At 37.6% G+C, this 261,326-nt stretch overlaps 2 protein-coding genes, 1 long non-coding RNA gene and 1 pseudogene across 6 annotated transcripts; 2 read left to right on the forward strand and 2 right to left on the reverse strand.

Annotated features, from left to right (window-relative positions):
* The first annotated feature begins 15,648 nt into the window (after positions 1-15,648).
* Positions 15,649-183,718, forward strand: SEPTIN11 (septin 11). 3 transcript variants are annotated; one of them, XM_074228545.1, is made up of 10 exons: positions 15,649-15,739; positions 89,087-89,201; positions 105,055-105,250; positions 117,403-117,589; positions 124,604-124,765; positions 132,279-132,375; positions 136,574-136,742; positions 150,588-150,720; positions 153,385-153,572; positions 168,713-183,718. In XM_074228545.1, exons 1-10 carry the CDS (start codon positions 15,713-15,715, stop codon positions 168,732-168,734), a joined length of 1,296 nt encoding a protein of 431 aa, XP_074084646.1. In that variant the 5' UTR covers positions 15,649-15,712; the 3' UTR covers positions 168,735-183,718. The 3 variants fall into 3 exon arrangements, with proteins under 3 accessions (XP_074084646.1, XP_074084648.1, XP_074084647.1); XM_074228547.1 differs by lacking the exon at positions 168,713-183,718 and adding an exon at positions 161,507-168,705; XM_074228546.1 differs by lacking the exon at positions 168,713-183,718 and adding an exon at positions 157,265-161,071.
* Positions 68,170-139,095, reverse strand: LOC141517500 (uncharacterized). 2 transcript variants are annotated; one of them, XR_012476884.1, is made up of 3 exons: positions 138,777-139,095; positions 75,292-75,370; positions 68,170-69,551 (listed from the first exon to the last, which is right to left on the reverse strand). It is a non-coding gene; the product is annotated as an uncharacterized LOC141517500 (long non-coding RNA). The 2 variants fall into 2 exon arrangements; XR_012476885.1 differs by having other exon boundaries at positions 75,292-75,387.
* Positions 100,461-105,046, forward strand: LOC141517121 (poly(rC)-binding protein 2 pseudogene; annotated as a pseudogene).
* Positions 170,115-222,491, reverse strand: CCNI (cyclin I). Its single transcript, XM_074228548.1, has 7 exons — positions 222,184-222,491; positions 195,835-195,991; positions 180,498-180,626; positions 177,005-177,079; positions 176,727-176,867; positions 176,242-176,472; positions 170,115-171,679 (listed from the first exon to the last, which is right to left on the reverse strand). Exons 2-7 carry the CDS (start codon positions 195,946-195,948, stop codon positions 171,236-171,238), a joined length of 1,134 nt encoding a protein of 377 aa, XP_074084649.1. The 5' UTR covers positions 195,949-195,991; positions 222,184-222,491; the 3' UTR covers positions 170,115-171,235.
* Between the last annotated feature and the right edge of the window lie 38,835 nt (positions 222,492-261,326).

Genomic DNA, 261,326 nt, shown 5'->3' on the forward strand with positions numbered 1-261,326 from the left:
TCTTCGTCTGTCTCCCCAGCCCCTGTCAGAAGCCTATAGCTTAGTGGGAAGGTAATAATGTTGTTTGAATTGAATCAAGAGGAACAGGAACATGGTCTGTAAATCCTGATGTTTGATTTGGATTTAAAGGATTCCTAGATGTTCCAGAGGTGAAAAGAAGGAGGGATAGTATTTGAGGCATAGAGGCAACCTGAGTAAGATAATGGGGAACATACAATACATATTTGGTAGAGATGCAGAGTGGTATGGAAAGGAATTAAGTCTATAAAAATAGCATGGCACCACATTATAGAGGACCTGGAATGCCAGGAGACGGAGTTTGAATTTTACTTAGTGGATAATAGGGAATCACTGAAGATTTTTCCTTGTAGAAGCTTAAAATCCCTTCTCTTAGGTTTAAATACAAATCAAAGTTACTGTATTTACAAATTGCTAACATGGCAAATAAGAAGAATATATAAGTAATTACATTATTTCAGCTGTAAGCAACATCATCATCAATGGCTTCTCTTACTTTAACTCAGCTTCACAACTGAAAAATGGTCTCTCTTTTAACTTTTCCCAAATAAATAGCAGCTAGAGTTTCTCAAGAATCTTCTTATTTATTCAGAATATAAAGGTTAAAAAAAGTTCTATTTAAGGAATATGTTCTTTCTCTCTGTCTTTTCACAGCTTTTAACCATGGCAAAGTTTTTTCATAGATGAGTTAAAACTCTATTTTTCTCATAGATTTTTTTAAAACATTTTAACATTTTTTATTTGTTTTCCAATTATATACAATGGTAATATGTATCCATCATTTTTTGTAAGGCTCTGAATTCTTCAATTTTTATCCCCCCCCCCACAGAAGGCTGTCTGATAGTTTCTACATTGTTTCCATGCCATACATTGATGGAAATTGAACATGTTATAAGAGTAAACATAAACCCCCTACCACCCCCCCCAGAAGAAGAGAAACCTTAAGAATAGAGAGAGAGAAAAAAAAAGTCTGTGTTCAGATTCCAATGGCTCTGTCTCTGGGGTGAGTTGTTTTCTTTATTATGAGTCCACCAGAGAAGTTGCTTCAATATTTTTCCCACAATTGCTATTATTTCTCCCCACTCTCATTTATTCTATTCTCTCTCTCTCTCTCTCTCTCTCTCTCTCTCTCTCTCTCTCTCTCTCTCTCTCTCTCTCTCTCTCTCTCTCCTTTCATCCTGGCCCTATCCAAAAGTGTGTTGAATCTGAGTATCTGCTCCCATAATCTTCCCTCTCTTCTATCACCTATCCCCCCCCCTTCCCCCATTCCCCCTTATCCTGTCCCTTTCTTATTTTTCTCTAGGGTAAGACAGATATCCTCACCCTGCTAAGTATGTATGTTATTTCCTCTCTGAGCCATTTCTGATGAGAATGAAGGCTCACTCATTTCCCTTTGCCTTCCCCCTTTCCACTCCATTGAAAAAGCTTCTTCTTGACTCTTAGGTGAAATTTCTTAGCTTCCTCTTCATTTCCTTTCCCTTCCTCCCAGTACTTTCCTTTATCACCCATTGACTCCATCCTTTTACTATATTATACCATTATATTCCATTCCTTCCTATGTCCTGTCTGTATATGCTCCTTCTAACAGCTCTTATAAATGAGAAAGTTCATATGAGTTATCAATATCTTTTTCCCATGCAGGAATACAAACAGTTCAACATCATCAAGTTCCTCATAGTTAGTCCTTCTCTCCCACTCCCTCTATGGTTCACCAATGCTCTGTACTTGGAGATCAAACTTTCTGTTCAGAAAGGTTGTTTCAATAGGGAAGTTTGAAAGACCTCTGTTTCATTGAAAATCCATCTTTTCCCCTAAAAGAGGATGTTAAGTCTTGCTGGGTAGTTGATTCTTGGTTATAAACCAAGATTTTTATGCCTTCCGGAACATCATATTCCAATCTCTATGAGGCCTAAATGTAGATGCTGTCAGATCCTGTGTAATCCTGACTAGAGCCTCAGTAGTTGGACTGTTTGTTTCTGGCAGCTTTTAGAATTTTCTCTTTGATTTGAGAGTTTTGGAATTTGGCTATAATATTCCTGGAAGTTGTTCTTTTAGGATCTCTTTCAGGAGATGACCAGTGAATTCTCTTGATTTCTATTTTACCCTCAGCTTCTAAGATCTCAGGGCAATTTTGCTGTATTATTTCTTGAAAAATGAAGTCTAGGCTCTTCTCCTGGTTGTGGCTTTCAGATAGCCCAATAATTTTTAAATTATTTCTTCTGGATCTGTTTTCAAGGTTGATTGTTTTTTCAGTGAGATATTTCACATTTTCTTCTACTTTTTGGCTTTTTTGGAAGAGTTTTATTTCTTCCTGCTTTCATCAGCTTCCTTTAGTTCCCTTTTACATTTGAAAGAGTTGTTTTCTTCAGAGGACTTTTTTATCTCCTTTTCCAGCTGGCCAGTTCTGTTTTTTAAGGTATTCTCCTCATCTGCTTATTGTTTTGCTTTTTTCCATTAGGCTTAAACTGGTTTTTAACATATTATTTTCTTCCATATTTTTTTGTATATCTTTCACCAAGCTTTTGATTTGGGTTTCATGATTTTTCTGCATCGCTCTCATTTCTCCTCCCAATTTTTCCTCCACCTCCCTTAATTGCTTTTCTTTTTTTAAATTAAAGATTTTATTTATTTTGAATTTTACAATTTTCCCCCTAATCTTACTTCTCTCCCCCCACCCCCCACAGAAGACAATTTGTCTGTCTCTACATTGTTTCCAGGGTATACACTGATCCAAATTGAGTGTGATGAGAGAAAACTTAATTGCTTTTCTTTTCTTTTTTTTTTAGTTTTTTTGCAAGACAAATGGAGTTAAGTGGTGGTGCTTTATCCACTGGGCCACCTAGCTGCCCCACTTAATTGTTTTTCAAAGTCTTTTTTGAGTTCATCCATAGTCTGAGCCCATTTTCTATTTCTCTTGGATACTGAAGCTTTGATTTTGTCATCATCTGAATATGTGTTTTGAACTTCCATGGGACTAAAGTAATTCTCTATGGTCAGATTCTTCTTTTTCTGTTGTTTACTCATTTCCTCAGCCCTAGACAGCACTTCTAAGGTTTTGGGGTTTTTTTGGGGGGGGGAACACCCCACTGGGACCTTTATTCCTCCTAGGTCTTATGCTCTCTTGCCTGTGCTTTAATATGTAGATGACCCCCAGTACTTCCCTCTGCCCTAGGGCTATAGGGAGGGATCCTTTTGTAGTATGAAAGCTCAAACTGCAATATCTGAGTGTAAGCAAACAGTAGAGTCCTACCCCAGGGAGAGCAGAGAAATCTCAGCAGAAGTCCCCTACTGTCTCTGGGGGTACAGGCTGCTTTCTCCAGATTCTCATTGCAGATTCTACTGCCTTTGCTCCTCACTCTATACTCATTTTGGTGGAGCTGAGTTTTCTCACTGCCCCTTCAAGCTTCTAAGTTATCTTGACTGGGAAAAGGTATCACTCTGTCTTTCTGTGAGTTCTGCCCCTCTAAATTTTGGTTAGAATCATCCTTTGGTTTTTTGGCATGGAGGGGGGGGAGTTCCCAGGAAATGCTGTCCTCAAGCTGCCATCTTGGCTCTGCCGCCTCTTCTCATAGATTCTTTTGAACTCATAGATCAAAGTTAAAATCCACACTCACCCCACACCCACACCCCTTATTTGTTAAGGAATGAAAGATAAACTCTTCAACAGTTTTAGAGGGGTTTTTTTTTTAGTTTTTGCAAGGCAATGGGGTTAAGTGGCTTGCCCAAGGCCACACAGCTAGGCAATTATTCAGTGTCTGAGGTCGGATTCGAACTCTGATTCCAGGGCCGGTGCTCTATCCACTCTGCCACCTAGCTGTTGCCCTATCCACTCTGCCACCTAGCTGTCCTATCTTCAACGGTTTTAAACATCCCAAAGTTCTCTCAAAGAAATAGTAACAGTTTCTATAATCTCTGTGGGCTACTGAAAATGGTGTTACATAAGGTGATACAAAACAGATACAAGGTAACCTTAGGGGGTGGCAGCTTGGTGAAGCAGTAGATGGAGTTCTTGGTCTCATTTTCTTGAGTTCAAATTTGATCTCAGACATGAGCTGTGTGACCAACCACTTGTTGACTTGAGTTTCCTCATCTGTAAAATGAGTGGGTGAAGAAAATGACAAACCACTCTAGTATCTTTGTCAAGGAAACTCTTAAAATGATCTCAAGTAGTCAGAGGATTGAAAAATGACAACAACAACAAAACCTTAGGAAGAAAAACAAAGACTTGGTTAATACATGTGGCATTAAGTTGAGTCTGGAAGGAAAGAAATCAAAGATTCCTAGAGATGAAGATGAGAGAAAGTACATTCCTAGTATGGGGGATAGCCAGGTAAAGGAAGAGGATGAAGTTCTATATAAAGAATAGTAAGAATATCGTGATTGGATCATCAAAATGTTTGGGAGGGGCAGCTAGGTGGCACAGTGGATAGAGTACCAGCCCTGGAGTCAGGAGGACCCGAGTTCGCATCCAGCCTCAGACACTTAATAATTTCCCAGTTGTGTGACCTTAAGCAAGTCACTTACCCCCATTGCCTTACAAAAACCAAAGAAAAATATTTGGGAGTAATATGTAATAAGGTTATAAAGGGAGAATAGGGATACATGAATTACCAGGATTTGGTATGGATCTCCATTTTTAGAATTTTAAAAAGTTTCATAATCCCATAGGAAGGCAGCACTACTTTCCACTCACTATAGATTCTGTTTCTAGCACAATGCTGAGAAGAGTGAATTGATCTTGTATTTTTAAAATCAATTCCATTTATAATTAGTTGCTTTTGTTCTATAACTGCTTAATGATTCTCTGCTTCTGAACTTGGTGTGAACCATTACAATTTGTCTATAATGTAATAGTTTTAAAAATCCAGCTCTCCTCATCATGATCTACTCATTTTTTAAAGGAAATGGGTTAAATGATTTGCCCAAGGTCACACAGCTGGGTAATTATTAAGTGACTGAGGTTGTATTTGAACTCAGATCTTCCTGACTCCAGGCTCAGCATTCTATCCATTGAGTCTTCTAGCTGCTACAACTATATATGGTTTAGGGGGTCCCATTTCTATTTGAGTTTCACACCACTACTGTAGAGATTTTGGGGTTCATAATTTCTGCTCCATCTTTCTCCTACTTCATGTTCTTCTGCTTGGCAGTTTCTTGACCTTTGTTTTGAATCTTCTCCATTCTCTCAGAACCTTTTTTTTCCTTTACTTTTCTCCTTAAATTTTTTTTTATTATAGCTGTTATTATTGGGGCCTCTTGGCCCCAGGGCCGATGCTCTGTCCACTGTGGCACTCAGCTGCCCCACAGCACATTTTAGAAGAGGGACAGAGTGAAAAGAGAGAGAAAATATAGTGGGGAGGAATGGATGGAGGGAATTACAATCAGTAACAGCAACTGTAGAAAAATATATATTATATATTTTATTATTATTATTATTATTATTATTATTATTCATTCTTTCTAGTGAGACAGAGTAGAGAGAGGCTTTCTTCAAGCTCTTTCACCTCTTCAAACAGAACAATAGCTTGTTTGCAAAATGGATTGCCTCTGTTTTCTGTGAATATAACCAGCACAATTAGGCTTCTATTATATCTGTTCCTTTTGAGCAAGTCTCAGGCATGAATTCCATCTTTCTAAGTTTAAGTAATAGCAATGATTTTGGATTAATGTTTCAGCATCTCATTTAAAAATTTTCGAGTTCATTTTACTGTGAAACTTGTCAGAAAGTAACTTTGTCATCTTGGAGTTTGTGATAATGAAAGGAAAAGAATGTTGAGCCAAGTCAGACCCTAAACTCTAAAAGAAAAATAAATCTAATCTCAAAGACTGCAGTTAGAAGATTAGCATACTGTAAATAAAGAAATTAGTTTTGCTCAATAAAGAACAGAGCTAATAGAAAGGGCAGCTGATAAGCACTGTATATATTTTAAGATATAAACTTCTGTGGAAATCCATTTACTTGGGGAAAAAAGCATGATGGATATATATATATATATATATATATATATATATATATATATATATATATATAATCCAGAGAAAAGAAGTGTGATTCCATTGATTGAGATTTTAAAAGGATTAAAATTTAAAAAAAAGAGGAAATGAAAAATTATTTCTTACTGTGTATAATCTTGGCACAATCTTAGAGAGTGGAAATTAGATGAGGTGGACACTTAAGAAAATCAGAATGCCTAAATATTCTCTTTCCTAAGGTTAGATTTTAAGAGAGTACACACTGGTAATCTTCCAGTGATGTTACATGGTTGTAAAGTAGAGACAACTAAGGCCTCTAATGACATTACAAGTCATTCAAAAGGCAATGAAGAGACATGTGGTGGCCATATTATTAATGAATAGCAGTACAATTGAGATATAAAAGATATTGTCAAATAAATGTATGACCTGTAAGTAAGTGGTATCCATTCAATGTAAAGAGAAGGTATTTTAGCATATTGAGAAAAAATGTAAAGATATGGCTTTTATTGATTTTTTAAAAATTCTTCAATTTCCCTCACTTTCCAATAGAGCTTCCCTTTTTAGTAACAAAAAAGGAAAGTTAATCTAAAAATAGATTGTCCATAATCTTTTTTTAGATTTTTTCTTTTTATTTGTTTATTTATTTTTAAAATTTTCTTTAATTTACACATTACTAAAATTTTCTTGTTGTAAGAGTAAACATTATAGCAATATAAAACCTCATGAGAAAGTGAAAGAAAGAGAAAAAAGTGTGTTTCAGTCTGTGTTCTGATACCATCAGCTCTATCTCAGGTGGATCACATTCTTTATCTTAGGTCCATCATAGAAGTTACTTCCATATTTTTGCACAGTTGCTATTGCTGATTATAATTCCCTCCATCCATTCCTCCCCACTATGATCTATTATATTTTTCTCTCTCTTTTCACTCTGTCCCTCTTCTAAAATGTGCTGTGGGGCAGCCAAGTGGCACAGTGGACAGAGCATCGGCCCTGGGGCCAAGAGGCCCCAAACCCACTTCCCACCCCAGAGACCCAGAAACCACCTGGCCCCATGGTCACAGACAGGCCACCCAATCCCACCACCTTGCAAGAAGTAAAAAAGAACATGTGTTATATCTGACTATCCTCTCCCATGATCTATCTTTTCCTCTATAACTCACATCCCCCCTCCCCACCCCTTGTCCCCCTTCTTTCCCTTTTCTTCTAGATTTCTGTACACTGTTGAGTGTGTATGCTGTTTCCTCTCTGAGCCACTTCTGATGAGAATGAAGGCTCCTTCATTCCCCCTCAACTTTCCCCCTTCCACATTATTGCAAAAGTTATTTCTTGACTCTTTTACATGAAATATCTTGGCCTATTCTACCTCTCCTTTCTCTTACTCCCAGTACATTTCCCTTTCACCCATTGGATTGTCAGCAATCTTTGCAAAAATCTGGGGAACATAAGAAGTACTAGAAGGTCAGAGACTGGTAAATGCCCTGATATTACAGAAGGAGGAAAGGTAATGCAAAGAAATTACAAACTTGCAGTCTAATCAGACCCTAAAAAAATTCCAGGACAGATTTTTTGTTTTATTGATTTTTTTTTTGGTTTTTGGTTTTTTTGCAAGGCAATGGGGTTAAATGGCTTGTCCAAAGCCACACAGCTAGGCAATTATTAAATGTCTGAGGCCAGATTTGAACTCAGGTACTCCTGACTCCAGGACCAGTGCTCTATCCACTGTACCACCTAGCCTCCCCTGTTTTATTGATTTTTTAAAAAATTCTTCAATTTCCCTCACTTTCCAATAGAGCTTCCCTTTTTAGTAACAAAAAAGGAAAGTTAAATTAGTTAAGTAAAATATATCACCTTGGCCATATCTAAAGTCACAGAAAAATGTTTAATTGGATGATTTGTGAATCCTTAGAAAAGAAACAGATGATCAACAAGAAATGGAAAGGGTTCACTAAGAAGAAATTGTACCAAATTGATCTTATTTCTTTTAAAAAAATTTATTTATTTAAGGCAATGGGATTAAGTGACTTGCCCAAGGTCACACAACTAGGCAATTGTTAAGTGCCTGAGGTCAGATTGAACAGGTCCTTCTGACTCCAGGGCTGGTGCTTTATCCACTGTACCAACTAGTTGTCCCAATCTCATTTCTTTTTAAGGTGTTACTAGACTGATACTATAGATGGATAAATGAATGAATATATGCATGCATGAATGAATAAATGAAAATCTGCTTATTTAGCACTTACTATGTATAAATCACTATGCTGAGTACAGAGAATGCAAATAGAAAAGCCAGCCAATTCCAACTTTCAAGAAGTCATACTCAAAAAAGAGGGAGATACACACATAGGAGTTTTCAGCTGCAAGTCAAATGGGTCTTAAGGCCCAGCAGCAAAATGGATGGCAATGTCTCATTTACATTAATTAAAAAACCATATCTGTTTCTAACACAACTTTTTGACAGTATTAAGGTATTTGGTCATAAGAACTTCTCTGAGTTTTCAGTAATCCAGAAGTTGCTGAAGAAGTAGAGGTTTCATTTCTAAGTGCTGTTCCTATGAATCATGGTCAGGATAAAGGTAAGATGGCAGAGAAAAATCATACTCTTCTGAGTTCTTTCTAGATACCTTCAAACATCTTTAATTAATACCTCAAAAATAAATTCTGGAGTTGTAGAACCTACAAAAGGAAGGTGTGAAATAATTTTCCAGCCCAAGGCAATTTAGAAGGTTAGCAGAAAAGGTCTGTTTGTACTGAAATGAGAATGGAACTTAGCCAGCATGAGCCACAATAACATAGATGGGCCCCAGAAAATTTATAGTATATCGTGAAATAGCAGGTGCAGTGACCACTTCCAGAGTCCTCAACCCACAAATTGTAAAGGAGTAGAATAATTGGTGAGAAGGAGATTACAGAGGTTCCTTTGCTAGTTCCAGAGGCAGGTCTCTGGTTGCTTTGCCCATACTTGGGTCTGGGTCAAAATCCTAGGTCTCAGTCCCAGGGCAAAAAAAAAAAAAAGCACAAGCCCAATAGCTGTGGCTACAGGGTAGGACCCTCCTCACAATCCCAGAGGAGATAAGGGTGCTTGTGGTTACTCACAGACCATAGCACAAGCCAAAGGAGCAATAAACCCACTTCTCCCTAGATCATATCACCCTAGAAGAACTGAAAACTTACAGATCCTTAGAATTATCTCTGAAAACAGTTGCACAAAAACCTTGAAGCTTAAGACAATGCCCTTTCTACTCCAGAAGCAGAGCCTTACTTTAACATAGTTAAAAGTCAAGTTAGAAAAAAATGAGCAAACAGCAGAAAAAGGGTTATTATAGAAAGTTATTGGTGACAGGGAAGATCAAAATACAAACTCAAAGGAAGACAGCAAAGTCAAAACTACATCTAAAGCTTCAGAGAAAAATATGAATTGGTCTCAGGACAAGGAAGAGCTCAAAAAAGGATTTTTCAAATCAAGTAAGATAGAAGAAAAAATGGGAAGAGAAATGAGAGTGGTATAAGAAAATTATGAAAAAAGAGTCAATAGCTTGGTAAAGGAGTCACAAAAAAATGAAGAAAACAGTACCTTAAAAAATAATAGGCCAAATGGAAAAAGAGACAAAAATTCAATGAAGACAAGACTGTTGAAAAAGCAAAATTGGTCAAATATATATTAAAAAATATATATTATGTTATAAAATATATATCAAATATATATTAAAAAGATTCAATGAAGAGAAAAGGCAGAATTGACCAAATGGAAAAAGACAAACAAAAACTCACTGAAGAAAATAACTCCTTAAGAAGTAGAATTGGCCAAAGAGAAAAGTAGGTACAAAAGCTCACTGAAGAAAATAATTCCTTAAAAATTAGAATTGAGCAAGTGAAGTTAATAACTTTTTATGATACACCAAGAAAGCAGTAATTCAAAATAATGAAAATAGAAGAAAATATGAAATACCTCATTGGAAAAATAACTATGCATGAGAGTATTCATTAACAAGAGGTAAAAATTTCATTTCTAAGTGCTACTCCTGTAGATGATGGCCAAGTATGAGGAAATCAGGAGAGTTAGGGAGTAGAGTTTGGAGAGGAGTGCTGCAATTCCCAAGATTCATGGGTTTATCTCTCCATTTTCATCAGTTGATCAGTCTTTGGCATTTATAGTGTTAGGAAAGGAACCTTTTTCACAGTAGCTATTCTCCTTGAGATCACTTGGAGAGGGAAGCTTAAGCAGGAAGTATAAATTTGGGGTGCTGCTCTTCTTGGAGTTCAGATCCTAGTCTGTGTCCAGAAGGGTCTGGGGAGGTGTTGACAATGCATTATAATCTTCTTTCTCTTACTTAGGGTGCCTTTTCTTCAGTTAACTCAACTTACCTGCCTCATCAGATTTTAGCAAGATATTTCATAAAATCTTAAAACATGGAGTCAAATCTATTCTTTTTTTTTTAGGTTTTTGCAAGGAAAATGGGGTTAAGTGGCTTGCCCAAGGCCACAGAGCTAGGTCATTATTAAGTGTCTGAGGTCGGATTTGAACCCAGGTACTCCTGACTCCAGAGCCTTTGATCTATCCACAGCACCACCTAGCCACCCCCCCCCCCCCCAAATCTATTCTTCATTACCAAACTAAGAACTATGGGACTTTTCCATTTCTCTTGAAATGGAATTTTTGCATTTGTATTGTCTCTTTACCTAGCTGTGTGGCCTTGGGCAAGCCACTTAACCCCATTTTCCTTGCAAAAACCTAAAAAAAAAACCAACCTAAAAAAAAGATTGTGAGTAGGGGTGATTAGGTGGTGCAGTGGATAGAGCAGTGGCCCTGGAGTCTGGAGTATCTGGGTTCAAATCCGACCTCAGACACTTAATAATGACCTAGCTGTGTGGCCTTGGGCAAGCCACTTAACCCCATTTGCCTTGCAAAAATATAAAAAAAAAAAAAACATTGTGAGCAACCAGAAACAAAGACTGACTTGCTTTTCTATTTATATTTCCTACATGATAAAGATTTAATAAAAATGCTTTATTCATGCATTCATTCAGTTTGTTTCATGAGTTTGGGCAAATCTTTAACCTTTGGTGGATCTCCTTTCCTCATCTATAGAATGATGATGATTTTTAAGTTCCTTTTCACCCCAAACATTGAATGACTATATTAGAGGTTCTTAATCTTTTCTACATGTATTGAGGTCCCTTGGGCAACATAATGATATCTCTGAAGCCACAATAATGAAAATAAAAGATAAATTTCAGTTAGAGGTTAGTTAAAATAAATATCTTTTTTTTCCCCATCCAAGTTCATGGACTGCAGGTCCACTCTCTGTATTCTTGGGGACAAAATGGAGAAATATGGGTTGGTTCATGTACATGAATTTACAGTTGTTTTAAAAAAGCATAAACCATAAAAAAGCATAACCATAGAATGTTGATTAATGTATTGATTTTATCCCAGAGGGAGTTCTTTAATGGCATGTCACAAGGCCATGTCTTTGTCCTGTACTGTTCAACATTTTTGGCAATGATTTAAAAGACACAGAAAACATATTCTTATTAAATTTCAGATGATTCAAAGCTGCACAGCTTAGCTAATTCACTAGATGAGAGAATCAAGATTCAAAATTGTCTCAGCAGGATGGAATTGTGGACAGAAATTAACATCTAGGTTTTAGAAGTCGATTATATAAGTAGGGGATGAGAGATGTGCTTGACAGTAGTTCAGGTCAAAAAGATCTGAGGGTTTTAAACTCAACATTAAATTCAACATTAGCTAGCAGGGAGATGTGGCTTTCAAAAGACTGTATCTTTAGTTCAATTTGCTGAAAATATTAAGGGGGAGGTTGCTAGGTGGCACAGTAGATAAAGCACCCACCCTGAAATCAGAAAAACCTGAGGTCAAATGAGGCCTCTGAAACTGTGTGAACCTGGGCAAGTCACTTAACCCTGATTGCCTCCAAAAAAAAAAACCCAAAGAAAAATAAAGTGGAAAAAAAAAAAGAGAAAAGTCATTCAGGGAGGCAGTCCCAGTGCACTATGGGCTGGTCAGACCATGGCTACTAGGTACATTTTAGGGCAGACATTAACAAACTATAGAGCATCCATCAGGGATTGACCAGGAAGAGGAGAGCTATGGAAATTTTGCATTGTCCTCACTGGTTGAGAAAAATGAAGATGTTTAGCTTGAAGCAGAAAAGATTTGGAGGGGTGGCTAGGTGATGCAGTGGATAGAGCACTGGCCCTGGAGTCAGGAGTACCTGGGTTCAAATCCGGCCTCAGACACTTAATAATTACCTAGCTGTGTGGCCTTGGGCAAGCCCCTTAACCCCATTTGCCTTGCAAAAAAACCTTAAAAAAAGATTTGGAATAGGAGGACACAAACCTTCAAGGGTTGTTATATGGCAGTTGGAATAGGAAGAAACTAGGGATTAGTGTGCAGAGGTTACAGGAAGACAGATTTCAATTCAACAAAAGAGAGACTTCTGAATAATTAGAATTGTCCAGAAATTTAAAAAAAGCTGCTTGTGGTCATAACTGTTAAGTTTCCTGTCACAGGAAATATTCAAGCAGCAGCTAGATGCCCATGATAAATGGCTGTTAAGCATTAAGGCTTGAAAAGCACATTACATTATATGTGTGCATATACAAGCGAGTGTACATGTGAATAGGTGTACTTTACACATATGTATATGGAGACATGTATGTACATACATGTCCATGCACATAAACAAGTTCTTATAATCCCCATGACCACTCCAGGAGGTAGGTACTATTATTATCCTTATTTCACTGATAAGAAATTTGAGGCTTTGGGCAGCTAGGTGATGGTGACAAAGTGGATGGAGCAATGGCCCTGAAGTCAGGAGGGCCTGAGTTCAAATCCAGCCTGAGACACTTAATAATTACCTAGCTGTGTGGCCTTGGGGAAGTCACTTAAGTCCATTGCCATGCAAAAACTGAAAAAAAGAAATCAGGCTTTTAGAGGATTAGCGACTAGCCCAGGATCACAGGACTATTAAGGATCAGAGGGAAAGTTTAAGGATCTTCCAGACTCTTAAGTCCTGCTCCCCTGTCTCTCAGAGAGGGCTAGATGTCCTCTAAATTCTTAAGATTCTGTAAATCTGGGAGCTAGAAATAAAAGGGACTTCGAGGGCCATTTTGGTTAACTTTGCTGTTTTGTGGATGAGGACATTGATTTGCTCAGTCACATTGGTAATAAAAGTCTGTATTAAGACTAGAATCCCTAAGTGTAACTCCTAAACTGGCAAACTGGCAACTAGTTGAATGTTGAAAACTACCTAGGCATGTAATTGGGAAAAAAAAACAAAAGGAAAAAAAAACTTGAATCCCTGTTCTATGACTTTGTTCAAATCTGGCCTCAGATACTTAACTAGCTGTCACCTGGGCAGCTGATTCACCTGTTTGTCTCAGTTTTCTTACCTTCAAAATGACCTAGAGAAGGGAATTCTAAACCACTCCAGTATCTTTACCAAGATGGGGTCACAATTATTTATTTATTTATGACAATGGGGTTAAGCGACTTGCCCAAGGTCACATAGCTAGGCAATTATTAAGTGTCTGAGGCTGGATTTGAATTCAGTCCTCCTGACTCCAGGGCCAGTGACAGGGTCACTTAGCTACCCTGGTCACAATCATTTAGATTAAAAATGATTAAACAACAATTTATAACTTCAGAACCACGGCGGGCTCTTTCTACTCTACAAATGGGAGTCCTTGAAATTATCTTCACTATCCAAATGGTTCTGACATGGATAAATGCTTTCGCTTTAAAATATCGGTTACTTTAAAATGTCAGACTTGTTCAGGGTAGAGAATGGGGTTTTAGGCTCAAGTCTGGTTCTAGAGGTTTGAAAGATGAAGGCCTTTAGACTGTAAAAGGAGACCCAAAGGCCAGAATAAAAAAAAATATGCATTCCACATTGCCTCAGTTACTACTTAGACACTCAGCCCATCCAATTACCTGCTGGGGAGGATCTGTTTAGAAATGAGAGTCACATAGCTATGCATTTCTTATAAGCCTTCTGAGGCTACTATCCCCTATAACCCATCGCCATCCCCACCCCCAAGATTAAAAGAAACCACAGATCTTGACCTAGCTGAAACCCAAGCCAGTCCCTCTTCCTGAGCCTCAGGAGGCCTCCTTTCTTCTAATTCAATCAGTAAAACTGTTGGTCATGTGCAGAAATCAATAAATCATAATTGCCTTCCCGGGAGGTGCCTCCCCATCCCTCATTCACAGATGGCCAGACTCTGTAATCACTCAGGTCTGCAGGCCACCCCTGCCCATCACAGCATTCTCCAAGTATTCATGCTGGAGTCCCATCACACATAGACGCACACACACCTGGCTTCACAACCACCCCCACTGAATGTCCTAACCAGGCTCTAGCCAGGCTCTTTGGTTAACAGGCTGAGGGGGGTCTTTGCTCCTTTCCCCCCTCCCCACTTCCTTCTTCCTCTGTAAGCCCTAAGAGCCAGTGTCAAAATCAGTCTTCCGAGGGGAGCATTTCCCTTTCCCCTCTCAAGTGGGGAGCTTGGGGAGTGGGCAGCAATCTGGTCCTCTCCTCCTGCAACCCCTGCCCACGGTGGTGGGGGATGGGTGACAGCTACCAGCTGCTGGGGTGGAGAGCTCCTCTGCAGCCTCCCCGTGCCCACCCCGGTGGTGGAGGGAGAAGCCAGAGGAGGGGGGCGGAGCCAGGAGGGCTGCCTCCACTCTCCAGCTTTCCCTCAGCTTTCTGGGGGCGAGCCTGCCACCTGTACCCTAGCATCGACCACACCGCTTCCCCTTCTCCACGGACCCAGGGGCGCCCACGGGACCAGGGATTTCTGCCCCCCCCGCCTGTCCATGGGCATGCTGCCCCTCCCCGCCTGTCCATGGGCACGTTGCCCCCCCGCCTGTCCGTGGGCACTCTGCCTCCCCGTCCTGTCTGTGGGCACACTGCCCCCCCGCCTGTCCGTAGGCATGATGCCCCTCCCCACTTGTCCATGGGCATCGTGCCCCCCCGCCTGCCCGTGGGCACGCTGCCCTTCCCGCCTGTTCATGGACATCCTGCCCCCCCGCCTGCCCGTGGGCACGCTGCCCCTCCCTGCCTGTCCGTGGGCACGCTGCCCCCCGCCTGTCTGTGGGCACTCTGCCCCCCCGCCTGTCTGTGGGCATGCTGCCCCACTTCCCCCCGCCTGTCCGTGGGCACGCTGCCCCCCGCCTGTCCGCGGGCATGCTACCCCTCCCTGTCCGTGGGCACGCTGCCACCCCCCGCCTGTCCGTGGGCATGCTGCCCCCGCCCTCCCCCGGAGCAGCGCGCGTGGCCGAAGCGGGGGGGGGGGGGGGCTTCCCCGGGCCCGGAGCGGCGAGCTCGCACCTCCCGGGGTTCGGGGCCGGGTTCGGGGCCGGGTTCGGAGGGAGGTGGTAGCGGCCACAGCGGGGAGGGGGCCCGGGCGGGCGGCCAGGGGCGCCCCCGCCCCGCGCCCGGCCCCCCGCCCCTGCCGCGGCCCGACGCACGCCCACCCCCCTCCAGGGGAGGCGAATGGTGCCTTCCAATGGGAGGCCATGTTGCTGTGATAAGGCGGGCGGGGCGGCGCGGGGGCGCAGACGCTTCTGAATGTGAGCGGGAGCCGCAGCCCGAGCCGCCCGGAGCCGCCCGGAGCCCGAGCCGCCGCCGCGCAGAGGCCCGAGCCCGGGAGCCGCGGGGCCCGGCCGGCCGCAGCCCAGCCCGCCGCCACCATGGCCGTGGCCGTGGGGAGACCCAGCGTGAGTGCGCCCCCGGCCCGGGGGGAGGGGAGGGGGCCTCGGGGCCGGGGGCTGCGCGCGGGCCCTGCCGCTGGCACACTGGCGCCCACGGGCGTCCCCGCCGCGGTCCCGCGTGCAGCCGCCCCTGGCCCCGAGGGGCTCGGCGCCCAGGCTCGCCTTGCACGCGTGTGCGTGTGCGATGGGGGGGGCAGAGGTGGTCTCTCGGGGAGACTTTGCCGTGTCTCCGCGCCCCCCCCACTCTGAAGCTAGCCTGGGTGGTGTGTGCATGTGTGCATGTGTGTGTTCCTGTGGGGGGCATGGGCGCCGTGGGCTTCTCCTACCCCACACCTACACGGACACACACACACACACACACACACACGCACACACACACGCCCCGACACTTCTTCGCTTTCAGAGAGATCGTAGGGAAGTGAAGACACACACAAAACACCCCTACACACATACAACACACATACAGACACCCCTACACAACACCCCTACACACACACACACCGGCACCCCTACACACATACACACACACGCGCGCGCACACAAACACAGACCCCCCCCCAACCCCCCTTCTCTCTGGTGTGGGGGAACGCTGGCCCCGGCGGGCCTAGGTAACCCAAGACAAACAGATGTCTGGATTTCTCTCCCTTTCTGGCTGCCGTGGGGCTTCGGGCCGCCGTGGGGCTCTCGGCCACTCCCGTCCCCGCTGCCTTCCCCTCCCAAAAGTTTGGGAACGCTCCCCCCCCACCCCGGCTGCGAGCTTTTCCACGCGGGCCCGATTGCCCCCGGGGGCGTGGGGGGGTGGGGCTGGCGAGGCCGAGGGAGGAGGAGGAGGAGGCTCGGGCTCCGGGCTGAGCCCCTACCCTGTTAGCTCGCTGGTGGCCCCAGGCTCCCGCCTGTGCCTGCCCCTGCAGGGGTCGCTGGGTTTTCCCCGCCAGGCCGGGAGGCTCGCATTCCGCGGCCCATGGGTTGGAGAGCCTTCTTTGGACCGAGCATCCTCCGGGTAAATGAGTCCTTGGGGCCCAGGACAGTACGGGGCTATTTTTAAGGGCGAGGTTCCCTCCTTCCCTGGGAGCCCGGCCCGGCTCGGCCTCCGTGGAAGCTGCATTTTCTTTTCATGGGAGGAAATAGGAAAGGGGAGGAGGAGTCCTTGTCTTTTCATTCAATCCAGCAGACACCATGAACGCTCTGGAAGGAAGGCGCTGGCTTAGGCGCCCTTTCTTTGATCAAATTCAGCGGTTGTGAAGCTGGCACAGACGTTGAGGAAAAGATGGGGCCAATTTGGCCTGATATCCTTCCATCTCCCCCCCCCCCCCCCCCCCCATAGGGTTAGCCTCCCAGCCACATTTAGATTCTGGAGGCTCAAGCCGGGGAGCGGAGCAATGGCTTTGATAAAGGAGGAAGATGATGTGCCTTCCTGACCGATTTCTAAACACTCAAGACTATGTTCCCAGATGAAACATAGAAACACCACTGCCCAGATGGTTCTGTGGTGGGAGGAGGGAGGGCTTGGCAGCCATAGTATCTTTAGTGCAGGTCCATGCTGTCAAAATCCTGTGGTTACTAGTTAAGGGAAATTCCAACTAGACCCATCTATTGGGCTAAATCCCTCCCTTCCAATTGTCTAGCCACCCTCATCTGGTTCCCTCAGCTGTAAAATGGACATAATAATAGCATCCACCTCTCAGCGGTGCTTTGAAGATCACAGGAGACAATATTTGTAAAAGGAAAGCCCTATATAAATGTTAACTATCATCATTAACCTTGGAATTCTTAGTAATTCAGACAATCATGATTTTGATTTTCTGGTTAAGCAGTTTTCATCTAAAACCTACCTTTTTACCTAGTCCCCTTTAAGTCTCATCTTTCTCCTTCTCCCTCTTCCCATCTTATTTCCTGGACACAAAATACATTGATTAAATTAAATCTGCTTCCTATGAAAAAAGAAAGCAATGAATAGGAATAAGTTTGTGAGTCTTTTTGTCATGATTACAATTATGATTTTGATCCTACCCCCATATGGAAAATTGGGGCAAGGGGACTGGGAAGAATTTCTACATTGCACATTTTCTAAAAATGTATCAGTTCCATTGGAACTGTGTGCAAAACCCAAGTTCTAGGGATGTGGCCAATTACACAGTATGAACATCCTGTCTGCCATCCAGATGTGAATTGTACAGTTTTTTTTTCTTTTTTATAGTGGTCTTGTTTTTCTCTATATGTCAACTGCATAGTTTGGAGCATTTAAAGATTTTGCATTTTGGGGTTGAAACTAGCTTCAAAATCTGAGCTGTCTATACTCTGACCTAAGGAGTCCATTGAAATATAGTCAAAAAACTTGATTATCTTGGAAGAGCCTGGGTGTTCAACAATTCCTTCAATGTAGTAAAATGAAACCTACTAGGTTCACTTTTGTGATCTTGGGTTGCTGTATATAGTGTGAAATTCTTAAGAGGTGTGATATCATCAGAATGTTATTCCCCCCAAATCCAGAGAATACTAATTATCTGAAATCTTAAGCATTATCAGTCCCTGTTTCTATTTTATCTTGGGTGGTGACTGCATAATGGAATTGAGGAAATTCTTAGGCAAAAATATGAGTTTTCACTAAAGTTTGTCTATATGTGATAATAATTTTCAGAATGTTGCTTTCTAAAATTTTGCTCTTGGTTAGGTTAGACCAAAAGAAAAAATTCAGGAAAAAAAAGTCTGAAAAAAAGAAAAATGAATTGTGTGGTTTATCAAAAATTTAAGAAATCTATCTTCTTGGTTGATATGCTACACAAAGTAAGCATTTTACTTACTGCTTTAAAACTGCTATCAGCAGTTATAGACAACCACAATAACTCAAAACTTCATAATATTAAATTGCAGTTTATTTTTCTTTTATTGTTGAAAGAACTTCTGTTCGCTAGGAAGATCATAAATTCTGACCCTATTCTCCAGGTCTGATTTTTTTTCTTTCCAAAGGACAATGTCTAGACAAAAAAGAAAAGAAGGAAGGAAGGAAGGATCCTGCTATGGTTGGTACATTGATTGGCATGATTGGATGGTTGATTTCTACCATCTATGTGCTTCTGTTTTGGTTCATTGAATTTCTATTCTATATATAAGACCTGAGCTTGGTAGTGTGGAGGGTACAAAGCAGACAGAGGGTAGGTGGGGGAGGGGCAGATAATTGACACAGTAATTAGAGCACCACTGCTGGAGTCGGGGAGGGCCTGAGTTCAAGTATGACTTCAGACATTAGCTTTGTGACCCCAGACAAGTCATTTAATTCTGATTGCCTCAAAAGAAAAAAAGAAAAAGAAAAGCTCTTATAAAATTTAGATAGTATAGTGGTTACTAAGTATCTGACTGTTTATAACAAATTACCAAGTTGTGATTATGCCACAATTGTTTTGGTTACACCTACAGTGTGTGATGAAAAGAAAGCATAATTTGGAGTCAAACAACCTAACTTCAAATCTTGATTCTGCTACTTACTATCAACCATAAATCTCTAACATTTTATTGAGTGAGACTGATGTTTCTTTCCTTCAGAAATCTTTCCTTCTGTAGACCTCAAACTTGCTTTTACATATTTACTTTGCATAATTGGGCTGTTCTGGTACATCTGTCATTTAATCAGGGCCCCTGGTATCTCACATCATCCCAACTAGATTATAAACACTAGAAGGGAAGGGATGATGATTTAGAAGTGAGCATACTTTAAAATTTTCTTTTTTGACAGGACTAGAAGATTGAGGTCAGAGGAATACTGTAGACATTATATATAATTGTAAGGCATCTCAGAGATCTTATGATTTCTTAGTGGCTAAGACAGAATTGCAACAGAACTAGTTGAGTGACTTGGCCCAAAGAGTAATCATTAATGAACTGATGTCAGCCTGAGAAAAAATGGTGTGCCCCCAGGGATCTGTACTTGGCCTTATTCTGCTCAGTTATTATTATATCACTGTCTTTAATGAAGGTACAGATGACCCGTTTATCAGATTTACAGGTGACATAAAGCTGAGGGGGATATCCAGCAAATTAGACAATGGAATTGGGATCCAAGATCTTAACAGGCTAGAACTATGGGTCAGAGCTAATAAGATAGCATTTAGTGTACAAATAATTGGGTTAATTTTTTAAAAAAAATCTACTTTGCAAGTATAGGATATGAAAGGTTTAAAGATCTGGGGAATAATGATTGCTGTTAAAAACTAAAGAAAACAATACAATTTAAATTTAAAATAAGAAGACCTTGGAATTTTAGTGGATGGGTATATGCTTTTAATGCTTGGCTCTTCCCCCAGTACATAGTGCAGTGACTTGCATATTGTCCCCTACAAATCTTTGCTGAGTTGACATGAGTTGAATTGATTTAGCAGAGCTACCTTTGGATTCTAGATCAAGAATTAGGAGGGACTTAAGAAACCTTCAAGTCCAATACATATATTTTCCAGTGGAGCAAACTGATGTCTTTTGGTAGAGATCTGATTTGAACTCAGGTCCTTGGGAACTAGTCCTCATTTAGGATTTAAATTTAAGGAAGATCTGAATTCAAATGTAGCCTCCAACACTAGCTCTATGACCCTGATCAAATCACTTCTGTTTCAGATTTCTTCAGCAATAAAATGGGAATGATAATAACTTATCTCCCAGGGCAATTGTGAGGACACATTTTCTGGCACATAGTAGACTTATAAATATTTGTTCCTTCCCTTCCCACTTACTGCTCCAGATGTATATGTAGGCCCTTTGTGACTCCATTTGGAGTATTCTTGAGATGAGTTAGTGGGTGGGATTTAGCATTTCTTTAGTTTTACAGATGAGGAAACAGGGCAAATAGGATGAAGTGCCTTGATCAGAGTCACACAGCTAAACAAGTGTCTGAGGCTGGATTTGAACTCAAGATGAATCTTCATGACTTCTGACCCAGCGCTGGAGGCACTATGGCTCCACCTAGCTATCTAGCTCTTGTCCTGGATTTCTGGTTTATTTCCAGTTGCCTTTTACTTTGAGCCTGATCAGCAGAGACTTTATTTTTTTCTTCAGTATAGAAATCTTTTCCATGGGTGGTCTCTGAACCCTATGTTATTCTTTCACAAATACCCCCAAACCTTCCAATTTCTAACTTTCCTCAAAAGAACTGTATGATTGTTATCTCTTTGTTCCATTATTCAAGGTCAACAGAAAATTCCCTTCCTGCCAAACAATACCCCCCATCCCCCATCCTAGTAGCCTATTCAGGCCTGTCTGACATCCTATCAGTGCAGATTAGAGTAAATTCCTGAAATAGAGTTTGAGCTGAGATGAAATGTGAAAAAGCAAAGGTATCCTTCCAAAAAGAGAATTGGCAGAGGGGCCAAGGGTCGAGTAATCCAATCTATAGCATTCGAAGTCTGATCCGGGTAGAAAGGAAGTTCTTCCAACTCAACTGACTTTAGGGAGTTTTTCGTTATCTATGTTAATGAACAAGGGCTAGAGAGAGCATTTGATGAAGGCATGAATGGCTCATTGTCATACTAGAGCAACATGTAGCAGAGTTTATTAAACTAGCATAGGTAGTGGCCCACTGCATGGCTTTGGTGTGATGCATTCTGGTGTCCTTCCTAGGCAGCACTTTCCATTTTCTTGCTATATATCTTGTATGTACATACTTATTTGCATGGTGTCCCTCCCCCCCTTTAGAACATAGACTTCTTCAGGACTGTATTTGTATTTCTTTTTATCCTCATTACTTAGCACTAGTAGGTCCTTAGGAAATCCTTGCTGTCTCACTGGTTAAAGGAACAGATAATACTATTTTCACCTTTTTGGATGCTTGAAATTCCCCTAAACTCTGGAACTTCCTGTGTTTTGAATACATTAAAGTTGTTTTTAAATTCCTAAAACACAGTCATTTCCTCTCTAACCCTATAGTTTTCTTAGGGATCATCAGACACCATACATAAATCAAACTAATTGTCATAGGAATGGTGGCATTATGTTATGAATTGCAATGTCTGGTGTTTTTCCTCACTTTTTAAAAAGTATCTATTTTCCATTTGCATATAGCTTTCCCACTTTTCCATATATATATATATGGAAATATATATATATATTATTTGAAATCTTTTTATAATGATTTTATATATATAAAATCATTATAAAAAGATTTCAAATATAGTCCCTGACTTGGAAGGTTTCTCCATCCCTGTGGGCTCACCTTCCAATTGGTAATTTCTTCCTAGAAATTCCATTTTAAGACAGGGTCCATGACCAGCATCATTTCTGGGTTCTACTCCTGAGTGACTAGATTTCTTCATGCTCATTTTGTGGGTTGCTTTTTCCTGGTTGTTGTTCTGTTGTTTCTAACCTGTTATCATACCCTGTTAGGTTTTTCTTGGCACAGATACTGGAGGGGACATTTTCCTTTTCCAGTTCATTTTACAGATGAGGAAACCAAGGCAAACCAGGTTAAATGACTTGTCCAGGGTCATACAACTACTAAGTACCCTAAACCAGATTTGAACTCAGGAAGATGAGTTTTCCTTACTCTAGGCCTGACATTCTATCTACTATACCGCCTAGCTGCCTATGTTTTTCTCATTAAAATAAATTCTTCAAGGGCAGGAACTACTTTTTTTTATTGTATTCCCAGCTTAATCACAGTGCACATAATAAGCGCTTAATAAATGCTTGTTGACTTTGCCCACAAAATAGTTACCATCTTTCTACACCTACAGTCTTACCACAACTGTACTTAGACTCATCAACATCCTTTATACATTTATCTCCCAAGAAGAAATGGACAATGTAAGATCTAGAAAAAAGCATAATAAAACATGTACTATTTATGAAACAGCCTGTTTAATGGTAACTTTGTTTCTTTTTTATAATTTTTTTTTGTCTTGTGTTGAATGTGGCCATTTTCTCAACTCACATTGGAGCTGTCAAATTGAGTCTCCAGAAGACAGATGACTAGTACTAGTTCAATTAGGGAAACTCCAAGAAGTTGAGGGTTCTAATATAGGTTCTGAGCCCCCATTGGTGTGCTCCCCATTATTAATCAATGGACTTTCTTAACTTTCACAAAAGAAGTTTACTGAGATGATGCAGCAAGAATAGTTGGTACAAGACATTCCCCCATCAACTAGGGTAAATATTGCCTTTCCTTATGCAAGGTCCTTTGGAGAACTGGATTCAAAAATTAAAAGTATAATGGTTGTAAGGCACATATGTAAAGAACACTCAGTTCTGGCTTAGCGCTTCCTGACTCATGGATTTTTTTTCCCCACTTACAAAATATCAACCCCCACGAATTGATCATGGCGGGAAACTGGCTCCCCCCAACTTTCCATATGTTGGCTTGGATTGAAACCAGAAAAAAGGGAGATCTACAAATACCTTAAAGACTGAACCAGTCCCATTACATGAGCTTTGGTGGTATTGCCAGTATCATTGATTGGAAGATAGCTTAAGGAATACAGGAATCTTTTGACTACATAAAAAAAAAAACTGGACCCTTCTTTATCACTGTTAGACAGAAATTTCCCATGCACAGATTCCAGCAGAGGAAAGATACAGGTGAGAAAAGAAGGGAGGCTGACCCAAGAATGATTTCCCTCCTGGTTTTAAGGGAACTTAATAACATACTTATTATTCATGGTTGGAATTTTAAGACCCAAGGAGAAATTCTGGTTTTGTATCTTAAGAGTCTATTGAGCATGTTGGTATCTATGACAATAGAGGGTGTAGAGTTTACCTTTTCTTTTTTTTTCTTGTTTTTTTAAAAAAATTATATAAATATTTTATTTGTTTTCCAATTATATACAATAGTAGTTTCTACTTTTTTGGTAAGGTTTTGAATTTTACACTCTTTTTTTCCCCCACCTCCCTTCCCTCTCCCCCTGCCCCCACAGAAGGCAATCTGATAATCTTTACATTGTTTCCATGCTGTACATTGATCAAAATTGAATGTGTTGAGAGAAAAAACGTATCTATCCTTGAGGAAAAAATAAAATATTAGAGATAGCAAAATTATGTAGTATATAAGATAGCTTTTTTAAAATTGAAGTTAATAGTCTTTGGTCTTTGTTTAAACTCCACAGTTCCTTCTCTGGGTACAGACAGTATTTTCTGTCACAGATCCCATAAAATTGTCCCTGATTATTGCACTGATGGAATGAGCAGTTCCATTAAGGTTGATCATCACCCCCATGTTGCTGTTTTGGTTCTATAATGTTCCTCTGATTCTGCTCATCTTACTCAGCATCAGTTCATATAAGTCTTTCCAGGTAGTTCACCCTTTCAAAGCACTTTTAAACATCTTAGCTCTGTTATCAATTTCTCTGTTCAGTAGACAAGGGAGAGAAGTTTTGTTATGACCTTATGCTTTATTTATATGTATATGCATATATATATAATATATATATATATATATGTCTCTATGTATTTGCATTTTATTAAATACATACAGGGCTAGGTGATAGGGACACAAAAATGAAAAAAAAAGATGTACCCCCTGCCTTCAGGGAGCTTGCAGGCTAGTGGAGGCATGAACTCTATTTAAAAATAAAGTCAAGAAAGTGATAGAGGGAGTACTTTGAACTTAAGGCAAATAGCAAAAGGTTTCTTGGAGGACATAGTACCTCATTTGGAACTTGAACAAGTGGAGATGTGATTGGAGTTCATTGACACACAAAAAAGTTATCACAATAGCAAAGTCAAGACTAGAACTCAAGTCCAAGAGTGTGGAGAAAGGTGTTAAGGGTGGGTTTGTATTGCAAATTCAATGGCATATTCTTAACTGCAATCTCCAAGTGTCCCTGACCTGACAGCCTTCTTTAATACTTGTTCCAGTCCAGCTTCTCTGCATTTTGAACTGAGATAGCAAGCCAATTGAACAAAAGTTCATTTGACAGCTCTTTTGCATTTGAAAACCCAATTTCTTTAAAAAAAATTGAACTTTAATGGAAATTTTACTAAAAAATCCTATTTAACAGTGACCTTTATTGCTGACTGTCCAAGGCTCCAAGATAGATACAAAGGTAATGGATATTGCAAAGTGAATCTAGAAGGGGAGGTGACTTCTGCTACTAGTTACTTAGGGAAGAAAGTTCTGGTCTTAGGAATGGGGCCATGGGAAAACACTTGGAAAGAAACTCTTTGGGAAATAGCTCCTTGAATGTCTCTGTGGACGTGGCAGTGTATTAGGACTCTCCAGCTGCTGGAAAGAATTATTTCCCTTGGGAAGTCTCCAAGCCTGATCTTTCCCAGCTTGTGTTATTTGCCTAAACTAGATAGACCCACTCCTTCCCCACCCCCCCTTTTGCTGCTCTGCTCTTTGTTCCCAGGATGGGCTAGCTCTGTCCAAGATTCAACTAGGTTAATTTTTCTAGTCCTCACTCTGGGAAGAAACTGAGGTGTCTGTATTGTGGAAGAGGTTGTCTTTGAAGTTTTGCTTAAAGTTCTCTTTTTTTTGCACTCCTCCATCTTCTCTAACAATCTAAAACCTATCCAGATCAAGTCCCCATGAAATTCTTCACTCAACCCACAGTGGGATCTCCTTCCTTAGAACTTAGATAACTCATTTCTTTTTTTTAAAATATTTTATTGTTTTCCAATTATATACAATAATAGTTTCTACCCATCACTTTTTTTAGGTTTTTTTTTTTTGCAAGGCAAATGGGGTTAAGTGGTTTACCCAAGGCCACACAACTAGGTAATTATTAAGTGTCTGAGCCCGGATTTGAACCCAGGTACTCCTGACTCCAGGGCCAGTGCTCTATCCACTGCATCACCTAGCCACCCCTACCCATCACTTTTTGTAAGGTTTTGAATTTTATAATTTTTCCCCCAGCCTCCCTTTGCTCCCCCCCCCCACAGAAGGTAATCTAATCATCTTTACATTGTTTCCATGCTATACATTGATCAAAATTGAATGTGTTGAGGAAAAAAATAAAATATTAGAGATAGCAAAATTATGTAGTGCATAAGAAAACTTTTTTTTTAAATGAAGGTAATAGTCTTTAGTCTTTCCTTCTCTGGATCCAGATGATATTCTCCATCACAGATCTCCTAAAATTGTTCCTGATTATTGCACTGATGGAATGAGTAAGTCCATTAAGGTTGATCATCACCCCCATGTTGTTGTTAGGGTGTGCAATGTTCTTCTGGTTCTGCTCAGCATCTGTTCATGCAAGTCTTTCCAGGCTTCTCTGAAATCTCCTCCCTCCTGGTTTCTAGTAGAATAACAGTGTTCCATCACATTCATATACCTCAGTTTGCTAAGCCATTCCCCAATTGATGGGCATTTACTCTTTTTTCCAATTCTTTCCTACCACAAACAGAGCTGCTATGAATAATAACTATTTCTTAGATCACTCATTTAGCAATTAATGACAGTTGACCTGTCCAGATCTATTTGCAAGCAAGGTCTAAAGATTGGACTCAATCTGGCCTCAGACCTAGCTGTGTGATCTTGGGCAAGTCACTTAACCCCATTGCCTAGCAAAAACTTAAAAGAAAAGTCATACCTAAAGTGACTTTTATTGTACTCCTTTAGGGAGTACTAGGGTAATTGTGCATAACTCTCACTGTTCTTGACTCTGGTGTCAAGTAGAATCTTGTTTTTGTCTTATTTCCCTGCTCAGTTGTACTCCTAAAGAAAGGGATCACATTGTATATACTGTGGATTCTGAGTGGATTACTTGCATTGTAAGTAGATGAATGACTTTGTCAGTTGAATTACACCTCGCTCATTAGTCCCTTTTTTTGGTGGGCACTTTACTCACTGGCTGATGACAGATATGCAGTATTTGGCACAATCATAAATTATTTTGATGGTAAACTTTCAAGGGCCCTGTTTATTCTGAATCAGTTTATATCCTTTCTTGCCCCAAACAGTGAATGGGATGGGGGAGGTGATGATACTTTTTCTCTAGTTTCCCAATATTACTTTCTGGTATTCAGACTTCTTATACCCATTTAATTTTTTATTATTATTCTGAACTTGATATACAAAGAACAGTATGAAGGAATGTTATCAAAAACCTCAATTCCCATTTCAAATAGCTTTTCATGACTTTTTAAAGTATATATTAAATTCAGCACATTAGTTTGGAAAACTGTTCTGCTTGTTTCTCACTAAATTTCCTTCTTTTATCATCTTTTCATTTTCTTAAATGTTTTGTTGACCTTCTTTTGTTTTATATCACTATCACTCTCCACAAATTATCCATACCTTCCCCCTCCCCCCCCAAACCCTTCCTTATAAAAGATACTATAGTCATATAGAATCTACTTATTGGTCACAATGGAAAATATATGTCTCGTTTTTGCACCTCAAGCCCCTCACCTCCATGTCAAGAAGTTGGTAGAATGTTTCATCACTGGAAGTCATTTTCTTGAACAGATTTCATATACTATGATTTGTTAAGCCATCTCCTAAATGATTACCCCCATCCCCTTTAGTTTGTTGTTCTTTAGTATAACCAAAAGGCTACTATAAATGTTTTGGTCCTTTCTCTTTGTCTTTTGGATATATGCCTAATAGTAGTAATACTGGGACTACTGGGATGTATACATTAGTGAATTTGTGGCATAGTTATAAATTGTTTTCCAGAATGGTTGGGTCAGTCCTCAGTTCTAACAACAGTGCATTAGTGTGTTTCTTCTTCCATTTCTTCTCCTAATAGTTGTTAATTTTACTTTTAAAAAAAAAATCATCTCTGCCTATTTAAAGGGTATGAGATAAAACCTCAGAGTTCTTTTATTTTGCATTTCTCTTATTTGGAGCTTTTCATACTGTTAATCATTTGATTTTTTCCCTATGACCAAAGGATTGCCTGTTCATATCTTTTGAAAATTGAGCCACTGAGAAATTTCTCCTTTATATTTATATTTGTTCCCTAGATACTATTTTGGATATCAGATTTTTGCCAGAGAAACTTGCTACAAAAACATTTTTCCAGTTAATAGTTTCCTTTCTAATTTTGGTTATATTATTTTTGTGTAAAAGCTTTTCAGTTTTTGTGTGAACAAAATGGCCTGCTTTATCTTCTGTGTTCCTCTCTATACTTTGGCCAAGAACTCTTTTCCTTTTCAGGGCTGTGAAAGTTATCCTCTTCTCTTCTCCTATATTTTATTTATGATGTCACTGTAACCTAATTCATATGGTATATGGTGTAAGAGCTTGATCTATACTTCATTTCTGCCAGCTTGCTTTCTACATTATCCAGCAGTTTTTGTCAAGTGAAACTATAAGTCCTTTACCCCATAGTTGTATATTCATGTTTGTAAAATAGTCTGCTACTGTTGTCCTCCACTTCTGAATCTTTCATTCCTTATCTCTCCTGATCTACTTCTCTTTTTTATCCAGCTTCAGATATTTTGAATGATTACTGCTAGAGTTTAGGGTGTGGTGTTGCTAGGTCCCCTTTCTTAACTTCTTTTTATTATTTCCTTGAAATTCTTCCTCTTTTATACTTCAGATAAATTTTATTATTTGGTCTAGCCTGGGGAGTTTAGTATGGCACTAAATAGCAAATTTAGGTAGTTTTGTCATTTTTATTATATTGAGCAGTTAATATCTCTCAAATTATTTAGATTTGTCTCTTTTTTGTAACAAGTGTTTTGTAGTTGTATTTATATAGTTCCTCTGATTGCCTGGGTAGGTTAACTCTCAATTATTTTTATACATTTTGTAGTTATTTTAAATGAAATAGCTCATTCTATCTCTTCCTGTTGTATTCTCTTGAAAATCTATAAAAAGGCCAATGATTTGCATGGACTCAATTTATATCCTACTATTCTGCTGAAGTTGTTTTTTTATTTGACTCTCTTAAGATTCTCTAAGTAAACCATTCCCATATGCAAAAATTGATCATTTTGTTTTCTCTTTGCCTGTATTTAGTTCATCAATTTATTTTTCTTGACTTACTGCTCTAACTAGCAATTCTAGTACCATTATAAAATATTGATGATAAAGGAAATATTGATTGTATATAGATAGGTAATAATTACCACATTACTGAAAAGTCTGTTCCTATGCTTTTTTGCATTTTTTAAAACAGAAATCAGTGTTGAATTTTGTCAAGGTTTTTCTTCATCTATTAATAGAATCATATGATTTAATTTTTGCCAATAATATAGCCTATTAGGCTTCTATTTTCTTAATATCAAACTGCTCCTTTATTCTGTTATTAATTTTTTAAAAATAAAATCTAACTTCATTGTTGCACCTTTTGACTGCTGTATTTTCAAGGCTGAAGATATTTTGTTTCAGAGCTTGGTTTCCAATCTTTAGTATATTGGAGATTTCTATCTCAAATATAAAAAAGGGGAGCTAATAAAAACAGGGACCTTTAATCACAACCATGAATATCTTTAATAATTGTATTTCTCCATGTTTTCTTAAGGTTTGAATTTTTGCTAGTCATAGTTTCTGCAATATAAAGGTAACGATCTCCTTCTATATGACTTTAAAAGTTTTTGGAAGATAGACTTCAAATCATAATTGAACATTTGGAAGTTAAAAATGTTAAGAAAAATAGTTTTGTACACTCAAAATGACCTTGGGGACATAAATTTGCTCCTGTCTGATAATCACAGACTTACAAAATTTGAGAGTTGGAAGTAGTTATTCAGTCCAACCCATAAACAAAATGGATCTTTTCTATAAGAAACCCAACAGATATGCTGGCAGACTTCCAACAATAGGGAGCCTGTCCCCTATGGAGACTTGCCTTCACTTTTGGCAGTGCTAATGCTAGGGATTTTTCCTGAACATTAATCCTAAATTTGTCTCCACCAAGTTGCACCAATTTCTTCAGCTTTTTTTAATCCTCTTTCATCTAATAAAATAAATCTAAATCCCTCCTCCATTTTACAACCCCTCAGATATTCAGATTCCTATACCCTTACTCCAGTCTTCCTTTTCCAGGCTAAACATTCCTCATGAGTCATAGAACAAGAGTCTTTCCCCCTCCTACTTGTCTTCTTCTGGATACTGTCCGTCTCATCTTTCTTAAACTGTAGTCCTTAGAACTGAACATAGTATTCCATATGAGGTCTGATGAGGGAGAATACATTGCAATTATCATCTCCATGTTCCTGGAAGTTGTACCCTTCTTCTTTTTAAAGAAAGATTTTATTTATTTTTGAGCTGGGATAAAAAGGTTAAATAGCCCAGATCCAAGATCTCCAAGAGATTCCATTTGCTCTATAAATTCAACTTAATCAATCTGATCATATTTTATTATCTAATTTTTACTTCATCTTCTCTATAAGAATAGAATGAAATACTTTCTCAGAAATTTTGCTAAAGTCTGGGGTCCTGTCCAAAGCTTTTCCTCATCTACTAGTTTAACAATCCTGTCAAAAAAGGAATTGAACTTAATCTGGAATGACCTGTTTTAGACAGCAATTAGGGTTCTTTATAATCACCACCTCACTTTCTAGATACTTGCTAAGCATTATTTTAATGACCCCTTCTAGAGTTTTCTTAGGAGTTAACATCAAGCTTACTGATTTGAAAAACCCAGACATTTGTACTTCTCCAGTGTTGGGGTAGCTTTCTTGTTTTCCCTGATTTTTCAAACATCATTGAAATGATCAGCAGTTCACTGGTCAGTCCTGAGAATGTAATCATTCATCCTGACCAGGTAACTTGAATTCATGAAGAACAACTGCATTCTCTCTTCCAGTCTACTTGCTTATCTTGGCTATCAGGTCCCTTTTAGTCTTTTTTGTTGTGTATCATTTCCAGTGTAAATGTCATTCTTTGCAGAGGAAGCAGAAGCTAAATAGGAAATAGCAGCTCTGCTTTCTCTCTATTGGCAGCTCTATTCAGCTCATCCTCTTTTCTAAACAAAGGTTTTTTAATCACATTTTCCTTCCACATTAGAAAAATTTCCCTTTGTTTTCAAGTAACTCATTGTTTTTCTGTTAGTGCAAGGCAATGGGGTTAAGTAGCTTGCCCAAAGCCACAAAAGCTAGGTCATTATTAAGTGTCTGAGGTCAGATTTGAACTCAGGTCCTCCTGACTCCAAGGCCTGTGCTCTATCCACTGCGCCACCTAGCCACCCCTCAAGTAACTCATTCTTGAGCATCTCTTATCTTGCCTTGGGTTTATCTTTCTGGGAAGCATTTTGACCCATGGGATTATTTTTCATTAGAAACATTGGACATCTGCTCGTCCTAAATCTTGCAGACATTTTTTTTTATCATAAACTCTAGGATGAAGTGGTCCAGGGTTCCATCATTTCTACTCCAGTAACAGTTCCTCCCTTTTGATGAGAATCAGAAAATTCTCTGAATATGATTGTGAGAGCAATTATTATATGTTTACCCCTTGGAGACTTTGTCCTTTTGTATAGCTTCACCTTGAGGTTCATGATTATCAGATTTACCTTAATTCTTCATTTTCAATTTGATCCTCAAGGGTATGCCTCTCTTTTCTCTCTTACCTGCCTTCCTACATGGAATTAGTTTGGCTTTAGTGTCTTTATAAAATACAGATACATTTTACTGAGATTAGCAGTTACACCTTCCTTGGAATGATTTTAGCTCTTTCTTAGAGCAGATATTCAACTTTATGGCTTTAATTTAATTTATTGGAATAATCCCAAGGGAGATGGAAAGACTAATAAGATATAATCCTTTCCCTCAAGGAGTTTATATAGAGAATCACATATACAAATAATGAACTCTTCTTACAAAGTGGTTGAATAAGGTAAGAAGAGAGATGAAATGGAGGGAAAGATCAAATATCACCGATCCATTTTGTAGAAAAATCAGCTTCATACAGGAAATACAATGTAAACTGGATCTTGAAGGACTGATAAGCTTCCACAACAGAGGGGGGAAGTCAAGGATAGGACACTGGCCATCTGGGCACATGAAAGGAAGAAGGAAGAAGAAGAAGGAGAAAGCAGGAAAAGGGCAGGGAATGGGGACCTCCAATACTACCTTGGAATTAGACCATTTAACAAGTTTGTCTAGGGCATCTCTTGAATGGAAGATACTTCTGTAAGTGAGGTGGTATTAGCCTTTATCCTATTTTAGTAGCTTAAATCTATTCCTCATCTCAGTAGTTTAAAAAAATCAAGAAATAGAAACTGACTCTTGAAACATGAGGAGGTTTGGTTTCAATCTAAGCTACTGCTTATTATTTGTTTCCATTCTTTTTTTTTTAAGTTTTTTGTAAGGCAAATGGGCTTAAGTGGCTTGCCCAAGGCCACGCAGCTAGGTAATTATTAAGTGTCTGGGACTGGATTTGAACCCAGGTACTCCTGACTCCAGGGCCAGTGCTTTATCCACTACACCACCTAGCCACCCCTCCATTCTTTTTTATTCTATGTTTCTGCATCTCCAGAGCACTTTTTTTAGGGGTATGGTGATGGCCCACAAGACCTTCTCTTCACCTGCATTTGGAGAACACTTTTCACCACTTTTAATTTTTAATCTTAAACTATGTCTAAAGGAAGTGACAAAAATACAAATATAAAGTTGTTTCGTATCTTGAAAGAAAGGGAGTAGGAGGAAGCCATCAATAAATTGGAAGCAGAAAAGTAGTTTCTCCATTCCTTACTCTGCAACTGGAGCCATTTTAGTTTTTCTTAGTCCTCAAATACATTTTTTGGACAGGTTATTGCTGACTTGCCCATTGGATTCTCTTGACCCTTTCAATTGCCCCAGGGATGTCCTTATGGACATTTTGGACTGCTGTATTTTTTTTTTTACTAGGGTCATATTTCAGGAGACAAAAAGTTAGTGCATGGGATGAGAGTTCTTAAAATGTTACCCCAGGTGGTATGCCCATCTGAGTAAATGGTTCTTTAAGAAGTGGGCTGCAGCTCCAAAATGGAATAGGAATTGTGTCGAGTTTATTTTGGATATTGAACTCTGTTTATGCATAATTTAAAGTTGATAAATATTAATATGATACATACTTTAGTCTTTATTGAATGCCAACAATACTGTAGATATTGAACAGACAGTATAATTTTAGATCTGAAAGGGACCTTGGAAATTATTTCAACTCTGTCATTTTACAGATGATGAACTGGAGATCCAGAGAGATACCTCAGGGTCACAAGGCTAATTAGTGGAAGAACCAGGACTGGAGTAGGATCCTATATAGGATCACCATTGGGATATTATGACTGTTACTGGAGTTAAAATTTGTAGCTCTAAGTTGTCCCTAAGAATGTCTATTTGGGAGGAGAAGGGAAAGAGGTATTGTTTGTTTGACTAAAGAGTGTAAAAGATCTCTTCATGAACCTTCTCCAGGATTCCAGTTATTTCTTGGAACTGTCTCAGTGGACTCCTTGGCTCCAAAGTTTTTGAGGTAATATGGAACATTAGAGAAGATGAAAACCCCAAAGGAACCTTGTGGCTCTACAAAGGGAAAGATTCATGAAATTAGATAGTATGATTTTAGAAAGCTTAGGTACCATACAGTCAGAGATTGAATAACTTTCTTCTCTATGTATTTTTAATTACCTTACCTTGGAATCCTCCCCCCCACCCCTGAATTTGAAAATTTCTTCTCCTTTATAAATAACCTCTAGAAAAATTATTCTTGGATTTGAAATCAATGAACTTGGGTTTGAATCTTGACTTAGCCATTTAGCTACTTGTGGGATGAAGGGGAAATCCTTCATTCTCATTTCTGTCAATTATAAAATAAGATGCTTGGACTAGATTGACCCTTAAGTTCCCTTCTAGCAATAAATCTATGTTTTATGATCTTTCCCTGACTTCTTATTTTAACTTGAGGCACTGAACCCTCTGAGCAGATCTGACTGTTCATTTACATTTCACACTTAGTGTCCAATATCTCTCTCCATATTACAAATTGAACTTAGAATTCCTCCCTCTTCCATTACATATGTTCCCTCCAACTTAATTGTTTAAATCATTAATTTCCCCAATTCATTCAGTCTTTCCTGTTTAAAATCTTGCTATTATCTTTGATTCTATCTCATATCTCTCAACATGCACTTTTTTATTCTTTCTTCCCACTGCCACCACCCTAATGGGCCCAAACTCCAACCTGAGCCAACTCCTTTTATGAAGGATCCTTGTTCAGTGGAAAGAACAATGGATTTTAAGAAAGAACACTGGCTCTGCTATTTATGAATTAATTGGATGACCTTTGGAAGTCATTGAAATGGGCCTCTCCCTTTCCTCATCTGTACATAAAAGAGGTTAGAGAGAGATCACGTCATCCTTGGATTTCCTCCTTCCCTATCAATACCCTCTTATGGGAGGGTAGGCTGAAGAGCTCTTTCCAGAACCTTTGTGTACCAAGGGGCCCCCAGACCAATACCACCCAGCTAGGTACCTTTGGAATTCTCCAAAGTCTGTGCTAGATACCTTCTCTTTCAACTCCAGTTTCCTTTTCTGTTTTGTCTTCTTTCATTAGATTGTAAGTTCCTTGAGAATAGAGACTTTTTCTTTTTCATATCTGTATTCCCACTGCCTAGCACATTGCCTGGTACTCGACAAATGTTTATTGACTAGAGTTGGCCCCAGGACTTCCATGGTCCTTGAGCCTACTTGGCCTCCTCAGTGCAGAGTTCTGCTATCCCCAGTTTCTAATAATCTTCCCCTTTACCAGCTGCCACTGTAACTGCATACTCTTCCTGCCACCTGTTATCTCTTTCCTTTTTTATCGCCTACTACCACATACTTCAGACCACAAGGGTACATGTTCTAGAGATTCTGTTTAAGGGAGAAAAAAATAGACAAAGTCAGAAAAACAGTGTACTAAGGTCAGATGATTTGGAATGTATGTAAAAGAAAAGTGTGGTACCTAAACTTTCTTTTTTAAAAAAATTATTTCCCCCTAATTACAAGTAAAATCAACTTTTTAACATTCATTTCTTAAAACTTGGAGTTCCAATTTTCTCCTTCCTTCAATTCTCCCTCCAAAACAATTCGACACAGTACCTAAATTTTCTATAGCAAGTCTCTTATACTTGGTCCATATGTCGATATATGGCTATCTAACTACCTTGGAATCTTCAAAAAAGAATGACATTTTTGCCCCAGAAGACTTTTGGAAAGTCTGACTCTTTTCTTTGACCTGGTATAGAGGGTGGGAGGAATCAGTGACTGGATAAGTGACTGATAAAGTTAGGAATGGATAGATCAAAGTACAGGATCCCAGGGCTCCTGGGATTCACCATTGTATTGGAGGTCTGGTCAAGCCTGTTTCCATATCTCTCCTAAGTAGGTCGGGGATCCTTTTTGAAGACCCTACTTTTTGCAGTTCTGCTTTCCAGTTGGACTGGGTCATTTCTCAGGACATCAACTTGACTATCAAGCTCACTGGAGCGGGGGCCACCAAGGTTAGTTAGGGTGAGTGACCTGGGAGCAGATATTGGGATGAGGTTTAACAACTTGATGGTTATGCTGGACCAGGAACTGCTCTGAATTTGTATCCTCTGCCATCCTTGGCTTCATGCTATCCAAAGCCAGAGGTCTCTTCTCTTAGCTGGTAATCTTCCTTACCCATCCCCTTCCCATGTGAAGTGTCTGGAAAGGCCCTTTGTCTCTGTCTCTTTGGCCCCTTGGTTTTTAAAATTCTCTTCTTGATTGTTCATGGAGATCCATGGAGCACCCTCTAGAGCAGAAATTCTTAACTTTTTTTTGTGTCACAGACCTCCTGGGAAGTCCGGTGAAACCCATGAACTCTGTAGAAAAATATTTTTAAATGGCATGAAATAAAATACAGAGGATTATATCAAAATACAGTGTTTTGAACTTCTTTAACAAAATTCATAGACCTCCCTACATAAAATCTTTCTACAACTATTTGGGGTTCCATGGAACCCAGGTTGACTTCTAGACTTATGAATATATTTAATAAAGTAGTGCTGAGATCATTAATTGGGGTCCACACAATCAATGTGAAATTACCCTTAACACAGGGTTATTTTTATATACTTCAAATTTAATTTGGTGATTACTTTTTTAGCCTCCTCTGGTGTGCTATAGCTCATGTTAATGCTGATACATCAAAAAAATTGATTAAGCTCCTGCTGTGTACCTGATCCTGGGAGATACTCTGAATTTATAAATACAAAGAAACAATCTCTAATCTCAAGAGCTTACTTTCTGGAGATGACAAGCATTAAATGAGGAGAAACCCTTCCCCGGTATCTTCAGCATTCAGGGAGAATGCAGTTTTGAGTGCAGCTGGGTTAGAGTATCTGAAATGCTCAGCTGTTCTGGGCCTGTATGCTTTGGAGCAGTAGCTGAAATAAAAAAAGTTCTGTTAATTTGGACAAATGGAATCCTAGAATTACAAAGGTGTTCATTTATTTTAGAATATATGAAGAGAAATTTCCAGGTGGTGTTTGATCTCAGTTAGAATTTTAGTTACTTTTTATGGTAAACATGGATTGATGGTTACACTGTTTAGGAAAAACCTTTTTATGGGGAGGGAGTGGCTCATGGAAACAGTATCTTTTTTTAAACAGTATCCTCTTTATATTTGAACTTAGTTTGTCATCTTATGGGCGGCTAGATGGTGCAGTAGGTAGAGTCCTGGGTCTAAATTTAGGAAGCTTCATCTTCCAGAATGACCTTAGGCACTTACTGAGAGACTCTGGCCAAGTCACTCAATTCCTCTTTGCCTCAGTTTCCTCATCTGTAAAATGAGCTGATAAAGGAAATGGCAAACCACTCCCGTATTTTTGTCAAAAAAAAACCCCAACCCAAATGGGGTCATGAAGAGTTGAATATGACTGAAAAAAAATACTGAATGACTGTCATCTCAAAGCTTGTCCTTTTGCTGTCTTCACAGCATATCTTCACATGGCAAGATTTTCAGATTCGGGAAGACAGTGAGACGAATAACCTAATGTGAAAAGATGTGGATAAATTGTGATCTGCACTAGTAGAGAATTAAAATTAATGACATCACAAATTGTTATTGGAACTGTATCTTTTCTTTTAGATCAAAAAGTCATAAAATCATAGACCATAGAGTTGAAAGAGTCCTAAGAGACTGACTAGTCTAATCCCCACATTTTACAGATGAGGAAACTGAGGCCTAGAGAGGTGAAGTGTTCTTTGATGTTTCTTAGTTGAAGAGACTGAGGAAAATTTCTGAATCTCTTGGAAAAAGGGGTTCATGATTGGATTTGCAATAAGTTGCAAAATAAGATAGATGATTTAGATTGGACCCTATGCAATTTGAAATAATTTGCTGTTTTCCTTTAATTGAATAAAGCATTAAAATGGAGCTTTTTTATGTATTTCAAAATATTTTTCATTACTATAAACACTTTTACATTCTATATATTTCAATCTATAACTTGAAAATAAATATGGAAGATAGTAAATATTGCTACACTATCAGGAAAGGTTGATAGCTCTATTCCTCTCCCTTAGAGCTTCTATGTGTATTCTTTTTTGATACTTATTAAAGTTTCATATAATTTGCATGACCCAGACTAGCTGCTAAGGCTGTACATAGGATTGAAAGGAATTTACTGACCTTGACTTAAGAAGAAAAGAGGGTTAAAGGAATACCTGTTGGAGGTAGGTGTGGGAGATTTGTTTTTAATGTACCAGCTGGCATTGTAAGGCTACTATAAAGTAGCTCAAATTGTGTTGACTAGCCCCAGACATGTTGGCCTGGGACAAGCTAGGAAAAGTTGTTGGGATCTGACTGAAAACTGTTAATATCTCTTTCTGCAGATGGCAAAGTTATTTATAATTTTGGAGGAATAGAAGTTTAATGAAGTGTAGGGTATTTTTTTTCTATTTCTTAGTAAATAGTATTTTTAAAAAGGCAGTGATTTGAATCTAGAAAACTAATTAAAAGAAGGAGCATTATTTCTGTGGTGTGGAAATCAAATTTATTGCCTCCAAGAGTGAAAATCAAAGTTATTTTTTATTTTTATTTATTTTCCAAGGCAATGGGGTTAAGTGACTTGCCCAAGGTCACAAAACTAGGTAATAATTAAGTGTCTGAGGCTGGATTTGAACTCATGTCCTCCTGACTCCAGGGCCGGTGTTCTATCCACTGCACCACCTAGCTGCTCCAGGTATTTTTTTTAATCATTTAGTTTACTAATTTATCCAGAGAAGTCACTAATATCCTGAGTGATACCAAGATGATAAATGACAGAGTGACTAAATTCTACCACTTTGGACCCTTTTGCTTACCTTTTTCTTACCCCTCACCATTAATTCTGATGCACAATAACCCTAGGTCTAGTTCTTTCTGTAGTGGCAAAGAATTAGAAATTAAGGGAATAGCCATCCCTTGGAGAATTACTAAACAAACTGTGGTATATGAATGTGATGGAGTATTATTGTTCTGTAAGAAATCATAAACAGACAATCTTTAGAAAATCCTGGAAAGACTTGATTGAGCTGATGCTAAGTGAAGTGAGCAGAAACAGAAGACCATTGTACATATTAACAGCAACATTGTGAAACGATGAACTGTGTTAGACTTCGCTCCTCTCAGCTGTTTCTCGAGCAAGGACAATTCTAAGACTTGTGATACAAAATGCCATCCACCCCAAAGAGAAAACTAGGGAATCTAAATGTAGGCCAAAGCATATTATTTTTACTTTTAGACTTTGCTTTATGTTTTTTTCTTTCTTTCTCATGGTTTTCCCCCCCTTTATTTCTAATTTTTCTTTTACAACATGACTAATATGAAAATATGTTAAACATGATTGTACATCTGCAACCAGCAATGACTGGTAAGATTCTCACCTAAGTCCTTCTTAATAGGCTGACCCTTCACCTGGAAGATGATCAATTCCCTGAGAGCCAATGTGGCTTCAGAAAGGGTTGAGGAACAGTTGATATGGTATTTGCTGCCCAACAACTCCAGGAAAAACGCCAGGAGCACATACGTTTGGGGATCAGACCAAGGCCTTTTAATACTGTCAATCATGAAGGCAGATGGAAATTTTTGTCCTGAACCTCTGTCTACAAATTTTTATGTACATATAATACATACATATATTATATATGTATGCATGTATTTATCTGATTTTTTGAAAAAAGAATTTCTTGTCACTGCTCTGTTTTTCAACTATTTCATTCTTAGAATAGAATCCTGGGTAATTAGTGGCTAAAACTCTTTGTTTCATTTTTGGTATTCATTTTACTTCCCTTTTGGGTGAGTTCTCTCTCCCAATAATCCTTTGCCTAGAACTTTTATTTCAAAATCAATAATATACCAAATCCAGGAATGCAAATGACTTAAATATGTGTTTCTTTTTTTAAACTTTTTTCTTCCCCTTTTCCTTTATAGGATAGTTTGGCCAGTTTCCCTTTAGGAGAATATGTATCTGTCAGGGAAAGACAATACTTAGTGAATCATTGCTGTGATATCTGTGGTAACTGCTCCCATTCTATGTGATTTTTATCCATTCTTTACCATAAATCTTTGCAGAGAGAGCTATCTAACCTTGCTCTTAGTCTTTATTAATGCATTGTCTTCCAATGTTGCTTGCTATATGACCACTGCATTTGATTATTTAGGTATTTTGATAATGTATCTGACATTATTTTTCATGAACATCTTTGCTGACATTCTACTTTTACTAGTCTATGGTAGCTATCATCTTTTCTCCATTACCTTTTAGGTTGTACATAATGTTGATTCTTCTGGAAAAGAGATATCCCTTGATTCATAATCATATTTCAATATTTGCAGAATATTGGTGTTAAAGAGATGAACTTTTGTGGTAATAAGCAGTTTGGAATTATTAAAAGAATCTCACAGTTGTCCAAATATAGTCCAGCTTCATTTTCTTCTATTTAATTCTGTGCCAAGCTCCTTGTCCATCTGCTCTTTCATTTCAGGATGTATACATGAATGGATTTAACTCACTGGGCTCTCCTTTCAACTGAATGTCATATTTTGGGGAATTGGCTTTTATAGATGGTCAAGCCAATCTCTGGAGTTTATTCCTGAACTTTGCTATGAACTTCCCAGAGAAGTTTTGTAAAATTGTCTGTGAAAAGAAGGATTTGAAAAAGTTTTCCATTAGTAAGGGATGTTCTTTTTGTTGCAGTTTTAGAGAAGAAGTGTCCCAAGTCTTTGTATCCCCAGAAAATACCATAACATAGCATAACATCCAATACACAGGAAGCATTTAATAAATGATTATCATTACTATCATGACTCTGGAGAGCACTTCAGGTAAAATCATGACAAATTAACAAGAGTTTATTAAGCACTAAGTGCCAATCACTGTGCTAATCAAAAAGAAATATAGTTCTAACCTTAAGAAACTTAAATGCTAATGAAAGAAAACAATACAAAAAAGGGAGGGAAGGTACCCATTATGGGCATGGGCTGAAAAGGAGTGATAATTTGGCACAAACTGTTAGGAATTTTGGACTTTTTTAAACAGAAAAGATCATCTTTTTAGTTTTTAATTTTGCAAATGAAGAAAAATATACTTGAAAACTTAACCTCAGTGATCTTCCCTTTTCTTGTCCTTCAATGCCCTTTTTTCCCCTCAAAAAAGTATCCTTTGAGACATTATTATTTCTGAATTTGGATTAAGTTATGTTCCTTACCTTGGAGATATTTTACTGTGGCTATGTTGTACAAAGGACTGGGTACTGTTATGAAAGACCTGATTTTGAGCCCCAGTTCTGCTGTTTTATAACTTTTTGCCCTTGGAGAAATCATCTCAACTTCATGGACTTTGGTTTCTTCATTAAAGGAGAAAATCCTTTCCAATTCTAAACAGATGATTCTAAACTTGATATGTAATTGTGGAGTAAGGATTTTGTCACATTTGATTTTTGGGGTGTGGGGATGGGGAGGACTTGGGAAAGAGAGAAAGATCTTTCAGGGGCCTCTTGAATATCTCTACCATGAGTTTGGCCATGCTTTCTCTCTAAGTTGGTTTTAGATCTCCATTAGTAATTTAGGCTCATGAGAGAGAGAGAGAGTAGATGAAACCAGCATCTTTGGAATTAGACCCCAAAAACATGATCTGTAAGAATGAGGGAGAAAGATAGATGCCCTCTAAATTGGTGATTTTTTTTTTGGAATTAGATTGCTTTTTTTCCTTTGTTTATTCAGGTGATGTAAATTGTATTCCTTACTTCACAAGTAAATGTTGATGCTCATGATAGTATTTCTTTCTATCCTCTCAGAAATTTGTATAAAGTTCCTTCTTTTAGAATAAAATATAGAGAATTTCCCTAACATAGTACCCAGCACTTTAGAAGACTGTTACAAAAATTTATTGATTGATGAATTGGGTTGAACCTTAACTTCAGGGCTAGAAGACATTTTGCCTCGAAGGCCTTTTCCTCCTTATTTCTAAAATGGTACAGCTCTGCCTCCAGGAAGTTTCCTGGTTTGTTTTTTTTTCCAGTTTCCTTTTCTCTTCTTTCTCCTTCCTAAATCTTGATTTTTGCAGAATATCCACTTATTAGACAATGGATTTCATAGAAGAGCTCCTTCTGCCACTTTATTCTGCCCTTGAGACCATAATAAAGGAATACCTCATTTTATTGTGTTTCACAGTTATTATGGTTTGGGTTTGTTTGTTTTTTCACAAATTAAAGGTTTGTAATAACACTGTGTTGAGCAAGGCTATTGGTGCCATTTTTTATCCAACAGTGTGGTACATATGTCTGATACACTTTAGAAATTCTCGTAATATTTGAAATTTTTTCATTATCATTATATCTATTTATGGTAATCTGTGATCTTTGATATTCCTATTATAATGGTTTGGGGGTATCATGAATCATGCCCATATAAAGTGGTGAAGCAATAAGTGTTGTGTGGGTTCGGACATTCCCATTCACCATCACCCCCATCTCTCCCCTTTTTTTTGGCTTCCCTATTCCCTGAGGCAACAATGTTGAAATTATTAACCTTACTATGATCTTCAAATGTTCAAGTGAAAGGAAGAGTCAGTGAATTCAGCAAACTTTATTGTCTTATTTTACGAAATTGTTACAGCTACCCCTCAGTCACCATACCCTAATCAGTAAGTAGTTATCACCATGGAGCCAAGACCCTCCACCAGCAACAAAGATTTATGGAAGGTTCAGATAATGACTAATATTTTTAGCAATAAAATTTATTTTAATTAAGGTTTGTATATTGGATTTTTCAATATATATATATATGATACTGTAGCTAAATTAGTAGACCACCATATAGTATAAGATTAATTTTATCTGCAGTGGGAAATTAAAAAACATTCATTAACTCACTTCATTGCAATATTTGCTTTATTGTGATGGCCTGGAACCAAACCTGCAATATCTCCAAGGTATGCCTGTAATGACTAACATTAACATAATACTTTGCATATATTATCCCATTTGCAACAGGACCAAATGTGGTAATATATATATATATAAAAACTCATTATTCCTATTTTATAGAGGGAGAAACTGAGAAACTAAATGTTTTGTTCAGAGTCCTATAACTTGACACAGTTTGGGATCTTTTGACCCCAAAGCCTGGACCTTTTTCACTGTGTTTAACCTGTTCTAACTGGAGTATATTTTGTGAAGAGCTGATACAGGCAGATGGCCATGTAAAGCCTGTATTGATTTTGTGAAGTAGGTGATGAAAAAAGAAACGAAGGGGGGAAAAAAGGATATTTTGACCTTTGTTCTAGTCTGAACAAGGTCACTGTTTTCTTTCTTTGCTTCATGTCAGCAGCCACAGGAAACATTTATCCAGCTCCTTTTTGCCCCAGGGCACAAAAGAGGAACATTTCTACAAATCCCTCCAATCAATTTACAAATTGGGTTTTCCCAGTTGCAAATAAAAATAAAAGACAAATGAAGAAACATATTGATCAACATGAGTACTAAAATTGCTGATGTCTGCCAAACATAAATACTTTGTCTGCCTTCAAGGATTTTGCATTTTACCAGCAAATGTAACATATAAACAATTGGATGTATATACATCTAGACATTTATGTAGGTATGTTTTGATCTAGAGAGGTGAGGGTTTGAGTTGAGTCTTGAAGGAAAGTGAGGGGCTGGGACATTCCTGGTACTGGGGACAGTTAGTGCTGACAGGAGAAAGAGTAGGCTGTGAATTGGTTGATATTGTTGGAATGTTGAGTTCAAAGAGGAAAGTTAAGGGTTAAAAGATTGAAAGGTTGAGAAAGGGTCAGGTTAATAAGAGCTTCCGATGTCAAACAAAAGGAATTTGACTTTGATGCTGGAGGTAATAGGTAGTATTACTAACTATGTAGTTATTGACTGACTATAGATAACAGAGTAGGAGGTAACAGGGTCAGACCCATGCTTTGGGAAAATCAGCCTAGCAGCTTATATGGTGGAGCAGAAGAGAGCTTTGATACTGAAAGACCAATTGGAAGACTATTATAATGATCCTGATGAGAAGTGATTTGGGTGTGAACTAGATTGGTCATCATGGGAGTGGAGAAAAGTGGACATATACTTAAGATGTGTGTGAGGGTGATTTGACAAAAGATTGGATATTTAGGGCGAAGAGTGAGACCTCCATGAATTGGGAGGATAGTGATGTCTTTATTATAGACATTCAACTCTAGATGTCTGAAAGGTAATTGATAAAGCAAACCAGAACTCAGAGGAGAGAATAGGGCTGCATATATAGATCTAATAGTCATCTACATGGAGGATTGAGGCAATGGCAGCTAATAAGATCACTTATAGCCATTCCCACTAGTAGAAAGTGAAATAGCACAGATGGTTTTGTAGGCACCACTCTTGTAACAACACCCTCTTAGTTCAGATTCCATATTGGGACAGAATTAGATGTTTAAGCATCACTGAACAGTTTAACAAAGGACATTTACTTTGCCCTAATACAGTAACAAGGATACAGTGGTACTTAGTTTTTCTAGATATATCCCTTGTCTTTGTCTGAAAATCTGCCTGGTCAATAAGTCAACTTTCCTGCTTTTAGGCACCCATCAAGTCTGAGAGGCCTCGATTTCTTATGCCTGGGACTATTTATGTCTCTCAACTAGGGATTCTGGGGCTGCAGGAAGCTGCCTCAGGAAAACTCTGATCCTATCACAGGAGAAAATAAGAGGATCTAGGACAGAGCCTTGGAAGATACCCAGAGTTAGTGGACATGCTGTAGATGAAAATCCAGGAAAACATTAAAAAGATGGAAAGGTTAGAATGAAGCAAGAGAAGAACAAGGAGAGAGCAATGTCATGAAAATTGATGCTTAAAGGAAAGTTCAAGAAGGATGAGGACTGAGGAAAAGAAGCTTTAATATTTGGCAATTAAGAGATGATTTTGGAGAGTGCATTTTGATGTCAGAAATCAGATGACAGGTTTTAGAGAGGAAGAGAAGAGGAAGTGGAGGCATTTAGTGTAAGTGACTTTTTCTAAGAGTTTAGTGGAGGAAAAGACACTTAAAGATAGGATATGCTAGCAGAATGTTAGGATAAAGTGAGGGCTTTTTCAAACTTCCTCAAATAAGACATTTTTTTAAATCCGAGCCCTTAAGTGTTCCCTTTTTTTTCTGTCCCTGTTTGCTTCCAATAAGATGAATATATGACTTCATTTTCTCCAATTAAAGGGAGGCATGGCATCTAGGAGAGCACTGTACTCCCATCAATTTTCCAAGTCATTTGTTGGTAACCTACCTCAGCCTAACTTTTTGTTTATATTTTATTCTTATTGTACTATTTCCTCTTTAAAAAAAACTCTTCATTTTATTGTTAGCTTTTGTTTTTATATCATCATGTCTGAATATACTCTCATCACTCTGTACTGCCAAAAATTCTTTGTAACAAAATTTTATAAGAAAGAAGGAAAAAACAGTTTAAAATCATAATAGCCATGACTGATAACATTTTATATATATATATGATATTTCATGCCCCTAGTTATTCACTTCTGCAAAGGTCATTTCATTTAAAAATTTTTATCTTTAAAAACAAATCTTTTGCTTTTTCCTTGCCTGCATTTCCTATTTCTTTCCTCCTCCAAGAATATATTCTATAACAAATAGTAAGTTTGTAAAAAAAAGATTTTATTTAGAGTTTTACAATTTTTCCCCTAATCTTGCTTTCCTCCCCCATCTCCACACCCACAGAAGGCATTCTGTTAGTCTTTACATTGTTTCCATGCTATATACATTGATCTAAGTTGAATGTGATGAGAGAGAAATCATATCCTTTTTTTTTTTTTTTTTTTAGGTTTTTGCAAGGCAAATGGGGTTAAGTGGCTTGGCCAAGGCCATACAGCTAGGTAATTATTGAGTGTCTGAGACTGGATTTGAACCGAGGTACTCCTGACTCCAAGGCCAGTGCTTTATTCACTATGCCACCTAGCTGCCCTGAGAAATTATATCCTTAAGAAAGAAAAATAAAGTATAAGAGATAGCAAAATTACATAATAAGATAACTTCCCCCCCCCTAAATTAAAGGTAATGTCTTTGGTCTTTGTTTAAACTCCACAATTCTCTCTCTGGATACAGATGGTATTTTCCATTGCAGACAGCCCAAAATTGACCTTGATTGTTGCACTGATGGAATAAGCAAGTACATCAAGGTTGATCATCACCCCCACCACCATCAGGGTGTACAGTGTTTCTCTGGTTCTGCTCATCTCACTCAGCATCAGTTCATGCAAATCCTTCCATGCTTCCCTAAATTCCTATCTCTCCTAATTTCTAATAGAACAATAGTGTTCCATGATACATATACCATAGTTTGTTAAGCCATTCTCACTAGTAGAGTTTTGTAGTCTATGTCTTCCTGTAGATCTTTCAATTTCTCTAAGTTTTTGGATGCTATATGGTTGGGTATGTACATATTTAGTATTGAAATTGCTTTATTGTCTATGGTACCTTTTAGGAGGATATAGTTTCCTTCCTTATCTCTTTTAATGCTATCTATTTTTGCAGCTGCTTTCTCTGAGATAAGGATTGAAACCCGTGCTTTTTTCACTTCAGCTGAAACAAAATACATTTTGATCCAACCGTTTCCTTTTACTATGTATCTCTCTGCTTCAAATGAGTTTCTTGTAAGCAGCATATTGTAGGATTCTGGTTTTTAATCCACTCTGCTATTCACTTAACATTTTAAGGGAGAGTTCATCCTATTCACATTCAAAGTTTAACTCTTTATTGCCCTCCATGCTATCTTCCCTCTGTTTGTATTTCCCCTTTTCCCCCCTTTATCCATATTCCCCAGTATTTTGTTTCTGAATACTGCTACCTTCAGTGTGTTTGCCCTCCTATATCAACCCTCCTTCCCTTTCTTTCCTTTTTCCCTTTTCCCCTTCCTCCTTCCCTTTCTTCTGTTCCCTTTTTTCTCCCCTCCCTATCCCACCTCCCCTTTCCCCCTTTTAATTCTTGAAAGGTTAAGATAAGTTTCTTAACTGAATGTGTGTAAATTAACTTTAAGCCAAGTCTGATGAGATGAAGATTCAGGTGGTTCTCACTTCCTCCCTTCTTCCCCTCTATTACGAAAGGTCTTTAGTACCTCTTGATGTAATGAGATTTACCTCCATTCAATCTCCTCTATCCTCCCATTTCCTTACTGTTCCCCTTTTTAAGGATGTATTGTTTTTAAATCATTCTGAGTCACAGAAAAGTTATGGGTGTCCATCACTTCTGGCTAAATGTATTCTCTCTAATAGACAATTCATGAGAGTTACTAAGAGTCCTTCTCTAAGGTAGGGATTTAGCTTGTTTCATCCTATTGGATAGCAGGTTTTTTCTTTCCTCTTTTTTTTAAACCTTTTCATGTGTCTCTTGAGCCTCCTGTTTGATGTTCAAATTTTCTATTTAGCGCTGGTCTTTTTGTCAGGAAATGTTGGAAGTCTCCCAGTTCATTAAATGTTCACCTTTTCCCCTGGAAGAGAAGGCTTACTTTGCTGGATAATGGATTCTTGGCTGCATTCCAAGCTCCATTGCTCATTGGAACATCTCATTCCAGGTCCTTGGATCCCTTAATGTTGATGCAGCCAGGTCCTGCATAATCCTTACTATGACTTCTTGGTATTTAAATTGTTTCTTTCTGGCTGCTTGCAGGATTTTCTTTTTTTTTTATCTGATAGTTCTGGAATTTGGCCACATTTCTTGGTGTTTTCATTTTAGGATCTCTTCCTGGAGGGGATTGATGTATTCTTTCATTGACTATTTTGCCCTCTGGTTCCATGATTATCAGGGCAGTTTTCCATCACTAAATCCCATAATATTAAATCTAGGCTTTTTTCCCTCTTCATTGTTTTCAGAAAGTCCTATAATTCTCAGGTTGTCCTTTCTTGATTGGTTCTCAAGGTCAGTGGTTTTGCTGATGAGGTATTTACATTTTCTTCTATTTTTTTTTTGATCTTTTGATTTTGTTTAACAGAATCTTGTTGTCTCATGTCATTAGTTTCTAAAGATTCCATTCTTTTTTTTAGAGAAGAATTTTCTTCATTTACCTTTTGTAACTCCTTTTCCAGTCAATTTTATTTTTGAAGGCGTTTTCCATTTGCCTAACTGATTTGAGAGAATTATTTTCTTTTTTGCATTTGCCCAATTGAGAATTTGAGAGAATTATTTTCTTTTTGTATTTGTCTAATTGTATTTTCCATCGTTTTGTTTTCTTGTTGCAATGTGTTAATTTTCTCCTGAGTTTCTTTTCCTAACTTTTCCAATTGATTTTTAGACTCCTTCCTGATTTCTTCAAGGAAGTCTTTTTTGGGCTGGAGACCAATTCATATTCTCCTCAGAAGTCCTAGATCTCTCTGGGTTAGAATCTGGTTCTTCTAAATATTTCTCCATGGGTCTCACTTTTTGCTGGTTTTTCTTCATTGTTTAGGATCTTGGGTGGGCTGACTCTCAGAGGTTTGCTTTTGAAGATCCTAGAGGTTTTGTTCACTTGGCTTAGTAATTCCAAGGGCCAGCCAGTAGGGGATCCTGGTTGCTTTCTCTGGAGTGATTGAAGCCCTCCCCCAATCCTGGAGGTAGGGAGGAGGGCAGCAGGGTCTGAGTTGACCTTGAACAATGGGCTGGAAACCAATTTCCCTTCCCTTTCAGCTTAGTGGGCTCGTTAGTGGCTACTTTTTGTTCCTGGAAGAATGCTCCAAAAGTATGGAGCTTAGGTCCTGCACCTAGCTGGGTGATGTCCAGGCTGCAGACCTCCCCCCCCACTGGCCAAAGACTCCCCAGCTAAAGTTGGTTCTCACCCTGCCTCTTACCAATGTCTCTGAGGCTAATGCTGGTACTTTGGCTCCTCCCCCCTTGCTGTCCCTGTGCTGATGCTCAGGTCTCCTCTCCCCGTTCCCTGAGACTGACCTTGTTGGTAGGTGTTTTCCTAGCTTCTTTTTCTGGGTTTTGTTGATCCAGTTTCTGTTAAGAGGGTTTTTTTCATGTTATTTTTGAGGGGATATAAGGGAGCACTTTATGCAGTGCCTGTCTTCTCTCTGGTGGCCAAGAGTCCCAACAAATAATAATTTTTTTTAAAGATTTTTTTTTCAAGGCAATGTGGTTAAGTGGCTTGCCCAAGGCCACACAGCTAGGTAATTATTAAGTGTCTGAGGTCGGATTTGAATCCAGGTACTCCTGACGCCAAGGCTGGTGCTCTATCCACTACGCCACCTAGCCGCCCTAAATAATAATTTTAAGAGAAAATAGAGGAGGGGATGGTGGTGAATCAGCAATGTCCACCACTTTGAACTTCTCACCTCCACAAAGGAATGAATGGAGAGATGTCTTCTTATCTGTACTTTGGGGCAATGTTTGATCCTTGTAATTTTGCAATATGTTCTTTGTTTTGTGTTAGTATTTTCCAAAGTCATTTTATATATTTGTTTTCTTGTCTCTGCTTACTTTACATTACTTCACGCCTAGCTTCTAGCCATTCCCCAATTGATGGGCATCGACTTTGTTCCCAGCTTTTTGCTACCACAAAGACATTTTGATGTATATGGGAACTTTCTTTTTATCAATAAAAAAGCATCATTATATATAGTAATAATGTATATATAATATGGTGATATAATAATAGTGATTAAATTTTTCTTTCCATTTTTATATTTTTTCCTTCACCCTCTTTTAGTTTATTTCATCTCAAGTTCATCATATTCCTCATTTCATATAGTGAAATATAGTAGTCTATTATATTCTTGTAACACAGTTTGTTTAATTGTTACCAGATTGATGAATTGCATACCAACTTTTAACATTTTAAGAAATTCTACATTATGTGTCTAGAATGTACAAAAGCTGGGGAGAGATACCAAATGGACTTATTCTAAGGATCTTAAATGGGATATGGGGAAGGAAAAACTGAGGTCCTCATTAATACTGAGAGGTTTGGTTCTTCATAATAGCTTGTCAACCTGAGGATTGTCATCCCCTTCATTTATATTTATTATATGGATGGTTTGTGTGTGTGTGTGTGTGTGTGTGTGTGTGTGTGTATCTGCCTGTGTTTAGATAGCACTGTGCTCTATTAAATAAATCATTACATTAAATTCAACAAAATTTTAATGATAGGACATGTTCTCAGAACAGATTAAAGCTAGACTGAGAGACTTTAAACACTTGAAGACAGCTAAGCTAGATGACACAGTTAATAGAGTTCTGGGCCTGGAGTCAGGTAGGCTCATTTCCTAAGTTTAAATCTTATCTCAGACAGCAGCTGTGTGACCTTGGGCACTTAAACCCAGAGTCTCTTAACCTGTTGACTTGAATTGCCTTCTCCAGATCTCCTTATTCTGTCTTATTACTGTTGCCTCTTTGATGTTGGTTTGTGATCTACTAGGTGGCCCAATGGATTGAGTCCTGGGCTTGACTGGAATCAGGAAGACTCATCTCTCCAGTTTAAATCTGGCCTTAAAACTTACTATCTGTGTGACCCTGGGCAAGTCACTTTTTCCTTAATTGTAAAATGAGCTGGAGAAGGAAATGGCAAACCACTTCAGTATTTTTGCATGAAAGTCTGAAAATAGGTTCACCAAGAATTGAACACAACTGAAACAATCTAACAACAATACCTCCTTGATCTTTCTCTTTGAATAATTACTCAGAAAAATTCCATTCTTACAAAACTTTTCTCCATCAGAAATGATTGAGAAGCATTAGGCTTTCTGCATTTCTGAAATAAGTTTCTCATATAGGTCTCCATGAAGAATTTTATAGAGTCTAATTTTATAGTGTCTAAAAAAAAGTTAATTGCTAAATTTTCCCCAATCATTCCATAATTGCTAGTATCATAATGGTGGAGCATTAAGTAATGGAGAACTTCATTTGTCTAAAGGTAAATCCTGGGTTAGAGATTTCACTTTCAGTTTTATTAAAATAATTTCTTGTTCTTAAGGTTTCTTTCTCAAGGAACTTTGGTTTCCCAGTCAGTTTGATTCTGGGTTGATATAGTTCAATGTAATCTACTTCTGTCAATCAAAAAATATTGCAGTGGTTTCTGATAAGAGAACCCCAGGGAAATTTGTAGGGTTTCTCCTTGGGATAATTCACTTCATTCAGGATCCTGCCCTGTGTGTTGATTTTTCCCCCCCAGTAATTGAAATTATTAATTACATTGTGCCCCCCCTAAAGCTTTTTTTCAAAAGAAAGCTGTGGGCTAGAAGCCTTTATTTTCTGTGACTTGTGACTTTCTAGGTAGTAGGTCTTTGGAGTTTAAAAAGGCTTTCATTATACAACCTTGGGAGAAGTGTTTTTTAATATGTTTACTCTTTGGAGGTGGGAATGAAGGACTCCCAGAAGTAATTAGTATTAAATGGATTGGGTTGATTTTGCTGTTGTATTTCTAGCCAAGAGCACTCTGGATTGAGAGTCTGGAGGTTTGAGCTCTTTTCTAGATTCTGTGGCTAAACAGCCTGAAAGTTATTATTTCCCCTGCCCTCAATTCTACCCCAAGGCCAAATTTCTTGGTCATTATTACACTGAGAAGAGACCATGGCATAATGAATAGTGAGTACATCTCTAAGACAGGAAAACCTAGTTTCAAATCCCTCCTCTGATGTGAAATAAATCATAGATCCAGTCCCCATCTGATCTATGATTATACGGTATAAAACTTGTTTTCTTAAATAGGTCCTTCTTCCTTGTCAATACTTTGTTTTGCTTTATTATTTTTCAGTTACATTTTAATTCCTCACTGTCTCGCTCCTCTACCCTGTATCAGAAAAGATCACCATTTCTCACTCATTCACAATCATAAGCATATTTCCCTATCAGTTGTTTTTTCTTAGATGATTTGAGTTTTTTTAGTCATTCACAGTTCTTATGAATTCTTAAAAATTACTCAGCAAGACAATATCTTTTATATTTTAATAGTATTTAATTTTTTCCAATTACATGTAAAGATGATTTCTAACCTTCATTTCTTTATTAGATTTAAAGTTCCAAATTTTTCTCCTTCTCTCCCTTCCCACACCCCTCCCCAAGACAGCAAGTTAGTTATTTGATATGTTATATATGTGCAGTCAGGTAAAGTATGTCTCTATATTAGTCATAAAACAAAATATTGTAAAGAAAATTAATGAAGAGTTATCAGGATTCCATCAGCAGATGAGAGAAGAAAGAGCTAGGTCCCGTTAAGCATGGTATTATACTTGATTGTTTCTACTACTTTCTGGACTTGTCAAACAGTCTGTAAGCATTTGCTAAGCGACCCTTCTAGTCCAGCTACTTTGTTAGATTCAAGAAATCCAAAGACAAAAAAGAAACTTCTGTCCTCACGGAATTTGCTTTATCTTGGGTGAGAAAACTTGTACCTGTGTGAGTGTAGGCAAAGTAGTTATAGGGTAGTTTGACCTGTCAAGGCCTTAGCAGCTGGGGCCCTAAAGACAAGACAGTTTTCCTGGAGAAGGAAGTGCTTGAACAGAGGGAGAAATTGGTGCAGGCATTATTTTATCATACAAGTGGGGTTTGAATAAAACATCTTTTGGGTAAGTAGGAGAATATCCAACAACAAAACCACCCCAAAACACACCAAGTTTTCTTGTCCTATGAGGCTGTTTCTCACCCTCCAGAATTAGTCCAGATGGTCTGGTTTTCTTTTCTGAGTGCTCAAGTGTGACAGACAGAGGCACCATCCTGGTCACTTGGCATTCCACACTCTAGAGTCCAGCCTGCCTTGACTGGACCCATTCATTTTCCCCCGACTGAATAGGATCTCATTGAATAGCCCCCAAGTCATGAATGCTTTTGTGCAGAGCAATTCTTTTCTTCTCTTCCTTTTCCCAAGTGAACCCTGCCCTTCTAATCAGTTCATTGTTCCATGGATGATTCTTGGCACAATGATGGAGCCAAAGTTAGCCAAGCAGATTTCATAAATACAGCTCTAGAATCATGACCATATTTTTTTTTAAAAATTAGCTATGTATACATGTATTTAAATTCAATAGTTCTTATGTATACCAAGTTGTTTGAGGGGTAGGGAAGACTATAAAATTTGTCCTATAAATCAGTCAACTGATCTGTGGACCTTCTCAATGAAGCCTTTGTTAAGGACATCAAAGATTTGAATTATTTTATGTTTTGAAAGTTGATATTTTGAAATGATTTATAAAAGCTACTATCTGATGGCCTTTTGGGTTAATTATTGCTTGTGCTCATTGATTTGCATAATGATAACTAACCATTATACAGAGCTTTAAGGTTTGCAAAGCACTATTGCATGCATTATTTCATTTGACCCTAATAACAATCCTGTGAGGTAGGGATTATTATTTTCCCCATTTTATAGACTCTGTTCCTCTCTACTTGGGTTTGTGCATGCGAACTCTTCATAGAAATGTGAACATTCAAATGTTTATTAAGGAAAGCTTGAGTCTGAATCCTGCCTCAGACATCTACTAGCATTGTGACCCTGGGCAAGTTGCTTAATCTCTCTCATTCTTCATTTCCTCATCTATAAAATGAAGGGGCTGGACTCAGTATTCTCTGAGGTCTCTTTTAGCTTTAAGTCTGTGATGCTAAAAGAGTTACTTCCTTAAATGGTTCTCTTTATCATTTAACCACAGTAGCGGTTCTCAACCATGCCTCCTATTACCTTAGCCTACAACCATATCCTCTTTTACTGAAAAAAAATTGAGGTCATTCACAGAAAGCTCCCTATACTCCTTACTTCTCATCTCCTATCCCTCTGACTCCTCCACACTCTTCCTTCACTCCAGTTTCTTATGAATAGGTGGTTCCCTTCAGCCCTTGCCAAAACCAACCAATCGATGTATGTACCCTTGCTCTCATATCCTCCTATCTTCTCCTCAGATTGAGACCACTATCATTCTAATATTCAGTCTCTCAATATATAATTGCTGCTTTCATGAACACCATTAACTGACTTATTTCCCATATTCATTAAAAAAAAGTAAACAACCCTCACATGATCCTACCATTCTGAATAGCTATTCTCTCTCCTTCAAGACTCAGTTTAGCCCCTTAAAAAATCCATCTACTCTCAGTGCTATCTCTTTCTTCTCCCTATCTCTTTTTTTTTAAGGTTTTTGCAAAGCAAATGGGGTTAAGTGGCTTGCCCACGGCCACACAGCTAGGTAATTATTAAGTGTCTGAGGCTGGTGCTTTATCCACTGCACCACCTAGCCGCCCCTCTCCCTATCTTTTTAAACAGGGTTGTCCCACCTTTACATAAAGAATTTAATACCCACTCACAATTACAACATATCCTATCCTACCAAAGAGCACAGCTTGAAAACCTGTTCTAAACCTTTGTGCTTTAGCTTCTGACCTAAGTTTGCTTTCTTCCAGATTAACATTCATCCCTTAATGACCAGGCCCAATGGAACTTCTTGACTTCCCAGCATCTGTTGACCCTGTTGCTCATCTTCCTTTCTGGGTGTTGGGCTTTCATGGCTTTTGGTTCAATTTGGCAATTCCTTTTCATACCCTCTGGATCTTCATCCATGTCATATTCACTAATTGTGGGTGCTCTCCAAAACTCTTCCCTAGGCCTACTTTTCTCTCTCTGCCCTCTACTTGTTGATCTCATTAATTCCCTTGGGTTCAATTATCATCAAGATACAGATGATTCCTAGATCTATTTTTCAAACCCTAGTCTCTCCTCAGTTTTAGTTGCACATCTCTAGATGCCTTTGGGACTTTTGGAAATTAGATGTACCTTGGTCATCTTAAATTCAACATGTCCAAAATAGAATCCATGCAGTTAAGTGACTTAGTGGAAATAGAGAGCTAAACCTGATGTCAGGAAGACCTGGGTTCCAGTGTGAAGACCAGAGTTCCAAAGTGTGACCCTGGATAAGTCACCTAACTTCTGAGTGCCTCAGTTTCCTCAGATGTTAATATATGATTATTGTGAGAATAAATGAGATAAACTTCCTCATAAACCTTAAAGCACTATATAAATGCTGGTGATTAGTGTTGTTAGCTTCCTTTTAAAATCCCTCCAAATGGGGACGGGATTTCAGGGAAGCCTGGAGGGATTTGCATGAACTAATGCTGAGTGAGATGAGCAGAACCAGAAGAATATTGTACACCCTAACAGCAACATGGGGGTGAGGATCAACCTTGAAGGATTCACTCATTCCATCAGTGCAACAATCCGGAGCAATTTTGGGCTGTCTGCAAAGGAGAGTGCCATCTGTATTCAGATAAGGAGATGTGGAATTTGAACAAAGTTCAAGGACTATTCCCTTTAATTTAGAAAAAAACAGATATCTTTTTGTCTGATCTTGTTACTTCTTAGACTTCTCTTCTTTAAGGATATGATTTCTCTCTCATCACACCCAATTTGGATCAAGGTACAACATGTACAACAAAGTAAAGACTGACAGATTGCTTTCCATGGGGGGGTGGGGGGAGGGAAGTAAGATTGGGGGGAAATTGTAAAACTCAAATAATATCTTTAATAAAAATAAATAAAATAAAATAAAAAAAATCCCTCAATGATCCCACTGATCTTTGGAATTATTTCTCATTATTCTCAAGGACCACTCTATTCTTCTAGTCATACTCTGTATAATCCTTGACTCCTCACTCTCACCCCAAATATCTGACCAGTTGCCAAGTTTTGTTACTTATTTTTTCATAGCATATCTTGAATGTATCCCTTTTTCACACCACTGTCACCCAAGTTTAGGCCTTTATGTCTCCCAATTTAGCCATGGCCTTCTAATTGACCTCACTTTAAATTTCTCCCCATCCCATCCTTCCTCTTTACAGCTGCTAAAGCAATTTACCTAAAATGTAACTATCACTCTTCTACTCAGAAAATTCCATTGATTCTCTGTAATCCATACAGTATCAATTCTAAAGTCCTCTGTTTGACATTTAAATCTTTTCACAACTTGGGTCCTTCCTATCATTTGGGTCTCTTATTATATTCCTTCCTATCATATTCTATGCTTCTGCCACGCTGGCTGACTTACCATCCTCACATGGTGCATCCTGTCCTATTTCTACTGTCTTCCAAGCATCAAATGCTTCCCTCTTCTCATTTCCACCTTTTAGAAAGTCTGGATCCCTTTAGAGTTGAGCTCAAAATTCTCTTTAACAAGAGGCCTCTCCTCCCTCCCCCACCTTAACATTTTATAACCTTCCTCTTAGAAAACTAATTCCCTTGTCTTTTCATGTATCTGGTATGGTGACTTAACACAACACCCTCTCACTCCAATCCAATTCATTTGCTTGTCAAGGATAAGTCATGCTCTTTAAGAACAGCCAAAAGCATCATCTTGTATGGACCCATTTTAGGTATATGTTATCTTGATTAGAATGTAAACTTCTTGAGAGCCTAAGTTTTCTGGGTTTTTTTTGTTTGTATCCTCAATTTAATACAGTGCTGAATATATAGTAATGCTTTGATTAATGGCTTGATTAAAGTTGCCAGTGCTAATGGGCTTATGATATTTGGAGATGAAAGGAACCTTAGAGGTTGGAGGCCCAGAGAAGTTTAGTGACCATCCTGTGGAATAAAGTACAAATTCCTCTCTGACACTCATTTTTGGGACAGGATGTTGGTCAATGTGGAACCTACTGGTGGAAAATTTAGCAGACTGTTAGAGGTTTTGAACTGGTCCATAAGATATGAGTAAGGTTTAATTTGGGCCTTTTGACACATTTAGTTACTGTGGTGAGCCACAGGAATTTTTCATAAAAATTCAGCTACTTTGAAAGGCTTGGATAATATTTCTCCAGTTCCTGGGCATGTGACTTTTTATTTCTGTTCTGCAAGCATATATAGGAACATGGGGAATGAAAGGAAAATATGACATAATTATATAGACATCACAGAAGAAAATTTAATCTTTCCCTCACCCTGGTCCAATGTCTGCTGTCATTTATTGTAACCAGTTGGGATGGGGACACACATACACACACACACACACACACGTGCTTAACATTTTTTTATAGAAGGTGAACCTCTTCAAAATTAACCAAAAAGAGTTAGACATTACTTTTATTTTGTCAATGTTTTGTGGTAATGATTATTTTTCTTGCTTTTTTAATTTGTAATTCCACATTTTTATTGACATTGTATTTTTATGTCACCTTGATACACACATAGATATGCATGTATATCTGTTGTTTGTTTTTGGAGAAGATCAAAGACATCATAGATTAGTGATGTCTTGACTTGCATGTGAATTGGATTTAAATGAGACAGAGCTAGACAAAATTATTAGCCTCACCCTCCCAGAGTCATTGAAGTCTAGTAACAAGACAAACATTAGGAGGATGACTGGTGATGGCCCAGGATGCAGTGGATGATATTGGTACTGTGATGTCTTACCAAGCTCTAAGCACCCGACAGCATCTGCTTTGGCAGCCTTCATAGCTATTGTAACAAATTATTCTGATCCTATTCCACATAGGGAGAAAACTTCACATGCTTGGGATAAACCCCTTAACTCACTGGGTTTGAGGTTTTAAGACCCTGCCATTACTCTTAACTTGGTTTGGCTCCTCTGCTGAGGTGGTTTACCAAGTTGTGGCCCCTTCACATGCTACAGCTTTTTAGAGCCACAGTTGAGAGTTGGGTGATTGGTTGGATACCAAAGGTGGATGAATAGCCCAAAGAAGGGCTTGGCAAGCCCTTTTCTCTCCCTTCCCTCCCCCCCACCATGTTGAAAAAAACAAAGTATACAGGTTATATGCATGCTGTTTGTGAAACATCCACATCTCATACCAGAGGTCCTCCCTTAAATCCCCATAAATTCCACATATGTAGGTATCTACACACACACACACACACACACACACACCACTGAAAGCTGGATATATGGGTAGTTTATAAGGCTTCAGTAACTTAAAATAGCATTAAAGCTTTTGGAACACCAGTTTGGGAGATGTGTCTGTCTCCTTCTGTTCCTGTAGTTCATCATCTCTGCCAAGAAGTGGAAACTGACTCATCATTGGTCTTGTGGAATCATTATGATTGGCCATTGCATTGATGGGCATTCTAAGGTCTTTCTCAGGTATTTTTCCCTCCTAAACAATACTGTCATCATAAGTTATTCTTATTTCTCCTCTAGAAATTTTTCTGGCTTCACACTGCTCTAGAGCTGCTTTTTTTTTTAAAATAACACCTACAGCTTCAAGTGCAACTTTTCTACCAGTATCCACTGTGCAGTCCTAGAATGGATGAAAGAGGTTATTTCTGTTTTTCTTTGATTTTTTTCCTTTTAGATCATTGCTCTGATACCTTTTTTAGATATTTTCTGGGGTAGACTAATAGCTCTTCTACAAGCTTCATATCATCACCTTAACTAGAAATGGTATCTTATTCTATTATTTAGTCATTTTCCAGTCAGTGGCCACCCACTGTTTCCATTTCACTGCTGCTACAGGTGCTATTATGAATATTTTGATCCATACATGAGATTTATTTAAATACTTTAAAAATAATTTATAATTATAAACTATGAATAAAAATATTTAAAAAATCCATAAGCCATAAACTCCAAATTATTTAGTTTCAGTCAGTAAACATTGAATGCCTTACTTGCTTTATATAATAAGTCCTCCATAATTGCAGGTACGATGCATTTTTTTTTAGAAATTATATAATAAGTTTCACAAAGTAATAGCAACATTCTTACTTGCTTCTAAATCCTTTCCGACTTCTTTTTGTTTCTGTGTCCATTCTAAGATTGTGTTTAAAATAAATCTTGTTCAAGCCAAGAACTCAATTTTCAGTATTCAAAGAAGGCTAGTTTGCCAAGAGCCATTAAATGTAGAACTTTCTTTCCCTTCTGCACACAATTGCAACTTGGATTTCCAGGGAAGCTTGGGGGGGGTGGACCTGGGAGGGACCATTGAACACTTAGGATCTTGGATGGTGCTAGTTAATTCCTCCTCTGCTCAATTAACCTCCTGGGCTACCACTTACAATTATTCACTTTAACACAGGGCCTCTTATGGCTTCTTTCTTTTATTTTAATTTAGCATTTTATTTCTCCTCATTACATGTAAAAATAATTTTTAACATTTGTAAAATTTTGATTTTTAAGTTCTCTCCCTTTCCTATCCCTACCTCCACCCCATGTTGAGAAAAAATTTGATGCAGATTATATATTTACAGTCATGTGAAACATCCATAGTAGTTCATGTTGCAACATGGACTTCTTAATCTTTTTCTGTCATTGAACCCTTTGGCAATCTAATGAAGTCTATAGACTCCTCAGAATAATGTTGTGTTCATTACAGAAGAAAATTCTAAATTTCAGTTAGAGGTTTATGAAAATAAAGATAATGTTTTTTCTCAGTCAAGTTTTTCAACCTCCACCCCCCACTTTAAATTTACCCATGAACTTTCCAGGTTAAAGAACTCTGACTTTGGTAAAAAGCTATTGCTTATTATCTTCAATAAGATGATGGTTTGGTTTGAAAAAGAATAACATATTGACATTCTAAGGCAAGTCTGTCCACCCTTTTAAAAGTTTTGATTGAAACAATAGACAGTATATTTGATTTGCCATTTTAGTGCGAGCTCTGGTAGCTGGGCTTCATTAAAGTATTTAGTAAACCTACAGGGGGCCACATAAAATCACACTGCTGGCCCCATCCTGATCTAAGGAAAGGTCTCTGACTATTCATACTAATTGGGCCACAGTATAATTCATCAAGTAAATGTGTTCACTTTTACTCCCAAGGAAGAAAATAAATTGCATAGAGTTAAACCTGTGCTGAAGGATATGATGAAAGGGTGACCTTTGCTATCACTTGCATCTTACAGTAAGAAACCCTTATCTAAATAGACTTTTGTGGAACTGGAGGTACAACTTCTGGGCATATTTTGTCATTTGTTTCTTCTTGGAGCCATGTTGCAAATCTGTAAAATAGAGATCCTGAAGCTTTACTCACGGTCCTCAGGAGGTACATCTTCTCTTTAAGTGCCATTTTTGGCAACAGACCTGCATTATAAAGGTTTACCATTGAGTAAAGGAGTCTGATTTTGGGGGGCTTTTCTCTACTGGTCATTCTCATCAGTGGTGGCAGTGGTGGTGTACCTGTCACCATACCAACACAAAAATAGGATAGATAGCTTCATTGTTGGGAGTGGGTTTCATGAAATATGAGGCTTTTTATGAAGTAATATTTTCACCTGTGACTATTATTAAGAAGCAGAGTAGAGGCCAAAAAGCCACTGAAATATTTCCTTTTTAAAAAATTTAAAAAATGTGGCAACATAGATTTGTACCTTATTTTTAAAATTTGGAATTTAAAAATAAAGTTTAAGTGGAATTTTAAATTGAGTGATTTCTAAGTATATTGTATTTGTCTAAAAGAGATTGCATGTCCCTGGAACAAGACAGAAATATCTAATAATCCTCTGTGTATGCAAGTAGGTTAATGGGACGGGTAATTTTGAGCTAGCTGCCAAAGTTACTCAGAGTTTGCATTTTTATTCTGACTCATGATCATCAAGTGTGGCAATATGGTATTGAAGTCAGGATCATCTGGGTTTAAAGTCTATCTTAAACACAGACTTGCTATATTATCCTGTTCAAGTCATTTAACATGTATAACTTAGATCAAACTGCTTGCTTTCTTGGTGATGGGGGAAGTAGAGAGAGGGTGAGAATTTGGAACTCAAACATTTCAAAAACAAAGGTTAAATCTGTTTATTTATGTAATTGGGGAAAAAATAATAATAAATAATAAAGAATGACTCCTAACTACAACATACCTGATGTCAACATTAACCTTTGTTTGAAGACTTCCAGTGATGACAATGCAATACCTCCTGAGGCAGTCCATATTATTTTCAGACAGCTCTAATTGTTAGGAAATTTTCCCTACTTAAATTACATGTTTTTCTTTATAAATTCTACTCATTGCTCTTAGTTTTGCCCCATAGAGCAAACAGAACAAATATAATTGATTTTTCACAAGCTAGACTTTTAAATACTTGAAAAATAATTTCATCTTTTCCTAGTTTTCCCTTCTTCACATTAACCATTCCCACTTCTTCAAAGAGAGATTTATGGGAAATAGATTGTGGAGCTCTCCTCCACCTGTTAGCCATTCTCAGGAAAGATGAATCTAATAAGATGAAACTCTGGGCTCAAAAGAAAATCAATTTCACTAATACAGGATGAAAAAAATGTAGGGTTATATTAAATTTCTTGACTGTGTTGGGGCAGGCAGGAAGAGAGATACATTCTGGCTTCATATCCTACCCACATTCTGACCCTGGATCCTTTCCATTGCCCACCTTAGTCAAGTCACAACCTTCTTAGGCCTCAATTTCAACATCTTTTTTTTTTTAGGTTTTTGCAAGGCAAATGGGGTTAAGTGGCTTGCCCAAGGCCACACAGCTAGGTAATTATTAAGTGTCTGAGGCCGGATTTGAACCCAGGTACTCCTGACTCCCAGCCGCCCCTCTCTTGAATTCTTTAGGAGCAACTGATGACTTCCTTATCTTGTACTTATTAAATGCTCTCTGTCTGCCATTCTCTTTGTAAGAGAAAAAAATAGAAAATCAGAATTGAGCAACTTTGTTTTCTCTGTTGTTAGTTATAATTGTCCCATCAATCCTAGGCAGCAGTCCTTTTCTTTGACTGAACCTCTTTCCTGCCACATAGTCTAAAAAAAAGCCTTTTTGGGTTTTTCTTGACCTCCTTCATCATCCTCACCTCATCCAGAACATTAGTGCCCTGGTCCATTTTTTATAGGACTATACATATGCTTATGTTCATTCTTTGTTATCTGGACTAATTTTTATTGTTTTGTACAAATCTTTTAAAAATTGGAGTTTCTTGAAGAGTTTCCTGTTATTTACAGCAGTCTCTTAAGACAATTCCCATTTTTTTCTTCCTTGTTGAAATTGGTTTACTTTACATCTTTATACTTTTGTTCTTTAAAGAGTTCCTATGTCCTTAAAAAAAAAAAAAGAGTTCCTATGCTTTCCTGGTGCATCCTTTTCAATATTTTGAAAATGACTTATCTCATTTTGCATTAGTTCAGTCTTCTCTATGCTTCTCTTCATTTTTCCTATTCATCATTTCCTATCCTATAGTAAGACATATTCCATTACATCCACATAAAACAGTTTGTTTAGTCATTCCCCAGTCTATGAACATCTACTTTGTTTTTAGTTCTTTGCTAACACAAATGTGCTGCTATTAATATTTTGGCATGAATAGGGCCTTTTTGTCATTGAACTCCTGGGAGTATATGCCTAGGAGGAATCTAAAGGTCATAGAATATGGGCAGTTAAGTCACTTTGTAAGCAAAACTCCAAGTTATTTTGCAGGAATTGGACCAGTTCATGTTTCCTCCATTGGAGTGCTTGTCTTTTCGCAAACTCCTCACCTTTGCTTGTTCTCAGAATTTTTGGTCATTTTTGCCAGGTTGTGAAGCCAAACCTCAGTGATATTTTGATTTGAACTTTTCTTATAATAATACAGTTAGCATTTGTATACTGCTTTGAGGTTTGTGAAGCACTTTGTATTATTTGGAACAGTACTTTTGATTATTTGCAAGTTTTTTGAGAGCACTTTGTTCATATCTTTTGACCATCTATTAGCAGGGGAATGACTTTTGGTTTTAATCTATGTGTTCATTGGCTGCTTTTCTTGAATGTAATATTTGATCCAGTGCTCTGACTTTTTCTAAATGTATCCATTTTATTTTGTGAAAAACATTTCAATTTTATACTATTGAAATTTGTTTTTTATCTTTTATGATCTCTTTTTGATTAAGAAATCAAACCCCTGGAATAGCAAAACAGGTTTTGATACATGATGTCTGATTTTTTTCCATGTGTTGACTTGTTTTTTAAAGAGTTGAAATTTTTCTCTTGCTTAGATTTGTTATATATAAGGGATGGCTCCCTGAGAGGTCAAGGGAAAATAGTGTAGGTGATATAAAAGTAAAAGATTTAAAAATTAAATTAAATTTTACAGCCCAAGTGATGAAAGCTAACTGATCTGTTTCTCTTCTCATTTTTCAAAATGATGTGACCTATAATTTTCAGGTTACAAATCTATTTTGGGAGTTATTGACTTTTTTCTAATTTCTGCCATTCTGCTTTCTAGTTTCCCAGAAACTCTCTAGAGTTCTTCCCCAGTTAATTTATGTCTTACGGTTTATCAAGCATTGAGTTGAGTCCAATCATTTTGTATTCATTGCCTAGATGTTCCACTGATCTGCTTTCCTACTTTTTAACTCATACTAGTTCTATGAATTTCTATTCTATAATATAGTGAGGTCTGAAAATGCTATTCTCCAGTTATTCTTTCATAATTATTATTATTATTGTTGTTGTGGTTACTCTTGAATTTTAGATCTCATTTTTCCAAATGAATCCTTTTATTATTTTTCTTTTATTGATATTTTATTTTTCCTATTTACCTTATGAAAATTTTTCAACATTCATCCACATGCATATTTTTAAGTTACACAGTTTTCTTCCTTCCCTTCCCCACCCCCTTCCCTTCAGTGGCAATCAGTCTAATGAACATTGTACATGAAAATATTTTCATATTAATGATTTTCTTTGAGGAATTGGACTAAGGGAAAAGAAAGAAAACCATGGGATAGGAAGGAAAAACAGAAGAGAAATTTTTTAAAAAGTGAACATAGTGTTTATGGATCTTTTTATTATTTTGTCTAACTCTGTAAAGTCATTGGTAGTTGGGTATAACATTAAATTTGTAACTTAGCATCAGCTATTGCTATTTTTATAATATGGGCATGACCCAGCTGTAAGCAGTGAATATCTTTCCAGTTGTTTTAGTTATTATTTATTTAATTCTATACAGATCTTAAGTATGCCTTGGTAGATTGACTTATTTTGAATGGGACTTCCTTGCTTATTATTGACTCCTAGATTTTGCTCTTGATGTTTATTTTTGATGTATTGATAGAAATGATGTTGATTTTTGTGGTGCTTATCTTCTACTTTAAGGAAGTTATCTCAGTTTTTTCTCATTTTCTTTTTTTTTTTTTTTTTGGCAAGGCAAATGGAGTTAAGTGGCTTGCCCAAGACCACACAGCTAGGTAATTGTTAAGTGTCTGAGACCGGATTTGAACCCAGGTACTCCTGACTCCAAGGCCAGTGCTTTATCCACTACGCCACCTAGCAGCCCCTTCTAATTTTCTAACTAGATCATCATATTCTCAGTAAAATGGGATACCTTTATCTCATCTTTGAATGAAGAAGCATTCTTTGTCATCTTTGTCTTTGTGCTTTTGATATCTTTCTCATTTCACAAAAATGGGAATGCTTAATAGTTTTGGAACTATATCAGATTGATAATGCTTTATTTCTGTATATGTTTTTTATTTTTATTTTATTTGTTAAAAAATTCTTATGACTGCTTTATACAGGTGTGTTTTTGTTTTTATTTATTTTAGCATTAGTGACATTTTCATCAAAGTTTTTTCTGCATTTTATCTCATTTTGTTTTTTTTAAGGTTTTTGCAAGGCAGACGGGGTTAAGTGGCTTGCCCAAGGCCACACAGCTAGGTAATTATTAAGTGTCTGAGACCGGATTTGAACCCAGGTACTCCTGACTTCAGGGCTGGTGCTTTATCCACTACGCCACCTAGCCGTCCCTCATTTTATGTTTAAAGAAACTTATCATGCTAATTAGTTTTCTGATATTGAACCATCCATGCATCAATGGTATAAATCCACCTCAACTAATCTTTAGATAAAGTCTTGGATATAGGACTTTACTTAAAATAATTGTGTTCATTTTCATTAATGACACTCAACTATAGTTCTGTTTGGTTTTTTTCTTCTTTTTAGTTATCAGTTCTACATTTTCTTTTGTTAAAAAAAAGTTTGTAGAGTATTTTTTTCCCTGAGATGTGAGAATAATTTTTGTAGAAGAGAGATGTTGTCTTAAAATTTTGATAGACAATGATGCCTTTCCAGTTAGTTTCAGTTTTTGTGCCATCTTTGTTACCCACAAAGGACATGTACTAGCATATCAGTATCATCCCTGAAATGTGGTGCTATTTTATTATAGCAAAGAATGGGAAATGAAGTGGAGGTCCTTTAATTTGGGATCTATATAAGAAATATAGAGATAGGGACCAAATCTATGATTTCATTAATATAGGTAACTCTCAGATAAGGAAAATTCCATTGCCTGGGGGCACTGAGGTTGACTGACTTGCCAGATTAGGTCAATTCTCCATCCATTTACTGTGCTAGGCTTTAGGTTGAAATTCATTTCAGAAAATGTAATGGAATATTAATGTTCTGTAAGAAATCATAAACATGAGGAATTCAGAAAAAACATGGAAAATTTGAATGAACTGATACAGAGTTAAGTAAGCAGAGGTAACAATAAACATAATGACTACAGCTATACATAAATATATATATATATATATATATATATATATTTATACATACACATAAAGACCAATAAAACAAAACTGAATGCTATAATTATCAATCTTCACTCCGAGAAAAAGAGATGCACCTCTTTCCTTTTGGAGGAGAGGTGAGAGACTACAAGAATGGAATGCTATGTATGGTCCAGCCAGTTCAACATCAGGTCACATTAACTGTGTTCCTAGTTTTGCTCAACTGTTTTTTCTTTGGGACAAGGGAAGTAGGTGTTGCTGGGATAAAGAATGGACCTAGGGAGATCTGAAAATAATTGGGTTGTAAAAACAAAAGAGTTCAATAAAACTTTTTTAAAAAATATTTTTGATATAATTATCCAGTAACTCCATCTGGATCAGAAGATGTGTTGATTTCCCCTTTTGGGTAGTCATGCAAGTTTTAGATTGGTATTTGGTCCTTATATCCTGCCATCCTTCTCCTAGCTTCTCTTGAGTCATCCTCTTTCTTCCTATTGTGAAAGCTTGCATTCTGCCTTCTCTCCCTTATCTTTTTATTTTTAGGTTTTTGCAAGGCAAATGGGGTTAAGTGGCTTGCCCAAGGCCACACAGCTAGGTAATTATTAAATGTCTGAGGCCGGATTTGAACTCAGGTACTCCTAACTCCAGGGTGGGTGCTACCTAGCTGCCCCATCCCTTTTGTCTTTTGTAAAACAAAGTAGGGAATTGAGGCTGGATAACCACAGTTCTTTAGAGGATGATGTGTGCCCCAGACCTGTTCAACTCTAATCCCTAAGTGCTTTTCTGATATCAGGTGGTGATGGTGCTGATTTTCCCCCATGGAGGGGAATAAAGATATCCAGGAGCATGTAAAAAATATCATCTTTCTTCTTATTTTTCCTCCTCTCCCCCTTAACCTCCCATTCATTTCACATTCCTAGTGAGCTTCATGATTGGAAGAGGAAAAGGAGTTAATCTTTAAAAATTTGGAGCCTTTTTCACAATAACCCAGTAAGCAAGACAACATATACTTGCATTTTACAGTGAGAACAGTCTCAAAGAAAGGAAGTTCCCCAAATGATTTCAAGTTCCCAGGGTTTAATGTTCTCTACTGCTCCCAGGCAGTGAGCTTAGAGATAAGAACCTGGAGAACATGGAAAAGAAAGTGGGTGAGGGTATCTAATGCCAGTCACTACTTCATTGCTGAAGGCAAAACCCAATAAAATGTTCTCAGAAACACTTTATGCTAATTGGAATCCTAATAAGAAAAACACTTTAATGTACTCATTAAGACTTAGGAACATGAAAATATATGCACTGTTTACTTAGAAGAGTGGTCATCTACCTGCCAAATGGAATCTCACCCATCTTTCAAAAAGTTATCAAGCACCACATCCTCCCTATAACTTTCTATGATCCCTCCAGCCCACAAGAGAGCTCACTCTGTGTCTCTCAATTGGCATTGATTAGCTACTACCTTGTATTGTTAGTTACCATTTTTTCTTTTTTTTAATTTTAGAAAGGTTTCATTTTGTGTTTTACAATTTTCCCCCCAATCTCGCTTCCCTCCCCCCACCCCCCCTAGAAGGCAGTTTGTTAGTCTTTACATCATTCTCATAGTATGGATTGATCTAAGTTGAATGTGATGAGAGAGAAATCATAATCTTTTTACGTGTATATATCTTACTGAGATCTATGAGAGCAGAAACTCTATTTTAATATTAATCTGTGTTGGGGCAGCTAGGTGGTGGGTGCAATGGATAGAGCACTGGCCCTGGAGTCAGGAGTACCTGAGTTCAAATCCGGCCTCAGACACTTAATAATTACCTAGCAGTGTGGCCTTGGGCAAGCCACTTAACTCCACTGCCTTGCAAAAACTAAAAAAAAAATATTAATCTGTATTTCACATTGCTTCCAGCACAATTTGCTGTTTATAGCAGTCTTTTAAATTGCTTTTTTAGTTATCTTTTAATGATGTTTTCAGCAATATGAAATCTCACTTGTTAGCAAGGACAAATAATTCAATGAAAATCTGCAAATATAATGATTACATTGTATCCCAGTAGTCCCTTAGTCTGCTATGAAAAGGGAAGTATCTCTAATAATGTGTTTATCAGGATTGCTATTGGTAATTCACAGCTACTTGGCAAGACAATGGGGTGAAGTGGCTTGCCCAAGGCCACACAGCTAGGTAATTATTAAGTGTCTGAGGCCGGATTTGAACTCAGGTACTCCTGACTCCAGGGCAGGTGTTCTATCCACTGCACCACCTAGCTGCCCAGAAGTCAGCTTTCTTTTAGTGTTCTTTTCACATTGTTGTTATCTTTATGTATGTTGTTTTTTGGTTCTGCTCACTTCATTCAACTTCAGTTCATATTAATCTTTCTACATTCCTCTGAATTATTCAGTCGTAATTTATTTCACCATAATATTCCATAATATTTATATACCAATGTTTTTTCAGCTCTGTTTTAGTTCTAATGCCCTCTACCAGGAAGAATTGCTATTATGAATGCTTTGTTATCTATTGAATCTTTGTTTCTGTCTTTGACTTCATTGAGGATAAATGCCCAAGAAGGACTCACTCCTTCTAAAGGATTATATGGCAACTCTCAGCTTTTTTATTGTTTAAGATCTTTAGTTTCAGTCTAGGTATTTCCACCAGAGATTTGGCAATATCTCTGTCTCAATAACTAGTTTAATGGGTTGTCAGAGTTTAAATTTTTTTTAAAAAAATACTTCATAAGCAACTCCAGTTATAAGTTTTTCCACAATTCACTAAGCTTGTCCTCAGAGGATAAAGATTCTCACATCAAGCTCTTATTTGAAGCTTGGAAGAGGATTGACAGAGCCCTGAACACCCAGGATTACTACCAAATTAAGATGAGGCAAATGCCTCATCAAATGAATTGATCTTTAGTAGTTAATTTGTGAATTAAAATCTTGAAATGGTGTTCCACTTCTTCCCCACCTGAGAAGATGAATGGGGTAAGGAGAATTTTACTGAAATTAGACATATAGAACCTCTTATTAACTCAGCTTTAATAGGTTTGGCTTCTTCCTCAAATATACTTGGGTCTGGTTATTACTGATTGTGCATGTGCTTGCAGTTAACATGCCCACAATTCTACCTCTGAGACTTCAAAATGATTAATATCTAATCTAGGGAATGGGTACTTAGTGGTTTAAGGGAGAATCTAGGAGAATAGCTGCCAAAGTAACATATTGTCATTGAGAAAAAAAATCATTCATGAGAATTACTATATAGTCTGACCTCTGTCAGACTATTTTGGGACATAGGTTCTTGGATTTTTCTCAAATTACAAAATAGGTTTTTTCCCCCTGTTCTAGCACAATTACTTCTTGTAAATCAGTTCTACCTTACAAATAATTGTTATGCTTATGAACCATTAGCTGTTGGAACAGATCAAGAGTATCTGATTGAATGGGTGCCTGAGTAGCTTTGGCTAATAATTGTATTTCTCCCTGTGTTTCATTGGAAGCTCTCTCAGTTTCTTATTTCTATTGAATAGTTGAGTTTGAGGTAAGGTTTCCAGCCAAGTGTATATACACACACATATATGTTTGACTTTAATTTGTTTTTTACCTTATAATTTAACATTCTTTTGTTATTATATTACCAAAGACAATTAAAAACATATGAAAGTCCCATTTCAAGCATCCCATGACTCTTTAATGGGGGATCTAGGAATTTAAAGGAAATATTTTTGTGGGAAACCAAAACCATTGACTTAAATCCTTTTGAATTTCTCAATCACATTCATGGCAAAGGTGGAGGCAGATATGTCATTAGCATTTTATTCTAAGAGTTTTTCTACTAATCTGGAGTATGACTTAGAGCATATCCACTAGATAACAGTAATGATGAAGTGACCACAAATGAGACTTGGTGAACAGTGAAAAAAGTGGACTTGTGTGGAATGGGGCAGGGACTGTGGGAACATTCATGCATCTCTCTTGCATGTAAAAAGGTTTTGTCAAGATTTATTAGCTATCTAACGGCATCCATCAGCAAGGTGAAATGTGAGGGGAAGGTGAAAATGGAAGCATTTCCTGAAGAGTCTGAGAATATGTGTTTTTTGCATGCATGTGTGTGTGTGGAGGAGAAATGCTTCAAATCTGCTGTCTACCATAAATGGGTAAATGCCTTCACTTCTGTATAATCAACCCTCTAGTAAGTAGAAACATGCTTAATGAATAGATTGTTGTTAGCATTTCCTGGTGAGGAGTTTTGAGTGTGTGTGTCTGTCTTTAGGTGGAAAGAAAAGAAAAGGTTTTATCAGAAAGGCAAAGATTGCTAATATGACTATCCTCACTATATGTATGCATGTGCACACATAAAATATGTCAGTATCTACCAACTCATCGGCATAAAGACAGACAGGCTAAATATGTTATACACACATGGACTTATATACTTACAGGTATATAGACATTTCTGCATTTATTTCAACTTAACATTTGTCTAGTTGCTTAGGCTGGTAATTTAGGTTAAAACTATTGATAGAGGAAGCAAAGGGATGGTGATGGAAAAATATGGAACTCATAAATTTGCAAATGGATGAATGTCAAAAATTACCTTTGTATGTAATTGGGGGAAAAAATCTTTTTTTAAATTTAAAAAAAACTATGGATAGAGGTAGCACATGAGATTTATTTTTTCTTGACCTGCATCTGAGGGAAAGAGTTGTTCACAAATACTCTGAAGATGGAAAACAGGACTTTTTGATTACTGTAAGAAATAAAATAATCCCTCCTCACTAATTCTCAGCACCCAGGCTAAGATACACACACACACACACACACACACACACACACACCCCAAATCATGATAAACATTAACTTATTGATGGTCTGCTTGTATTGGGAAGTGGTGTGTCTAGCTGCCCTAATAATCCCTTATTGTAGAATCTGAGCCTGTTTAAAAAAAAACAACTTGTAAAATCTACTTTCAATTATTCTGATTTGCCAGTGGAGAATTTTCTTTGTTCCTTTGCTTTTCTGTAACTCCAGTATTAAGGGGGATGGATAATCAATTCTGTCTTCGGAGAGCCCATGATGAAACAGGTTCTTCACCTGCTGAGAGAGCTACAAAAGGAAGAAAACATTTTTGAATGTGATCATGTTAGATTTGTTTTGTTTGACTATGTTTCTGTGTTGTAGGTTTTTACTTTTGTCTTAGTTGGGAGAGGATGGGGGTGATGATTGTGATGCAAATAAAAATGTAAAAAAATAAAAGAGGAAGGTCATTGAAAGTCATTTTAAAACTGTGTCAAGCATATTCCAGAGAACTCATGATGAAACATGTTAACCACCTCCTGATAGAGAGGTAATGGGCTCAAAGTAGAGACTGACAGGACATTTTTTGTTGAACCTGACCAAATTTGAGGGATTTATTTTACTTATATTTGTAAAATGAGGTTTTTAAAAAAAATCCTTTCTCAGGGCAGCTAGGTGACTCAGTGGGTAGAGCACCGGCCCTGGAATCAGGAGGACCTGAGTTCAAATCCAGCCTCAGACACTTAATAACTGTGTAACTGTGGGCAAGTCACTTAACCCCATTGCCTTGCAAAAACTAAAAAAAAATCCTTTCTCATTGTGGGGTGAATGTGGGGAGATGGAAGAAAGAATATATATTTTTGATTGCAGAAAATAAAAGAACAACAATATCGAAAAGGGAGCACAATCAGGACATTGTTGAAAGTAATAGTTGGATTCATTACATACCACCCCCCCCAAGAGTGATGTTGAATAGAGATGTACAACTTCTTTTATAATCCTTTTTTGGCTTCCATTTTATAAATGGAAATGCTTGTGGTTTCTAGGGTTATTATTGAATTTTATTGATGTTTTTGGGGATGTAATTTTTTGTTTTTATTTTAGTTGGATCCAACTCTTTTTTAGTTTTTTGTTCTTTTTTTTTTTTTTGCAAGGCAATGGGATTAAGTAGCTTGCCCAAGGCCACACAGCTAGGTAATTATTAAGTGTCTGAGGTGGGATTTGAACTCAGGTACTCCTGACTCCAAGGGCGGTGCTCTATCCACTGAGCCACCTAGCTGCCCCTGGATCCAACTCTTTTTGATGACCCCATTTGGGGTTATCTTGACAGAAATACTGGAGTGGTTTAGCATTTCCTTCTCCAGCTCATTTTACAAATGAGGAAACTGGGCCAAATAGGATTAAGTGACTTGCCTAGGGTCACAGCATCTGAGACCATATTTGAGCTCAGGCCTTGCTTGACTCCAGACCCAATGAGCTATCCTTTGCACTATGTACCTTCCCCTTTTAAAGTTGTAAATGTAAAGTTCAGAATAAGGAAAAAAAATCCAATAAATCAAGGAATGATGGCTGGAAGGAAATCGTAGTGGAAACTTAAGATTTTAGAATTGGAAGGAACTTTTTATTTTACTAATGAAGAAATTAAGCTACAAGAAAATGAATCTTTTTCCCTTGGAGACTTAGCTACATTTTATTCAACAGGAAGGAAGAATTAGGTTTTAATTATGTTATTATGTTTACCCTATATAAACTACAACACAAACTACAAGCTCTATGATGTTTCAAATATCATTAAGCAGCCATGATTTCATCCTGATTGTGATTTCTCTATGACCCACATAAAAGTTAATGGCAATTTAATGAAGGTTTGAGAACTTTGGTCAGGATTATCTGGTAGTATCTTGAAGAGCCACGTTGTATAGAAATTTCTGTATTTTGTTTCCTAAGGAAGGTAAATTGCCATTTGATATGCTTCAAAAAAAATGTGAAACTTATATCTGAAGTGAATTTAAGTTTTTTCAACTGCATGAAACCCATGAATCAGAATCACAGATGGTCTGAGTCTGCCTAATTAGGAGTTGAAAAGATCTTTGGGGATAAGGGTTGTTAGGTTTGAGTGAAGGAGAAGGACTTGTTCATTTCCTTTTTTAATGCTTGGGCTGTGGATATACCTTTATTTTACTTTTTCAGACACTGATCATGTATCTCTTAGAGCAAGGGCAGGAGTCCCTCAATCATTTGGTCTGTTGCTGCCATGCAGGGACTCAAAATTCAATAAATATAGGAGCTTTTTAGGGATGAATTGTTTAAATGACTACACATTAATTTTGAAGTTGATAATTTTGTTATAAGAATCCATATGGCACTTGGCAGAAAAAAGGTTCCCCCTTCCCTGCACATTAGAGCAAAGAAATACCACTGTACTCTTAGAAAGGAGAGGAAGGACAAGGGGATCAAAAGCAGCAAAGAAATGAATTATCATTTCCAGTGATTCATAAAAAGTGGTGGTTTAAGAAGAAATTAGCATTGCCATATACCAGAATTTGCTGATTCATGAAATTTTGTGAATGGGATTATATTGATGACCAATATTTCTTAGAATGTAAACACTAGAAAGATGATGTGTGAATAATAATAATTATAATAGTAATAATAACTAGCATTTCCCATAGTGCTTTAGGATTTGCAAAGTTCTGTACAAATATTATCTCATTTTATTCTCACAACAACCCCAGAAACAGGTGCCATTATCCCAATTTTATCGATGAATAATAAATAAGAGGAAGTGAGAAAAGCTCCACTGATGTGGTTTTAAATTTCTTTCCCTTTTGCTTAGCTCCTGTTTATAGATGCAGCTTTCATGAAAGATAGATTTGCACTGTGAAGTTAGGGAAGGGAGGGAGAGAACCATCACAAATCCTTACACCAGGGTGACAGCTGGCCTGCTTAATCCTCTCAAAGAGAAGAGGTGAAGATCAAAATATGCCTGCTTCAGATGATGGTGAAACTTAGTATTTGGTATATAATATCTCCCTACAGAAACCTGGACAGTTTTGACTCCTTCTCTCTCTCCTTAATCTGCCTGGTGCCAGAGAGGGCTTTCTTTATGGCAGGCAGCTGTTGAGACAGAGCAGCATCTGTTTCTGATTGGACTGGGCCTTTGTAAATTCCTCCTGCTTCTTTGTCATACTGTGGCCTCCCTCTTTCCTTCCCTTTTAATGACAGTGAAGCCTGGAAGATGCCCTGGAATGCACATATGGTCCTTATCATCTCCAAGCTATGGGCTTTTTGCTAGTTAGCAGTTTGTGACATCGGGCTGCAATCAGTATTAGTCACTTTGACTCGTGGAGGCTGTGGTTTCTGGAAAACTAAGGGAGAAAATGCCTTTTATGTTAATTCTTGGCATCCAGCTAAGTTCACATTCTCAGGATTTGCCTGGACTTTAGCAAAGAAAAAAATATCTGCCTTGAAGACAAATGTTTGATCCCATTCCTTATTATAAGGTTGAATTGTCACATTTTACTGATCTTTTGCTGAAAATAGTGGCTTTTGCTTTGTTCTTTTTGTTCCCCTTATGGGTCTAGGGCAGAAGTTAGTAGTAGCTACTCTGGCTCTATTGAACTTTAGGTGATAGTTTGGGTTGTACTTTTTATCTACTCATTTTCTTATTGCAGTTTCAGAGGGGTTTAATTCCCAATGGTCCCATCACCCAATAAGACTATATTGACAAATATAAATCTAGCCCAGATTCTGGGACTGGATCACTCTTTTGTTATGTTTTGTCGAGAGACTGTTGCTTTAAACAACAGAGAAGGGAGGAGGGTAGGAAAGAAGAGTAGTGTCGGAGAATATGCAACACTACTTGGTAACATTTTGTATCATCCTGTGCATGTGCACACCATTTTGATGCTTACCTTTGTGACAGCTTCCATTTAACTTTTAAGGGAAGATTTAACTTGTGAGGGAACCAAGTAAAGGATGTGTTTGGATCAAGGAAAAGGAGCTGAGTTATATTCTAATAATAGAACCAATGAATCTCATCTTTGGCTAATGACTACTACCAGGATCCATCCTGTAAATCAGAACTTTGCTTTTGTCCACCTGTTGATGTTTTTCAGTCATTCGACCCTGTCCCACTCATTGTGACCCAGTGGACTATAAAACACTAATACTTTCCAGTGGGTTTTCTTTCTTTTTTTCAAAAATTAATTTATTATTCAAATATAGTTTTCAACATTAATTTTTTGGTTAAAATTTTTTATTCCACATTTTTTCTTCCTTCTCCCCTCCCTTAACAGTGAGTAATCTGATGTAGGTTATACATGTATAACATGTATTTTACATATTTCCATATTAATCATATTATGAAAGAAGAATCAGAACAAAAGGCAACAAAAAACCACAAGAGGGCAAAAAAACCCCCCCATAAAGCATAAAACATAAAACAAAATTATTAAGTGGAAAATAGTATTCATTGATCTGCATTCAGAAACTATAGTTTTCTTTCTGGATGTGGATGGTATTTTCCATCACAAGTTCTTTAGAATTATTTTTCATTATTGTAATACTGAGGAGAGCCAAGTTCATCATAGTTAATCATCACACATTGTTACTATTAATGTGTAGAATATTCTCCTGGTTCTGCTCAATTCACTCAGCATCAGTTCACATAATTCTTACAAGGTTTTTATGAATTCTGCCCATTCATAATGTCTACAGAACAATTGTACTCCATCACATTCATATACCACAATTTATTCAGTCATTTCCCTAATTGATGGACTTCCCTTCAATTTCTAATTCTTTGCCACAAAGAGAGCTGCTTTAAATATTTTTGTGGCTCTTTTTCCCTTTTTGAATTTCTTTGGGATAGAGACCTAGTAGTGATATTGCCAGATCAAAGGGTATGCACAGTTTTGTTGCCCTTTGGGCATATTTCCAAATTGCTTTCCAGAATGGTTGGATCAGTTCACAAATTCCATTGAGTTTTCTTGTGAAGATATTGGAGTGGTTTGCTATTTCCTTGTCCAGTGGTTTAGGGAAAAGAAGTTAAGTGATTTGCCTAGGGTCACAGTAAATATCTGAGTAAATATCTTAGTAAATATCTGAGGCCAAATCTGAACTTGAATCTTCCTAACTCAAGGCCTAGAACTCTGTTCACCAAGTCACCTAGCTGCCTCGAGTATTCACCTAGGTTTCAGTGATTCTGAGTCTTTTGTCATAATGATATTCCCTTACATTCACATGCCATAATTTGTTCCAGCCATTCTATAATTAATGAGAACCTTTTTTAATTTCCAATTCTTAACCACAACATCAAAAAGAACTACTATAAATATTTTTGTATTTCTGGGCACTTTTCTTCTTTGTTCTTTTTTAGGGTATAGGATTACTGATGATATTATTGGGTCAAGAGGAATGCAGAATTTGATACCTTTGAGGGACCTAGTTCAAAACTGGTCCTTCAGAATGATTAGACCAATTTATAACTGTGAACAGATTACTATGCTATTCTTTCCACAGTCCCTTCAACAATGTCATTTTCCCTTTTTGTTATCTTTGCCAAGCTGATAAGTGTGCTTTGGGGGTCTCAACATTTCTTTAATTTGAATTTCTGTAATTATTAGTAATTAGAGTGTTTTCATGTTTGTTCTTTAGAAACTGCCTGTAGGAATCTTTTGACCATGCATCATCTGTTATGAAAACTCTCTTGAGTTTGCATATAGATATGCAAAGCAAGTAAACTAATTTTCCATGAAAATGTGCATGCTTTATTTTGTACTGTTATCTAACACCTCTCTAGAAAAGTCAAGATAAAAAGCATCTTCTGATGACTGATGACTTGGTCAATGCATCATCAGAGTTCTAAAATCTATCATTCAATATTGTGCTCCTTTGCCTATAATTGGACCCATTGTGAAAATTATTTTCCTTGTTCTGTTTACTGTGTCCTTAATCAGTTCAAAGATCTTTACAATTTTCTCTAAATTTTCATTTTTCTCATTTCTTATAGAGCAGTAATATTCTATTGCATTCATACAATGCTTACCATGTTTAGCTAGAGCTTAGTCAATGCAATTCCATTCCACATACAATGATTTTTGGAGTGCCAGGGCTTCTTCTGATCTCTAAATTTAAGGGAAAACTTTTGACAGGAAATCAGTTTTGGATCAGAACATTCCTGAACTACAATTAGATATGTATTTACCCCAGCAGGGTTACCCTTATATTCTAGAATTATGGGACAACTAACCTAGGCCAGATACCTGGGAACTTATAGTTGATATATTAGAATGAAATGAAAGATTAACGGATCACTAAACAATTAATAAAATGAGATTTATTTAGCCATAGTAGGGGAAGAATATTCAACAAGGATTTGCTCTAGGAAACTGGAGTTGATTCACAGAGTAAATCTCCCATGTCTGTGGTGGTAGCATAAGACATATCTGAAGCTCTTTGCAGATTTTCCTTTAAAACTCAGAAAATAAAGAAATAATATAAGTTGCCTAGGCCTCTTGAACCAATCAAGTCTCAAGGAAAGGAAAATCTTGAAGGAAAAACTAACTTATCTTGAATGAGCATATGTGATTAATAGCTTGTTTCCACTGTACCCTAGGACCCTGAGAATGAGTAGTAGAAGCAGTGATTCCCTGTGGCTGTTCTGCCCTCAACTTGGAAAAATCCCAAAGTTCTGACATGATGAGTGAAGGTTGTGGTTGAGTGGGTCAGTCCAGAGAAAAAGAGATTAGGGGATTTTGATACCATTTCATATGACTGTGTCCTTTAATACCCCTAACTGTGTTTTAAAATATATATTGTTTCCTCTATATATCTTTGTGTTTATTATTATTGCTTTCATTTTATTAAATTTTAAGTGATAAATTATTTTCATAAAACTTAAGAATAATTATAAAATGTATACAAAAAGTAATGGCAGATATATCATGGAGCTTCAAAGTGTTCACAAGAAGTAGAATCTGAGGTGGTAGTCACCAAGGCCTCTAGCATTCACAACCTGAGCCTAGTAACTGGTGGGGAAGGGGGTTCATGGGAGACAAGCTGAATCCTTAAGGAAACCAAATTTTGGAGAATATTTGGTTCCTCTTTTAAAAATTATTAAAGTATTTTTCTCAGTATACTAATCTGAAGTCTTTGGACTAATCTGAATGACAGACGAATCCATCTTTATTTAACTATCGATTCTGATGCAGAGTCCTGCACTAAAGAAATCCCTTTGTCCTTTATCAAAAATCTGACTACTTTCTGTGGAAAAACTGGATAAAAGGTCCTGGTGGAGAAACAAGAGAAGGGAGGACTGGTTGGAAAGAAATTTAAATGTCAAACCTCAGAGTTTATATCTTAAGAGCACAAATTCTTAATTAACCTGGGGTCTGTGAACAGACCTATCTACATATGAACACACACATGCCTTAATAATGCATGCATCTGTGTGTCTGTATATTTATATAAGTGTGTTTATATGTGTCTATAATTTTCAATATGAATGTTTTCCATTTTAACAACAATTTAATAATAATTAAAATGTTTACTCTGAGAAAGAGTCCATAAGTCTCACCAAACTGCCAAAGAAGTCTGTGAAACACAGAAAAACTAGGGAGCCACCAGAATTTATTGAGCTCTGATCAATCTTGTACTTCAGGAATATCATTTGGATGACTCTTAGGGGATATGTTAGAGTAGGGAAGACCCTTTAGGAAGAGAGATGAAATGAGGGCTTGTACTATGTTAGTGATGGGGTGAGTAGCAACAAAAGAGAATTGGAGAGGGAAGGGATGTAAGATAGAGATGTTATGGTGATAAAAATTAAAAGATGCCAAATGGTTGGCTATTTGGTGTGAGATTGAGTAATTGAGGATGGCACTGAAGCTGAGAACTTGGGTGACTAAGAAAGATGTAATGGAAGTCTGGAAATTTAAAAGACCAGTGAGCATGAAGGGTAAGATTTTGAGTTCGGCTATGGATATGTTATGTCCATATAGGTGCCTATGATGACACATCTGGGTCGAAATTAGACAAAATGTCTAATAAGTAGTTGATGTGAGAAAGAGAAATCCTGAAGTGAAATTAAGCTGTATAAAGAGGTCTGAGAGTCATAACATAAAAACAACAATTGAATCCATGGGGTTGTTAAGGTCACCAAGTAAGAGCATATAGAGTGAAAAAAGGAGGAAGCCCCAGGAGAGAACCTCAAGATATATCCATAGTTACTGGACCTGATAATAAGGATAAAGATTCAGTAAAAGAGAATGAGGAGTGATGGAATCTTTTAGGAGGAGAACCAGGAGGGAACATGAAAATCCATAAAAGAGATAAAGAATAAATAGCAAGAGAGGATGATTGACAGTATCGAATCCTGAAGGAAGGTCAAGAAGGATGATGAGTGAGAAGAGCTAGCAGATTTGGCAATTAAGAGATAAGTTTCAAGAGAGATTCAGCTGAATGATGATTTTTGAGGTTAGAAATCAGATTATGAAAGGTTAAGAAGTCAATAAAAGCAAAGGAAGTAAATAACATTTTCTCATGTATTGGCTGAGAAAGGGAGGAAAATATAGGAAGATAGTAGAGATGGGGATTTTTGTAGACAGTAATAGGGGAGATATGAAATTAAAGAATAACTAAAGTATCAGTGGATGGAGGGGAAGCACTGTTCCCTAAATGTATAAAATTGAGCTAGTAATGTAATGGCACCAAAGTGGAGAATTTTTAAAAATTATTGTGGAGTCAGTGGGACACAATGAAAAGGATGCTATGACCTAGTGTTAGATCCTGGTTCCCTTACTACCTGTATGATCTTCTTCAGGACCTCAAAGAGGGGGTTGATTTAAAATCTTTCCAGCTCCAAATCCATGATACTTTTATTTCCAAGGTCAAGTTTTTGTAAATTTTTTAGACAGTTAAAACTATTCTTTGTGACCTTGCAGTTGGTTGTCTCACCAACTCACTAGTCACCATGAATTCTTCTGTATCCATCTTCAATACTGAGCTGTATGATTTTCTGCCTCTTTGCTCTTCTGTTTCCTGAATCTTTTCTTTCTGATTGACTTCCTGTGAGAAGGTCTATGTTTGGGGATTTCCTAGCTTTAGTTTAGCATAACAATTTGTTACCAAGATGACAGAACAACAAATGTGGTCCTTGGTAATGAAGTGATTCAGAAGTTATATTTTTATTATGGTTATGCTTGAAATGTGTAGCCTTGAGAAAACCTCCCAGCATCTGCATAGTTTGTGGTTTTGTTCAATATTAAACCATATTGGCATTCCTCCCATGACCTGATATAAATACCCCCAGCTTTCAAATGGGACATTGGAATTAATTAAAATACTCTCCAGATTGCAGTTTGATATGAATAAATATTTACATAATTCATCATTTATAAGTCTTTGAAGAATCTTTTGTTTAGGAACATGTTAGTCCTAGACATTGGTGTACAGTGGCTCACTCAAGACTGATGAGAGAATAAGAGTATGGCATCAGATTTTGCTCACACTTTCTCATTTTGCCCATATCTTTTCCACATGAGTGTATGTATTTTATCTTTACAGTTGAAATAAGACTTCAAGTAATCAATAAAAAGATTTGAGATGAAGCATTTGGAGGAAAAATTAATTCAAGAAATATTTATCAAGCTTCAACTATATTCTATAGCTAATGCAGGAGATATTATGAAATATTATGAAATCATATCCAGTCCTGGATTTTAAGGCACTGGCAATCTAGTAGTAACAATAATAATAGCCTTTATACAATATTTTAAAGTTTGTAAAGTGCCTTACTAATATTATTTCATTATATCCTCACAGCAACCCAGGTTGTAGATTGATCAATGTCACACAGTGAGTGTCAGAAGTCAGATTTGACCTTGGGTCTTTCTGACTTCGGGACTAACATTTCAGGCTATTCTGCCTTGATAAAGTATCAACATATAAGCAGCTATTCAAGTTAGGAAATAAGTGTTAAGGAAAATCCATACAACATACTATGAGAAATCCAAGGAACAAAGACCACTTGAAACTATAAAGATAGCTGTGTCAGAGAGTGATGAATTGACCCTTGGATGAAAGGAATCTCTGCAGGTAGAAATAGAGTGAGATAGGAGTACATTGAAGGGCTGGGATATGACAAAAGAAAATAAAGAGACTGGGAAAGTAGGGATGAAATAAATAGAATTTGTAAAGAGGGAAAATGAGAGAATACTGTAGGAAATAGAGGCTGGAATCAGATAATAAAAGACCCAGAATACTGAACTGATAGAGGAACCCTACCTTTCTTCTTGCCTCAGGCAGTCAAAATCTATAGAAATGTTAGAAGGAGATCTGGCTTTAAGAAGGTTCTCTATGTAGATACATATGTTAACATTTTGACATTCCTCCCCCCAATCTTTCCATTACTGGTACTTTCTCTTCCTTTCCATTCCACATGGCCAAGAATAAGTAGAAGAATAACTGACATAAAAAAATAGAAGTAGAGAAGTTAGGAATAAATTGTTTAGGAGGGTAGGGGTAGGGGTGATTAATTCAATATTGAATGAATTTCATTTCTGTTATTTAGACATTCAGTTGTAATATCCTACAGATAAAGTTGGAAATATGTAACTAGTTATCAACTAGCAGTTGAAACTGGAAATACATAGATTTGAGGCATCTGCCTAGAGGTGAATTGGGATAGTTGAGATGATTAAGAGAGAAGAATGTCAAGAACAGGGGGAGTAAGTTTTGGAGAACACTCAAATTTCAAGAACAGGAGGAGGAAAAAAAGTTAATGGAGGAAACAGAATGGGGAGATAGAAGATATGAAGTGGAATAACATGGAATGAGGTACAGAGGGGAGCATTGTCCTATTTAAATAAAACTTCATTTAAAAGTTATAATTTTAAAACTTTTGGTGTGTTTCTTAATCATCACTTTCCTCCAAAGGGAAAGTTCTGCCCTGAAAAAAAAATATGCTGAAGTCTCAGGTCACAAAAAATATGTTACTACTTTTCACTGAAATTTGTGACCTCAGGATTAAAAGAAAAAATGCCCTAAATTCCCACTTATTTGGGGAAATTCAAGAAAGGGACAATTAATAATACCTATATCTTGATTCTATATCTTACTTCCTAACATACCAGTTATTGACAACAGTAATTTCCTTGTTTTATTTGACAATTATGGAAGTATTGTTTTGCTAATATCTTGTTAACCCATTTTCACAAAAAACTCAGAAACAGTAAAGAGTTAAATACAGGGCCATCAATTCCATTGGCAAGATGACAAAAAAAATTAAATTACAATTATTGAAGGTATAGCAGGAGGAAAGGAATTCCATTATACTGATGATGGACCTATGAATTGGTCTAACTATTCAAGAAAACAATTTAGAAATCTTCCTCAAAAGTCATTACATTGTGTATACAGTAAAAGAAAAAACTATCCTCTGCATTAGTCAAAATGTCTCAAGGAAAGTTTTTAAATACATGAGCATTCCTGCCTGGCAAGTAAGTAAGTCAGTCAGCATTTATTGTCTACTATGTTTCAGACACTAGAGATCCAGAGAAAGGTAAAACTTCTGCTCTGAAAGAGTTCCTGATGTAATAGGCGAGACAACATGCAAATAATTATGCACAAAGGATGTATTGGGATAAACAGGCAATCATGAACAGATGGAAAGTACCAGAATCAGGATGGATCAGGAAAAATTTCTCATAGAAGGTGGGATTTTTAGCTAGTTCTCAGGCACCCTGCATTTTCTTTTGTTTGTCCCCCCATGTCTAAAACACTCTTCCTCCTCAACTCTACCTACGAATATCTCTGACTTCTTTAAGTTTCAACCAAAATTCTATTATTTCCAGGAACCTTTTCCCATCTCCTTTTAATTCTAATGCTTCCCTTCTGTTAATTATTTCATATATATATGTATATACATATATATATGTATATATATTCCTATGTCTTCCATTGAAGACGAGATCGTGATTTTATTTCCTTTTTTACTTGATTCTTTTCTTTCCTGAATGCTTGCAGTATTTTTTTTCTTTGACTTAGGAGCTCTGAGTTTTGGCAATTTGAGGATTTTCATTTGAAGAATTTCATTCAGGGTGTAATTGGTAGGTTTTACTTCTTTTTATTTTGTTTTCTGTCTCTAATTGATCTGGGTAGTTTTATGATTCCTTGGACCATAGTATCTGGTATTTAGTTTAGACATGGTTTTCAGGGAGTCTAATGATTCTAAACTAGATTGCTTTGACCTATATTCAAGGGTGGTAGTTTTTGATAGGGGCCTTATATTTCTTTTTTTTAATCTTTATTTTTTCTAATACTTTTTCTTGTCTCAAGAAGTCACTAAGTTCTGTTTGCTCCTTGCCCATTTTCAGGGACTTGATTATTTCTGAAATCTGTTCTAAGCTATGTTGCTTCCAATTTTTTCCTCTGGAGTTCTTATTTCACTTATCATTTCATTTTTTAATGTCTTGCTTCATTTCTTCTAATGCACATTTCTAGTTCACACAGCCATTTCTTTTTCTTTTTTTTAGGTTTTTGCAAGACAATGGGGTTAAGTGGCTTGCTCAAGGCCACACAGCTAGGTAATTATTAAGTGTTTGAGGTCAAATTTGAACTCAGGTACTCCTGACTCCAGGGCTGGTGCGCTATCCACTGCACCACCTAGCCGCCTCAAGACATTTATTTTCAAACTCTTGCTTAGACCTTGCTATAGTTGCTGTCTTTTTCTAGATATGATGCTTGGTGGTCACTTGAGTTATACTCTCCTTATTATTTATTCTTTTCCATTCAGCATTTTTTTAATTGGATTATAAAAGAATAGATTTAGAGAGAAAAAAATTATCATTATCAAAAAATACAAAGGAGGACTCTCAATATATGAAGAAATAAGGGAAATTGTTAGAAACTATTTTGCTGATTTATATGACAACAAAACTGGTAAATTGAATGAAATAGATATGAAAGGAGGATTCTCTGATTATAAGTTCCAGTTCTAATTCATTCCAGATTTTAAAATTACTCTTGAATTTCCCCCTTCTATCAGATTAAGGCAAAATTTGATATTTTTGTGCTTAATATTCTATATAATTTATTTTTTAAATCAGTATTGCTGAATATAAAGTTGAATGCATGTATCCTTGGGTAAACCTGTATAATCATTTTCCACTGTCATTTCTTACTACAAAAAGACAGGCCTCAAGAGTTCTCAATAATAAAATAAATCCTTGTGTTTCAGTAATGTTTTCTCTCAAAGGAGCTAAAAATACCATATAGAGGTTACTTGGTGGTATATATGGAAGAAATCACTGACTCAAGAAAGAAGACCTAAATCTGTTTTTTTTTAGGGTTTTTTGTTTTGCAAGTCAAATGAGGTTAAGTGCCTTGCCCAAGGCCACACAGCTAGGTAATTATTGTCTCCCGGCCGGATTTGAATTCAGATACTCCTGACTCTAGCTGCTCTAGAAGACCTAAATCTGAATTTCAGCTCCATCACTTATTTTCTGTGTAACTTTATTGTTTGTGTGTTTGTTTGTTTTTTCTGGGTAACTTTAGAAAAAAATTGTTTAATCTCTCTAGGCCTCAGTTTCCTCCTCTATAAAAGAGAAGATTAAATAAGATCCTTCTAACTCTAGACTCTGGTCTTAGGAACTTGCCCAAGAGCTAAGATGTGTAGGTGATAGGTAAAAAATGGGAGCAATGGAATTAAGTAACTCTCTGAGTCACCAAGTTGAAGCTAAGAGTAAAATGGTTGAAACAATTCCCTCCTTAATCTTTTCTATTAGATCTCCTACTACATATTGGAGCATTTCCACAAATAGATTCTCCTTATTGATATGAACCTACAATCGAGTCTTTCTCTCCCCTGGTACCAACTTGGTTGCTATCTCTTCTCATGAGGGTTCCCCCTCAGGGAAGTGAACTTTCCTAGTCTAAATTTCTTTTATCATTTTATCTGCACTTCCTGTTTTGTACTTTTGGAGGTCACTTACAGTTTTGATGTTATGTTTTGTTTTTATATTAATGCACATAGACTGCCCATCCTTCATGAGAGTTGCCTTGTAACAAAGTAAAACTAATACTAGTACAGTTAGTTACTAAAACTAATATAGTTACTAACAAAATAACTAAATAAAACTAATATATTTACAGATTACTTCCCCTTCTCATTACAAAATAAAACGAACACTTGTAGCAATTGCTTGTCAGAGGTCTTGTAACAATGTAAATGACAAATTGTTATGTTTTTTAAAAGTTAAAAAAGGAAAAATGTAATATTTGTTTAAAAAATTAAGATAAAAATAAAAGTAACTTTATTTGAAATTATATGCAACATTTTATCCCTGTAGCATCCCACATACCTTTTTTTTTCATTGTGAACATGTCTTTCCACCCATTGGATTGTAAGCTCCTTGAGTGCTGCTCTCATCCTATATACGTCTGTTTCCCAATGCCTTTCATGTACTAGATATTTGATAAATTATCAAATGAATAACTTCTTCAAGCATCATTGACCAGTTGGACAGAGGTGAAGGAAATTAACCATTCATTTTACTACTAGCATTTCTTTGACATTAGCATTGTCTAATGGAATTTAATGGAATTTAAATTCCTTTTGGGACAAGGTCTAGGTTTTGTTTGTTTTTTGTCTTTGTATTATCAGAATAGCACCTTAGTTTGTTACCTGTGTTAAACTGAGTTCTCAGTTTTCCTGAACTTGAACTTATTGGGTTAACACTCCAACTATGATTTCTTTAATCTATCTAAGTAGGAAGAAAGTGTCCTTCATTTTCTAGGTCTACTGAATATGCCAATATCAAGTGGTAGAATTGGGTTATATACCCTTGAACCTCATTGTAATGCTCTTTCTGTGTTTTTTAGTTAAGTTAGGCTTTCGTGACCTCCTGCCTGGAATATTTATATAGTTTCCTAATTGGTGCTTCTTTGTCCAGTCTCTCTTTTCTAATGAAACTCTACAAGCTTCAAGAATAATCTTCCTAAGACAAAGGTCTCACCTTGCCACCACCCTCCTTAAAAAGCTCTATGCCTTCCTTTTGTAACTAGGATGAAACACTGACTCTGGCCAGGCACTGGAAATTCAAGTCCCTCTACATATGACTGTGTTCTAATTTCCCACCATTCACCTCCCATCCTCTTTAATTCCAGTGTGTGTAGAACACTCTGCTAGAGGCTTGGTGGGATATGTGATTTCGTAAGTTGTTTTTATACCCTGAAAGAACACAGAATCATAGGATAGATGTTACTTTAACAGAGTTAAAAGGGCTCTCCATGACCATCCAGCCTAACTCATATCCCAAATGGATCCCTCTACAAAGTATTCCCAGAGATGGTCATCTGGCTTCCTTCTGATTATCTCAGCTCAGTCCTGTTCCACTTTGACAGAGTTCTGATTCCTATTATAAACTAAAGTCTCCTCTTTGCCATTGCTTTACCAATGCCTTCTAGCCATTGCTTTGAGTTCTGTCCTCTGGACTCAAAGAGAACAAGTCATCCCTTCTCCACATGACAATCCCCCCTTTGTCTCCACAAAGAAAGAGAGAATGACCTTCCAGACAGATTTTTAGCCAATTCTGAGATGTAATTTAGCAAGGAAAGATGATTTCAATATAAGTAATATAGCACATGGTTTCCCAGAAATTTAGTACAAAGATTTAAAAGCAAGTAAGGTCTGAAGGAAAAAGTTATTCCTGGAGAAAGACGTGGCAGTTAGATTTCTAAAGCTGGTTAGGAATTTTAAAAGCAAAGAGAAGGAAAAGAGTAGACAGAGAAGCATAGAATTCCAAAGATAAATCCAGAAGAGTAGTTAAATAGGTAACAGCAAATTTGTGAGAAAGCTGGGTCGGTCTCTCTCTCTCTCTCTCTCTCTCTGTGAATGTGTGTCTCTCTCCAACTCTCTATCTCTCCTCTTTCTCACACTTTCTCTTACTATATCTCTGCTGGGGGCGGGGGGGGGGGTCAGAGATTGGAGGGGGTATCTCTTTTTCTTTGTATCTTTGGTGAATCAGCTCTACTTATGCCAGGATCACCCCATCTCCATCTTGCTCATGTTTCTCCAAGGGAATGTTGGGAGTTGTATGGCTCCACTGTTGCCTTCCTCCTCTGTCTTTGAATGATGGCATTCTTGCCTGGATCTGTGATATCTTTGCTAGAGTCTAAACACATAGATATGTAAAATAACAAGCTATTTCTTTGCTGAAGTCTATACATAAAGAATGTAAACAAAATGACCAAATAATGGTCTGTTTGTTAATGAATAAATAAGAGCCCAAGTATCCAGGGGGGGAAAAGTGGATTGAGTCGAGTATAGTGGAGGTAGAAACAGATGCAGGGGGCAACTAAGTGGCACAGTGGATAGAGCACTGGCCCTGGAGTCAGGAGGACAGGACCTGAGTTCAAATCCTGATTCAGACACTTAATAATTATCTAGCTGTGTGACTTTGGGCAAGTCACTTAACCCCATTGCCTTAAATAAATAAAATTAGAAAAATAAACATGCAGAAAGAGGAACAGGCTAGCTTCAGGTAGGTTAAAAGAGGCATATAATCATTGAACCCTCAATAAAAGAGCATAAGCAAAACTGTCCAGCTTTAGAACCTGCAATTATCTATATATTTATAGCTAGTCATATAGCCTTATCACCTGTAACAATCTAGTTTCTGTTGTACTCATTTAGTCTAGAGAAATAGTACAACAATGTCTATGATGACTCTTTAAGAGAAACCATTTGAGGAAGAACTTGAAAAGGAGACTTGAACCCCAGTGCCAGAGGCTGCAAATTGTAGAAGCTGGCTTTGCTGGAAACCTGGATGAGGCAGTAACCTCCCTTTTTCATTCTCACAGTGAAATAAATAGAAGGGTACTGGAGACACCCTTCTATCAGCCCTCACCAGGCTTATAACCTTGGACTTTTCTTTTTTTAATTATATTTTTTTAAAAAGGTAAAAGGCTAGTAGCTATTCTTTTGTCAAAATTTCAAGCCCAAACTATTCTGTAGCCCTTCATTTTGTCTTGTGGTTTTCAATGGATTTAAAAATACTTAGTGGGTGTGTGGGCGGGTTCTCTTATTTTGGAAACAGCATGGATATGAAATACTGAGCATCGGGTTCTGAGATGGGAATTTGCGCAACATTGTAATGACTAACTCTACTTGTCTTTCCTCCCTTCCTCCCTGCCCCCCCCCCCCCATAGGTGGATTGGGGCTATCTAAAAATATAATGGTTCAGAATCTAGAGTAATGAACCCACTTTCCTTTTAAAAATGGCAAAGGGGTTGGTGAAAGTAGGAGAGGGAGGGGATATCCTGATGGCACATCTTCCTTGCCTTGTCTGATTTTATCTGGGAAAGCATTTTCAAGCCCATGATGTGGCAGAAATAATGATTCGCATGATTGCTTATTCAGGACTGATGTAAAACAGCCACAGTATAGCTCTGATGGGAAGAGTTTTAAATGCAAGACTGGACCTGGCTCAAACCCCTCTGGCCTATGTCTTGGACAGCATGCTGGGGGGGGTGTGGAATATGAAATAAGTGGAGAAGTCAACAGTTTGGAGACTTTGCCAGCCATGGGTTGAAGAACAGCAATAGCAATCTCACAGGGTGTGCCCATGAGGCTGAGTTTTATGCCAATTTAGTCCAGTGATAATTGCCCTACTTTTGCATCTCCTGTTGACTTTTGGCAGACTTTGATGTTGTCTGTCCCATTGACCCTGAGTTTGCAAAGATGAAGGGCACCAGGCTTCTAACTGCCAATGGCATTTCACATGACGGGTTCCTTTTCAAGTTTTTCATTGCATTTTAGAAATCATTCAGACAAAGGACCTTTTGCAATCTCTGCCTGCTACAACTGCACAGATTACTTTTATTTATCTGAAGTTCATATACAGATAAAAAATTATAGAAGAGGGTAATAATAGGAAATTAATCAGTGAGCTGGTTTTTTTCCCCCACCAGTTTTTTTAAAGCAACCAAAAATGTGCAGATCTCAGCTTCACTCCTGCATCCAAACCTTAGTCTGCCAAAGAAAAATGCAGGTTGGGACATTGCCAGGGGGGAAATATTAGGATTAACTTGTGGGTCTGGGTGGAAACCTGGTGGAAAAATGATAGAAAACTCAAAGCTATTGTTAATGGTCAGTCAGTCAAGCAGTCAGTAATCTACTATATTTATGTCTAGCACCATGGTAGATGTTGGTAACAGTTCTGATAACTCTCATGGGTGTCAGACTTTGTAGCTGGAAATTTAACTTGGAGAGTTCCAGAAGTGGCAGGCCATTCCAGCGGTATCTCTGGACAGAACTTTAAGTGATAAAATTCATGCTACAATCATTAATTCTTTGTGCTATGGAGAAAAGAAAAACATGAGAAAATTATTGTGTTTATCTATGAATCCATATTCTCCTTGTAGCTTGTAAGCACCTTGAAGACAGGTATTTCCATGATTTCGTATTCCATTCTCTGTCCAGTGTCTTTTTTTTGCCCAGACCTGTGATTTCCTTGGCATCATCCTTATCCAGATGAGCATCTGTTCACGTCTAGCCTTGGAAATTGTTTGGGAGCATTGAAAGGTTAAGTGATTTGCTCCAAATCATAAAACCAAGACTTGAACCCATTTCTTCCTCCCTCTGCTCTGCTACTTACCCTACCTCTCATCCTGTGTGTAGCAGATGCATAATAAAAGTTAATTGACAGTCTCTAGCCCTGGAGTAGAGGAATAGGATTAGCCTGAGGATTGAATTTAAGTAAACAAGTACTAATTAATCCAACTTCATACAAATCTCTAAGAATGTTGCCTTGAGTCTTTCTGTTTTATAAGGGAAAAGTCACTTTTCAGTACTGTGGAGTACCCACAATAGCAGCTGGGTGGTACAGGGGAAGGAGCACTACACCTGAAATCAAGCATATCCAAGTTCAAGTGTGACCTCAGACACTTGCTATCTGTGTGACCCTGGAGCAAATCAGCCTCTGTCTCTTCATCTGTAAAATGGGGATAATACGAATACATATCTCCTGGGGTAGTTTACAAGGATAAAATGAGATTATGAAAGCAGTTTGCAAAACTTAAAATATTATAGAAATGCTAACTATTATAATTCTTGATAATAATCGTTAGTATTATTCCATCCACATACCCCTATGCCAGCATACAAGTGGAATTTTTTTTTAATAAACAAGTCGCTAGATTTTAAAATTTTGGAGGTCACTGCTTTTGAGAAGAGAGTTGTTGCAAATCTCTAGTGCAAGTAAATGGTCATGTTCAAGGTTGTGTGGAGCCAACATCAATCAAATCTTCTGTGCAGCTGTTCATGTTGATTCAGTGGGTATTTGGAACCACCACAGTTAGAAGGACTAGTAGCCATCAATCATTTCTGACAAGGAGTGAATTTTTTCTTAAGAAAAACACATCAGTGTTTTAGGAACTTGAGGATATGAATTGGTTCCAGTGATGAAAATGACTATCCAAGACCCAGTGAGGAAAGAGAAAGTTTGGATGACTTCAGGGAAGAATATTGTCATTAATAATGATCATTATAATGTTCTAAGATCCCATAATATCCAGAGTACAGCACCTTGGTAATGATTCTAGGCTCTCTGGGCCTTGTATTTGGAACACTATGGCAATGTATTTTCCCAGTTTACAAGGCAGTTCTTTGCTTCCTGATTTCCTGGGAGGTTATTGGCTCTTTGTCTACAACACAGCATCAGGGATCAGGGATTTCTTTTTTTCTTTTCTGTTTTTTTTATCCCCATGAACTGAAAAGAGAAGGATATGAAAAGCTGAATGTATGTGGGTATTTATTGTATATTTCCTTTTTGGCATTTCAGAATGAAGACCTTCGAAACTTATCTCTCTCTGGTCATGTTGGATTTGACAGTCTTCCTGACCAGTTGGTCAACAAGTCCACATCCCAAGGATTCTGCTTTAATATCCTCTGTGTTGGTAAGTGACACCATCTTTAGTGAGCAAGGAACAGGGCCAGTTGGGGCTTCATGAAAGGTCTTCTCCAGTGTTTCATCAGCTTCTTGTAGGGGTGGGATACAAAAACCATGACTTCTAAGTTCTAATAAGAGGAAAAAGCATAGAATGTGTCCTGATATATCCACTGTTGTCTAAGAACCAGTCTCATTAAGTTTGTAGCCCTTCATCACCAGAATATTTGTGTCCAAGTGATATTTTTTTAGTGATGTCAGTTTATTGAAACAGTCCATCAAAGAACTTGGTATGTTCTGCATATAATGAGGGAGTTAGGAGGAGGCCATTTTTCAAAGTTTTAATGTCAAGGAAATGAGCTGCTAAAATCTAAACCAGTATTTCTTCGTTAGTAGAAACCCATATCTACTTTGCAAATTGGATTAGAGTTTTACTATTATTCTATGTATGAAGAATTAGATGGGAGAATGTGTGATGAGAAAGATGATCAAAGTAACCAATAGCCATACTGCCTCATCAAGCTGAGCCTTTTTATGATTCAATTTGATGAGTAGCTAGGGCAGTGACCCTAATGAGACTCATTTCTCCATCATTCTCTTGCATTAACTATTCAAAACAGAAGAAGTTACAGTTCTTTATTAACAACAGCTGTGGTGTAAGTTGATGAACATAGGTCAAGGTTAAGGGCTCTTCCAGTTCCTCTTTTCAACACTACCACCACCCATCCCTTTAAAGGTCATGTCAATAGAGTTAGGTCATCAAATGAACTATGTTCCGGTGAAAGGTCTGAGGAACATAGGACAGAGAAAACTGAAGGATGTGTTGGCTCAGCCAATGATCGATTACGAGAGAACCTCGTTGCACAGTGGTGTTGCTGTTTCTTATGAGCTACAATGACATTGACTCTTTGGCTGTTACAGATGAGTAATCTCTTATTTTATAATGGATTTTTTTAATGTTGTAATCTTGAATTTATTTATAATATAACCACTTCTTCAGTTTTCTTATTTGTTGAACTAAGACAAAATGCATTAAGTTTTTCCTATATAGTAAGTCAGGCACTTTGTTAAACATTGGGTATATAAAAACAAAAAGAAAGACAGTCACTGCCCTGGGGGAGCTTACATTCATAATGGGGAGACAAGACACAAATGGGAACGGGGAAGGAGAGGATGGGTTGGGCATAATGGGGAAGTCCAGAGTGAAAGAAACCCAGTCAGAAGAGGAATGAGGCATGACTGGTTAGGTCCCCAAAATGTAGGCCTCTAGAAGGAATTGGACAATGTTCAGGTGAAGGGAACCAGAATAGTGGAGGAATGTTCCAGAATAAGAAAGCAGTTAACTTATGTTGGTGAAGTCAGCAGAAACAGAAACTAAGCCAAGAATTTTTATATTGACTCATTTTTAACCTCAGGTTTTAAATGGATTGTTGACTTGTATGACTTATGGGAGTAAGATTATGGAACAGATAACTATTGGGTTTAAACATTTGAAATATTCTTAGAGAAATAGAAATCATTCTTTTTTTTTTTTTGCAAGGCAGTGTAGTTGTGGCTTGCCCAGGGCCACCCAGCTAGGTAATTATTAAGCATCTGAGGCTGGATTTGAACACAGGTACTCCTGATTCCAGGGCCGGTGCCCCAGAAATCATTCTTTTATAACAAAATTTCTTAGAGTTGGCTAGGTGATGCCTTGCAAAAAAACACATTTCTTTATAACAAAATATTGAAATTTAAAACAAGGTGTCCTGAAACTTTCAGATAGACAGGTCTGTGGTGCAATGGATAGAGCACCGGCCCTGGAGTTAGGAGTACCTGAGTTCAAATCCGGCCTCAGATGCTTAATAATTACCTATCTGTGTGGCCTTGGGCAAGTCAATTAGCCCCATGGCCTTGCAAAAAAAAAATTCTTTATGACAAAAATATTTAAATTTAAAACAAGGTGTCCTGAAACTTAAAGACAGACAGGTCTGCTGGACAGAAAGAGCAAATAATCTTAAGGGCTGTACCCATAGTATAAACCACCCCAATTTCAGAATGCCAAAAGTCACTGTCCCTAGTTGTAAAGAGAGTGGGTTTCACTTGACTCAGGCAAAACTAATATTTCAAGCAAGTTAATAAAGAAGGCCCAGCCTGCCTCAGGCCAATCTGAGAAACTCTAGGTTCCTCTAACACAATGAAAGGAAATTTAGTTAGTCATGGTATGAAAATGATATTCAACAAAGATTCAGCTGGGCAGGGTGTCTTGGCTTCTGAATCTGTCTTAGTGGGGCGCTGGTCTCAAGAATGATTCCTGAATCCCTGGGCTCTGATACCTTGCAAACAAACTTTTATCCTAAGACCACAGCAAGATATGTTTGTTCCAATTAAGAAAATTTTTTTGTTGGTTTTGCAAGGCAATGGGGTTAAGTGACTTGCCCAAGATCACACAGATAGGTAATTATCTGAGACCAGATTTGAACTCAGGTCCTGCAGACTCCAAGGCTGGTGCTCTATCCATTGTGCTACCTAGCTTCCCCCAATTAAGAATTTCTTAAAAAATTTATTCTGAATTTAAAATACCCTCAAAATGTACTTCCATTCTGTTACAACAGAACACACAAAAAACTTGAATCTCTATTTCATACTACTTTTCTTCAAAAGTATGTATTAGGAGCAGCAAGGTGGTACAGTGGATAGAGCACCAACCCTAGAGTCAGCAGGAATTGTGTTCAAATTTGACCTCAGACACTTACCATATTTTCCCATGTATACAACACTACCATGTATAAGACACTTTAATTTTGGGGCCAAAATTTGAAAAAAAAATGTGTTACATAAAGTTATTGAACTCAAATTTTATTCATCATAAAATTCAAGGACCTTCTGCTCATGGCTTTCAGGCATCTTCTGGGCAAGTTCTGGTGCATGCTTAGTCCATCCCATTTCATGAACCTGAATTGTATCCTCCTTGGAAATCAGGAACTTCTTTTTCATCAGTAGTTCTTCTGGCCTCCTGCTGAACCATCTTTGTGGATACAGGAATTCCATTTGCCCTTTGCTCTTCAATCCATCTCTTCAATTCCCTCTCTAACCATTTGACTCCCTTACCTCTCATGGCCTTCTTCTGCAGGGGTGTTTTCAGTAGGTTTCCTCTGCTTATAAGACAGTGTCGAATTGTTTTCACAGTTGGAGGAGGACTAAACTGACATTCAGCAGCACAATTTCCATTCCCTTTTGCAAACTGGATCACTTTGAACTTGAATTCAGCACTGGATGAAAATCTTTTCTGAGCCATTTCTGGGCAGAACAGGGCAAAACATAATCTAATATATCACTGACAACTGTGAAATCATGAGTGCAAAGACAAGTACAAAAAAGCAGGAAATGGAAGTAAAAAAAAAATCTACAACCACTATAAGATGCTCCCAGTTTTTAGACCCCTAGATTTTTTGAAAAGGGATGAATTTTATACATGTGGAAATATGGTAATAACTACCCAGTTATGTGATCTTGGGCAAGTCACCTAACCCCATTGCCTTGCAAAAACAAAATAAAAACAAATTTTCCACATCATTTTCAAATCCATCCTGCTTGTCTGACCTCCTTTCTGTGCTTTTATAATGTATCATTTGCCATTGCCAACCTCCAAGTTAACCCATGACAAATAAACTTTTGAAAATAGAAATATCTGCCTTTTTCAGAATTTCAAAAATTGTTTTGGTTGTCTGTGTGGAGTCAGGAGAAGATAGAGAGAAGCAGAACTCTGAAAAAATCAAGAGAGAGAGAGGTTCATTGGAGTTGAAGTTAACTTAAAAAGTCATGTGGGTTTGTATAATTGGGGAATTTCAGATTTTCCAAGCAGTTAATTTGATTAGGTTTAGATTCCCTCCAAACACTATATAGATATAGATATTGATATTCATATATATACATATATATATTTATCCATCCTTCTATCATTAGGTTATCATATATATATGCATATATACACATACACATGGATATCAGTCTATTATTAGGTTATCTATCTATAAACATTGTACACAATGGATATATATTACATATATACCATACACATAATACTATACAACTACAATTTTCTGAATTCTATGAAATGCTATTTTTATTATTTATTTGAAATACAACTTAAACCTTGAAAGACTTTTGGGGGGATTTTTTCATTTATTTATTTGTTTCTTTATTTGTTCTGTGAGGTCTGAAAATTTTCAAGGCTTATTAGCATATGGAGAGAATTTTCCTTGGAAAAAATGTCAGAAAAGTTAGATTGTTTCTCTGAAAACTGTTGTTCTATGCTGAGTTTCCTTTTAAGAAATCACAGTTGTGGTAGTATATCTAATTTAATGGTGCAGATGATAAAATGGAGTACAGATAACTTAGAAATTTAGAGAAAAACTGAACTCAAGTGGTTTTTCCCCCACCCACTGATTTTCTTATGCAGTACAGCCAATGCCCAGATTGTTAATTGTTCTCCATTTACATTTTAATGCAAATGGCTAGGCTATGCTTCTGGTTCTCCATATTTAAAAAAATGCTATCTTGTCTTTTAAAGATTTGATATTCTTTGACTCCAATATTTTCCATATAGATTACTGCCTTAAAAAGTGAACCCTCATGAAATGATAGGATGAATTCAGTCTTTAGCCTTCTTGGATGAAGATGAAGGCTACTGGGTTAAGTTGTTTATGTTAGTCAGATTTGTTCACAAAATGAGTTGCCATCATTGCTAGTTTATTTCTCCTGTGTTTGGGATGACATGGATTCGGTCAGGAAGGGGTATGAGGAAAAGGGCAAGACTATAGGGTTTTGCCAGCAGCCTTTGAAAAAAAGGCACAATGTTGAACTGATCGTGTGGCAAAAGTTGAGGGGCAACCAATGTATAGCCAGGGACACTATGGGTAGTCCAGTAATTTAGAACTGGGGTTCCCAAAATGTAAAATTTCTCCTCTATGTCTCCTTTGGAGAGCATGTGGAAGCACATGGACAAAAGTCACATAGATGTGACTAGGTTGTATTCATGTGATCTGAATCACTGGAAGGAATATCCAGACCCATTGGCATGACAGCCTAGTATTGAGTCTACTTGATTTGATTTTCCTTACGAGTTGATGTGTACTAATCAGATTTTATTGGCAAATGATGTCAGCCATCTAATTAGAAATAGATCTGCTAGCTTCCATTTCACTTTGGTTTATTTAAATTGGAAAACAATGAGCAAAAAAGAATTCTTAAATAAATGAATCTGAAACCATTTTGCCATAAATTTTGCCATCCTCTTAAAATAATTATATCACTTATTCATTCCCACTAGGATTTCCTGAAGAGTTACATTGGCGTGTGTTTGTCTCAAAAGAATAGTCTTGTTTAGGCAATTTTCAGGGTTCATTTTATTATTACCATGCTGGAAATTTTTCTTTCCTAATTGGACAACCTGACATGTTTCCTTATCTACCAATGTCCTAGTTCTTGTAGAAGAGTAAGAGTCTCCAGAAATCTCGGGGACACTTTTTGAAGATTTCTTCAATGTTCTTGTCTATTGCCCTGAATTCACGTCATTTGGTTCTTTGGGTTGGAGCAAGACACTACATAATCATTTACTGGGCTTTGAAATAGGTGGCATAGAGATAGGAATCAGACATGTGATTTCTTTAGTATTAGGGAACTTATACATGGGTAAACTCCTTGTATTAATTTAAGTTGGTACTTTATTTGTAACTGTAGTCCTGGAAATCCACCTAGACCATTAGGGAATTAAGTCAAAGTAGCCAGTATGTGTCAGAGATAGGCTTTTCAGTTCTTGCTGGGACCAAGGCTATCTCCAGCTCCACTATAATATCCACATTGCATTTCTTGTATTTAGATGATCTTAATAAATTCCTATTACATTAGATTGTGTTCAGTTGCTCACATAATGAGGCAAAGGTTCTAGGTTCAAGTTCTTTCCATATAGGTCAGATGACTCACAATGAAGTTGAACAAGATAAGGCAACAAATATTCATTAAGCACTCATGGTATGCCTTGAATTGTGCTAAGTACTGGGAACTAGACATCTGTTCTTCTTCATTGCTATATTCAGCACCCCAAGTAGCAACATACTAAGCCTGGAGTCCAGTAGACCTGAATTCAAATCCAGTCTTAGATATTTACTTGGGTGACCCAGGACAAGTCATTTAACCAACTTCTGTTTCTTCATGTATAACACTGGCATAAAGTCTCCCAGAGTTGTGAGAAAGTAAGATAACATTTGTAAAGCACTCCACAAACCTCAAAGTGCTACATAAATTCTAGCTTTTATTGTTATTATTTATTACCCCTTCTCCCACCACTACCAGCAGTAGCAACAAACTCATTCAGGTAAACACTTTTGTTGTCAGGAGATTGGGCAAGAGTAGGGAGGAAAAACAACTCAAAAGGAGACTATTGATGGTAAACTTCTAGGATCTAGTACTATGTAAACTTCTTGAAGGTGGGGTCCATTTCCCATTTAAAGGTATTCCCTTTCTGTAACAAGGGTAAGTACTCTATATCCTACTGGGGAAAACAGGCTATAGGCAGCCCTTGAACTAAAAATGTTTACTTGCTTTAAAAATATATGGGTTTGTTTATTTTTAACATTCTTTTCTTTTTAAATTGAGTTCTAAATTCTCTCCCTCCTTCCCACTGCTTCCCTACCCAAGAATCAAAATATCAATTATACATGTGAAATCATGCAAGATATTTCCAAATTTGTCATATCACCAAAAAAAGTAGAAAAAAGAAAAGAAAGAAAAATGAGAAAATTACATTTCAACTTGCACTCGGTTCTATTTCTGGAGTTGGAAAGCATTTTTCATTATTAGTCCTTTTGAATTGCTTGGTTCATTTCCTTGATCAGAGTAGCCAAGTATTTCACTATTTATACTTAGGTTATCTTGATTAGACTAGCTAAGTATTTTTTTTTCACTGTTGAGCATCATTACAACATTGATAATAATGTGTTCATTGATTTCCCTCCTATTTTTCCTCACTTCACTTTTCATCAGTTCATATAGATCTTGTCATGGCTTGTTTTTTTTTTTTTAAACTGGTCTCATGATATCTTAAAGCACAGTAGTACTCATCATGATCATATGCAATGATTTGTTCAGTCATTACCCACTCTCAATTTCTAATCCTTTGCCATCACAAAAAGGGCTGCTGTAAAGACTTTTATACTTATAAGCCCTTGACATTTTTCTGTATCTTTTGGGGGTATAGTCCTTGTAGCATTATTGCTGAGTCAAAGGATATATATAGCCTTTTGGTTATAGTTCCAAACTGTTCTCCAGAATGGTTGGACCAATTCATAGTTCCACCAATAATTTATTAGTGTTTCTACTTATTTTCTCCATTTCCTCCAGCATGTCATTTCTGATAGTTATGAACAATAGTGATTTAGGGTATTTTTTTCATATTATTATAGATAGATTTGATTTCTCCTTTTCAAACTTATCTGTTATTGTCCCTTGTTCATTTGTCAGTTGGGGAATATATATCATTTTTATAAATTTGACCCAGTTTCTTTCATATGCATATATATTATATATAAAATATATGATAAATGCAAAGTTTATTAGAAAAATTTGCTCCCAAAATTTTTTTACTTCATTGTAAAATATAATTCATTAGTAAAATAATTCCTTGATTATTCTCTTTTAATTAGATCTGTATTTTCTTTTGCTTTGTTCAGTCATTGCCTACTCTCGATTTCTAATCCTTTGCCATCACAAAAGTAAATCTGACATTGATTGCTCCCTCCTATCTTCTTTGCTTAAGCTAAAGTTTAACAGATTCTGTTTCAGCTCTTTATTTTAACTCTGTGGCTATCTTTCTGTTTCAAGTATATTCCTTATAAGCAATATATTGTCAGATTCTGATTTTTAATGCATTCTGCTCTCTACTTCCATTTTATGGGTGAGTTCATCCCATTCACATTCAGTTATGATAATTTACAATATATTTCTCTCCTATTTTCTTCTGTTTATCCTTCTCTCTTTTTATTCCCTCTTCAAAAGCCTGTTTTGCTTCTCTCACTACCCTACCTACCTCACTCCCATATCTCTTAACCCTTTATCCTTTCCTATTGGGTAAGATATTTTTCACTTTTGATGAAAATGAGCTTCAAGAATTGCCTGCCACTCCACCCCACCACACTCCCATTTCCCTTTCCATTGTAAAAGCTCTTTCTTTACATGCCTCTTTTATGCAAGAAAAAATTGCCCATTCTATCTCTCCCCTATTCCCACATTATATTCTTTTTTTAAAGATATAATTTATTTAGAATTTTATATTTTTCCCCTAATCTTGCTTCCCTCCCCCCACCCCTACAGAAGACAGTCTGTTTGTCTTTACATTGTTTCTATGGTATACACTGATTTAAGTTGAATGTGATGAAAGAGAAATCATATCCTTAAGGAAGAAAAATAAAGTATAAGAGATAGCAAAGTTACATAATTAAGATAACAGTTCTTTTTTTTAAATTAAAGGTAATTGTCTTTGGTCTTTGTTCAAACTCCACAATTTTTTCTCTGGATACAGATTGTGTTCTTCATCGAAGATAGCACAAAATTTTGCCTGATTGCTGCATTGATGGAATGAGCAAGTCCATTAAGGTTGATCATCACCCCCATGTTGCTATTAGGGTGTTCAGTGTTCTTCTGGTTCTGCTCATCTCACTCAGCATCAGTTCATGCAAATCCTTCCAGTCTTCCCTGAATTCCCAGCCCTTCTGGTTTCTAATAGAACAATAGTGTTCCATGACATACATATACCACAGTTTGTTAAGCCATTTCCCCAATTGAAGGACATTCACTTAATTTCCAGTTCTTTGCCACCACTAACAGGGTTGCTATGAATATTTTTGTACAAGTGATGTTTTTACCCTTTTTTTCATAATCTCTTCAGGGATAAACCCAGTAGTGGCATTGTTGCCCTTTGGGTGTAATTCCAAATTGCTCTCCAGAAAAAGTGGATGAGTTCACAGCTCCACTAACAATGTATTAGTGTCCCAGATTTCCCATATCCCTTCCAACATTGATCATTGTCCTTTCTGGCCATATTGGCCAGTCTGAGAGGTGTGAACCCACAATGTATTCTTCTTTGTCACTTGTTCATGGAGGGCTGGGGCGGGAACAGCTGAAGAGATCATCCAACATAATTGACTCACACTCATGCCCTCTTCTATGTAGACACCTTCTGTCCAAATCATGATAAAGTTCTTAAGAGTTACAAAAATGTAGCACCTGTCTATATAGGTATATAAATAGCTTTAACTTTATTGAATCTCTTATGATTACTCTTTCATGTTTACCATTTTTATGCTTCTCTTGAATCTTATGTTGAAAGTTATGTTTTCTGTTCAGTTTAAGCTTTCATTAAAACTGCTTGAAAAATCTTCTATTTCATTAAATACCCCCCCCCCAAGATAAAATTCATCTTAGCTTAGCAGGTGATTCTTGACTGTATTCTAGCTCTTTTGCCTTCTGGAATATCATATTCCAAGTCCTCCACTCCTTTAATGTGGAAGCTGCTAAATCTTCTATGTTTCTGACTGCATGATATTTGATGACTGCTTTGTGGTATTTTCTTGACTTGGGAACTCTAGAATTTGACTGTACTATTCCTGGGAGTTTTCATTTGGTTATCTTTTTTAGGAGATGATTGGTAGATTCTTTCAATTTCTATTTTATCTTCTGGACATAAGATATTAGAAAGTTTAACTTTGTAATTTCTTGAAATATGATGTCTAGGTTTTATTTTTGATCATTACTTTTTTCATCTTGATTTACTTTCTATGTGAGCTATTTTTTATGATAGTTCACATTTTCTTTCTTTTTTTAAATTCTTTTGCCCTTGTTTTATTGTTATATTTTTAAATGTCTCATGGAGACTTTATCTTCCATTTACTCAATTCTAATTTTTAAGAAATTATTTTCTTTTTTTTTTTAGGTTTCTTTTTTTGCAAGGCAAATGGGGTTAAGTGGCTTGCCCAAGGCCACACAGCTAGGTAATTATTAAGTGTTTGAGACTGGATTTGAACCCAGGTACTCCTGACTCCAGGGCCGGTGCTTTATCCACTGTGCCACCTAGCCGCCCCAAGAAATTATTTTCTTCAGTGATCTTTTACACCTCCTTTTTCATTTGGCCAATTCTGCTTGTCAAGAAGTTCTCTTCAGTGGATTTTTGAGTATCTTTTACCATTAGACCAGTTCTGTTTTTTACACTATTATTCAATATTTTTATGCCTCTTTTACCAAACCATAATCCTTTTTTCATAATTTTCTTGCATCATTCTCATTTCTTTTTCCAATTTTACCTCTACCACTCTTTGATGTTGTTAGTCATTTTCTTTATTTCTTCCTTTATGTGACCCCTTTTCAGGTTTTCTTGGCAAATATACTAGAGTGGTTTGCCATTTCTTTCTCCAGCTCACTTTTACAGATGTGGAAGTTGGTCACAAAAATCTGAGGTGGGATTTCAACTTAGATTTTCCTGACTCCAGGTCTAGCACACTCTCTACTGCACTGCCTACCTGTTTCTTATCTCTTTCTAACTCTTCTAGGAATTCTTATTGGACTTGGGTTCATTTGGCATTTTTCTTTGAGGTTTGTTTATAGGTGTTTTCACTTTATTATCTTCTTTCTGAGTTTGTCATTTTACACAGTAGATGGTGTCAGAAGATTTTATTTAAATATAGTATTATTGTTTTACCCCTTAGTTCTAATTCTTCTTTTACAACATGACTAATATGAAAACGTGGTAAATATGATTGTACATCTATAACCTATATCAGATATCAGATTGCTTGAATGAAGTGGGACAGGAGGAGGGAAGGGAGGGTGGTAGAAAAATGTGGAATTCAAAAGCTTGCAAAAGGATGAATGGTTGAAACCTATCTTAGCATTAATTGGAAAAAATAAAATATATATTTAAAAAGGAACATTATCGCAGAGTAAAATAATGTAATATGATAATCCTCATACTTTTTGTTTGTTTTGCAAGGCAAAACAAAGGTCACATAGCTAGGCAATTATTAAGTGTCTGAAATCGGCTTTGAACTCAGGTCCCCCTGACTCCAGGGCCAGTGCTCTATCCACTGTGCCACCTAGCTGACCCTCTGATGGATTTATGATAAAGAATACAACCCATCCCAGAGAGAGAGAGAAAGCCAGAGATAGACTGAAGTATGCTGTTTTCCTCTCACTTCATTTTTTTTGAAGTTTAACTTTTTTGGGGGGGATATATTGAATTTTACAGCAAGATAATTTTAATAATGTGAATCTCACCATCTGGCTACTTATGTATGGAAAGGAAGTTGGAAGCATTATTGGAAAGAAAGGAGAATCGGTCAAGAAGATGCGTGAAGAGAGTGGTGTGTATCAACATCTCAGAAGGGAATTGTCCCAAGAGAATAATTACTCTGGCTGGACCTACCAATGCCATCTTTAAAGCTTTTGCTATAATCATTGACAAGCTGGAAGAGGACATCAGCAGTTCTGTGACCAATAGTACAGCTGCCAGTAGACTCTCCAGTCACCCTGAGGCTTGTGGTCCCTGCTAGCCAGTGTGGCTCTTTCATTGGAAAAGGAAGATGCAAGATCAAGGAAATAGAGAGTATAGGAGCTCAGGTCCAGGTGGCAGGGGGCATGCTACCAAACTCAACTGAGTGGGCCATCACTATTGCTGGCATCCCACAATCTATCATTGAGTGTGTCAAACAGATCTGTGTGGTCATGTTGGAGTCTCCCCTGAAGGGCATGACCATCCCATACCAGCCCAAGCCATCCAGCTCTCCAGTCATCTTTGTCTTTTTTTTTTTTTAGGTTTTTGTAAGGCAAACGGGGTTAAGTGGCTTGCCCAAGGCCACACAGCTAGGTAATTATTAAGTGTCTGAGACCGGATTTGAACCCAGGTACTCCTGACTCCAGGGCCGGTGCTTTATCCACTACGCCACCTAGCCGCCCCTTATCTCCAGTCATCTTTGAAGGTGGTCAGGAAAGGTACAGCACAGGCTATGACAGTGTGAGCTTTCCCCACACTACCCTATCCATGTGCCTCAATCCTGACCTGGAGGGACCACCTCTAGAGGCCTATACCATTCAAGGACAGTATGCCATTCCACAGCCAGATTTGACCAAGCTGCATCAGTTGGCAATGCAACAGTCTCACTTTCCCATGATGCATGGCAACACTGGATTCAGTGCAGGTTTGGATGCATCTGCTCAGACTACTTCTCATGAACTCACCATTCTAAATGACTTAATTGGCTGCATAATCGGGTGTCAAGATGCCAAAATCAATGAAATTCATCAGATGTCTGGGGCTCAGATTAAAATTGCCAATCCAGTGGAAGGATCTACTGATAGGCAGGTTACCATCACTGGATCTGCTGCCAGCATTAGCTTGGCCCAGTATCTGATCAATGTCAGGCTTTCCTCGAAGATGGGTGGCATGGGAAGCAGCTAGAACAATGCAGACTCACCCATAACCCCCTTCTGCTGTTCACCACCCATGATCCATCTGTGTAGTTTCTGAACAGTTAGTGATTCCAGGTTTTAAATAGTTTGTAAGTTTTCAGTTTCTACACAACTTTATCATCCACTCGTGATTTTTTTAATTACAGCATTTTAATTCCTTTCTCCATTCAGTCGTTAATGCTGAGAACCATATTTAGTTTTATAAGCTTCTCCCTGTTTTTTTTTGTTTTTGTTTTTGTTTTGGGGGTTTTTGGGGGGGCTCATGAATTTTTTTCTGTTTTTTTTGTCATTGAAATGTAAGAGTGGAATATTAATACATTTCAGTTTAGTTCTGTAATGCCAGAAATTTAAAAAAAAATTAAAAGATGGACTGGAAAAAAAAAGTATGAGGACTAGGGGGCGAGAGTACCTGAGTTCAAATTCGGCCTCTGACACTTAATAATTACCTAGCTGTGTGGCCTTGGGCAAGCCACTTAAGCCCACTTGCCTTGCAAAAAAAAAATCCTAAAAAAAAATAAGTCCATCAGGGAAGTTGTTTGAATATTTTTTCCCATAGTTGCTATTGTTAACTGTATTACCCTCTATTCTTTTCCTCTCCACTCCTATTCTACTCTCTCTTCCACCCTGTCCCTCCTCAGAAGTGTGTCCCACAAGCTTCCCTCCTTTCTATCACTGACTCCCTCTCCCCTCCCTCTCTTCCCTTCTCCTTTCCCTTTCCTCTCATTTTTCCTCTAAGATAGATTTCTATACTCTATTGAGAGTGTATGTTATTTCTTCACTGAGCCATTTCTGATGAGAATGAAGGCTCACTCATTCCCCCTCACCTTCCTCCCCTCCACTGCATTGCAAAAGATTTTTCTTGACTCTTTTAGGTGAAATATCTTAGCCCATTTAACCTCTCCTGTCCCTTTCTCAAAGTACTTTCCTTTATCACCTATTGACTTCATCTTTATACTATATTATATTCAGCTCCCTCCTGTGCTCCTTCTAACACTTCTTATTAATGAGGTTTATATGAGTTATCAGTATCTTCTTTCCATGCAGGAATGCTTGCAGTTCAATATCATTAAATCCCTCATAATTAGTCCTTCCCCTCCACCCCTGTCTATGCTTTACCTGAGTCCTGTACTTGGAGATCAAACTTTCTGTTCAGCTCTGGTTGTTTGAACAGGAAAGTTTGAAAGTTCCCTGTTTCTTTGAAACTCCATCTTTTCCTCTGAAAGAGGATGTTCAGTTTTGCTTGGTAGTTGATTCTCAGGTGTGATCCAACCTCTTTTTATCATATTCCAAGCCCTATAAGCCCTTAATGTAGATGCTATTAAGTCCTGTGTAAGCCTAACTGTAGTACCACAGTAGTTGAATTATTTCTTTCTGGCTGCTTCTAGCATTTTCTCTTTGACTTGGGAATTCTGGAATTTGCCTATAATATTCCTGGGAGGTTTTATGGGGAAGGGGGGAATCTCTTTCAGAAGGTGATTGGTGGATTCCCTCAATTTCTATTTTACCTTCTGCTTCTAGGATCTCAGGGCAGTGACTTTCAGGTAGTCCAATAATTTTTAAATGATCTCCTCTTTTCTAGGTCAGTTGTTTTTCAATGAGATATTTCACATTTTCTTCTGGTTTTTCATTCTTTTGGTTTTGTTTGATTTCTCGTAAAGTCATCATCTTCCTTTAGCTACATTCTACATTTGAAGGAGTTATTTTCTTCAGAGTGCTTTTTTATCTTCTTTTCCAACTGGCCTTTTCTGCTTTTTAAAGCATTCTCATTTGCCTTTCTGATGACTGTTTCCATTTGATCTAAGCTGGTTTTTTACATGTTATTTTCTTCAGTATTTTTTTTTTGTATCTCCTTCACCAAGCTATTGACTTGGTATTCAGGATTTTCCTGTATTGCTCTTATTTCTCTTTCCATTTTTTTCCTCTACCTCCCTTATTTGCTTTTTGGAGTCTTTTTTTTTTAATTCTTCCATAGCCTGAGACCAGTTCCTATTTCTCTTGGAGACTTTGGATACAGAAGCTTTGACTTTGTCATATTCTGAGTGTATATTTTGATCCTCCATGGGACCAAAGTAATTTTTTATGGCAGATTCTTTTTTTTTCTGTTGTTTGCTCATTTCCTCAGTCCATGACTCATTTCCTCAGTCTATGTCCTGGTGGAACAGATCTTTCCCACAGATCTACCAAGTAGTCCTGGACTGGGAAATGGTTTCAATCAGTTTATTGCACTTACAGAGCTTTGGGAGCTTTGGGTACACCCCTCCCCTGCCTTAATTCTTTTAAGGTCCAATGAGAGGCTCTGACTGCTCTCCTGGCCAGTGCTCTGCTCTGTGGATGACCACAAGCACTCCCCTGTGCCCTGCGACTGTTAGAGAGGTTCCTGCCCCTCTACAGGACCCAGACTGGGTGCTGGATCTGAGTGTGTACAAAGCAGCAGAGTCCTGCCCCAGGGATAGCAGAGAGATCTCTGTAGTCTCTCTCCACCCCCTTACCATTGGTGGGCTGAGCACTCTGGAAGCAGCTGTTGAGTGACTTGGTAGGTTCACTTGGCTAGCACTAGCCTTACCTGGGTTCCATGCCCACTCTGTTGTGGAAGAGTTCTCCTTCTGACCCTCTAGGATCCCTGGGCAAAGAGCTCTAGGAATTGCTCTTGCTGCCCCGGACCCAGGCACCCCATGGGCTGTTCCTGGAAGGCTAGAACTGGTTTGCTCCAGCAAGGCATGGCTGTGACCTGGACTGCTCTGTGGCTTTTTCTAACCCCTGGTCCTGGTGGAACAGATCTTTCCCACAGATCTACCAAGTTGTCTTGGACTGAGAAATGGTTTCACTTAGTTTTACTGTGGGTTCTACCCTTCTAAAATTTGATGAGTCAATTTTATGGCTTTTGGAGGTTTTTGGGGAAGAGTTTCTGGGAATCCCTGCCCTCATGCTGCCATCTTGGTTCCCCAGGGCTATACTTTTTAAAAAGTAACAGAAACATGGTATTGTATGGCAATGCATGGAGGAGGGAAGTGAAGTTTGGAGTCAGAGGAAATGAGGGTCAATGTGACTCTGACTTTTAACCTGAGTTTGGGTTTCCTCATCTATAAAATGGAGGGTTTGCTCTTAACCTTTAAGCTCTACTTTTTACCCCTAAATACTTGAATCCTATGATCTTGAACGTGGTAAAGAGTTTGTAAATTATATATACTGTCCAAAGACCATCTTGTTAAGTACTTGGAGTTCCCCCAGAGCTAAAAAGTCATCTTTACTGTTTAGGACCTTTGATATAAGTATCTGAGGAAGAATCTAATAGATTAGGGTAAATAACAAAGTTAATGAGGTATTTGAAGGACCTGGTTCCATTTTGTTCATTTTGTTTGTTTGTGCAGGTGAGACAGGCATTGGGAAGTCAACCTTAATGGATACGTTATTCAACACCAAGTTTGAGAGTGACCCAGCTACTCACAATGAGCCTGGAGTCCGGTTAAAAGCCAGGAGTTATGAGCTTCAGGAGAGCAATGTGCGCCTGAAACTGACCATCGTCGATACTGTTGGATTTGGAGATCAGATAAACAAAGACGACAGGTAAATTTATGAATCTTTTTGGATTGATTTTGGGTTTCTTGAGGGTTTGGGGGTAGGATGTTCTGGTGACTTAGTCTCAGGTTCTAGAGACTCTGACTTTGGTACCTGGGCTCCCTCCGGGGAATATATAAAACATAGTGTGGTTACCCTATGTGATTGTCTTCCCTTGAGAGTAGGGCCTGGCTATAGTCTGAGATTCTTTACCTCCTCTGTTGTGGGGGAGCCTAACCAGAATGACCTAATTGACTTTATTTTATAGAGTCCTACAGATCAGAAAGTATCTGGAATAAATTTCATTATAGCAGGCAGGGTACTGGACTAGAAGTCCTAGATTCTAGGTTTTCTTTTACTCAGTAGTAAGTGCCTAGTAATTGGGTCAAGTTGCTTCATCTTTTCTTAGCTCTTAAATTGAGTTTTGAATTACATTATCTCTAAGTTATTTCACAAGCTTTCATAGTATAGAAGAGAGGACCCCAGAAGAGTTATGAGTGAACCGACTGGCTTCCAAATGCTAGCATTACTGGCATACATAACTCTTGGTGTTTCCACTGTGAAGGTAGTTTCAGAACAATTTATTCTTGATTAAATTGTCTACTGCTCTGGATCCAAGTATGTGTCATGAGACATTTGTTGGTCCTCATGATTATATTGCCTTTTGGTGTCTTATTCTTTTTTGTAGGGATTATAGTTTGACTCTATGATAAGTGAATAGTGAAACCTAAATTCAGGACCTGTATGTATTGGATTGGGATTTACCTTCTCAATATTTTTAAAGAAAAAGTGGAGCAAATTATTTAATGGGTTGAATTCCTTGAGTATTCCCTAGGACAGTTCCATTATTTGGATTTCAGCCAAACTGATGATGAATCTCTCCAACCTGAGCTGTGATGGAGAGCAGATGTTAGCAGGATGCTACCTGAAGCTTTTCCCTTGTAATACAGAACTTAGCTCTTCTGGGTCACCTGCACTCTGGGAGGTGATAGCTGCAACAGGATTTTTCCTGATGTAATTGTTAACAGTCTGAATGCTAAGCAAATGCAGAGTTCTTAAAAAAATATGTTGAGCTAGTCATGATTAACCTACTTTCTGAAAATTAAACTTTTAAAATATTTTATTTTTCCAACTATTATTTATATTTCCAATTTTTACTTTTATAATGGTAGTTTTCAGCAATCAATTTTTTTTTGCAGGGTTTTGAGTTTCACATTTTTCTCCTTCCTGCCCTTCCCTCCCCCATCTCCCTGACAGAAAGCAATAATATATAAGCTATATAATACATTATAGGCTAAATTCAGAGATCCATATTAATCATGTTGTGAAAGAAGAATCAAATCAAAATGGAGGAAGAATTAGAGAGAAGAAAAAACATAATGCATAAGACTACTTGTAAAAATTGAAGATAGTAAGGTTTGATCTGCATTTAAACTCCACAGTTTCTTTCCTGGATTTGGATGTTATTTTCCATCACAAGTAAAGGTGAACTATTTTAAGTGCTAAAATAATTATTTATATATAAATGGTTGTTGTTACTCTCATGTTCATCTCCCCTACTCCCTAAGGCAGGTTCTTGGAGGAATTTCTTTTTAGAATCACATTTTTATAAGTTATGTAGTTATAGAAGATATGACAAATATTGAAACCTTATTTTGAAAAAAAAAAGCCATACCTTAACTTTTTGGCTTTGAATATAACCTCACCTCACCTATGCACTGTATTACTTTGTATGTTATTAAGAAACCAGATTCAGAACTAAAAAAAAAGCCCTCAACTGTTCTGCATTATAGGAAATGAAGAATTTAGTCAGTTGATTTAAAGTATAAAAGTCTCTTTAAAATAGAAATTAAAAGTTAATGCTGTATAACTTTGGACAATTGACTTAAACTTCAGCCTTCCCCTTTCTCATATGTAAAATCCTAGAGTTAAAACTATTAGATCTGGATGGAACCTTAGAAATGATCAGGCCTGATCTTTTTATTTCAATGATGAAGAGATAGAATTCCTGTGAGATCAGGTACTTTTCCACTCAGTATTACACTGCTAGTAGGCATTAGAGCCCAAACAGGACCCAAGTCTCTTGACTTTTTATTGAATATTTTCTTGGTATTAGATTGTCTCTAAGACCTTTTCTGGTTTTAAAAGCGTATGATTGTAATGAATTCTACTTCCCAGGAACATTCATTGAGTACTTAAATGAAGGTACGAACTTCCCCTAAGGCAACTTTTCTTACAGAGCTGGTATGTGGGCTGTTGATTTTAAGTATGGAAAAGCCAAAAGGAAGTTGGGTGGTTTCAAGTTCTCCTGAAAAGAAATGGGACACCACCCTGCTTTAGTCTGCGCCTCTTCATTCACTTTAAATAGCATTCAAGAAAAAAAAAAGTAGTTGACTACTTGGATTCTTACTCAGCATTTATCATTCTCCATACTAGCTGGAAGAGAAGATAACTTTGAATGTTATGTGACTGATCCCTTGTGGAGCACAGGAGATAGGACAGGAAGCAGCACCCACACAGGATGCTTCTCCTCTTGTCAACTAGGAGTATCTAATAAAGTTCTTTGGGGGGAAAATGCCACAGTATGAGAAATACTATACAAACTTGAAAGCTATTTTGATATTTATTATGGTGTTTGTTTTTACTTCTTAGTTCACAAAGGGAGCTAAACATTCACTTTCACATATGTTAGTTTAGAATAGGAGGGTTCTTATTCCAACTCCAAGGTTGGTGTTCCTCCTCTGATAACAGGCTGTTTTGAGAGCTCCAGTTGAAAGGCATGGACTATGTCGATATTCGTGCTGTTTGCTGCATCCAGGGTTGTTGATTCTGGCCTCTCTCCTAAATCATTCCAGAAGTGTTACTCCCTGGACTTCGGGAGCTAAATTAACCCTTTCAGGACACTAGGACAGATCATTCCATGTATTTCAGTCCTAATTGTGACCATGCATCCACCCACATCATTTTTATCATTAGAGTCTTATGTAGCAAGTGAAAAACCTAGGCTAGGATATTCTTCATTTTCAGAAGACTGCCTACAGAGCAAGCCATCTTTTAATGGTTCAGAAGACTTTTATGCAACCACCTCTCTTTTCCCCTCCCAAATTTTTGATAACCTTCACAGTTGGAAAAAATAAGGAGTTGTTTAGCTAAATACAATTTTCTTTCTCTGCAGAACCACAAGCATATCAAGAGATATTCAGTCAGCACTGTACAGTTCTGTGTTAATTAGGAATACTTGCCAGGTAATAATATGAACTGTTTTATATGAGAAGAAAATTGACAAAATGAACTCTGCTGTTTACTTATAAGCATTTTATACTAGACTCAGTGGAAAGAAGATTCACATTTAACTGACTGATGTGACTATGAAATTCTAGGATAATCCCTACTAGACCCTAGGAGTAAAGAGTACATGACACCTTTCCTTCTCTCTATGAAGGGGCCTCCTTTGCTCTGAAATCCAAACTCAGTTCTAAGGGAGCTTAGCTTCCTTGAAGATGGTTAAACTTCTTTTCAGACATCCCTTACCTACTTAACCCCTCAGCCCAGCACCTTGAGGGAAATTGCTTAAAGCTTAAGTTTTGGCTCATGTCTAGGTCTCTTTTAAAAGTAGGGAAAGAGGGGCAGCTAAGTGGTGCAGTGGATAGAGCACCGGCCCCTGGAGGCAGAAGGACCTGAGTTCAAATCCCACTTCAGACACTTAATAATTACCTAGCTGTGTGGCCTTGGGCAAGTCACTTAACTCCATTGCATTAAATAAAAATTTTTTGAAAAAGTGGGGAAAGGTACTCTGTAGGATGAACACATCAGGATTTATTCTTTATGTACAAAAGGTATATTAAACACATTGACTTTCCTTTTACTTCTTGTTGGCAATTATCTCATTTGATCACCTGGGATCATCGAAAGAGTGGAGTAACTCCCTTTTTAAGGGTTTATTCAGTAGACTCTCAAGGATAAGGTCTTCTCAGTGAGCAGTAAAGGGGAATTTCCTCACCATGTGAAGACACCAAGCCCCCTAAGTTACTGATAGATGTAAGCATCCAGGGATTTCAACATCATCAAAGCATCCCAGCACTGAACTACCTGATTGACTGAATTGACTGAAATCAGTAAGGACAGTTTTGCTCATGTCTTGTTCTCTACCCCGTTACAGAGTGAAAGGGAAAAGGACATTTAGGGAACTTATAGAGTAGGGGAGGAGATTGTTGCTTAGATCTTGCAAAGTCATTTTGCCATCTCTCAAATAAATACAGATTTGGCTCTTCCTTGCATTCAGTGTACAGTTTTCCTCAACCATATTACCAAGAAGTGATTGTTAAAAATTTTCATAGGAGCATGGATCTAGAGCTGGAAGGAAAACTTAGAAACTATTTAGAGTAACCTCATTTTACAATGAGAAACTGAAGCATGGAGTTTTAGGAACCTGCCTGTAGGAAATAAGAGCCACAAGTTGCGCCCAAGTCTTTTAACCTCCAAATTCAGCATTCATTTCATGCTCTTCCTATAAATGGGGGAAGGAACTTTAGCAGAATTTGTCCCCAAAGTAGAAAGTAGCCTGAAATTTTTCCAGCATCATAGCCCTAGGAATGAATTGCCACCCCAGGGAAATTTAGTTCCTCATCTAGAAGCTTTCTTCCATGGTGAGCTGGTCAGAACAGTTGACCACATTCCTATGGCTCAAGAATTCTTTAAGAGAGTATCTGACTCACTGGGATCAAATAATGCATCGTTTCCAAGGAGACCCAAAACAGGAAATGTGATCGTAACCTAGATACCAATTGTTGTTCAATTTAATTTTTTAAAGTTACATTTTTGACAGATTACATAATCTTGCATGTGCATCAAATGGCTTTTTTCTCATTGTCAACTACCAACTCAAATTCTTGAAATATTCTAATAATTAAGTAGTATTCTAGAGATTTATTCAATTGTTCACAGTCATGTCTGACTCATTCACCATACTATCCATGGGTTTTTCTTGGCAAAGATGTTGGAGTGGTTTGCTATTTCCCTCTCCAGTGGATTAAGACAAACAGGTTAAGTGACTTGCCCAGGGCCACATAGCTAAGTATCTGAGGTTAGGTTTGAACTTAGCTCTTTCTAACTCCAGACCCAGCTCTATCAACTGAGCCATCTAGTTGCCCCCATCTATTTTAGGGATATCTTTAACAAACCCTACCTCAGAAGTATTTATATACCTTTGTGTTGATTATATATGGAGAAGAATGTGTTTCTTTTCCTAAATGTTTCACAAAACTCATTCCTACCTGATTTGGGGCTTAAGAGGCCACGATTAGAATTCAGGATATTAGTGTATAATGATTGTTGTAATAGAGGAGTGTGCATAGGTATGTTGTGCCAGGGGTTATCAGACAGGACAGGTTATAGTGAAGAGTTCTGACAATAGGTGATCCACCAGAGATAGCAAACCATTTCAGGATCTTTGCTGAGAAAACCTCATGGCTACTACTAGAATGATAAAAGAGACAACATCAGAAGATGAGCCCCTCTGGGCAGAAAGTATCTAATATGCTACTGGGGAAGAGGGGAGAACAATTACAAGTAGCTCAAGTACTAATGAAATCAAAGCTGGAAGGAAGCCCAGCTATGTATGTATGATGACAAAAGGAAAGTTAAATGCTATAAAGATTTATATTGCAGGGCGGCTAGGTGGCACAGTGGATAAAGCACCAACCCTGGAGTCAGGAGTACCTGGGTTCAAATCTGGTCTCAGACACTTAATAATGACCTAGCTGTGTGGCCTTGGGCAAGCCGCTTAACCCCATTTGCCTTGCAAAAACCTAAAAAAAAAAAAGATTTATATTGCATAGAAATCTGGAATGTCAGCTCTGGAATTGTCAGAACCACGGGTTCAGGATGTGATCAAAAAGGAGAATGGTTAAAAATTGAAATCTTGGGCATTAGTGAACTTAAATGAACAGGAATGTGTGAATTTAATTTAGATGTGGGCAAGAATCCCTTCGAAGAGTGGAGTAGCCCGTATAGTCAATAAAAGGATGAGAAAATGGGTGCTGATGTATAATCTCACAAATGACTCAATGATATCCCTTTGAAATCAAGGCAAACTGTTCAACATTCAATAATACAAATCTATGCTACAACCACTGATGTTAAAGAGACCAGAGTTGAAGACCTACCCACAAATTTCCTAAAGATTACAGCCCACCACCCCCACCCAAAGTCACATTCTTCCTAGGTGATTATAATGCAAAGTAGGAATTTCAAAAATAATTAAATACAGGCAACTTTGGCTTTGGAGTACAAAATGAAGCAGGCCAGAAACTAATCTAATAGAGTTTTGTTGAGATAACTTGCTAGTCTTAACAAATACTATTTTATAACAATTCAAAAAATGACTCCACACATGAATATCTTCAGGAGGTTAGGATAGAAATCAGATTGATTATACACTTTGTGGTCAAAGATGGAGAAATTCTATACAGTCAGTTAAAACAAGACCTAGAGCTGATTGTGACTGACATCTTGAACTTCTTAGTGTAAAATTTAGACTTAAACTGAAAACAAGTAGGGAAAACCAACAAACTCTATAGGTGTGACCTAATATCCCTGAAGTGAAGGTGATCAATAGATTTAAGAGATTAGTTATGGAGAGAACCTGAAGATTGTGGACATGGGTTTACAATATTGTATAAGAGGCAGCAACAAAAAACATTCTAGAAGAAAAGAAGAGCAAAGGTTTGATAAGGCTTTACAAAATAGCTGGTAAAAGAAAGAAAGGAAAAGGAGAAAGAGACAGATATCCCCAACTGCATGAGGAATTGGAGAGAATTAATTCAAAGAGATATAAAGCTTTTCTTAAAATGATCAATAAGAAAAAAAAAGAATAGGAAAGAAATCTCTTCAAAAAAATTAGAAATATCAGAGAAAGTTTTATGTAAAAATGGCCATAATTGAAGACAATAATGGTGGGAACTTAATAGAATCAGAAGAGATTAGGAAGAGGAGGCCTGAAGAGATCAAAGAACTATTCAAGAAACATCTTATTATCGGTGATAACCGTGGTGGTATGGTTACTGATCTAGAGCCTGGCATCCTGGAAAATAAAGTCAAGTGGGTCTTGGGAATTCACTGCTAACAATAAGGTTAGTGATGGAATTCTGAGCTATTTAAAATCCTAAAACTTCTTGCTGTTAAATACAACACTAGAAAATGAAGAGAAATTAAGAAGCCTCCTAGTGGTTAGGGGAAAGGAGAGTATAATAGCTGGCTTGAAACTTAACATCCAAAAAACTAAAATCTTGACAGCTGTTTCCATCACTTCCTAGCAAATAGAGGAAGAAGAAATAGAAGCAAATGTCAGATTTTATATTCTTGGGTTCAAACTTTACTGCAGAAAGCAACTGTAGCATGAAAGTAAAAGACTGGCTCCTTGGAAGGAAAGTTATGGCAAATCTGGGCATACTGAAAAGTAGAGATCACCTTGTCAACAAAGATATGGTTTTCCAGTAGTAATGTATAGCTGTGAGAATTGAACAATAAGGAAAACTGAGCGCCACAGATTTGATGCTTTTGAACTGTGATATTGGAGAAGAATTTTGAGAGTCCCTTGAATGGCATGGAGATCAAATCAGTCAATACTTAAGAAGAAATTATTAATTCAAGCTATTCACTGGAGGGTCAGAACCTTGAAGCTATTAAATACTTTGGCAATATGGTGAGAAAATGGAACTCATTGGAAAAGACCCTATTGTTGAGAAAGATTGAAAACAAAAGGAAAATGGGATGACAGAGGATAAGATAGATAATAATATAATGGAATCACTGAACATAAACTTGACCAGAATTCAAGAGATAGGGAAGGTTAGAAGATCTGGCATACTATGGGCCATGGGATCACAAAGAATTGGACTAAATAACAATGTTTAAAGATACTTTTCAACTCTGAGTACTATGTTGGAGTTGGGGGGGAAATGGACTAATTAGGTTTTTATTTTAATATTTTTTTCATTGAATAAAAACCTCAATAATAATACTGGCTAGAATTTATATAATTCTTTAAGGTTTTCAGGAATGCTTTGCAGATATCTCATTTGCTCCTCACCACAACTCTGGGAGGTAGGAGCTATTGTCATTCCCAATTTACAGATGATGAAACTGAGTCTGAGAGGAGTTAAATGACTTGTCCAGGTTCACACAGCTATCCTGAGGCAGTATTTGAACCCAGCCCTTCCTGACTCTAGTACCACACTTCATACACTGTTACCTAGCATCTTCCTATGGGAGATGTGATATAAGTTCTGGTGACTTATGTAAAGTCTTTCAAAGTTGTGACTTTACGTTATTGTGGTCTGCAGAAATTCTTCTCCTAGTTCTAGTCACCTCATTCTGCTTTAGTTCATATAAGTCTTTCCAAATAATTCTGAAAAAACTTCTTTAAATCTTTTTTTAAATAGCACAATAATATTCTACTAATTCACATAATCATTATTTCTTCTGCCATTCCCCATTTGGTGGGCATCCCTGTATTTTCCAATTTTTTTTTTGTCATTGTAAAAGAGTTTCTCTAAGTCTTAATAAGGCCTCGTCTAGTTTTAGGAAGTTGAAGATAGAGCAGATGGCAATGACCTGTGATAAAAATGGATAGTCAGAGCCAGGAGTAGAATATTTTGCACACAACTTTCACATACTGCTTTATCTTATCTGGTTTAAATGTTCAGTTTTCCTTGGAAAGAGAGGAGGGAGTAGAGAAAAATCACCTCTCATTACTTCTAGAGTTGGTACATACATGAGAAATGTAAATTCAAGAGAAAGATGACATGCTTCTTTAAAATGTAGGAAATTAATGGGGGAAGGGGATGCAGAAATAGCTTTCGATTAGATGATTTGATTAAGGTTCCCTATCTACCCTCTCTGATGTTATTATAATACAAAGTATTTTTAAGGGGCCACATTTAACATAAGGAAGGATTCTTTTTTTTTTTTTTTTTTGGTAAGGAATGGTTAGCAAAGGTCAAAGACCTTTATTAAATTGTTTTCTTTATTACTAGGGATGCAGAGAACCAGGAATCAGATTAGAATTCAGAAAGGGTTAGAGAAATAATAAAAGACTCTAGGCCAGGAACTGAACCCTGCCGATGTATGACTAATAAAAGAAAAACATTTCAGTAGGTTCCTTGAAGTTTTCACTTTCAGTAATATATTTGAAAGCAATTATCCAAACTATTTTTTAGTTTGTTGTGGATTCTGGGAATTTGTGATCACAGTCCTAGTTGGGTCAGAATCTTTGGGTGGGTATGAAACATATCTAAGCCAGCTCCTGGGGGTATAGCACTCTTGGAAAGAAGATGTTGAAAACTAATTAGACTTCACTGTACTATGGAAAGAGGTTAGTGTATCAGTGGAGTGGTTTGTTCTATTCCCTAAAACAAAAGTATGGGCTCAGTTGCAGATTAGAGTTATTATCCAGGGAGGAATCACAGAACGTTAGAGCTGGAAATATCATCTAAATGTCATCTGGTCCTTTCCTTCAAGGTCATAAAATGTAATAATATGGTAATAAAATGGCAGGGCCCAGACTCAAACCAGGTCTTTTCTTCAAGAAGATTCTCTTGTCACAGTATGAAGCCACCCCCCTTGGATGAAATGGATCCTTTTGAAAGTTTTTTGATATTTTCACTTGTGCTTTAAGACTGGTAGGCTATGGGAAGTTTGACCTTTGTCATATTCTGCTTGGCACCAAAGGGCAGAAGTAGGAGAAGTGAGTGGATATTACAAAGTATATTGAAACTTAATATAACTAGAATTCTAATTCTCAACAATCAGAACTTGGCATTCGTATAATGGACTGTTTTCTGGGGCAACTAGGAAGAACAGTGGGTTAAGTCCAAAAGACCTGAGTCTAAATCCAGCTTCAGACATACTGGATATGTGACCCAAGAAAGTAACTTCACCTCTGCCTCAAATCACACATCTATAAAGCAAGGTTAATAATAACATCTATCTATGGTGAATGAAAGATATTTGATAAGACTTAGTTGGAAAATGCCAACCACATCCAAAGGAAAAAAACTGAGTCTGAATGAAGACCAAAGCACACTGTTTTCACTTTTTAAACCTTGTTTTAAAGGGGCGGCTAGGAAAGTTAAATGCTGTAAAGATTTATATTGCCAGGCGGCTAGGTGGTGCAATGGATAAAGCACTGGCCCTGGAGTCAGGAGTACCTGGGTTCAAATCCGGTCTCAGACACTTAATAATTACCTAGCTGTGTGGCCTTGGGCAAGCCACTTAACCCCATTTGCCTTGCAAAAACCTAAAAAAACCCCCTTGTTTTATGTTTTTATTCTCATTTTTTTTCTCTTCAGTTATGAGTCTTCTTTCACAATATGACTTACATGGAAATATGTTAAAGATGGTTGTACATGCCCAATGTATATCGCATTACTCACTGCCCTGGTGAGAGTGGAAGGAAGGAAGGGTGTTAGAAGAAAATAGAACTCAAAAGCTTGCAAAAGGATGAATGTTGAAAACTAAATTTGCATGCAATTAAATAAAATCATATTTATAACCTTAAAGAGCTGTAGTAATATTAGCTATAATTATTTTTAGCCTCTCTTGAGAACCTTTAAAAGTTTTACTGATGTCATCTTTACTTCAATCTCACTTCCAATTGACTTCCCTTACCATCCTAGACCGTACAGGAGAATCCTTTTTTGTAACCATGGGCCATATCTGACAATATATGACTTATTCTGTCCCTGTAGTCCACTGCCTCTTTGACGAGAGATAGGAGCTTTTCACTGCAGGACCTCAATAGTATCTGAATAACCACTTGTTAAGAAAATTGCTTATCAGGGAAAGGGGGATGTAGATTAATGTTGAATTATAGCTTGTAACAGTTGTACTCTGAGGTCCCTTCCAACAAATACAGTTTTTGATTCAATAAAATTCTTGAGACATCATTTTGTTTATGTGCATACTATGTATTGATTGAACACTTGAATTGAAATATATATTGTATGAAAATGACACCCAGCAGCATTTGGTCTTTAGTTTTGTTTTTAGCTTTCTCCCACATTGCTCTGATTGCTTTTTTCTTCCTTCTCATTTTAAAATAAGTTTCCTTCCAAGGGTGTCATGGAATCAAGAGGTTTGGTTTTTTTTTCCTCTCAGGGCCCAGATTGTTGAAACACAGTAGATTTTGGCTTCATAATATTTATAATGTTTACTAGTGTGATGGTGAATCAAATGCTTGGAGAAATGAATGAATGGCCCTCATTGGGCATGCAAGCACAAATAATCACTGCTGCATTTGTTAAGGTATTTTCGAAGTTACCCTTAAAAAGGGTTTCTGTATATCCCTAGGACTTAACAGCAATGACCAACTAGATTCCTGGAGAGAATCTGAGCCATTAAACATTTGCAGTGTTATTCCTGATAGTAGCATTGTCTTCATAATTGCGGTTGTAGTCAGCTTTTTAGTTTTTAATATATGTGCTAATATTCCCCAAAAGATAGTAACAATATCCAAAATTGATAGCAAAGAATTTGAGATACATTATATGATACTTGGCGAAGAAGACAAATACAAATTTTACTTTTTCTTGGGCCAATATTAAATCCTATTTTAGGGGTGGCTAGGTGGCACAGTGGATAGAGCACTGACCCTGGAGTCAGGAGGACCTGAGTTCAAATGTGGACTCAGACACTTAATAATTACCTAGCTCTGTGGCCTTGGGCAAGCCACTTAACCCCCCTTGCCTTGCAAAACAAACAAAAACCTATTTTAATTCTCTTAACTTATATCAGATAATGGAGGTAGAGACAGAATCTGAAAATATAGTGTGTGTGGCAAGGGGAACTAGCCTCCCAGAAATACCAATGTGGTGTGATGGGATTAGTTTAATTATCATCAACTATCCAGATTCATTCTGAATTGTGTAAAAAAAGGGTAAAGGGATCATACACTAGATATTGTTTGACTTTCAGATTTTCTAAGGTGGTTGAGGGGAAAAAAGATTGTAGCAGGGAAGCTGGATAGGGCAGACTTCTTATTAGGTGAGTAGCATAAAAATGGAGTCCAGTAAAGTAAATAAGATATTTGAAGTAAAAATATAGTTTTAAACTCTATAGAAATGTGAGTTCTTGTTTTTGTTGTTATTTTCTTATCATTATAGCTATAAACCAATAGTAGAATATATTGACGCACAATTTGAAGCTTACCTACAAGAGGAATTGAAGATCAAGCGTTCTCTGTTCAATTACCATGACACCCGCATCCACGCCTGCCTTTATTTCATCGCTCCCACTGGACATTCTCTGAAGTCCCTCGACCTTGTCACCATGAAGAAACTGGACAGCAAGGTACTCACTGGCACAAAACTGCATTCTTTCTAGGTGATCTCTGTCCTAAAATAATGTGTCCTTGGAGCAATTTTGACTCTTTAACTACAGGCAATTGATTCATTTTTGTTTGTTTGGTATCTGAGGAAAATCCCTCAAAATTTCTTTGGTTTATCATGCAATTTGTATTGTTGGGTTAAATTTTAACCCCCATCATTGTAAAAGCATTGTTTTACAACTTTGGAGTATCTGAATTCTGTCTCTGATAAAGTAGAGGAGAGAGAGAAGACAATTAGAAGAATCAAAATCGGGTATTTGAAACAGCAGTAGAGGTTTTTATTTATCTACTTTTGAATTTTACAATTTACCTCCTAATCTTGCTTCCCCCTCCCCGCCGCAGAAGGCAGTCTGTTAGTCCTTGCATTGTTTCCATGGTATACATTGATCTAAGTTGAATGTGATGAGAGAGAAATCATATCCTTAAGGAAAATAAAAGTATAAGAAATAGCAAAATTACATAATAAGATTATGGAATTTTTTTCACATAGATAATATTACTTTATTGAAGTTTTATAATCATGAAATTTGACTATTTAAATATTTGAAAAGAATTTCCTGGTCAAGAATTTTTCTTGTAGAAAGCAGGATTGTTTTTTCCAATTGTTTACCAGATGATGACATGGAAATTAAATAGAGTTAAGACAAGGGTGAATTCATCTGTGAGCCCATTATGCTAGATTTCTTTAGATTATGGTAAACAGATTCCAAATAGACATCAATAAGTATTCATTGATTTATATCTGATTTTAATTGCTATATCCACTTATATCTAACTTTTAAACATGTAACTGAGATCCGAAAATAATCTTTGACTATTTCTTTAAGAAAGATTTAATTTATTTTGAGCTTTACAATTTCCCCCCTATTCTTGCTCCCCTCCCACAGAAGGCAATCTGTTTCCATGATATGCATTGATCTAAGTTGAATGTGATGAGAGAGAAATCATATCCTTAAGGAAGAAAAATAAAGTATAAGAGAGAACAAGATCAGACAATAAGATATCAGTTTTTTTTCCCCCTAAATTAAAGGGAATAGTCCTTGGTCTTTGTTCAAACTCCACAGTTCTTTCTCTGGATACACAGTTCTCCATTGCAGACAGCCCCAAATTGTCCCTGATTGTTGCACTGATGGAATGAGTGAGTCCATCAAGATTGATCATCACCCTCATGTTGTTGTTAGGGTGTACAGTGTTTTTCTGGTTCTGCTCATCTCACTCAGCCTCAGTTCATGCAAATCCCTATAGGCTTCCCTGAATTCCCATTCCTCCTGGTTTCTAATAGAGCACTAGTGTTCCATCACATACATATACCACAGTTTGTTAGCTTCCCTGAATTCCCATTCCTCCTGGTCTCTAATAGAACAATAGTGTTCCATCACATACATATACCACAGTTTGTTAAGCCATTCCACAATTGATGGGCATTCACTCTTTTTCCATTTCTTTGCTACCACAATCAGGGCTGCTATGAATAATTTTATACAAGTAATGTTTTTACAAACCTTTTTCATCATCTCTTCAGGGTACAGACCCAATAGTGGTATTGGCTGGATCAAAGGGTATGCACATTTTTGTTGCCCTTTGGGCATAATTCCAACTTTTTCTCCAGAAAGGTTAGATGAGTTCACAGCTCCAGCAACAATGTATTAGTGTCCCAGATTTCCCACATCCTTTCCAACACTGATCATTGTCCTTTCTGGTCATATTGGCCAATCTGAGAAGTGTGAGGTGGTACCTCAGAGAAGATATAATTTGAATTTCTCTAATAAGTAGTCATCTAGAGCAATTTTTCATATGACTATGGATCGCTTTGATTTAGTTTTTTAAAAATCTTTAAATAGGATTTGTATGTGTGTATATATATGTTCATTTTATATATATATATGTATGTATATACAATTGTATGCACAGACACACATAATACGAACACATATACATACACATGGGTGGGAGACTTTGCATTAATTGCAAATTTAGAGAAAACTAGATTTTTTAAAAAATGGTTTCCTGTCTAAAATTGTATACTCCAGTCACTCATTTGGGAGAGAGGCTGCATGGTGCCATATTCCCTTTACTACTGCAAAAAAGTCTCATTTTTATGAATTATATAGTCAATTTCTTTCATGAATTATGGTGGCTATGGCTGAAAAAAATTAACCACTTGGCTTCAATGAGGTGAGAACCATGACCAGGCATATATCTGAATTTTGAAGCCTCTTCCTTTTGGAACTGTTAAAACTTGTGATCTGTTGGGATCTTAAAAAACCCTGGTCAAGATCTATAGCACTAGAGGAAAGAATACTGGATTTGGAGTCAGAGGGCCCTCTGCTCAAGTTTTAATTCTGCCACAGAGACTAGCCTTTGAGGGCATTAAAGCTGCTCATCTTGGAAAATTAGGGGGATGACCCTAAAAAAAGTTTGGGATGGGTCTCTGGATATCAACCTACCAAGATGCCTTCTTACCCATGAGCTACCCAGAAAAGGCCCCACCATCAGAATAGGGCTCCTCTGATTTCCCCATTGCACTGAATCAAAGGATCTTGTGGTGGCCTGAAAGAATTAACTGAACTTTCATAGTTCTGAACTCTTGGAAGAATTTGACTCACTTTTAGTAAAATTTAAAACTGAAGCTCAACACCGCTACCATGGGCTAGCTCAAGTTCTCTGAACCCAAGCTTTTAATTTCTCATAGCTTCACATGATGTGAGTGCTTGAGATCAGAGCAAAAATCTCTGATTTTTGAGTAGGAATAGAGAGCTTTTGACTCAAAGTATAGCCCACTTAAGTCTTATCTACACAACACAGCAATAATTGTACTGAGTCAGCCCACCTCTAGTCATTTCCTCACAGAAGTATTGTTAAGCCAGAAAAATGAAGTGGATTAGCAAATGTGGCAAATCCAAAAGGAAAAAAAAAACCTTTAAGGATTTTTTTTTCTGCCTCAGCTTCACCCTCCATTTATTACCCTTCCACCCCATCCCCAAACAAGGATTCCAATAAAAATTATTCTACATAGCAAAGCTGAGAAACAAGCATTCTGACTTTGAGGGACTTATAGGTTAGTGTAGCATACTAGAAAGAATCATGGATTTAGGTTTGCTTTCTTTCTTCCCTCTTTCCTAAGTGATTTAATCAGGGTTATACACTTAATAGGTTTCTGAGTCTGCATTTGAACTCAAGTCTTCTCAATTCCAGGGTACCACCTAGTACCCCATTGGAGTATTTTTTTCTTTTTTTGAATATTCTTTTTTTTAAGGGTTTTTTTTTTTTTGGCAAGGTAAATGGGGTTAAGTGGCTTGCCCAAGGCCACACAGCTAGGTAATTATTAAGTGTCTGAGACCAGATTTGAACCCAGGTATTCCTGACTCCAAGGCCAGTGCTTTATCCACTACGCCACCTAGCCACCCCTGCCCCTGAATATTCTTTTTTTTTTTGTTTTAAATAAAGTTTTATTTATATTTTGTATTTTTACATCATCTAAATTCTTGCTTGTATTCATTCCTCTGTTTCAACCCCTGGCAAGCCTTTGTAACAAGTTATTTTAAAAAATTAGTAAAACCAATTAATACATGCCAAAATGGTCTGACAATATATGTAATTTTCTACATCTGTGAATCGCCCCTGAATATTCTTAAGAAAAACATTGTGACTAAAAATTTCTTGCCTTTTTTTCTCATTCTGCAATATGCTCATGGAAGAGGGTAAATGATTAGCTTATGAATAAATGCTTTTATTATTAGTAGTAGTAATAACATAATTAATAACATGATAAAATAACCCAATAAGGTTATTTTATAGTATAATACAATATAGCTTATGTTATGCTGTTATGTTATAATGTTATCACACACTAACATGTTGACATTATTATGTTAATATTAATATTAGCATGCCTGGCTCCTTATTGAGACAGACCAGAAGCTTGCAAATAATGCAAGAGATCCTAGATTTTCTTCTGGAAGGGTGAGGACATCTACTTCACTTCCTTATTTTACAGATGAGGAAATTGATGCTACCACAAGATAAAGGTGACACAAGTAATGTAATATATACAGATTTGGGATTCAAATCCAGATCTGGCCACATCCAATTTAGAATACTTTCCATTGTATTACACTGCCTCCCTAAGGATAAAAAGAGAATCAAATGAATAGAGTCAGCCATCTCTTAAAAAAAAAAAAGAAAGGAAATCTTTCTGGTTTTCATTATATTCTTGTCCTCTGATTGACTTACCACTAAACTTGTAATAAAGATAAATTGCTACAGATCACAGGTTGAATCTCTTTTTAACTGCCAGTAGAGGACAGAAATTGGATCATTAATTTTGGAAAGTGAATATTAGAATTCTGTAGGTTCATTATTAATAACCAGTGCAACAAATATACTATCTATATTTTAGGGCTTTATATGCAAATAATACAAAAGTCTCTTTTTTTACCTCTTGCATTATATGTCAAATTTTGAATGAAATTTTGTAAAATTCAAGAGAATTTTCTGTTTTATTTTGGACAATATAGAGTGATTTTTTTTTCTTTTTAATAAGTATTTTCTGATTTCATTTGTTTTTGCATCATTTTGAATTCTGAATATATCCCTATCTTTCCCTTTCTGGATCTTTTAATGAAGAATTAAATGAAACTAATCAATATATAAATTAGATCTGATAGAATATGTAGTGATCTATTATACCTATAGTCCTTCATTCTTTTTTTTTTTTTTTAAGGTTTTTAGCAAGGCAAATGGGGTTAAGTGGCTTCTTGCCAAGGCCACACAGCTAGGTAATTATTAAGTGTCTGAGACCGGATTTGAACCCAGGTACTCCTGGCTCCAAGGCCAGTGCTTTATCCACTATGCCACCTAGCCGCCCCTCCTTCATTCTTTAAAAAAAAAGAGTTGAATCCAAATGGATACAGGATTTAGACAGGAAAAAAAATATTATAAGCAAATGAGACGATCAAGGACTAGTTTACCTGTCAGATCTCTGGAAAGGGAAGCAGTTTATGACTAAGGACGAAATGGAGAACATCACTAAAAACAAACTAGATGATTTTGATTACATTAAATTAAAAAAGCTTTTGCACAGACAAAAACCACTGTAACCAAGATCAAAATAAATGTAATAAACTGGGAAACAGTCTTTACAGCTAATGATTCTGACAAAGGACTCATTTCTAAAATATACAGAAAACTAAGTCAAATTTTTTTTTAAAAAAAGCCATTCTCTAATTGACAAATGGTCAAAGGATATGCAAAAGCAATTTACAGATGAGATCAAAGCGATCCATAGTCATATGAAAAATTGCTCTAAATCATTACTTATTAGAGAAATGCAAATTAAAGCTCCTCTGAGGTACCACCTCATGCCTCTCAGACTGGCCAATATGACCAGAAAGGACAAAGATCAATGTTGGAAGGGATGTGGGAAATATAGGACACTATTACATTGTTGGTAGAGCTGTGAACTCATCCAACCTTTCTGGAGAGAAATTTGGAACTACACCCAAAGGGCAACAAAAATGTGCATACCCTTTGATCCAGCAAAACTACTACTGGGTTTATACCCTGAAGAGATGATGAAAAAAGGGTAAAAACATCATTTATACAAAAATATTCATAGCAACCTTGTTTGTGGTGGCAAACAATTTAAGTGAATGTCCTTCAATTGTGGAATGGCTTAACAAACTGTGGTATATGTATGTCATGGAACACTATTGTTCTATTAGAAACCAGGAAGGATGGGAATTCAGGGAAGCCTGGAGGGATTTTGCATGAACTGATGCTGAGAGACATGAGCAAAACCAGAAAAACACTGTACACCCTAACAGCAACTTGAGGGTGATGATCAACCTTGATGGACTGGCTCATGTCATCAGTGCAACAATCAGGGACAATTTGGGCCATCTGCAATGGAGAATACCATCTGTATCCAGAGAAAGAATTGTGGAGTTTGAACAAAGACCAAGGACTATTACCTTTAATTTAGGGGAAAAAACCTGATATCTTATTGTCTGATCTTGTTATCTCTTATACTTTGTTTCTTCCTTAAGATTTCTCTCTCATCATAATCAATTTGGATCAATGTACAACATGGAAACAATGTAAAGACTGGCAAACTGTCTTCTGTGGGGGTGGGGGAGGGAAGTAAGATTGGGGAAAAATTCTAAAACTCAAAATAAAGTCTTTAAAAGGAAAAAAAGTTGAATTTTCTCCTCTTCTTCAGCTTGATTATTCTTATTGCATTCTTCAATTTCTGAGGCATCTTATCATTTTTTTTCCATTTACATCATGGGAGTCCTTCTTGTTTTGTTGTTTCAGCTTCCCTCACTTCACACCAATTCATATAATTCTTCCCATGTCAAGAAAATGTTCAAGTTGTTGAAACTATTTTCATTCTGATGAATGCTTATTTGTTCTTTCTAGCATTTTTTAGGCAATCAGAAAAGAGAATTGATTGCTTAGGCTCTAAGTGTTTGTTTTTAGCTTCCTTACAAGTGCTGACTGCAGTGCTGCTATAATTCTCACTTCAGAGATCCCCAAGAACAGATGGCCATCGTTCCCTTAAGAAGGTGGGGCAGAGAGCTCATTTGCCAGCACAGGTCTAAAGAGTGGGTGGTTTCTTTCCTGTGTTACAGTTATTTGTCTTTGACTGAATGACTGAACTTCCTTTTTAGCCTTTAGAAAAAAAAAATGACTTGTACCAGGGAGGAAATGACAAGCCATTCAAATGTGACAAACTGTATTTCTCTGAAGCCAGAGTAGTTTAACCCTTCGCTTGGAGGAAGGAGTTAAATCACAAAGGGGACAGGATCAAATGTCTTATTAAATTGCATTTTAGGAGATGATCTGATGTTTATTTGGCACTTATTTTCAGGGTGGTTTGGTATTTTTTTTTGCTACTTTTCATTCGTCTGATCTATTGCTTCTGTAGCTTTCTAAGCACGTTGCAGTCTAAAAGTAGGCTTTTCTTTAAATTGTAGGTGAACATCATCCCCATCATAGCAAAAGCAGACACCATTGCCAAAAACGAGCTTCATAAATTCAAGAGCAAAATCATGAGTGAACTCGTCAGTAATGGTGTTCAGATATACCAGTTCCCTACAGATGAAGAGACGGTGGCAGAGATCAACGCAACAATGAGTGTAAGTTGGTTAAGGAGAATGAATGCTTGTACTAGTACAGCTTGGTGTGTCTGGCAGGCAATATCCAGTTATACCTTATTCTGAAATAATTTTGTTCTCTGACCTTGGACAAGCCACTTTAACCCCCTTGGTTCAATTTCCTCAAATGTATAACGGGAGACTTGGAAAAACTGAGGTCCCTTCCATCTTGAATGTTTTGTGATGTCTATGTTTCATTAGGAAAAAAATGAAACTACCAAGGCCAACATTCTATAACTAGTTTCCTACCTGTCTGACTGCTCCTCAGTCTCCTTTTAATCATCCTCCACGTCATATCCACTAATTGTAGGTATACCCCAAGGCTTTGTCTTTTCCTCTTTCTGTGCCTTCTCACTTGGGAATCTTGGTGATCAGCTTCCATGGTGCTTATCATCTGTATAGATGATTCTTGAGTCTGTTTATCCATCCTCATCCTTTCTCCTTCCCTCTGGTCTTGCACCTTCAGTTGCCTCTCAAACTGGATCTCCTACAGACTTCTCAAATGCATCATGTCCAAAACAGAACTCCTCATCTTTCCCCTACTCCCAAGGCTTCCCCCTCACCCGACTTCTTTATTACTGTTGAGGGAACCGCCAGACTCCCAGTTACCCTGGTTGACCTGGACTCAGCAGCTCAGTAGCATCCTTGACTCCTCACTTTCACTCACTCCCTATATCCAGTCTGTTGTCAAGTCTTGTAGCTTCTCCCTTCTCCAGCACCTCTTATCTTAATCCCTTCCTCTTCCCTCATACAACCTTGATGCCCATACTGTTGCAGGAACTGCTGGTTGATCTCTCTGCTATAAATACTCTTCCCATTGCAGTTCATCCCCTGTTCAGTTGAAAGGGTGGGCTTCCTAAGGCACAGTCTAACTATGGTGCACACATCCCCTCTCCATTCAATGATCTTTTCATGGCTCCCTTTTAAAAAAATTCCAGGAGCACTTAACCCATCGCCTTAAAATAAATTTGTAAAAATTTTTTTTAAAAATAGGGGCAATGAGAAAATCTTGCCTGACTTTTTAATGCCATTCATATCCTGGTCCCTTCCTTTTTTTCCCTTTTTTTAGGATTTTTTCAAGGCAAATGGGGTTAAGTGGCTTGCCCAAGGCCACACAGCTAGGTAATCATTAAGTGTCTGAGACCGGATTTGAACTCATGTACTCCTGACTCCAGGGCCGGTGCTCTATCCACTGTGCCACCTAGACACCCCAAGATAATTTCTAACCTTCATTTCTTTTTAGTTTTTGCAAGGCAGTGGGGTTAATTGGCAAGTGTCTGAGGCTGGATTTGAACTCAGGTACTCCTGACTCTAGGGCCAGTGCTCTATACACTGCGCCACCTAGCTGGGGGCATTCCTACATTTCTTACGCCTTATCTTCTTGCCACATCCTATCCCATCCTATGCCAATGGTGTCCTGACTCTTCCTAGCACACAATACTCCCATCTTCTGTTTCTCTTCATTGTCTGTCTCCCAGACCTAGCGTTCTCCTGCTCCTCTGCCCTTAAATTCTCTGGATTTTCTTCATAATTCAGCTTAGATCCCACTTTTTCCCAAGAAGACTTTCCTGCTTCCCCATCCCCAAATATACCCACTGAGGGTGCCTTCTCTCAGTGTAACAACCTTCCATCCACTTTGTCTTTATCCATTGTGGATAAAGTTTAGCATAGGGCCCAGCATAGAAGAAATGTTTAATAAATTCTTGTTTGATGAACTGAAAGGAAATGGGCATCTACCTTCTTACCCTCCTGTTGATGAACAAGTATCTGCCTCTTGTGTCTCACATTGCTTCTTCTCTTCCCCCTTTTCTCCTTTCTTCCACCTTTCCTGTGTTGTTACATGAACAAGCATTTGAGGATATTCTCACTAATAAAAACCATCCAGATCTTTGAAAACGTGTCAGTCATCACATATCTCCATAGAGGCCCTGTTTCTTGCCATTTGGCACTTTTTGTGCTTCTATTTGTCCCATCCAGTCAGCTCTTGTTATTGTATAATCTACTGAATAGAAAAGAGCTATTTCATTTTCATATGGATGATATTTGTCTTTAGTTTTTCTTAATTCTGGTTTTTTTCCTAGGCAGCTGGTGGCACTGTGGTTAAAAGTTTGGGCCTCCAGTGGCTAGGTGGCGCAGTGGATAGAGCACCTGCCCTGGAGTCAGGAGTACATGAGTTCAAATCCAGCCTCAGACACTTAATGATTACCTAGCTGTGTGGCCTTGGGCAAGCCACTTAACCCCAATTGCCTTGGAAAAAAAAAGTTTGGGCCTGGAGTCAGAGTAACCATATTTCAGATCCAGCCTCAAATACTGTGGCTTGGGGCAAATCATTTATTCTTTGTCTCCGTTTCCTCATCTGAAAATTGGTAATATCACTTCACAGGGTTGTTGAGGTCAAATAAAATCATATTTTTAACAGTACTTTGCACAGTGTTTGGCTAGTATGAAAATGAGTTGTCTCCATGAACATAGGTCAAACAGCCCAGGAAGATGTAGGGTAGCAGGAGAAACCCATTTGGAATTTTCTTAATTCTTCATTTTCTGAAGTTGAGAGATTTGAGAAAAGCATGTGCAATAATTGTATTTCAATTTCAATGTTTAAAGAATGAAGCTTTTTTGTTAATCAAGGAATTTTTGTCATTGTGAACAATCCCTGCCCAATTGATCTTTTTTCCAAAATCTGCATTTTACAGAATCATAAAGTGTCACTTCAGCAAGGAAATGGAAGCCTGCAGAGGGAAAACCTGGGTCTTCTTATTCCCAGTGCTGTGATATTCTTATCTAGAGTTTGTCCATGAGCAAGACGGCCTAGATTCTTTTTGTTGCTTCAATTTTTCTAATGACCTTCTTATGTTAGAATCTTTCACAGAACAATTTCTTCTGTAAACAGTTGTCAATATAAGTGAGGTGAGATCTAAAAGGACTTTTTCACCCAGTGTGATTTTTTAAAAAATTTTCCTATGTGATTTAATCTCAGGGATTATTTTAAATGAGCTATATGCATATACTGCTTGCTGAATACGATATGGGAAAAACTGAAGCTGAGTTTTTATTAGTGATGAAAATTTTGATATTCTTCCTTTCCCTCAACCTCAATTAATGAAGTAACTTCAAAGAGGACCTAATCAATGGAAACACCTATATGAGCCAAGATCCATGCTAAATGCTGGCAATGGGATGATGAAAACCAACCAGTTCCTGAAAGAGCTTTTATTCCTTAGAGGGTGAGACTAGGTGACCTGATGAATCCCCCTAATCCAATGAGATTCTACAATCCTACAAGCAGTTTCAAGAGTCAATTTTAGGATTGTTCTGAATGTAGATCATGAATCTGAAATGAATTTTTAGATGACAAAAGATGTGTAAACAAATTCCAGTGGATCAATGTGGTAGATCTCAGTGGCTAAGTTGACCAAAGTCTCAACCAAAATGAATCATAAGTGGGACTTGAATCAAAGCCTTCCTCACTCTGAGGTTGACTCCAATATTGATCTGAATTCAGGCTGTACTTTTCCCCTACATTTGGTTTTTAGAAAACCCAAATTAGATGGGACTGTTAATCAAGCATTTATTTAAGTGCTGGAAGAATGGTGGTTTCCTTCAAAGCATTAGGAAAGTTTGGAAAAGAGGCTTGGGGGAAAGATAGTTTTATTTTGAATACATTGAGGTGGAGATATTTATGGAATGTCCAGTATATCCACTGGATAATTGGTAATGCAGAAAATAGTCATTCGGAGTTAGGCTGGATATCTAGAAATTCCCCTATAACATCAACTAAACTAAGGGTCTTAGACTGAATCTCTAGTCTAGACTATGTGTGGAATTTGATGTCACCATGTGAGAGTAGGTACACACACACAGAATTAAGGTGGATTCATAGGATGAGATAACAGAAGGACTGAGAAGGTAAGGAAAAAACCTTTAGAGAAAACACTGAAAAGAGGGCACTCCAAAAGGAAAAGAGAGGAAGTGGAGGCATTGAATATAGACTGCTTTTGCTAAGAGTAAAAGGGAGAAATCTGGAACTTGAATAGTTGCATCTAGTGAGAATTTTCTTTCAAAATGGCAGTGGTATAGGCAGAAGTCAGTAAATCATGAGAGATTAATGATTGGGAAGAGGGTTTAATAATGGGGCCTATCTGCAGGAGAGGGGAGGGGAGGGGTTGTAAAGATGGCCTTGGCATCTTTTATCAGAGACTGAGAGAAAGATGGCTAGAATGAAATGATGCCAAGAGGTTTAAAGATGTCGAGGAGAGGAAGAGAGAAAATTTACTAAAAATGGTCTGTTTTCTCAGTAGAGTTTGAGTCAAGATCTTTAGCTGGAGTGGAAAGGGGAATAGAGAGAGGTTAGAATGAAAACAATTCTTGAATAGCCTCTGTGTGGTGTGAGATAGAAAGTTGAGTTAAAATAAAATGACAGCCCAGTTTAAAAAAAAATCTGTAGTGGTTTCAGTCATCAGTTGTAGGATTTCTTCTACATCATTCAGCAGTATACCAGGGCCTAAGTGGAAGATGGTGATTGGATCAAGGATTATGTATATGGCAAGGCAGGAGCAGCTAGAAGAGACAGTGGTGAGTTGAACTGGAAACTACAGTGTGGCCACATTGATCCAATGGAACTTGTTTACACATCTTTTATCCTTTAAAAATTCCTTTCAAATTCATGATCTACATTCAGAATAATCCTAATATTGACCCTTGAAACTGCTTGTAATTGTGGAATGTCATAGAATTGGGGGGATTCATCAGATCATCTTGTCTCACCCTCTAAGGAATGAGGCTCCTTCAGGGACTGGTTGGTTCCCATCACCAGCATTTTGCATAGGGCTGGCTCATACAGGTGTTTCTATTGATAAGGTACTCCTTGAAATTAACTTTTTGTTTCATTTCAGCAACTAATAGTGTATCTAATGATTAGGGCCCAGTAAAAATTTTTCTTTTGAAGTTGTGAAAAATCATTAAAAATTCTGACCTCTTCGCTTCAAGTCCCATACTACCACTGAGGATGGAAAACAAATGAAAGTCATCTTCATCTCCATGAGTTCATTTTAGTCCTTAGCAAAAAACATTCCCTCCCGGAAGGATCTTGTATTAAGAGCTCACATAGAAGGGGCAGCTGGGTGGCGCAGTGGATAGAGCACTGGCCCTGGAGTCAGGAATACCTGAGTTCAAATCCGACCTCAGAGACTTAATAATTACCTAGCTGTGTGGCCTTGGGCAAGCCACTTAACCCCATTGTCTTGCAAAAAAAAAAATCACCTAGCCACTGCCTTGCAAACACCTAAAAAGAGCTCACATAAAGTGAAAAAGTCATCTAGGAACATTGATTTCTTAGTTTTTTCTTAGTAACATTCTAACATGTTAATATGTGGGGGTTTTGGAGGGGGATAGAAGTCCCCTTAGGCATCTGGGCTAGATAGTATTAACTGAAACAGTTCTGTTTGTTTCAAAGACTGAATTGTTCTTTAGAGAAAAGTGTATAAAGATTCGATTTGGTATAATCAGGAAAGTTTTCTTTATTTTATCCCTGTGATTTGGGTTTAGGGGATCTATATTAAATGTCTGGGAAAGCTTAAAGCTATTCAGTATTAAATTATGGGTTATTCTAGATTGGTTGTGATTTAGGTATTACCAGTTCTTTGGGAAGCAGTGTCAGATAATGAAAATCTAAATGAAGGATCTGCCTTAAGAAATACGTTAGCCAAGGTTTCTATTTGAAGGGAAGTTGTCTTCAAAGCATCACTGCTATTTACATATTTCTTGAATCTTCTAAATGCCTTAGTAACTTTAGAACTACTAACTTTTTTCTTAGGTCTATAATTCCCCACCACCCATCCAAATAAAGTGGTACATGGAATAAATTTCCTTTTAATGGTTTAAAAATTTTGTCATTCTGTACTTAATATATAATAAACACATTCTCATACACAGAACTGCAATCTCCACTCCAAATAGACTGCCTCTTTTTTAAAAAATAAAAATAAAAACAAACAAATAAATAAATAAATTCATCATGTTAGTTTCTGGTATGTTTGTAACTCCCACTAAATCTACTGCTGTTGTACTTATGTGTTTTATAACTCACTCTTGTCCTCCCCATTTAAAAATCTCTTCCTTGAATTAAAAAAAAACCTTTGTCAGATAAATCCTATCATGCAAAATCAATCCTCATTTTGTAGAAGATTGTGTTTCTCATTCTGCTTCTTTCCTAACCCCTCTACCAGGAGGTAGGTGGCAAGCTTTGTTGTTGGACTTCTGAGCTCATGGTTGGCATCTTTGGGGTTTTTTTTAACTACAATATTGTATTCACTTGTTCTCCTAGTCCTGTTAATTGCTCTCTACCTTTGTTTCTTTCAAACCATCCCTTTCAACATTTCTTATGACATCTATGTTTGGTTATGGTTCACAGACCATTTGTTTAATCATTATCCAACTGATGGACAGCCATTCTTTCTTTCAGTTCTTTGCTCCCACAAAAAAATATAACTATAAATATTTTTGAATATATGAATCTTTTTTTATTCCTTTGGAAGTGAGTCCAATAGTATTGTCACTTAGTCAAAAGCTGTGCACAATTGATTATGCATATTTTTTAAACAAAAGTTGAAATTAATTGTATTTTGAGTTATTTTTAAAGAAGTTCACAGAATCTTTTTTTAAGCTAGTTTAAGAAACCCCAAAGGCATGGAGAAGAGGGCAGAATCGGAGTTAGATTCATTACCTCAAGAACTAAAGAATAATTTTTAAAGTCATTTTGGATAATTTATAGTTAAAATGGAAAAGTTCAAAGAATGCAAATATTTAGGGTAAATGCTTCCCAGAAAAATTCAGGAGAAAAATCTACTTGATCAAATGATTTAGAATGGAAACTAGATTATAATGAATTTACTATTCTGAAAAACTTCCTTTCAGTTTCAATTTTACTTGTAGTCATGAAGAAATGATATCACAAAAGTGTTATTTTGGATTACTGACTCTGATGTAGTCCTCTATATGTACTCAATAGACAACAGCTGATAATTCAGTTAGAAAACATCCTACAAGTCCAATTGAATTACAATCTATTATAGTGCCTTTCCCCACTGCCTCTCAACTCTGGAAGATTCCCCTCTAAGGAAAGAGTTTGCTTTTTATGTATGGAGGCAGCATGCAGGAGCAGAAAGATTGGCTGACACAGACACCTGAGGTGGAATCTCAGCTTAGATCACTTTTATTCAACTATTGCTGCTTACCTTCTTTCAGCCTTGGTTTTTTTCATCTGTAAAATAGGGCTAATACAATGCCTAGCTCACAATATACTCTAGGCTAGGAAGGAAATCAATTTGCTAATCCTTAAAGTTCTTTGCAAACTGAAGAATAAATTATTTTATTTTATTCCTAAATTCTTTAGGAATAAAAGACAACTTTTTTAGGGGAGCTGCCTCAGGATCTCTGAGCATATAGATGAGGATGAGGGTGACAGCAGCATCTTTTATACAAGCTCTTTTTTTTTCAGGTCCATCTGCCATTTGCTGTGGTTGGGAGTACTGAAGAGGTGAAGATTGGAAATAAGATGGCAAAGGCCAGGCAGTACCCTTGGGGTGTGGTACAAGGTATGCCTTTGGAAGGAAGGGGGAGGGACACCGGAACACTGTTGGGGGCTCCTCCATAGCAGTAGGGCAGAATGCAAGGGACACTTCTTTCCAACAAATAATATGTACAGGTCATTTTTTGGTTTCTGGGAGGGTGAAAGAAGTGACCACAAGATACAATGGAAAATACTCAGCCTTCTCATTGTCAAATCAGAGGCTGTAAAAGCTGTAAAATCATGCTTGAACTTTACCAGTATGTTCTGAGAAGGCAATAGTTAGCTTCTGAAAGGAGTTCATTGGCTTTTCTGATGCTATTAGCACATGAATTAGATTTGAGTGGGGGGGGGGGGCTGTGCTAAGTCACCAGCCTCACTTTCTCCTCTGAGCCATCTGTGTCCAGTGGTCATTATGAATCAGGACAACTGGAAATAAAGGGTAGTTGATTGGTGTAGTGGATAGAGCATTGATCTTGGAGTTGGGAGGATAGAAGTCGGAATCCACCCTCAGACACTTGCCACTTAACTAGCTGTGTGACCTTGGGCAAGTCACTTAACTCATCTAAGAGACATCTCCAGTCATCCTGATTCATATCTGGCCATTGGACCCAGAGGCTCTGGAGGAAAAAGTGAGATTGATGACTTAGCACAGACCCCACACCCTCAAATCCAATTCATGTGTTTGTTATGGCATCACCTCCCTGATGCCATGGTCTTCTTCCAGAACAAAGGATAAATATCACCAAGCACAGAGGGACAAAAAGTCCTTGAACACCAGTGAGTTTATAATCCTAATCCCAAAAGGGGATTGAAGACAGGGTTTTCTTTATTCCTGTTTCTGACTTTTTGAGTATAAATTGCCAAGGCATTATGCAAAAAAGAGTGGCCCAACTAATAATGTGCCCTCCAGGGAAAGCATGACATTGAATGAGTTAGCCAATTAAATTATGTTATTTTTTTTGAGTTGAGTCTTTTTAAAAAAAAAATTTCAATTACATGCAAAGATAGTTTTCAACATTCATCCATTTGTAAATTTAAAGAGTTCCACATTTTTCTACCACTCTCCCTTCTCTCCCTGTGGCAGCAAAGAATCTGTACAATTGGATTTAACATATTTCCATATTAGTCATGTTGTAAAAGAGGAACTAGAACTAAGGGGAAAAATAATAATAATAAATAGCAAATAATCCTGAGAAAGGAAAAAATAAAAGAAATTTTTAAAAGTGAACAACAGTCTGCTTTGCTCTGCATTTGGGAAGTTCACTCAATTTCCTTCATCACTCATTTACTAGAGAGATAAAGTGAAGCAAGTATTTGTTAAGAACCTGTTCTGTCAGGCCCTATGTTAAATGCTGGGATATAAAGGCAAAAAGCCAGTCCCTGTTTAAAGGAGCCCACAGCTTAATGGAGGAGGCAGCATGCAAGCAAACTATCTATAGGATAAACTGGAAAAAAGTCTGAGAAGAAACAAAGATTTAAGAAAAAATCATGATATCACACATTGGAAATGACCTCCATTTCCTGAGAGGTATGCTACAGGGAATTCCCAGCCTAGCACAATGCTCAAGCATTTGAACATAGTCTTCAAGATGGTGAATAATTGGAGGTGTAGGGAGCTGGCCTTTGGCACAGAGACCACTGGGTCTATGGGCAGAAATGACTGGTAATCTGGCTTTGCTTCTTTGGGCTCTAGAAAACGGGAAGCTCATATGTGGTCTCTTTTCAAATTTTGTGTCCTTACCGGTGTGGGTTTTCTTGGTTCCATTTTGCTTCACCTTAGACTAAGTTGCTAAAACAGAACTAGGTGATTTTGTTAAGACAGATTCATTGAAGGGGGCGGCTAGGTGGCGTAGTGGATAAAGCACTGGCCCTGGAGTCAGGAGTACCTGGGTTCAAATCTGGTCTCAAACACTTAATAATTACCTAGCTGTGTCGCCTTGGGCAAGCCATTTAACCCCATTTGCCTTGCAAAAATCCTAAAAAAAAAAAAGACAGGTTCATTGTGGCTCACTTTTAAGGAGGGGAAACTTGACCAATCAGCTTTTTTTCTGATATAATTAGTGGCCAAAGTTGTTCATGCCAATACACAAGTATACTCACATTCTACTGCAAAGTGACTATCATGTTTTCAGTAAATTACTCATGATTGCACACTGACATCACATCCTGAGGTGACAACATTTGGACACAAACGTCAGATTACCAGGTCCACAGTCTAGTTGTGGTTGTGGTTCCTCCTATGGACAGCTGTTCTTGGATTCAATTTCTTGTCTAGGTCAGCAGTGTGGGTTCAGGATCTTGAACCTGGACTTAGAGCCTAGAACCCCAGATACCTACAGCAGCTTTCAAATACAGTTTTCTGTCCAGAACAGCAACTGGGACTTGGCTTCCAAAACTCTCAGCTAGATCAGTAAAGCCTGGTTGCTCAGAGTATATCACTAGAAGAATAACTAAGCAAACAAACTAAGAACAGATAAAAAGCTATTTTAAAGCCATAAACATATAAGACATAAACCTCCAAAACACCTACAAGCAAAGCCTCAAGGAAAAATATGTCTTGCCCAGGATCAATTAGAATTCCTAAAAGAAATGAAGGTATTAAGTAAAGACTCCCTGAAAATTAGAATTAATTCAACATAAGTTAAATATTCCCCAGATACAATAAACAGTAAATGAAAATCAAAAATTTTTAAAATAGAAGAAAATTTAAATGTCTCATATCAAAAAATGACTGACCTAAAAAATGGCTCATGGAGAGATAATTTAAGAATCGTTATACTACCTGAACTCCCTGACCAAATAAAATGACCCACATTTTATATTTCAAAAAAGAAATCATAAGAGAAAACTGCCTGAATCTCTTAGAACCAGAGGATAAAGTAAATAGAACCAAAAGATATCCTGAAATGAAAATTACCAAACATATCATAAACCAGACCTTCCAGGTCAAAGAAAAATACCACAAGCAACCAGAAAGAAAGCGTTCAAGTATCAAGAAACCAGTCAAGATTATATAAGATTTAGCTACTACCATCATAAATGATTGAAGAGCATGAAATGCAGTATTCCTGAAAGCAAAATATAGACTTACAACCAGGAATAACCCAGCAAAAATGAGTATAAATCTATATTTAATAGAAGACTCCAAGTATTAATGATTAAAAGACTGGTATTAAGTAGAAATATTGAATTACAAACACAGGAGTAAAGAGAAGCATAAAAACATAAAAGCAAGCAAGTGATTGGGAAAGACTAGGATAAATCATATGCATTCTATGAGGTGGAAGAAGGATGATATTTGGGAACCATAGCATCAGCAAGGTATTACATGGGGAGTCAGGCTAGAGTCAGATTGACCCATAGGTGATTTTTGTTATGCTACAATGATAAGGGAAAGAACAAGGGTAGGGCTGAAGGGTTGTGATACACTAATGAAGAAAATGAGAGAAATTAAGAAGATAATTTATTATCATTTATAATTGGAGAGCACAAGTAGAAGTCCACATAAACAAGGAAGGAGTAGAAGCAGGTGTCACTTAAACATCACCTTGAACTGATAAAGAGTGAGGAGAAAATTTTGAAAGTCTTAGGAAATCTCGTCAATGCAGTGATCAACCATGATTTTAGAGGACTGGTGACTTAGAATGCTACTCACCTCCCACAGAGAGGGGATGGATTACATATGTAGGATGAGACATGTATTTTTTGGATACAGCCAATATTAGGATTTGTTTGATAGTGAATATTTGTTGTAAGGATTCTCTTTTTCTGTAGGGCAAGGGAAAGGTAAATGTGAGGGGAACAATGGAAGATGCTGGTTAATTGAAATAGTAAAACAATTTTTTAAAAAAGAGTGCTCCTTTGCCAGTTCCTCTTTACATGTAGCTCAATTTGGTCATATAATAACCTTCTTCTCAGTCATTTATATAACTGTTTTGATAGAGGGGAGAAAAATGGGAAAAAGCTACATGATTGTGATAATTTCCCATAGTTATTTGAATGCCTCACATGATATCCTTTAATGCAGACCTCTTCCTTCCTTTAATCCACTTAAAAACAGCTTTTTTGGGTAAGAATCTTCAGATGATCTTACTTGGTCAGTTTTATCAGTTGTTCTCATTGTTTTTTACAATAGAGTAGCATTCCTCCACTTTATAGCTTTATGATTTTGGGGTTTTAAGTGAAAATACTGCTAACTGTTCTTTTGGTTTCATATCTTACAGTTGAGAACGAAAACCACTGTGACTTTGTAAAGCTCCGGGAGATGCTGATCCGAGTAAACATGGAGGACTTGAGAGAACAAACTCATACCCGCCACTATGAACTGTACCGACGCTGTAAGCTTGAAGAAATGGGATTCAAAGATACAGATCCTGATAGCAAACCCTTCAGGTATCATGGCTATTAGCAGACTCTTGGGAAATTTCCCCAATCAATGGTTAGGAACATCATTTCATTTAATTGAAAAAATCTTGTTATGTTAAGAAGTTTGAGTGTTGAGGATATGGAAATGAAGGGCTATCAGGGTAGGGGAAAAATCTTCAAAATTAGTACACAAATTATTCACATGCTGAGAAAGTTTGAGGGAACACCCTCATTGTACATACTATGAACTCTGTACCAATAAGCTTTGTCCTTCTCACCTAGGACTGGGCAATGGACTATTCATCCTGTATTTGCTCATGAGAGTTCTGTGTCCATACATAAAAGTTTATGGCTCTTTCCAGAGACATTTGACAGTTCTAAGAATTATATGTTTATTATCTTATTTCTCTCTATCAAATGATCAGCTTTTCCTTTAAATATTTAGATGCTATACTATTTGTACAAACATCTTTATAATGATTCATTATATATGATGTTTCTCTATCTATTTTTATCAAATTTATTTTTACTGTTGCCTTGTCTGGGAGAATTGATTGCTACCCCTGATTTTTTGCATTCCCTTGAGGCATAATAGATTTTGATCCTTATCTGAACTGTGTTAATCTTTCTGCTTCAAGAGTGTTTCTTGAAAACAATATATTGTTGGATTCTGCTTTCTGTTCTTCTCTTCTTTTTTTATGTCTTAAGTTTTTATCCCATTCAGTTTCACAGTTCTGACTGCTAAATTTCATATTTACCCTTTCCTCTTAGATGTTTCCATTTCATTGCTTTCTTCCTCTCTCTTTCAAAGAAGAGAATGGGGAAATTGGAGTCCACTCAATAGTGATGATTAATATATGATAACACTGCTTTTCTCTCTGTTTGCCTACACTTGACCACAGGTTCTTATCCTTTATGATCTACCTATGAAGTTGTAGTTTATTTTGCATGTGACTAATCCCTCCTCAAATCTACCTCTTCTCAAATTCCTCACTTTCCTCTCCTCTCATGGTTTTCTTATCTAATATATTTCTACACCAAGCTCTGAGGGTGTGTGTGTGTGTGTATCTCCTTTTTCTAGTTTAGATGAAAGTCAGCCTTGTGTAACTTCCACTCCTCCCACCTTGCCCTGCTTATTAGTCTGTTCTTCACATGTACCCTAATTACATGAAATAAATTCATTCTACCTCCTCTGCCTCTCTATTCTGATCACACCCCCCCCCCCCCCTTTCAGGACAGATCATCAAAACCTAAACATAATACCAACAGACCCACTTGTCTTTGTTATCTTTATGACCACTATAACCCTTTCTAATTCTGAGTGGAGGAGGAAGCTTAAGAACAAGAATTCTCACCCTAATCTGGTTCTTAATCTTAAATCCTTGCCCTCCACAATAGGCAGCAGAGTCACTCTTATTCTCTGGAGTGGTTCACTATATTCAGCTACATGGAAAATTCTGGGTGAGATCACCAAAGAAAGGCTTCTCAAATAAATCTTCCCAAAAATATACTACCAAGACTTGCCCCCACTCTCACCCCCAATAGGCTCCAACAGAGCATCGTGGTCACAAACTTTAACCTGTGACCAAGATTGAGTTCCTCCTGGAACCCAAGGCTTTCAAAGACATGCAAAAGGAGTCCTCCATGATAGGAGAACAAACACCTCAGGTTGGAACCAGAAACCTCCCAAACTGCCATCTGATATTTGCTCTGTTCTTAGGGCTGACTGTTTCTGCATTGACTCAGCCTGAAAAAAAGATCACAGCTTATCCAGACTGAATTACCAGGAATTACTTCTGGCAGGATGAACAATAGGCTGTGAGGGGGCTTCCACAATACAGTTGCTACATCCACAAATACTGTGCTTAAGATAAGGTCATGATTACTTGAAATCTCCTCAAATTCAATGCTGTTAATCTATGGGACTTAAGTAATATTCTCTATCAACTCATTCCAGAGCTTGTAGAGGATTTTTCTGTACCAGCCCTTCCACCATTTTCATTAATTGCAATTGGAGTCAGGAAGAGCCCAAAGTCCTAGCTGAAGTCAGTGATCACCTACCATCTAGACTGCTCTGGGCTCCCCGGTGATCTGTTCTCTACTATCCAGACACTAGCATGTGACACAGGTAGTCAATAGGAGGCAGCTCTGCCGAGATCTTGGAGCAATGGAGCATCACAGCAATTCACAACATCCCCTGTGGAAGTTCCTCAGTTGGCCAAACCAACAGACTTCTCCAGACAGTTCCTTATAGCCTGATCAAGAGAGCAAGCTCAAGTACAATCCAACGGATTTTTCTAACTGAATTCTCTTCCCTCCAGCCAGCTGATACAACTAGAAGTCAACCAGGGTGGTCCAGACATATAGCCCTTCCAATTCATGTCTGCAACCTAGCATAACTTGGGCTATAGGAAAAGGAATAAGAGTCATACACATCATAGCCACCCAACTGCCCTGGAACAAGAATGCTTTAATGGAGCATTGAACCTCGACCAGGAAAAGGCCATTTTCTTATGGCAAAATCCAGCCAATTAAGGTAGACAGACACCTACTGAAGAAAAGCAGGCTATGAAGACCATGCTAATATGTGTATGAAGAAGATTAAGAAAAAACTGACTTTTTGGAAGTAGACTGGAAGTGGACTTTAAAATATAGGGTTAAAATAAAATGACAGAAATTGTAGTTTTTATTCTCTAGGATTTACTGTGGAATCTATAGATGAAGGCCATTATCCAAAAACAAAGGATATACAGCACTGATGAATTGTTATCTCTTCCTGGACTTAAAGTATCTTGAGGGCAGGCTTTCTATTCTTTGTCTTCCAGACCTAGGATCTTCATTTTTTAACCCAGTGCCAAAGGTAACTGAGACCTGAACGCTGAGTACTGTCTAACAAGAAATTAGCTTCTTTGCCAAGAACATAGTTTGAAATACTTATTAAACTTTCTCATTTCCCCCATTTTGATGTCATTACATCAAGTTTAGATAAATTGAGGCATCTTGGAGGGAGAAATCTTTTGAAGACCTGGGGTTGTTAGAAGAATTGGACAAGCAACAATCAACTACTGTCTATGAGGGGAACATAAGGATGGATGACACATTTACAGAGTCTAAGGGGCAAGGAACAGAGATCAAAAGGGGTCAGTCTCTCTTTGATTAAATAACTCATAATAACATACAATTCTGACCCATTTCTTTTTCTTCTGCTATCCTTCTGTATCTCTTGTGTCTGTCAATGACCAGGCTTTACTTGTAGATATCCTTTCTGGTAAAAGACGTATCTCAACACAAATTTTATCAGGTCAAAACTTATAATTTTGAAGTCTCTTAGATTATGAAAACTACAATTTGATTTGTCAATTGTCACACAGAAAACATAGTTACAAAATAGAAAATTTGAGAACCAAACCAGTTTTAAAAACTCAAGTTTTATTCTTAGGCATTATTCATTTATTTCCCCCATTTGGAAGATGCTGTTCCACTAACCAAAGTAACTTCCATAATAATAATGTCTACTACAACAAATGATTTCATTAAAATTTTCCAAATCAACTTGAGTTTGTAATACATACATTTGTTAATCTATATCTACAAATAATAAATCTATATAAATAATAATCTATATCTATAAATAAAACAGTTTTTACCTTTTTTTGTTTATTTTTAAAAAGAATCAAAAAATTTTAGCTGAAAATGAATTCCTTTTCAAAAAATTAACAAAAATTTTAAATAGACCATAGGACTTCCTTTTTTGGATATATTTAGTTGACTAACATTCCTTTCCTTAAAACAGAGTGTGAAGTAGTTATTCTATAGAATCATATCCTGATGTCACAAAAACTTTATTCACATTTCCTTAAATATCACCTTAGCATCTTGAAAAATTAAAGAATCTTAATTCTCACAGGAACATGTAACTGACAACAGATGCCAAGGCTATACACTAGCCCAGCTGAATATTAGAATTATATAGTTATAAGCAAAAATGGACTAAATTTAAATTGTTTTGTACTAATCACTTGACACGATTACAGGAATTTACCATAAGGACACAAGAAAGGAAAATTTTCCCTTTTTATTAAAATGTCAGTTTCCAGGTAAGGCCATGTGGATGATCAAATGCTTTCAGTCAGATTTCAAATCTGCCAGGTGAGATATTTCCAAATATCATGTTTGAGAAGCAGCATTAGGAAAATTCAGCTTTAGAGCTTGCTTAAAAATCATTCCCCCAGTCTTTCTCAATAAGCCTCTCACCAGCCAAATAGTACATTAATCCAACGCAAATTTTTTTGATACACAGGCTCAGAAGGCCAATTTTTAATATCATGAGATCTTTAATGGTGAATTACCATGATCAAGAATGAATTCAGGGGCAGCTAGGTGGTGCAATGGATAGAGCACCAGCCCTGGAGTCAGGAGTCCCTGAGTTCAAATCCAGCCTCGGACACTTAATAATTGCCTAGCTGTGAGAACCTGGGCAAGCCACTTAACCCCATTTGCCTTGCAAAAACTAAAAAATTAAAAAAAAGAGAGAATGAATTCAGTTTAAACAGATCAGAAAGATGCTATATGGTGACGCAGAAAAACCCATTCCATTCATTCTATCAGTTGATGCAACAAAGATTGTGCTTAAAAAATAAAATATAATAAACAGAAACTTGAGATGTAAAAAAAACTCCCAATAATCCAAAATTACATCTAGAGCCAGGTTTTATACAAACAAAATTTGTAGAAAAATGTGTTCAGCTATTAAAATAGGCATAAACACAAACTACTGCTCTTAACAATCCTTTTAAACAATAAGAACTTACTCTAGCAGCTACAGGATCTGTACTAACATGGAGGAAGGTCTTATCATTTTGTTCCCTAAATAATCTCCATAGCAAAAATCTACATCAAAATAGCAAAATGTACCAATGGGAACCTTCAAATATACAAATATACTCATTAATTAAATAAATGGATAAAACAGATGTTAATCTCAGCTTACATGTTGAAAAGTTAAAATCACATACACAATTTATCTTAAAACTAGTGGGGAAAAAATCTCCTTGTTCTTATTCAACCTTAAAGCAAAACCAAATCTTTAAAAATTTAAACTTATCAAACCCAAATTGATGTTAAGTATTTAAATATCATACATAAACCCCAAGAGGTCCTTAGAAAATAAAAAAAATTATTTAAAAAAAAGTAGTTACAAGTGATTTGTTTAAGCCCAATTAAATTACTCTTATCACTAAACGCAATATATTTTAACTACCTTTCCAAAATTTACTCACATCCAAAAATGATATAAGGTTATACATACAAATATATCTTTTGGTAAGAACGAACTTATTGAAGCACACCCCAATTTTTTACAAAGATTCAATATGGAAAATTCTTGATAAGGATTTATAACCAGATGTTTTTAAAAATACCTTTTTAGGATTGCAAAATTTTTTTCTACTTCAGTTAATCTTAAAAACTTTATAAACCATAGCTAAAATAGCCTTAAATAAGTTTCCTTTTTTTAAGGGTTTTTTTTTTTTGCAAGGCAAATGGGGTTAAGTGGCTTGCCCATGGCCACACAACTAGGTAATTATTAAGTGTCTGAGTCTGGATTTGAACTCAGGTACTCCTGACTCCAGGGCCAGCGCTCTATCCACTGCACCACCTAGCTGCCCAATAAGTTTTCTTTTGTACAAAAATATAGATAATAGAACAGTGGCTATTTTTCCAAATCAGGTAATGATTGTTCCTTTTAGTAGGGGAAACTGGTACATACATGTCTCCAGTTGAGAAGAAAATTGGGACATGATTATTATACTATAAAAGTTAAAGTCAGTTACAACTCCATATGCACAATGTCACTAATTACAATTTAGGGCCAGATATACTTATCATGTTCATTACAATGAAGTTACAGTAGGCACTACTTTGAAGTACTAAAATTTTCTTTTTTTTGTTTGTTGTCAACAGCACAATTTTAAGTTCTCAAATATTTATGAGAGAATCTGCCCTTACTAATAATCTTATTCCAATTATTTACCATATTTCTTAATGATAGAACACTTAGGACATCCAAAATACTATGATCACAATTATACATTTTAAAATTTTTTTAAATTTCTTAATATAATACTTTTATTTTGCACAGAAAATCAACCCATATATATTTATATGTGTGTGTATACACATATACATATACATATAGTTATCTAATTAAAAGAGATTGTATGTCTTAACAAATTCCTTAATTCAGGGCTAAATTTTTTTTTTCTTTTTGGAATCAAACCAACTTTAAATTGCTTTGCTGCTAACAAGGTGTAGCTAGCTTCAAAAAAATTTCCTACAGATTTTTATCTCAAACCCTTTCTCCAAGTTGAATTTTTTTGTAATAATATGCAAAGATATTTTATTTATTTATCCAGCTACATGCAAAGATAGTTTTCAACAAACGTTTTTGTAAGGTTTTCAATTTCATATTTTTCTCCCTACCTCGTCTTTCTTCTCCCCTCCCCCTAGAAGAAAGCAATCTAATATAGGTTATATGTGTATAACTATGTTAAACATATTAATTCATGTTGTGAATCCATGTTAAGCAAATTCATATTAATCATGTTGTGAAAGAAGAATCAAATCAAAAAGTGAAAAAATATCTTACTTTTAAAAATTGCCTTTCTCCTAATATTTCTAAAGAGATTTCTAAAGGGAAAGCATATCTTTGCAGTTTCTAGTTGAAACCAAGTCACTATTCTATTCATAAAACTTGGCTTAAAACTTAAGAAGATTCCAAATATAGTAATGTTACTAAACTTTACTTGAAACCAAAATGAATTACACCTAGAATGTTCTCAGATATATAGAAAATACAATTTATAATTTCAGTTATTTACTATTATTTTTGCACAAGATCTATTTTTTTTTTGAGTGATTGTGTAGGAAGAGAAAGTTTGGACTTGTGGCTATCTCTATTTTGATTTCTTTTTTTTTTTTAGTTTTTTTTTTTTTTGCAAGGCAATGGGGTGAAGTGGCTTGCCCACGGCCACACAGCTAATTAATTATTAAGTGCCTGAGGCTGGATTTGAACTCAGGTTGTCCTGACTCCAAGGCCGGTGCTCTAGCCACTGCACCACCTTGCTGCCCCTCCATTTTTATTTCTTAAAATGCTAAGAATCCTATCTCCATGTGGTGGAGACACTATTATAACTTTACTCATTTGCAAATTTTTTCCAAAGATTTTTTTGGGTTTTTTTTTGCAAGACAAAAGGGTTAAAATGACTTGCCCAAGGTCACACAGCTAGGTAATTATTAAGCATCCAAGGTCACATTTGAACTCAGGTCCTCTTGACTCCGGGGCCAGTACTCTATCTACTGTGCCACCTAGCTGCACCAATACTATTATTCTTGATGGGAAGATCTGAGACATCTGAATATTCTTAGCAAATTTACAGATTGCCTTTTTGATTGTTTTATTCCTAAGGCTGGCTCATGTCCACCTAGTTGCACCCCAACCCCCCACCCCAAAGATTTTTAAACTATAAAATACTTAGAAATGCCTATAAAGTTTTACAGTCTTAAAATTTCATATAATAAGGGAAGAACTCCACACTTTATTTTTAAAGGCATTGTTTACTAAATCACTACTGTTTTCCCCGAACCCTGGGAGATTTTCCTCTCAAAAACTCCAGGGCTCTCATTCCTCCATTTCCAGTAGGAGACACCCTGTAGCCTCAGCTACACATAAGTTTCTGGCCACCCTGAGACGCTCATAGCAAAATTAGAAAACTGCTTAAATAGTGCATTTCTTCCTAATTAAATAAATTCAAAATACGGAGCATGTCTATACTTGAAAGGGATGGGTTGGGTGGCCAGATGGGATGAAGGGTCAGACACCAAGACCAGGCCAGCAGAAGCAAAGCTGAGCTGGGGTTGGGGGTGGAACTGACCCACCCACTCTTCATCCATGGAATGGAAAGGAGGGGGAAGAGTGGAGAAAGGAGAGCTTATAGGAGAAGAAACAATGAAAAACACATTTCTTCAAATATGCTGTTGTAAATTAAACGTCTAGGGCTTAATTTCCTTTGAGATCAAGCTAATATTGGTCAGAAAAAAACAATTTCTTAAAATAAACCTTAGGTTTCAGAAGAGCAGTTAACTTGTGCTATCTTTTTAAGATTTACAAAAAGAGATGAGGAAGAGAGGAGAAAAGTTGCTAATGTGAATAAGGGAAAGAATGGGCCATGAGGGTTTGACTCAGACTTAGAGGTAGGAATAGGAAAAACAGACTTTCCTCCCCCCCCCCCCAAACCACAATTTTGGAATCAAAAATTCTCCAGGGCATGCTAAAAATTGCAATTTTAGAGAAGAATTCCAGTTTCCCCTCATTTTTCCAAGCAGAAAAATCATAGGAGAGAAATGAAAGGTGGCTAGAAGCCATTTCTCTGGCAGGGAGGGAAAATAAAAAGCGAAGAAATTTGGCCATTCAGAACAGAGAAAATGCATTAGAGACTAACACAGTCAAGGCACAGAGAAAACAAACCAAAAAAGTAGAAACAGATTTTTTGGAGAGAAAAGAAAATTTTAAAAAAAATCTCACCATTCACTTACCACTAATATCTCTGAGTTAGTAAAGATCAGCAGTCCTTTCAGTCTTCCTGCTCCGCCAGTTGGTGTGAGTTAAAGGCACAGTTTGTCTTAAGAGGGTAGCAAGTGGCTGGAGTCCATGTGAAGAAATTCCATCTCTACAATCTCATTCTGCACTCTAGGACTATTTAGTAACATTAAGAAGGGCAACAAATAAACACAAGCATGCACACACATACATGCCTGGCTACCCAAACAGTCTTACATATCAGGTGCCAGAGATACAACCCTCAAAACAACATACACAAAACACACCCAGAAACATCACAAGGGCACCAGAGGTCATATGATACCTTGAGGCCAAATGAGAAAATTCCTACCAAAAGAGAGTCAAGAATTTCCATGAAATGCTCAGGTAAATTACAGAGAAAATTTAAACTTCAACCAAAACAAAAATTCGAAACTAGAGAACTGAGTTGAAAAAGTGGTAGACTTACCCCATTCCAAGGCCAGCTTTGGCTAGGCTCAAAATCTGTCCTAGCTTCTTTTTCAGAGATCCCATTAAGCAGCCTTGTTTAAAAGGAGTCAACCCTGTTTCCAAGCAAATTGTCTAATCCCATATCTTTCAACTAAACCACAGGTTCAAAATATAGCAGGGATTTGAAAAGTTACAGACCTCTTTCCTTCAGAGGAGTGTAGGTAGAGAAGGATGACCTGTCCCTTCTCAAATTTTCATGTCATGGCACAAAACTTGTAAACCTTAAAAATATAGGGTTAAAATAAAATGATAGAAAATATAGGTTAGACATGAAGTTTTATTCTCTAGGATTTATCATGAAACCTATAGGTAGGGCCATTATGGTCATGACCACCCCAAACAGAAGGGAGTATTTATCTGAAAACAAAGGATAAGGGAAATCTTTAACAACCTCCTTATAACAACCTCTCTGTGAGGTTATGTGATATTTGGCTAAACAACTGCTCACCCAGGACTGATCCCTATACAAAGCTAAGTGATGAATTTTTATCTCTTTCTAGACTTAAAGTTGCTTCAGGGCAGACTTCCTGAGTTTATAATTAGCAAAGGGAGAGATACCCACGATATCCATGAATCTTGATGTTTTATGGAGTGGTAAAGGTGACTGAGCCATGAAGGCCAAATGCTGACTAAAAGAGAAATCAACCTTTTCACCAGGAATATAGTTTAAAATACTTAAGCTTTCCTCACCCTTAAAATCCAGTTTCATCTGATCCAAAGTGCATCCTTCTCTTGACTACTCTCAACTTCTGAAAACTATTTAAATAGCAAGAAATCTTCCCTTGCTGTGCATTCTTCTTCAACAGAAAGCCCCATCCCTACCTCATGGCTAGTTTTATAGTATATATGATAAGACCTCAGGGTCAAATAAGCTTGTTTCCTCAGTAGCAGTCTGGCAAGCTGCTGCCTTGAAGGAGTCTGGGTCATGGAATGGGTTGACTTCAAAACTGCAATACAGAATAAAGATTTACCTTCTTAGAAAGACAGATAGCGTGGATTAGATAAATGGAATTAGACAAAATTCAGAAGCTGTCCTGTAATATCTACCCTGGGGCTGGAGGAGGATGATGGCTGCAGTTCTTTCTGACCAAGAGCCTCCTGAAACACTTGAGACATTTCCCCCAGGTGTCTGCTCCACGGCACTTTGGCCATATTGAGGCACATCCTCAATCAGACCCCCGATGAAGCCCAAAGTTTAATGTCTGCCAATCCAACAATGGGACTTCTTGGGAAAAGTAACAACACCAATGGTGATCAGTCATGGAAATGCACTTAAGCATTTGTTCTGAGAATCAAATGGAGTTGATTCAGGATACCTTATTGAAGCTCACTCAGAACAAGAATTCACTTCTAACTATGGAAAACCTAAGCTTCAGTTTACCTTATTGACTACCACCAACATCCAGCAGAATCTAACCCTTGAATTCACTGGCATGTTAGAGATGTGATGACCAAGGCCCTTAACGGTTACTTCTCTATCTCTTAGTCTCCATAATAATAAAGGAGAGACTTTCATAAGTTCAAATAGTATTAAGAAAATAATATTCTGGGTGGATACATGTTTCTTCTTCCTTATTAAAATTTAAACATTTAATCATTGAACATACTTTTTATTTGCTTTGTTTCTATTGACTACTGTATTTACATAGCAAAGCTTCTACTCAGCTTTAGTGCTTTCATCAGGAATACTTAGAATACTAATAAAAGGCCTACTTTTCCAAACCCTATGGGAAAAATTGACCTTTTTCCCAGGTAAGTTATTCTTGGCTATATCATTTGCTTTTTTGAACATTTTATTCCAGGCTCTTCTCTCCTTTAGAATGGTAACTGATAGGTCTTGTGTAATTCTGTGCTTTTGTACTGGAACTCTTTCTTATGTCTGCTTGCTTCATTTTTTTTTCTTTGACCTGGAAACTACTAGTCTAGTTTTCATTTAGTGAATTCTTTTAGGATAAAATTGGTAGAATCTTTTTTTTTTACTTTCCCTAGAGATATAATCAGGTTGGGAATGATCCCATGGTTGTTTTGTTGTAATTGGTGGAGTTAATTAGAGCAGATGACATTTACAAAAAGACAGTTTTTCTCTTTCTTTCTGGAGTCTCTATGGGGAGTAGAGGGGCAACAGAACTTCCCAGAAATCTGATTCAGAACTTTGGCTTCCTAAGACTGTCAGGAGTCAAGCTGCTGCCTTGAAGGAGTCTGGGTCATGGAATGGGTTGGCTTCAAAACTGCAATATAGAATAAAGATTTAACCCTCTTAGAAAGATAGACAGTGTGGATTAGATAAACCCAGCATGGAATTAGACAAAATTCAGAAGCTGTCTTGTAATATCTACCCTGGGGCTGGAGGAGGATGATGGCTGCAGCTCTTTCTGACTCTCTTGCTTTTGTCTTGCAGTTTGTGTACATTCAGCTTCATTAAATATTTGATATGCATAAAGCACTCTAATATAATTTCCCAACCCCTTGACACATATTTCTTTTTATCTTCATAAAAAACCGATGAAATGTGTACTCATCTTATCTTTGAAATTCTATTTCTGTGTCTCCTTAGGATTGCTGAAAGATGAAATGTAAGAAAACAGAGGGATGGACCAAAAAGTATCGGCCAATTTCTTTTTTAAACAACAGAAGTTTTATATAGGACATAGAGATTTTATTATTAATACATTTTTTTTATTGAACTAAATTCAAACTAGAGATGGATCTAGAGGGGTTTTGTGGAGTTGATTGTTTCTTGTTCAGTCTTTCCTTTAAATAAGAAGTCACTTCATCTCAACTACTTGTGTTCTTTTAGTATAAAGTAAATATGAGGAATTTATTCAAGGTTAACAGAATTCATTCTAATTGTTTTTTTAGCTTCCCTGAGATTCCCTCATCCTGAAATCTTCTACTTTCTCCCATTTGACATTTTTCTTGTATAATCAAGAACCTTTTTTTTAAATGTATATTTTCATGGGGCTTAGATTTAAGTCCTTATAGGTCATCAAATCCAACCTTCATTTTACACATAAGGAAATAAGGTACAAAGACTAAGTGACTTATCTGTCCTATATGGCAGATACCACACACCATACTCCTTGGTGCCAAAGTTCTTCAAGCAGATATTTAGGGCATTTGAGAGTCCAACCTTAGGGATTTGAGAAGCCTTGGCATAGGTAGCCCTGGAGGAAAAGCTTAGTGCAGGCAAAAACAAAAAAAATACCCATCAATATGGAAGAGTTGGGGCAGCTAGGTGGCACAAGGGATAGAGATCACTGGCACTGGAGTCAGGATTACCTGAGTTCAAATCTGGCTTCAGACACTTAATCATTACCTAGCTGTGTGACCTTGGGCAAGCCACTTAACCCCACTGCCTTGCAAAAAAAAAAAAAAATGGAAGAGAGTGAAAAAAGCAAGCAATGTGATGGTTCCCAGGACTATAGAATTAGTGTGATGTGTATTGTTGGAATAGGTTAGAAGTGGATTTTTAATGAGAAAACTGGCAGTAGATTATGTAGCCCAGGGGATTGCTCTTTTGTAGTCTGGGATTCAGAATTTCAAGGACAAAGAGATAGAAGGCATGTGAGTTCAGACAGATGAGTAAAAATATTCTCCATTTGGTTTTGCTTCATGGTTTCCCTGTCTCAATATTCGCTTAGAATATGGTGCTCTGAGTTCCAGGAGTACATATGACCTCAAGACTAGCTCCTTCCCTCACCCTCATGCTCCTCCCCCACCATCAATTCTTCCTTTGCTCAGTCTGACTTATTAAGAAATGAATGGTCTTTCTGTCCAAGGGCCCTCCTTTTTTTACATGTACTCTTTTTTTTTAAGGTTTTTGCAAGGCAAATGGGGGTTAAGTGCCCGATGCCACACAGCTAGGGAATGATTAAGTGTCTGAGACCGGATTTGAACCCAGGTATTCCTGACTCCAGGACCGGTGCTTTATCCACTACACCACCTAGCCGCCCCTACATGTACTCTTGATGCTATTCCTTACCACTTTCTCCAGCAAATTGCTCCCATCCTCATTCTTTAATCTCTGGCTATCTATTGATTCTTTCCCTGGTCCTTTCCTTTTTCTAGAATTTCATATAGACAGCTGCCCTTCTGTTTTTGTAATTAATTAGATCATGGGGATTAGGTTAAGGATTGAACCCTGTAATTACATGGGTATAAAGAACACACAGTTGGGAAAGCTCCCTATTAATCATTTTCACACCTTCCTGGAAACTTAAGAGAATTTCCTAAAATAATGAGAGTTAAGTTTCCCAGATTCACTTGCACTCAGATCTTCCTGGCTCTAAGGACAGGTTTTTCTATACTTCATCACAGCTGCTTCTAAGGATTCCTGTCTTATCTATTTTTAAAATGAGATTTGGGAAACACTATTCTTTTTTGTTTTTGTTTTGTTTTGTAGGACAATGGGGTTGTTAATTTGCCCAAAGTCACACAGCTAGGTAATTATTATTAAGTGTCTGAAGCCGCATTTGAACTCGGCTCCTCCTGACTCCAGTGCTAGTGCTCTGTCAACTGTGCCACCTAGTTGCCCCAATCCTGTTCTTCTTGATGTGAAGATCTGAGACATCTGAATATTCTTAGCAAATTTACAGACTGTCTTTTTGATTAGTTTTAAGGCTCATGTCTTCTAACTTGGGGTGGTCTCTACATGTTTAACCTTTATCTTCTGACCTCACTCCTCAAGGTTCTACAAGGGACAGGTCCAATAGCTCCTTATGCACCAATCATCACGTTGTCCTCATTTTCTGTTTTTTTTTTAACAGCCTTCAGGAGACATATGAAGCAAAGAGAAATGAATTCTTGGGAGAACTTCAGAAGAAAGAGGAAGAAATGAGACAAATGTTTGTCATGAGGGTGAAAGAAAAAGAAGCTGAACTTAAAGAAGCAGAAAAAGATGTGAGCAGTCACTTTTTTTTTTAATGATTCCCCTCATGGTACCATGTATTTTCAGTCTGTGATTTTTTTGTTTTGGGTTTTTTTTTGCAAGGCAATGGGGTTAAGTGACTTGCCCAAGCTCACACAGCTAGGTAATTATTAAGTGTCTGAGGCTGGATTTGAACTCAGGTACTCTTGACTCCAGGGTCAGCGATCTATCCCCTGCACCACCCTGTCACCCCTTGTAGGGTTGTTTTTTGAGGACTTTTTCAGGCACTTGAACTTTACAACTGCAAGAGGCGTGATGGACAGGCATTATTGTTCCCATTTGACAGATAAGTTTACTGAAACCCCAGATAGTTAAATGAATCACCCAAGGTCACACCTGGCAGTTAGCATCATGGCTGGGAAAAAGTACTTAAGTCTCCTGACCTCTAATCCACCGTATTTTCTGGTGACTCGGGAAAATGAATGCCTATTTTCACTAACAGTCTATATCCTTCAAGTACCAGGGTCTCATTTATTAGCACTGGGAAACTCCAGGCTCTTAGGGTCCTATAACTGACTTGAGCAGTATCTGTTACCACAGGGCAAAAGTCATGGAAGGATGCTAGGCTTTTCTTCAGGAGCTCACAAATGGGAATTGCGCATGTTGGAATCTTGCTTCTTGATTCCAAGAGAGCTTCCTGCTTGTCGAGAGCTAGCTCTTGAATTCTTAACTAGCACTTCTGTATACAAAGGGAAGTGAACAAGTATTGAAAGAGGACCAGTTGGAGAAGCAGGAGGCTTGGATCTAGTCCTCCCCTCTGTCAAATGACTGGTTTTTTTGGCCTTATTTCTCATCAAAATGAAAGTTTCGACCAAGAAAATTTCTGAGACTTGAAATGAATTCAGCACTTTTCCCCCTTAATAAAAGTGAGATTTTTTGTTTTTTTTTTAATTAAAGATATTATTTGAGTTTTACAATTTTCTCCCAATCTTGCTTCCCTCCCCCCACCCCCACCCCACAGATAGCACTCCATCAGTCTTTACTTTGTTTCTATGTTGTACCTTGATCCAAATTGGGTGTGATGAGAGAGAAATCATATCCTTAAAGAGAACAGAATTCTCAGAGATGACCAGATCAGACAATAAGTTATCTGGGTTTTTTTTTTCCAAATTAAAGGGAATAGTCCTTGTACTTTGTTCAAACTCCACAGCTCCTTATCTGGATACAGATGGTACTCTCCTTTGCAGACAGCCCAAAATTGTTCCCACTTGTTGCACTGATGGAATGAGCAAGTCCTTCAAGGTTGAACATCACTCCCATGTTGCTGTTAGGGTATACAGTGTTTTTCTGGTTCTGCTCATCTCACTCAGCATCAGTTCATGCAAATCCCTCCAGGTTTCTCTGAAATCCCATCCCTCCTGGTTTCTAATAGAACAATAGTGTTCCATGACATACATATACCACAGTTTGCTAAGCCATTCCCCAATTGAAGGACATTTACTGGATTTCCAGTTCTTTGCCACCACAAAAAAGGGCTGCTATAAATATTTTTGTACAAGTAATGTTTTTACCCTTTTTCCTCATCTCTTCAGGGTATAGACCCAGTAGTGGTATTGCTGGGTCAATATAATATAATTAACATATTATAAATTAAATACTTAAAATATTATATATAATAAAATACATATTATGTATATAATTAACAATATATAAATAATATATAACAAATTAAATGATAAATAGTTAACACCTGACAGTGGTAATCCAGACTCCAAAGATGTCCAAGAAGGGCAAACCCAAAGACACTTTATGCAAACCATTCCCCATTTGACACTTCTAGTTGTTTTCCTGACATCAAGTTTCACACATTCACACATTTGCAATCTCCACACATTATTCTTGGTTAAGTCCTCCCAGGTCAAAGAGAATCACTCTAAGCCTTCTTCCTTATGAGGGTCCTTCCCACATCCAACCATCACTTTATCCAAGCTAAAAATGTCCTATGCCTTTTGTTGATCCTCCTAAAACAAGAAGTCGATGCTCTTCATCCTCCAGATGGCCCTCTACTGGACACATTATAATTTTACCCATATGAGCTCTGACAAGGGGAGAGCACAGCGAGATCATCACCTGTCTATTCCTGTCCTAATGAAGTCCCAAAGGAACACTGGCCATTTTTGGCTCTCATATTGTACTGCTGACTTGTGGAGCTTGTGTTCTATTATAATCCCCATATTCTTTTCAGAATAAACTCTTGTGCCTCTTTCAACTTCTGTTTGTAAAGTTGATTTTTTTTTGTGCCCAAGTGATAGACTTTCTCCCTATTAAATTTCATCTTATTAGATTCACTGCAGTCCTCTAGCTATCAAAATCCTTTTGAATCCTGTGTCTTTCTGTGTCTCATCTAGCTTCTATACTTGGTATCATTTGCAAATCTGATGAGCAAGTCATGAATACCTTCATCCAGAGCACTGATAAATATTTTAAATAGCATAGAACCAAATGTGATTTAAGGGAAAAAAATGTCTTTGATTTTCCAAGGATGCTCTTTAACTTCTCATATAAATATAATATAAACTTCTCATATAAATAAAATGAACACATATATGAAAACCAAACCTTTAATAAATAGGAGAACCAAACTTGGTTCTCTTTCCCCCCCACACTCATTATTGTCTCTCTCCTTTCTCGTTCAGCTCCATGAAAAGTTTGATCTTCTGAAGCGAACACACCAGGAAGAGAAGAAGAAAGTAGAAGACAAGAAGAAGGAGCTTGAGGAGGAAGTCAACAACTTTCAGAAGAAGAAAGCAGCAGCTCAGCTCTTACAGTCCCAGGCGCAGCAAGCTGGTGCCCAACAAACCAAGAAAGACAAAGACAAGAAAAAGTAAGCAGGGTCACCCCCCAGCCTTCTGGGGCTAGTCCAGTTTCCTTTCCTTTGCATGTCTGTACTTGGCTTTTGTCTTATTTTCAGACTGGAAGCTGATATTTTGATCAGTCTGCCTAAAGAAAGTACTTTGTCTTTGGAGCAGGGAAGACAAATCAAGGTTTTTACATTTTTTTAGGGTCCATAAAATTAATTTATGAAATCTGTGCTCTGCAACAGAAACTTCACATCAACTTTACAATACTCTGGAATGACGTTCAATGTTCTGTCTTTAACAACAACAACAAAATATCTGGTGACTGTCTTTATAACGAACATTCTAAAAATCATGATTGCTACTATTATTTTCTTATTTTTATTCATGCAGTTCTCAATAAGCTAATCACTGCAGATATATTACTGCCTGTTAGAGATGTTGGGCAAAATTTTCAGAGGAGCAACTTGTTCTCTCAATTCAGAGTGTTATATTGTTCTATTTTTAAAGCTAGATAAAAATATAATATAGCTTTAATTTGTTAAAGGGGCCTAATTCTGCTCTTGGGTTGTTGGATACCTTAGGAGGACTCATTATAATAAGTATGTAGGAAATGGCCCCCATCCATGTGATGATTTGGGTCTTCCCTGAAAACCAACTAACTGATTTAACCTTGGATGAAGACTAAATTAATAAATCCAGTATTATGATTGAAAGTTGGCATTGCAGTGACCATGGCAAATGCCAGGAGACTTGATGAGCCATAGATAATGAAAATAATTGGGTCCGTGACTGGTAGGTACCTTTTGTGAAATGAGAACTGGTACCAGAGCTTCAGCTCTGCTGGTCCACATCCCAGCACACAACTGTGCTTTTAGGAGAACCTCAATGAAGTTGTTTTAGCCCATAACCAATGATTTTTTTTTTAAGGCCAAGACTCAATGTGGGAAAGCATTGCCCTCTTACCAACAGTTTAAAAGGGGACAGAGTTTCTTTCAGTTATACCAACTACAGGAAGATGTGTATCGACAGCAAAGCTGAGCTTACTAAAACTGGGAACCTTAGACTTTGCTAGTTTGTCTGTGGCTAAAAAAGACAAAGGCAGAGTTATATCACAACACAATGGATGAACCCAATGCAATGGAATGGATATTCATATTCAGGACTGTACATTAAAACTGACTTTGTATTTTCATGCTCTGAGCAAACAGAAATGGTACAAAGAGAATAAGGGAGAAATGGAAAGATAGGATATCTGAGACACTGTAGAAAAGAGGGGGGGTGGGAGTGGCTAGTGGGTTTGTGTGTCTCTGGATGTGTGTGTGTGTGTGTGTGTGTGTGTGTGTGTGTTTGTGTGTGTGTATGTATGTATGTGGATGTGAGGATGGTAGAGATGTGTTTGTGTTTATGGGGGCCATGACAATGTGCCAGAGCTCTGCTGACAGAACAATCCAAAGGACTGACTGTTTTTGGTGCCATTCATCTCAGGAGTGAAAACGATTTTTAAGCAAATTTTAATCCACTCCAAGCAAACACATTGCTTTTGAGCATAAGGGGTGGTGTAGCTAATGGAGATGGCTTCCGGTTGAAAATACAACTCTTCCAATGAGATAAATAACTTGGATGTTCCAGCTTAACCTATGAGAAGGGACATGTATGTTGATTGATATGTGTGTATGTATGTTGGAGAGCAAATGGAGAGAGGCAGCCTGCTGATGCTAAAAAATTCCCAATTTGAGGTTGATATTTTTGTTTGTTTTGCCCCTGAAGCACTTTTAAGTGCATAAAGAGCTGTTTTAAATAATAATTTAAAACAAAGAATATGCATCGAATATATGTTTTAAATATGAATTTAAATACAAAGACCAGCAGTGTGAAAAGAGCTTCTTCATTTTCAATGTACTTTGGTGTGCCTTCAAGCAATAAAAATTCCAAAAGCTAAACAGTATTGTGCCTCCATTTAAAAAAAATTCCATTCAGGAGTAAACTTTACAATATATGGAGAACACTTCCTAACCTATGTGCACAATGCATTATTAGGGGAGTTTCTTCCCCTCCCATTGACCCTAACAATTTAGAATTTTTTTTCCTTTAATGATTATGTAAAGTATATAATATAGCATTCTTTTCCCTTTCACCGCTTATAGATTCTAATTTAGAATTAGTATAAAATGAACTAATTTAGCTTACAAGCATGTTAGTAATAGATCTCACTGGTCTTCATGTGCTTAGCATCTTTTTCATTTTGATAAAGTGATCGCCAGGAGAAGCCTGAACCATGGGGGAGAAAAGAACAGAACAAAAATCAGTGCTAAATCATTACCAGTGGCTACAGCCATTTGGAGACTTTGAAAGGCTGTCAGTGGGGGTAAATGCTTTAAAACTCAGCCAATTCTAGAGTGCCCACTCTTGCCAAGGACTAGCTAGCTTTGTTTTAAATAACCAAAAAAAAAATAATGATTTTTTTGTAGACTGTGCTCCATGTTATAGCCTGTCTTGGTTTTTCTAAAAGTTTTTAATTTTGTTTTTCTACTCTAATGAAATGCTCCCTTTTTGTGTAGGTAAGGCTTTTTTTACTTCTTCTCTGTAACTGTAGTGGCATGACAACTTAACATTCTGTAAGATTATTGCAAAAGTAGAACTAATCTGGGCACTGCCATTAGCTGGATCCCACACCATCCCCAGGTATGGGCTCCCATTTCTGTTTGCCGCTGAACGGCCAGTGATAAGCATTATCTACATGCAGGATCATGGAACAGAGACCTCTCTATTCCTTAATGGAACAGCGAGAATATAGCCCTCAGCAGGCTTGAACCGATTAGCATGGATCCCAGAATCAGGTTTTTTAAATCTCTCTTGAAACCTAGTCTTGTGGTGATGATTTTGGAGAACCATACTATATGACAGCCTGCAATTCACATTTGTAAAAATAATTGTTAAGGAATAAGGATGCATGCTTTGATCTGTCTAAAAAAAAATGGAAACTTTCCCAATGTGCATTTTAAGTTTTGCATTGCTTCATACTTAAACGTGGATGAAAGCTCTTGGCATTGCTGTAACTATAACATGACCAGTGATCATCTTTTTTTCCCTTTCCCTGAGGGAAAAAAAGTTTGTGTGGATGTATGTATGTGTGTGTGTATGTGTGTGTGTGTGTGCGTGTGTGTTCACAATAGATTAATAGCATGCTTTCCCCTTGTGTCTATTCCTGTCTATGTTTTCCTCATCCCTACGTCTATGGTATTAGACCTTTCCCATAAGTAATGCTGCCATCTTAAGACAGTTATTATGCCTTTGTCCTTTTGACTTTTTTGGTGGGCCTTGAGAGTGTTGCTTATGTGGGGTACACAGTTGTTACTATCAAAGATTCCTTTTAGAATAGATCAGGGGTCCTCTTACAGTCATTTGAGAAAATGTTGAGCAGAAGAACTTGTAACAAAATTTGTAGCAAATTCAGCAAGTCGTTGGTGAAGTCTTAAGCTTCATGCAAATGAAAACTAACCATGTGTTTTTTCATTTTTTTTAATTTTGCTTTTGCCTGTCACATAGAATAGACTACTCAAATTTTGACCATTTTAATTTCTGTCGAATCCATCATTGTTGCATGAGCAGCCACCATCGCTCTGACGCTGGTGTTTGCGCTCCTAACTTTCTTTTTTAGTTCCCTTTTGGTTTTATTATTATTTCTAACTTTTTTGTTTTGTTTTTTAACTTGCAGTGCAAGCTTCACATAAAGCCTGGCAAGCCAAGGATGTTCCCGCATTCACCTGCTTTTGCAGTAACGTGTCCCTGCCATCTGTGTTGTTTTTTTTCTTTTATCCACTCTCCCCCCCCCCCCCCCCCCTCCCCCCCCCCCCCCCCCAAGCACCAATAACTCTTTTAACTCATTTCACTGGAGGCGGGTGGTGGGAGAAGGTAGAAAAGGGAAATGATGGTAACTGCTATGTTCACCTGGATTTCGTCTCTGGAAAGCCTTTTATGTCAATTCAGAACAGTCACAGTTGAGCACGCCTGTTACTTGTATGTTGCTTTGGAGTGAATGGGAAAGTAGTGTGTACATTCAGTGCCATTGTGTCTGACACGGAAACTGTTCTCACCGCCTGGCCAGCCGACCTCAAACCTGAATGACCACGAGAGCTAGCATTTCCTGGACTTGTCCCCAGGATGGCCTGCTGCCCCATCTACTCGGCCTCTTATTTTTCACATCTCCTCTTAAGCCCAGTAGCTTTTTGCTTAGACAATATGATGGGTAAACAAAGCATGATTGGGATTGAATTGTTCATGGTAATGCAGGTTTCTTGTCAGGCTCCCCAGGGAAGAGAGAGCTTCATTTTGTTGTTTTTAAATTGAAGCCGGATCCATGATTCACAAACATCCGGAAGGGTTCAGGGAGAGTTACTCCAAGGTCTTTGAGCACATAACACTCTCTCACCAGCACACTCTAGTTTTTCAGGGAAAATTAGAAATAGATGAACATATACCATCTTGCAGTGAATGAACATAACAGGATTGAAAGAGTTTCCCCATCTTTCAGCTTAATATAATGAACCTCTTCTCCAATATTTGAATGTCTTCCATGGGAAGATCAATATTATCTCCTAGTGGCAGAAAAGCCCTAACTTCTTGTGCTACTGTATCTATCTACAAGACTTTTCAACAACCACCACAAATTTGTTTTCCGCAGGCACTTCAGTATTATTCCAGAAAAAACCCTCTAGGATTAACTCTTTAGCCTTTGGACTTCCATATTTCAGTGGACCTTGTGACCTACGCACTAGAGCTGTAGGGCCAAGGAAAAGTCAACCTGACTCAACAAATGAAAACTCAACTTTGCTTCCAACTAGCTTCTCTGCCCAATTCTCCATTTGAACCACTTGGCTGTCAAGACAAAGAGAACAGATGCTTCTTGGAACCCATTTGGCTTTAGGGAAGTCCCCCTGCCCTCCCTATGCCTACAGTCACTCACACAAAACAGTGATAACTCTTAAGACCATAGAAGTAGTGCCAATGGGTCTTAAGCAGGGGAATCGAGAAACTGTAAATAAGCCAGTAGTCTTCCAGTCTTTAAATACATACTCTTCTGTCCTAATTGATATAAAAAACAAATTTAACTACTTAAGCTCTTTATTGTACTTTCAAACATCCCTACTCCCTGCCCTCCTCCCCACCCCATTACCCCCTCTGGATACATGAAATAAGTTCCCATGCTGATCTCCCTAACTTTCTGGTGTTGGGACATTCCAGCTTTCCCTTTGCTTCTAAGTAGTCTCCCGTTTCTCACTTTTACATTTAACACATTTCTTTGGAACTCAGATCTTCCACCTCTTCTTGTCTTTCCTCCTAGTGCCTTGCCAGGGTGGAATGGCTAGCTAGCATGTTTTGGTTAAACTGCCTCTCTAGTTTTTTGTTTAGCGTCCCATCTCTTTCCCATCCCCCCACCAACCAATTTTCATAGAACTTTTTAGGGCAAAGAAAATTTCTAGAAATTGATTTGGGGCCATAAAGGTAAAGCTCTCTTGGGAAACTATTTTGAAGCTCAAAAATAAATTACTAAGAATGTGAGCTTCAAATCTAGGAGAAGCAGCAGTAATGGACTGGCACAAAGACAGGTTTAATCCAATCTTCAAGGGGTGTTTCTGTAGTTCTAATATGAACTAAGCTATGGAGCAGCTGAATTCTAGGAATTTTTCTTGGCATGATGAAACCAGTTTCCTAACCATGGGCTACATTTTCTCATGCATTATTGTAAAAAACAAAACAAAACAAAAACTACCGCTTGTGTGACGTGCTTGCACCAGCTGCTTTGTGTGTGTGTCTTTTAAAATAGCCCTTTTTGTACCTCAGTATAGAAATGAAAATTTCTTAATTGCTTCCTTGTAATCAGTAAAGCCTTTTTTTAAAGATAGTTTAGCAGTGAAAAGGCATCCAATCTTAGCTATTTTGACTTTTTTTTTTTGGCCCAAAGCAATTAGATTGCATTAATAATCTCATTAGGTTTCTGGGGTTTTTTTTTTAAAGGATATTGTAATGTTGCCACTAACTTAATTTTTACTACCATCCTTCCCCCTGGCCCTCTTGAGCTTGTTACTGCTGCTCTTTTCTTTCTGTATTTATGCCTTTTTTCACAGTAGTCCTTGGCTCTGCACGGAATAAATGATACCCTCAAATCTAATTGGATGTACTTTCACCTCTGCATGTAAGTATGGGAACAAGAAGACTCTTTGACCTCTTCACCTTTAAAAAAATTAATGAGTGGGACAGATGGGATGGGGTTGGGAATCCGTTTCATCCTATTAACTTGAGCAGCATCAGAAAGATAGTCATCATCATTAATGCCTCAAAGCCGTTCCATGAACTTTGATTCCCTTGGAAATCAATGTGGAAGTCTTCAGTGGCTTGTTACGTGGTCAGACCACACAGGGAGCATGATCTGACATCACAAAGGGCTTTAGGTGGTACAATCTCTGCCACAGACAGTGACCTTTCCAGATACAGACTCCACTGAATGGTAGCTTCACTGTGACGTATCCCAGTGCCCCCTTATTGGATTCCTAGGGTGCTGGCAGCTAGCACTGACCACCATTTTGCCTCTGAACCAAGATTTTGCTCCCTCTAGGCCTTTGATGCCAAGAACTCAGTAGCAAGTGATTGGGAGAGTCACTCAAGGTGTAGCAATCCAAATTCTTTATTTCCATTTATAAAAACAGTAGACTGTGATGCCTGAACCAAGGGAGATGGAGACCTAGTGAATTAGTTTAGGGTACAAGTTAACCGTTTTGCTTCTTTCCCTGCTTTGTAATCTCACAAGCTGATGACATTTGCTTAACTTCACCCCCTTAAACCCCCATCAATCAGTAATAGGTCTGATTCCTTCACTTCCTCTCCTTCCCACCTCCCCCTTCACACACCCCCACCAAGTCAGGATTTTTCTGCTGTTACTTACTCAAGCCCACTTGTCTGTGTGATCCTACCAGTCCTGTCCATTCAAGTCACTTTGCCCTGCCATTCTTCCTCATCTGAAATAGTTACGTTTCCTAATCTAAGCATCACAGTTCCATTGGCAGGCCACCTGTGAGATGATTTGGCCAGCTAGTGGGATTTGGATCTCCAAAGCCTAAGCATATGAGATAATATGAAGGGAGGTTTTTTTTAATGAACTGAAAATAAAACTGTGAAGAGCAGTAGAACTGTTTCCTAATTTTTAAAAATATGCTGATATGCCTTAAATTGTAGCAGTAGAATTTTGCCACTTTGCTGTTTAAAAAAAATCAATGTTTTCCCAAACCTTGTATAACTTCCATTCAATGTTGATACATTGTTGATAGACATGTACACAGCATGTTAAACACTTGTAAGTCTTAAAAAAGAAAAACTAAACTTATTGTATTGATGTCAAACATTTCATTTTTGAAGTACTGATCACTTTACAATTTTGTTAGGTAGGGGGATAGTGGACAGGTGACCTATGCATAGATCTATAGTGCCAAGACATGAAGGGGGAAAATATATTTTTACCCAACCATTGTGTTTTGTGTGCCCTCTGTGATTTCTTTATATGCATTGTGTATCAAAATTGGAAAATGAGGTATGGGAATAGTCTTCATCCTTTCTTATCTTGTCTGGCTCATCTATTGTGACTATTTTGGCTTCATCAACTTCTCCAGAATATTGGCTTTCATGGTGTCCTAGACCTTGCACACCATCTCTGCTACCCTCCCTCCCCATTCCTGTTCCCTGCTCCCTGTGCTGACCACAATTCCTCACACCCCGCAGCCACTTTTCACGGCCACTGCATCCTCTTCCTTCCTAGTCCCTGACACTGCTAACTGAACCATACTACGGCCATGCTTGATGAAAATCCCGTTAATTGACAAACTTTCATTCCTTGACAGCTTAAAAAGTAGAGAAGCTACTTTTTAAAAGCATTTGTATCTGAACCTCTCTTTTTTCTCTTCTGTAGCTTCTTCTTTATGTAATCATCATGTTGACAAGCCCTACTCTCTCCTAATGGACAGTAGCGCATTAGAAGAGCAGGAGTTGTATGTACACACCTGTTGGGGAAGAGTTACCTCATTTCCACCATCGCCTTTCCTTTTATACTGTGGGTCAAATATCGCACTGCTGTGTCTATTTGTTGGTGTCTGCTTGCACACCACTGGTTACAGTGTGTACTCAACTAAATTATCACCTCCAAAACAAAAATTAAAGGAAAACAGTCAAGTGGAACACAACTTGGGCCGAGAACCACGGTATCACACTGAAATACTGCTTAAACTTGTTAATTGTATAGCGATGCTAGTCTGATAGTAAGAGGCTTGTAGACTGGGGAGTGTGCACCCAAAGGAGAAGCGGCCACAGACTAACAACACCCCTACAAACGTCAAAGATAATTCTCACTCTAGACCTGAGAGACCATAACCAGGCCTCTCAGATCAGGTGCTTAAATCCTGGGAAGCTTTCTTTTTTCTTTTGTTAGTTTTGGGGGTGGCTTGGTGTTTGGTTTGGGGTTTTTAAAACTGATAAAATATTGCATGAACAGAGATGCCTACCATTTTCTATATGAAGTATTGTATTGACAAAAATTTTATTTTTTCCTCTGGCGTTCTAAGAGAGTGAAATGGGCATCCTTCTTGTACATTCAAGACCCAATGATTACTGTATTTGATTTAAGAGTATTTTTATGGTACCTGGAACCCTGTAACAGGTTATTTGGGTGTTTTTTTCCTTTTAACTTCAAGTAAGTCACATGTGATTTCACAAACATGCTGTTCAAAGTCTTATATCAAAAGTGTCCATCTTTACATTCAACAGAAAGTGATGAATGAGTGCCAAAAGTTGTAAAGATGGGTGTGAGCTATTTATATTCCTTATTCTGCCACGTATCACAGGGCCCTTATGGGGGTATTGGATCATTGACTTATATTGGCCAGTTTTTAATTGAGTCTCAAGATGTAAGAGAAATGAGGTCCAAACACAGGCAATACCTAGGTTTACTGCAGCTAGGAAAGTGTGCCCTACTGTCATCTTGCCAGTCCATTCTTCCTCTGGTTCCAGAAGAGTAATCACTCAAGTTCCCACCTTAGGTTACCCTCATGAAAAACGCTCTTCCCTACTCCTGACTCCCACCCTCCCCTCTTCAACTTACTGCGTAAGCCTCTCTCACTTCTATCCTCTTATGAGATGGATTACATTTCTGCTTCTGTGTGATTCAGTTCACCTTTCAATGGAAAAAGTCACACCAATAGTTTACTAGCATTTTGTTTTCTGTTCTTCGGGACTCTTACTTCATTCTGGCTTCTTTGAGTGACCTGGATCCTAGAGGAACATTCCAAAGTTTCTTCTTACTAAGTCTGTAAGGGTGGATAAATCTATTTCAGGATACCAAAGTGTAGAGTGAATAGTTTTATTTAAAGTTTGAGATATATCATAACACATACATGCTGCTCTATCAAACCCACTGATGTCTAACATTGCTGTTGAAAACAGACCAGATGTAAGCCCCAGTTGCAGTGTGCCTTCCTTTGCAGGTGAACATTATTTTCAAGTTGCTTCTCTATCTTCATACTATTTGAGTCCCTGAATGGTTACTCAGAGCAATTAAATGAGTATACTAAAAAAAAGTCTTATTATAAACCTTGAATTTTGTATAAATAATAGGTTCATCTAAGCTAGAAAATTCCTTGTCATTATAAGGGCACAAGCTCCATTTGTCTATAATTGTTGTTCAGATCAAAGTCTCTTCCATGGGATATGATAGTTGACTGCAAGAGTAATTTGTTGGTTGAGGTCAGGGCCTAATAGAGTCCAGTTTGCAGTCACAAATCCATTTATGTGAAATAGTCTATTCCCCAAGTTCCTTGGCCTAACCTAGCTTCACTTAGAGGTTGACAAATTCCCTTGTTTTAAAACCTCTACAGAAAATGTGATCCTTGGGCGGCTAGGTGGCACAGTGGATAAAGCACCGGCCCTAGAGTCAGGAGTACCTGGGTTCAAATCCAGTCTCAGACATTTACTAATACCTAACTGTGTGGCCTTGGGCAAGCCACTTAACCCTATTTGCCTTGCAAAAATCTAAAAAAAAAAAGTTATCCTTTAAGAAATTTCTTTTCAGAGCATTTAGTAAACTATTATTCAAGTATCATACATAATTCATTCCTATGACTGACTAAACAATCAAATTAAGCCATCTTTTGTGACCACAAGAAGCCTCATATGATAAAAGTATAATACCAATGTTATCTATAATTACTCGGCTGAAACTAGCGTGAATACAAAACAGGTTTTAATGGCAAGTCACTTCAGTATACCATTAGGAGAGAAACTTTGCAGGTATCTAAATTTAATCATGATTCCCAAGTTATGCAAATTGTTGGACAGCCAGCTAATAATTATTAACCAAAACGTGTAAGATAATCTGCTCACAGTATTGCTTCCTTTGTACGTGGAGTTGAAGTAACCAACAACAGGTCACAATTATTCCTCAGCTACGTTTTAACTAAAAGTATTTTTTTTAGTCTGATCAGTCTGCTTCAGTGAAAAGATACTGGGTTCTCTTTTTTTTTAATGTATATCATGCTGTTGGCTCACTATCAGCAAAACTGTTGGGTATTTTTAAAAATAATTGCAAACTCAGTTTAAATAGTATCCTATCTGAAACTTTTATTCCCATTTATGTCAACTAATTAATGTTAACTCTCCAACGGGATTAGCAATGCTTCTTCACTTTGAACCATCTTGATGTCTCTGAATTCTTTGCCATGGTGTTCATACCTCTTTTGTGTTAAGACTTTTAGATTTAAATAATTTAAAACCAACTAGTGTTGGTTTTAGCATTTTTATTGGAGAATCCCTTGTGTTAAATTATTAGCATGATATTCAAAAAATTGGCATAGTGGAGGAAGGAGGGCTCTCTCAGACAATGGCTGCTTTTTTCCTCTTTCATTTACATCATTGCCTAATGAGAAGGGAGAGTAGCTAGGTGGTTTCTGCATGGATAGCACCAGCCTCGGAATCTGGAAGGCCTGAGTTCAAATCCAGCTTCAGGCAACTTACTATCTGTATGAGCCTGGGAACATCACTCTACCTTGTTTGCCTCAATTTCCTTATCTGTAAAATGGAGAAGGAAATAGGTAAATCACTCTTGTACCTTTATCAAGAAAACCCCAAATGAAGTCACAAAGTTGGACGAAGTTCATTCTCACTTTTCTCATTCTCTTAAAACACGGCGCTATTTATTCTTTTATGTGCCACAGAAAGCATTTTTAAAGAAAGGGATTAGAGACTAGGAATATCTAAGTATTTCCCCTCTTAATTTAACACTATCCAGTCAAGAACCCCTTCTGGGACCAAGAAGTCTGGTATTTATCCTAGGCTGCTAGGGTAGTTCAATTTTAAGGGTCAGGTGTTAGGGAGAGCCTTAGCCACATTTTTTTCACCACTTTCATAAATAAGGAGAATGTTGACATTAAAGATAATCTTTTTTTTTTTTTTTTGCTAAGTGTTCTTATCCTCCCTTATAGGATGATGGGAAACAAAAATTTGTGTATCCCCCTTTCCACATCTTCCAGGAAGTTGTCCAAAGAACATTTAGTAGCTTGTTTAGGAGGAAAGGAGGAGAAAGGGTACTTCAGAAATAAACTCTTACACTGGGATCTCTCTGGCCCACGCAAGTAACCAAATCATAAAATTCTGGAAGTATACATCACAACAAAAGGGGTCATGCCAGGCAAGAGGGCCAGATAAAGGTTTCAGTTGAAGGGAAGTACGTAAGTTAATGTTACACATCTCCACCTTCCATGAACATTGCTTTAGTCTTTATTCAAGATCACTTCAAAATAAAATAAGGTTATTTTGTTGGATTACAAATGGTACATTTCTACATAAAAGTATAAAAATTCTTATTTGTGCAGCTTTGATTTTCTCCGATTTGGAACCCTGGGCTAAAGACAGCAGCCAGTTTTTGCCAGCTTTTGGCTATCAATACCATAGTTTCCTAAACCTTAGTAAACAAACTAATACCCTGTTGTCCTCGCTTTGGGAAAAAAGATAGCTTCTGTTCAGTACTTCCATCTGCCTCAGGCAGTGTTAAGAAAACAAGCAAATTAGGGGGCAGCTAGGTGGCACAGTGAATAGTGGACTGTCCCTGGAGTCAGGAGGATCAGAGTTAAATGCTTTTTCAGATAATAATTAGCTGTGTGTCCCTGGGCAAGTCATTTAACCCTATTGCTTTGCCAGAAAAAAAGAAAACAAGCAATAGGCATTCACTTTTAAGGTTAAAGGGTTAAAAAAAAGCTGACCCTGGTGCCTGGCCGATGTATTAGGCAACCAGAGATATTGTTCAGAACGGCTTCACCTTATTTTCTACAAAAACTGACCTTGCCAAAATGGTATTTGACAAGAATGCCTCTTTGGACAGTCTTGCTGAAGACCTTACTGACTTGCCTGCTCACTAGTTACTTAAATAGAAACTTTCTTGTTGGTCAACAAACCGAAGTAGAATGGTAGGTTTCAGGGAGCCAACAACAGTGCTGTTTTCTATGCCTTCAGTTCCCCAAATTCAGGTTCTAGGTCTAGCCTAATTCCTAAAGCAGATGGCTGTTCATTCACTGGGGGAAGCTTTAAGTGGACAAGGAGAAAGCAGTTTTCTGCCTTCTAGCTTCCTTAACCACGACAGGCCAGAAGTTGAAATTTGCCTAGGAGTTCAAGGGTCACTTTTGTAAGCTGTATTAGTCATAAGTGAAATTTTCTATTTGCATGGACTATTCAGAGGTGTTACTTACATTTTGAATGCAGTTTGGAAATCCCTAGACAAAATGTAAGATATTATTAGATCTATCCATTTTTGGACTATCTCCTTTTCAAAGAAACTTGCCAACTTATTCTTCTCTACTCTGAGGATTACTGAAAAACAAAAACTTGGACCATATCAGAGAACTTTCCACTGTCATCATGGCATATTCCAATATGCCAATATTGGTATAAAGAACTTTTCTTAAAAGATTTAATAAATGTTCAAAATTCTTTCACATCATCTCAACAGAGAAGTGCTTTATTCTGGTGAGAAGACACTGGATGACAATACATGCCACTAATTATTTCTTCCACAAGGAGGAGCTAGAATCTTAATTCTAATTCGGTTACAAGTTTCTCTGGTTTATATGAAACAAAAAAAATGAAAAAATAATGGTTTGGAAATATATTCCCAAGAAATCACACAGAAGACATGGAACAAATTAATTGCTAATTTCAACTTAAAACTTCATGATTCATTTGCTAATGGAAGACTGTAGATTAGTTTAGAGAATATGTCTGAACCTATGGATTAAGTAGTATTTTTGAAAATTTGGGTAAGCCTAGGAATAATAAAGGGTGGTGACTGCCTTAACTAGATAGAGAAGTTTGCTAATTATAACCCTTTTTAGATTTGACCAGATGTCTGTATTTGTGAATGAAACAAAGAGTTACCAGGGCGAAGCTGAAAGATGAGCCAGTACCCCTTGGCCATATAGCTTTAAAATGTGTATTATCTGATCCAATATAGAATGCCCAAAGATTAGGAAGGAGAATATTCAAGGATGCCACACAAACACATGGTAAAACTAGCACTGAAAAATTGAAAACTGTAAGGGAAGGAATTCGTTATCCAATAAAACCTTATCAAAGATTTAGAGTTACATTTTACATCATAGGCCATAATAAATTCCAAATGAATTATCAAAAAAAACCCCATTTTTTTCAGAATTTAGAATGCTCCATAACATAGAAAGGAGTATTTTAGCTACTCAACACAGAAAAAATGATAGGAGATAATTATGTTGTTTCACAAAGTCAAAAGCAATGCATTCAGAATGAAAGAAAAGACTGAAAATAAACTGTTTTCTGCTAGAAAGCAAATATCCAAATTTTAAAGGAAATGATATAAATTTCAAACACTAATATTCATTCCCTGATGATCCAAGGTTATGAAAAGGCCTGGGGAAATGTATGAATGAAGCAAATGAAGAAGGCAGAAATCAACTATATAAAAACTAAAAATCTAGAAAAGTATAGTTTTTTTTGTCATATTATTGAACATTATGCAAGCCTTACTGTTATTACTGTTAAAGTTTTAAATTTTAAAATAAAAAAATGACTTACTCTAATATAAGGGGGAGGGGAACTTCTCAATGAAATAAATTTCTAAAGTCAGTTTTCTAAGTGTCCCCTACTACACACCAACTACCAAATTATTAAACCTGATTCTATATATGAGGGAGAAGAGGAGGAAGAGAACTGAAAGAGGTTAACAAAAATTTGTTTTAATGCTGGTATAAATAGCTTCAATGAGAACTTTAAAAATCTTAGTATTATTCAGTGGTTAAAAAAGGACAATGGATAATTTTAAATTAAATATATTCAACAAATCTAAGAGTATACTTTTAAAATTTTATATCAGCCATTGCCTTATTTCTATTTTTTAAACAGATTTGCAAGAAAAAAATAAAAATATATTACCTGTTACCTAGCTAATGGTTTTTAAAAAAATGAATACAAAAATAATTCATAAAAGACAGCATTTACACAAATCTACTTAAGAAACCTCTACCAGATACATTTATTTTTAATTATGAACAATACTTTTGAACCACCCTCTCATACCAAAGGGCAGTTGACGTATCCCAAGACTGGGAAGGAAAGAAGTTTGGCGAAGAGCTGATGCCTCTGGCTTCTATGTTCACCTTGCCTATCTCTCCTCATTTTCCAGGATGTTCACGAGTTACTACTCTTCACTATGTCTAAGACAAGAAAGGACTGAGCCTCAATGTAACACAACAAATTTTCCCATAGAAACAATGGGATGGGTACAGGGGGCAGTACAGTCTAGAGTACAACGATGGTCTTGGTATCAGGAGAGATGGGGGGTTCAGGTCTCACCCTCAAACATTTCCTAGTTGTGTGACCAGTCAATTCATCTCAGCCCCCCCGAGTTTCCTCATTTGCAAAATAGAGACTGATACTATCAGTACTTACCTCCCAGGACTACTGAGAAGACCAAATTATGAAGGTGCTGTGGTCATTATTATATAATTAATATAGTTAACCATTATAAGCTTACTAGGAATTTATGAAATCCTGGAAAACCAGTCTACAACTTTGTATCTATGTGAAAATGCATTCTGTGTTACAGACATGAGGTTGAGACTTCATGAAGTGCCAAGAGAGCTGGGTGGTTCTTCCTGGGCCATCATCCTCAGCAAGCACTACCACCATGAGACCTCACACAGAGGTCAGAGACAAGGCTGCCTCTTGGGAGATGTGCCCACATGGGCACCTGAGATCACACCCATCACCCATCTAAGACTTAGAGTTGGAATTGTCTGAGGCACAAGATAAAATACAAGACTCTCTAAACTCTGCTTTCCAGCCTTTTTTGATTCAACACTGATCCTTAGCCTAACTTTACATCTTGCACCAGCTATCTTGACTTTTCACCTCAGGTCTCTCCCTTCTGCCTCATTCACTCCTCTGAGGGGCAATATGGTATGGTGGCACAAGTCCTCAAATGAGACTCAGGCAGGAGAGACTGGGATTGACCCTTGCTTCTTAAATATCCATTTCCTCATGTGTAAAATGGAAGCAATTCGAGATTACGTGTGAAGCCGTCTGTAAGCCTTGAAGGAGCCTGTTCGTGTCAGTTTTTAAAGGACACAGTCTATTTCCCTAGAACATAAGTTCCTTGAGAGCTATGACAGCCAAGTGTGTAGCAGGAACTTAATGTTTAACTGAATTAGGGGTATCTTTAGAAATCAAGCTCCTCTTCTTAAATCAGGATCCTGCTGCCTCTTCAAGGAAGCAAAGAAATCATTTCAGCCCCTTTTTGGGGAGAGAGCACAAGGCCCCATCCCTTAGCACCGATACCATCTCTATCACTGTAAAGGGTTAGAAGTATGAACTTTGTCCCATGAACCAGGAAGAACTAAGGCTCAGCAAGAGATGAATAGCCAGTTAATTCAAGTTAGAATATTGTGTATCTTGTGAAATTCTTAAATAAAAGTAGTTTCTTCTAAAAATTAGTTTTAGAAACAGGTGACTTCTCTTTGGCATAGGATTGCTTTTCAAGCTTCTTCATCATTAACAGTACAAAACGTGAGTGGTTTTCCTGTTATTTCAAGCTGAAATATAATGGATTAGTTTAAAGAAGAAATGACCCAAAGTTTCTCTAGCATGAGTGAGAACACTGCAAGTATTCAAAGAAAGGTGAAAACAGACTATTTACAGACTAAAGAATAACCTTCAATCGAATCTTACTCAAGCAATAAATTCTTTTTAGTGTGTACTTATATCCCACATTTCACAAATTTAGTCCACATCTCTTTATTCCATGCTGGGCAAATGTACAAACAAGTGTACTGTGATGTTATCATGTTGGTTTTCACGCCTTGCCAAGTTAGTCCATAAAAATAGTCCCCTAAATTTCATTAATTTTTCATTAAACTCAACTGAAAACACAGCATTGCTTAAGTGGAGATATTTCAGTCACCCAGAACTTTCACCTTTCCATATATGAGAAAAAAATGACGACACGGAGGTACGGACAACTTTTTATTGCTACCAGAAGGCTTTCATCAGTACAAGGGTTCTGAGTGCAATACCTTCTTCAGACTGTGGAGAGAGCTCAAGATCCAGGAGGGGTCATTAAGAGATAATACAGAAGAAGGGGAAAAGCTATCAGGATTTTCTTAGTTCAAACAACATAAAACTTTAGGTACTGAAGTTGATAAAATAAACATTCAAGATTCAAAATTGTACAACTGCTCCAACATCTAGACAAGCAGTATCTCTTATTGATTATAATCAAGTGAAAAGTATGATTGGTTACAAAACAGTATTTTATCCGATTCACCCCCAAAATATTGATAACTTTATCAGACTTTTTTCTGTTACAAATTCTAAAAGTCTTTTAGAAATCTAAATTAAGACTGCCCTAATCATTTTACTCTCAAATTCCACTTTAAGATTTATAAAAAAATTTTACACAATAATTTAGTTTTCTAATGTCAAGAGATCCAAATGATCCAACTGTTTTTTTTACATCCATATTGAAATCCTAATCAATGTGATCATTTCTGTGTACCTTTCTCTAGTACTTCTAATAGACGTGCAAGGAAGCACCTTTTTCATATTGGTTAAAATCTGAATCCCAAGTCATCCATCACATTTCAACAACTTTGAACACCAAAGTGCTAGCAAAACAATGTTCTGGTGGGATCTCTTAACTGGAGGTCAAAGGACAAAATAACATGCACAAGGCTAAGGTAAAGGAAAGAGCAGGCTAAAGCAAGAAGAAATAAGAAATTAGATTGTTAAAGACAGGCTTCAACTGGCTAATAAATCTCGAATTTTCTTAATACTAAATATAAACTCTGACATGGACAACAGGTTAAATTTTAGCTGAGAACTGGAACTAGAAAGAAACTTTTTGCTACTTTTTTTTGTTTGTTTTTGGGGTCTTTTATAGTTTTTTATACTTTTTAAATATTTTAAGTGCTTAAATAATAGGTGAATTAGCCGCATGGGAAAACAAGGTTTTTCTGGCTCACTTCAGTTCAGCCTGATAAGGTATGCCCCTTATACATCTTTGCTTGGTTTTGCATGTTTCTATTCCCAGAGTAGCTTTCCTCAGTTTACTTAGAGGTAATACTTACTGTTACTATATGACAGAAACAGGCTGCAAAGGTGGACAAGGGGAAGCAGGTCCCTCTTGCCTTGATAAATCAGTGCTGCACACAGAACCCATATTTTCTGAAGCATTATCTTCATTGTAGAGACGCTTGATTCCATCATAGAAATCATCTACTTCCATTTCTTCCACCTTGCGTTTAGCAGAGGCATGCTTGCATCCAGTGGTAGCTAGCAGATGTTGGTAGAAGATGGTTGTACCTTTGATTGGCACTTCTGGTTTGCTGTTGTCCTTGGAGAAGTCTGGGCCTGGGGCAGAGGAGGGGTGTAATCTGAACACTCCTCTGTCACAGGTTGCCAGGTTGTGCTTGAGAGGATGGTAGACATATACAGAATTGAGAGGCAGGGAAGACTGCAGAAGAGAAAGCTCATGTGCCACAAGCTCCCGACAGTGGATCAGCTGGGCACTATCCATCTAAACCAGAAAACAGTATCATAAGATCAAAGTTAGCAACCATAGCTTTTGATGATTAATCATTTTGGGGTTTCAGAGAATTTTTTAAAACATAGGGAAAAGTAGTATGGTACAGAACAAAGAGTACTGGGCTGCAGGGCAGGACAGGTCTAAGTTTAAATCGCATGGCTAACACAGAATCAGAGAATGGATGAGTCCATGGCAGCCACCCAGTCGACTTTCTCATTCTGAAAGGCATCCTGCTGATAACCCGAAACTCATCACTTTGAAAAGAAAGGACATTTTGGCAGACATCAAGCCTGAGTTTGTCCCTTTAAAACTCCCACCCATGTTCCTGGTTCTTCTGTCTGGGGCCAAAGAGAACAAGCCTGATGTCTTCTATGAGAGAACACTTGAAGAGAGCTATTAGCAGCTCCCTCCCCAAGCTTATCCAGGTTAACACCCCAGTTTCCTGGGCATCGATATGGATCTTTTATCATGCTGGTTAACCACCTTTAGACATGAGATGGCTTATCAATAACCTTTGTAAACTGAGGCACCTGGATTCAATATTATTTATTAGCTAACATGACCAAGTAATTTGTCAACTGAAGAAGAGACTCAGGAGGGACTGAAAAGTTGTCATGTAGATATGTGATTAAACTTACTCTGGCCCCAAGGAGCACAAACAGGAGCACCATAGTAGGAGTGACAAAGAGACAAATCCTAGCAAAAAGTGAAAGGAGGCAGGCAACAGGCTCCTCCTGCCCCAGCAGCCCATAAGCAGAAGCCAGCTGAGCATTTCTCTTGGATGCTGGAGTGGGTTCCCTTTCAGAACAGGATGTACTTGATTCCCTTTGAGGTCTCTTCTAAGTCTAAAACCTATTCTATGTGCTATGAGAGTAATATTCCTGTCTAACATTTTGATCATACCACTTTGCTGCTCAAAAGCCTTCAATATCTCCCTGAATCAAGTGCAAATTTCTCAATCTGCCAGTCCCAACCTACCCTGACTACAACCAAAGGAAAGCCTGCTTGTAGACATGCCATCAACTTCCCTAGGATCTAGGATCTCTGCTCCTGCCTTTCTAAACTCTTGGAAAGATTGCCCTTTACCATTTCCATATTGTTAACCTGATCAGCATACATATGATGAATTGAACAGTGTCAGAGAATCCTGGGAAGACTTGGATGAACTGACACTGATTGTGTTAGTGGAATCCTAAAAATAACTGACCAATAGCAACACAGTAAAGAAAAACAACTTTGGAAAACTTAACAACTAGGCCTTATGCAGTGACCAACCACAAATCCTAAGGCCAGAAAAAACGTGCTGCCCACCTCCGGAATCAAGGTACAGAATGGGACAAAGGACTGTTGACATAGCTGATGTGGGAATTTGGTCTGCCTGAATCTGCTTCTCTGTTATAATGGCTTTTCTGTACAATTCTTTCCCCAATGGGAGAGTGAGGTGAGTAGAAGGCTAGTGTTAGGGCTGCTACCCCACATCCAAACAAGAGAGGGCAGTAAAGTGTTTTTTAAAATGTACGCAAGAGAAAGAAGGTCAACAGGAAACACAAACATTTCACAACATCTTTAAAAGTTACAAACTGAATTTATTTTACATTTACAAGGAAAAGTTGTTAGCTATTACATGTGCAATACTTTTTTTGGTTCTATTTTGTATATAAAAATGTTCATTTAATTTGGTGTTTGTTAAATCAGGAATAAAAATCTACTACCCATGCTTCAAGGCCCAGTTCAAATGAAACCTTCTCTGATTACCCCTACTCTCAGTGAGCTCAGTTTCCTTTCAGTTTTTGTATAGGTCACTTTTACAGCCTCACTGTATGGTAATGTGACAAAGATTTCCAGACAAGACTTTGTGATCTTCCAATACCTGATTCAATGCTTCATAGAAAATACTCAAATCCTTGGTTAACAGATGCTCCAGGGTATCAGAGCAAAGAACACTTCAAGCTAATAAACGTTCTTTCCATCTTAGAAGAGGAGGAACTATTAAACTGTGCCAGCCTCCATCTATAAAAGGCTGTGCTTCCCCTTTCATCAGCTACAGGAAACTGGGTCTACTTGGGTGTCCTGCTGTTGGACATTCTACCAAAGCAAAAATCATACAAGTAGATGCTGTTGCTTGAGAAGGGGTAGTGGTCACTCCTGGCCCTGGGGGCTCTAGGTCTGGCCCATCTTCAGCTCTATGTGCTGTCTCTCTTTAGTATCTGTCTTCCCTGTGCCCAAAACAATGCCCATCACAGAGTTAATAAAATGCTATTTCACTCCTCCTTTCAGCACAGAAAGTGCTAGTCACAAGACCTGCAGATCCTCACTGATATGGGTGGGGTATTCCCAGATGAGAAAGTTCCCTTCAACATGCAGGGTTAGTAACTTCTCTGAAATTCTCCCAGAGCCCTGAAAAGCTATTTGATTTTCCTAGAGCCTCCCAGTCAAGAGGGACAGAGGCAGGACTGGACAGGATCCCAAGGTCAACTGGCTCTGAGGTCAATATTCTAACCACTCTTACCAATGGCCCATGAAAAACGTTATCATAGTACAATAAGCATAACAGCTCAAAAATAACCAGTGAAATAAAAAAAACCACAAAAGTAACCCATGAAAACAGGAGGTTCTAATATATGGTGACATATGAAGAATATTCAGGCTACAGGATTTTTGTAGTTCAAAAGACAGTAAGCAAGAAAGCAAGCAACCTGGAAGGAAACATGAACTTGAAGCCTAATTTCACTTTAGCTAATAACCCAGTCCTGCGTTTTCTTGACATATCTGCCCTCCAATTATTACGGGGCCTCCCAGCCTCCCAAGTGCTTCCCCACATGTCATTTCCTCTACTCTCTTAAGAGTTTAGGTGACCTTGATGAATGGGCCCAGATACTACTCCTACATTCATTCTTCTAAAGCACCATTCCTACTCAAATGCCTACAATGAGGTAATTCTAGTTAAATTCAACTAAAGAAGGAAACAAAGGGTCAGAGTAGTAAAAAGCATTTGCTCAAAGTCTCAGAGCAAGGTCATTCTATATTTGCTGCCTCTATGGCTGCTAGAATCAAACACAAACTGCTCTGGTATTTAAAGCCCTTTACAAATTGACTCCAATTTTCCTTCCAAGCTTTACCATACATTATTCTATTCCATGTATCCTATGGAGGTTCTAGCCCAGACTGGCCACTTTGATGTTCCCCATACATGTACTCCTTTGCACAAGCAACATTTCATTGCTGTTATTTTGTCCTTTATTTCCTTTAAAACATATAGCTTAAATGGTGCTACCAGCTACCAGGTGTTATATGGAGCCTTTCCTGATCACCCCCTATCCTCCACCCCACCACTCTTCCCCATCCACCCCCATTTCCATGATCAGTTATATTTCCTGGTGCATTGTCAGCTCCTTGAGGGTAGGGTTATTTCACTTTAATCTGCCTGCTTTTAAAAGCACATACTAGGCAATAAATGTTCCTTTATTGACTGATCTAACCAAGACAATAAATGATTAGAATTTTTTTTTTTAACAAAAAACAATGTGAAGTCATCCAGTTCTCCTCGAAGGTAGAAACCATTCTCATAAAAATAAGAATCCATATACATAGAACCCTGATACTTTCTTATTATTTTATCCTTCCATTTTTTTCTCTGACATCAACATTTCATACCTAACTCCTATTTCCTTCACACTACTCCCAAATCTACTGGTGGGATTCCAGACAAATAAATGAAAGACAAGTAAATCTGTTGGGGGAAAACTTCTAAGCTGTCACCATTCCCATTTCATTGTGAAATACGGTATTTAAAAATCTCAGAGCCCTGAATTGGGGGAGGGGGGTATGAGAGGAGCAGTCAATGCCACCAAGGCAGGGAATGTTGCTAGGCTGTCACTCTGTCCAAGAATCTGCTTCTCCATTTGTAGCTCGCCTGTCTCTTGCTCTCCGGTACAGAATTCTCACCTTATACATGACTACAATGATTTCACAATTTTTTAGTTGAAACAAAAACTAGATTAGAAAATGAAGATTTTCAAAAATATTTTAAGTGTTGTTGGCCTGAAATTCCAATCCCAGGTTTGGAAAGGCTGTGCAAAATGATGGAGCTGCTGCAAATCAAGGGGTCAGTTTCAGCACACTGAATAAAGTAAAACAGTTAATTTTTTCATTTACAACAAAGATGAATTCTTTACTTCTGACAAGTATTTTCTTGCCACTTGTATGTTATTAAACAACACTTACTCAACCCATGGAGCACATAACCACCACCTTGAAACTAATTGTAGTAGCAGCCAAGCCAAAAGAACATGTATCAACAAGAATCAAATGAATTGCTCAAAATTCTTAGAAAAATTATTTAGGGAGATATGCACTATGGAGAAGGGAAAAGACTATCTGGCCCCAATTTCTATTGCAAAATCAATAGATTGAAGATGAATCTGAAAGAAATGATCTGATCCTTTACTATCTGTAGGCAGGCATTCAATGACCAAATGAAACTGAAAGGAAAAACAACTATTTCCCTTGACTTCAAAATAATTTAAGAAAACAGTAATTAAACTTACACCTACCTGTGCTTTCTGGAGCAGTTCAATTGTAAGAGCAAGCCAATCAGGAATAAGTTTCTCCATCTCCAAACTGACCATGGCTAGAGCTAACATGGACCCCTTGAATGGCAGAAGCCGGCTGCAGGCCATACATTGGAGGAGCTGTTTCGTAAGGACCGCCAAGTGCTGAGATGGGCTCATTTTAGGAAAGCCAAATAGTAATTGAGGCCGAGTTGATACTGCAATGGCATGGAACTGAAAAACAAGAATATTATTACCCCTAAGCAAACAAGAATATTATTACCCCTAAGCACACTGCAGATTTGACCACTGCCAGCTTGCAGAGGACTAATAGTGTCGCAAGGCTATGATTTCACCAGATCTGGTTATCTAAATCATACCCTGAACAGCCCTTACTTTGATTTTCTTATAATTTTTTAAAAAGAGAAGGGGCAATAGAATCACAAGAGAAAAAAGTACCACAGACTCAAATAATGAAATATATTTACAATATGAAGGAAATCCAATGGGGTAGCTGTGTGAAGGTCCCAATTCAGCTTATCCAAAATAATTCTCTCCATTCTCAGAATTTCAGATGAAGAACAACCACAGAAACTATCTCTGGCCAGCACCTTCAGCAATGGAATTCTCTAGTCAACAAAACAAAAGAAACAGGGAAAGAAAAAGGTACCATTCAGACCTGTCTTATCAAGCAAATGCATAAAAGTCAAGTTAAAAAATATTTTTTTTTTATAAAGAAGAGAAAAATTTCAAAAGAAAAAATTACCTCATCTTCCTCAATGGTCTTGGCAGCTAGGAAGAAACAGCTGATTGCAATACAATTTAAGTATTTTGGACGGGCCTAAGACAAGGGCAGAAGAGAAAAAAAAGTTAGAATTTATAGCTACAAAATTAGGTGTTGGTTATGAAGACAATTAATCCACACTCTATATAACTCAACCCAAATCTTTACCTCATCCATGGACGCCTAACCAGATGCATTCTAGACTGATGAATTAACATCTAACCACTCCATTATGATCCATGGAAAGAACAAGTGAATATTCCATTACATGGAAAATAACTAAAAACAAAAAAGAAAAAAAGAAAAAACAAAGAAAATAACTGAAGCTGGTTAGCCAAAAAGCTTAATGAATTTCCAACGAGAGCAAAGAGACCTTGACTTTAGTGTTGATCAAATGAGGTAGAAGTTAGACATAAAAGAAGAAAATAACATAAGGAAATATCAAATAAAATAAATAAAATTTAAAAACAAAGTTCCAGGAGATTCAATATTTTGTCATTGACAATATTTAATGGGGTGGGGGGAACAGGGAGAAGGGAGAACTTGCTATTAAAAACCATTTTATTTACAAACCACAGATGATAATGTACAAAAAAGGGGAACAGATCAATGAGGATCTTATGATTTTTCACCATGAAAGCAAAAGCATTTAAAAAAAAGTCACCATAACAAAATAATTAAGAGAATGAGTTGGATTAGGAAGGGGGAGGAGTAGAGTGGAAACTGCTTTAAGGTAAACAAAATAAAATAAATATTGACTAGAAAAGAGAAACAAAAGCAAAACTCAGCACCAGAATTCTAGGCTGAGAAAAGGGATCAAACTGCAATTGTTCAGGATAGCCTCTCAAGCCTTTCCCTTCACACCCCACTCAGCCAGTCGGAGCCCAAGCTTCCCATTTCTGCTTCCCTAGCTCTGGATGCCCAGTCTTCTCTACACTGCTCTGTCTACAGTCTTAGTATCAAATCTTATCCCCCTTTCCCTGAATTACTTCAACAGTCATCTACTGGGCCTCCCCAATTCAAGTCTCTCATGTCTCGGCAGTAAGTCCATCCACACTACTGAAGTGATTATTCTTAAATGCAACTCCCTAATATTTCATTAAACCCTAGGGCTCCCTCTTGTTCTGTTGAGCTCCCCAAACCTTTGCTGGTCTGATTCCAGCCTTTCCCCATCCATCCCTGCCCCCAACACCCTCAACCCTGCTCCAAGCCCCAGTCTTTTTCCCCTCCTCCAACACCACACCCTGTTCTGGCTGCTGCACAGGTCTCTTCACCTCCTCCTCCCAGAACTCCAGGCTTCATTCAAGTCTTCCCTACACTCCCTCCCCAATACCCTTGTACTTAACTTTCTATTTCTTTGTATTCTCTTTCTACTTTTTTTCCCTCTATGCTCAGATACTCTGAGCTCTCTTTATGAACGTGAACTACTTGAGAACAGGGACACCTCCAGGAAGTCTATCTAGTATACAACTATGTGTATGTTTGTTGACTTGAATGATGGGATATCATCAGGGAAATGTCTGGGAGGAAAAGATTACAAACTAAGATTCCAAACTGGTTCCAAACTAAGAATCTGAAATCACTTGGATTTCAGGAGACAGCAAACATGGGGCCTCCAGTAGTTCCACTGGGCCTGCTTTAGCAAATAAATGAGAGGATGAAGACCTGCATGGTTGGAGGGAATACCAGAATTATTGAAGACTACAGGTGTATTTAAAAAGTTCATTATATTAAAAAGTAATTTATGTTACAAGATTCACTAATGATTTGTAGAACAAGATAATTTTAATTTGAAAATACTTAATGGTAAATTGAAGTTAATTTTCATCAGAGAGGAAGAATGTGACAGTCTAACAAACAATAGTAAGGCTGAAATGTCACTCAAAGTTGACATATGACTTATTTATCATTATAAAATGAAAATAAAATGTCAGCTGCCTTAAGAAAAGACATGCCAAACTGGATGGATTTTCTTCCAGAACATTCTGAGTTTTTGGAAGGAAAAGTTAGGGTGCTCTCAGTCTACAAATGGGTGGGGAAGAGAGGCAATCACAGAAAATGCCTTCCAAAAGGTGTCACAGTCAGATCACCTCTAATTGAGCAACTGGCATCCTTATACAACCTAATCTTTGAGCCTCCTCAAAGAAATCTGGAATATAAATGATGCCCAAGGAGTTGTTCAAGGCCCTACATTTCTTTATGATTTTCTAACTAAAAAAAAAAACAACAGTTCTTCAGTTAAAATTTGTGAAATTCAAATTCCTAAAATATATCTTTTCAGGATACAAATGACAAACCAGAATTTTCAAAATCTTGTTTATACTTGTGATAATATAAACATACACAGATATATGTTCAGACAAATCACCCCATCTCTCTGGATCTTCATCTGTAAATCCATGGGTTAGATTAGATTATATGAATTCCAAAGTCTCTTTCAACTCTAAATCAAGGATACTCTTTTGTTAGCTCATCTTACAGGTCACCAATTTGGGATTAGAAACCTTGGGACTTGTCCAGAGTTCCCTGGATGAGAACCTAAAGCTTCCCTCAGGGCCACTGTGGCATTCTCCACTCCCCTGGAGGGATCAACTGTCAAAAAGTCAGAGCCCCCCCCCCCCCCCAGGTCTGTCAACATACTTATTAAATACCAAATAGTATGTGAGGAGATCCCAAGTCCACAAAATGAAACAATCTTGACTCACAAAGAGCTATCTTGTTATAAAGACAAATGTCAGTGTGTAAAGATGACACATGAAGACAAGAGCCCAATTCACAATCCACAATACTGGGCTATAAGATGCAGCCTCACATTTTCTCCTAAAAATTACACAATATGCATACTTAGTAAATATTCCCAAGTCACTAATGATTTATTGTTGGTGTTCAGTTGTTTAGTAGTGTCTGACTCTCTGTGACCCCATTTGGCAAAGCGATTTTCCATTTCCTTCTCTAGCTCATTTTACAGATGAGGAAACTGAGACAGAGTTAAGTGACTTGCCCACTGTCACAGCTAGTTAAGTGTATGAGGTCAGATTTGAACTAAAAAAAGATGAGTCTTCTTGACTCCAGGTCTGGGATACTATCTATCCACTGCACCACTGAGCTGTCTAACTAATGATAAAACAACACAGCATATAAGGAGGTAGACCATCTTTCAGAGAATTACTTTTCATTTAGCCAGTGTAAAAATGAATATTACTGTCAAGTACTTCTCTCAATCAAAATTTGATATAAAATCAGATGAACCAAAAGATCCTTCTATTTAGGGAAGTTCTGCTACTGTTCAGAGAGAATTTCATCAGATTAACTAAGGAACCTCAAAAACCTCCTTTCTAAAGCTAAGAAAGTTCCTGTGCAGCTCACTGGTTCTGTCTTTTAAAGCATTATATTTGACCAACTTGAAGCAAAAGAGAGTCCCAGTCTCCATATGTAATGTCTCCTGCAAACAAAATGTTCACCTGACCAAGCTTACCTTGACAGTAGCTAAGAATCTGTCCAAAAGACTACTCGCCAAGGCCAGTGTTTCTGGGTAAAGGTTGAATTGGTGCTTAAGCTTGGCCAGCCACCGGACAACCTCATCCCTCTGAGCTGGAGAAACGCTCTGTGAAAGGAAACCAGAGAAAGAGACAAAGTTAACAGCCAGTGTGTATTCCAATAGTTTTCTGTAGGTTAGAAAATATTTATGCAAGTCCTGTAAGCCCCCATTTCTCCCTCCCCCCCCACCCAGCAACTGCCAAATGTAAATGAAGGACAAGAGAGGTCCCATCTTTCAGGACCGAGTTCATAAGAAGGGTTTCACTTTCTTCTTTACATAAAGAACATTAATTGGGGGAGAGGCTGGAGTTCTAGGATTAAAAGTCAGATATCTTTTTGTTAAGCACTCCAATGACAGAGCAGAGGTAGCATGGGCTGGTGGGTAAAAAGTTCAAGGTTTGAGACAGTGAGGTCCAGAATACTGTCTTTTTTCACCTAACAGCTAGTGCAGATAGACATGGCAAAGACATTAAGTCTCTCAGTGCTTGATATATATTACTAGAAGAAGTTTGCACATGGAAAAAACAAACCAAAAAACCCCACTGGCAATGATTTCATTTAACCACTCCAGGGCCAAGGCAGCATTTAATGCCAGCCAGCATTGGTAAGAGGAGAACAGCCCTCAAGATCACAATCAGCAACAGGTACACACAAATATCTGAGCTTGCCTTTTTCAGTTTCCAGATAAGTGACCTCAAGGGATGAAACCTCTTCAAATAATGGTGATGGCACTTTCGTAACTTTGGTGGTCATAAAAACATTATCTGCATTTCATAGAAAGGTAAGGTCCTGAGGTGGTCACCTAGCTACAATGCAATACACATTTATTATGTTTATTCAACACCTACTATAAGTAAAGTACCAGAGACAAAAAAGAAAAAAAAGAAAGTCTTGTCCTTAAAGGGCACTGCACTATTGGAAGGACACATCACAGCATGTTTATAACCCAAGTACAATTCTAGTGATATGCAAATGCAGAGAACTAGGACGAAGTTGAAGGAAAGACTAGAAGACCAGGGGATGAACAGTGAGGCAAGCATCCACCTGTGAGAAACATGTTCAAATGTGGACAATATCTAAATTTATTTCTTATGCTAGGGCTTATTTTAACAAAAGGTAATGTTTTCGTGTAGGGACAGATGAGTAATAAAATATTTTTAAAACGCAGAAGAGAAGGGCTTTTGTAAATATACACAAACAAGAGGGAAAATTTTGAACTAATATGTTAAATTTATAGAACACATAAGTTTGGTGTTGGGAACACAAAAGCTAAAAAAAAAAAAAACCTGCCTTCCAAGTGTTTGTAGTCTAATAACTCCTAAGTTATCATCTGAGAGAATTTTCTCAAGAATTATCTTCTAACTTCCTCCCTCCCTTTCATCATAGCAGCTTCGGAATCAGGACCTAACTCCATCTTTATATCCCCTGGTACTTAATAAGAACTCATTTTTAAAAAAACAAATTGAATTGAACAGGGGCTGAGACTTGTCTTTAAAAAACAAAAAATAAGAAAATAAGTGTAGATATTAGAGGTCCAATACGAAAGTGTGAAGAAGTTCAAGAAGAATCCTTTCTGGATTGGGGGAGGAAGGGAATCAGAGAAAGAAAGAATGAAAGCTGGGTGGTGAAGGAAAAGAAGCAGGTGGTGGGGAGCAAGCAACTAAGGACTGTGCAGAAAAAGCTCCTGTCACTGGGGAACAGGAGAGAGGATATGGAAAGGCAAACAGTGCAGTTTTTTTGGTAAGGTGAATGAAAACCACACACACACAAAAAAGGTAAAAGTAAGGCATCAAGACTGGAGAGAAGCTGAGAAAACAAGACTAAAGAGTCTCGATTTTATTCAGTAAGCAAAAGTTCAATATTTCACTATCACAACCAGTTTACAGTTTTCATAGCCAAAATAAAGGTCATTCTTAGCCGGAGAGGTGAAAGAAAGAAAGAAAGAGAGAAAGAGAGAGAGAGAGAGAGAGAGAGAGAGAGAGAGAGAGAGAGAGAGAGAGACAGATTGATTTCAGAGAACAAGTGTAAAAAGACCAAAAAGGCAGAAGGGAGTTAGGTTATAAAGAGCTTTGAATGCCAAACAAAATCATTTTATATTTGATACTGGAGGCAATAGGAAATCATTGAAGTTTTTTGAGTAAGGAGGGTGACATGGTTGGACTTGGGCTTTAGGAAACTCATTTTACTTGCCCCATAAAGTCTGAAAAACTATAGGGATGACTATAGAAAGACTAGAGAGATGATTTTTCAAAAAAATTTGGAAACGTTGGTCAACATCAATATTTACCAGAACTTAATAAGTTAAGAAGAGTTTACTTAAAAAAGCAGTTAAACACATAAAATACCCTAACAACAGAACAAGAAATAGAATTTAAAAATTCAATACAAAAAAAACTCACTGAAGACATAAGAGAACCCCCCCCAACAAAAAAAATCTTGATGAATTTACAAGCTACCTACCAAATATTCAAGGGAAAAAGTCTAACTCCAAAATGGCATAAATTCTCTTTAAGTCTAGAAGGGTATCCTACCTCTTCTTTGAAACAAATATAGTCCTAAAACCCAAACCAGGCAGATAATAAATGAGAGAAAATGACAAATATCTTTAATGAATTGAAATTCATAATGGGGGATATAGCAACATAATTAAAAATTGTACTAGGAAAACAAAGTTGGTTCAATATTAGGATAACTATAAATATAATAAGCCCTTAATAATAGTAGGGGAAAAAAATCACATTAACACATATGCAGGAAAAAGTTTGATAAAACATCCATGTATGTTAAGAACATCAAAAAGCAAAAAAAAATTAGAACTTTATCACAAATAATATCTAACACCAAGGGCTTATAGTATCCATTAATGAATAAATGCTAAAGGCCCTCAAGAACAGGAGGGAAACACTATGATTATTCATTATTCACACTATTACTTAATACAGTCCTAGAAATATTTGCTAAGGCAATAAAACAAGAAAAATAAGTTGAAGCAATATGAGGAAAAGAAAAATTTTGCAGATAATTATGGTTTATTGTAAAAACCTTTATAGATACAGCTAAAATTAACTGAAGCAATTAGTAACTTCAGTAAGGTAGGATATTACAATAAATCCACAAAAATCATGAACCTTTAGAGACATATAAATATATATAAATATTATATATATAATATTTATATATATTATATTATATATATTTATTTATATATATAAATAACCAACAAAAACCCAGCAGGAAGAAATAGGAAGAGATTCAATTCAAAATAGCTACAAAATATATAAACCACTGAGGAGTTAACCTATCAAGACACATACAAGAATTATACAAACTGAAAGAGAAAGAAATTGCTTATGCTGGGTTATATTACCTAGTAAAATGATAATATAGCATAAATTCATAGATTAATATACTAAATTACCAAGGACAGAAATAAAAGAGAAAAATGGATAAATTTTGTTATATAAAATTGAAAAGGCTTTGAACAAACAAAAACAATTCAGTAAGGAGAAAATTAACCAAAGGAAACTTTTTTTCAGGCAATGTATGGGACAAATGACTTATATTCAAGAAATTGAAGAACTAAGACAAATATTTAAGAATTGCCAATAAATACAGAGGAAAGTTTCTGAAAAAAGAAATGAAAGTTATGGGATCATATGAACAAATATTTCCAATCACTAAAAACAAGAAAAACACAAATCAGATTGGCACCCATCACAAAAGCCATGGAAGGTACTAATCCAGATGGAGCTATAAATCAATTCATCCAATCTAGAAGGCAATTTGGAATGACATTCTAAAAGTTACTAAAAATGTTCCTAGCGTTTGAACCACCCATGCCCCTCCTATTCATGTATTTTCCATTTAAGGACAAATGAAAATAAATAACTACTTTTGTTGTCCCAAGAACAAGTAATGAGTGAATGCCCATCAGCTCCAAGGATGGCTGGATTTAGCAAGTGACAGAAACAGAATACAGCAGCTAACATTTATACAACACTTTACAGTTTGCCAAGCAATGTAGATACATTAGCCCATTTGATCTTCAAAATAACACAATGAGGTTGGTGCCGTTAGTATCTCAGTTTTATAGGTGAGGAAACAGAGGCTGGGAACAGTTCAATAATTTGCCCAAGTATTTAACTGATTAAGTAGACTTGAAAGTAGGTCCTTCCTGAATCCAAGTCTAGCATTATATCCATTAGCAGTTTCTCACAAGACCAATGTAGGATTTTTTTTTCTCATCTATTTTAAATGTGTTTTAAAATTTTTTTTCTTTTTTTTTATTTGGGGTGGGAGTGGGAGAAAGAATACAGAGTTACCACCTTAAATCCTACAAACCCTCCCCCCAACAAATTTTGTTGTGCCTTAGGAAATTATGATTCTGATAGATTTAAAGAAGAATGGGATGAAGTGGAGTTAAGTGAATAGAACCTAGAGAAGAATTCATACAATGTTTTCCTGGAAAGGGTAAAGAATTCTGATGCAAACCATGATCAGTCAAGAGTCCACAACACTGGAGATGAAACATATAATGCACAATGGGTGGAGAATATGTTTATGTTCAGTTAAGGACAATGCTCTGATGTGTCTTGTTTATTACAAGGGAAGGCTTTCATTTTGGGAGGGATAAGGAGAAAGTTTGTGTGAACAGGATTATGAGAGAATGGAAAAAGTATCAATAAAACACATTTTTTAAAAACACAGAGGAACAAGGTCACGTTAGTCCTCTCTTGCTCTACATACAATTTCTATGACAGTAGACATTGGGGAAAGGGAAAAGGAAACTTGAGCTGAAGAACAAGATCCTTAAAATTAAGGAAGAAATTTTGAGGGGTTTTGACTAATGAAGTAAGTCAAAGGTAGAATTTGGAAATAACTGAGTAAATTTAAAGGAGGAAAAACGTTCTAGGCTAAGGATCAAGAACAATTAAGAAGAATATAAAAGGAAGTTTGGGGAATAGAATTAGATGAGGTAGACCCAAAATAGACAATAAGATGACAATTGTCAAGACTGAGGTAAAAAAGCCTTTGGAAATAATTAGAGGGTAAGATAAACTGAGATTGGGAAGATGGGGAAATTGCTGAAACAAATAAAACAAAATAAAATCTGTATTAGACTGAAGGGAAGGGGAGTATGGCTATACAATTGAGACTAATGAAAGGAAATTGATTGGAAATGTCAGATTTTTAAGAGGTGACAGAAGTTGTAATAGTTTTCACCAGATGCTTTGTTAGGGTCGAAATATAAAATGCATGTAATCTTAAAAGAAAAAACAAAGCTGAATAATCTCAGTCAATATGAAAAGTAATAGAAAATTTGAGGTGAAGCAGCCTAACAATATATTCTATTTCTTCCACAGCAAGATGACTGTTATCCATATCTACTGAAAAAGAAAGGGCAGGCTCTTCAAAAAAAACCACACAAACCCCTCTTCCCCACTCTAGGTCAGAGTGAGGCTACAATTGGACCAAAAATGCATCTGAGGTAAAAAAGATGGGACTTGGCAGCCTTTCAGATATTGGAAGGGAAAAGCAGCAGGAACCAGATGCTCATGTCCAATGGCCTCAATTTTCTCACTAAAGTAAGAGACAAAGCCCTCCCCCAACTGAGAGATGGGGGTGGGTGAGAGATAGGAAGTCAATAAGGAACAAAACAAAAGGCATGCTGGGCTCCCAAGAACATCATAAGCAAATGAGCAAGGGTGAGAGACTTCTTCGAGCTGCACTTGGTGGTTCATGATTAGGAGCAAAAGAGGCAGATGGTGGGAGGAATTCAAGGCTTCAAAGTCTTGGTAAAAGAATTACAAGAGGGCAAGGAGGAAAGGGATCTGAGAATAGAGCAGTGTGGAGGTGAATTATCAGAGGGCAGAAGCAAGTCAGAACCAAAGTCTCAGGTACAGAGGGGAGGGACCAGAGGACTGAAGAGGGTTAGCAATTAGGAGGGATAAGGCAGATGAGAAGGAAGGGAGTCAGGGGAGCTGATAATCCTGCAGACCAACTAGGTGGGGAAAGGAGGACAGCAGCAGGGTGACCACTCACAGTGTCAGGAGGGGGTTGCCCAGGGCCCTCTGCTCTGGGTTGTACTCCCAAAGCAGTTCTGGTTTCTTCTTGCAACATGCATTAGAGGCATAAGAAAGGACTTCCAAAGACTTCTGAAGACAGATAAACATACTCTTTAGACACAATCATTACCAATAACTCTGAAGAAAGGAGAAAGTGAATCATCTCAACAGTAGATTATGTCTTTACCACTACTAAAAGACTGCCTAGGTATATAAAGGCAGCAAAGAAGAATGAAAGTTGCTAAAGCAAAGCAGATTTGATTTTTTTTTACGTTTTTGCAAGTCAATGGGGTTAAGTGACTTGCCCAAGATCACACATTAGACAATCATTAAGTGTCTGAGGCCGAATTTGAACTCAGGTCCCCCTGACTTCAGGGCCCATGCTCTATGCACTGCACCACCTAGCTGCCCCAATATTTGATCTTAAAGGCCAAGTGAACCTGAGACTTCATGGGATGAACCTAGAACTGGTTCATGGCTCTAGAGGGATTTATTATAAATAAAAATACACACACACACAGGCGCGCAGATGTAATGAAATACTATGTGGAAAGAAATGATTAATGTGTTGATCTGCAAGTGGCTTCATTTCATCCTATCCCTGGAAAGACTTTTGAACTGATACAGAGTGGAATGGCTTACAACTTAGAGAATAATTTATACAAAACTACATTGGAGAAGGAAATTGTAAACCACTCCAGTAACTCCAGCAAGAAAACTCCAAATGGGGTCACAAAGAGTCAAACACAGCTGAAGTGACTGAATGATAACAATAATGATATAATGGGGAACATAGAACAATGAAAACTTCTGATCAAAGCAATGACAAATCACAACCCCATAAGACTGGAAATGAAACTTCTCACTACTAGGACCTTTCCAGCCAAACCAGGAAGGATAGGAGATGCAAAATGAATGAAATTTTGGAGACAGATAAATTAAGAAAACTGAATTTGTTTGAGGAGACTTATGGAAGTGCAGAGTGAATCCATCAATCAATTCATTTTAAAATTTAATGTTCTGAAGATAGAAGCGAGGTCAAACAATAAAAGATGAATAAAAGAGTACAGCATGATCCTGTAAAACCAGTGTCAGGAATACAAAAGCTCAGAATAAGCCAAGACCAACTTGGGAAACTAAAGATAATGAAATGAGTTTTTGTTTTTGTTTCCCATTTTTTTTAAAGGTCTAATTAGAGAAAAACAATCTAAGAAAAGACAGGATCCCTTTCCATGGGATGGATTAAATAAAAAGGCAGAGCTATTCAATATTTATTTTGTTTTTGTAAAATGACAGAACAAGTTTGTGCTCAAGATAAATAAGAAGCTAATTGAGAGAGCATCTCATTTCCTCATTGAATTCAAATAATTGGGTTAGATGAATTACATGCTCTTGTTTTGAAAACTGGAAGCCATTGGGGATTTTTTTTTGCCCCTGTTACTATCAATGATAATAGGATAACAGGAAACGGTAATGCAGGAATGGAGAAGGGCAGATGTTGTCTGACTTCCAAAATAAGGAAGCAAGTACAATCTACAAACTAGAGGCCAGTGAGAGCCTGACTTCTCTTCTTGGGAAGATTCTTGAAAGGTTATTTCAGAGTTGGTTAGTGATTGTATAGGAAGTGAAGCAGTGCTGACACCACAGAGTCAGTGTGGGGGCTCATCAAGAATAGGTTCCACTACATTTCCTCCATGTCATTTCAAAAGATGAAGGAACAGCCTGGCATATACAGTTGACCTGAGTTTTAGAAAAGAAGCTTGTCATACTCTTCTTGGGGAGAATACAGGAAGATATTAATTAGACAATAAGATCATCAGATTGAATCACAATGGGCTGAATAGCCACACAGTGTCAATGTGGCAGGATGTATGGAATATTGACAGGAACTGTGCTTTTTAACATCTGTGTCAATGACTTGGATAAAAACAGAAAGCATGCTCATCAAATCTGCAGATGACACAAAGCTGAGTAACTGGCTGCTAATATACTGACAACAGAGTAAGCCTCCATCAGAACTCTAACAGGCTAAAGCATTAGACACAAGCTAATAAAATTCAATAGTACTAAATGTGATACGTGCTGGCCTCCTTCAAAAGTTCATCATCTGCGGGGGGGGGGGGGTGTCTTCACATCTCATCCTCCTTTCATATTATCTTCCACTATCTTTGTTATACAGGCTGCTAGGTGGCATAGTGGATAAGGAGTAGACAGGAATACCCAAATTCAAATCTGGTCTCATACACTTCATACTCTGTGTGATCCTGGGCAGGCTACCTAAGCTTTCAGCCTCAGTTTCCTCATCTGTAAAATGAGTATAATAATAGTCTATACACCCAAGGGGTGTTGTGAGATCAAATGAGATAACATGTAAAAGTTCTTTGCAAAACTCCAAGCACTATGTAAATGTTAGTTATGATTATCATATTATATATATAAAATTATTTACATGTCTCCCCCACTAGAATGTAAGCTCCCTGAAGATGGAGTGGTTTTGTTTAGTTTTGGCCATTCTTTTTATCCCCAAGAGCTCAGCACAAGGTCTAGAACGGAATAAACACTTAATGCTTCCTGGTTTGATCCTACTAGGAGATTCCAAGCATGGTAAACATTCTTTGTGGGGCATGGACACTGCTCCTATGCCTAAATATCAAGTCTACTTGTCATATATTTCATCTCCTGAAACACTGAAGCAAAAGCCAGGTAGTTTGTAAAGACTAACTGAAATCAAAAAGTCTATAATTAATGAAAAACTCCCAAGAATTTTCTGCTTGTTTTTGTTTTTAAACAAAACAAAGAGAGAATTTTCTAACTGCAAATAAAAATAATTTGCTTCTGATCAGCTCCAAGGCACAGAGTGACTGATCCCTGTGCTATTACTTTCACTTGATTTCAGTTGGCAAAACAACTGGAGCAGAACAATCACATTCCAGTTTGAAACAGAGTATTTGAATGTTTAAGATGAGGCACAATAACCACTGTTTTGTCCTCTGATTTCAATCAAAACAATTCTTTCAAACAGGAAGACTTTGTAATTGTTAAAAATCTATTTTAATAGACTTAGCTCACTATTCCTAATTCCCAGTAAGACTAGCCAAGGTGATGCAGTGGATAGAGCACTGACTCTGGAGTCAGGAGTACCTGGGTTCAAATCCCACCTCAGACACTTAATAATTACCCAGCTGTGTGACCTTGAGCAAGTCACTTAACCCCATTGCCTTGTTTAAAACAAAAAGAATTTTCTTCTCATTGATAAATGTAACTCCTATCAGGGTCCTATGCTCATGTGCCACAGCAAGGGGCTGGCAAGTCTCAGAAAATGCCCCACCTGAAAGAATGCAGGGCCCTCCACTTGTTATCATGATCAGTGTCCCTTCCCATTACCACTCTGGCTGACTGAGGAAATCACTCAATAACCTTTAAGATGAATAGCTGCTTTATTTCCTTTAGCCCCTGAGGATAGAATCTAATTTGTTATCTACCACCTGAGGAAACAAATGTGCCTTTCCCAATATGGTAGTCAGGAGTCCATAGAATAAACCTTTCAACAACTGGTCCCAGAAAGCAGGATAGTGAGGAATAAATCTTCATCTTTTATTTAAGTAACAGAACATGATTTTCCTATACTTACTTTATTGACTTATTTTTAAGCTGACTAGCATGCCCACTGGAGGTCATTAACTGAATTGGAAGCTTCCTGAGGGTATCTGAAGTCTGGCTTTATCAGGGCAGGTGCCCTTTCTTCTTATTTTTTTGTTGGTAGTCCAGTGTTACGATTTTATTTTTTATATGAATATTTTATTTATTTTATAATTACATACAATAGTAGTTTCTACAAATTATTTTTTGAAAGGCTTTAAATTTTACAATTGTCCCCCACCCTCCCTTCCCACAGAAGGTAATCTGATAATCTTGACATTGTTTCCAAGCTATGCATTGATCAAAATTGAATGTATTGAGAAAAAAAAACATATCCTTGAGGACAAAGTAAAATATTAGAGATAGCAAAATTATGTAGTACATAAGACAACATTTTTTAAAAAAATTAAAGGTAATAGTCTTTGGTCTTTGTTTAATTCTTTCTCTGGATACAGATAGTATTCTCCATAGATACCCCCAAATCGTCCCTGATTGTTGTATTGATGGAATGAGTAAGTCCATCAAGGTTGATCATCACCCCCATATTGCTGTTAGGGTGTACAATGTTTTTCTGGTTCTGCTCATCTCACTTGGCATCAGTTCATGCAAATCCCCCAGGCTTCCCTGAATTCCCATCCCTCCTGGTTTCTAATAGAACAATAGTGTTCCATGACATACATATACCACAGTTTGCTAAGCCATTCCCCAATTGATGGACATTCACTAGGTTTCCAATTCTTTGCCACCACAAACAGGGCTGCTATGAATATTTTTATACAAGTGATGCTTTTACCCTTTTTCATGATCTCTTCAGGGTACAGACCCAATAGTGGTATTGCTGGATCAAAGGGTATGCATATTTTTGTTGCCCTTTGGGTATAATTCCACACTGCTCTCCAGAAAGGTTAGATGAATTCACAGCTCCACCAACAATGTATTAGTGTTACAGTTTTCCCACATCCTCTCCAACATTGATCACTGTCCTTTCTGGTCATATCGGTAGGTGCCCTTTCTTGAAACCAGTGACTAACTTGTGGGGTACAGAGTAACCAGCACTAACTCTGGAAGCCTGCTGCAAAGTCCCTGGATGCCCCTGGGTCTCAGTTCCCTCCTTTGTACAAGGCAGAGTTAGATTCTTCCACAGCACCCTGTATTCTTGGCAAAGAATCTGAGAAGCTTCTGATTGAATGACAGCCTTATTCACCCAGTATCTCAGGACAGAAGGAAAGCTTCAGGTTCTTCATCTGTAAAGTGGGCACCAGATCTCTCTGTACAAGCACTTGGTCACTATATTTAATATACATGGGTCCTCACATACAATGTCAAGTCCAGAAATGAGATTAGAGAAAAGTAAATGTTGTCAATGAGATTTAAGCAACTCATCAAACTGAGCACCCTGCAGAGCCCCAGACCACAGAGGTCCTCCTGGGAGCACTGGAGCAGGTGTTTGCAGCTGAGAGACTGAAGGGCAAAGAAGGGAGCCCAAAGCCTCCATCTGGCACCAAGGGCCAAGTTCTGGGCTCAGGCCAGCCAGGGGCAGAGCCAGGGACCAGAACTGGAATGAGAAGGAAGGTCTGGGAGCCTGGCCACATGTTTCCCACCACTGGATCCTGGAAGAGGCAGCCACTATGGAGGAGACCAAGGCCTCCAGTGTCTGGTGTGAGTGAACCTCAGTGCTAAGGTCTGAAGACCATAAGGTTTGGAATGAATGGTCACAGTGAGGAATGACTAAAAAGGAGCAATGTTACCACTGACCAGTTATTCTGAAAATCCCCCTGTGCCCATAAGGCAGAGGCACAGTGGAGAGAGAGCCCGCTCTGGAGTCTAGAGGACCTGAACTCAATGCAGCCTCAGACACTGGACACCTAACTAGTTGGGTGACCTGGGCAAAACCCTGAACCCTGACTGCCTCAGAGACAGGGCTATCTCCAGTGTCCTGTTCCAATTCACACACATGTCATGGCCCACTTTCCTGATGTCACGGCTGCCTTCATGTACTCTATGAATCTCAGCTAGATAGTGTGATGGAGAGAGCACTGGCCCTGGAATCAGGAACAGCCCTGAGCTCAAATCTAACCTCAGACACTTACTGAGCCACTAAGCAGCAATTGCCTCCAGAAAAAGAAATCTTATTTACAATTCTGACTACAACTAAAAAGATCTTAAATACAGATTAAATGGGAGAAAATGGTACTAATAGGTTGCCACTTCTTTCTGGATGATGTAAAAGAATCTTTCAAGTGATCAATGGCTTGGCCTTCAAGTTTACCCTGTGCCTATATTTTTATTTGTGAAATTAAATAAAAATAATTCACTTCTGAAATATATCCCTGCTACCTTGTGAAAGGGAATTCTGTAAATTTGATCATGTGGACTTTTTGTTTTCTGTTTGAAAGTAGAAAGTATGTGGGTTCTTCTGACTGGATGAAGCACACTGTGAAAAAATTCTAAATCATCAGTATAGAATTAGCTCCAAAGACCTACTATTTCAGTAAATGAATGAAATCTCTACACCCAAATCTTCAGGGATAACTGTGCAGTTGCAAATGAATCACAACTGTAATTAAGCACTCATACTAACAAAAGCTAAAAGTGTATTGTGGAACAGCTTTTTCAGAAACAGATCAATTAACTAGTTTTTGAAACCCTCCCTCTTAAGACAGTAATCACTAGAATGAAGATCCATCCCATCTTGTTACAGTTAGATTTTATTCCAAGACATCATTTTTAAGTACAATACTAATGAATCAATCCCCAGATCTGGCTTTTCTTTATAAAAGTGAAGTCTTTTATGTGGACAGAGTGAGGAATGACTGAAGAAACTGAGCAGCCTGGAATCCTCCATTTCCCATACTCCAAAAATTCTAAGTCTTAATGCTCCTACTTCCATAGCATCTCTCCCATTTATGCCCATCTCTCTACCTGCCTGTCACAACCAACCCAGTTCAAGTCTTATCCTTTTGGCTGGATTACCAAAATTACCTTCTAGTTCCTGTCTCTCAAATCTTCTTCTCCAATCCAACCTCATATAGCTCCCAAAATATCCCTCTGACCACTCACTCTCCAATTCCATACATCCTAGTGGCTCCCTAATTCCTCTAACATCAAATTCAACCAAACACTCAGTCTGATCTAAGGAAAGACAAAACATAATTTCTGCCCTCCAAGAGTTCAGTCTGGTGTAAATCACTGCAACATAAATGTAAGGTCATTTCAGAACAAAGATCCGAGCAATCAGGATGAGTGGAGAAAGTGGGGCCACGCAAAGACAACCTCTGAGTGGGTCTCAGAAGGCTAGAGGACAAGCATCCCAGGCACAAGGCTCAGCTAATGAAGAGGTTGAGAATAAAATCATTAGATATGACCATTAAGAGATCCCTGGGAATTTCCAAGAGCAGTTGAATTCTATGCAGATGCTTTAGAAGTGAAAGGAAGGAAGGTGGAGGTACCTGGTGGATGTGGTTTCCTTTAGCTGATCAGGAAAGATATAGGCCCTGTGACATGAACACTGGAGCTGGAGGACTGATTGGAGGCTCCCCCTCCTCACTAGAGGTCAGTGGCTTCCACATATAACATCCTGTCCGGTCTTTAGAACCCAGTCCACCTCCGCTCTCTTCCTCTCAACTGGTGACACTGGCTTTGTGACTGATCCAAATAACAACAATGTCCTCATTTCTTGGCTCTGGCATTAGCTCTGGGTGCTCCCCAGGCCTGGAACATTCCTCCTTATCTCTGCTCCTGGCTGCCCTCAAATCCCATATTCTTCAGGAAGCCTTTCTTTTTGAAGCATTTCATAAGCTATACATGAATATTATTATTATAAATCTTATGTGCACATATCCATTTGCCTGTTGTCTCCTAAGAGCACCTCGAAGGCTGGGACTGGCTTTTGTCTTTTTTTTGGGAGGGGGTATCCCTAGCACTTCAGCTTAACCCATTAGGGCCTTCCCATTTAATGACTGCCTGACTAGTGGGTGAGGATACCTGAGGAGGCGGCAGAGGCCAAGATCCAGTCTGAGCACTGAAGAACCTGCCCTAAAGAAGGCACTCCTTGTGGTTCTTTACACCCAAGCTCCAATGCCCCTTTATGACATTGCTGGAAGCCTATCCCTCCTCTTCTCCATCCCTTCAGGACTCAGTTCAAATTTCACATTCTAGAAGGTGGCTTTTCCTGATTGTTCCCCCGCCTCCAATCGCTTTCACGTGTCCTCTACATTGCTTGGGTAGACACAGTTATCCATCAGCTTTTTCACACACTATGTTCTAGTCAGAATAACCTTGTCATTCATTCATCATCACCATGATATTCTACCTCCTGTCCCTATAAATGCCTTCACACTCAGTCTAGCATTGACGAATTGAATGAGATCTCACCTCACACCTACATTTTAGAATCCCCAGCCTCATTTAAAAAGCCTGGATTAAATACTATCTCCTACAAGACCTTTCTCAGCCATGTGACCCTGGGCAAGTCACTCAACTTCTCAGCCTCCTGTTTCCTCATCTACAAAATGAAACTAATAAATGCCCCTACCTCACAGGATTCTTTGTGATGATCCAATGGAATACACTAAGTAAAATACTTTACTAATACTTAAAGCACTATATAAGAGCTAGCCAGTATTTTTGAGAGGATATCTTAGGTGTTTAATGTACAATTCACATAAGGACTCTTGCATTCTCAATATGCACTACAATTTATATTTGGTCTTTCAACATACTATAAAATTTCAGCTTTCAAAATATTACAAGCCTACAACCATATTTATATTTTTGATGACACTGTTAGTCATAAATGAGTTATTAGAAATTAGGACCTTTATTAGAACACAGTTACAGCATTGTTCTGATGGGAAAACAAGATTCACCAGATGGTTTCTAGGAATCTGTATTAAAAGCAGGTGTTGTTTATGGTTTTTTAAAAACTCCAAAATTCATAGCCAGGAACCCTGGATTCTAGTTCCAGTCCTGTTAGTCATTTAACCTTGTAAGTCTTTTTACTCATTCTTAAAATAGGGATGCCACTCACCCTACTGACTCTAGAAAGAAAAAGATGCTGTTTTTTTCAGGTGGGGAATAGAAATAAAAAGAAAGAACAAAGGCTCTTTAAATGAGACTTCTTCCCTCCACTAAACAAAGGGAATATTCTTGCCATCCTTTTTACTGCTGACTTGGATGATATGCATAGTCACACCTAGAAATCTGTGTTGAATAATAAACATCTGCAAAACCAATTTTTAATTGTACATAATAACTTGTCTCAGAGTGTGTCTTTCTGTAAGACTTATTTAATACCATCGGAGGAGCAAAATGGGAGACAAAGTCTATGTTTTGGAAGTTATACAGCCATAGAAGGAATCTCAAGTTTGACTGGCAGAAAACCAATTTTGTTTTAGCTGCAAAAACAAATTCTTCAACTTATCTTGAAGTGTGTGAAAATATTTATGAAATAAGCTATTTAGCTACAAAATAGGAAAAAATTATTCTCACATATTCTTCTTCCCACCCCCTTGAAATCCTTGCATGTTACAAAAATATCTCCAGTAAAAAAAAAAAAATCAAAATGTTTACCTGATTGGTCGATATTTTGAGCACATTAACTTTCCACATCTGGGCTTCCCTAGAGATTGCCATCTCCAGAAGGAAAGATAATCTCTGATTTTCCAAGGGGCCTGGAAACTTCATGATAACCTCTGGATCTGCCTGCCACCCAACTTTACACAGCTACCTGTAAAATAAAAAAAATATAATAATGCTATGCTTCTAATTGCAGCTATCGCAAGCAGCATAGAAAATAACAGGTAAGAATAAGAACTTTTACATAATTTTTATTTTTACAAATTTAACGTACTTGATATCTGAAATGCCTTTCAAAAATACACCATTTTAAGTTCATTAACTTGGCATTTAACCATACATACACACCCTTGTCCCCTCCCCATATGCAAGAAGACTTCAAACTATTTTTCTAACTTCATTTCACATACTCTACATTCTACCTACAAAAAGACTGACAATTCTTCAAAAGATATGTGTACACACAAGCCATGGTGTGTCAAGCAGTCTGATCTCCCATCAGGAGACAAGGCTACACTAGTGCCCAGATAGCCCACATCAAACCTAATATCCAAGTAGCCATGATCTAAGCCTCATCAAGACAAAGAACCAGGGACCTGGAAAGTACTAGCAGGTAGGGGTGGGGGTGGGGGTGGGGGTGGGGGTGGGGTGTTACAGAAAAATCTAACATGAGCACCATCTAGATGGGCTATGTCAGGGTCTCAGGAACAACCAGAGCCAGTAACTACAAGCTCAAGGTCATGAAAGAAGGAAGCAGGAAGTACAAGGCAAAAACCTAAGGCAAGTCATCAGGAAACAATGGCAAAATTCACAAATTCCTTTACAAGGTTGGGCCAAGTCTTAAGGGATCACATACAGGACAAGCAAGGGCCTCCTTATAGCATTTCAAAGAACTGAGTCTGATCCAAGTACAAAGCCCCAATTCAGGAACAGGGGCTGAAGAGGAGTTGACAGAAGAAAACATCTAAAACAATGAATAAATGCTATTAACTGAGAGACGCCCAGAAAAAAAGAGAGTGATTCAAAAACAACTTAATTACATGCCAACAAAACTGACAATTTAAGATGAAGGGAATAATTGCAAAATACCATACAGGATAAGAGTACAAGAAATGAATTATTTAAATAACTGAACATCAGATCAAAAATATGAACAAGACATTTAAAAAAAAACCCCAAACCAGATGAACTTCCAAGTGAATTGAATCAAGGAAATTAATTCCAATATTATATAAACTACTTACAAAATCAAGGTGTGGGGTGGCTAGATGGCGCAGTGGATAAAGCACCGGCCCTGGAGTCAGGAGTACCTGGGTTCAAATCCAGTCTCAAAACTTAATAATTACCTAGCTGTGGGGCCTAGGGAAAGCCACTTATCCCCATTTGCCTTGCAAAAACCTAAAACAAACAAACAAAATCAAGGGGGGGGGTGAGTATCCTTCTATACTCTTCTATAAACTCTTTCTATACTATAATTATGGAGTTCATACCTAACTAAGGAAGAGAAAATTATAGCCCTAGAGAATATTAATGCAAAAATTCAAGCAAAAAAAAAAAACTACAATGATATTTTTTAAAATTATATACTATTCCAGATTGGACTTAAACCTGAATGCAATTTCCCTTATATGGAAGGAAAAAAGGTATAAGAATGCAGAAGCCTACTTAGCCTGGAACAACAGCATTAGAACTGAAAAAAAATGGATCCGCATCGAGATGGGACCAATTCTGGCACCCCCAATCTCTCCCCATACCTTGTCACATTGGACAGAGTTAAGGTTGATTAAAAAGTGATTCACCCAATGTGAAAGGAGTCCAAGACAACTTTGAGGTCCAGGCCTGAGGAATTCACTATGAAAAAGAAGTTAGTAATAGAGGAATGGGGGGGGGGGGGGGAACACTATAATGCTCCAAAGAACTGAGAAAGCTCAGTTAAAAACTGAAAGCTCAAGGTGATAAATCAAGCCTTAGAAGGGGGAGACTAGTTGGCACAGTGGATAGAGCACCCGCCCTGGAGTCAGGAGTACCTGAATTCAAATCCAGCCTCAGATACTTAATAATTACCTAGCTGTGTGGCCTTGGGCAAGCCACTTAACCCCATTTGCCTTGCAAAAAGAAGTCTTAGAAAAAATGAAGGTAAGCTGGGCTCCAGGACATCTAAGGACACCCAGGACATCTAAGCAACTGAAAACATATCTAGATGACTATTTCAGGATAAAAGAAAATGACAGAAATAAAAATCTTGAGATTCCCAGGAGCATGACCACAGAAGAACATTCTTGAACAGTTCAAGAGAAAAATTAGAATCTTGAAAGCAATATTTACAGCCTGCCTAGTAGAAATAATTAGCAGAGAAAATAATAACAAAATTCATCTGGAAAGATAAAAGATTATCAATAGAATCAATGAAAAAAAATGTGGATAAAAAAAAGACTTACCAGTATCAGATTTCATGCTGTATTACAAAGCAGGAATCATCAGAACAATCTGATCCTGGCTAAACATTAGAGCAGGGGATTGGTGGGATAGATTAAATACACAATAAATACATAGTAACCCTTTCATTGTGGAAGGTGAAGTAGGCAAAAAAAAAAGTCTTCTTCACTCAGTCAAGGAAAAAAAAAAAATCAATTCTATTTGCAATGTTTTCAGAAGAGGACCAATGGGGATAGGAAAGTGATGTCTTTTGCATTTTAATTTGCAAGTGAATTGGATTCAAGTAAAGAAGGGCTGTGAAAAATCAGTAGATATTGCTTCACACAAACTGAAACCTGAGAAAGATCTTTGCTTAAAAAGGCCAAGGTTTCCTACTGCATCCCTGGCCATCATCAGTCATCCTGACCTCTCTATCTTGCCACTGGACTCAATGACTCCTGAAAAAGGAGTGAGGTTGGTGACTTTGCACAGCTTTTCAAGTCAAGGCTTCACCTTCTTAGTGTCATTGGTTCTCTTTGAGTACAAAGGACAAAAAACAACAATAGCAATACTATAATAATGATCAACTGTGGAAGACTTAGATATTCTGATCAATATAATGATCCACAATTCCAAAGGACCCATGAGAGGACCCTCCAGAGAGAAAACTGATGAAGTGGGTGCAAACTGAAGCATCCCCTTTTCACTTTCTTTATGTTTCTTACTTTCTATTATTGTTGGGTTTTTGGTGAGATTTTTTTTTTTAGGCAACATGGCTTAATACGGAAATATATTTTGCATGATTTAACCTGTATGATTGATATCATGCTGCTTGTCTTCTCAATGAGTGGGATGGGAGAGAATCTGGGACTCACTTTTTTTAAAAAAGGATGAACAGAATAGAAAAACCAGCAAGTATCTGCCAAGAGAACAAGTAAATGGCAAGATGGTGACATGAAGGGATCGAGTCTTAGGAGCTCTCTAATAAAACTCATCAGCTAAGGACTCTAACTAAACTTTCGAGAGACAGAACCCACAAAGGGACCCAGTGAGGCAGTTCTCCTACTCAAGGTAACCTGGAAAAAAGAGCAGAAAGGCTCTGCTCCCCGGGGTCAGAGGGGCAGCCCACCAGAGGGGTGGCCCGCCAGACTGAAAGAACTTCAGCCTCCTGGAGGCAGCCCCAGGGCGCTGGGAGTCTCAGCTCACGGCAGTGGGGGAGTCTCCTGAGCTGCACCCCGGGGAGCACCGGCACAAAGTGGGGGAACAGCGGGGGACCTCTGCCAGAGCGAGGACTTGGAGCCCAGCCCTCAGGGCACACAATGAGCAGCTTGGTCTTTCTAAAGCCCAGACTGGAAACAGAAGCAGGCGGAGGCGGTAAGCAGGAGCCCCCAGGGCATGAGCCCATTGAGCTGAGGGAGGGGAGTGAAGAGAGACTGCCAAGCTCTGTCCTCTGCCCCTGGAACAGGACTCTGGGGCTCTGCCCACATTCAGATCCTGATCCCAGTCTAGGCCCCCCATAGAACAGCAGGGGCCCCCCCACCTTGGCCCCGTGGCAGAGGGGGGAACTTATGGTCATTCACAGACCAGGAGGGAGGACAAAGCCTCACACACTGAGACCCTTGTGGGAGTGTCCCAAAAGCTCAGGAAGCACCCCCAAACCAGGCCCAGGCTGGGAAAATGAACAAGCAGAGAAATAAGAGGAAGACTATTGAGAAATATTTTGCATACGAGCCCAAGAAGGATCAAAATACTCAATCTGAAGATGAGGAAGCACAAGCTCCTGCATCTAAAGACTCCAAGAAAAACAGAAATTGAGCTCAGGCTATGACAGAGCTTAAAAAAAGACTTTGAAAATCAAATGAGGGAGTTGGAAGAAAAACTGGGAAAAGAAAGGAGAGAGCTGGAGGAAAAATATGAAAATGAAGTCAGCAGCTTAGTCAAGGAAATCCAAAAAAATGCTGAAGAAAATAGCATGCTAAAAACCAGCTTAGGTCAAATGGATAAAACAGTTCAAAAAGTTATTGAGAAGAATGCTTTAAAAAGCAAAATTGGCCAGATGGAAAAAGAGATAAGAAAACTCTCTGAGGAGAACAAATCCTTCGGACAAAGAATAGAATTCAGGGAGATGGATGAATTTACCAGAAATCAGGAATCAATACTTCAAAACCAAAAAGAAAATGAAAAATTAGTAGAAAATGTGAAATATCTCATTGAAAAAACAACTGACATGGAAAACAGACTTAGCGAAGATAATTTAAAAATTATTGGAATACCTGAAAGTCATGATCAGGAAAAGGGCCTTGACATCATTTTCAAAGAATTACTACAGGAAAATTGCCCTGATATTCTAGAAGCAGAGGGCAAAATAGAAATGGAGAGAATCCACCGATCCCCCGAGAAAGAGATCCCAAAAAACCAACCCCTAGGAATATTATAGCCAAGTTCCAGAACTCCCAAGTCAAAGAGAAAATATTACAAGCAGCCAGAAGGACACAGTTCAAATATCATGGAGCTGCAGTCAGGATCACACAGGACTTAGCAGCAACTACATTGGAAGCTCGTAGGGCTTGGAATACAATATACCGGAAGGCAAAAGAGCTTAGAATGCAACCGAGAATCAACTACCCAGCAAGGCTGAATGTCCTCTTCCAGGAAAAAAGATGAACTTTCAATGAACCAGGGGAATTTCAAAGGTTCCTTTTGGATGGCCAGAGCTGAACAGAAGGTTTGATCTTCAGATACAGGACTCAGGTGAAGCATGGAGATTGGAGGAGAGGGGGGCAAATATGAGGGACTTAATGAGGATGAACAGCATGTATAGAAAAATGATACTGATAATATCCATATGAACCTTCTCAGTTAATAGAGCAGGTAGAGGGAGCTTTTATAGTTGAAGCACAGGAAAAAGCTGAATTCGAAGATAAAATAGGGTGTAAAAATGGAGTCAATAGAAAAAAAAGGAAATGGAATGGGAGAAAGAAAAAGGAGAGGGGGAATAGTCTAAGATATTTCACATAATAAGATTTTTTTTATTACAATGAGCTATTGCAATGATATGGAAGGGGGGAGGCAAGGGGGAATGAGGGAACCTTTGCTCTCATCAGAGGTGGCTAGGAGAGGAAACAGCATATATACACAATGGGGTATAGACATCTGGAGTAAGGGGGGGACGGGGGAAGGGGAGGATGTGAGTCATGGAGGAGAGGATGGACCATGGGGGGAGACTGGTCAGATGTAACACATTTTTTTTTACTTCTTGCAAGGGGCTGGGATTGGAAGGCCTGCCCAGGACCACGGGGCCAGGTGGATTCTGGGCCTCAGGGGTGGTATGGGGGTTCAGGGCCTCTTGGCCCCAGGACCAGGGATCTGTCTGCTGCACCACTCAGCGACCCTACAGCAGAGTCAGAGTGAAAGGAGAGAGGAAATATAGTACATGGTAGTGGAGAAATAAGAAAGGAGGGAGCTGCGATCAGCAATGGCAACGTTGGAAAAATATGGAAGTAACTTTTGTGATGGACTTATCATAAAGAATGTGATCCACCCACTACAGAGTTGATGGTGTTGGAACAAAGAATGAAGCACATTTTTTGTTATTATTATTTGGGGGAGGGTGCAGGGCAAGTGGGGCTGGGTGGCCTGCCTGGGGCCACATAGCAGGGTGATCTTTGGGTGTCTGGGGCCAGATTTGGACCCAGGTGCTCCTGGCTCAAGAGCCAATGCTCTGTCTGCCACCCAGCCACCCCTACTATTATTACTATTTTGTTTTATTTTGGGTCTTTTTTTTCCTTCTTTTTGGTTTTTGCAGGGCAGTGGGGATCTGGTGGCTTGCATGTCACACGACTGGGTGATTGTTGAGTTTACGAGGCTGGATATGGACTCGGGTGCTCGTGGCTCCAGGGCTGGCCACCTGGCCATACCTACAATTATTATTATTATTTTTTTAATTTTAATTTTTCTTCTCTCCTCTTTAATTTTTTCACCCAAGCAAGTCTATCTATATTCATGGGGGGGGAGGGGTATTTTGTTTACTTGTAAACAAGAATATTTTATTAATGTAAAAAACCATTTGTACAAAATGAGAATAAAAAATAAATTAAAAAACAAGTAAATGGAATAAAGAATTATCTGGAAGATAAAAAGCAAAATTCAATAATGTTAAAAGAAAATGAAAACCCTACAAAGAAAACATAATTGATCTCAAAAGACAGGATGCAGAGACAACTTAAGGATCAAATTCCCTCAACAACAATAAAAAAACAAAAACCTTGAACATGATAATGCAACAAATAGAACAAGACAACTATCTGAAACATCTGAATACTGAAAACAAAGAAAGCAGCACTGGAAAAAAATCCATAAATCACCTCTAAAACAAAAAACAAAAAAGACCTATTCTGCAAACTCCAAGACACACAAGTGGACAAACTTATGACAAATTCTCGTAAAAGACAAGGAGAAAGACCTACAAATATAGACGAAATGAAATTCAGTAACGGAAGATTAGTGTACACCCTTCAGAAACAGAAGAATATGGAATAATTTATTACAAAATATAAAAAAGCTCAAGATGCAACCCCAAATGACAAACCACACAAATTGGAGCCTAAATAACACTGAAAAAAGGTGGATCTTCAATAAAAAGCAAGTCATTTGAAACATTACTACACATATATCCTCACCCCCCCATAAAGAAGACAAATTATTTGCTCTGAAAAGTACCCAGAAACCAAAACCACAAAGAAAAGTAAACAATTATCCAGAAAAGTACAAGTAATAAAACAATTCATCTCTAGAGAACATTAAAGGGGGGGGGGGAACAAATCTAGAGAGAGAAGATACCTGTGGAATTAAAGAAACAACAGAGGGAACATTAAGACATTTTTTTCCCCTAAAAGTATACAAAGGGAACAAAGATGAAAGGAGAATCAGAAGAAATATTTCTGATAAAGGTAGAGAACAAGACTGAAACAATTCGTAACTACCCAGCTGTATAGTTGAATCAATGTATAAATTCAAGAATAGAAGGATAAAGACAAGGAGGCTGAAGTTAGAAGGGAATGAGATAACATATTCAAATCAACAGTAAACTTAAGGGAAAACAGTCCCCCATCTAAGAAATGAAACAACCCCTATCTAAGGAGTGAAAAGAACGGGAAAGATGACACAGGATGTTGTCTTTTAAGTTGTCTCTGGGCATCTTGTCAATTAAGAACACTCCCATGGTGGACATCGATATGTATTCTGTAATGGGAGTATAGGGGCAGCTAGGTGGCACAAATGGATAGAGTGCAGGATCTGGAGTCAGGAAGACTCATCTTCATGAGTTCAAATCAAGCCTCAGTCACTTACTAGCTGAGTGATCCTAGGCCAGTCACTTAACCTTGTTGGCTTCAATTTTGTTAACTATAAAATGAGCTGGAGAAGGAAATGGTAACTCACTCCAGTATCTTTGCCAAGAAAATCCCCAAATGGGGTCATGAAGAGTTGGACACAAGTGAGTATCAATAACAACAAGAGAGGAACCTCACAATATCGTACACATAATCTGCAAGGGTTCTGTGAAAAGTGCACAGAATGATTGCTTCCTTTAAATCTCAAGCTGTACTTCTAAGGAAATCATTCCTCTATGGACACCAACATGCCTTAGGGAAAGGGAAATCAGAACTTCTAAAGGCAAGTGATACCTGAAAAGATGAGAGAGCATGCAATGACTTAGAAAGGATATTATATAGTAAATGGGAGGAAAATGAGGCATATGATATAAGTAAACCAAATGAAATAGGGATAAAGGAAAATTTCTACAATGGGGAAATCCTTCTAACCTCTCTACCTTATGGAGGAAATGAAACCCAACAAAGATTAAACAGAAAAGGAGGGGAGGAGACATAAGATCCATAAGATAATAACCACAGAAATTGTTTTGAATGGGAAATTCAAACTAAGTCTTTTAGAAGCTTTGATTTGATGAGGAACACAGGGAAATAAATATCAATACCTATGAGAACCACACATCAATGAATAAAAATGTAGAAGGGAGAATGTGGAGAGAACTGACCAGACAAGGAAAAGAAATCCTTCGTAGAAAAGGTACTTAACATTAACAATGAAGTTAGAGGAAATTTTGAGTGAAAATCTTTTAGTTTCCTTAGAAGAGAGGAAAAAAGAAAAGAACTAGAAGGAATAAAGAAAAAAGGAATGAATTAAGTTCAAAGTCCAAAACTAGGAAATGGAGAGACAAAGAAGGTATGGAACAGAAGGGGTGGAGTATGGCAGAAGAAGGTTCCCGCACACTGTCCACCAACATATATTTGGTTTTCATGGTAATAAAGAATTGGAAGCAAAGTAGACAATCAACAATTGGGAAATAGATAAACAAATGGAACCAACTGTACTTTAAGAAATGATGAAGATGAGAAATATAGGGAAAATCATGGAAAGATTGACATGACGATTCAGAGTAAAAAAGCAAGGCAAGAAAACAATATATTCAATGACTACAAAATAAAAAGAAATAACAATCAAAAGCAAATGCTTCTAAAATTACACAGAACAAAAGCTTGGCTCGAAAAAGAGGTAAGAAAAGAAAAACCTTTACCCCGCTGTAGAGCGGTGGGAGGGCTCAGGGTATCACATATTCTTGTTTTTAGATCTTTTTGTTTTGATGGTCAGATTCACTGATTTTTTCCTTAAAATAAATCTTATATGGGCAATGATGAGAGGGAGGGATACTGAGAAAAATTTTGGAGATGTAAAAATACTTTGAGAAATCAATAAAAATTTATTTGAAAATAAAATGTAAAATGTAGAAAAACTGCAGAAAATTCTAGTAAAATACAACAGTCATTTAAGTTAAAAACCTTTAGCATAACTCTACAAAAAAAAAAAAGCAAGCACAAATGGGATATTCCAGAAGTTTTTGCCAAACTCTCCCTATTATTTTATATACGTTTTAAATTTTTTTTTTTATCTATTTAAGGCAATGGGGTTAAGAGTGACTTTCCCAAGGCCACACAGCTAGGTAATTATTAAGTGTCTGAGGCCACATTTGAACTCAGGTCCTCCTGACTCCAGGGCTGGTGCTCTATCCACTGCACCACCTAGCTGCCCCTATTTAATATACTTTTAAAGATTCTAACACTAGCAATAAGACAAAAGAGAAAGTAATTAAAGATGTAAAAGATAAACACAAAGGATATTTTTTTAAAGAAATCCTGTTGTTAATGAAGATAACTAGTTGACTTAGAAAATTCTAGAAAATCTGCTATATGGTTGACCCACAGCAAATTTGCAAAGATGACAAAAGATGGGAATAGGCGATAGGAAAATAGGCACTAGTATATTGTTGGTAGAGTTTTGAATTAGTACTTCAGTTTGGGGCAGCAATTTGTAATTATGCAAATAAAACAAGGGAGAAAGATCAGAGATGAAAATGGAGCACAATGGTGTGGGGGGTAATTTTCTCACAAAATCTGAGTGTAAGACTATAAATAAGGAGGGAAACAATGGGGGTGGAACCTCACTTTCATTTGAACTGGTCAAAGTAAAGAGGAACACAGACACACACAGACACACACAGACACACACAGACACACACAGACACACACACACACACACACACACACACACACACACACACACACACACACACACCAGCTAGGTGGCACAGTGTATCTAGCCTGGAGTCAGGACCTGAATTCAAATGTGGCCTCAGACACTTAACACCTACTTACCTGTGTGACCTTGGGCAAGTTATTTAACCCCACTGCCCTGCAAAAACAAAACAAAAGATAATAACACACAAAATATAACTAGGGCATGATCAATCAGAGCTTCAAAAATACAAAATTTCATTCAGTAAGAACTGTTAAAATGATTGGCATCTGATGTGAACCAAAACTTAATTATGGGATGTGTGAAGAGGAAGATGAATTTTTAACATAACTCTGAGGTCAGTCTATATTTGCATATTTGTTGCATTTGGGTATAATGCGCCACTACACATCAAGTTATCAAGAGTCGTGTTCATTTTTTTAAGTGTCCTTGACAAAAGGGACAAAAAGAAAACCCCAGATTCACCTGCTAGAAGAAAGAAGAGCTTATTGTTGCATCAGAATAGAAATTTGATGTATTTGAATGGCACAAACACAGTCATAGTAATATAAAAACAGAACAAGATGTCAGAACAGTATAAATGATGGTGAAAAAAGTGACCAATATGACTAGCAAGGATAATGATCAATGTTGGAGGGGAATATGGGAAAACTGAGATATCAATGCATTGTTGGTGGACTGATCCAACCATTCTGGAGAGCCATTTGGAATTATGATCAAAAAGCAATAAAAATGTGCACCCCTTTGATCCATACAAGTCCTGAGTCTGTATCCTGAGACATCAGGAAAAAAGGTAAAAAAAAAATATCACACATGAACAAAAGTATTCATAGCAACTCTTTTTGTGGTAGCAAAGAATTGGAAATTATGGGGATGCTCACAATGGGGGAATGGTTGAACAAACTGTAGTATATGTATGTGATGGAATACTAGTCTTTTATAAGAAATCACAAGGGATGGGATTTCAGAAAAGCCTGAAAAGGCATTCATAAACTGATGCTGAGTGTAATAAGCAGGAACAGAAGAACATCACACATACTAACAACATGGAGGTGATGGATCAACCTTGATGGATTGGTTCATTTCAGCAGTACAATAATTAAAGACAATTCTAAAAGACTTGTGTTGAAAAATACCATCCATATCCAGAGAAGGAGTTGTGGAGTTTAAATGCAGATCAAAGATTATTATCTTCAATTTTTAGAAGTTGTCTTATGTATGCCATTTTTTTCTCTTTAGTATTTTTCTTTCTTCCATTTAGAGTTGATTCCACTCTCACAATATGATCGATATGGATCTATGCTTAGGATGGGTATAAATGTAGAGCCTATATCAGATTGCTTTCTGTCAGGGGGAGAAAAATGTAAAACTCAAAACCTGCAAAAATAATGATTGGAAAAGACTACTGTTGCAGATAGTTGGAAAAAACAAATTTTTTAAAAAATACTATGAGGCCCAATAACATCAGTTAAGTAACACTGATTTAGATAATGACTCAGGGCCATCCAACTACAAGAGATTCTGTGAGAATAAGATCATGTCAATTTGCACAGACTCAGATAAAGCTCTCTGCACCCATAAGTGTATATATGAAAAATTAAAGAAGAGGACAATTTGATCTATATTGCTAAAATATGATGACAGCAACAAAAACTTCATCAGGAACATCACTTAAATATACCTTTATTATTTTGTATTATTTAATATGAACCTTTAAACTGTGCTTATTATAGCTACTCTTACACTTATTTTGCAATAAAACTGAATAAAACATTTTTCTTATCTTTTGTCATTACATTAATAAATTAAATATCTAATTTTTTTCAAATTTCCACTGGACTAAACAATTATCTTATTTTAGCATATAACTATTATAATTTTGAATAGCATGAATTTGAATAATGTGACCATTTCACTAGATTTCTTATTCATACTGAGAACTACCTACATTCCACTCAACAGGGTTAAAAAGGGGGGGGGAAGGGGGAGTAAAAAGACAGGTAGATAAAAATCAGGATTGGCCCAAAGAAAAACAAAGTCTAACCATTGAGGATAGCTCCAAAGAAAGGTTCCAATCCTGTCATTGGGCTCCAGGCAAAGAAAAAAGAAGAGGGGCAGAACAGAAGCTGCAAACTACATCGATCCAAGAAGACTGCTGCTGAACACACTTTCCCCACTCTACCCTCTTCCTTCTCCATAAAGAGGAGGTATGGGAAGCCTTGAACATCACCATGACTAGCCTCAATTCCAGAAGATGGATATTGAAGAATGACAGCTACCTCCTGATGTGGAGGTGATGGGACTCAAAGCACAGAGACATACTTTTTTTGGATATAACCACTGTATGGATGTGACAAGGTTCCTCTCCACCCTCAGTTTTTTTTTAATGAGGGGATGATTAAAAATGACAACAAATGAAAAAGATAATCTAAATAACTAATAATTAGAGAAATGAAAATTAAAATAGCTCTAGGAGTATATTTCACACCTATCTGATGGAACAAGAAAACCAAAAAAGGAAAATGACAGTTGGTGGAATTGTGAATTGCTCCAGTCATTCTGGAAAGCATTTTGGTACCATGATCCAAAAATCAAAAAAATGTGCATATCCTTTGACTTAGCAATACCACTAATAGAGATCAAAGAGAGGAAAAAAGATCCATATGTATAAAAAATTCAGAGATGATCTTTTTGGTGGAACCAAGAATTAGAAACAAGAGGGTAGTCCATCAATGAAGACTGGAATGCCTAAAACAAACTATGCTTTAATAATATAATGTACAATAAGAAAAATTAAGAAAAAACTGAAACTAAATAAAATTTGAAAGACTTAAGAATTTCATCAATGCAATGAACAACCATAACTGAATACCAATAATAAAGCATTACTCCCACACTTCCTTACAGACAAAGGATATACTCAAGAACTAGAAATACATTTTCAGACATGGCCAATGTAGAAATCTCTTTTGCTTATCTATTACAATTGTTTGCTGTTGTTTTTGTTTTTTTTAAAATAATGTTTGGGAAATGGGAGAGGGAAGCTCGGTTCTGTCTTCTCTTAGATAAAATACATCTCAGTTTACAAATCTATAAAAGGACACATCACCTAAGGTGACATAGTGGATAGCATAACAGCTATGGAGTCAGGAGGATCTAAGTTCAAATCCAGTCTCAGACATTTACTCAGACAAGTCTTACTAAACCCTGTTTGCCTCACTTTTTTCTCATTTGTAAAATAAGCTGGAGAAGAAAATGGCAAACCAGTCAGACAAAACTATATATAACAAAAAGAATACATAAAATAGTAATTCCAAATGTATCAAACTGAAATTTTGTTTCTTAGTAAAACATAAATCTTCTTTATTAGATTTATCAGCTAAATAGGGATTTAAATGTAAAATCTGGCTATCGAAGTCCAAAAGGTTTTCATTTCATATGGAAACTAAGAAAGGCAGTGTGCCCAGGTCAAGAGAATCAGAAATATGTGAGCACAAACCTTGTTTCTGGACATATTCTAAGCCTGGCAATTTATCTACCCTCTCAGTGCTCCAATTAACTCTCTCAAATCACAAATTATAAAAATGTTAACACTCTGCCTTGGTTGAAAGAGTGTCCTAACCAAGAATTCCCCATACCAATTAAGAGATCCAGGTTCCCAAAAAGAAATATACCTGCATGCCAACTTAAGCTCTATAAAAAAAAAAGAGAGAAAAGTTTAATCCAGTGAAATCCAAATATTAACAATTAAACCAAGCCACTGCGTTTATGGTAGTATTCCCACACAAAGTCCTAAAAGTTTTAGTGCAATTGTTCAAGGTGAAAGCTGCACTGAGATTTTTGCATCACCCTGCATAATATATAATCTGAGTTTTGGGAGCAGATAATTCATTTCCAATTTAAAAAATTCAGAGTTATAGTAAAGAATATATACGAGCATAGTATTTTGTGGATGCATAGGCTTACAAGGCTAAGTAAAAACTTTTAACAAGCCCCCTTCAAATTTTTTAACCTCTTTGCAAGATCTTTCTCTCTAAGATCTGATTATCTTTTGTGTAGAATAATGCAAAGCAGAGAGCCAAAATCTTTTACATACAATACACACACACACACACACACACACACACACACACACACACACACACGCATCATTTCCAAATGGATAAAGGGCCACCCAATATAGACAGTAAGAACTGTAAACTATTAAGGGATATGGATAAAAGAACTGTAAACTACTAATAAGCAAATTTTTTTAAATTGCTCCAAACCACCAATTAAATATGACAAATGTAGAAATAAACACTTAGGTTTTACCTCCCACCTAGCAAAATAGCAAAGATGACAGAAGTTAAGAATAGTAAATGTTAGAAGTTGAAGAAAGATAGACACACTAATATACTTAACCACTGATGGGAGTTACAAATAAATCAAACAATCCTGAAAAGCTATTTGGAACTCGCCCATGATCTTTGACCAAGATATCCAAAGACTCAAAGGCAGAAATAAAAGTCCTACATTCACCAGAATATTTATACAAGAACATTTTGTAATAGCAAAGAACTGGAAACAAAATAGAACCCATCACCTGAAGAATGGCTAAATAAATTGTGGTTCCAAAGTGTAGTAAAATATGTAATACTGTGTTATAATAAAAAACAAAATCAATATAGAGAACTGTGGAAAGATTTATATCAACTGACGAAAATGAATAACGAGACAAGAAACAGATTAAATTACAGAAGACAATAGACAATTTTCAGACAATAAAATTTACTTGGGAGAGACAGAGTCAAGATGGAGGAATGAAGGCAGGAAATCCCAGAAGCTCTCCCCAAAATACTCTAAAATTAACTTAGGGGAGGAGGGGGCAAACAAAACTAACCCAACAAGATTTACAAAAAGAAGCAAGCAATTGGGGGGGGGCAAAATTTTGCAGCAAACAATTCTGATAAAAATCTGACATTCAGATTATCTAAAAAGAAGACACAAATATGTAAAAGTCTGAAAGCCATTTTCCAATAGCCAATGGTCAAAGGATATGAAATTTTTTTTAATTGTTTTACTCAGGGGGCGGCTAAGTGGTTCAGTGGATAAAGTACAGGCCCTGGAGTCAGGAGTACCTGAGTTCAAATTCGACCTCAGACACTAAATAATAAATAATCGCCTAGCTGTGTGACCTTGGGCAAGTCACTTAACCCCACTGCCTTGCAAAAAAAGAAAAGAAACAAAAATTGTTTTACTCAGCCAAGATCTTCCTTTTCCCTTCACCTTCTCCTAATTAAGAACATGAGAAAACAAAACCCATTAAAAACACGCATAGTCAATCAAAACAAATTTCCACATTGGACACATCCAAAAATTATTCGTCTCATTCTGCATTCCAAGTTCTTCCCTCTCTATATGAGGAGAGGGGTAGTTTTATGATTGGAGTCCAAGAATGCTCATTACAACAGTAAAAGTTCAACATAATAGTAGTTGATTTATATACCACAATTTGTACATCCATTCAAGAAATGAGACTTTCAAAAGAAAAATATGCAAGGGATTAAAAATAGAAAAAAAATAACAGTTAAGAGACATACCAGGAGAGAAATATTGGGAGAAATTTTGGAAATATGAAAAGATATAAGAATTTATTTTAAATATTGAGAAACTCAATGTTCTTTTTTTTGTAATTTAATGTTTATTCTCATTTTGTACAATTTTTTTATACAGCAATAAAATATTCTTGTTTAAGAGTAAACAAAGTACCCCCTCCCCCCAAAAATATAGACTCACTTGAGTTTGATAAAGTAAAGGGGAGAGAAAAAAATTAAAATTGAAATTAAAAAATAACAGTAATAATTGTAGGTATGGCCAGGTGGTACAGTGGACAGAGTACCAGCCCTGGAGCCAGGAGCACCCAAGCCCATATCCATCCCTGTACACCCACCCAACAATCACCTAGCCATGTGACATGCAAGCCACTCCAACCCCACTGCCCTACATAAACCAAAAAAAGAAAAAAAAAGACCCAAAATAAAATAAAATAGTAATAATAGTAGGAGTGGCTAGGTGGTGGACAGAGCACTGGCCCTTGAACCAGAAGCACCTGGGTCCGAATCCGGCCTCAGACACCCAACAATCACCCTGCTATGCAGCCCCAGGCAGGCCACCCAGCCCCATTTGCCCTGCACCCCCCCCAAATAATAATAATAATAATAATAATAATAATGATAAAAAATGTGCTTCAGTCTGTGTTCCAACACCACCAACTCTGTCACGGGTGGATCACATTCTTTATAAGTCCATGGCAAAAGTTACTTCCATATTTTTCCTCCTTTTCCATTGCTGATCACAACTCCTTCCTTTCGTATTTCTCCACTACCATGTACTATATTTTCTCTCTCCTTTCACTCTGACTCTGCTGTAGGGTCGCTGAGGGGCGCAGCAGACAGATCCCTGGTCCTGGGGCCAAGAAGCCCTGAGCCCCCATACCACCCCTTAGGCCCAGCATCCACCTGGCCCTATGGTCCTGGACAGGCCTTCCAATCCCAGCTCCTTGCTAGAAGTAAAAAGGAAAATATATTATATCTGACCACTCTCCCCCCCATGGTCCATCTTCTCCTCCATCACTCACATCCCCCCTCCCCCCTCTCTCCTTCTTACTCCAGATGCTTATACCCCATTGAGTATATATGCTGTTTCCTCTCCTAGCCACCTCCGATGAGAGCGAAGGTTCCCTCATTCCCCCTTGCCTTCTCCTTCCATATCATTGTAGTAGCTCATTGTAATAAAGAAAAATCTTATTATATGAAATATCTTGGCCTATTCCCCCCTCTCCTTTTTCTTTCTCCCATTACATTTCCCTTTTTTCTATTGACTCCATTTTTACACCATATTTTATCTTCAAATTAAGTTTTTTCCTGTGCTTCATCTATAAAAGCTCATTCTACCTGCTCTGTTAATTGAGAAGGTTCATATGAGTATTATCAGTGTCATTTTTCTATGCAGGAATACATGCAGTTCATCATCATTAAGTCCCTCATATTTGCCCCCCTCTCCTCCACTCTCTATGCTTCACCTGAGTCCTGTATCTGAAGAGCAAACCTTCTGTTCAGCTCTGGTCATTCCAACAGGAACATTTGAAATTCCCCTGGTTCATTGAAAGTCCATCTTTTTCCCTGGAAGAGTACATTCATCCTTGCTGGGTAGTTGATTCTTGGTTGCATTCTAAGCTCTTTTGCCTTCTGGCATATTATATTCCAAGCCCTATGAGCTTTTAATGTAGCTGCTGCTAAGTCCTATGAGATCCTGATTGCAGCTCCACAATATTTGAACTGTGTTGTTCTGGCTGCTTGTAATATTTGCTCTTTGACTTGGGAGTTCTTCAACTTGGCTATAACATTCCTGGGGGTTGGATTTTGGGGATCTCTTTCTCAGGGGGATCTGTGGATTCTCTCCATTTCTATTTTGCCCTCTGCTTCTAGGATATCAGGGCAATTTTCCTGTAATTCTTTGAAAATGATGTCAAGGCTCTTTTCCTGATCATGACTTTCAGGTATTCCAATAATTGTTTTTTTTAGGTTTTTGCAAGGCAAATGGGGTTAAGTGGCTTGCCGAAGGCCACACAGCTAGGTAATTATTAAGTGTCTGAGACTGGATTTGAACCCAGGTCCTCCTGACTCCAGGACCTGTGCTTTATCCACTACGCCACCTAGCCGCCCCAATTCCAATAATTTTTAAATTATCTTTCCTGAATATGTTTTCCATATCAGTTGTCACACTTTCTTCTAATTTTTCATTCTTTTGGTTTTGGAAGTATTGATTCTTGATTTCTGGTAAATTCATCTATCTCCCTGAATTCTATTCTTTGTCTGATGGACTTATTTTCCTCAGAGAGCTTTCTTATCTCTTTTTCCATCTGGCCAATTCTGCTTTTTAAAGCATTCTTCTCCTCAATAACCCTTTGAACTGTTTTATCCATTTGACCTAAGCTGGTTTTTAGCATGCTATTTTCTTCAGCATTTTTTGGGATTTCCTTGACTAAGCTGCTGACTTTATTTTCATGTTTTTTTCCTGCATCTCTCTCATTTCTTTTCCCAGTTTTTCTTCTAACTCCCTCATTTGATTTTCAAAGTCTTTTATGAGCTCTGTCCTAGCCTGAGCCCAATTTCTGTTTTTCTTGGAGTCTTTAGATGCAGGAGCTTGTGCTTCCTCTTCTTCAGACTTGAGTGTTTTGATCCTTCTTGGGCTCAAAGGCAAAATATTTCTCAATGGTGTTCCTCTTGTTTCTCTGCTTGCTCATTTTCCTAGCCTTAGCCTGCTTTTGGGGTGCTTCCTGAGCTTTTGGGACACTCCCACAAGGGTCTTAGTGTGAGAGGTTCTGTCTTCCCTCCTGGTCTGTGAATGACCATAAGCGCCCCCCTCTGCCATGGGGCTGAGATGGGGAGGGCCCTGCTGTTCTACTGGGGGGCGCTAGACTGCAATCGGGATCTGAATGTGGTCAGAACCCCAGAGTCCTGTTCCAGGGGTAGAGCTCCGCAGTCTCTCTTCACTCCCCTCCCTAGGTTCAATGGGCTCATGCCCTGGGGGCTCCTGCTTACCAGCTCTGCCTGCTTCTTTTACCTGGATCAGGACTGCCTTGGCCACACTGCTGCTGTGTGCCCTGAGGGCTGGGCTTCACGTGCTCGCTCTAGCAGAGGTCTCCTGCTGTTTCCCCCAATTTGTGCCTTGTGTTCCCCAGGGTGTAGGTCAGGAGACTCCCCTCCTGCTGTGAGCTGTGGCTCCCAGTGCCCTAGGGCTGCCTCCAGGAGGCTGAAGTTCTTTTGCTCTGGAGGGCCGCCCCTCCAACCCCAGGGAGTGGAGCCTTTCTGCTCTTTTCCAGGTTACCTTGAGTAGGAGAACTGCCTCACTGGGTCCCTCTGTGGGTTCTGTCTCTCGAAAATTTAGTTAGAGTCCTTAGTTTAGAAGTTTTATGAGAGAGCGCCCAAGACACAATCTACTCTTGTCGCCATCTTGGCTCCGCCTCCTGAAACTCAATGTTCTAAAAAAAATTCTAGGGTACATCACTTTACACTCATCTAATTTTCAAAGATGAAAGACAGGAACAGTCAATGCTGAAGAAGTTATGCAATCAGTTGCAATATAGGTTTCCATCAGTTGAGGACTGGCTTAACAAACTTGCAATATATAAATCTTAATGAATTCTACTTCAAGACAGATCAAAAAATTCACATAAACATGCAAAGACTTTCATGAAATGATGCTGAGAAAGAATCCAAATCAGAACATTATGATATCATTATAGATAAAGACAACACAAAAAGCCAAAGCCAGATGAAACCCAGTCATCAATGTTGATTCCAGAGGACTAATGTGGAGACAGGTTTTGTTTCTCTCAATAGAAAAGTTATCAACTTTGGCTGCAGAAATCCACTCTGGCAGTTGTCATTGCTGAACTGGATGATTTTCATTCCTACAGTATGTCCAAAATACCTACTTCTTGTTCCTATTTCCACCCTGCTTCTACAGCCATCATCCAAAGAAGTAACTCTTGTAAGATATAAGTCTTGGAAATCAGAGCCACTAGAGAACCAAAAGACAAAGTTTTCACCAAGTCCTCCAATCAGAAAGGCATCAATATCAGAAACAGATGTGACTTTAATAAGGGAAATGACACTAAAAGAAGATGAATTGCTCTCTGCTTTTCCACTGTGCCCTCGGGTCCACCAGGCTTTTCTGTCCATTCTGCAGTTAAATTATCTTCTAGAGCTCCTGAGAACAAAAGTTCTTACTTTCCTTTTTGCATTCCCAGGTCATACCACTTCATAATTGTTTTTTCCTTTATTCAATTCCAAATTTCCTAAGTGGTAAGAGAATGACTATATTAACTCAGGGACTTTATCAGTGACCATTAAAAACCCAAACTCAGAGAACATTAAAGTATAAACTCCTCATTTTACAGCTAAGGAAGAAGATTCAAAAGTTAAGTAAATTTATCCAAGTCAGAACTGCAAGCTTTGGTATGAACTCCACTATTTGTGGAAGAATTCTTTAGATGACTAAACTGAAAGGTTTACTTCTGGAAACTCCCATTAAGCTAGAGTTCTCAAACTATAAGACTCATTCCTCTCAAGGGGAAATAAGACCTGTTATCTTTATCGATACGATCATTATTGTTTAAGTATACACATACACATAATTATTTGAACTTTTTAACAATGAGGTAAATGGAGGGGGGGGGGGATCTGAAACAGAAAACTCCCAGATAAGGAAACTTGTTCTCCAAAGCTAAGAGAGAGGGCCAGGTCAGTGAATTTAAATCCTGCCTCAGACACTAACCAGCTGTGTGACCCTGGGGAAATCCCGGAATCTCCACTTGCCTCAGTTTCCTATAAAATAGGGATAGTCATAGCACCCACTTCACAAGGATTGCTTCTATCATATAAATTTGCTTTACAGAACTGCCAAGTGTGTAAAAAGCTTCATTCAATAAGAGGAATATTGATATGACCAAAAGTATGCTTGGCAAATCATATGGAAAATGGCTTCAAATAGTTCACCTGTACCTAAGGTGGGAAAAAGAATTGTATTCATTGAGAAACTAAACATTTAATATTTTGTGTCACTTACAGATAATGTGGGAAGAACTGATGAGTCAGCAAAGAGGAGTTTTAGTCCAACAGAATTTCCTCTATTTTAAAACATTATAGCATATATTTTGACCCTCAATCAATCAGCAAACATTTCTTAACTGCCTACCGCAGTGGGAATACAAACACAAAAAAGGAAACTATTTCTATTCACAAAGAGCTTTGGAACCAATCTCCTATTTATATCACTGTCAATCAGCCAACAAACATTTATTTTACACATGATAGTCTTATGAACTGTCCTCTAAAATTCTGTCTAGAACCAGGATAAATTTAAAACATTTTGAGAGACCTCAGAGACACTTCCTTTTATAGAGAAAGAAATGCAACCTAGCACTGCCTGTCCAAAAACATACAACTAACTAGTGGTATTGCCAGAACATACTGCCCAACTCCTAATCCAATTCTTATAGTCATTTAATTTGAGATAAAAGGTTAGCTTCAATCTTTCACCCACTAGGAGGCTCCAGTTCATTTCAAGACTGGCTGGATCACCTGATTTTTTTCTTTTTTTTCTTGATCACCTGATTTTTAAGCAATTGGCCTGCAACTTCAAGGCAAGGAATCTAATGAAGAATGGTCAAATTGGAGAAAGTGAAATTTTGATCTGCTATAAGAATACATTCTCAGAAAAAAGCACATGAGCAACAAGATAGAGGCCTAGATATTTTCTCCAATTTCCACTAACTTTTAAAAGCTACCTAAAAGGAATATCTTCAAGGGCAAAGAAACTAAAAAACCTCAACAAGAAAACAGCCCCACCCTCCCTAGCTCCCAAGTCTGGTGAGACTTACCACCTGACCCATAAGCTTATGCCCTAGGGCAGGTGTCCAACCTTTTGGCTCCACAAGTTTCTGTACAGCAATTTGGCCCAAAAGAGCAGACAGACTGAACAGCCCTGCTTTAGGGTCTTTCTGGTGATTTCTTACTCTGGCTGCTAACAGTCTGGGCAGCTCAGCCAGCCCCACCCAGGCCCTGCCCTCACTCCAACAATTTCATGGCAACAAGCACCAGTCAACCTTGTAGAGAAGGAAGACTGGAAGCACCAGCAATAAGTAGAATTAAAGAAGGATCTAACTGGACAGATTTCCAGGCATAGGTCTAAAAGAAAGGGCACGATTATGCAGTGTGGACCACTTCTGTCCTCCTTAGACATTTGGGGCAGGGATCAGGAAAGGTGGAAAATTAATTCTCCAATGTGGAAGTAAAGTTAAGTCAACTGAAATCCAGGAATTCAGAGGGCAGCTATTAAAGGAGAGAGTCAGAAAGTGAACAATATAGGAACATAAAGAAAAAAAGGCTTTTAAAACCACTAAATATCTCAGGAGAAAGAAAATTAAAGCTAAAAATCTAAGAGTACAAGCAGATAAATCAGCATGAAAATGGCTACCAAGCTATCTAACAACTGCAAATGTCTGTAAATGCTATAACACAAAAGAAATTGAGAGAATCCTATGGATTTATCAAAAGACAGTAACCACAGAAAATGGTTCCATGGCAGAAATTAAAGAAGTTAAAAGGAACAAATAACAGAATTTACAGCCTATAGAGCAGAAATAATTAACAGAATAGAAAAACTCGAGTCTTTGGTGGCAAATAGATATAAAGAGAGAAAAACAAGAGGAATACAGGTATAACACATCTGGACAATCTGGAAGGAGTTTGGAAGAAGAGAAGCAAAAATAATAGGGAAAAAACCAGCACAAGATCTCTACAAAGAAAACATACTGATTTCAGAGAGATCATGTCTTCCAGTAGAGTGACAAATCAACTAACCCAAACATCATAATGCTACAAACCCAGAACTTTTGAATATAGAAAACATAGCACCAACTGAATTCACAAATCTCCTCAGAAAACAAAAAACTTATTCTGCAAATTCCAAGACAAAGTAAATAAGTTCAATAACAATAAATTCTGCAAGAGACCAAGAGAAAGACTTTCAAATGAAAAGAAAATTCAAGACTATTTTGCACCCACCAGAAACCCTAAAAGGGAATGGAATAACATAAAAAATGCAAAAGAACTCAAAAAGCAACACAAAGTGACATTCCCTGCAAATCTTGGACTAACTGGCAATGAAAAAAATTATGTTCTATAAAACAGAGGCCTTTGAAATACTCCTACTTAAAAAAAAAGACACAAGCAGATTATCTGTACTGCAAGTTCCCCAGGTAACAAAAAAAAACCCAAGGCAAATAAATACAAATAACTGAGGAAAACAAAGAAATAAATCATCCCCAAATTCTAAAGAATATTAAAAGGAGAAAAACAAGCCTAGAGTTTAAAAAATAAAAGGATCATTAAGAGTAAAAAAGTATAGGAGGGGACAAAATGAAAAAGAGAGGAACTTAAGAAAACCAAATGGGGCAGCTAGGTGGCGTAGTGGATAAAGCACTGGCCCTGGAGTCAGGAGTACCTGGGTTCAATCTTGTCTCAAGACACTTAATAATTACCTAGCTGTGTGGCCCTGGGCAAGCCACTTAACTCCGTTTGCCTTGCAAAAAAAAAAAAAAAAAGAAAGAAACCCAAACCATCATGGACTTTTTAATCTCATAAACATTGATCCTTAATGGATCAATCAGCTTATTTTGCGGGACTAAACTGAAAAATGAAAATTTTCCTAAAAGGACCATAAAGATATAAGTAGAAGACAGAAAAGAATGTGTGATGTTCCCCATTCAAATCAATGATAGAACAATGAAGAGAAAATAGCTCCTGTAGTCTCTCAGCAAGAAGGGCTACAGGAAAATGAGTGTAGTGGCAAAGGGAAGGATTAAAACTGGAGGAAAAGAAAAGGGAAAGGTCTTGAATCAGGAAGGGAGGAAATTTCAATGAAGAACATTCTCATGGGATGAGATATATATTCCATAATAGAAGAATGTCATCTTACTATTTTGTGCCTATAATCTGCAAGGGTTTGAGGCAGAGAGAGACCATTTTCTCAAATCAAGCATTTTTCCTTGATGAACAACATCATACCCTATGGACAACAACTCACCTCAGGAAAAGGGAAATCAGAACTTCTAGAGGCAAGTGTCACCTGGACAAGTGGAAGACCAAGGTCCTTGAAAAGAGATTTAATGCAGGTGAGAAAGAAAATGACTGTGGGAGGGCAAGCTATATAAGTGGACAACCAGATGAACAAGGACCAAGGGAAATTTTTATCATAGGGCAATACTTGTAACCTCGCCACTCCTGCAGGATTTGGTACTTCAAGAATGAGTCACAACAGAAAAAAAAAATGTAGAGACAGGATAAGGCCTACAAAGCAATAAAAAAGAAATGGTTTAGAATGGGAAAGTCAAAATAAGTACTTTAGAAGCTTTAATTCAAAAATGAAGACAAAGAAACTAAAGGAATAATTATCAAGAATCAAAGAATAATAATCAATAATCAAAGACTAGACAGAATGGAAAGATAATTGAAGAGAACAGAGTAAAGCAATCTCTTTACAAAGTCTAGATAAATGGGGGGGGGGGACAGTAACAGAAGAAACAGAAGGGAAAATTCTACTTATTTAGGGAAAAAAAAAAAGAAGGGGAATCTATAAGCCAAAGTCCAAAACCTGGGAAAGGAATGATAAATGTGGGGGAGAGGAGTGAAGGTGAGAGAGTGTGGGGGAAAAAGTGGTGGGAACAGGGTTGCCTCAAGGTATATTAAGCTAAAATAATCACAAGGATAGTTTTAAAAGGAGAAGAAAAAGAAAAAAAATTTTAAACCCATGCCTATTTAAATAAACACTATGGATATTTTATGACATGAAGCACCAATGTAAGCAAGCAAAAGTTGTAGATTTTTAATCTACTTATGAAATAATCTGCCAACGTTAGCTGAAACCAGAATTTTCTAAAGTGCCCTTTAAAAAAGAACTCAATTCATGTCTAAACAGCCAAGAGGAAAACTAGAACTCAGGGGGCAAACAGAAAACAATTTCTAATGCTAATAAATTGTTCCTTATGTCACCACCAATCGGAACAATTAAGCTGTTAAGAGTCAGCCATACCTACCTTCTGCTTCCAGGGTTTCGCTTCAAGCTCTGTACCTGCTGGCTACGGAATTTAACACCCAAAGTCAATTGTGAAAGACTTGCAAACTGAGTTCAAAGATTTTGCTATTATACAACCTCATAACAAGTAGTCAAAATAGAGCCCATAAAGGGAGCCAGACAACTCTTAAGCTTCCTGTGCATCTTCTTGTGCTTTTAGCACGACCCAGACACAGCTACCACCCTCCACCACACCCTATGCCTCAGCACAGTGTCCGGCTTCCAGCCCACCTCCCCTGGTCTGGAATGTACTACTTTTCTTTGACCTCTGGAAAACCTGATTCTTTCAAAATCTGACTTGGGGGCTATCTCCTCTTAGAAGCCTTTCCTGACCCCCTCCCTAGTATTACCTTTTCCTTGCTCAATTTATCATGTAATTTATTTTTCTCTTTATGTGTTGTACCCAAGAGGAAAATGAGGAGTATATTTAATTTTTGTTCACATGTAAAAGAAAAAACAAAATTACACATCTAAGATTCAGCATCAGAAATGTGAGACAAAGGAGACACACATTAAATGGTTCCCTCTTGTAGTCAACAAATGGTTCACTCAAGAACTTTTGTTTCCAAAGAAACCAACAGAGCTAAACCTCGACCACCAAAACCCTAAGGTTGCTGATGGCATTTCCCTTTTCCTCGTCTTCCCGAGCTCATGTTTTTTCCTCCTAAATGTCAGCAAGTTAGAAAAGCACGAATTTAAACTAGTTACACTTACCTTTAAAATTTTACTACCACTTTGGTGCCAATATTTCCTTTCCATTTCCTTAACGTTTCTTTCGTTCTTTTTTTTTAAATAGGAAGGCAGTAGGGAGAGGTGGGAAGGGGGGGTGGATTTGCCAGGGGATTAAAAACCAAACAAGAAAAGTCTTCTGGCTCTTCTGCCCACAGGAAGGTCCGCCCGTCCCAGCCCTCCTCGCCTTTGGCCCACTTCAATTCGGTCCTACCCTTGAAACCCCCAGCTCTGAGCAGGCCCGACTCGGGGTTCCCAGGTCCCCTCTCTCTTCGGGGTATCCCGGGGGCCTTTTGCACCAGGCTATCTCCTTTGGACTCCTGGAAGAGGCCTTTCCTAAGCCATCATTACTCCCTCAACCATCACTGCATTTTTCCCTCAATTCTGTGCCAAGGTAGTTTCCAACCACCTTCACCTTTTTTCGAGTTTTGGACGCCACATTTTTCTGGCATCCTCCCCCCTTCCCCTGCGCCCCCCGGGCTGCGCGCCCCATTGTGTGAGTCGTGTGGGAAAAGGGGGGCTGAGGCCCCAGCGGGGCGGGACGGAGCCCAGGAACACGCGGACTGGGAAAAGTTGCCGCGTCGCAGCGCGGCCCCGGGAGTTCGTGTCCCAGCCCGCCTCGGGGGCGCCGGCGGCCGGGCCCCTCTGCCGCAGGTGCCTCCCGGGCCACGTCCCGCGCGGCCGGGCCGCAGCCCCCTCCCTCCTTCCTCCGCGGCGCCCGGGCGCGGGGCGCGCAGACAAGGGCCTCCTCTCCGGGGGCCCAGCACCCCGAGCCCCCCCGCGCGGGAGCGGACAAAGGAGGCGGCCGGCCCCGCCCCCGCCCCGCCAACAAAGGGGCGCGCGCCCCGCGCCGCCCGCCGCCCGGGGCCCGAGGCGCGTCCGCGCCCGGCCGGGGCCGCGGCTCACCTTCCTCTCCTCCGCCTCCGCCGCCTCCTCCTCCTCCTCCCCGGCAGAGCACTGGGCCTCACGCCGGCGACGGGGGGCATCCGGGGCCGCGCTACCGCCTCATCCTGCCGGCGCGGCGGCCAACGGTCCGTGCCCGTCACCGGCTCAGGCCCATGGCGCCCCCCGGCCCTCGGCCGCCGCCGCCGCTGCTCCTGCCCGGCCGGCCCGGGGGCTCCCTCTCGCCATAGGGCGCCGGGGGAGGGGCAGCCTGGGGGGGAGGGGAGAGGGACGAGCGAGACGAGAGCCGAGCGCCGCCGCGTCCGCCGCCCGGGACTGGGAGGAGGGGAGGGGAGCGCGGCGCGGCCCCGCCCCCGCGCAGGGATCCGCCGGCCGGAGGCCGTCTACACCGAGGGGCGCGGCCGCCGGAGCGCGCGCGAGCCGGAGGCCGAGCCTCGGGATTCTTTTTCTTTTGTCTCCGAGGCGGAAGGATTTTCTCGGCGTGGGGAGTGCTCCTCGCCGTGACGCCCGCCCTTCTTCCCCGCCCGAGGGAGAGAGGAGGGCGCATGCGCCGGTCCCGGGCCGTCCGGAGCGCGCCGGGGGAGCGGGGGCGAGGAGGCGCGCCTGGGAGCCGCCGCCGGCCCCGCCGCCCTGGGCGCCGAAGGGGCTCCGGCCTCGGACTAACGGGAGGCCGGCCAAGCCCGCTCTCACCGCCCAGCAAGACCGCACATAGGCGGGTGGAACATGCCGAAGCGTCCCGGGTGAACGCATCTCCAGCCGGGAGCGGGGGCAGAAAGGAGAGCAGCCCCCCAGGGGGCCATCGCCGCCCATCGCAGCACGATAATTAATAAAGGTCCTCGCCGGGCGGCCTTGGCCAAGCCACTTAACCCCATTGCCTTGAAAAACCTAAAAAAACAACTAATAAAGGCTTCTTCCGCGGGGTCCTCCAGCCTTTAATAGGATAGATCAGTGGGGTCTTAGGAGTTAACCTGAGTGAAGGCCTCTCAGGGTTCCCCGGCTTGAAAACAAAGGCAGACCCTCACCCTCAGACTCTCAGAGGCCTGGCCCTGCCAGCCAGGCACCCTCCTGACTCTGCCAGGGAGGGAGACCTTGCATTGATTCTGCAGAGAGGAGACCCCGCAGTCTCGGTGAGCCCGGACTGTGAGAGCAGCAGCCCACCTTCTCTTGTTGGATAAGAAGGCCTTGCATCCTCATGGAACAAGGTCATCAGAAAAATTCCGATCCCCTCACCCACCCGAATAGGGAGGTAATAGTTTATGCAAACCTTTCATTCTTCTCTTTGTTGCTGGGTATTTTTTCAGCAGAGATTGTAACTCTGAAGACCTTAACCAATCAGGTTGGAAGAGAAGGGGCTGGGGAGGGGGGATCACACCAGGCCATATAATCTTGCCTGACTGTCACCTTGGGGCAGCTCCTTGAGCTTCACTACCTTTGTGAGACTTGGGGTGCCCTTTTCTCCAGAAAAGCCAAAATAAACTTTTCCTTTTGCTCAGAGGAGCAAATATTTTTTAAAGTGGATTCTTATCCCACACATTAATGCCCCAAGGCTCTGTCACTTAGTCCTCTTTTTCCATATTCTTGGGAGAGAGGATTTTCATAATTTTAGTAATTTCTACTAATTTGCTAATTTTCATAATATTAGTAATCCCTCTTGGAGAATTTTCATAATTTTAGCAATTTCTACTAATTTGCTAATTTTCATAATATTACTAATCACCTCTATACTGTTAATTCCCAGATCAATAGATACAGCCCAGGTTTCTACCCCATCACTGATTGCCTATGATTTCAAACCAAATGCCATTGAGACAGCTCAAATTCAACATCTTAAAAACCAAACTTTCTTTTCTCCCAAATCCTCCCTTGTTCCAAGCTTCCTTATTTCTTTGTAGGTACTATTTCTAGTCTCCCAGGATCATAACTTTAGAGTTATCCTGAATTCCTCACTCTTCTTCATCCTGGATATCCAATCAGTCGTCAAATCCTGCCATTTCCATGATAAAAACATCGCTTTATTTATACACCAACCACCTTACTCCAAGCCTCATAACCTAAATTATTGCAACAACCGCCCCATTGATCTACCTGAGGTCCCGTTTCACACTTCAGTCCATTTTACATGCTCCTGCCAAAATGATTTTTTCCTTAAGCTCAAATATGGTCATGTCACTTCTCTAATCAGTATAAACTCCTAAAATCAAATATAAACTCTTGTATTTAGCTTTTAAAGCTCTTCAGAATCCAGGCTCAAAAACTAGTAAGTCAAAGGCATCTACTATCTGCTAGGTACAGACAAACGATGCAAAGAAATACAAAGTACATGGCACCTAGTAGTAGGCACTTAATATTTATTGATTCATGGATTGATGGTTGCCTTAAGGGACTCCCATTCTGATGGGGAAGACAGCATGCATTTAACTGTGCATTCAAGATATATTCAGAATAAAGAGAAGGTTTAAAACTTAAAACAAGAGAATGGAACAGTGAGGAGAACAGGAAAGGTGTCATGCAAAATGTTATGTTTTTAATGAAGAAAAATCTATTTTCTGTCTGTCCAATCTCCTCCACCCTCACCTCCACCTCCACCACAATAAATAAAATAAATTGAGTTTTGAAGGAGCTAGGGAAACTAGGAGGCAGAAGTGAGGAGAGAATGCCAAACCTTTGGGGGAGGAAGTATAAATATATGCAGCCAGATGAGAAGAATGGTAAACTGGGCAGAGTAGCTGTATTTTAGAGCACATAACAGGACTAGGGCCATCATGTATAGAGTGCTTGGCATGGAATCAAGAAGACTCATCTTTCTGAGTTCAAATGCTGCCTCAGATACTTTTTAGCTATGTGACCCTGGGCAAGTTGCTGTTTGCCTTGGGTTCCTTAGCCATAAAATGAACCAGAGAAGGAAAAGGCAAGCCGCTACAGTATCTTTGCCAAGAAAACCCAAAATGGGATCCTGAAGTGTCAGGCACAAATGAACAATAACAAAAACAAAAAGGAAGGGAGAAAATGTAAGAAGACTGAAAAGATAGAAAAGGGTCAAAGAGTTCGAAGATTCACTGACATAGAAAATCTAGAGAGGAGAGAGTTGCAATCTTTTTTTTATTTTTATTAAAGATATTATTTGAGTTTTACAATTTTCCCCCAATCTTGCTTCCCTCCCCCCACCCCCACCCCACAGATAGCACTCCGTCAGTCTTCACCTTGTTTCCATGTTGTACCTTGATCCAAATTGGGTGTGATGAGAGAGAAATCATATCCCCAAAGAGAACAGAATTCTCAGAGGTAACAATATCAGACAATAAGATATCTGGGTTTTTTTTTTCCAAATTAAAGGGAATAGTCCTTGTACTTTGTTCAAACTCCACAGCTCCTTATCTGGATACAGATGGTACTCTCCTTTGCAGACAGCCCAAAATTGTTCCCAATTGTTGCACTGATGGAATGAGCAAGTCCTTCAAGGTTGAACATCACTCCCATGCAAGCTTTATCTTCTCTCCCAGCACCATATCTAATCTTTCTTTCTTTGCACTGGTTGTCCTTCGTGCCTGAAATTCACTCCTTCACCTCATTTTTCCTGACCTGACCTCCCGACTTCTTTGTTACTGCCAATCACCCTCCTCCTTTCTGTACTCTTACCTCCCTTTCTGATTGAACTTTCTCTGTATTAGTTGCTGCATCTTCCTCCAGATCATGTCTTCCAACCCTAGGTATCCCTCAGGGCTCTTATTTCCCCTCTTTCTGGGCTACTTCCCTTGGTGGTCTTTTCAGCTCCCATGGATTTCATTACCATCTCTATACTGATGATTCCTACATCTATCTATGCCGCCTTGGTCTCTGTGGACTTCCAATCTTGCCTTTCCATTTGCCTTTTAGACATCTTAATCCCGATGTTCAAAAGACTCTTAAACTCAATATATCCAAAACTGAACTCGTTATCTTTAACCCTAAACTCTCCTGACTTTTATTTTCCCTATTACTATAGAGGCCATCACCATCTTCCCAATTCCCTAATTTCAACCTTGACCCCTCTCTCTTTCTCCTTGTCCCCCCACCCAAATTGTTACCAAGGCCTTTGCAAAATGTCAAATCTGGCTCTTTTCTCTTCCAGCATTGCCATCACTCTAGTGCAGCCCTCACATCACGTCATGCCTGACTGTTACCATGGGCTGCTGATGGGTCTGCTTGCTTATCTTTCCCCTCTCTAATCCAGCCTCCATTTAGCCACTAAAGTGATTTTCCTAAAACGCAGGTCTGATCATGTTATCACCTACTCAATAAACTCAGTGGCTTTCTAATGCCTCCAGGAAGATATATAAAATGCTCTTTTGACATTCAAAATCCTTCATTTCTTGTTCTTGGAGGCAACTGGAGTTACTTTATTTAGGGTCACATAGCTAGTAAGAATCTGAGGTCCTCCTGAGTCCAGGATCTGTGTTCTATCCAATGAACCAAATTGCTACCCCTTTAAGTCCTTCCACTCCTACCTTTCCAGTCTTCTTACACTTTCCTTCCTGACCATACTCTTCCATCCAGTGACATTAGCCTCCTGGCTGTTCCAACAAGATTCTATCTTTTGATATTTTCTCTAGCTGTCCTCCACACCTCCACAGCTCCACAGTTCCACACCTCCACACACATTCTTCCTCCATCCCTGCTGGCTTCCTTAAAGTCCTGAATAAAATCCCACCTCCCACAGAAAGGCTTCCCCAACCTCTCTTAATTTCATTGCCTACCCTCTCTTAATTATTTTCTACTTACCCTGTATCCAGTTTGTTTGCATATATTTGTTTGCATATTGTCTCTCCCATTCTATTATAAGCTCCTTGAGGTCAGGGACTACTTTTTCTTTCTTTTTTTTTAATCCCTAGTTCATATAGTGTCTAACACAAATTAGATGCTTAATAAATATTTCTTGAACTGAATTGAAGATGAAACTGAGGCACTAGCTTTTTTGTTTTGTTTTTGTTTATTCAAGGCATGGAGATTAAGTGATTTGCCCAAGGCCACACAGCTAAGTAATTATTAAGGGTCTGAGGCTGAATTTGAACTCAGATCCTCCTGACTGCAAGGCTGGTGCTTTATCCACTTAGCTGCCCTTTGACGCTATCTTTTTATATAAAACCTTTCCTGATTTTCCCCAGCCACAAATGCCCTGTGTCTCAAGCAGCTTTTACTTACCCTACCTTGCAGTCATTTCTATTTATTCTCCTAAAATCTATTTTGTACATTCTTTATGTAACTGAGCTTCCAACTAAACCTGGTTTAGTATGCTTAAGGTATTCAGGAAATGTGACTCAAATTTGATGAAAGAATGCTTAGCATTATGCTTACCTGAATAAGGGGCAGAGGTGGGTCAGAGCTTTTGGGAGAGACATTTACAGAAAAGACTCCGACCATTGCAAGCATGTAATGGAAACTGAATCTTCAATGGATCCTCAATTTCCAATCTCTTTCTCTAGACTTCCAAGGCTTCCATTGGGTAACTTTAGAATCTCTGTCTGTCTCTCTCCCTCCCTCCTCTCTCTCTCTCTCTCTCTCTCTCTCTCTCTGTGTGTGTGTGTGTAAATTTCATTTTACTTCCAGCAAAAAAGTTTATTCACTTTTGTATATTTTATATAAATAATTAATTTAATTATTCTGGATAACTTTTCTGATTTCTGTTAGCTTGAATAAATGAATTTACTTGCTACTTCCTATTGTTATGGACTTTGGTGTGAGATAAAGGGTTTCCCTTAAGAGTGATTAAGGAAGTGGGTTTTATTATGAATCTATTGTACTCCTAGGTTGAGAGGAACAAATACACACACACACACACAGACACACACACACACACACACACACACACACACACACACACACACACACAAACATATATATTCAGAATAAAGTATTCTGAATCTATTGTACCCCTAGGCTGAGGGGGACAAATATAATACCATGGGCGCAGATATATTACACTTATTTACATCCTGTTTGTCTCTTCCTCGAGAATGGAAGCTGCTTGCAAAGAGAAATTATTTGGTAATGGTATTTTTATATCCTAAGTATCTAACAGTGCTTGTTATTGAGAGTCTTTCAGTTTTGTCTGACTATTCATGACCCCATTAGGGTTTTCTTAGCAGAAATACTGTAGTAACTTGCTATGTCCTTTTCTGGTTCATTTGACACATGAGGAAAATGCAGCAAACAAGGTGGAGTGATTCACCCAGGATCACACAGCCAGTGTCTAAGTAGATTTGAACTCTTGAAGATGAGCCTTCCTGATTCCAAGCCCAGTACTCAATTTGTATTTACTTGGTTGATTTGCTCTTTGAAAGTGGTTCCGTAGTATTGTTCTATTAGAAACCAGGAGGGATGGGAATCCAGGGAAGCCTGGAGGGAAGCCTGGAGGGATTCGTATGAACTGATGCTGAGTGAGATGAGCAGAACCAGGAAAACACTGTACACCCTAACAGCAACATGGGGGTGATGATCAACCTTGATGGACTTGTTCATTCCATCAATGTAATAATCAGGGGCAATTTTAGAGCCCCTACAATGAAGAATACCATCTGTACCCAGAGAAAGAACTGTGGAGTTTAAGCAAAGACCAAAGTCTATTACCTTCATTTGTTTTTTAAAAGTGTCTTCTGTACTTCACAATTTTGCTATCTCTAATATTTTATTTTCTCCTCAAGGAGATGATTTCTTTCCCAACACATTCAATTTCGATCAATGTATAGCATGGAAACAATGCAAAGATGATCAGACTGCCTTCTCTGGGGGGGGGGGGTGGAGGAGGGAAAGAAGGGTGGGGAAAAATTGTAAAATTCAAAACCTTACAGAAGATAATGGGTAGAAACTACTATTGTATATAATTGGAAAACAAATAAAATAATAATAAAAAATTTTTAAAGTGGTTCAGTTTATAGATTTGGGGGGGGGGGGGGGAACATATCTTTTGGCAAGGGTTAACTGATTTACTGTAGGGAGACCAGAGAGGCTAGAGATCCAAGGAGTTCTATTTCTTCCAAGCTTAAAAGGAGACTGACGGATCTCTGAGATTTGCAGGCAGTAGTGGCAGCTGCAAAATCAATGAAATGACTCTTACTAGAAGATTCAGAAGCTCCTTAGTGACTTAAAGATTTTTCCTTTCCCTAACTCAGCTTATTGAGGGAATTCACCATAAAGTGACTGAATAGGACTTCTCCAAGGAGAACTTGGTGGAATTGTGCTGAACCCACTCCCCTTGATGTTTTTCCTTTTGTTCTATTGCCTGGTAGAGTAACCTACAATTAGGTTAATAAGTAAGGATTGCTTTGATAAATCTCTATTGGTTATTTACCTTGTAAAACAAGGCTTACCATGATAAGATAATTTCAAGAATTTTTTTTTTTGTTATAAAAAGTGTAAGAGAAGTTAGGATATTTGATTGACTAAAAAAATCACCACCCCAACCTAGCCATTGAGACTTAAGCCTGGGTGGGAATCAAACTGCTAATGAATTGTAAAATGAAATGTAAACATTTGCATTTTAAGAGTTTTTTTTTAGCTTTGTAGAGAAAGAAAGACAACTGGAACTGGCACCTTCACCCTAGCCTAATAACAGTCCTAATACCAGAGACTGATTGATTTGTGCCAAGAACTTTTGGATTTTTTTCTCTATGAATTAGAGAGAGAAGGGGAGGGTAGTGGAACCCACAAGAGAAGGTCATGCCCTTAGGCAGCCATGGGGACTTTAGTTGAATAACTCTTACCACAATTGGTAGTAAAAAAAATAACCATTCAGTTATGTAGAAATTAAAAATAAAATTCTTCATTTTTAAAGAAGTAGATTTTTCTTAGCCTTTTTGCTCTACATTAAGACTATGATTTAGACTTCAAATAGCAAGTTTTACTTACTTTAAGTAGTAAAATAACAAGAAAAAGATTTTCTTCTGAGACAGGACCAGGAAAAGAGAGTTTAAATTGAACATTTTTGGTACAGTGGAGAAAGTATGGGTTTGCTCTGCCAGTGCAGGTCAGCAATTTTCCCACCATTTACAATCTTAAGAGAATTGCCCAGATTACTAAAAGGCTAAGTGATTAATAGAGGACCCAAGGTCATTGAGAGAAGGAGGAAGACCCTGACCTAGATCTTTCTGGTAAGAGACCAGGTTACTGTTTACTATTCCATGCTGTCTCTAGGATACAGAAAACTTCAAAAATATTTATTTTCAATAATTAGTTTAATTAATATGGAGAGGATATCATCCAAATGAATCATAAAATTCTAACAAAAAAGAAAGGGAGCAGCTGCATTTCCTTAGGCATGTCTAGTTTCTGTCATTGACTTCAGTTCTTACCAATGGTATTCCCCAATTTCTCGGGGTCCCTGTTTCTTGGTTCCATTTCAGCCCTTAACAGTCTCCCCCAACACCTCTTCAGCTCTTCAATCTTTGGGAATTGTGATAATGTTCATCATTTAGCATAATTTCTGAGTAGCACTGTCCCATTGAGCTCCAAGTCTATAAACTTCCTTGGACTCAAGTCATGGGCTCTCTGACTTCTCAAGACTTCCTTGATGGATTACCTGAAAGCCAAGGTTGGCATTTCATCATTTTTCCCAGGGTTCTCTGATACTCTTATGGTAGTTGGAGGGTATCTAGTCTCTCTGCCATTGATTCCAACTCCCCACTGATAGTAGTCTTTCCGTTTAGGGTTCTCTTGCATCCCAATTCTATTTAGTTATTTAACAGACTTATTTTTTAAAAGGAATATTTACTCTAAAGTCATGGTGAGAATAAGGAAACAAACATCACTTCCCATTTATGGGGACTTAATCCCCTTTTATGCCACCTCAATCTGGGAAAGAGAAGGAAATTAATTTCATCATTTAGCTCAGTACTTTCCACCAAGTGCCAATCCCAAAATCCCCTTTTGACTTGAATTTCAGGTACCATGGCTTCTCAGGGCTTCCTTGTCTTGGTGGCAGCATCTAACTGGCAATCCTGCCTCCAAGGTTGATGTGGCTTGTGTCCAGGTGCAACAGGCATTCCAGTATTTGCCTAGAACTGAAAAGCACAAACACAGCAAACAAAAAACTTCAAACCCTATTCTCTGGATCCCAATTCCTACAAAGGGAGAGGCAAATATAATATTTTTTTGCCTCACCCAGATCAGTTTAGGGTGTCTATGCCTTAACAGGTCCTCCACCTTCTAGATGGATCTGGAAAGAGTTAGAATTTGCCAAGGTGGTCATTTTAAAGATACTGCCTCTTACAGCCATGCATCAATGAAAAGAGCCTCCCCCAGTCCATGTGGGAGGGGAACTCAGAATATCTTCTTCCAATAGCAGATCCTCCCATGTAAATGATCCAGGCATGCTTAAAATAAAGCCCAGGGGCGGCTAGGTAGCCCAGTGGATAGAGCACCAGCCCTGGAGTCAGGAGTACCTGAGTTCAAATCTGACCTCAGACACTTAATAATTACCTAGCTATGTGGCCTTGGGCAAGCCACTTAACCCCATTGCCTTGCAAAAAAAATCCTAAAATATAAAATAAAATAAAGACCAGTTACATTTGATATTAAATCCAATGCAAAGAGGAAGAAATGGAGTTTGTGTGTGGTGGAGGGATAGAAGCAGACCAGAGAGAAATGTAGGAAAAAATTTACTCCTTCTATAGGTCCTCTAGTTTGTGACCAAGGAAAGGAAAGCCAGGCATAACCTGATAGGCAACATAGATTTGGGAATGGCAGATTTCAAAGGGTCCATAAGGCTCTTTGATCCATGACTAAAATTCTAAAGAAGTCTAAAATTCAGTAGGAATGGGAAACTGTCAAAAATGAAATTCTGAAGACATGGAGAGGGGCAATATGACAGAGGAAAAACATGGTCCTTATTTGAAGAGACTAGTGTGAAGTTGCAGAGGACTTACCAACAAAGATTTTATTTATTCTTTTAAAAAATTAAAAAAATTTAAATTTTTTAAAATATTTTTTTGCTTCTAAATGTAACCTTGATGATGATGATGATGATGATGATGGTGGTGGTGGTGAAAGTGATGTCCTTCATTCTCTAAGATCATGACATCAGGAAGGTGATGCCATAACAAGTAGACTGGATTTGAGTGAGGGGGATGCTGTGCTCAGTTACCAGTCTCATTTTTTCCCTCTGGAGTCATTTGGGTCCAGTGGCCAGATATGAATCAGGATAACTGGAGAAAACCAGGATTTATGTGATTTACCCAAGGTCACACAGCTAGTATCAAGTGTCTTGAACTCAGGTTCTCCTGACTCCAGAGCTGTTCCTCTATCCACTGCACCTCCTAGCTGTCTTCAAATGTAACCTACATTTAGAGCTACTAATGTCAACACCCAGATACCTTTATCAGGTGTAAAAGCCTCTATTAAATCAAATAATCCATTAAAAATCAATTATAAGTTAATAAATGAAGCACTAAGAGATCTTAATCAATTTGGAAGGAGTGAAAGTCATTGGGTGAAATGAAATGATGCTATATAGGAACTGCATTAATATTGCTGGGAGAGTCAATCATTCACTAAGAGGCTTGATAAAAACAGCAGCTGAGTCAGAAGTAGACCCATTAGCTGTAGATGAGCATGGAGATAACAACTATAGTCTAGTTCTAGAGAGGGAATCACTTATAAGGGATGGAGGTAGGCAGGGGTAGAGGTCACTGGATATGTAAAGGTCTCTGTCTGACCTATATCCTCTTCTTGATTACTCCTGGATCAGGGGTAACTAAGGGCAAGATCTGCTTTGGAAGCAGAAGTCAAACTAGAAGCAATGAGGGCAAGCAACTTTTGGACTCTATGACCTTTGGACAGCTCTTCTTTTCTATACTACAATGATCATATACTTTACTAAAGGTGAATTATCTGGCTAACTCATTGATATCAATGACAATTAGAAAGGGCAGCATCCCTGTGGAAGTTCATGAGGTGTTCCCTCCAGACCCTCAGACCTACTCTTAAAACTCTACGAGGAGAAATCTACAGCTGCACCTTGGGGTCCTAACCTGCCAGTCTGAGGAGGGTCAGAAGAGGGGGCAGCAGAATGCTCCTGCATTGTTATGCACCTAACAAACATCATTGTACATGAACATTTCCACATTCAAAGACCAGGAAAAAGAGACTGTATGAAGCTGTGAACTTCTATTACATATATTTTAAGTATATGCTAAATTTAACATGATAATAGCTCTTTCAGTACAGGAGCATGTTATGTTTTATTTGTCAATTAGTTGTTTTAGGTTCATTTATAGGGTAGTTAGGAAGAAACTACATAAACTGCAACTATAATTAATCCCTTGTGAAATCCATATTTTGGCCCAAATTTAGTATAAAATGTTCAGCATTGGGATAAAAGAAATTTTTTTCTTTCAGCACTGAAATTTAATAACAACTAGTATTTCTATAGTACATAAAGGTTTTCAAAGGATAGTTGCAAATATTATCTCATTTTATCATTACAAGAACGCTGAGAGGTAGGTAACCCTGTTTTACAGATCATGACTGAAGTAGGCAAAGGATAAGTGATTTGCCCAGGGTCATATATCTAGTAAAAGTCTGAGACTTGATTTAAGTTCATATCTTCCTGTCTTTAGGTTTCATTTTCTACCCACTGTGTGACCTAGCTGCTTTTGAACTGACCTAGGTCTCCTTCTAAATTTTTTCTGCTCTCCCTGCATATTTTTCATATTTTTGTTGATGACTTAAATGATCTATGATAATTTTTTTCTTTCCTTCTTTTTTATATCACTAATAATATGAACCTCCTCCCCTGCTCCCACTCATAAAATCTCTCCCTAGCAAAACAAATGCATATATTGACCCTATCAGAAAATGCTTACCCCATTCTATACCTCTCTAGACCCTGACTTTCGTGATAAGACAACATCTCCTTTTAAAGGAATTTATATTTTAATGGAGGATATAAGGAGGTCAAAAATAAGTATAAGAATATCTGTGCCCACTCTTTTTGTGGTGGCAAAGAACTGGAAACTGAGAGGATGCCGGGCAATTGGGGGACGGTAGAACAAGTTATTGTATATGAATGTAATGGAGTATTATTGTTCTATAACAAATGATGATCAGACAAATTTCAGAAAACCTGAAAACAGTCGCATGAAGTGGTGCTGAATAAAGTGAGTAGAACCAGGAGAGCATTGTACACAGTACCAGTAATATTGGGGGAATGATCAATTCTGATAGATTTAACTTCTCAGCAATACAGTGATCAAAAACAATTCTAAAAGACTTGCAATGAAAAATGTCATTCCCATCCAGAGAAAGAACTATGGAATCTGAATATAGATCAATGTATGCTGGGTTCACTTTTTTAGTTTTTTTCTTTCTTGTGTTTTTTTCATTTAGTTCTGATTCTTTTCTCATAGTATGACTAATATGGAAATATGTGTAACATGGTTGTGCATGTATAATCTATATCAGATTACTTGCTGTTTTAGGGCAGAGGGAGAGAAGGGTGGGAGGGAGAAAACTACAAAAATGAATGATGAAAACCATTTTTACATATAATAGGAAAAAATTAATTAATAAAAAATAAAACAAAAAGGTTAAAAATATCTGTACTTAAATAGGAGAGATACAGTCACATGAGTTCTCTAAATGTGACTATCAGATGGTACCGATAGATATCTCTGTAATGTGGTGCTCCCTCTAAAGAAGACTGAAATTTCTACCTTGAAAGACAGAAGAAGGGTTTATATGTATGGGTGCTTGCTCCCTTACCTATTGTTCGGTTGGCTGATTAATATGGTACTGAATACATAAATTAATTTTGAAAGCATTATCATTTTCTTAGGTTGACTCAGCCTACACAAAGAGCAATTAATACTTTTCTGATAATGTAGAATATTTTATATCTGTAGTCAAATAGTTCCTATGTCTGTTGACAGATAGACTAGGAAAGAATTCTGAATTCTATTTTAAGTAGAATTTCTTTTTCTATCTCTTTTTAATAAGTGTTGTTGGTAACAAACAGATAGGCTGTTAGTTTATGTAGATTTTTTGATATCCTGCAATTAACTGTTTTAATTTAACGTTCAAAATTACCCTATTTGTGATTTCTTTTGAATTTCCTTCTGTTCACTTTTGTGCATTTAAAAAAATTGTTCCAATGACCTCTATTATTATCCTTTTTTTGGTATTATTACTTTCTCCTTCCAATCCCAACAACAATTAAGAATTTTTAAACCTCCAGTTATAAATAAGCATAATCAAGCAAAATGAATCCATATAGTAGCAGTGTGTTCAAAAATTTATGTTATTTCTGTACTTCGATTCTATCACCTTTTCAGTCAGGAAATGGATAATACTTCATCAGAGGTCCTAAAAAGATGGATAGTGGGTCAGTTGTTTTTAATGTTCAGGATCTTAAGCCCCCCCCCCTTTCTTTTTCAATCTATTGATTTTGTTTTATTATTTCTTACTGTTTTGTGGAGTCAGTTTGGAATTTCCTCCCTTCTTAGGTGAGCTTTTCAATCTGCTGCCTCCAGACATAGAGACCTAAAGAAGCTGTAGGTCTCTCTGGTCATTATAAGAAGCTACCAATTAATCTGATTATGCTGACTTTCTGGGTGGTTCCCAATCCCATTCCTATTGCTCATAAGATTCTGGTTGATTTTGTTGTTGTTACTATGAATTCCTGAGGTTAATAAATCGGTGTGGTTTCCCATTGAATTTCTTGATCATTACTTGGTCTGCTGCAAATTCCAGATTTTTGTTGGTGTAGGTATGGGGAAGGTAGGCGGCACAGTGACAAGCTTGGAGCTAGGAAGACTGCTCTTGCTGAGTTCAGATCCGGCTTCAGACACTTCTCTATGTGATCCTGGGCAAATCATTTTACCCTGTTTGCCCCTGTTCCTCATTTGTAAAATGAGCCAGAGAAGGAAATGGAAAACCACTACAATATCTTTGCCAAAAAAACCCCTCAAAGGGTCACAAAGAGTCAGATTTGACTGAAAATTATTAAAACAATAACAATAAGGTGGATGGGAGCTGGACATTCTGCCTCCATTCAGTCAGTTTTGTTTAGGTCTGTAAGGGATACTGAAATTCATAACTAATAGAATTTTTCTCTATTTCTTCCTAAAAATCACTTTTTTTTAGGTATTTGTTATGCAGTTTGGTGTATCATATATAGTTAAGTATTCATGTTTTCACTTTCTATGGTGAGTTCTTTTTCCTATTGTTTTTTCAGTTGAAGTTTAATATCATTTGTTCAGATCCATTATTCTTTTTTTTTTTTTTAGGGATTTTTTTTTTTTTTTTGCAGGCAATGGGGTTAAGTGGCTTGCCCAAGGCCATGTAGCTAGGTAATTATTAAGTGTCCGAGGCCGGATTTGAACTCAGCAAGAGAAGTCTTCCTGGCTCCAAACTTGTCACTATGCCACCTCCCTTCCCCATACCTCCGCCAACAAAAACCTGGAATTTGCTCCTGATTCCAGGGCCGGTGTTCTATCCACTGCGCCACCTAGCCACCCTCTTTGTAGGATTCTTGATTCTTCTCCTCCTCCTCTTCCTCCTCCCTCCTCCTCCTCCTCATTGTTCTCTCCCTTCCCTCCCCATTATAGAATTGACAACATCTTAGCAACAAAAGATGTTTTTGTACTTACATGACCAAATGTGAAATAGAAAGCACTGTTATATTTTCAAATTACTCCCCATCATTTTTTGTTTTATTTTACTGCCCACCCTTGTCATTTTCATTAATCTTGAAATCCTAAGATTTTTGAATTTTTAAAAACTTTTGTAAAGCAACTTAATGTGAGAAATATAATTTGAATTCCTTTCAAAATTTTGTAATATTGAAATAAACACCTAATTAGGTTTTATTTTAAAACTCGTGGAGTACTTTAGAGGATCAAGTCAAGGGCTTGTTAGGAGTGTTTATTTGCAAGAATCTGAAAAGCATAACAGGGATGTGGTGTGAAACACTAGACCAGCTAGATGTTGCATTCAGAGATAGTTCCCTTCTAATTCCCATGAAGACCAGATGACCAAGACTGATGGAGGTGGGGCATAAGGTCTGAAGAAGGGAACTCTCTCAGTTCAAAACAAATGTGCACCAGAATAAATAAGGACACAGTTTGGAAATCAATATCCTTCAGAACCTGCTAAGGAAGAGTTGATATAATTTGATTTCAGGACCCCATTAAACTCTTAAAAATTATTGAGGACTCCACATTTTGGTTATTCATTCTTACAGGGAAGAAAAAAGTTAATGTAGATAGTTAGCATGAGAGCACTAACTTTTCAAATTCAGAAATACATCTTCAACTTTAGTAACTTTCTAATACCAAAACAATGGAAAAATTGAATGAGAAAATTCAAAAAGAGAACAGATGTATTCTCATCGCATGAGTGGGATGTAGGATATAAATTCACAGAAGACATATTTCTGTCTCCCAAAAATTTCAAAAATGAACTAGGAAGATTCCTTTATTTGAATTGAAGAATCTTAAAACCTCCTTTAAAAACTAAATGGCTAATGGTGTTATCATGGATTCCATTAGCTTGTATGTAGGATAGAAGAAAAAGAGAAAGATATATATTATATGGACTATCAGACTCTGAACCAAAGAACTAAAATGGGCCAATACAGAATGTCATGAATTCAATATGGTCTACTTGTTTTCAGAGTTGTGTCTTGCAATGTATACCAACCTATCTCTGTGGTAGAGAAAGGTGAGGAAATGGAAAACTTTTATTTGCCCAGTTGAATTTAAGCAGTTTGATTAACAAGAGAAGACTGGTCTCAAACTATTGATTTGACAGCATTCTTTTTTTTTTGTTTGTTTTTTGCAAGGCAATGGGGTTAAATGGCTTGCCCAAGGTCACACAGCTAGGTCATTATTAAGTGATTGAGATCGGATTTGAACTCAGGTACTCCTGACTCCAGGGCCGGTGTTCTAACCACTTGTACCACCTAGCCATCCCCAACAACATTTGGCTTTGAGGAGCCTCTGTTAAAAATAAGGGGTATTGAGGGCAGCTAGGTGGTGCAGTGGATAGAGCACTGGCCCTGGAGTCAGGAGTACCTGAGTTCAAATCCAGCCTCAGACACTTAATAATGACCTAGCTGTGTGACCTTGGACAAGCCACTTAACCCCATTGCCTTGCAAAAACCAAAAAAAAAGCCTTTAAAAATAAGAGGCATAGCTAGCTGTGTGACCTTGGGCAAGTCATTTAACCCCATTTGCCTTGCCCCCAAAAAAGGTATTACTGTTTAAATGAACTCACTTTAAAAAAATATAAGAAAGGTAAAAATAAGGGTCATGAAATATCTTTGGAAGGAATAAACACTGATCTGGAAAAATATTACTGGTCTAAGGAACCTACAAAATATAACAATTTTTCTAGGATTTGGAGTTTATCATCATAATTTGTAAAGAATGATGCTTCCAGGGCTAAATCATTGAATGATCTTACTTGTGGATATATGGATAAAAAGAACTACAACAAGAAACTGTCATTAATATAATCAATAAACCCTGAGGTATCATCTGGAGATCACTGAAGAGGTATTTGAATAAATATTAGAGATTCAATCATTTCACACATGTACCAGTTTTGGCCTATTCTGATCCTTTTGTTATATAGTACACATATTGGAAGATTTAGTAACTATCTTTTATTAAGAGGGTGATCAGAAACTCATTGCTTTCACTAATAGAAAATAGTAACAATCTGTTACTAACTAGTGCTTTGTCAAAAAAAAATTAAAAACTAAGTGCATGGAGCTAAAATTCAAGTCTGACCAAATTTTTAAGACTGACAATAATCCAGTGGTATATTTTGCCAAGGGCCAAGTTAGATATTGTTTACTAGTGTTGGAAGGTAGCATTGAATAATGATGAATTTAGCATTTGTTGTTCATTATTTTTTAGGGGGAACAATGACATAATGACTTGATATGAGTCATCAAAGTCCAGTGGCAAGACAAAAGTAAGGGTGACTGGTGATGACCTGGGATATAGTGGTTGACCTTGGCATCTTTCTTATCTAACCAAGCTCTAAGACCTCCACACTTCCTGCTGTAGCTACATTCATGGTCATTGGAATACATTGTTCTCATTCACTCTCTGCCAGGGGAAGTCCTTACATGCTTGGGGTGGACATCCCCTTAATTCACTGACAAGTTTGAGAACTGTTGGTCACCCTCAAGCTGGTTTAGCCTGTCTGCCAAGACAGTTTACTGGGGTGTGACCACTGCATACAAGGAAAACGAACATGTATGCTGATGCCTTGTTGTTATAGGGGTACTCACTCTGACAGACAAGGTATACAGACATATATATATATATATATGCAAAGATCACACACAAATTTGTGAAGTATTCCATATTTGGGGAATAGTTCCTTCTTTTGCATTAGAATAATGAAAAATATACTTTTTAATCCCAATAAGATCCAAAATTTAGTAAAGCAACTAGTATATAGCAAGAGTCTAATAAATACATTTAATATGCCTTGACCTGATTGCCAACTTTTTTTTTTTAGGTTTTTGCAAGGCATTGGGGTTAAGTGGCTTGCCCAAGGCCACATAGCTAGGTAATTAGTAAGTGTCTAAGGCTGGATTTGAACTCAGGTCCTCCTGACCCCAGGGCTGGTGCTCTATCCACTGCACCACCTAACTGCCCCCAATTGTCAACTTCTTTAACAGCAAAACAGTATTCTCTTGAATATATTAAGAGTTATTTCTTTAAAGATTCCACTTCCATGAATCTTTGAAGCTTTGGAAAATCTTGGAATCTTTGAAAAACATAGGATGCTAACATAAGAGTATAATGAAGGTTTCAAGAACTTCAAATACTTGACATTTCCCCATTGTTGTTAAAAATAAATAAATAATAATTTTTGAATATCAAAAGTTATGTGAGGTCAAAACCATAGCAATACCTCTGGAGAGAGTGAAAGTTCTGTGTAAAACCCAAGTCACAAGGTCACAATCAAGGGGAAATGTAGCTGAAAGTTTGGGAATACTATCAAATATCATGACAGCAATCTCTGTCACCCTTGTTTCATTAACTCAACCCTTAGTTTTCTATGAATGACACAGATCATATATTTAGAGTTGTTGAAGAAGGAGGAGGAGGAGGAGGAGAGGAAGAAGATGAAGGAGAAAAAGGAAAAGGTGAAGGAGGAGGAGGAGGAGTGAGAAATAATTAATATGTTCCAAGAAAAGTGTATAAACTTGGGTTCTAATCTTATGATAGTCCAGTTATTCCCTCAGGGAGCTATCCATTTGAATTACAAATTTCAAGATTCTATTCAGAAATTAGTCTGAAACTCATCTGAATAGATACCAATCTAAGCATGCCTGAATATTCTTTTGTATATATTCCATAATCTGACCCACAGTAGAATTTAAGGCCCTTAAGGGAAGAAGCAGTTTGATTTTTGGATCCTCAATGCAAAGATTAAGACTTTACAGATAGCAGATACTTAATAAATAAATGTTTAAGTTTTTAATTATTTATTATGAGATTTATTCCCTAGCAAAATAGCTAACAAGATATGCCTCTTTAAGGTCTGCAAAGCACATTATAAACATTATCTCATTATGTCCTCACAACAACTCTGGGATATAAGTAGCTATTATTATATCCATTTTATAGATAAGAAAATACTTAGGCAATGAAAGTCTGTGAGCCAGTCACACATCTAACAAGTGTCTGAGGCTGGATTTGAAATCAGGTCTTCCTGCCTCCAGGTCTAGTACTTTTTCCATTATCTTTTCTTTATAGATGGTGACTATATAGAGTCATAACTGTCATTATAGAAACAAGAATATAGTTTCTGAATCTGTTTTTAATTAGAGGTATCTCCTAAGTGGTTTATTTTAATATATGAATAAGCCATTAGGGATGCCTTTTCTTGTCTTTTATAGATTTACTAGAGACCCATTAATAACTTAAAAGTTTACCAAGTCCTTTTGTATTTAATATAGAACAAGAATGAACCTTTGAATCAGATTTTTTTGTTTAACTGGGTTTTTTTTTTTGCTTTTTTAGTTTTTGCAAGGCCATGGGGTTAAGTGGCTTGCCCAAGGCCACACAGCTAGGTCATTATTAAGTGCTTGAGGTCGGATTTGAACTCAGGTCCTCCTGACTTCCCGGCCAGTGCTCTATCCACTGTGCCACCTAGCTGCCCCTGTTTAACTGTTTGATACTTTTGAAATAGTAAACTTAGAAAAGGAAATATAATCAAAGCTTAAAGGAAACATAATTATAAAAATCAAATAAACTCCATATGTTCAGGTGTTTACATTGTAAAGTGTAACTCCATATTCATTTCCTGAAACATTTAACAGTTCATTTATAAAGTATAATATAGAGGAAGACTATATTATAGTCTATATTATAGACTACATTATATCCTACTGGTACTGGTATGATAAAAGATCAGCTTTTGGGGAAAGATTACTGAACCAGGAGAAGAGAATTCTGTAGCGACAGATTACTTTAACTCTAGCAAAGATTCAGAGAGAGTTTCTCATACTGTTTTTTGTGAAAGATGGAGAAAGATGGATTGAATGATAATTCGGTCTGATGGCTTCAGAACTAATTGGATGACCAGACCCAAAAAGTAGTTTTTGGGGGGTTCAAATTCAATGTGATAGGAATTTTTGGTAGTGGAATAACACAGGGATCTATGCTTGGTCTGTGCTATTTTAACATTTATAGAAATATTTTGGCTAAAGGCACAATCATCAAACTTGCAGATGGCACAAAATTGGGATGGTAGGCAAATTCAGCAGATGACATTGCATGAAAGAATTAAGGACTTGTCTAAAATTACTAAGATTCTATAAGAATAAATATAAAGACTTGCACCTAGGAATAAAAAAAATCAATGCCCCAAACATTAGATGGAAAAGGCAGCTGGTTGGAAAAGAATCTAAGAAGTTTCATAGGAGTCATTAGTATCATGTAGCAGCCAAAAAACAAAAAATCTCATGTAATCTTGGCCTATATCAGGAAGGACATAGCTTCCAGGGAGTGATAATCCCACTGTACTTTGCCATTATCAGACTTCATCTGAAATATCATGTTCAGTTTTAGCCAACCATATGGACATTGATTATCTAGAGAACATCCAGGGGAGGCAACCAGAATGGTGAAAGGCCTTGAAGTCATGATATATGAAAATTGGTGAAAGGAACCAGTCAGGTTTAGCCTAGTGAAAAGGATAGGTCTTTTTTTTAACTAAAGATTTTATTTATTTTGAGTTTTACAATTTTTCCCCCAATCTTACTTCCCTCCCCCCACAGAAAGCAATCTGTCAGCCTTTAATTTGTTTCCATGTTGTACATTGATCCAAATTGAGTGTGATGAGAAAGAAATCATATCCTTAAGGAAGAAACAAAACGTATAAGAGATAACAAGATCAGACAATAAGATATCAGTTTTTTTCCCCCTAAATTAGAGGAAATAGTCCTTGAACTTTGTTCAAACTCCACTGTTCTTTATCTGGATACAGACGGTATTCTCCATTGCAGACAGCCCAAAATTGTCCCTGATTGTTGCACTGATGGAATGAGCAAGTCCATCAAGGTTGATCATCACCCCCATGTTGCTGTTAGGGTGTACGGTGTTTTTCTGGTTCTGCTCATCTCACTCAGCATCAGTTCATGCAAATTCCTCCAGGCTGCCCTGAATTACATCCCTCCTGGTTTCTAATAGAACAATAGTGTCCCATGACATACATATACCACAGTTTGCTAAGCCATTCCCCAATTGAAGGACATTAACTCAATTCCCAATTCTTTGCCACCACAAACAGGGCTGCTATGAATATTTTTGTCCAAGTGATGTTTTTACTCTTTTTCATGATCTCTTCAGGGTATATACCTAGTAGTGGTATTGCTGGATAAAGGGTATGCACATTTTTGTTGCCTTTTAGGTGTAGTTCCAAATTTCTCTCCAGAAAGTTTGGATAAATTCACAGCTCCACCAACAGTGTAAATGTCCCAGATTTCCCAGGACCCTTCCAACAATAATCATCCTTTCTGGTCATATTGGCCAGTCTGAGAGGTGTGAGGTGGTACCTCAGAGAAGCTTTCATTTGCATTTCTCTAATAAGTAGTGATTTGGAGCAATTTTTCATATGACTATGGATTGCTTTGATCTCCTCATCTATAAATTGCCTTTGCATATCTTGAAAAGGATAGGTCTTGATAACTATGTTTAAATATTTGCTTCCATATTGTACTGGGGGCTGTAGAGAGTAGCATCTCAATGAAGAGTTTGTTTACCAACACATTACAATGGCACAGGGTCAATTGAGAGCAGCCCAGTGATAGTGAATAAAGGATGTCCCACATTCTGACCCCAATTAATGTACTAACAAGATTCTCTGTAACCTGATAGGGGAGAAGATCACTTTGGGTTACAGAGTCAATCCATCATGTGTAAACAATTTTAAAACTCTATGAATCAAATAATGGAAGGTAATCTATAGGATGAAAAAAAATTTAGCTAAATTGGGAAGAATTGAAATGCTTGAGGTCATTGGATGAAATCTAAAGTATTGGAATTGTGTATCATAGAAGATCATCCTAACAGAAGTGTTCCACCAATGACTTCTGGAAGGTAAAACACTAGAAATGACTTTGACTGGGCAAGATGTTAGAAATCATAAGAATTAACATATCTTTCCTTAACATAATAAATCATATACAACCCAAAGAAAAAGCCAGTATTATATATAATGGGAATAAATTAGAATCTTTTCATTAAGATCAAAGGCAAAACATTATCACCCTTTCCTTTTGACATGGCACTAGAAATGCTATCTATAGCAAGAAGACAAGAAAAAGAGGGAATAAGTATGTGTAAAGAAGAAACAAAATTGTCAATTTTGCAGATTGCAATTGGGTTCTTAAGGAGACCTAGAGAGTTAACTAACAAATTAAATACAATAATCATTATTTTTAGCAAAGCAGTAGTAGATAAAAGAAATTTATACAAATTATTAGCTCTTCTGTATTATGCCAATACAGTACAGAAGGAAGAGATAGTGAGATTCTATTTAAAATATCTATAAAAATATATAAAATGCTTTGGAGTTTACCTACTAAGATACTACCAAGAACTATATAAATATAACACCAAAGTGCTATTTTCAAAAGGTAGAGACACATCTCAATCAATGGAGAGATATTAATTGCTCAGGAGATAGAACAAGCCAATAAAATAAAAATGACCATATAATTTAAATTAATTTACTCATTCATTGCTGTATCAATCAAACTACCAATGGATTACTTTATAGAATAGAACTAGAAAAATAATATCATAATGCATATAGATACATTAAAGTTCAAGAATATCAGGAGAGATAATGAATAAAAATGTCAGTATCAGATTTCAAACTATAATACAAAGCAAGAATTCTCAAAATAATTTGGTATTGGTTAAAAAATATATTTGAAGTCATAAAAAAATATGAATTCCAGAAGGAAGGAAGGAATTAGATCTCAGATCTTCCTGATTCCAAGGTTAACCTTCTCTCCACTGTAACTGATACCTAGATACCAATAATACATACATATGTGTGTATATATATATATATATACATATATATATGAATTTTATCAATTTTCCAATGTATGATCTAATCATTTGTTTTAGGCTCAGGTTTAAGAACACATCACTTGCTTTTTATTATGACCTTTTATGAAATTGAGCTTTTGTTTTCTCCTCAGAGGTGGAAATTATTTTATGATATCAGTTAAACAAACTTGTAAAAGTCCAACCAACATGATTTTAAGGTTTTTGACTTGAATTCACAAAGCTAAAGTTATATATAATTTTGAATTCCTAACAGCTAATCTTATAAGGGAATTTAGGCTTTCTCTAAATCCTAAATTCTATATGAAATCAGTGAACAATACAATAGAAATGGTGAAGTTATAGCTAGGATTTTTTCTTTAAGGATTATAAAGTATTACATAAATATTATCTGATTTGATCCTCACAACCATGTAAGGTGCTATTATTGCCTTTTCTACAAAAGAGAAATGTGAGGCAATCAGAAGTTAAGTGACTGACCCAGGGTCATAAAACTAGTCTGTATCTGAGAGCATATTCAAATTCAGGTCTTTCTGATGCCAGGTTCAGGCTTTAATCATTGTACCACCCAAGTTGCCTCTGTAGTTGTTGTAGGTCATAAAAGGAAGGAGATACATTTAAAAACTTTTTGAGAGAAATGAGATTTTAAACATATTTAAACACTACTGTTAAATGTGCTTACAAAAAAATATAACCACACTTAATTCAAAGGAGATTTTTGAGTTTCTGGTTAAGATAAAACTCTATCTATCTATCTATCTATCTATCTATCTATCTATCTATCTATCTATTTATCTGTCTATCTATCTAGGTATCTATCTATCTGTGCATACATATCCACATCTACACAATACCTCTATACAATATACAAATATATTTATATATTTTGCATACAAAATTAATAAAATTGTAAAACATATTAAAACTTGGCATCTAAAAGCTGTGCAAGAAACTTTCCAGGAAGTGATCTTAAGAATTGTCTATCCAGCAAATTCTGATGCAGTAATAAAATAGAAGTACATTCATTATATACAGCATATGTATTATATAAAGCAGTCTCTTGGCATATATGGATTTAGCAAAAGTCAAGAGTTGAATGAGTTTATTAGAGAATTCAACTTTCACCTCATATTTCAGTCTTTTGGCTCCACAACAGAATTAAGAAGCTAGCCTAGGCACCTTGCCAAGATGATATTTTACAGTACATGAAGATATGGTTCTTTGAAAATGATCCAAATGCCCAAAGGCCTGGAGCATACAGCTGCTAACTAACATTCTGAAAGAGACTTAAATTCATTTATAAAGGAGGGAGAATCTTTTTGGATTGGTTGGTTTATATTCTGGAAAACTATTTGGAGTTATGCCCAAAGGGCTATCAAACTGTGCATAGTTTGATCCAGAAATGCCACTACTAAGTCTATAGCCAAAGAGATCAAAGAAAAAAGAAAATAATCCATATGAACCAAAAACAGATATAACAGCTCTTTTACTGGTGTAAAGAACTGGAAATTGAAGGGATGCCTATCAATTGGAGAATGGCTGAATAAGTTGTGGTATATGATTGCAATGAAATGCTATAAGAAATGATAAGCAGGATAGTTTCAGAAAGATTTGGGATTGTGGGGCGGCTAGGTGGCGCAGTGGATAAAGCATCGGCCCTGGAGTCAGGAGTACCTGGGTTCAAATCTGGTCTCAGACACTTAATAATTACCTAGCTGTGTGGCCTTGGGCAAGCCACTTAACCCCATTTGCCTTGCAAAAACCTAAAAAAAAAAAGACTTGGGATTATATGAACTAATGCATAGTGAAGAGAGAAGAGCCAGGAGAACATTGTACTTAGTTACAGAAATATTGTATGATTATCAAGTATGGATGATTTATCTACTTTGATTAAAGCAATGATCCAAGACAATTCTGAAGGACTTATGGTGAAAAGTACTGTCCATGTCTGGAGAAAGAACTGATAGAACCCGAGTGAATTCTGAAGCATACTTTGTTGTTTTTTTTTTGTGGTTTGTTTGTTTGGGGTTTTGGTTTTGTTGTTGTTTTCTTTCACAGAAAAACTAATATAGAAATATGTTTTGTATGATTGCACAGGTGTAAACTTTATCAAATTACTTATTGTCTCAGGAAAGGGGGAGGGGAGGGAAAGAATTTCGAACTCAAAATGGTAAAAATGAAACTTAAAATGTTTTACATGTAATTGTGCAACAATAAAATATTATTTTAAAAAGACAGAAATGGGATAAATATGCATCATAAATTGAAACCCTTGGAGTTTCCCTAGATATGTGGATCCCTGGATAAATACCTCAGGTTTCAGGACTTTGTTGGTCATCAGTCACCCAAAATGATATGTTTTATAGGTCAAAGAACATATTAGTTCAAAATAGTGGGTTTCATCTAACAAAATAGCAAGGGAAATGAAAAAAAAAGATTTATCTATCTTGTGGTGCCTCTTAATGAGTAGATACTAAGCTTTTTGAGAACTGGGATTTTACATATATATATATATTTGAAATCACACATATATATTATATATTAAATATATATATGTCCATATATACTTATTTGTTTATTCTCTGCGCCTAATATAGTGTCTCAAACCTGGGTACTTAATTGCTTTCTGTTGTCTTTGTCAATTCCCACAATGCCTAAGCAAATGCTAAGTGTTCAACACATCTTTATAGAATTGAATTATTCAATTTTTTTCACAGATTTTAAGATCTTTAATTCTTTGGAGATTCCAGTGTTCTGTGACTTGTAGTAGTAAAACAATACCTTTAGATAATTATTGTTAAAAAATAATAATGGCTGAACACAGTGGGCAGTTGACTCATAGTTTCCCTTGGAGTGGGAGGATGTGCCTAATGAATTTGGGGTGTCAGAAAATTGCTTTTTGACTTAATTATTATGACATTGCTAGTCTTGTTTCACTAAAGGTTTTTTGAATTGAATATGGTGCTGGATCTAAGGGGAACCTCAGTTCATGAGCTATAGATTTAAATAGCTGCTCATCTCAAGAATGCTTTGAAGAGGTATAACTTTGAGGAAGGATTCTATGTTGAGTTCACTGAAGGGGAAAAGAGGAAACCAAGAAAATCTATTTTGAATTATTTCTGTGCAGCTATACTGAACATGCACCATTACCAGATCATTGTCATCAAGCAAGGACATCAATCTCATGAACAGGAATACAATAACATGGAATCTGGGTTAAGGCCAATTTCAACCCAAGGCAACTGAATGTTAGCCCCCATCATCTGCACAAGATATACCAACCAATGAAGTCCTGAACAAAGAATCTTCCATGTTAGCTTGATGCTTCCTTTATAGTTTGTTTTAACCTCTGAAGACTGGCTCAGGAAAGTTGTCAGTGTAGACATTCAGGCCATGAACAAACCTTGGCACCTTTGTTCCTCATATATGGTCACCTAGAGTGATATGATGAGAGAACCTCTTTTTTTCACTTCTCTTTCTCGTTTTATCCCACCAATTAATTATAATATTTAATGATTCAAAATTACTTAACACTGCCTACTCTCAAGATTAGCTCTGTCAGGAATATCACTTGCATACTTGATAAACAAACTTTTATCCAAGTCGTTGATCTATGGGGTATAAATGAGTGGGAGGTCTAAAATCTGGGTACTGGGGCAGAGAAGAGGTCAAACTTTGCCTCAAGTCACCATGAGTCAATACACTAAAAGGTAGACATACCCACTTGGAGAGGATAGAAAGAAATTCTCTATCCCTGGTAAGGTTTGAAACCTGAGAGTGGGAACTGCAGCAGATCTCTGGAAATAAAAGACTTGGAACTAAATGTTTTTGAGGCATAATGCTGGTTCTCCAGAAAAATAGAAAATTGAAAAGACAGCAACAAGATATATATATATATGTATATATATATATATATATATATATATATATATATATATATATATACACATGAACTTATTTATTTATTCTCTGCACCTAACATAATGTCTCAAACCTGGGTACTGATGTCATATTCTTATTCGCCTCTCTATGGAGTTGTCCCACCCTACTATGCTGTGCCTGAGACTCAGAGACCCCTGCAAGGAGTTGGTTCCTTCATGCAAATTGTCCTTTTTTGAGAGACTTGCAAATGACTCATATGCATTTCCCTTAACTTCTAAAACCATTTCTTTCTGTTTTGAGACTTACAGGGCTGCATTTGGTGACTACAAACTTAGGAGGCTGGGTAGAGTCCGATATTGATGCTCAAAAATTATCTTGGCAGGCGCAATAATCTGGAAAATTGAGATGTCCCCCAAGGTGGACCTGCCTCTTTTTTACTGGGAAGAAGCTTCTTCTACATGTTTTATACATGGATATCAGTAAACTAGAAGTAAATATTGGAACGGACTTCCAACTTCTAATTTCTAGTGTTGGTTTTGCTGTTTAGTTGTTTCAATTATGTCCAACTTTTCATGATCCCATTTGAGATTTTTCTTGACAAAGATACTAAAATGGTTTGCCATTTCCTTCCCCAGCTCATTTTGCAGATGAGGAAACTGAGACAAGTAGGGTTAAGTGACTTGCCCAGAATCACACAACTAATAAGTGTCTGAGGTCAAATTCAAACTCATGAAGATGAGTCTTGTGGATCCAAGTCCAGAACTCTATCCACTCTGCCATATAGCTGCCCAACTCTAGTATTCCTACTTTTATGATTATATTAACTCACAATTATATAGCACTTCATGCTTTGCAAAATACTACATTTGTACTCATTGCAAACCCCTGAGGTCAGTGTTTTATTATCCTCTTTTTACTGATAAGGAAATTGAGGCAGAAAAAAGTTAAATAATTTACCTGGGCATCATACAGCTAGTAAGTATCTAAGGCCAGGTTTGAACTCAGGTCTTTGACTCTAAGTACAATATTTTATTCATTATGCTGTCAAACTGTCTAAATGGAAGATGAAAGTGTATTTTAATGGCTATTTTAGATTGTGGATGTTTTTCTTTGAGAACACTAAAGCATGACAAATGGTAGTTTCTTAAGTGGCACAAGAGATAAAGCACTGAACCAGGAATCAGGAAGATTTCGAGTTCAAATCCAATTTCAGGTACTTACTAGTTGTGTGATTCTGGGCAAGCCACTTAAGTTTTCCTAATCTATAAAATGAGCTGGAGAAGGAAGATGTCAAGCCATATGAGTATCTTTGCCCCAAAACCCCTCAAAATCCCAAATGGGGTCACAGAGTAAGATATAACTAAAATGACTTAACAACGCCAAAGATTAATTGCAAATTATCTAAATCTAAAATCATAATGATTAACTTTTTCATACTCTGTAACATAAAAATCCATGGATTATTCTTGCATCGTGAAATGGTTATTTAGAAAATATTAGATCACTAAGTCATACAGATCTTTGAGATGCTGACACAGTTCATTACATGATATCAAACAATCACATTCTTTAAAACAACTAACAATTTCAGCAGAAAAATCTATAAGTATTAGGGAGCTGCCAAGCCCATATAGCAAGATAGAAATTTTCCAAAATTCTAATTTTCTCTTCAAAGCTTGAATTTTATCAATATCAACAAGATCTGTAAGTTATTTATTCCTTGAAGTGACAGGCTCACTTTGTTAAATTTCAAGAAAATGGTGCTCCATGAAAAAAAAAGATCAATTCAGCTCATAAAAGAGCATTTCCTCTTTATAGCCATCATTCTTTGGTATGTAGCAGAAGCTCTTTATGTCATTTCATCATATGCAATATTTAAAAATGGCTGCAGGAGTCTAGGTTTAACAAATCATTTTTATGTGTTTCCAAGGATATTCTTGTATGAAACCTGACTTTTTTAGTTTTCTTTTTCTTTTCTTTTTAAAACTGAGAATGCCCAGTAGTGATGACTACAATGACTACCAGCACTATTGGGTGCCGTCATCTGGAACTGCGCTAAGGTGTTAGCTATTTTATCCACCATTACTTTTTTACCATTAGTATAAATATCACAAATATCCTTGTTCCAGGATAAACCATGAGATTCAAAAGGGTTACTCAACATTTTCAATATTTCAGTATCATTTGTATTTGTTGCTAAGCATTCATATAAAACAAAATTCTTTGATGGACAACTATAAAAAGAAATCCAGCCACATGTATATTGATCTATTTGTAAGGCAAAAGTATGAATCTGCAGACAAGATATTAACTTAGTTTTCATGCTTGCAGCTGAATCTTTAATTCACAGGTTGTATAGTCTCTGGAAAACTCAACTGTAAATTCGTGAGAAAATGAACATGGAAAATGGCATCCTATCTGACTCGATCACATTCTACTTCTCTAAAATAGGATTCAGGTGGTATGATGAAAACAGTCTTGAACCCATGGTCAGAAAAATTTAAGTTCAGCTTCAGTCTTAGACACTTACTTGCTGTGCAACAGCTGGACAAGACACAATCTCTTGTTTACCTCAGTTTCTTCAACTGTAAAATGGAAATAATAATAGTACTTACTTCAGGGTTGTTGTGATGATCTAATGAGATATCTGTTGAATGCCTGTCATAAAGTAAACACTTTTTGAATGTTGATTAATTGAAGAGTCTAATGTCCCCTCTTCCCATAAAATGTGTATGTACACATGCTTTACCTAAACATGTTTCACAGGGAAGCATTGATAAATATATCTGGAATTTTATCCACTTCTCAAAAGGTAGAATTTGATTCTTGCCTGGACAGAGCAAGGCTGACCACTCTGTTTTCCCTTCAAAGAGAGGGAAGTTGTCATAGTTGACATTCAGTCATTTTTCAGCCATGTTTGACTTTTCATGATAACATTTAGGGTTTTCTTGGTAAAGATATGAGAGTGGTTTGCCATTTCCTTCTCCAATTCATTTTTCAAGTTGAGGAAACTGAAGAAAACAGGGTAAAGTGACTAGTTTAAGGTCACCCAGCTAGTAAGTATCTGAGGCTGGTTTTGAGCTTAGGAAGATGCTCCATCTATCTCCCTACCTTTCAGCCCCCAAAAGAGTAGAAATATGCTTATCTCCAAATCTACCAAGCTGATGATTAGACCATTATGAGATAGGTTAGCTTTAGCTTTATCATACTGACTCTCTGCTGGTGTTACTGTAATGCTGTGGTACACCTCAGTGACATGGGAAAGTCCGGGACCTCTGCCTGTATACAGAAGTCCTGTTACATATATTATCTGGCTACTGGTTTGGGTTGGTTCTAGAAGATGCAGGTGAGAAGGATATCTTTGCACACCACTCCCTCACCTTAATCAACATAATGTGCATGTCATGTCATCATCCACTCGGTGTCAAGGTCTTCTTCAATTATGAAGGACAACAACCATTGTCCTACTTGTCCCTATTAAATAATGCTGTTCTAAGGGAATGATTTGTTTTTAGATATTGTGATTAAAAGTGAAAAGGTACCCCAAGCTGACCTCCACAGGATTGACTCCTTTCCATCAAATGCTAGTTGAACAAGAAAGCATCCAAAAATAAATAGTAACTCCTTTTTTAATCCAAGAAGATAAAAAAATCAGAGAAGTTATACAGATGAGAATATACAAAATATACAGATGAGAATATACAAAAATATACAGACTCAATGTGCTCTTTCACAGTGAGTGAGTTCAACCAAGAGAATTTCCAGTCTTATACATTGGGGAAATTCTCCTATATCTCAAAGGAGGTAAGTATTAGAATTAGCTTTCCCCTACAAACTTACTGCTTCGCTAAGTCTTTCTTCCTTCCTGAAGTTGGTCTCAAAGAGTTTGGAATTGGATTTATCCTCTCTCAAAACAGGTAGAAAAATAGAAAGGAAATGGTCATATTGGAAATTTTTGTTGCAAGTTTCTCTTATAAAGGTCTGATATCCAAGATATACATGGAATTTATTAAAAAATATAAGAATCTTTCTCAAAAGATAAGTGGTTAAAGAAAATAAATTGGTGGTTTCAACATTAGGAAAGCAAGCTATCAATAATTATATGAAAAAGTTTTCCAAATTATAATAATAAGAGAAATATAAACTAAACCAACTAAGAAAAAGGGAGAAATAATATTCCTTCCTACTCTTTTAGCTATAGCAAAGAACTGAATTAGGGGTTCCCCTCAATTGGGCAGTAGTTAAAAATTATCATATTAATATGTGATTATATTAATTCTATTCCATTCCATATATTCCATTTAATGAATTGTATTCCATTAATAATATAATGGAATATAATTGTGTCTTAAAGTAATGATCACAGATCGATTTCAGAGAATCCTTTCAAAGTCATTGGGCATCGGTTCACATAAGTGTTAGATAATATGCCTAATAAAGTTCCTAATAATGGCATTGTTAGGTCAAAAGATGTGTACAGTAGTTTATTAACTCACATTAATTTCCAGAAGGGTTAGGCCAATTCATAATTCTATTTAATACGTGTGTGAACTGATATACAATGAAGTGGGCAGAGCGAAGAGAAGAATTCATACTATGATTGCAACATTTATGAAGCAAAACTTTGAAAGATGAAAGTCCTCTGATCGATGCAATGACTAATTTGATGCTTTCAAACTGATAAGGAAACATCCTTCTCACTTCCTGACATTCAGGAGATATGCTAGAAGTACTTGGACTTGGTCAATTGTGAATTTACTGACCTTGATTGGGTTAACTGGTATAAGGGATAATTTGTAAAAATTGATGGTGGAGTCCTGGGGGAAAGGAGATAGCAAAAATGATTCTAAAAAATAAAGGAAGAAACAGGCCTTGTACTAATTGCTTTACATATATTATTCTTATTCAGTGAAGGGTTTAAAGGAAATACTTGGAAGAGATCAAAATGAAGTTCAGAGGACAACAAATGCAAGTGAGATAACTTTGGAAATAAAGGGATGAATTACATATATTTTTGAAAGGTTATAGTGACATTTGTGATTCCCATAATCTTTTACTATGCTTTTTTTATATGGAAATGTTTGTTATCTTCAGAATCACCAAAAATTCTAAACATATAATAATGTAAAAGAATATTAGAGAATTAGAGAAATTGCTTCAGTTGAAAATAACTTCTAAAATCCTAATAGAATGAATATAATTGGAATTATAGATTGAAGAGTGACATTAAGCTAAAGAAAGTGAAATTATACAAGCTATTTTGTTGAACCTGAAACAGCAGAGATTTGAATTTGAATTCCGGCTCTGAAAATGACTGTTATGTAACCATAGACTTGCCACATAATCTCTTTGACATTTGGTATCCTTATGTATAAAAGAAAGATAGTAATATTTGTACTTTCTGCTTCTTAGGATTGTTGTGAGGAGAGGGTTTTATAAATGTCAAAATTCTACTTGAACACATTGCTCATTTTGCTGGAATATGGACCAAATACTTTGGTTGAATGGAGAAATAGATGAGAAAGTGACTACATTCTTTTTGCCTTGTGAGTCAAATACTAACACTCCACATGAAAACCAAATAAATCTCTCTACACTAATATTCAAGGTACACTCTTCATGGTAGCAAAGAAATGGCATTAAGGAGGTGACCATTTACTAAGGAAGACCTAAACAAAGAATGATCCATGAATTCAATGGAATTCATGCCATAAGAAATAACAACTAGCAACTTCTTGCTGTTCATGCTAGAGAAACATGGACAGATGTAGATACTTGAGAAGAAAACCACAATATAAGTGAAAAAAAGGAAGCCATCCTTTGAGTATATGGAAACCAAATAATGATCTCAAAGAGTAGAAAATAAAATATATCTCCTTCCTGTTGGCAAAACTATGAGATTATTAGGGCAAAATACTATTGTCGCTTAACTGTCTTATTACATAACTTTCATTTATGAATGTTTCTCCCCTTTAACTATTTTTGGTTTTTGTCAACAGGTAAGATTCATTCTGAGTAGGGAGAATTATTTCTAGAAATGATGTACCATGTAAAAACAAAAGACGTCTATAAAATATTTATTTTTTTAAAACTTTATTGTGCATTATATATTTGAGTTTTTTGTTTTTTTAAAGGAAGCGGTTCTTTTGGAAAAGGACATTTTGGTAAGCCTTAGAGTATCAGTTAAATTCAGCCTAAATACATGTTACCATGTTGTAAAAGGTAGGAATGTGGGAATCAAAAGAAACTTTAATTCTGCCAGGGTTTTAGGTTATAATTTTCTCCTTGTATCTAAGAAGGTACAAGTAAGTCAACTTTCCAGATGAACTGCTCCTCTATCCAATAGTCTACCTACATTTCAACTTATCTTTTGCATCTATAACAATCCTTTCAACTTATTTCAGGCTACATGAACCCTTATTTTTTAAGGTATAATTAGTATGCACAGCACAACTTAATAATAGAAAAGTACCTTATCCCACTTCTTTGTTTTCCTTAAAGATCAGGAACAAATGTCAGTAACATAATATGACTTTTAAAAGTTTTCTCTTTTCCCCTCCCAGGTTTTGTATAATCAGAAATTTAGGACTGGAAGGAAATTTTGAGATCATCTAGACAAGTTTTACTTTCTTTACAAATTTTACATTTTACAAATGAGAAATTAAGACTCTGAAAAGTTAAGTGATTTGTATTCAGATAATAGGAGAGGGATGTGAGTCCACATATTGAACCATGGTGAGATTAGGATATTCCCAGGAGGGAAAAAAATTTCTATACTAGATGATTCAATTAGTTCAACTCTGAGTTTAAACCCAATCCAAAAGGCCATACATGTCTGGGTCTTCTCTGGGTTGTCCTGTAGCCTCTTTTATTCCTCCCTTTTTTCCTATCAAACAATCAACATTTATTAAGTGCCTACTATGTGTGAGACACTGTGCTAAGCAGTGAAGATAAAAAAAATAAAAGGAGCAAAGCATAGCCCCTGACCTCAAGGAGCTTACACTCTAATGGGAGAGACAACATCCAAATAAATATATACAAAGCAAGCTGTATACCGGATAAAAAGGAAATATATAAAAAATTAAGAGAGGTTGGGGAAGGCTTCCTATAGAAAAATAGGATGTTCATTGGGATTTAAAGGTAGCCAGGGAGGCAGTGGTCAGAGCAGAAGAGGGAGAGTATTTCCAGTCTGAAGACAGCTAGAGAAGAGGGAATATCCAAGAGAAGTTGCAAAGGCGAACTTGGTAGGTCTTGGCAACAACTTGGTCTGGGGGTGTGAGAGATAGTGAGGAATCAAGGCTATGAGTCCAAGGAACTAGGAGGATGGTTTCGCCCTCTACAGAATGGTTGGTTCTTGTCCTTCCTAATCAAAGAAGACCAAAATGACATCACTATGTTTGAGACAAATTACATATGTCCAACAGAAATAGGGAAGGAAAGATAGGGATTTATGTTTTAGACATATTGAGTGTAGGATATCTCCTGGACATCAAGACTGAGATGTCTGAAAGGCATGTAGAGATGTGAGATTAGAGGACAGCAGAGAGACTGAGGCTGGAAAGGTAGATTTGAGAATCATCAGTTTGGAGATGGTAATTAAATCCATGGGAGTTGATGGGATCTCCAAAGAGAAGTAACTACATTCCTACTCTGTGTAGAAGAAGTGACTATGGAAACATAGAATTAGGACAGTAATAAATTTCACGCTTGGCAAATCCCAACCAAGGTCCTATTTTGGTAGTATGGAAAATATCCATCCTGTGGATCCAGGTTTCCCCAGGGAGTAATGAGGTATTCATTTGATAACTAATTTATAGTAAGGAGCTGTTATGTTTACTGTCATGTTGAAAATAAATTGAAATAAATGTTTTTCAACTAAAAGAAGCTCAAAATGAACTAGTCATAAATATATTAAAATATACAAAAACTGAAGCTTAGTTACACAGTGCTTATTTTCTTCCTATGTATTTCAATCTTTTTTTCCCCCTGTTGATAACTGGACTGATGACTCTTAGCTATTATACAAAGAATTAAACCTTCAAACTTTTCAAATGCAAATTGTCTATAATGGCAAATCTTTATAGGAGAGGCAATGAATTTCAGTTGGAAGTGGTACATTTTATTTTGTAGTCATTGAATCCCAGTGATTGAGTTCTCTCAATTGCATTAACAAAATAAACAGGTCTTTGATTTCCTGTACTATGGCAACTGGTTGGGATAAGATCAGAAATCACCATGATTCAGTGACTTTTTAGAACACACAGTATTCTAAGTCTGGGTAAAAAAAAAATCACTTAATACTTATCTCATGTTACCTAGCTTCTTCCTAGTTGTTATTCTATACGTTGCTGGTTATATTACACTGGAAAATACTACTAACAGCTTAATTTTTGGCATTTTAGACTAAAGAAAATGAAAAGAAGATTAAATCTATAGGCCCATTGTTTAGTCCCATTGTCTTCTCTCCAGCACATTGCTGATCCAGATTTAGGTCAGAAACATCTTGGCACTGTCTGCCTTCTGAAAGACTTGTGGGAAGTTTGTGAAGCTTGTGGGTGGCAGCACCTCCCTTCTTTTTTTCTGGTGACCCACTTTGTCCACCTATTAGAACAACATGGAAGAAAGACACCAGGTAGAGACATCCAACCCCTTTGGTTGCAAAAATAGGGTGATATGGAAATACAGAGTACAAAAGTAGGAGGAGAGGGTAATATATTTTTAAAGAAGAAAGCTAGAGGGAAGAACTGGTAGAGTGTCCTTGTTGCAAATAAACAACCAGCACTAATTTAGGTTACAACATTTTATATGTGTACCATTCTTTTTAATTATAGTCCTTCTGCTCTGTATCTTTTAACACAATACCCTTAGCATGAGATTTGTTTAGATGTATTTATTAAATTGTTGTTGTTCAGGTGTTTTTCAGACGTGTCCGACTCTTCCTGACCCCATTTGATATTTTCTTGGTGAAGATACTGGAGTGGTTTGCAATTTCCTTCTCTAATTTATTAAATATATGCATATATTTATGGCCATAAATATGTGTATATGTTATACATAAACATGTATATTTAAACATTGTGTTTAAATGTATATTTATATATTTTGCATATTTATATTTATATATCGATATATGTATTTTAATTGTTAATGAACTGAATAGATGTATGAACTTTTGGGTCCTGGCTAGTTATACCATGTGATATCTCACTATTCATTCAGCTTCTCAGAGTGAAACTGTCTCTTCCGTAATCATGGCTTGCACTGGCCAAACAGATCTTGGTGCTGGTCAAAATATTGGCTCACATTTCTAGAGTGCTACAAGATTCACCAACATTACCAAGCACTTCCCTCACAGCATCCCTAATATATTATATGTATATATAATAAACATATAATATATATTATAAACATATAAAATGTTATATATTATATAAAATATATTTAATATATAACACATATTAGTGATGTTGTGAGGGGAGTGCTTAGTATATGATCTTGGTTACATTCTTCATCTATAAAATGACAGTAGAGGAAGAAGGAGAGATGACCTCTTAGGGATCTTCTTACTCTAAATCTATGATCTTATGATAACATTATTAGCACCATATGTAATATCTGAAGCTTTATTATGAAATACATACATTCCCCTTTTATTTTTCAGTACATTTCAGGACAATTAGCACAAGAGAGATTGAATGGTGCAAATGAATAGACACCTAGACTTGGAGAGTGATAGAACAACTATCTAGTTTATGACAATGGGCAAATCACTTAATGACCCTGAGTTTCGGTTTCCTCATCTATCAAGTGAGATACCTTGAGTAGTTTCATTACAGGATTATTTCAAGATTCAAATAAGATAATGTATAGGAAGACCAATTCAAACTTGGAATGCTCTACCACATGGTGGGCACAAATAGTCCATGTGATCATTTGGGATGGATTCCCTAAACTTGCGCATCTCTTGTTTCTTTTGAGCTACTTCAATTCTGCTTTTCTCGTGGAGCGCAGCAAGTTCTCTGATGAGGGCATACCAAACTAGGTGGTCCTGTGCCACTGTTTTCCATGTTGCACAATCAATTCCAATTCTTTAAATTTTTTTTTTTTGTAAGGCAATGGGGTTAAGTGGCTTGCCCAAGGCCACACAGCTAGGTAATTATTAAGTGTCTGAGGCCAGATTTGAACTCAGGTACTCCTGACTCTAGGGCTTGTGCTCTATCCCCTGTGTCACCTGGCCGCCCTCCCCCCCAATTCCAATTCTTGAGAGACCTTGAGAACATCCTTGTGTCACTTTTTCTGAGCATTTGCCCTGTGTGAGTTCTCCATGTCATAATCTTTTAGGCAAATGTAGGTTTGACATTTGAATGGCATGGCTAGCCCATTGGAGTTTTGTTCTCTGTAGTAATGAAGTAACTGAAAAAGTGGGCTATTTGTCAGTTTGCAAAATAGTCCCTAAAAGTGGCCAAAATCCTTGAAAGAATGTATTGCAACTGACTGCAATATATTACAATGCGTACTGTTGCCTGGGAGGAAAATAGTGTTATTCCTTGTCAAGGAAGAACAAAAGGGAGTGATGGATATTTAGTTAAGCAGAATATAAAAAAGGACCATTTGCAAATTATATGAAGGGTCAGTAAAGTTAGATAACAGTAGATAACAGATAACAGTAGAGGAAGATGATTCAGATGAAGAAACAAGTATATATTGGTAACCAGTGGAGGGTCAAGGGTCTCCAGTCTGTCTCTGTTCAGAGACAGAGGGAGAGGACTGAATCAAGGGACACCTATAAAGCCAAACACTCCAGTTGTAAAGGTTCATGGGGAATGGACAGCATCCATAAAACTTGGAGATGTTGATCATCTGGGCCACCCAAAGAGATCAGGAGATCACAGCAGAAATTCCAGGTAAGACTGTTTGGCCAGTGATCAAGTTTAGTATGCTTCAGGAAAAGTAGCTACTTGTGCAATTCTATGAGACTCATTGCTTAAGTGCTTGAAATTAAGTGGTTGACATCTAACTCTATTAAATGCTGTATATGACTTTTATTGTTGTATTAGGCTAGAGGGAAAGTCTAATTTCAAATGAGCCCCAAGAATATGTGGTATTCTCTCGTAAGGGACTGGAGATTTGGGATTAACTAGAAAGCAAATGAAAAACCTCAGGTGAAAATCAAACTTTTCAAGTTAAAAATTCCTCTAATGGTCCCTTTAGCATATAGGGCAACCCAAACATTTCTGTTATGGATCTCCTGCCAATGCAAAAGGAAATCTAAGTCAGGGACTGGACAAAGTCTCTCTAGGGATTCTTGGAGAGACATAACACATAGAGTATACCACAAATTTCTCTCCTGAACCTTCTCTATTGGATTGTTTGAAAAACCACAAGGTATTTCAAATCAAGATCCAAACTCACCCAATGATAGGATAAGCTGGCTAGTTCAAAAAGAAAATCAATAGAGGTGAGCTATGAACTCATGTGGAACTCTCAAAATGGATTATGTACTTGGTGTTGATTGTAGACAAGACAAGTCCCAAGATGTGACCTGTGACCCAAGCAAGGGTTTCCTTCCCACAAAGATATTCACTTAGAACCAGGATTCATCCTGGGGGCAGCTTGATTCCAAAGAAGAGAATTTTCTTGTTCTCTCTGGTTCATTATTATTTCCTTCCCCACATGTGCCCACTCCCATACTCCAGAGAAGAACTCCAAGGAAAAATCTCTAAACAAAAACATAAATATGACTCATGTCTAGGGTTCCCCCAAACAGGAGAGTCTCAGATGTCTCTGAGTTATGTCTGAGAACTGAGCATCACAGATGACTCTCCCATGAGGGATCTCCAGAGAAATCCCCTCACCTTCCTAGTAGAAATTTAGGGAAAAGTTTCAAGGTCTTCAGATATGGTCCAAGATAAGGAAAAAAAGAATGAAGTCTTTCTAAAACTTTTAGACTAAGGATCTCTGAAGAGCTCTTATCCTGAAGCACCTGATGCCATTGAAATGGAGGAGAATTGAGTTTTTTTTCTTTGAGGGGCCCTCATTTGCTCATTATTAAACTGATTGTGAAATAGCAGAACCAAGGGGTACTAAAAATGAATTTACAAAGGAAGTTGTTTACCACAATGTGAATACAGGCAGTCAATGGACATTGCTTTCTTTTTTAATGTTTAATTTAGGGAATTAACTAAGCATTTCCATAACATATAACATGTAATAAGATGATTGCACATACAATTGCAGGTCTTGTATGTACAACTCATTATTCCTTTTAACTATATTATAAAATGATCTTGTACATTTCTTTTTTTTCTTCCCTCACTCCTCTTCCCACCCTAGAGATGGCTATCACTGAACACAAATATATAATATATGTATGTAAAATTATTCCATATATACAATTATTAAATGCTTATAGTCTTCACCCTCCAGAAGCTCACATTCTAATGAAAGAAGAAAGGAAATAAATATCTATTCAGTTTCTATCATATAGCAGGGACTGTGTTAAGTGCTATTACAAATATCTCTTTTTATTTTCACAACAACCCTTAATTTTATTATTACCCCATTTTACAGTTGAGAAAAATTGAGGTAGTAGGGGAAGAGTAACAGGTCCCTAAGTCACATAGCTAGTAAATGTCTGAGGTTGGATTCAAACTCAGGTTTTCTTGACTCTGGTCCAAACACTCT

The sequence above is a fragment of the Macrotis lagotis genome, chromosome 3 (genome assembly GCF_037893015.1).
Source record: "Macrotis lagotis isolate mMagLag1 chromosome 3, bilby.v1.9.chrom.fasta, whole genome shotgun sequence".
Classification (NCBI taxonomy): Eukaryota; Metazoa; Chordata; class Mammalia; order Peramelemorphia; family Peramelidae; genus Macrotis; species Macrotis lagotis.

Excerpts from the sequence above, each read along its gene's own strand:
- SEPTIN11 (XM_074228545.1), top strand. The coding sequence starts at position 15,713 with ATGGCCGTGGCCGTGGGGAGACCCAGC. Across the intron at positions 117,590-124,603 it reads TGAAGAAACTGGACAGCAAG|GTGAACATCATCCCCATCAT; the intron begins GTACTCACTGGC and ends TTTAAATTGTAG. Across the intron at positions 153,573-168,712 it reads AAAGACAAAGACAAGAAAAA|ACATGAGGTTGAGACTTCAT; the intron begins GTAAGCAGGGTC and ends TCTGTGTTACAG.
- CCNI (XM_074228548.1), bottom strand. The coding sequence starts at position 195,948 with ATGAAGTTTCCAGGCCCCTTGGAAAATCAGAGATTATCTTTCCTTCTG. Across the intron at positions 177,080-180,497 it reads GATTCTTAGCTACTGTCAAG|GCCCGTCCAAAATACTTAAA; the intron begins GTAAGCTTGGTC and ends CCCTTGTCTTAG. Across the intron at positions 176,868-177,004 it reads AGACCATTGAGGAAGATGAG|AGAATTCCATTGCTGAAGGT; the intron begins GTAATTTTTTCT and ends TTTGTTGACTAG.